The 283,741-nt window shown below is 36.9% G+C and overlaps 14 protein-coding genes and 1 long non-coding RNA gene across 18 annotated transcripts; 9 read left to right on the forward strand and 6 right to left on the reverse strand.

Moving 5' to 3' along the window:
• Positions 1–1,065: 1,065 nt before the first annotated feature.
• LOC110380788 (uncharacterized) lies at positions 1,066–42,298 on the forward strand. Its single transcript, XM_064040137.1, has 10 exons — positions 1,066–1,247; positions 18,971–19,283; positions 29,097–29,305; positions 30,257–30,378; positions 30,758–31,008; positions 37,559–37,726; positions 38,110–38,242; positions 40,431–40,616; positions 40,957–41,095; positions 41,535–42,298. The coding sequence occupies exons 2-10, from the start codon at positions 19,039–19,041 to the stop codon at positions 41,678–41,680; spliced, it is 1,599 nt and encodes a 532-aa protein (XP_063896207.1). The 5' UTR covers positions 1,066–1,247; positions 18,971–19,038; the 3' UTR covers positions 41,681–42,298.
• A 98-nt stretch (positions 42,299–42,396) lies between these two features.
• LOC110380787 (uncharacterized) lies at positions 42,397–43,527 on the forward strand. Its single transcript, XM_021340896.3, is given in 2 exon segments — positions 42,397–42,865; positions 42,868–43,527. Coding segments are annotated over 2 exon segments (774 nt in total). The 5' UTR covers positions 42,397–42,441; the 3' UTR covers positions 43,218–43,527.
• Positions 43,528–45,348: 1,821 nt separating this feature from the next.
• On the forward strand, positions 45,349–51,600 carry LOC110380790 (uncharacterized). The gene is made up of 6 exons (XM_064040215.1): positions 45,349–45,526; positions 45,791–45,931; positions 46,566–47,441; positions 47,545–47,683; positions 50,134–50,372; positions 50,916–51,600. Exons 2-6 carry the CDS (start codon positions 45,794–45,796, stop codon positions 51,180–51,182), a joined length of 1,659 nt encoding a protein of 552 aa, XP_063896285.1. The 5' UTR covers positions 45,349–45,526; positions 45,791–45,793; the 3' UTR covers positions 51,183–51,600.
• A 4,402-nt stretch (positions 51,601–56,002) lies between these two features.
• LOC126056383 (cytochrome P450 4V2-like) lies at positions 56,003–60,043 on the forward strand. The gene is made up of 10 exons (XM_064040198.1): positions 56,003–56,147; positions 56,661–56,750; positions 57,020–57,130; positions 57,232–57,417; positions 57,665–57,858; positions 58,607–58,670; positions 58,750–58,942; positions 59,114–59,265; positions 59,549–59,728; positions 59,892–60,043. The coding sequence occupies exons 1-10, from the start codon at positions 56,003–56,005 to the stop codon at positions 60,041–60,043; spliced, it is 1,467 nt and encodes a 488-aa protein (XP_063896268.1).
• A 1,181-nt stretch (positions 60,044–61,224) lies between these two features.
• LOC110380794 (cytochrome P450 4C1) lies at positions 61,225–64,235 on the forward strand. Its single transcript, XM_049849104.2, has 10 exons — positions 61,225–61,369; positions 61,463–61,552; positions 61,678–61,788; positions 61,884–62,069; positions 62,142–62,335; positions 62,537–62,600; positions 62,685–62,877; positions 63,084–63,235; positions 63,458–63,637; positions 63,924–64,235. The coding sequence occupies exons 1-10, from the start codon at positions 61,225–61,227 to the stop codon at positions 64,073–64,075; spliced, it is 1,467 nt and encodes a 488-aa protein (XP_049705061.2). The 3' UTR covers positions 64,076–64,235.
• Positions 64,236–73,928: 9,693 nt separating this feature from the next.
• Positions 73,929–196,408, reverse strand: LOC110375912 (cGMP-specific 3',5'-cyclic phosphodiesterase). 4 transcript variants are annotated; one of them, XR_010277516.1, is made up of 19 exons: positions 196,164–196,408; positions 123,889–124,607; positions 98,370–98,483; positions 90,586–90,703; positions 85,895–86,021; positions 85,435–85,553; positions 84,313–84,578; positions 83,699–83,875; positions 83,091–83,267; positions 82,622–82,747; positions 82,255–82,372; positions 81,226–81,317; positions 80,621–80,944; positions 80,111–80,264; positions 79,512–79,671; positions 78,481–78,701; positions 77,831–78,011; positions 77,225–77,402; positions 73,929–76,834 (listed from the first exon to the last, which is right to left on the reverse strand). XR_010277516.1 is itself a non-coding variant. In XM_064040048.1 (19 exons), the coding sequence occupies exons 2-18, from the start codon at positions 124,528–124,530 to the stop codon at positions 77,242–77,244; spliced, it is 3,267 nt and encodes a 1,088-aa protein (XP_063896118.1). In that variant the 5' UTR covers positions 124,531–124,607; positions 196,164–196,408; the 3' UTR covers positions 73,929–76,834; positions 77,225–77,241. The 4 variants fall into 4 exon arrangements, 3 of the variants coding, with proteins under 3 accessions (XP_063896118.1, XP_063896119.1, XP_063896120.1); XM_064040048.1 differs by having other exon boundaries at positions 77,225–77,392; XM_064040049.1 differs by lacking the exon at positions 196,164–196,408 and adding an exon at positions 159,549–159,569 and having other exon boundaries at positions 77,225–77,392.
• On the forward strand, positions 137,696–138,857 carry LOC135118370 (uncharacterized). The gene is made up of 2 exons (XR_010277539.1): positions 137,696–138,423; positions 138,580–138,857. It is a non-coding gene; the product is annotated as an uncharacterized LOC135118370 (long non-coding RNA).
• Positions 196,409–215,585: 19,177 nt separating the features above from the next.
• On the reverse strand, positions 215,586–230,026 carry LOC110375928 (golgin subfamily A member 7). The gene is made up of 3 exons (XM_021334228.3): positions 229,685–230,026; positions 220,416–220,568; positions 215,586–219,879 (listed from the first exon to the last, which is right to left on the reverse strand). The coding sequence occupies exons 1-3, from the start codon at positions 229,838–229,840 to the stop codon at positions 219,700–219,702; spliced, it is 489 nt and encodes a 162-aa protein (XP_021189903.1). The 5' UTR covers positions 229,841–230,026; the 3' UTR covers positions 215,586–219,699.
• Positions 230,027–234,676: 4,650 nt separating this feature from the next.
• On the forward strand, positions 234,677–236,027 carry LOC110375952 (uncharacterized). Its single transcript, XM_021334258.3, has 3 exons — positions 234,677–235,251; positions 235,323–235,469; positions 235,720–236,027. Exons 1-3 carry the CDS (start codon positions 234,765–234,767, stop codon positions 235,899–235,901), a joined length of 816 nt encoding a protein of 271 aa, XP_021189933.3. The 5' UTR covers positions 234,677–234,764; the 3' UTR covers positions 235,902–236,027.
• Positions 236,028–237,782: 1,755 nt separating this feature from the next.
• Positions 237,783–243,598, reverse strand: LOC110375949 (cytochrome P450 4C1). Its single transcript, XM_064040029.1, has 10 exons — positions 243,349–243,598; positions 241,427–241,516; positions 241,089–241,199; positions 240,364–240,549; positions 239,825–240,021; positions 239,681–239,753; positions 239,402–239,591; positions 238,927–239,075; positions 238,337–238,507; positions 237,783–237,990 (listed from the first exon to the last, which is right to left on the reverse strand). The coding sequence occupies exons 1-10, from the start codon at positions 243,494–243,496 to the stop codon at positions 237,836–237,838; spliced, it is 1,470 nt and encodes a 489-aa protein (XP_063896099.1). The 5' UTR covers positions 243,497–243,598; the 3' UTR covers positions 237,783–237,835.
• A 4,119-nt stretch (positions 243,599–247,717) lies between these two features.
• Positions 247,718–251,274, reverse strand: LOC110375955 (cytochrome P450 4V2). Its single transcript, XM_049848956.2, has 11 exons — positions 251,050–251,274; positions 250,528–250,647; positions 250,082–250,171; positions 249,812–249,922; positions 249,505–249,690; positions 249,198–249,394; positions 249,055–249,124; positions 248,767–248,956; positions 248,396–248,544; positions 248,063–248,233; positions 247,718–247,947 (listed from the first exon to the last, which is right to left on the reverse strand). Exons 1-11 carry the CDS (start codon positions 251,156–251,158, stop codon positions 247,781–247,783), a joined length of 1,560 nt encoding a protein of 519 aa, XP_049704913.2. The 5' UTR covers positions 251,159–251,274; the 3' UTR covers positions 247,718–247,780.
• Positions 251,275–255,758: 4,484 nt separating this feature from the next.
• LOC110375933 (cytochrome P450 4C1) lies at positions 255,759–260,377 on the reverse strand. Its single transcript, XM_049848958.2, has 11 exons — positions 260,213–260,377; positions 259,461–259,580; positions 259,287–259,376; positions 259,002–259,112; positions 258,640–258,825; positions 258,299–258,495; positions 258,154–258,211; positions 257,800–257,989; positions 257,290–257,438; positions 256,986–257,156; positions 255,759–256,104 (listed from the first exon to the last, which is right to left on the reverse strand). Exons 1-11 carry the CDS (start codon positions 260,316–260,318, stop codon positions 255,938–255,940), a joined length of 1,545 nt encoding a protein of 514 aa, XP_049704915.2. The 5' UTR covers positions 260,319–260,377; the 3' UTR covers positions 255,759–255,937.
• Positions 260,378–261,793: 1,416 nt separating this feature from the next.
• LOC126053480 (cytochrome P450 4V2-like) lies at positions 261,794–266,378 on the reverse strand. Its single transcript, XM_049849071.2, has 11 exons — positions 266,267–266,378; positions 265,715–265,831; positions 265,145–265,234; positions 264,932–265,042; positions 264,448–264,633; positions 264,104–264,297; positions 263,945–264,011; positions 262,883–263,072; positions 262,583–262,731; positions 262,322–262,492; positions 261,794–262,034 (listed from the first exon to the last, which is right to left on the reverse strand). Exons 1-11 carry the CDS (start codon positions 266,376–266,378, stop codon positions 261,868–261,870), a joined length of 1,554 nt encoding a protein of 517 aa, XP_049705028.2. The 3' UTR covers positions 261,794–261,867.
• A 3,764-nt stretch (positions 266,379–270,142) lies between these two features.
• On the forward strand, positions 270,143–274,417 carry LOC110375934 (cytochrome P450 4V2). The gene is made up of 11 exons (XM_064040028.1): positions 270,143–270,297; positions 270,899–271,015; positions 271,282–271,371; positions 271,475–271,585; positions 271,857–272,042; positions 272,233–272,426; positions 272,508–272,577; positions 272,701–272,890; positions 273,328–273,476; positions 273,591–273,761; positions 274,177–274,417. The coding sequence occupies exons 1-11, from the start codon at positions 270,186–270,188 to the stop codon at positions 274,341–274,343; spliced, it is 1,557 nt and encodes a 518-aa protein (XP_063896098.1). The 5' UTR covers positions 270,143–270,185; the 3' UTR covers positions 274,344–274,417.
• Positions 274,418–277,011: 2,594 nt separating this feature from the next.
• Positions 277,012–283,164, forward strand: LOC110375925 (cytochrome P450 4V2). Its single transcript, XM_021334225.3, has 11 exons — positions 277,012–277,150; positions 278,870–278,986; positions 279,593–279,682; positions 279,786–279,896; positions 280,636–280,821; positions 280,990–281,183; positions 281,259–281,313; positions 281,645–281,834; positions 282,057–282,205; positions 282,293–282,463; positions 282,847–283,164. The coding sequence occupies exons 1-11, from the start codon at positions 277,039–277,041 to the stop codon at positions 283,011–283,013; spliced, it is 1,542 nt and encodes a 513-aa protein (XP_021189900.3). The 5' UTR covers positions 277,012–277,038; the 3' UTR covers positions 283,014–283,164.
• The last annotated feature ends 577 nt before the right edge of the window (positions 283,165–283,741 follow it).

Raw genomic sequence — 283,741 nt, forward strand, 5'->3', positions numbered from 1 at the left:
TTCTCTACTATCACTATGTAGCAGAGTCCGTATGGGCATATTATTTAATCAAAAAGAGCATTCATGGACTTTCTCGTTGACTCTTCTCCATGAGACATTTATAACCGTGCTGGAATGGCCTATTTGAAATAAAAACACGTTACTTCAATTTTGTCTTCTCGGGTTGAGTTTGATCTACCTATTTGGAGTCGGTTCAATATCGCCTTCAAATTAGGGGTAATAACAAAATGCTACTCATTAGCAGTACACTCGTGGGCCGGTAATCGAACCCGCGGTAAGATGGTGGTGAATAAATCATGTCTGAGCTGAGCGCATGGGAAACTGCCGCCGAGACCACCTGTCGCTAGCGGATGGTGCTATGCTGTATGTAACAATAAAATATACAGATATACAATCTATTTACTTTCTTTCTTTGATAAAGCATTGTTGCTTAGTAAACATCGGCCTCATCTTGTTTTATAAAATGTCTAACGTGTTTATGTTTTTGATTTCAATCGATTTGTAAAACAAGTATGTATCAACTCTCTGGGGACAGGATAATTTCATATACAGCCATGCTGTAAGTTAGTATACAATCTTAAATATCAATTAATTTTATATTACAATTTTGCATCATTATTACTGAGTAACAGAAGTGTAAAAATAGCAGCACAATAGTATTAAAGCTATTTTTTTGTTATTCAATTTACGCGCGACTCAGGCGAATTTACAAAAAAATATTCAGTTTTTTATGATTTAAACTGCTGTCCAACCCAAGAAGAAATAATAATAAATATCGGGACACTTGTGATCGAAAATGAAATGTTGTCATGACAGGTGAATTTCTTGCCATGACTCAAACCAACACCTAATTCTGATTGTCGCACCACCAAGCAATGCAAACACTACATTTAAGAACAATAGTGTTGTCCCCAAAATATTCTGACACAATGGCGCAGTGATATCACTTTGGAAGATTTATAAATAATCTATCGAGACAATGGGATGAATTCTTCAGTGTCGCATGAATGGGTCCCAAAGCTTTCACGCGTGCATCCGTCAAGCCGAAGCTTGGGCAGTCGGTACTCGCGAGGTAACTCCCGCGCACACCGCACGCGCGCTTCGGCTCACGTTACAAATTTGAATTATTCAAATGAATAACAAACTTTTTTGACTGTCTTATTTTTTTTTGTGCTCTGTGGACTAAATTCGAGTGTAGTGATTGGATTCTAATTTTGAATATATTGGATTTGTCTCGTTTACGTGTTGTAAGTATCGATTTTGTTTTATTAATTAATTAATTACTTTTAAGTTTTACTATATACAATTAATATAAAATTAACTAACTAATACTCAAATTATTTTTGGATATACTTATGTATTTTGTTATTGATAATTTACTGATAATTACTTTATCTATTAATCGAAGTTTTGTATTTCCTAACATTGTTAGATATTAACTACGCCTACAACAAATCCATATCAATTAAAAACTTTCTTCGTAAAAAACTAGGTAATCACTTAACACCTCACTTAAAAATCGATTAATCTTTCCTCGTTATAAGAACAATTGCCGCTCCATCGATTACAGTTTCGCGTCACTAGAGATCAAGGTCGCGGCTTCGATTCCCGCGGTGCCGCATCTCACATCGCGTCGATATGAAATTTAATTAGTGGCTTTGTTTCTAATGAAGCGTTGATTTTATCGCTTACGTCTCTAATCCGAAAAAGAAATTGAAAGAAATCGAAGATAGTTTCTAATATTCTTGAAGTATTGGGAAGCGTGTGAAACTACGGGAATTACAATAGGATGTGTCTACAATTTTCCATGAATGGTTGTCTCATAAACTATACGGGAATGTTAGAAAAGCTTTGAAGACTTTACTTAAGTTATAACGGATCCTATTGTCGTCTTCTTAACTGCTCACGACTATCCTGCACGGAGTGTATAGGGTTTGATTCCCGGGTCGGGAAATCCGTAATCGCTATGCGGGTTAGAAACTCTTACAAATCAGCTGGGAATCTGGAAGTTGGTGGTGTTACACCCCCGTGCCTGTGAGGACACGTAAAGTCGGCGTTCCCAAATGCTACTCATAAGAGTCGTTGTTACAATTTCATATGAGAGGCGATTTATTGAGTATATGTAGCATGCTTGCAGTTTTTTTTTTAGTCTAACGGATGCACAGCGGGCGCTTATTTGTATAGCGCAACGATTTTGCATGCTATTTGCTTACCTTATCATACTACATAAATAATAGCATTGCAACAGTAAACCGTTGCAATAAAACGCAATCCTGACTGTAAAATATGAATGTGAGTTTGTCAGTTTTACAATTTCATCAAACACTTAAAACGTTCAAACGAAATCAGTGGATCCTAGATAATCTTACGGCCTACTTTTTGCGGGTAGCATATTATCCGCTAGCGTATATTTCTCAAGCGTGTGAAACGAAAAGCACCTAACACCATATAATTTTAGAAGACATACAACTGTTTGTAGATTTCCATGCAGTAAGTAGAAACGATTAATGTCCCACACTGGACGCTCAAACGAAAGCCTGTCCCGTCCAGCTGGTTGTAGCATTTCACCGCCATAAGGCCAGGCTTAGAGCATTTAAACACCGGAAACGCCATGAGCAGAAACCTCTTTGCGAAACAAACTATCAATTTACCCGCGACAGGCGAGGAAACAACAAATAGTGAGCTTAATCAAGCATTTTCTACCACAGCATTATGACAAAATTCACAAACACAAGCTGAAACTTGATGTACAAACAAATGTACTATCAACTAATGACATGCATCATTCTTCTAAAGCAAGTTTTCATACAGACAATCCAATACAACAAGATCGTAATTAGGTGCACTCGGTTCAGGAGGCAGTTTTTGTTTTGGCAGTTTTCAACGATTTTTAGAAAAACTACCAACCAATGGTATATTATATGAATGTCATCCAAAACGATTGGCGGTCTTTTGGCAGAGCAATAGAAGAAGTCACGGTAATAGCGTCTCCTGTTGGTTGACTGCTCTAAGCTACTATAGTCTCATGAGAAGCTGGCAGATGTAGAAAGTACTGCTGGGCGTGTGGGAAGCTGCTGATGATTTATGATGTAAATATTATAATCGGAGGTTATACAACTGGTTCTGATTTTGAGTAAGATAGTAGTTTAATTTAATGTTGGAATGTGGTGCTGTGGTGGTTGAGTGGTGATGCTGTTCAGATATAATAGAGGTATACTTAAAGAAACATAATGCAATTATTTAACTAAGTTTTGTATAATGAAGAAGTTAATGAGATAGATGCCAAAAAGCTCTATTTATGATCTTACAGGCTAAATAGGACATTGCCGTAATAGGATTTTAATTGATGATAATAACAGGACGTGGGTCATGGGTTGAAAACAGGGTGACATAGGCTGGATTATTGCGGGCACGGGACGAGGGTGAAATCGCGGGAAGCAGTGTGGCTTTAGTAAGATTATACTGTCTTGAAACAAACTTTTTTAGAGTCTTACATCATTAAGTAAATAGAGTTATCGCCATAATGCCTTCGACTACAAAGCCTGCAAATACACCTAGCAGTAACAAATTAAGCCAAACACAACTTGTTGGTGTAAGATAAGATAACACTCTGAAAACATTGCTTTATTGTCTTGACCGGTTCTAATAAACTTAAATACACAAAATTTCAAATAACATTTTGTAGTTAAGTAACAGTGTGTAGTTTTGTAAAACATCCTTCTCCACAGCAGATCTTCTTGCTCACTTTTTTTTTCAATCTTTTTTTAACCTTATTTCTCTTTGCCCCAACTCAGTTTTACCGTTAAGCTAGTCCTATTCGCCCAGATTACCAAAGCTCCACATACATTATGCATGTTCACCATTTCGCGATGGAGTTCCAATATTCACACCTAGACATCACTGCATACCATGGTGTATTGTCACCTAGTTGGGGAGATCACGTGTTGACTTGGAGGTGCCATCGAATTTAGATCGACTGTTTATTGTGGCAGTAGGTAAGATTTGCTCTTTAATGGGAAATCATCAAATGATCCCTTCTGCTGTGAGTGCAGCGTGTCTGTCAAAGATAAACTTAAAAGTCATCTTAGTACTTGCAAATCATATAAAGCGCCCTAAAATCATTAAAAAAAACCTGAAACAGCCCTGTCAGTTCAACACTGGTAATATTCTTGTGAGCAAAACATAGGCGATATAAGAGCAGTGTAAAGTACCGTTTCTATGGCTTTTCGAGAGTATGTAAATTCGTATAGATAAGAACGTGCGTGGAGAATTTTAGTATCCTTCTGTAGTAAACAAAAGCTTTTTGGTATATTCGTGTCAAGGTGAATAATATGTAGGTATTTATGTTAATCGCTTCGATTAAGATACTAACAATTATGGGCTGTGCATATTAATCTGTATTTAATATCTGGCTTCTGAAAGTAGTTTTGTCCGTATTTTATGTTCCAGAAATATTCGTATATAGAACCTCCTTCTTTGAAAATGGTTTTCAAACATTCGAATATCAATTGGTCTGGTGGCTTCGGAAACCCGCCATTTGTTAAATCTGTCTTTTAAGTATACATGTTTCAATCATATTTACTGCACATCAGAATTTAAGTATACTGAATACATATTATTGAATGAGTACTAAAAAATACGATACTCCATAATCGTGAGTCTGTTACGATAACATGACATAACACAACATAACAAAGTTAACTGACGATACAGTTACATACAACGTTATTCGTTAACCGACAACTGACAGCTGACTTGTCAATAAACGAGTAAGTAACTACATTTCCGTAAAATAAGTACTCGAGACGATTGTGTAATCGATTCAATGATGCACTTATCTTTATTGCTATAATGAAAATTTTAAATTGAAAGAGCTGGGTTTACTTAGCTGAATGTTGTTTCATGGTCTTGTTAAGTCTTGTAACGCAGCTAAACAAGTCCCTCATGTCAGTTCTTATATGTATAAAAAGGTAAGGTACCCGTTTTTACGCTATTTTGTCCGATATACGTAAGTTTAGCATTCGGGTTAAAAATCTACGTCTCCAGGATATCGATCTATCTTCATAACTTCATCTAAAACGATTTACTTTGCTCTTTTTAGTGTAAAAGTGTAACAAACGAAAAAACAGACTTACTTTCGCATTTAAGGGTAGCTTTTTTCAAATTCTGCTAGGAGCAAACATATTTAAAAAAAAATGGTAAAAGTGCAACTTAAGCACCTATTCACTATTTCGTAATCATAGAAACAATTGAGAAAAGATGACACGAAAAATCGTGACTTTTCAGTTTAATTAATGTTTAATTTAGTTAAGTTCAATGTAAAAGTTTTTAATTATTATAACAAGCATTATAAAATGTAGGAAGATCATGTTTTGAAAACTTGTAGTTAATATCTAGCTAGTCGTGAGTTCAGGTCGTGAATGAAACTTAAACCTAGACTAAGTTCTATAGTTTTAACCTGAATGCAGTCAGAAGGGTAATATCATAACATTTTACATGTAGGATGATTCTATTTATGTTACGTTACTTACGTTGTTTTTGACGTTACTTGCTGGACCATTAGGTACCTATGATTTGGTAAATGAAATGTTGTTGTTATTTTGACGTGGTTTTACAAAATATTGTAAAATAAAAGTGAATAAGCTAATACAACATTTTGTAACTTGTATTGTAATATAATTAGATAGTTAGTAGGTGTTGGTATGTCTATGTACACATATTACGTAGAGCGTCGCGGTGACGGATATCCGTCAAAATACTTTCACAAACGTTTCCTTCTATCGCGGAACTAGATATCATTCAGCGACAAATACATAAATGTCTACTAACTTGATATAAATTAGTTCCTAAGTTTCTTGTCCATGAGTTATATGTACACTAACATTAGCCGTTAGGTAAGTAGGTCTTAAGAGGTAAAGTTTATGACTTTGCACGTAAATATCGGTTCTGCTTGTGATCTCTCTCCGGTGGTCGTGTCGGATTACCTTCCCACCGGGTGCAGGGAATGAAGTATCTGCTACTTATGTGCTTATTTGTACTAGGTACAATATGCCATGCGCAGCTGACTGGTCTCCTTTTTTGAAAACAGCCACTGTAACTGACAAATTAAATCTCTGCTCGATTAAGCTTGATTAAGCTCGATATTGCTGATTAGCTAAACGGAACTGATTTTCTATTGGCAAATAATTTTAAGTAAAAACAGTTATGTATGACCAACTAGAGACTAAAATCTACTACCTACCCCACAAACTCACCATCAAAACCACATTCTGTAAAAAGTGACCTCTTCACATAACCATTATCATAATTGACACTCGTCAACAATAAAAGCCTTAATTTTCGTCACCACACGGTGACAGGTCAGCCCGTTACCATGGCAACGAATAACAACGGTACTGCATAGTTTTGGTCACACCGACAACCTCATGTACATACGATGGTATGCATCTCACGAATTACGAAATAGAAGTAAGCTTCCTAAATATTATATTTTACGTTAACTAAGTTAATATTGAGATAACTGTGATATTTGAATGTGAGTTTTTTCCTAACTGTACTTACCTACCACAAAAACCGAATTCTCAAAACACTGAAAGGGACAGAATAAACTTTTGTCGTGGCTCTAGAAGCACTAGAAGTCGGTGTCCACGAGTCTGTTGCCCATAGTATTTACTTTGCCAACCAATTTTTTAAAGCAATCTGTCGAATTGAGGTTTTCAATCATTTATTGAAGGTCGGTTAAAAGGACAAATTATTGGAAGAAATCCTTAATTACTAGTCTGCCAAGAAAGGCTATGTTTTTTAATTTGATTCATGGTAAATAGTTCTCAAAAATTAAATTAACTGAATTCTAGGCTGTATCTCTAGTACATAAACCTATTTACCTCAATAAGCGAATAACTTTCGCCAAAACTTCTTACGTCATTATATTGTAAATCATTTGCATTATTATTCCATTATTATGGATTTTATGTCGATTGTATATCCGAGCATTTAAGCTGTCAATCATTTCCTGTGATCAATTTTATTTATTAAGTCAATAAAGCCAGTTACGACAATTTATTGAATGAAATTTATTTTGTCTCAAACGGGTTAGCATTCATTTGATATTTGATAGACATAGGTATTATATATCGCCTTCAAATTGCATATAGTTTTAATTATACATCTCACTTTATGGATAAATGTACCTTCTACGCATAAAACTACAGCAATCCATCAGTATTAACATATTTATAAAGACATCCACCAATGGATCATCTTATAGCCTAAGATTATCAAGAAATACTGCTATTAGCTTGAAGAACTAATAACTATCTATTTAAAGTCAGATAGTTGAATATCACGCCAGATGATTGCAGGCAGTGACCCACAAATTAACAGATGTGCTAGCGTTTGGCGAGAACTCATAGAAATGGCGTCGATACGACACCCGATTGTCAATTGTCACTGCGGTACAGTTATTATTTTGTGGTGCAAGTGTGACTGTCGTCACCTAACCCTAATTATTATCAAATAATATTAATTTGTTTAACAAGGCGCCACGATGACGGGCCTCTTAAGAACACATTAACTTTCTATTTTATGGGTAGGGATATTTGCCGGCTGACATGGAGTGCAATAAAAACTTAACAAAATATTTTAAGGGTCTGAAAGGTTCTCACAGCAAAGCAATCAAACATGTGCTAAGCAGAACTTACAAGCCGATGCCAACCGTTAGGGCAATTAGGACCTTGAGACAAAGGACTCAGTATTGAATAGAAGTGCACATGTGCCAAATCCCAAATGGACCCCGACAACGATACTTAGAACAATTGAGAATGTGTACAAAAAGACTAATAAATCTATCTCGTAACAAATAAACCAATACGTGAAATAGGACCTTAAGAACAGGGTGGAGTCAGCGCCGAAGGTGGGACTTGCGAGGATGTAGGAAGGGATAGCAGGCCACAAGGGTTTTGAGGGAACTGAAATGGGGCAGTCGGAGCTGGGTCACGAAGTGTACTAGTAACCAAATACTGTAGTCGAGTCTAGTAGGAGTCTATATTAAAGATATAATTGTTTCTATCAAGTAAGTGATGCGGGAAGAATGTGTGAGTATCGTGTTTGGTGATGGTCCGGTGAGTAAGACGAATACAAGTTACTGTGAGCAGATATCTGGTGAGTGATCCCTATTATTACATTGGCTCCAGGTATACCAAAGACCGTGACTGGCATCCCAAGGCTGTTATTTCTAATTACTTTGATATCTGAACTTAATTATAGCAAGGCGTAAAACGAGACTTGGCAATAAGCGTAATGATACTGTGCACTGGCGTAAGCGTAAGAATACTGAGCTTTGATTTATGTATTGCGCTTTTAAATATATGTATCTGTCTGGCATATTCTCTCTTGGCTACATTGAGGTACCTCTGACATGCGTTTGGTTATAGGGAGGCGGAGAGGCCTTCTACTACACTTGCATTAATAATACACCTACACACCCACAACATTGCCGTGGACTAGGGCATGAATACTATCATATCGAATACACATTTAGAAGGCAGAACCGCATTGACAGATCGCAATATATTTACTAAACGGCACTAGCCGTATGCCGTGCGCTATCTATAACTATACTTTGTCTTGTACCGGGATCCAAATGAACCAAACGCTAGTTAAAGCTACTTCTCATGGACTGACAAACCGGCAGCTGGCCTTGTCTTGCATTTGTTGTACGCACTCTTCCAGGGAGGGGGGTAGGCTTCACCAACCAAGCTAAAACTGAACGTTAGACCCGTCCCGAGGGGCGCTAGAGATCGTGTCGCGTCAGCTGCCACCATACCTTAGGGCCCATTTTGGATATTAAGGTGGTAGATGGCAAGACACGCATACTGGACAGGCTAGGTTTGGGGATTTGCCGATGCCTGTCAAGAACGGGGCAGATTAAAGGAAGAGGAAGTGACGAAATACCACTTCGGTGTATACCAATAGCGCTTCTAAGGAAAGTTGCCACCGACCGACGAGACACTGCGCTTGCGTTAGATTTGTATATACCAGTAAAGGGTGAATAGGCTTGCGATGGGGCTTAATATGAGCACGCGCCCAGCATGGCTGGAGACTGTCTTGCCCAATGGCAGTTGTACTTCGTAGTACTCTGCCTTAGGGTTGGGTAAGACATTTAGAGCATAGGAACGTGACCGCTAGAATCTTCTGTGTTAGTCCTGGCGGTACACGTACGACATGCCAACTGCCCTGTGGTAGCACATGTCACTAATCGGGGATTGTAGTTTTAAAGTGTAGATTGAAACATACATTGTTGTACGCAAGCGTTATGTATATTTTATGTTAGGTAGGATTGCTACTCCTCTCACTCTCTACTAGTATCTGTAATTCAATTTGTACCCTGCATGTTAAGTTTGATTTGTTTTGCTGACGTCCCGTCTACCCTGTCCCTAGTTTTTAATAGCCGGGACTAATAGTAAAGTTAATGCATGGTCCTCTAAGGTGGAAGAGCGTCCAGTAAGGTGACGAGCTCTACAGGGTTGCGCGGATGGCGGGGCGCAACCTCTTCCCCTCCGGGGGAAGCCTGCGGTATTTATATATGTTAGGAAAAACGAAAATTTTTACAGCCTAGGGTTGTCATGGAACGGTTACATTTGGCGCTGCGTGACCAGGATTCTCGTCATTAAATGTACTGATTCACACCAGTGCAACGAGAATAAAAGATCTAAATCGGTTACTACACAAAAACACAACGTAGATTTGATTTCATACTTATGGTCCTAGACGAGGCATTACGGCAATAAAACAGCATTGGGTTCGATTCCCTGTGATTTTTTGTACAACGTGATGAACTGTGAATTCATATGGCGATGATTACGGTTACGGGTTCGACTCCCTAACAGAAGTGTTGTATAAAACGAGTCATAATAACGGCGAATTTTAGTTATGGGTTCGATTCCCTAACGAAGACCTAGACTCTGGCTAGAGGTGAAAGATGATGGAAGAATTAAGAGAAATATAACTACGGTTATGATTTACGGTAATGGGTTCGATTCCCATATATTACCATGGGTGTGAATTGTATATACTTATTTATGGATGGATACAGTTGGAAATACAGTTATGGGTTCGAGTCCCTAACAAAAATGTGCAGTCTTAAGGTATTTATGTATGTGATTGTAATTATGAAAGAAATGAATATGTGAAATACTAGGACAGAAAAATTTGGCAGATAGCTAGAGGCAGGATGTTGGTTCTTAAATATTAAAATAATGTTGTTCTGAAATTTCACTATAAGTGTAAAACTGTATCAATAAGCGTTATGACACTGCGTATTTGCATAAGCGTAAGGATAGAATTAGTGTAAGAATACTGAGCGTACCTACTTTAAAGAAAAGAAACGTCATGGCTGTACACCCCGCTTCTATATAAGTATATAACGACGTATATAATTACTTTTGGTTTAACTGACGAAGCGACAGCTCCCTCTAAGTTGTATTTACGTGTGATTTAAATATTTATCTTTGTAATTCCTTCACACGCAGGAAAACGATATATTGTGTGGCTATTGATATAGCCTCTGTCTTCTGTAAATAGATACTTGGCTGGTTTTGTTTTAAATTCCAGGACACTAACAGACTTCATGTACGAGACTACATATTATGTAGTTTCGGCATAAATCTGCGTCGTTTGGGTTCAAAGTTTCATCAAAATCGTCGTGAGCGTTCGTCGGCTGATGTACCTACGTACTAGCAGCCCTAGTGTGGATGCAGTTGCGAAGCTAAGTTTCCAAAATTAAATTAATTAATTTAAGTTAATCGATAGTGCTGAATCATATTCCAGCTCGTGATGATTGAATCAATGTGGACATGAGCTATCACGGCTGTGTCACACAGTGTATCTTTTAATGACAGACATATATTGGCATTTCCATTTAAATCGGTTGAAAAAAAAGGGGAGCTGAATTAATGTTTGTTCAATGTTCTGTCTTATTAGTTGATTTACAACCGGCTCTATCCTCTTAGAATCGGAGGGGGGTAAACCCATTTGGGACGAATTTTTACATTCTAATATATAAATTATACAACTATCATTGGATTAACTTCCAATTAGAATCAACTTCTAATTAGTACATGTGCGAACTATTCCAGGATAAAAATGCTGCAATAATTATCACGACGCGACGGAGGCCTAAGTACAGCAGCTGTAGTAGGCTGAGTTGATAAGGGAAGGTAACGCGGTGCCATAATGAAAAGCTCTAGTAGAAGAAACTCTGGTATGTATATTCAACTTATAAGCATGCGCAGATTCTTCTATTAGACCGGAACCAAAGTGATTTCATCAAAACGTTGTTTCATCTAGTAAGAATCTTATTGGTGGAAATATTCCGTTAGGCAAGCCTTATGTTTTAACTGACTGATGCTAGGAGCTCTCCGGCCTATTGTGAAATCTCATACGCTGTACTGCGTCACGCGTCTGATTTTCAGAGGGGGGAATGTGACTGTCGTCACCTAACCCTAATTATTATCAAATAATATTAATTTGTTTAACAAGGCGCCACGATGACGGGCCTCTTAAGAACACATTAACTTTCTATTTTATGGGTAGGGATATTTGCCGGCTGACATGGAGTGCAATAAAAACTTAACAAAATATTTTAAGGGTCTGAAAGGTTCTCACAGCAAAGCAATCAAACATGTGCTAAGCAGAACTTACAAGCCGATGCCAACCGTTAGGGCAATTAGGACCTTGAGACAAAGGACTCAGTATTGAATAGAAGTGCACATGTGCCAAATCCCAAATGGACCCCGACAACGATACTTAGAACAATTGAGAATGTGTACAAAAAGACTAATAAATCTATCTCGTAACAAATAAACCAATACGTGAAATAGGACCTTAAGAACAGGGTGGAGTCAGCGCCGAAGGTGGGACTTGCGAGGATGTAGGAAGGGATAGCAGGCCACAAGGGTTTTGAGGGAACTGAAATGGGGGCAGTCGGAGCTGGGTCACGAAGTGTACTAGTAACCAAATACTGTAGTCGAGTCTAGTAGGGAGTCTATATTAAAGATATAATTGTTTCTATCAAGTAAGTGATGCGGGAAGAATGTGTGAGTATCGTGTTTGGTGATGGTCCGGTGAGTAAGACGAATACAAGTTACTGTGAGCAGATATCTGGTGAGTGATCCCTATTATTACATTGGCTCCAGGTATACCAAAGACCGTGACTGGCATCCCAAGGCTGTTATTTCTAATTACTTTGATATCTGAACTTCATTATAGCAAGGCGTAAAACGAGACTTGGCAATAAGCGTAATGATACTGTGCACTGGCGTAAGCGTAAGAATACTGAGCTTTGATTTATGTATTGCGCTTTTAAATATATGTATCTGTCTGGCATATTCTCTCTTGGCTACATTGAGGTACCTCTGACATGCGTTTGGTTATAGGGAGGCGGAGAAGGCCTTCTACTACACTTGCATTAATAATACACCTACACACCCACAACATTGCCGTGGACTAGGGCATGAATACTATCATATCGAATACACATTTAGAAGGCAGAACCGCATTGACAGATCGCAATATATTTACTAAACGGCACTAGCCGTATGCCGTGCGCTATCTATAACTATACTTTGTCTTGTACCGGGATCCAAATGAACCAAACGCTAGTTAAAGCTACTTCTCATGGACTGACAAACCGGCAGCTGGCCTTGTCTTGCATTTGTTGTACGCACTCTTCCAGGGAGGGTAGGCTTCACCAACCAAGCTAAAACTGAACGTTAGACCCGTCCCGAGGGGCGCTAGAGATCGTGTCGCGTCAGCTGCCACCATACCTTAGGGCCCATTTTGGATATTAAGGTGGTAGATGGCAAGACACGCATACTGGACAGGCTAGGTTTGGGGATTTGCCGATGCCTGTCAAGAACGGGGCAGATTAAAGGAAGAGGAAGTGACGAAATACCACTTCGGTGTATACCAATAGCGCTTCTAAGGAAAGTTGCCACCGACCGACGAGACACTGCGCTTGCGTTAGATTTGTATATACCAGTAAAGGGTGAATAGGCTTGCGATGGGGCTTAATATGAGCACGCGCCCAGCATGGCTGGAGACTGTCTTGCCCAATGGCAGTTGTACTTCGTAGTACTCTGCCTTAGGGTTGGGTAAGACATTTAGAGCATAGGGAACGTGACCGCTAGAATCTTCTGTGTTAGTCCTGGCGGTACACGTACGACATGCCAACTGCCCTGTGGTAGCACATGTCACTAATCGGGGATTGTAGTTTTAAAGTGTAGATTGAAACATACATTGTTGTACGCAAGCGTTATGTATATTTTATGTTAGGTAGGATTGCTACTCCTCTCACTCTCTACTAGTATCTGTAATTCAATTTGTACCCTGCATGTTAAGTTTGATTTGTTTTGCTGACGTCCCGTCTACCCCTGTCCCTAGTTTTTAATAGCCGGGACTAATAGTAAAGTTAATGCATGGTCCTCTAAGGTGGAAGAGCGTCCAGTAAGGTGACGAGCTCTACAGGGTTGCGCGGATGGCGGGGCGCAACCTCTTCCCCTCCGGGGGAAGCCTGCGGTATTTATATATGTTAGGAAAAACGAAAATTTTTACAGCCTAGGGTTGTCATGGAACGGTTACACAAGCTATAGGCAAACAGGCATTTTTGAAGGTGGACTGCGCACGAGATATGGGAACTTATTGACATAACTGTAATATTAAATTAATTTTACCCAAAATACAGGATTATATAAATTACAAAGTAAAATTAAATGCTAATTTACGTAACATCCGTAGTTTTCGTTTTAAAGAGGAAAGATAATAAAAAATATTGAACAACGGTTCTGGGCGTCTTATGTAAAGGTTTAGGATAAACTATTGATAAAAACTAGTATCATTACAAAAGATGCAATTTTTACCTATTTATTATTGACAAGTTGACACACTACTTTGCTATCCTATTCCAACAAACTCGCGACTTGTCATCACTTACACTAACCACGAAACTCATCATCTATTACGTTTAGTCACCTCGGTAGCACATTGCTGTAATTTCAACAAATCGGACGTTTTTATGTAGTTCATTCTAATCTCGTCAACGGTATTATGAGCTTTTTGCGATAACTCTTGGCAAAAACTAAAATAGTATGATTTCTGCAGATCATGGCGAATGTTTTCTTTGTAACAGTCTCGAGGGGACTTTAGAATATTTGAGGACTCAAAACTGTCGCGATACAGTTATAGATGGTTAAGTCCTTGAACTAATTGGAGATTTGATGATAGATGTTTTCATAGGTTAAGTACTAGCCATCCACCGGCGCGGCGGTTCCACCCGCATCCTGTGGGAAATTCTTAGGCACCCTAATAAAACGTTACACGATACATGGGCTCTCTCCTTCTATCTATAGCTATAGTTCTATAGTTTTTGCCATTGTCCTTTTTTCTGCAATTTCTAGCACAAAATTTCCTGCTTGTAAACTGCTTATCAACTTCTTCATGATAAGTTATGCGGTTTTTTGATATCACGAAAGTGTTCACATCCATCGTTTTAATAACCTTCAATTTGTAGGCATTCACAAAAATAGTAGGTGTTGCGATAATTTGTATAATTGGAGGGTAGGCGTATCTTACTATGGCTTTTGACATCTCAAAAATGTACGTGTGAAAATGAAACGTTGTGAAACGTCTCAGTATCAAATATAATAAAACTGCTAATTTGTCCAAGGCTTTTTTTACTCGCTTTTTATTAGCTTCACCTGTATGTTTGTAACCGACTTCTTTGGGCGCGATTTTGACCCACTTTAAACGGCCAGATTTCGTTCAAACTTTGTAGATTTATTGAGGACCGATGACAATACACTAATTTGATAAAATTATTCCATTTTAACCGACTTCCCAAAAGGAGGAGGTTACACATACATATCGATTACTCCGAGGTTTATAGACCGATTTACGTGATTCTTTTTTTGTTCGACTCGGAATAGCTGCCAGTTGGTTCCATAGTCATCAGGTCAGGATCTGATGATGGAAACCCTGAGAAATCGAGGGCAACCTTCAAAAGTTGTAGGCATACATAGGGTAAAACTTGACACTCAGGTGTACGCCTAAAAGCACTATTCAACTGTGAAGATTTGGAGCTGACCTGATGATGGAGACCAGAGAAAGTCGAGGGAACTCGACAACTGAATATGTAAACTACCTCGTGTTTGGGCTTAAATTATTCGTATTGACAAGACCTATGCAACAGTGAAGGTTTGGAGCTGACCTGATGATGGAGACCAGAGAAAGTCGAGGGAACTCGACAACTGAATATGTAAAATACCTCGTTTGGACTTATATTCTTCGTATCGATGAGAACTTCCCACTTGTATGGATAGTGACAACTATTCGTATCACTGAAAAGCTTTAAATAAAAAACTTTTTTACAAAAAAATTAAACCGACTTCCCAAAACACTAAAAAGCAAAAAAAAAACTAATTTTAGGTGCATCGGCCTAGAAGTCGGTGGCAAAATTAACTTAGTAACATCCATTAGACACCGACTTCTAGGCTTTTAAATTTGCAAAATATGATTTTTGTTAATTTATATAATTTTCATCAATAGTCGATAAGGTAAGAAAATTAATTAAAATTTTCTAGAATTTTTCTCTACAGTCGATAAGGCAGGACTCGATGTTAATTTTTATTTCCAATAATTATCTTTAGCCGTTTTCTCTAATATTGTCAAATTTTTGTATACTAAAGAGAATTTTAATTCTACAAAACAAATAATAGTTTTAAAACAAACTAAAAAGTAGAAAATAAATAATAGTTTAAAAAAACTAAAAAACACGCTTTTTATAGAAAAACGAACTAAAAACTCGAAAATAAATTTTAATGAATTTAAATTAAGAAAACAGTGTTAAAAATTTCAATGAATATAAATTAATAATAGTGTGAATACAAAAAAAAAATATTTAAAAAAAGCGTGGGGTGCTTTTTAAGATATTATCGAAATGAAAATCACTGTACTCATATCTGTCAATAAAATATTTATAACTATTGACACCATGCACCCCACGGTTTTTACACGCTTTTTATTAGCTTCACCTGTATGTTTGTATGTTTGTAGGTTTGTAACCGACTTCTTTGGGCGCGATTTTGACCCACTTTAAACGGCCAGATTTCGTTAAAACTTTGTAGATTTATTGAGGACCGATGACAATACACTAATTTGATAAAATTATTCCATTTTAACCGACTTCCCAAAAGGAGGAGGTTACACATACATCGATTACTCCGAGGTTTATAGACCGATTTACGTGATTCTTTTTTTGTTCGACTCGGAATAGCTGCCAGTTGGTTCCATAGTCATCAGGTCAGGATCTGATGATGGAAACCCTGAGAAATCGAGGGCAACCTTCGAAAGTTTTAGGCATACATAGGGTAAAAACTTGACACTCAGGTGTACGCCTAAAAGCACTATTCAACTGTGAAGATTTGGAGCTGACCTGATGATGGAGACCAGAGAGGGTCGAGGGAACTCGACAACTGAATATGTAAACTACCTCGTGTTTGGGCTTAAATTATTTGTATTGACAAGACCTTTGCAATAGTGAAGGTTTGGAGCTGACCTGATGATGGAGACCAGAGAAAGTCGAGGGAACTCGACAACTGAATATGTAAACTACCTCGTGTTTGGGCTTAAATTATTCGTATTGACAAGACCTATGCAACAGTGAAGGTTTGGAGCTGACCTGATGATGGAGACCAGAGAAAGTCGAGGGAACTCGACAACTGAATATGTAAACTACCTCGTGTTTGGGCTTAAATTATTCGTATTGACAAGACCTATGCAACAGTGAAGGTTTGGAGCTGACCTGATGATGGAGACCAGAGAAAGTCGAGGGAACTCGACAACTGAAAAAAAGAAAAAAAGCTCGAAAAAAAGCGTGGGGTGCTTTTTAAGATATTATCGAAATGAAAATCACTGTACTCATATCTGTCAATAAAATATTTATAACCATTGACACCATGCACCCCACGCTTTTTTTAAATATTTTTTTTTTGTATTCACACTATTATTAATTTATATTCATTGAAATTTTAACACTGTTTTCTTAATTTAAATTCATTAAAATTTATTTTCGAGTTTTAGTTCGTTTTTCTATAAAAGCGTGTTTTAGTTTTTAAACTATTTTTAAACAAAGAAATAACAATCGTGGGAGTTACGGAAAATGTAGATTTATAGTTTACAAACCATACGTAGTTATGGGTACCTATGTATAATACGCAAAGCATTTTATTCTTGTCATAGGTACTCGGGATTCGGAATGGGTATGATTTAAGCTGTCACCAATTTAATTCATTTTGTTAAATAATAGGGTTTGCCCTCAAAATAGTAGATTTGTCACCAAAATGTATCACCAAACAATATAAAATCAATTCCACAATAAATTACCGAAAATCATGGAGATATGGGGTCAAGTACCAAATAAATGGTTTTGTATGTATTATAATAGGTTTGTCCTAATAGTATTTAGGCAAACTAATTTAAAGATCACCAATAAATCATATATTATAATATTATATCACTAGAAAATTTCATGAATTGTATTAAAATGTAGGGTGGTCGTCATCATCCTTTCAACCAAAAGAGTCTACTACTTCACTGGCCATGTGCCTCCCCCAAGGGTCTTAATTTCCACAGGTAATATAAATATATTTAAATTAAATTTCTAGCTGAATAGTAAATAAAACACTTAATTAAAGTCAAAATAAGCATCATATGATCGTACCTACAACCAACCTACAACCCATTCGTTGAGGCCGAAAGCGCGCCAATTTGTCTCCCTTCCCTTCCTCTTCCCTTTGGAAATATTTTCATTAAAATTATAAACTGATGTATTAAATTGGTAACGAATACATTATTTTAATAACTGAACATAATAAAACTAGCTTTTGCCCGCGACTTCGTTCGCGTGGAATAGTGACTTCCGGCAGATTTTTGGTTTTACCCACATAGTTCCCGATCTCGCGTATTATCTATACTCCGTTAGAGCATTTTCTTTGTAGTAAAACTTTTATTATATTAATATTAATTTTTACACCTTTTACTGTTTATTTACATTTTTCTGATGGATTTTCCGATGAATTAAAACAATAACATGAACCGAACACGTGTAATGACACCATTGCGCGATTAACGCCATCTATCTACGGAGCATAGGAACGCCATCTATCTCGACATTTGACCAATAGATGGCACTGTATGTCCGTAATAAATTTTATTTTTTATTTTTATTTTTTGTAATAAAAACTATCCTATGTCCTTTCTCAAGTTTCAAACTATGTCTGTACCAAATTTCACACAAATCGGTTCAGTAGTTTAGGCGTGAAGAAAAGACAGACAGACAGACAGAAAGACAGACAGACAGACAGACAGAGTTACTTTCGCATTTATAATATTAGTTTGGATGTAACTACTGTATTGGTGACAAAATAACAAATAAAAGCAGTCGCAGTCAGGGATCGATTAATCGATTTATTTGGTGACAGATCTACCATTTTGAGCACCAAGCTATTATTTAAGTAATAAAACTATTATTATAAGAACCAAGTTTATATTCATGTAATGCACTACAATTTTATTGGTGATCCATCTCATATTTTATACATTATATTGACAATAATTTGGTAATTCATACATGGGAACACTCTTTGTTTATCTGAGAACGAAAATATTTCGCGGCGATAAATCTATTTATTAGGTGATACAACTTGATGACAAAATAAATTTTGGTGACAAAAATATAGTTCCCATTCGGAATTAGGGCCTTACGTCGAGCAGTTACGCATGCGATCACTAGACCAATCAATATTGCCTTAAAATGAAGTTATGTACCTACGATAATCCTTTACATTACCTACATAGGTATAGTATATTTCAACTTTCTCACAATTACATAACTACATTGTTCTAACTTCTTTCACAGATCGAGGCGTCATACCACAAAATCAGAAGTACAATGGGCTAGTGCTACCACGGGTACTCGAAGCCAAAATGAACGAAAGTCGAGAGCGAATCCGTCGGGAACGAGAGAGGGAGAAGAACACATATACCTCCCCTCGTCTCGCATTACGTCGCGTGCTGCTATTGGCTGAGGGACGACAGTTCCGGGAGGCGGCGGCCATCTTGTCGAGGCTTGGGCCTGGAGTACTGCAGACGGTTGCTTCGGAACTGCCCATTGATCTGCTGGTGGAGGCTCTGCCACATTCTGCTCATCTTATTGAGACTCTTTTGAACAGGTTAGTGACTTTGATTGCTCCACTCTACCTTCTAAATATCTATAACCAGCTTTTGCTTATTTTGATATAGGGATTCATATTATGCCGTGTAGCGACGGCTTAAGAATACATATGTCGCTACCCCTTCTTCCAGTGGGTGTCGTAGAAGTCGACTAATGGAGACAATTGCACCGAACACCAGTGCGAGAGAAGGAAAAAACCCTCTATCAACCCGTCTGGCCAGCGTGATAGCAGTAGGCTAAATACCTCCATGAGCAGCACAAAGCCACGGCCCCTAGTTCCCGGCAGTCCCGCTATTCCCGGTCACGGTGGCGACCGTGGTTACGGCGGGGCAGGGGGTGCGAAGAATCTCCGGGTTACGGGAGGCCACCAAACAAAACTGACTCTGGCGACGTACAACGGCCGCACGCTACGGCTTGACTCGCATCTGGCGCAACTCGAGGTGGAACTTGGGAAGATTAGGTGGCACATATTAGGGTTATGTGAAGTTCGAAGAGGGAGGACACCATAACCCTCGAATCAGGTCACCTAATGTACTTCCGAGGGAGACCAACAATCCCAAGGTGGCGTTGGGTTTCTGGTTAATAAGTCCCTAGCTGATAACGTTGTGGAGGTGTCTAGTGTGTCGAACAGGGTAGCGTACCTTATCATAAAGCTCACCGACAGGTATAGCCTCAAGGTAGTGCAAGTGTACGCACCGACCTCGACACATTCAGACGATGAAGTGGAGGATATGTTTGATGATATATCAAGGGCCCTCCACTTCACTACAAAGACCCATTACACCGTTGTCATGGGGACTTTAACGCTAAAGTGGGAGTACAGACTTGCGGCGAATCGGCAGTAGGATCCCATGGATTTGGAAGCAGGAATCATAGGGGGCAAATGCTCGTCAACTTCCTCGAACGCGAGGGGCTCTTTTTGATGAACTCCTTTTTCAAAAAGCAGCCCCAAAGGAAGTGGACGTGGCAAAGCCCGACACTATGACTAAAATGAGATTGACTTCATCATGACGAACAAGAAGCACATATTCAGAGACGTCTCCGTGATCAATAGGTTTAATACCGGTAGCGATCACCGACTTGTCCGAGCTCTCTGAATATCAACTTCAAGGCCGAACGTTTCCGTCTGATGAAGGCCAGGCTCAGACCAACACTGCTCAAACCATGACAGGATCCGAAACGTTCCAGTCAAATTTGGAGAACCGATTTGCCGCCGTGGAAACCACAACAGACGTTAACCAGAACCACGAATATGTGGTTCGGATCCTCAGGAGGAAGGTTCGAGATTCTGTAACATGCAGCGTAAGGGCAAGAAATCAAAGCTTTCGGAAGAGACATTAGGGCTTATGAAGAAACGACGTGAAAACCCGCCTGTCACTTCGTCAGCTAAGCGGGCTCTAAACCAAGAGATCAACAAGCACGTACGACGCGACCTCCGGTACTCAATACTCTTGCCATTGAAAGAGCAATTGAGCTGAATCGGGGGTCAAGGTGTTCGTACAATCTCTTGGAAGAAGCCACTTGACGAAGCTGACCACAACAAGTGGAGAAGTCGTTTCTTCGGTGCCGGCAGTCCTTTCGGAAGTGGAAAATTTCTATGGCCGGTTATACGCATCGCATGCATCTCGACCTGATCCCGGAAATGAGGATTCTAGAGCCACATTAACACGCCATTTCACCGAAGACCTGCCAGAAGTCAGCAGTGGCGAGATCGAGATCGCTCTGAGACAGCTCAAAATGGAAAAGCCCCTGGCGAGGATGGCATTACAACAGAGCTTTTAAAGCAGGAGGTAAGCCCGTACTGGGGAGCTCAGAAGCTTTTAATGCCGTCCTGTTTGAAGGGAGAACTCCAGAGGCGTGGGTAGGTGTTGTCGTCCTGTTCTTCAAAGGAGACAAAACCCAGTTGAAGAACTATCGACCCATTTCCCTCCTAAGCCACGTCTATAAGCTGTTCTCAAGAGTGATCACGAACCGACTTGCGCGAAGACTCGACGAATTCCAACCACCGGAGCAGGCTGGGTTTCGGAGCGGATACGGCACCATAGACCACATCCACACAGTGCGGCAGATTATACAGAAGACCGAAGAGTATAATCAGCCTGTGTCTAGCATTGTGGACTATGAGAAGCCTTTGACTCGGTTGAAATCTGGTCTGTTCTGGAGTCCCTGCAGCGTTGTCAAGTAGATTGGCGATACATTCAAGTGATGAGATGTCTCTACGAAGCCGCTACAATGTCCGTCCAAGTACAGAATCAGCAAACAAGGCCCATACCGTTGCATCGAGGAGTGAGACAAGGGATGTTATTTCCCCGAAACTGTTCACTAATGCAATGGAGGATATGTTCAAGACGCTGAACTGGAAAGGACGCGGCATCAACATCAATGGCGAACACATCTCTCACTTGAGATTTGCTGACGATATCGTCATCATGGCGGAAACGCTGCAGGACCTACAACAGATGCTTAACGACCTGGCTGAATCTTCTCTACGCATCGGCCTACGGATGAACTTGGACAAAACCAAGGTCATGTTCAATGAACATGTTCTACCGGAACCGATTGCGATACGGCGCCGTTCTCGAAGTTGTTCGGAAATATGTATACCTCGGGCAGACATTGCAGTTAGGTAGAAACAACTTTGAGGACGAGGTGAATAGGAGAATTCAGTTGGGTTGGGCTGCATTTGGGAAGCTACGTCGAGTCCTAACATCGTCGATCCCACAGTGCCTAAAGACAAAGTCTTCAATCAGTGCGTCCTACCTGTCATGACTTACGGAGCCGAAACGTGGACACTGACGGTACGGCTGGTCCACAAGTTTAAAGTCGCTCAGCGGGCTATGGAAAGAGCTATGCTCGGCGTTTCTCTGAGGGATCGCATCAGAAATGAGGTAATCCGTCAGAGAACCAAGGTCATCGACATAGCCTACCGAATCAGCAAGCTGAAGTGGCAGTGGGCTGGCCATATTAGCCGAAGAACCGATAACCGTTGGGGTAAACGAGTTCTAGAGTGGAGACCGCGCCTCGGCAAACGTAGTGTAGGACGTCCTCAGGCACGGTGGAGTGATGACTTGCGCAAGACGGCTGGCAGGAGCTGGATGCGAGAAGCCGAAAATCGATCTCAGTGGCGTGCACTTGGAGAGGCCTATGTCCAGCAGTGGACTGCGATAGGCTGATGATGAGATGAGATGATTCATATTTATATAGATTATTTTTGTTATGAGAGAAGCATCACGACTTATTATTAGCACTCGGCATTACGACTTATTTCATGAGACAAAAAAGAATGTTAGGGAACAACCGTGGAGTACCTTTATCTTTTTATGGATATTCGTCGAAACTCGAAACGAATCGACTTTCGCACACAAAAGAACATAAAGCTATCAGATTAATAAAGTTCCAATAAAAAGCGCTAAGAGAAAGATATAACAATTACACAATCAAATGAAACAAAAGACTATCATAACTTCATAACCCGATCAGCGCATTTAACAAATTGACCGTTCATTTCGCGATTATAAGAGCTATCACTTCCCACACATTTTAACTAGAAAGTTTCACTTACTATAATATTACTTAAAAGGCATTTCAAAACGATAGTAAGAGTACCTGTAGACTGCAGAATAAATAGTTGGCCGACAGTTGGCCCATGGTTGAAAAAAATACCGGCCAAATACCTCAGCGTTGTTATGTGAGCTCCGGCTCATTTGAGAGCTTTGAGTGAAGGACACAAATTCTTGTGCGTAATATAATATGTCCTGCGCAGTTGGCTAATCTCCTTATATGAGAACTGCCGCCATGGCCGATAATCGGCTAGAAGGACATCACATCACTACTACATACTGATTTATGAGCCCAAGCCAACTATCGGCCGACTAAAAGTTTGCAGTATGCGGGTGCTTTAAGACAATATCGTTCGGTATCGGCTTGGTGATTGCGAAGTGAATCATTGGAGTAGTTGTAATGGCGTCCGTTATCTATGATCGGGGGTTTCGGTTGAAAGCCGACCGCGGTCAACGGCGGCAGTATTGCTGTTTAATGCATGTAGTAGGGGCTTTTAGAATGCGAATTTACGCTATCTATTCTATTAGTACTGCTAGATTATTCGATCGAGTAATCGGGGTCCTGGTACACAAAGGGCTCGATGGATGACAAGAATGAGTTAAGTCAGTCAAAGTCTGACACTCTCTTCCGCTCCGCTCACAACAGGAGTTTATTTGATGAAAAAAAGCAAGAGACAACGCCAGAGAGGGTTTACATGTACATAACTTTGTTGGATTTTACGGTCGAATTCATTTCAATTTGACAAGTAAGAGGAAGTTGAAAATTGCTTTTATTCTAGATTTTTGCAATTTTTGCAAAAACATAAAAAATACAAATGATTTTACTTAATCCTCTGCAGAAAATTAATTGCAGTTTTAAGATAATGACGTGATATCAATCTTCTGAAATCTTGAGATGTCTTCATTGATCTCAAACGTCTTAATTAATCTCCTAATAATGGTAATGAGATTATTTTGTCGTGTAATGGATTAAAACAATTAATTTTCCTGCCCACTGAACTAAAAATGCTACAATTTCTAAATTCCTCATGTCAGTAAGATTATACTTCAATACAGCTTACCTACTATCTCAGATCTTAGATTACATGCATCTCTACATACGGCATACTTGCCAAACCAAAATCAACTCTAAAACTAGTGCAGTAAGAACTAACACTAAAATCTATTACCATTACCTAACGTGTTTATTACAATTTTAATAAAATAATAACTTTTCAAAATAGTCCTTAATACCTCGTGTTAAGGTCCAAGGATGTGATACGCGTTAATTTACGGGATTGTCATCGAAAGTGGCGGGTGACCGGTTTCCTTGGTATTTAGTGTTCAGACTACTTTCACATGATTTATAACGATAATGACCTTCAAAATAACTGCCGGGAAGGAACATAAACTTGAGAAAGTCCTACAGCAGGTTTCGTGCCCATTGCGAAGTTTTTACGAAGCAAGAATATCGAAATAACATTGTATGGAAAAAGTGGCAATGGATCAAAATGTTGTGGAAGCTACAGCAGTAACTTTTTGGAACATTTGCTTATTTATTAACTTCTAATCTTTACATCGCGTAATATACTTAATTGTAGGACTATCAAAATTAGTAATTTCTATCAACGCATATTCATTCATTTATATTTTTTTTACACTCACATAGGAAGGGTTCAAAAACGTAACTTTTTAGGCATTTAGAAATACCATTTACGTACAATTTTTGGATATACACAATGACTTACAAAATAATCTCTCTATACAAACTAACCTTTTATAAGTGAAAGAACATTTGAAATTCACTCCATTCACCCAGACAACTCCTTACATAGACATAGGTACAAACAGTCAATAATTTGAGCACAGATTAAGTAATTATCTTCGAACGTGCATAGTGAATGTTATGCCATTAGATGGCGATTGTTACGAATATTGAATAACATTAGTTACGTACGGCAAATGATTCACAGGTCAGAGGTCTAACAAATGACGAGCGCACAAAACTACGATGAAGCTCGCGTTTTGTTCCTGCTTTTAAATCTGACGGTGAATGACTGATGAAGTTGCATTTATTTAAATATAAAAAAATGAGAGGATTTTAATATTTATTTATTTTGGGAGGATTTTCTCACTGAAATTAGTTAGACACAGTTCGCAAATCGTAATCCACACGAGGAATCGAGAGATTCATTAAAAGTTTGAGAACTTCATCAATGAGAGAATTTTAATAGATACATGACAAACAAAACGATTGAATACTAAGTGGCTTAACTCAAATAGATTTATCAAACCAGAAAAGTTAGAAATCTCAAATCCGGCCTGCTATCTAAACCGATTTAAAGTATCTAAGTATCCATGATAAATGAATGCCCGTAATAGTTTCATTAATCAGTACTCATATAGAAAGGATAATTTAATTCATTAATGGCGTCGCGAAATATAAAATACATTGCATAAATGAGACGACTATTAATTACAACTCCGTGGTTAAATGATCTCAGATTACCAAAAACAATTAATTATTTAATTACGTCTCCCGCCAAATACGCCATCTTGTTTTTGCACTCGTCTTAAATGACCAAGGCATTCACTTTTACTGCCTAGTTTTGACAGCGCACTTTCTCGAGAGGTCCCTAATGCACTCGATATATCGGTTGTCAGTTTGTCAGTCATGCTTGATTGCATTCGTCAGTTCTGCATGGTGAGTTTGACGATACGTAATATGTTTAATTGGTGTATCAAAGTTTGTTAATCGATGACGAGTGGTATATCTTACGATCGTTATGTAAGGTGTTTTTAACAATAGTTATGGGTGTTCAAACACATTCAGGATTTAACTGTATGACTGAATAATCTTCCGAAAAACGACCACTGATGGTTACAGAATTATATCGCCCCCTTAAGCTAACCTTAAATGAACATTAAAAAACAGAAATCAAATTAAACTTAATTAAATTACCTTAACACCACCATTAGCAGCTATTAATTACCACATTAACACCAACATCCTAAAGACCAATAAGTAAATTACTCATAAAATTTAATAGTTCCGTACAAAAGGACCATTTGCCGCCTTCCAGTCTACCGATACGTGAATGGTTTTTACGTCGTATATGTATAGGTATGTAATGATAATGTTTGTCTGTTTGGGTGAAAGTGCACCGGTCTGACCTGTTCCTGGACCCTCGGGTTTGGAGATGCAGTGAAATTTATGGACCTGTACTGATTGGCTGGGTGGGACCTAAAGTTCCGAGGTTTTGTAATTTATAGCTTGAGTAAATTTAGTTTTGTTCTTGGGTAGAGTGAATTTGTAAAAATATGGGTGTGAAATAAAAGAAGCTTTGATTTAAATAAACTAATTCCTAATACAGAAAGCTATTTTCAAATCAGTATATAATCCAAATTGGCTTAGATCTAAGCTGCCATTCTCGGCTTCATACGAGTGCCCAGGGAACCAAACCACCACCTATAGGTACCTGCTACAAAAATAAAATGAATCACAAACAAAAACAAAAGATTCATACAAAAAATAATTCCTTTTAGATAACTTGTGAGTGAACGTATCCATTTCACATGCACATCATTACCAAAGTTACTTAATAATAATTGCTTCTGAATCTGTTTATACATGTTCAGTATATTATTTATAATGTAACATCATCAACGTAATATTGAATACTTACTTGCACGCAACGTCTCGTGAATTTGTTGTTATCTGAAGCGTGAACGAGATTATCCGCCATTTTGTAATAATACTTATGAGACTTGACTGCCAGAGATCATTTTATGTGGTTACAACTGTTACGACAGTTTTTGTTTGTAAATATAGAGATGTAGTTGTGTTTCAAATCATGCAGACAGGAGTTAAAATCAGTTTAATGACTGTGTTTTAGAAATAAGTTTCTGGAATCACTAAATTGAATCTCAGAAAGAAATTCGGTCGGGGGATTAATGAAGTACCTAGCCTCAATTATGTATTACTAGATTAAGCAAGCGGTTTCACCCCCAGGAAAATTACCCAGTTTCATCAAAAAACATTCAGCCATTTGCGCCTGAAGAAGTTACAAACATTCACACATAAACACAAACATTCGCTAGGCAATGGGCAATCAGTAGGCTTGCTTCTTACAACACTCAACAAAGAAAAGCTACAACATAGTCAACAGAGAAAACACGCAAACAAACAAATAAAGAGACACAAATATAACAAGATGGAAGTCTCAATAGAAATAGAAAATGTCTACAATGCGAAATGAAACTACGCGAATGTGATCGTGTGTGCAAATTCGTAATTTCACTAAAACAATTGAAAACTGAAAGGAATTCACTAATGTATGCGCGTCATTGTACAATGCAGTTGCTAATAGTATGATTGCAGTTATACTGTTTAATTGAAGACTAGTGGAATTTTGTTTAGTGAAGAATTTAATTGTAAGAGATGTTTAAACTTTATTTTACACTTCGAACAGTTATTCATTTTGAAAGAATATTCGAACTAGCAGCACATGGAATAATTTGCCTAAATAAACCTTTTATAACATACAATGCAATTTATGTCTACGATAAATGCTTCTGTTCTGTGTTCCGACGTTTAGCTTGCATCCTGAGGAAATTGCTGCGCAATATCGGATAAAAACTATGAATCTCACATCCGTTCTCACGTTGCAGTAATCTATTTCGGAAAACCATATCTTAACTAAATCGGATAAGACGTAACGTCAATAAATGAGTTTGTATGATTACTCGTTTGAACGTGCTAATCTCAGGAACTACTGGATCTATTTGACTAAATTTTTCAGTGAATAGCACATTTATCGAGGAAAGCTATAGGCTATAATATATTTAACTTATATCAATAAAATAATAAAAATATATGGGCAATTTGTTATCTTTTTGTGCGGAGTGTTCCCCACGGGACGAGGGTTATCCGCTGGCGGAAACTAGAAATTAATGTTAAATAAATTAATACTGTTCATTCCCATAAACCTACAATCAGTACACCTGATCTTCTACGAACCGTACACCACGAAAGAACTAAGAACGGTAACAAACGAACAATAGAAACGATTCCTACTTCGAACCATCTTAGAAACATAAACAAAAACCGCTTGAATTACTTTAAACGCTGGTTATCTTGAACTCGCGATAACAGGGCTCATTGTTAAACACATGGAATATATTATGTGAGAATAGGAACGATTTAATGATGTGCATCTGTATCAAACACCGTTAGAGCAGTTATGTGCTTCATTTGATGGTCAGACGACAGCTTATGGGTAATGTGTGACCATGTAAAAGGTAACTGTAGTTCGGTGTTTAGATAGAACGGTGAAAATCTTGGTATTCACATCACCAGTGACGTTAGAGAGGTAACGGTGGAAGAAATGATGTTAAACAAACGAGGCAGAAGAAAGAAGCAATTATAATTAATAGCGCTATGGAATGAAGTTATCATACTAATATTATAAATGCTAAAGGTTGCAGGTAAGAGTGTTTGATTCTCTCTCACGAAAAATTACTTGAACGTTAAGGGATTTGATGAAACTTAGCAATAATAATCTTACATATCAGAATAACATATAGATCACTTTTTATCTGGGTGCGGGATGTAATTTCTTCAGGAAGTGGATCAAAGCACGTACTATTACCTAGCAGTAGTACTTTCGACTATGTAGCTGCTACTAAGGATATAAAAGTGAATTTTGGGGCCAAAATATCCACCGCCGCGTCCGTCCTTGCAACAGCACGAAATATGCAATATAATAACAAAGTATTTAGCAATTAAGATGTAAAGAATGGGAGCAGTCATAATAATTACATTATGAGGAATGTTAACGAAGGCGGTGCGATGTTCGCGAGTTATATCGAAACGCCATCTTTTAGTTAAAGGATGCCCTTAATACGAGTTATTTGTAATTGTGACGCAACGCTTACGAATATTGTTTCTTTTAAAATAAACTATAATTTCAGTACTGTTTCGACAGCGCTACCTGAAGCATTAATTATGGATGGATTTCATTGATTCTCGGTTAAGAATTCGTTAAGGATTATTGATTTTTAACCGAAGGCCATACGAATTGAAAGTTTAGAATAGTATATCAGAATTTTGTATACACATTAGTCATACGATTCTATTTATAGAAATTATTACCCTAATTAAAACATGTGGTAATTTTGCTATGATGAGCTTTCCGAGCATAAAATCTTTTGATAGGATTGCCAACAAACCCACACTTCTAAGTTTTCTAACCACGCCCTATTTTCCACAGACTAATCTCCCTGGAGGTGAACCCTAGGCCCGATGTCCAGTGCGAGGCCATAGCATGGCGCCTGGTGGGTCTACTGGGAGCAGACCAGAGCTCAGGGTTGAGAGCCAGGACGGCGCGGCTGGCATCCTCGCTGGTGCACTACACGCCAGATTCAAGAGATGCCATCGATGCCAGGAGACGACAGTTGGATGCTGCTGTTCAGGGTAAGGAAGACGTATGCTATGGTTGCTGGTCTTGTAAGGCAAACATTGTTGAAATAATGGATTCTGGTAGTCTTTGTGTCACGAATGTTTCTAAATAAAAGCAATAAGATAGAAACATAAGTAGGATTGCACATAACATTTACATCTATCATAGCTTTGAAAGATTTCATTAGCTCTGCAATAGAAGGACCGAAAACAAATGAAAACAGAACTTCACCCAGAGATCACATTAAAGATCTTGAAAAATTATTTCATATTGCTCAATAAACAAACCCAAATAACGCCTTACATAATTATCCAAATAACCCACCGAACCGAAGAAGATGGTATCATAATATTTAGCCAGCACTTCCATATGTAGCCAGGGAAGCCAAGGTCGAAGCTTATGAGTCAGGAGGTAGATGGCCTGATAAAGATCCACCTGCGGAAGCCACAGAACGAGGAAATATTACACTAATTACAATTGTTTCCTTTACTTCAGCTAGATGTTTGTTATCGTCCGTGGGTTTTGGTGCGTGACTATGTACTGTTGTTTGGGTATTGTTATGACTAGATTCTTACTTTGATTTTGTTTTTTGCATGATTCGTGAAGTTCTGGGTTATGTTATTATTACTTTGGAATATTACCGAAAACCAATATTTACAAATGTTCATTATTTGGTTTGGTTATTCACGATTCCTGAATCAAATATGCAATAACGCTTGTTTTGCCACATGGTACATCTGTCGCAGTCAGCCACCAGAATTTTCTGTTTGATTGAATGATTCCATGAACGCGCTAGTCATTCAATCAAATAAAAGATTGAACCAGATAACTGCAACATATACATAGGCTCATTGACCTTTTCAAAATTTGTCATTAACCAATCTTAGTTGTTCATTTGCGAATCTCATCACCAAGATCAAGAAACCAAAGCACATCATCATCCCTTAATATGTTCCCTCTTCCCCAGGGCTGGGCACACGGTCTGACAGCGGACGCGACGGGCTCGCTGATCTCGCTGCACGTGGCCATGAAGAACGAGCTGCAGCGCCACGTGGATGTCTACAAGCAGGCGCTGCACAAGCTGGAGGAACTGGTACGACATGTGTGACTGGCTTATGTGGCTTATATCATCAACTATACTGACAAATGAAAGAGACTAGGGCTGGTTAAAGAGAGTCCTAAGCGAATTGATAGATAACACCGTGCTGTCCCTCGTAATGACACGTTGGCCACTTCAAAGGATATCGACGTTTGTGGAACGGCGCCATGTTTTGACGCCGTTTTGCATTTGCATTCAGATCACTCACTTAGGGCGCACCATTAGGTTATTCAAACCTACAACGCACTTGAGAAGACTAGGATTTCTTTTTTTAATTACATGATGCATTAACAATCTTCAAGTCACATTAGTGATAACAAACAGACCCTACTACAATTCTGACAATCAGCTCTATTGATCCCTTTGTCCACAGTCCCCAGTGACAGTAACCCAGGACCCTGCGGCCTCCTCCCACCAGCGTCTCCTGGCACTGTCCCACGCGGACGTGGAGAGGCGACTCATAGACAACAAGTCACTCCTCACGATAGTGGACAAGCCAGCGCTGAGGCAGCTGCCGACCCTGGTGGATGCCCTGGCCGCTAGGGTCGAGAGCGACAAGGCTGTGCTCGCATGCATCGGACAGATTAAGCGCAGTGATCCGACGCTGGATTTGAATGATACGAGGTGAGTTTGACAGATTCTTGAGCTACACTTTGAGGGGTGCAAATAATGATAAGTTGGCAGAAAATTGATACGAAAGTAATTTCAGATTGTTTTGATAAGAAAAGAACTGAATGATTCAGTTAATAAGTTTGATGATTCAGTTGAGTGGTTTTGGGTATTTCATATTCCATTAAACGAAATTCATAAAAAAACTTGCATAAGTAGATTGACTTTTTAGTACAGAATATAATTAATTCAACATATCGGGGATCTGTAATAGAGTTAAAGCAATTTTCCTTATGCAAATCTTAGAATGTCTTACATTAGATCTTTAAGATAAATTAATAGAAGTAACATTCAGAAAGGAACGCCATTAATAACAAACTGCAGGCTATTATTATAATAAATTAAAAATAAACCAAAATAAGTCTCAAAGGTAGATTTAAATCTTAAATCGTAATTATTTTAGAAAGTGGTCGGCCGACTTTCCTTGTCGTTTATCATTCGAGTTTAAAATGAACCTGCGTTAAATTTCGATTAATACTCGATTGATTTATCGATTAATTAGATTAGTTTCCTCTCGAGTTGTGTCATCGGCTGATGATGTTACGAGGAGTGATATAATAAGAGAGTGAACTAGTTTTTTGGTGATGGATTTCTGATGTTTACTAATGAAGATCTTGATTGATATTAAATATTAATGTATTCCGAGTTATTTTGGTAAAAATAGACCCGCATTTCCGATTACACTGATGTCCCCTAAGAAGTTATACCGAAACAAGCTTGAGAGGTCACTGTCTCTTAGAAAAATGCTTCGAAAGATATTCTTTTCAGATATTAAGTATAAGTAAATTACCATTAGCTACCTCACCGGTCGTCATTTTCATTAAAGCCTTTTAGTGATAATAATTCTTCACTTCTTCACCTCACACACTCAACTTTATGACTTTCAATAACAATAAATATTCTTGTTTATCCACACATTACTTGAACGTGTATATCACATAATAATTACGTCCTTAAGATTGTAATCAAGATAAACATAACAAATTACTTTGTTTAATTATTAAAACCACTTGAAAAAGTTATTTGTGTTGCTATAACAATTACTTAACTTGTTTGTTATTGTTCCAACAATTACGTACATTTTAACTGCTGGATTGTTATATGTTTAAAATAAAAATAGGTTATTTTTATGGTTCCCTGTTCATTTATTTCATGAAGAAGTTTTGAAATGGTTGACTTTAAATATACTTACTTACCTAATGTGCAAAAAGATTTTTTCATTCGCTTGTTTTATACCTACATGAACTCCATATCCCTACTAATCCCTACTAATATTATAAATGCGAAAGTAACTCTGTCTGTCTGTCTTTCTGTCTGTCTGTCTTTTCTTCACGCCTAAACTACTGAACCGATTTGTGTGAAATTTGGTACAGACGTAATTTGGAACTTGAGAAAGGACATAGGATAGTTTTTATTACAAAGAAATATACAAATAAAAAATAAAATTTATTCCGGACATATAGCGCCATCTATTGGTCAAACTAGAAATCTTCCGAAAGTCACCATCCCACGCGAGCGAAGTCGCGGGCAAAAGCTAGTTAAAAATACTTTTACAGACTTTATGTGATCTAAGATTCAAAACTCAAAACTTCGCGATTAATTAATTAAAGAAAGAGAAAGAAATGAATGATTAATTACTTATTTGTATCGACACTAAAAACAACGTGAATAAGGAAACAGCAGTACAATAACATTTCTTTATTACCTAACATTCACACATACACGTCACAGACTGTGACTCACTGTGTGGAGACTGATAGCATCAAGAAAAAGGAAGGCTTCACACATCATACATAATTATGTACTTATTACACGCTTATGTGTGAGTGTGTGTGTGATCTAGATGAGCGTGTGCTTAACTACATAATACTCATATGTATTATATGGATCCCGTGGCTTCACCTATTAAATTGCTAACTTTTTACTGCTATATTAACATTAGATTCCGATAGCGGTTTAACCCGCGTCCCATTGGAAATACTTATTCCGGATACTGAAATAGGATTAACCTTGGTGTGTAAATAGGCTATCTCACACTGAAATAATTTTTCAAAGTGGATAAGTGGTTCCTAAGTGGTGGTTGTGAAGCTAACCTGCTTATGATAGTAGCTATAAAAAATTGACCAGTCATTTCATTTCATATTACATATGATATTCATTTTTTAATTTAACACACATATTCTTCAATAATTATATTAAAAAACAATATTTGTATTATAAGATAGACAATTATTCATGTAGATCCATGTGAATATACATGTGTGGATTATGTAAGTTAATGTCTTGTGTATGTTAAACGTTTGTGTGAGTAAAAAATTTCGCACTCATAATAATTTCTTCCATATTAACGCGAGGTTCTATTGTTTTTTTAACAGTTACATAATTGCTTATGTATCACGTTTTACGGCTGTAGTTGCTATAATTATTAATTTTCCATAATGATGCTCTGTTTACGAGAAGAGATATAGAAATAATTTTGATTTTAGGTACTTATTACAAAAAGTATTTCGAGTTTTTTCAAACAAATAAAAATGAACGAAATCATATTGTAAATAACCTTTGTGGAGATCAAAATATTTATAGCTTTTATTTCCAATCTTCAATTAAGAAAACCAATGATAATTAAATTAACAACATCCCCGATTCTCACTGGAAACAATACTAACTAACCATGAAGAATTGACTATTGCTTTTATTATGCTGTCGAAATTACAAAATGCCTATTTTCCTAGGATTAACCTTGCTTGGAAATTGCCGTGGGTAAAGTAAACTCACGGAAAACTTACATAGTTACTATTTGTTACCTGAGGTTAAGACGAGTATTTCGTTGAAGAAGATAAAACCTCTTAGAGCAGGTATGAGCAATACGAGAAAAAAATACCAGAAATAAAAATTACATCTTTTCAATTTAGGCGACAGTTCTGCGTTAAATTGCATCGTATTAAGATCAGGCGCTCCACTACTGAAATATTTATACTAATGAGTGAAAAAAAGTCTGAATTTTCATAAGAGCCTGCAAAGGTGTATTCATAATAAAAATACTTTTGACATTATCGATTAATTAATATTGCTATGAAATGGTAAAAACAGCAGCATCCAAAAAAAAAAAAATGGCACATGTAAAATCGGCCAATGGCAATTTTTGTACGTCTTTAATTGACTGTAAGTACTACAGGTGTTTTTTTTCCAACTACCTAGTAAGTAGTAACAAAAACATGTTAATATGCAAATTGTATGCTACATTACATGACAATGATTGTCTATCATACAAGCATTCCCAGGCGTCCGTAACATAAGCACATCATTAAAATTTATTATTCTCGCATTAACACAGAGCTACTTCATTATCGTATCATATCACTGCAATTTACTGCAATTATATTAAATGCACCGTTTAGCACTGAACATTATAAATTGCTACTGGGAAATCTACTGTAACGTTAATAGGTGTAGGGTTGGTATTTATTTGACACAGTGATGGTGAGATGTAGATCATAAATCGAAATTTATGTAATTGAATAATTATTTTTATTTAATCTCTGTTGTTAATTTAGGCGAACGTTTTAGGAGATATATCTGTGAAATATTGGGAAATAATTCAACAATATAACCAGACGGCATTGAGCAACCGTGGTGATTAACGCTCAATCCTTCCGATCTTCCTGTGAGAGGAGGCCTGTGCCCAGCAGTGTGACACCAAAAAGGCTAATGATATTGATGATGAATTTCAACAATCCTTCAGGTTATCCTAAAAAATACATTCCTACATTTACAGTAATTTTACACTTATACACAGATAACCGACTCAAAGGGATTCATTAATTATCCACAGAACCCTAAAATTATTACTTAACACTGACATAAGAGAGAAAGCTGCTTTCCACAAGCGTGCGACACATTACATCACAATATTAAAGAGAATTATTTTGTACGACTGGTGAAATTCTCTCAAAAACGGCTAATCATTGATGTGTTCAGTCACACTTGCTTACAATGCATGGAACTGGTTTTTTGTATATTTTATGAGCGATAAAATACTTTATGAATGAAGATTCTACCATCGGTATTTCGGTGTCATGTGTTGGTAGGCTCACTGGTTTTATCGGGTCGTTGGTTCGATTTCAGGCTGTGTTTTATGTCTATAATAACTTATTAATACATGGGAAAGTTTTTGTTAAGCTGTCATTCTATTAATTAAGACACAATACCATGTTATGAAACATTGAACATTATTTTCAATGTGAAGGTTTTTCTTTCGTGTAATTGAAAACAAAAGACAGTTTTTCTTCACAAAACGCACTAGAGAAGCAAAACACCGTGTTATCGTACGATAATTGGGGTTCATTTACATTCTAGGTACTACGTGATTTAAGTTATCTACAGTATGAAGACGTATCTTGGCTATCCTGAAATGGGCTGGTTGGCTACACAGCTTATCTGGTAACTTCAGGATCACCAAGATACACATATATACTTCATACGTATATCTATATGTCAAATTATTTATCTCAGTTCTGCGGAATCTGGCACGAAGGGCAGGACAGCTGTGAGGAGACGAAGAAAGATGACCGTAATACACTGTGACTATGACGAGGGGTGAGTTCCACAACTTATTGGGCACTGTCCCCAAATGGGGACATCAAAATTTTTGGGGCGTCCTCGATCGGTGCCAGTAACGTACTATGCTGCACTTGTGTTGGGAAATGTGTCCTCAAAAAGGGACAGATAAGTATTTAGACTTTCTGGGATTCTTAATTAATTTTGCACGTTAGATAAAACCTTTGAGTTCTACCAACTACCGCACCAATACCAATGGAATTCATGTTCTTGATATATTCTAAGTACTTTTCACACTTTCTATATGATTGTTGAAATATTCCTAACATAGGCTTTCCATCTGCAGATGCTTTCAACTATTAGCTATTAATTTATCATAAGTATCAATGACAAAAGAAATAGGTACTTATTAATCCCACTAAATGCTTTATCGATGCCTTTAAAACTTTCCACTATAAAACTATCGAACTATGAGAAAAATATCGCATATGAAATCGAACCTTACACCGACATGATAAAGTTCAATATTGCTCACATGTTCACGTGAAGAAAAGTTAACGATGAATTTATAGCACCATGCATTGTTGGAACAAAAACATGGAAAGGTGGAAAGTATAGTTTCCACTTTCCAAACTGGTTGGCAAATATATCCAATAGCAATAGCGAGTTAGATAATTCTCACAAAACGTCAATTTGTTTGAAATGTGGAAAGCTTTTGTTTAAGTTGATCGAAGGTGGAGTTTCGTAAGTTAGTGAGATGTTACTCTGTAAGTAGTACTTACTGTTGTAGTTAGGTAACTTTTATTGTTCACATCGTAAAATATAGCGTAAGGGTTTGAATAAGTAGCTTATGTGTATTAAGAAATGGGCAGGTTAAGTAAGTAGGCTTTTGAGTAAGGAGCATTGAACACAACGGTTGCTCAATTCTTCTGTCAGTCCTTCCTTTTACAAACATCTCTTTATTAAACATGGTCTTTAGAAGTTTGATTTCAATTAGAATAAAACTTGACTTGAAAACAATGTTCAGTCAATATACATATTTTAAGACACCAATCAAACACCACAAGGATATTTTTTAGTAAAAAATAGTCGGGTAAATGATACTGAATACTTATAACTTTTTTACAATGATGATCATGAAGATGACTATACATAGAAGGCATCACTTCATATAAATCACAAAACAAGCGCATCAGAGACATAACATGGAGTTATCAACGCAGTGGGCCATCATAAAGGTAGCCGTGATCTAATGAACCAGCAATTAATTCTAAATAGACCAGAGTACCCGTTACCAACGGAACCACCAAATCAAATTAAAATAGTTCTCCTCTTATGAAACGAACAATAGTTTCCCATACATTTCTCCGTTGTGTAAGTTTTTACTTACTTCAGAACTAACCATTGTTAGAGCAAGTTTACGATCAGCGGCCGTGGGAATCGGTTATATACTTCAGTTAATGTTAGGGTTAAACTGGTTAACTCGGGTTATGTGAATTCTTGTTTCGGTGAAAAGGCTTGTGAGATGGTTGTTCTCATAACAGTTAGTTATGGAATATTAGCGGCGCCTATTAACGTCGTACTATCACATACAAGCACTACCTATGAGTTGGTTGTGAATAAACAAGCGCAAACTGTTGTTGATCCATTGTTAAGCTTTCACCAGATTAATGTTGAAGGTTTATCTGAACAGACCGGACATGTTATTGAAGATGGCATGTTGCTAAATGAGTCTTGCCAGAAACATTAGTAAATACTTTCTGCTGTTGAGAATAAAACGAAGTATGTGACCAATCCTTCAACCATAACGCATGCTTCGAACGCTGCTGCACTTTGCACGGCCTTCACTGCAAACCATCCATTTAACTTGAAGAGGACGTATTTTGTTTTTGAAAAGTTCTCCATGATGATGCGAATGGGCTGCTCATCCTTGAATATCTCCTTGCAGGCCAGTAGCAGGGGTACTGATGACGTACTCCCGCGGTTGCGCGGCCGTGTTGGGCCAGATGTGCGAGGAGGAGCCGGCCAGCAGCGACGCCACCACACCACGCTCCACTGACTCCGCCAGCGACGGCTACCACTCCGACAGCGATGACTCCAACCAGCATCCTGACAGGTACAGCTTTAATACCTCCATAATTAATGAACTATTTTGACCCCAGGAGCACTGGCTGCTATTCTGACAGCGATAACATCTTGACTTCGATACGAGAAGAATCATTATAAATTGACGATATGGTGAAAGACCCGTGCTAGACCCTTTCAGTGCGAAATATGTAGCTACAAAAGTCATTTGGATCGCGTCATGATGTTATCTGGAAAATTAATAAAATGAACCCATAGCGGCATTTTGACGGAAAATGAATATGCTGAAATTTAGAAGTCTGTAATTCCATGTCGAATTGTTGTGTTTCGTTTACACTTTAACCAAACCTCTTCTATCAAAGCCCAAGTTCTCTCGAAACATGCTCAAGACCTCAACCCATCTTGTTTTTCCAGGAGTAAGCTGGTATCGCAGTACGCAGCCGTGTGGTCGCGTGCAGCAGACGAGACGATCCCCGCCCTGTCAGCGTTGGAGCAGTTGCGTCACACGCCACACCTCAAGTATAAGATCGTCTTCTCTGTCGTCGTTGTGAGTATCTGTGATTCTCTCTTGATATATGCTCGCCTGGTATCTGATCTTGCTTGACTGGTAGTGAGCAAAACTTTCTTTTACATAATAGCTGAATTTGGAAGTCTACACTTCTTTTGTTATATGCTAGCCTGAGTACTGACTGTATCTGACTAATAGTAAACAAAGCTTGCTTTCTTAATCAAGATAATATTGAAACGGAGTAGTTTTGGAGGTCTTACTATTGAACTTCTTATTGAACTTAATGTACCGAATCATGTAGATCCTTAGCCAACATGATTTATTTATCAGTCATGCCATTACCACTTTCATAGATAAATCAAGTACGTAAATAATGGTGATTCATTCTATATAAACTCTTTTGCAAAAAAAACGGGCACCTATGCGAAATCTTAGTTTTAAGGACTTTACGTGTATTTCAAAGGGTTTTAATGATTGTAGTATGTTTCTAGCATCAAAAGAATTAGCCGAGCATGCGTGAGAGTGTATTCTAAATTTGAATTTTGTACAATTGCTAAGAAATTGGTTGAACCTTGTTTTGGACTAATTGCTGGCAGAAAGTTCGTCGGTGTTTTGAAAAGTTTTTGAAGTGATTTTCAGGAAAATGATAATGCAGTTTTAATTAATGATTAATGTACTTTTTTGTTAGATCAAAACATTTTTGAAAAACTATGCGTATTTAATAAAATTTTCACCTGCTCTAAATGGGCTATACTGATGAATGATGGCAATGTTAAGAGTTTCGGTATTTTAGTGTAAAGCGTTCTATTGTTTAGATATTGTACCCACGTGTTTTAAAATATGGCTTTTTCATAAATAAACACTATTTAGAAGAGTATCAGTACATTTGGCTGCGACAAAACAAAATTAAAGTAAGCAGTGCCGATCACAACCCGTCTCCTATCGGACTTTGACATTTAAAAAATACCAAATTTTGTGATAAATGTTAAAATTAACCACATGAAAAATGATGGGGAGGGTTAAAGCTATCTAAAAAGTCAAATTATTGCCTCGTTGAAGCTCTCGATAACTCCATAGGTATCGGGTTACTAAACAACGATTTAGCTGACCCGTCAAGAATTCAAAATTATTATTGGCCAAAAGTATGTTTCTTAAGAAATGAGCAGCTAGCCAATTATTGTTATGATTTAAGCAGGAAAGTGCTGCAGATGCCAGAAAATTTCGGTGTAGGCAAGTTTATTTAATAAAATATCCGTGGGATGAAAACACGTTATTTGAACGCTCAGACTCATAGATCTTCAGAGGTCTACGGAGTTTCCCAAGAGACGGGGTTGTTTAAAAATCAGTAATTACGAGACCTCAAGACCTCGTGCTCACAGTCTATGCGCTATTTTCTGTATTTTAAAGAATTTCAAGACTTTAAAAATGTCAAAGTCCTATAGGAGACGAGTTGTGATGGGCACTGCTTACTTTAAATTGGTTTTATCGCAGCCAACGGCACTGATACTCTTCTAAATAGTGTTTATTTATGAAAAAGCCATATTTTAAAACACGTGGGTACAATATCTAAACAATAGAACGCTTTACACTAAAATACCGAAACTCTTAACATTGCCATCAATCATCAGTATAGCCCATTTAGAGCAGGTGAAAATTTTATCAAATACGCATAGTTTTTCAAAAATGTTTTGCTGTAACAAAAAAGTACATTAATCATTAATTAAAACTGCATTATCATTTTCCTGAAAATCACTTCAAAAACTTTTCAAAACACCGACGAACTTTCTGTCAGCAATTAGTCCAAAACAAGGTTCAACCAATTTCTTAGCAATTGTACAAAATTCAAATTTAGAATACACTCTCACGCATGCTCGGCTAACTCTTTTGATGCTAGAAACATACTACAATCATTAAAACCCTTTGAAATACACGTTAAGTCCTTAAAACTAAGATTTCGCATAGGTGCCCGTTTTTTTTGCAAAAGAGTGTATTTGGCGTTATCAGAATAAATGAAACTTATACATACATCGTTATGAATATGAGTCATACATAGTATTTCGGTATGACGTGTGTTTAACTTGAAATCAACCTTTAGAAGTATTGATCATCACCATCTTGTTGTTACATTATTGGGGATCAATCATTCACAAAACGATTGTGGCATTTTCGCCATAAAAAATGACTCAGGTGTATATTTTGCTTATACATTATCACTGGTATGTTCCAGCTATCGTTCCGCGCCGTCATCAGCCTCCGCGACCGGCGCCTGAGCGAGATGAAGACGTTGCTGGGTGTGGAGCCTGGCTCCAGCGACCCCAGCGTGGCTCGACTCATGGCTGCTGCCACCAGGGTCCTGCAGTCTACAGCACATAACTTCCCACTTGGAGACGCAGAGCGGACGGTCATCAACCAGGTGAGATTTTAAAACATAGTGTTATTGAGGAACGTTATTTAATGGTTGTGCATTTTTCAAGTCTGGTGTGGCCCCCAACTCACAAGCATAAGACGCCCATGTAGTCATCCCCTTCGCGGACCCTCTGCTAACTCAAAATGATTTCAGCGTCCATCCATCTTCCATCCACTATCTAATCTTGCAACCGCTTCCTAGCCGCTGACAGTTATTCTACATTCTTAACCAGACACTTTCCTCCTTGACTGGCCGCAACATCCTTCAGACAAAGAAACTTGAACGACCTTGCCTTTGCCCAACATTGGGACAATATAGACCATTTGTAACCCTCTACTGGTCCTAGGTGGTGAGCACCCTACGAGAGTACCCGTGCCTGTCAAGCTGCAGTGCACTGCATGCTCTAGCGGCTGCCGCCTGCCGCGCCGCCTGGCCACTCTGCCTGCACTCGCCCCCGCTGCGTATCGACACTGACTTCACGCCAGGTACAGTCAACTTCAGATCAGTGGTAACAGTTTTATAGGAAAATCGTACTTATAACTGTTGAGTTAAGGTGCATGACAGTTAACACTGATGTGCAGCCTACCGTACATATGTGATCAATTTCGTTCTTAGGACAATATGCTGGAAACCTCGAGTGTTTCCACGAGTGTCGGGGGTTTTGCTGAGTAGATGCTAGCCATTTGACAATAACACTGCGATATGTATCAAGGGTTTTGGTCTAAAGTTATGCATAGGGCCATCAGGCACTGTTCTGTTCGTCTTTTTGTCTACCTATCCGTTGACGGTATAGTTATTTCATTACCTGAAGCAACAATAAATTTTAAATGCTCACATTATTATGTAACAGTTTGTTGTTTTTTCTTTTAACTAAATCAAAATATATTTACAACACACCAACTAACGCTGATCTTTTACTTCCAGTGGTAATGAACCCGGAGAAGCACGTGCGCTTCACCCCCGAAGGTCGCGAGGGTCGTGACCGTCGCTCGGACCTCATCAAGTCCTTCGTGTGGCCCGCACTCATGGACGGCAACCGCTGCGTCTTCCGTGCCGTCGTCCTCACCTGAAGGACCTCCTACACCTCGTAACTCTTCATTATAGGATGGCTGGCCAAGGTTTTACATTGGATCAGTCTCTCCAAGCTCATTTACACATGTAGAGATAATTTCATTGTTAGAGCAAGTCTTATTTGCAACATGTTATGCATTTGTATTGTCGTAATGGCTGGTGTAGCTCTGATGATATTGTATTCTTAATTTTGGTCCTTTTGATCCTCTTTGTTAAAATGATTTATGTGCCAAAGGACCAGTTGCATCAGATATGCATGGATCCTGAATCATAATATTATCATTATGTAGATCAGGAGTAGGTACGTGTTATTATGTTTGACTTGTATGTTATGTATGATCCATTTAACAATCGACATGTTACTTCAATGATGCACATTCGTCATCAATATTAGCATGAAAATGACGAAATATTCAGATCCTTTTGCTATCAATAATAAAGCCACATGATGCTACGTTCGTTCGTGCTCGTCACGGCATGTTTGTGAAAACGTTTCTCTTCTTGTACAGTTGTTCTTCTAACTCCTCTAAGGTCGTTAATATAGTGTTAGAACTAGATGTAATAAATTATTATTGTTTACTATTAACATTGACGAATAAATAATAATTTAAGCGAAAGTTATTTGTTTTATTGTGAGTAACGCTCCCTATGAATCATAACACACATATCTATTATTGAGATAAGATACGGCTTGTCAATACATCATATAAAGCGTACATTTTGTGTGGAGCTTCAGTATTGTGAGAAATACAGAGCAATAATGAGTTATTCCGGACACGGCTACTACGGCGGACCTCCACCACCTCCCGGGGGCTGGCCAGCTCCTCCTCCTGGTGGCTGGCCTCCTCCATACCCCCCACAAGGTCACCCGCCACCACCGGACTACGGGTATCCTCCTTCTCAATACCCGCAACCTTACTACGTTCCTGGAACTATGATGGTGCCAGTAGCAGTACCACCGATGCCGACGCCGGCGCCACCACCACCTGATGGTGGCCAATCGACGTACATCACCAACTACATCTACCACGGAGAGACGACGGTCACCCAGGGCGATAACCAAGTGCAGGTTGTGGAATCTTCGGGAGAATATGACTGGGTGCCCACTACCGCTATGATGGCGAGTTCTTTGACTGGAAGGGCAGTTGTCGGAGGCCATGAAGGTTGGGATGGAAGCCCACTCTGGTGATTCGTGGCTGGCATAACGGAGATTTAATGCCAGGTAAATTGTCAGTGAGACACAACGCTGCATCAGTAGTCTACGACGGAAAGGAGATTTCAGTGCAAAACATTGAAGTTTTGTGTGCTAAGCCTGAGAATTTACGCTGGGTTCCTGCATCTAATGGTAATGTACCTCCTGGAGCTATTCCAGGTGGAAGAACTGCATCTGGAGAGACGTTGTACGTTGGAAGGGCTCGATACCAACTGTCGGTGACACCAGGAAAGATCCACCCAAGCCACAATTCCTGCTACATCGCTTTTGCTGGACAAGAAGTGTCACACAAAATGTATGATGTTTTGTGTAGGATCAGCTGAACGACTGAAACTGTGATTCTGAATATTAGCGTAAATGTGAACAAAGACTGTATGACGACGAAGAAACTCGTGTTTATCATCGGCTTATACTTATCAATACATTGTTAATCGGAACATCCGTTGATAAGGTGGAATAAGTGCTGGGTTTTGCCCTAATCATGCTATCCAAGTATGTTGAAATAATAAAATTACTCGATTATCGATATATCGATCGATAGTAGGTACCTCAGGAAAAGTATTATTGTTGATGTCTCGTAAATTGACAGGCAAAATACATTATTGATCTGTAAAGGAAAAATAAACGAAATATCTTTGATACCATATCATGTTTTCTTCCTTTGTGTCCCAATGTTCAAGTATGTGGTCGATATCTTATCGATGGCATTAAAAGATTACGTGGAAATACGGATAATGTTGATAAACCGATCACCTGCGTGCCAATGTGCAAGTACCAACTTTCCAAATATTTATCACAGAGTAGGTGTGTATCGTCACCTGATATTATTTGTGTACCTAATGCTGCAAAATAGGGTACATAGCAATCTTGACGTCGGACTGGTTGTTATTGCTAAGTTTAGATTCACAACTTACAGATACAAATCAAAATGAAAATGAAATTATGACACATGTTATAACATTCTTCGGTTCTTCTGTAGTTTCCCCAAAAAAGCAGACAAAAGACCAGACGAACACAGAAAATAAGCAAGTACTTTGTACAACTAATCCTAATTACACCATTTTGCCAAAATCATAATATCGTCAAGATAAAAAGACCATAAGGTACCACACGTGATAACTATGACAATAACAAAGTAGCAGAAGTAAGAACAAACCAAAATAAAACAAACGCCGTCGGAAACAATCAAACATAATGACATCACCTCTCCAATTGACTCCTGTATGTCACTAGATCTATTGTTATACACCTGGCACAAGCAAATATAAGCTCTTAGGCTTTACATTAAGGTCCACTGAAACTGCAAAGCATCTGGTATTTCATCAATGCAGGTATACAATGTTAATGCAATAATTAAGATATGCGATTATAGACTCTATGCAATAGAGGTAAGGTGTATTTTCTATGGTAGAGGCATGGCTTTTCATCAGATACTTGTAGTGGTGTCTAATGACTTTATTTAACCTTGTTAAGGATGTGTGAGAGTCAGCTGGTTGTTTTGCGAAAGACAGTAAGTTAATCTTAATTGAGGCCTAATTTATTATTTGATCGGTTATTATTAGTTGCATTGTGTCCAATATAGTGCATACCTGTACAAAGTCATAAAGAGGTCTATTTTCAATATTTATTTTAGAGGATGAGCTATCGTAAAGTGAGCAACAAGCAACATGGATGAATATTAGCCACTTGCCATGTTCAACCACAAGTCCTGCTGAGGGAAGAGCTATTGATGATTTCTACAAGAACATTTGTATTGTAAAAATAAACAGTACTCTTATCAGCTGATCTGTTACTGGGAATTCACCTCGTGACTGATACACAAGTGAATCCATGTAGAAATCACAAGCGACACTTTTTTCCTTAAACACATTCCGAGTTTTTGAAAACTTTGTTAATCTTATCTTGCAAGCTATTTTTCTACTAATGTCTAAGTACTTATATTAGTAGATCACATAATGCAAAACATTACATTCTATTCTTCACTGTTCTCTTCATGAGAAGTGCCATTTCTGACCTCACAGAGATCGCTTGAGAAATGAAATCTTTATACCCTTAAATGTAAACGAACAGATTGACAATACCTAACATGAAAATTCTATTGCACAAGAAGATATACGTAAACTGAATAAGGACTTGCTAATAGACCAAATAGCAAGAACTATATTGGTTATTCCATAGATGTAGGTACTCTAAAATATCCTAATTAAACGTTTGACGAAACACACTTAGCTACAGCTTTGTCTCAGGTAGTCTCTAACAAAATATTGTAACGAATAGACCCATTCAGTACAAAATAAAATCCGCTACTTCAAATCAATCGTTAATAACAAGAACGTTTAGGATCAGAGTTTGTTCACAATTTCGACAAAATACTGCGCAATGGGAATTGAACCTAAACAGCCATTGTCCAGTGACTACGGCTACACCATGGCTGATGACCAATCGAGTTAATTGTGTCCAAGTCATTGTGTCACTCGCGACTCCTGCGCACGTAGCTACGCGGTGAGGTCCGTTTTAGTCAGTTTGATGGTGTTATTTATATTTTAGTGGAAGTGAGACATTTTGTAAAGTGATTTTTTTTTAATATTGGTGAATATTATGTGCGAAAAAGAATAGTGTTTGCTTATTCCCGGTAAGTATCCTTTATCTTTTATGTCATAATCGTCTTGGTAGACTCCTATGAGTCATTGTTATTGTTAGTAAGCGAAATTACCCCAAAATTACCAGTCCTAACAAGCAGCACAATGGACTTCATAACACCGTAAAATAAAACCAGATAGAAATATAAACCAGACGATCATTGTAGGTGTTTAAGTTTATGTCCCGGATTTAAATAACGATTTGCAGACGTAGAAGCTAAATATGTTCCACTAAATAATACGGTTATATTTAACAGATAATGGAGAAGAATGAGAAGAAGTGTAAGAGATTGGAGGAATTAGACGAAGAGGGAGTAGTGACGCTTCTGGAGAAATGGGATCTCGAAGAGTTTGTGGAGTTTGCCAGGGTGAAGACAATGGATGGAAGGAAGCTATTGGTAAGATGTGTTTTATTGGTGAGGAGAAATTAGGAAGGGCGCCTATCGTTTCTACTATTTTAAGTGACGTAAATAATGTTTTAAGACAGATGTGAAAACCGGGGAGGAAATAAATGATACCTCGTCGGTATTAGTACTAATTAAATTAAGTTGACCATTGAAAATTACTGACTGCAACGGTCTTGACAAAATGCTGTTACTTACAAATTACTTACAAACCTTCCGAATTTTTGATTTACCTTTCTTAAAAATAAAACAATCCACGTCCCAAATACATTATACGCATATTGTTGGATTACTAATGAAAAATATCCTTAACGATGGGTACGTACATATGTTTGTGTTTGTATAGGAGTAAGAATACAGCTGTGTGCGTTGACCGGCCATGACACATGAATTACAATATGAAATGGATAGTTAACCTTATCAATTTAGTGCAGGCTAATTAAATTAATAAAGACTTGACTTATCGCGTTAATCTGAATTAGCATAATATTACCTTGTACAGTAGTAAGGCATCTGACAGATCCTAGTTATTATAATTTTCTTACATTTCTGCTATTTAATGCTGTTATTTATTTATACGCTTGGATGATGATTTTATTTATCTAGATATGACTAAACATGTTTTCAGGACGTCACCGAAGGAATCGTAAAATTATGGAAACCGAAAGCGAACGCTAAGAAATTCATCACATTCATCGAAGATATGAAACTGAATCCCAATAAATATTTAGAAAACAAAGACGTAACAATGGCAAAGCTGAATTTTCGAGATAAAACAACAACAATCCACGAACAAACAGAATTTACAACAACAGACAAATCTGATATCGAGAGTCAGTACCAAACCGTTACGCATCGGAGAAAGGAAGATGCAGTGCACACTCACTCATCTATGAGCTCAGTCGAAGAGCTGATCAGAAGAATAGTTCCTGCTAAGAGTTTCCTGTACAGAAACCAGCAAAGAGCCGAAAGAACACCTTCCTACCTGCCTATGGATGCCGGAACCCCAAAGAAGAAGAAACTATTCAGATTAAGTTCATACGAATATCCATTCTTCGATATAAGAGCTAAGTTCACAAGACAAGAAAGTTCAAACGACAGAGGGTACTACGCCATGAAGAGAAACAGTAGATATTACATAGCTAGAACTTATAGGAAACCTGAATGTAGAAATAAATATAAATCATTATCAACTCCTGATGAATTCAGTGACAAATATCCTGACGATCACTTTTATGAAGACTTATGTTATAATGAAGTTGAGAAGGAAAAAGAAAAGCCACTAGAAACAAGAGTGAATGTGAAACCTTGTATTGTAAAGATTCAAGAACTGTTTCAGTCGTTCAAAGTGCCATTCTTCAAGAAGACGGAGATGCTAGAAGAGGAAAAGGTGGAGAATGAGAAATCGACATCTAATTACTATGAGAATAGTGACAGTGTCGCTAATATGTACGACTCTGTACATGCTGTTAGACCTGTCGAAGGGAGCGAAGTAAAAACTGAAGTAAGTATTATCGTTGATAAACCAAGTTTTAAAGTAACTAACGTTAACTGGTATTTTTTGATGTTTTCATTATTTACTTCTTACGATATTTCCTCTCCATCAGACGAAGTTGCCAGTGGAGGACTACTTGGAGCCCGTGCAGCTGCACAAGGACTATTGTGACGTGAACTACAGGCAGAAGGATGAGTCACTGCTGGGATACATCCTCAGCATCTTCGAGAATCGCTTTGGATTACGAAAAGGTAAGCATTTCACCCGACTGTCAAAAGGGCTATTTTACTACGAGTTTTTTCCACATCTATCTAGTGATGATCTAGTGCTGAATAGAAGTGATTTATTGTGGTCTAAACCGTGCAAAAATCATCAAAATTGCCAGTGATGATTCATCCATACATTTTGAGGATCGACCTTGTGAAGCAAGTGAGATCACTGGCGACGTAAAAAGGGCACGCAAGGGTGTAACTTGACACGAAGATGATTAAGAAACAATGAAGACTTTGTTACGGTAATTTCGTACTGGATATAGCTGTTTTCTTTATGTCTCTTGCGACGATAAACACAACGAGCTAAAAGAAGTACATTAAGTACCAATAGGTTTTTCTATTTTATTTGTTCGTGCATATATTGGTTGGTACGAAATTAGTCAGTGTCTTTTATGCTTATAGGTATATTTAGATGTTTATCTTCTACATATTTTGTAGCAGTTTATTTGTCTTTAGTAACACAATTAATATCAATGACAATACTGGTGGCGTTTACTTTCTCATCGCTTTTATTTCTTATTTCCTCAACGACATGTGTGGATCGCGTCACATGTTTGTAGGGAAGCAGTTCATTTGTCGATATAAACGTAGGTCATGTTTTTATCTTCAAAATTACAGATATTAATGGATAGTTTGCAAATGTCATAGGGATGTTCATTTGTTTTTTTCTTAGTTCAACATTATCAGACAATGCGACTGATGAAATTGTGTGGTTACTAAAGGTTTGTTTTTTGGAAAATAACGAGCTTGTATCTTACTTTATCGATATCGATATGAGAACTAAATACCGTTGTTAAGCAGTTTTGACATAATTAAAATTGTTTGGCGAATTCATGGACAGCATTGAATAGTTTTGGTACAAGAGCCAAAACAAGTTGAATTTGTTGGCGAATAATATTTTGGGTCAAAAATAGTTCTTTTGGTTTTTATAACCCTCCGTAGTCCATTATATATTTATTGTTCTCAAAGCTATCATAAGGAAGAAATACTCAGCCATTCCCATGCAGATGTTTCCCATGCAAGCAGCCCCGCGGGTACAAGCTAGTCGTCAAAACAAATAATATAAAAAAGTGATGGTGTATGAAACAATTATTTGTTTACTCCTTATTAGTGCGCCGGAGTGTCACCCGGTGCCTTGTATTACTTTCGTTTGGGTACAGTTTTTAAGTGAAATTGATAAAAGCTTTTGTTTTAATTGTCTGTTCAAAGTTGTGGACTTCTGTGTGTGTTTCTATTGGAATTTTGAGTGTATTTGTTTGTGCTGCTAACCCTTTTAAAACTTTTTCCTAGTGAACTTTTATGAAAATATCCTAGTGGACTTTTATGAAAATATTTTTCTTGCTGAAAGTGACTAAGATAGTTTTCCTCCTACGTAGCTTAGGACAACATATTGTTCTTATGGGACTCCAATAGAAACTATCTTATGGGGTTTGGTAGAAACATCATAGACAGCAAGTCACCCGTGATTTTCATTACATCACAGCTATATCAAACCATACTGTAGAATGATTTACGACTAAACCATAGATCTATCTTATTCAGATAACTTGATACTCCTAATCAAAAAGTGACAACTAGCTCGTAAACGTCTGGATCTGTGACTCACGTCTGATTCACGTATCATAACAATTGAAGTTAATTGATTGTCTCTCGTGTTAAGTCATCCACCCTTTTAGAAATTATATGTTTGTCTGGAAGTTTGATATCTTCTCTCCAGATTTTCTAGCCAGTTAATATTATTACCACATTTCTATATCTGAATGATTTTCCTTTCAATTCTTGATGGTTATCGAACTCTCGATTATTTTCATCCTCGAGTTCTTTATAAAGTCTAAAGTGCATATTTACTTAACTTTATTTGGGAAATAGATGGATCCGGACTGTATAGTAACTTTTATTTAGTTATTATGAACATAGAGGCTTACAAAACTTATACGAATCTCTTTTAAAGCCTTCCTTAAAAGCTCAGTCCATTGACAAAAATGTTACGACGAATGTTGCCAACGTAACATTTACCCCATAACCCAGTGAAGTGAAAATGTGCTGGTACATAAAAGTGAGTGTCCCACTGATGTACAACCTGGGCAGCAGACTCGGCAGCACGATGGTGGACATGTTCTACCACATCGTGCACTGTCTTACTGATGTCGTTACAGGTAAAGTATCTAACATATTAAGGAATTAATTGATCAAAATATTGATGATGTATATGTCCATCTAAAAATAAATGAAAACTGATAAATTCTGATCCTAACGGGGATTAGCATTGGTGAGATACTTATGTGATAATGCTGTAGATAGGATTCTTAGATGACACCGGGTTTACAGTAGAGATATTAATTAGAGAGACTTAGGTCCTCAATGGACCTAGCTCTCAAATATAGATTCTCATAATAAGCTTTCTAACAGTTCTTAATCTGGCTTCCCAGAAACAAATGACGACCATCCATCAGACCATTCAGAAGCGGACTCCCACAAGGCTGACGCCACCAGCGACGAGTCCCGCAAGTGGCCTGACTCCAAATCAGGTGCCACCAATATGGCGGACCGGCCACTGCCCGTGCCGGTGGAGAACGAGCCTTACTATATGAATGTAGATAGGCAGGAGGCGCAGAACTTGCTGAGGGGACAGCCTGATGGGACGTTCATTTTGAGGCCTTCTAGTCAGGTAAATATAATAATTCTAATTCATCATCTCCTGAGCTTTTTCCCGATTATATTGGGGTCGGCTTCCAGTCTAACTGTGTACTGAGTGAGTACTAGTGTTTTACAAGAAGCGACTGCCTATCTGACCTTCTCATCTGGGCAACCCAATACACCTTGGTGAGGCTAGTGTAGAGGGTTATTAAATGTTAAAAAGTTTCGGATTAAGGATGATTGTACTATGTAATGTCGCTCCTGTATAGGCCTTGTGAGCCATCAGCGCAAGTGCCAAAACCAAAGACACGGATGCAATTTTAATCATCTTTCATAGATGCTAAAAGTCCATAGTTTGCTATGAACTGAAGCGGTGTCTGTGAGGAAGAGCTTACTATATTGAACCCTCTTGTCTGGTATAACGATGATATATAACGGCAATAGTAACTTCAAAGTTTAGTTGTTTGGGAAATGCTATTCCATATGAATAAAAAAGCTTACATATAGGTCATTCGTATTTTAACGTCGTCTCGTCTCGTCATTTTAACGTTTTCCTATATCTCTTCGTTCACAGCCAGACCACGCATACACTCTAAGCGTATCCTGCGCAAACGCAGTGCACAACGTCGGAATCCGACGTCGTCCGGACGGTCGGCTCGCGCTCGGGTTCGCTCGGCGCGGCGAGCAGAGCTTCGTGAGCGTGACGTCACTGCTACGTCATCATCGCAAGAGACGTCTGCTATTGGTCGCTGGCGGTAACGTGATTGGAGCCACTACTTTGAATGAAGCTCCTCAGTATTATCAGAGTCCTAGTAGCATCCCTGTGCCGGTGGGGAATTGAGTTATATTTTATCTTTTTTTAGCCTTCGTAATATGCATTTATATTTATCAATCTATGAAAATGAATCTCATGTTTGAGAGAGAGCCCACAGCGTCGAGTGGAGAATTCAATTTTGATAATTTTTATATCTACAGCTTTAGGTTTCTTCGGACAAAGTTCGATCTGATGTTATAATATCAAACAGTTTATAAATCACAGTTGCAATAGTTACTGTAGTGATTTAAGAATTGGCCTTGTTAAGAATTACTAGGTAAAAACAAAATGTAACGTTAATTAATTTTCAAATAATTACAAACACATTATTCTGATACTTTCTTGTGCCATATAAATAAGTTATAAGAAACGTTGAAAGAAACTATGTTTTGTACTGACGAGAACCACCTATATAATTGAATGTTATATTAAATACATTGTCTGCCCACCACTTCATTTATTTTATTTCATTACCCAATGGTAAAAAGCGCCTGATAATATGTTCATAGCAATAATTCGGAAAATAGCCATCCATCCATGTACCCATCGCGTTGAAAGCAACTTAACATTTTAGGTGTCTTTCAATCGTTGGTACTTCATACTGACTTAGTCACTAGTATTGTGTTCGCTATAATTAATTGAGTAATCATAAAATAAACATAGAACAAAAAGAGTCCAATTTAACTTTAAAGCTGAATCATTTACAGTTGGTATCGATTGCTCAATGTGGAATATTGATCATCCTTGAAATCGAAATACCCCCGTTATTGCCACAATTCCTTAGTTGGTGAAGACATAAGGATATGTAGTTGTGTACCCAATAAATAATATGACAGGTAAACAGTCAATTGTTTACCAATTCATGTAACTGCTAGCTATTACTAAATTAACTAGTGTTTTGTGTTGTTGTAATGTAAGTAGGTACCACTTTAGGGATTGTTCACACCAAACGTATTGTCCGCCGCTGACTGTGAGTATACTCACTGTCTGCCCCAGTGTGAACGTCGACTCAATCTGCAGTACGCGTACTCACCAAGCCGACAATAGGCTATAGCGTACGATGCGCTACATGTGTGAACAAAAGAATAGGCTCTTGTAGGTTCACACTAGATGCGTACGCTGAGCGGCTGACTATTCTACACATAAAAGGGCTCAGTATTTGAAGTTGCTCGTAGTATTTTATAAACGATAAAACTAGCGTAATTTATTTTTTTCAAATCAGACGTTTTACTGATATTTCAATTAAATGATGCGCATTCAGATAGTTGCCATTTGCGAAGCTCTAGAGGAAGACGAAAATAATAAAAAGAAGAGGTTGTGGGTACATCCCTTAAAGAAGACATGTTATCTTGGTCAATTTCATACTTTATATTTCGAATATAGACTTTATCCAAATAAGTTCAAGAAATATTTTCGTATGACAGTAAAACATTCGATGAGTTAGTATCTTTAATACGTTTAAGTTTATATAAAAGGGACACTAATTTATCGACGTGCTGAACCGAGGCGCGGCGGTGCGTACGCGGCGGAGCGGCGCTATTCGGCAACTGCGTCCGCGTAGCCAATCCGCGTCCGCCGTGCATAGTCGCGTAGTAAAATAATCGGCCACTGAGAGTCAGCTACAACAGACGACGTAACAGCGTATAGTCGGTTCGGTGTGAACGACAATTTCAATATATATGGAAAAGCAATAAACTGCGTAACACGCGCTCACAGTCAGCGGCCGACAATACGTTTGGTCTGAACGATGCCTTAAGGGTATTGTCACCGCATTTGCTTGATGTACTTTTCGATTTCGTAACACAGTCTTTGGATCAGTTTCATTGATAGATTTTAGGAGGAGTTCAGAGTATTTGTAAATCACGTTGAACGCTCTCATCATCATCATCAGTATCACATCGCAGTCGCATCACTATCGCAGTCCACTGCTGGACATAGGCATCTCCAAGTGCACGCCACTGAGATCGAGTTGAACGCCATGCAACGTGAAAAAGAATGAAACAAATACTACATTAATTTATTCAACAGATTCAGGTAAAACTTCCCATAGAAGGATGACGTGTGATCGATTACCATTATTATCACAGAACACAAACCTATTATTTCATCTGAAACCAATCTACGAATTCATGCAGACGAACAAATCAAAATCATAGAAAGATTTGACCTGAAAAAGTTTATAAACGATATCACAATACCTAACTTTCACAAGTCCACAGTTTCAATCGCTATAGACCATACTTCTGGAACCTTAGACACGAACTAAGGACATGCGATGACTAGCATAACTTATTTAGAAGCCACTAAACGTGACGTGGAACATGATCGAGCACGCCACATTACACGCACTGAAACACAGACGCACTTACTAAATAAACGGAAGTGTGAACACTGCTGTAATTAACTGAAAAAATATTGAAACGCAGATATATTGCAAGAGGTTAGCCTGACCTAGGGGTGGCGGGAGAAAGGGTTTGTTTATGTTTTGGATTTATTGCTTTGATGGTACGAAGGTCACCTAATCAGCCGTAGTTGAGTTCTTTCAGATAATTTTCAGATGGACCTTTGACATGGAATGATAACCACTACTTTTACTTAAAGCACAGGCCATTTCGTGAAATTTCTGAAGTCCCAATTAAACAAATTCGACTTGGTCTGGAAATCAAACTTGACAATCATGGCTGCAATGTAAAGGGTTGATGAATAATCTATTATTTAACATACGACTCAAAAATAAATCACTTAAATGGTTGACGCGTCAGAGTAACAGCAAAACATAGATATACGACAGAATACCTATTAAATCATACAATAGAGAACTTTTGGGATGATGAAGTTGAAACTTTCCTTTGTAAAAATAGTTAGCTACTGTGATATCTCTTCATACAGCGACGGTCACAAAATACTCCGAGATAATTTAATTCAGATATTTTTGTGTATTCGATCAACACGATAGAAGTGGCTTTGATTTTGGATAAATAGATTATCTAAATGTAACTGAAGATAGACAACTGAAACCAAAGATGTTTTTATAATCGCAAGCAAGAGACCACTAATTACTAAATGACAATGATTCACGAATCTATTTATTGTCTCTTTTCCAAGACTTCTTTAGCTGAATATTGAAATTTAAACAATGCTTGAGAAATATGCCGTGAGATGGTGACAGTAAAAAAATATTAATTAGGGACACTGGTAAGTTACTGGAATTTATTTGTTTTCAAACTAGCAATATACATATAACGTCAGCACATGGTTTTATCTTGAATGAGGCAATGCAAAGATAGCTTTTCTGATCTCCACACTGAGCTACATTGGTACATTGGTAAGTTGCCTAAATTCGAACTCGCATACTCGAACTAGAGGTTCAGATGCCTTAACTACTTAACAGCCACGATTTACCTACTATACTATACTTGCTGTAATGTGGAATGTACGAGTAAGTATTAGTACAGCAGCAATAAGTATAGCTCATTCATTATTATTGGTTTATTGTCTTTCGACAGCCCTAACTCATTGATTGCCCTTCGGATATATAGCAGGGCTTAGGCAACGTCCAAGCAGTCGTATAGCTCTTGTCGGTGAACTAGGCATTATTTAATTTGCAAAATTTTAATTGGAAGTGTCGACATAAAGGATTAGGAGGTAAGCTTGCATATTCAGGAAGTTTGGACTGTGTTGCAATTATTATTGACAAAGACGAAGGTGAAAATGTTCTAGATTTAATAACTATTAGGTTAATCTGATTTGACAAAATTAATACAATCTTCTAAGATAGAAGGATTGCTGTGGTGGATCCAGATCAAAGTGAAAAAGTTGTCAACGATGATTTTGAAAATAACAGTGATTGTTTGGATAGTCACGTGCAAAGTGAATAAATGTGCTCACGTGCAGTGTTTGTGAAAGATAAGTTAATAGACCGTGTTAGAATATTACGAAGCACTGAATGAGTCATCGTTAAAGAATTTTTTTGTGTAGCACAACTGCGTGACGACAATGCTAGCTGTACCTACAGGATTTACCAAACTATTGAAATATTTATCTTTTGGCATCCAAACGTTGCTGTGGGATTGGTTGAATATTCTGCGCAGCCCTGGGATACAGAAAGTGACGAAAGGAACATTGAGGAGCATAACATAGTAAAAGTCATGAACATATTGCGCAGACCCCAAAAAACTTGGGAACATGGCAGGAAGAAGAAGAAGATAGTAAAAGTCAGATACTTTCTCCCATGATCCAAAAAACAATCTTTAAAGTATGCCAAAAGGAATAACGATGCTTAACGTAACTTACAAATTAGATTGATCGTTTAAAAGATCAAATTAACATGTAACAACGTCGTTCATTGCTTGTGTATCAGAGCGTGATATTAATGCTACTCCAAACAAGTGTTTATTACCTGTCAATTTAGCAAATTGTATGGATATTAAGTTTTTGTACATTCCATTAGCAACAAAATAAACACGTAGTTAGACTAAATGATGCTCGATTGTTTTGATGAAGTACTTAGTAGTTTACTATGTATGATACTGGTTATTCTGGCGAGTATACGTAAATGGCTAATAGAGTTACCAAAACAACTTAGTTATTGTAGGTACATGGACAGTCATCGGCTGAACAAGGACTTATAAATATTTAGATGATATAGCCTAGTAATTATGGTGCCTTCAAACTTTTTATTTCATCTTCATCATGAAATCAACCATGGCAAGACTACTGCTGAGTATTTTCCCAACTTTTGATTAATTCTACTTCCTAAGTGCTTGCGCCAACTTTTTGGTTGATTTTCATAGATTCGTAGAGGTTACAGTGTTTATCATTATTTTAATTCTTATATTTCAGCTGCAATGTTCACCGTAGCGCTATTCTGCATCGCTTGCGCAGCGTACTGGGCGTGGCGACAGAAGAACAGGAAGGTCACAGAGCCACCATTTTTCCCAGGAGGATGGCCCATTGTAGGACACGCGCCTTCTCTTATAGGAGATAGCTGCAGTACGTATATTTATCAAAGGCTCTTTAGAGAAATAAAGTTAGAAGAACTTTTTGACAGGATCTTTTGGTATTTGCTTCTGACCAAAAATTCTTGTCTAATTATTCGTCACCCTCATTAGTCTTATGTGAACGTCGCATTCATCGATAACTTTCACTCAAACACCGGTTTCTTGAGATATTTTACATACGACTTGTTGAACCTGTGTGTGAACATGTTAGTGTTGGCCATCGCTGAAAACCAGCGCCGCGACTCTGTCTCGCATAGGGTCGCTGCATATGCTGAGCGAGGGCCATTTCGCGTGATCGTGACGCATATTTTCCTTTTCCATTCTCTTCTTTTTTTCGTTTTCATTCCTGTTTTGTTTTATTTTTGTGAGCTTTTATATGTACTCGTTTTTGTGTGTGCGTCACGAACGCGAATAAACGTTTTGATTTGATTTGATTTATCTGTGAAATACAGGTAGCTATGGATCTCAAATCCACATCACCATTATATATTTTGTCTGTTTGTAGAACTTTGGGATGCTGTCAACGACTTGGCCAGACAGAGCTACGATATCGGAGGAGTTGTGTCAGCAGCCATCGGACCACGGACTGTTTATAGTAAATACATATTTTACCTAAGGCTAGATAGGTAAAAAAGAGCGATCTTTTAAAAGGAGGAACCATTTAAAGCTTCTCTTAATAAGGGCTGATGAAATCTCTGAACAAGCTCTAAAATTTGAAGTTGGGAACCGACTTGTCTGCCGCAGTACCTGTTAATCTATTGATTATTAAATACAATTATTTTAAAATTCAGTAAAGGACTGCACTTTAATAAATTCAGATAATTTCTCAGTTTTTTAAGAGTGGTAATATCTTTATTATTTCAGTCGTAACCGACCCAGACGACAGTTTCACAATAGCGAATTCTTGCCTTGAAAAGGACGGATTTTATGACTTCGCCAAACCGTGGCTAGGTGAAGGCTTAGTCACTGGGAAATGTAAGTTCTATATTACTAATATGTTAGTTTTATAATATTCTTATATGTTTTGAGTCAAGTTTAAGGTCAGCTACTTTATCATGTTGTTCTAAATCCTTCAGATTCGATCTGGAAGAATCATCGCAAGCTCCTCAATCCAGCGTTCAGTCAGATATTGCTGGACACTTTCATGGGAGTCTTCAACAGTCAGTCCAGGAAGCTTGTCAAGGACATGGAGAAGGAGATAGGGAAAGGACTCTTCGACCACTGGACTTATACGAGACATAACGCTTTGGAAACTATCTGCTGTAAGTCAACAACTTTAAACAGTTATGGGTATCGTGGGATGACAAAGAGTCAAAGTTAAAATTATTGATAACAACACAGATAATTATATTGTGTGGAATCTAGTACTAGCAATATACATATATAAAAAAAAGAATTTGTCATGCCAGAGACTTTGTGTTATTAATGAGGAATGATCAAACCATTAACAATCAACCCCTATCATTGCTAACGACTACGCTATGTAAAAACTCTAAAATTTGCTTCCAGTGACGGCCCTAGGAGTAGACTTCACAGACTCCAACCTTAATAGCAAGTACGTGGAAGCCGCAGAGTTAATATTCAATACAATTGTGGAGCGCTTCACGAAGTTCTGGTGGCATAGTCCCTACACCTTCGCCTGGAGCAACGTCAAGAAGAAGCAGGATGCCTGTCTTGAGATCCTGCATAATATGTCTAACACGGTAAGAATACAAGAAGAAAGAAAGAAAGAAGGTCCAAATGGACACAGACCAAATACGACTAAAACTATTTCCTAGGGGTTTGTTAGATCCCCGAGGACACGGTGGACCACACAGTCCAGGAGTGCCCTGCGTGGGAAGGGCACCGCCGGGTCCTCGTCGAGGCTGTGGGCGGCGGCGACCTCTCGCGTCCGGCCCTGGTTCAAGCCATGGTCCGGGGCGAAAGGGAATGGGATGCCGTCGCCTCCTTCTGCGAAGCAGTCATGCTCGAGAAGGAGGCGGCGGAACGTCAGAGAGTTCGCACCTCTCATCCCGGCCGCCGCGCTGGAGCAGGTAGACACCACGGGCGCCGGGTGTCGCGAGACGACTCCCGGCCACCGTAGGCGTGGGTCTGTGGGCGGTGAGTTCGGGTGGCTCATCGCTCATGTCTGTTTTTAGACAACAGACCCGTGTCGGCGGCGCGCGTTGTTCCACGCGCTCCTCAAAGAGATGTCAGCAACCCCAGAGGGCCCAGCAGGGGCCTGCCGGGGCTGCGGGTTGTTCGAAAGAGGTACCGCGGCCCTAGCACATAAGGCCTACGACGGAACACGACGGCTTTTAGTCAGTAAGAGTCTGACACTCCCTCACCGCTGCTAACCCACAGCGGGAGGGGTCATTTGATGATTTTTTACGTCGTTAAAAAAAAAAAGGTGTTTGTTAGATGACTTTTGTTCAGTGTAGCTACTTTGTTAAAAGAGATAAATGTTAACAGGTCCTCCAAAAACGAAAATCAGAGTTCAATGGCAATATCTGTGCTGCGAGGAGTATAATTCCAGGTAAATAATGTTTTTGTTATCCTAGCATGACATAATATTTCAATGAATATCATACATACTGTTTAACATCAATTTCTAGGGTCAAAATTCAAGCCTTTCATGGACCTTCTGCTAGACTTGTCGGTAGAAAAGGGAGTATTTAACGACAGAGAGATTAGAGAGCATGTGGACACCATGATCGTTGGCGGCCATGACACTTCGGCCAATGTGCTCATGTTTACAATGATATTGTTGGGATCACATCCTGAAGCACAGGAGAAGGCGTTTGCTGAGTAAGTTGATTTATGACCTTGACCTATAATTACTAAATACTATAAAAGAAAGTGGCTTTTTCTGTCCCTTTATACGCTTAAATCTTCAACGGTTTTTTAAATAGACAGAGTGATTGAAAATAAATGTTTATATGTATCCATTAAATAGTGGGGAACTGTTACTATTTTCAGAGTTAGAGAAGTGCTAGGCGATGGAGACAGAGACGTGGAGAAGGCTGATTTATCAAAGCTGGTGTACTTGGAAGCTGTTCTGAAGGAGAGCATGAGGGTGTTCACCATCGTGCCGGTGCTCGCCAGGAAACTCGACAAAGACGTCAAGCTTAGTAAGTTCATAGCAATGAATAGTTTTACTACCAACCTTGAGATAATCACTGCGGCTTAAATTTTAAGCTAATGACATAACAAGGTAGATACCTAACTAAAATTCTTCTCATCATAGGTTTTTCAACTTTATTTACTGCTCAGTAGCAATTACTCAGCTCAATTCAAATTCATTGAAGGAAGGCCTATGAAAGCTATTTTATGTTTTAGGAACTACACTTTTCTATGCTGCTCTATGATGTGTCTTTTTCTGCCTGAAAAAATATCACAATATAATTTTTTCAGAAAACTACACCCTGTCAGCCGGTCGCACCTGTTTCTTGTTCGTATTTGGACTCCATAAGCACCCGATGTGGGGGCCCGACGTGAACGAGTTTAAGCCCGAACGTTGGATAGAGCCAGGAAAGTTGCCTGATAACCCCAACGCCTTTGCTGCCTTTAGTGTTGGGAGACGACAATGTATTGGTAAGACCTGATTTTATGTTTGAAATGATGATGGCACAAGTCATATTTAATGTGCTTTAATAGTAGGAAACTCCAGTAAAGGTTTAGGGGAAAAACTTCAGCATCTAGACATTAAATTCAAGAAATGTGTGTACCATTGCTTAGTGCCGTTTTTTGTTTCCAGGTAAAGCGTATGCTCTGATGTCGATGAAGACGACCCTGGCTCACGTGGTGCGTCACTACAAGATAAAGGCCGATCACACCAAGGTGAGGCTGAAGCTCGACGTCATGCTCAAACCTGACGCAGGACACTGCATCAGCATTGAGAGACGATAGAGGAACAACATGGGGAGATGACAATATAGGCCTTTTGAGAGAACACTGTGGAAATGATTGGGACATGATAAAGAAACAAAATAGTAGTTTATCTTAAAGGGTCGCAAAATAGAGCGTATTGTGTGATGAAGGTGTTGATACAATAATTTCATTTTAATAATTTGTAAACAATTAACTTAGATCCTGCCATTGTTATAGTTTTAATTTAGGAGTAAGTTACGTTCTACGTGAAACCTCTGTAATACCTGAATTTAATGTGTGTACCTAATAAATGATGTTAAAAATATATTTGATTTTAATTTTGTTAAAGCATTTTACACTGTACCTTAAGCTTTTAGTTTGAAGAAAACAATTGTTTGTAATGGCAACTGGCTGATATGACGATAATGATGAATTGTTTCTAAAATAAAACACTTTCAGCTCCTGATAAACGGATACTTTTGTATTCCGACACGCAGTTCAACAGGGGATCCCTCAGGGTATAATACTGAGACCACCATACATTTTATTCTCAAAAAAATTAAAGAAATAATCAAGAGATGACCACAGCATAGGCACAGCTGCTTTAACTTATTATAAAACGTGAAATAAGGTAAAAAAGCTCCCTTTTTCTTCGTTTTCAATAGGCTGAATTTGATTTTGAATCGAACTCAATGTTAAGTTAATTACATAATAAATCAATTACATAGTATTCCGAAGTGGAAAGGGATGTATTATTCATGATTATTGTTTCCACTTTCGACAGCTCACGGCTACTGATCGCCCTTCAGATAAATAGCAGGACTTATGTAACCTTCAGCAGTCGTGTAGCTCTCGTCGGTGAATTACGCATATTAAGCGATTTGAAAAATTTTAATTGCGAGTGTCGAAATAAAGGATAAGGAGGTAGGCTCGCGTGTTGAGGAAATCTTACAATAAGTGATGTGGCAGAAGCAGTTAAAATTATTCTAGATGCATTCGTCACAATAACTGCAATAGCTATAGTGAGAGATATACATATAGTGATTACAAGATACCATGTGTAGATGTGTGTTAAAATTGTTCAGTTAAAGTATTTTCAGCGCAAAAGGCTGAGTTTCCAAGTGGCGAAGACAAAGTGCTTAGTGTCATTTTGTTTGATTTAATTTTTAATATTCATAGCAATACGTATCTGAAAACCTTTACAGTCAGAGAAAATGGCAATGTTTGTTGTAACCGTATTGTGCGCCGCCTGCGTCTCTTACTTGGTGTGGCGACTGATGACCAGGAAGACCACAGAACCACCGTTTTTTCCAGGCTGGTGGCCTATTCTAGGACATGCGCCGGCTCTTATAGGAGATAGCTGCAGTTCGTATTGTCATTAGCTTTCCTTAAATATTCATATTCAATCTGGTTAAGATTATTGATACAAAGAATTGCTAGTGTATTGCGTTTTTGTAGAACTATGGAACGGCGTAAACGACTTGGCTAAACAGAGCTACGATATTGGGGGAGTTGTGTCTATCGGCATTGGACCAAGAACGGCATATGGTAAGTATATAAAGGCTAGATAGAAATCTCAATCATCTACCTGAAGTCATATTATTTCTTACTAATAATTTATAGTTTTTTGAAAAACATTTGTTCAAGGATTGGTTTTTGTACCCCTTTTCTAGTTATATCCGACCCAGACGACAGTTTCACAGTAGCAAACTCTTGCTTTGAAAAGGATGACTTTTATGACATCGCTAAACCATGGCTAGGGGAAGGATTAGTTACTGGGAAATGTAAGTACAACATTTTTCATAATTGTATCTAAGCTTATGTCAATATCTAAAATGCCTTCCATAAGACCATCAGGACGATTTTCGGGATTTTTCAGATTCAATCTGGAAGAATCATCGCAAGCTCCTGAATCCAGCGTTCAGTCAGATATTGCTGGACACCTTCATGGGAGTCTTCAACAGTCAGTCCAGGAAGCTGGTCAAGGATATGGAAAAAGAGGCCGGAAAAGGACTCTTCGACCACTGGACTTACACAAGACATAACGCTTTAGAAACTATCTGCTGTAAGTCCTACTACTAATTAAGATATATTACGAAGATTAGGAGTTAACGACTGTGTATTTTATTTCTTCCAGTGACAGCTCTCGGAGTAGACTTCACAGACTCGAATTTAAACAGCGAGTATGTAGAAGCTGCAGAGCTGATCTTCTATACCATGGTGGAGCGGTTCACGAAGTTCTGGTGGCACAGCCCTTACACCTTCGCCTGGAGTAACGTCAAGAAGAAGCAGGATGACTGTCTTAAGATCCTGCATAATATGTCTAACACAGTGAGCACGGAGACATATCTTTAGCGTTGTTGGCTTGGTAAACTTTGAAGAGACTGACAGGGGAACTTTTCATTGGTCTATATGTCGTTAAGTTCATTGCGATCAGTTATTTACTGAGGCTTGAACACCGTAGTAAGAAAGTCGGCCTCGTTAGTTTACACAAATACTTGTTTCATAATACTTAGTAGATAATGTTTACAGGTTCTACAAAAAAGAAAGTCAGAGATAAATGGCAGTGTTTGTGCCGAGGAGAGCGAAATCCCAAGTAATATTATACAGAACTCTTGTTTTTCAGTACCTTAACTTATCGAAATAAAACAGCTAACTACATTTTATTTTACTTTTCAAGGGAAAAAGTTCAAGCCTTTCTTGGATCTTCTGCTGGAACTGTCTGTTGAGAAGGGAGTGTTAAATGATAGAGAAGTAAGAGAGCATGTGGACACTATTATAGTTGGGGGCCATGACACCTCGGCCAGTGTGCTCATGTTTACCATGATATTGTTGGGATCTCATCCTGAAGCACAGGAGAAGGCTTTTGCTGAGTAAGTGGTATCAAAAACGTAAGGATAAAATATATAAACAATGGCATGGTTCCGGATTAAATATGTTAAATAATAACTAACCTTGAACTTGAATTTAAAAACAAAATATTATATGGATAAAAAAAAACTACCTAACCTACCTAATGAGATTGATTCTGAGTTAAATTAAACTTAAACCCATTCGAACAATTGTATAATGTTTACAGAGTGCTAGAAGTGCTAGGCGATGAAGACAGAGATGTGGAGAAGGCTGATCTATCAAGGCTGGTGTACTTGGAAGCTGTTCTGAAGGAGAGCATGAGGGTGTTCACCATCGTGCCGGTGCTCGCCAGGAAACTCGACAAAGATGTCAAGCTTAGTAAGTTCACATTGACCAGATATCATTGCCACATATTTTTATGTTAGAAAAAAGTTTACAAACATTTGCTAACGGCAACGTGGGAGCACCTATACATTGTTGGTTCTCAGTTCTAACTCACAAAAAAAAACGCTTCCATCTTTTCGTCGCTAAATTACTATGACGTTTTTGTTTACTTATCCTTTGACCAAAATTTTACTTAAAATGTCTGTCATGTTTCAGAAAATTATACACTATCAGCCGGGCGAACCTGTTTCTTGTTTGTGTTTGGTCTCCATAAGCACCCAATGTGGGGGCCTGATGTGGACGAGTTCAGGCCTGAGCGCTGGTTGGAACCTGGACAATTGCCTGACAACCCTAATGCTTTTGCTGCCTTTAGTGTTGGGAGACGACAGTGTATTGGTAAGAGCCCATTACTAAGATGGATAAAAGTTGACGAATAGAAAACTCTCGATAAAAATGGTCCTGCTCGTTAAACTCAGTGGGAATAAGGAAAATAAATCAAAGGGTTTATTGAGATCAGTTTGTTCAACGAAAATGTAGAGTTTTATAACCTTCGTAAGAGCCCAACGTGTATATTGATATCGGTTTATGAAATTAGAATATAGACTTTTATGACCTTCATCCCAACGTTCTTTGGATGAATGTGGCATTGCCTGTATCGGTAGTAATGTCATTTTGTTTCCAGGTAAAGCGTATGCTCTAATGTCGATGAAAACGACCCTGGCTCACGTGGTGCGCCACTACAAGATAAAGGCGGATCACACCAAGGTGAGGCTGAAGCTCGACGTCATGCTCAAACCTGACGCAGGACACTGCATCAGCATTGAGAGACGATAGAGGAACAGCTGATGGAACGGGAGAAATATCTATTGTGGTAACACTTGTACACTATACAGTACGTTTTGTTATCAATGAATTCATAATAGATATATAGGTAAGTACCAAAAAGCCACCGTCAACGTCTTAACCAATTGTATTCAATTTTATAATAAGTTATTAACGATCACTATACATGTATACTATGTATTTTTTATACAAAGTGTGTCATACCTTGATCAGGTGTTAAATTAAATACGTTAAACTGGTCAATATATGTATGTCAAGTAAAAAAAGACATTTAGTAAAAGCGTTTCATACTATGCCTTTTTCTTATTTATGCTTGTTATTGTTATAAATACTGTTTGATTACGCGGGAAACGCAATATGGTTCAAAAAGATGCGAAAAATTTAAAAAAATCTGGTGATTGCAAATGCGACGGGAAAATCGGCATACTGCGGGCGACACAAAACAAGAAAGTATGCCTAAAGGAAAGAAGCACAGTACCTGTTGTCTTCTACGGCGATTTCTTGTACGAGGAGAACTGCCACAAATAAAGTTCAACACAAATCACACCAATTTTCCACTCAATATCGATTTTTTTATCGGAGAGAGACGTGAGCTCTCGCGCGCGTTGTCAGCCATTTTTTTTGTTTTTTATGTTGCACACACGACTCAAGGGCGCTAGTGTCGCCTCTCGCTCCAACGAATGCGTTGAGGTATGTGCGGGAAAAGGAAGGGAATAAGAAAAGGAGGGGATTGCAAACACCAGTGAAATTACCAATATAACAAATTATGAGTATGAAATTTACCGCGCAACCATTCCCCCCGGGCTTGAAGGGATGCCTTCAAGAGTTGAAGCAATTTACGAAACTAAATCATTTATACGATAATTGTGCTACGTAAGTATACGAAACGAAATAACAAAATGAAAACTAAGTACCTATTTTGCCTAATCTACCTAACTACTAATAAAATTTTGAATAACGAGCTTGAAATTTATTGATTGGGCAACGGACGTAGACGCACGACGGGACGCAAGTAGGATCCAGTCGCTGTCTACTACCCGAACGACACGAGTCACTCCGGTGGAGTCAGGGAAAACCTCCTCAACGACACCCAAAGGCCAGTGTAGTGGAGGGGAATTATCAGTTTTAAGAACGACGACCGTGCCGACAACGACTGGATCCACCGGCGTGTTCCATTTACGACGCGATTGCAATGTGTGAAGGTATCCATTTCTCCAGCGCTTCCAAACGATTGTACTAATTTGTCTAACAACTGGTGTCTAGTCACGATAGATTTTGTCTCTACTTCTTGCGCCGGTAAGTATTTTAAAGGCGTAAGATTCAAAAAGTGTGCTGGAGTTAAAGCAAGTGGTTCCGAAGGATCACTAGAGAGTGTCCTGCACAAAGGTCTCGTATTCATTACAGACTCGACTTGGGTAAGCACGGTACTTAATTCTTCAAACGAAAGAACAATATCTCCTATGGTACGATATAAATGCGACTTTAAACTTTTGATATTAGCCTCCCAGTTGCCGCCGAAATGACTGGCAGTGGGGACATTGAGCGACCAATCTATACGATTTTCAGCTAACATATGACCAAATTCAGTATTATGATGTTTCGAGCAAAGAAATCTATGATGTTCCGACAGTTCGCGTTTAGCGCCTATGTAGTTAGTCCCGTTGTCTGAATAAATTCTACTAACCGGGCCACGCCTGGAAAGAAACCGTTTAAAAGCGTCCATAAAACTAGCTGTGCTGAGATCACCAGCCAGTTCTATGTGCACCGCGCGTGTAGTCATGCAGACGAACAGACACACGTAAGCCTTGGTGGAACGAACACCTCGACCGCGAGACATGGTAACTTTAAACGGACCAGCATAATCCGTGCCCGTGTGGACGAACGGTGTAGCAGATTGAACAACACGGCAAGAACGATGATCTGCCATCTCAGGAAAGTTTGGCTTTGGCAGACCAAGCTTTCGGCTCGGAAGCCGAAAGCAAGGAAGACACTTGTGTACTCTACTTCTAATTAAGTTTCTAGCAGAAAGTATCCAATACCTTTGACGTAAGAGTGACATCAGCAAATCAGGACCTGCGTGGCAATTAACCTTATGATGGTATTCGACAAGCAAATTTAAAATTGGATCCTTACTTGGAAGCAAGATGGGATACTTCCTATCATAATTCAAATCAGAGTTACTTAGACGGCCTCCGACTCTAATGAGTCCGTCTTTGAGGAACGGTTTCAAATGTCGAATAAAAGGACTACAATCCTTGCCCTCCCGAGTCTGACGATCTCAGCGGAGAAATAATGGGTTTGAAGTCGGCGAAGAACGAGTAATTCAGCGAAGTCGTAATCCGACGCTGACATGCGATATCTAAGAGGTAACAATTTAGTAAAACGACAAATGTAAATTACCACACGAAGTAATTTACTCCAAGACGAAATACGATCGGCCAAAGAAAGAATAAGAGATCTTTCATTTGGTGTAGCTAACAACGAATGTTTCTTCTCTTCAGGTGCTTCGGACACTGAAGAGGGATTGAAGGGAACGACAGGCCACTGTGAGACATCCAAGTGAGCCCACCGAGGACCAGTGAACCAAAGCGGATGATCAATAATTTGAGAAGGTGTGAGTCCGCGTGAGAGACAATCAGCGGGATTGTCTGTACCGGACACGTGATACAAATTTTGTGGAGATAAGTCATTATGTATTTTAGATACTCTGTTAGCCACAAAGGTGTTCCACCGATGGGGCGACGAATGTACCCAACAGAGTGCGACCGTAGAGTCCGAAAATGCGAATATATTACGAATAACAACGCGGTTTTGACAAGCGACAACGACATTTTTTATGAGTTGAGCTAGCACAAGTATAGCACATAGCTCAAGACGAGCGAGAGAAACTACTTTCTTAGGAGAAACTTTCGATTTAGCAGTTAACAAGTTGACAGTATTACCATCGCTATTTTGAACATGGAAGTAAATAACTCCACCATATGCCTTTTCACTAGCGTCCGCGAAAGCTAAGATAGTGACGACACGATCGGCGACAATACCTAGATGACGTGGGATTTTTATACGACTGAGCACTGGTAGCTCTTCTTTAAAGCGAGTCCACAGCCTGACGATATCTTCAGGTGGGGTATCATCCCAGTCACAATCGCATAGCCAGAGCTGTTTGATGAGAAGTTTAGCATACAGGACGACAGGCGCGACGAATCCCATGACATCCCATATTTTAGCGACACACGACAGTATTGTGCGCTTGGTACAATGGTTAGCTGGAGTATTCACCTTCATGCTGAAATGGTCTGAAGTAGGTGACCAACACAAGCCGAGTACTTTATGTTGGTCAGACTCGTCAAATTCTTTGACAGGCGATGAGAAGGAGGAATCGAATCTAGTACAACTTGAGAATTACTGGTCCATTTGACTAATTCAAATTGACCAGCTTTCATGAGACCTATCATTTCTGAGGCGGTGGAAATGCCTTGGTCGTCCGAGGAAACGAAATAGACAAAATCGTCTGTATACAGACTTGTAGCTACAATTTCCTTAGCTTGAGGGTAAGAATCACCCTCATCCTCCGCCAACTGCTTTATAGTGCGCAGAGCATGAAAAGGACTAGACTTAAGTCCAAAAACGACACGATTGAACTCATAAACCTTTAAAGGTTCTTGCGGCGAAAAACGATACAAAATGCGTTGGAAACGACGATCCGATGCTGAGAAACATTTGACGAATATCTGCGGAAAGAGCGATCAAAAACAAACGAAAATTAACGATAATGTTAAACAAGTTCCCTTGTAGGTTTTGACCACCATACAAGAGATCAGTAAGCGAAACGCGGGTAGAAGTCTTGCAACTAACATCGAGAACGACACGAAGCTTGGTAGTGATCTTGTCATCGCGGATCACACCATGATGCGGAATGAAGTACGAAACTTCCGAAGACACAGAATCTGTAGGTGAGATGTAACCTTTTTCTAAATATTCGAGGATGACACTGTCATACGCGCCCTTCAATTGTGGAGAAGCCTGCATTTTCCTTTCCAAGCAGTAAAACCGACGTTCACTTACTTGACGCGAGTTCCCAAGGGATTCGACTTCACCCTTGAAAGGTAAAGCAACTACGTAACGTCCGTCACTATCCCGAGTGGTAGTGCGGGTATAAAACTCCTCACACAATGTGTCGTCCGGGCTTAGTATGGAGGGAACATCCACCTCCTCTAATTCCCAGAATTTACGGACAGCGGAGTCCAACGGGTCCGTGGTACAACAATACGATACAGTCGACTTACTATCAACGCGTACTGGAGCGTCACCTACAATAACGTAGCCAAGGACAGTTTCTAAAGCGAGAGGCGAAGCATGCGGGGGCTGTCCTTGAACTTTGTTAGGCAAGAGCAAATGTGGGAAAATCGAAGCACCGATTAAAACCTGAATCGGGCCTAATGAAAAATATGTATCGTCAGCCAACGGTAAGTTTTTGAAATTATATAAAAGAGAAGCATCAACCGTGGCTGTCGGCAAACGTTCGGTAATTTTATCTACTACCAACGACTCTAAACAATAATTTATGTTGCGATTGAAACGAGAATAAAATTTAATATTTACGGAACCCTGAATCATTTTACTCGAACCCCCTATTCCCTTTACGGTAGAACAAGAAGGCCGATTATTCATGTTCAAACCTAAGCGTCGACAACAATCACTAGTTATAAAGTTACTTTGAGAACCACTGTCTAACAATGCACGAACACTATGTTCATTTCCATGCGAATCTATGATAATACCGTAGTAGGGCCCCGATGTTTACTCTCGGTATGATTTTCGGATAACCAAAGACTATAAAACCACTTGACTGCGCATACAGTGCCCCGACGCTCGCCAAAAGTTAGTGATTTTGCGCGTACTATAAGGCTACGATCAGTACGATCCTTTAGTAGCGACCGTGAACTGACCAATAGTAGCCGCGGATTATGCCGCTTCCCCCCGCCCGCAGTGGTGAGTCGTGTTCTTAGAAGAAATTGGCGAGTGCGCTCTCTAGTGGTTATTTACTTTATGCGGATAACGAACACAGCGCGATGTCCGTGCGCGGGGGCGCGGGCGCGGGGGTAGTGGTCGCTACACTCGATGGCAGCGGCGCTGCTGTAACAATGGCGGGCGCAGCGGCCGGCTGCTCGGCCGCGGCAACGGCGGTCGGTGGCAGCGCGCGAGCCGCGTTTGAATGGGGCGAGTTACTTGCCGCGTGTTTACTATCAAAGCACAATAAAGTGTGATGTTTGGAATTACATTTTTTGCAAGTAGATGTCGACCCACATGCGGAAACACGATGACCACTACTTAAACAATTTATACATAAGTTATTAGATTTTACGAATTTAAAACGTTGATCTGGTTTGTAACTATTAAAAACCCTATATTTATAAATGTAATCATGCTGCTCGCCGCATAGACTACACGCGGATGACTCAGCCGAACTAGACGTATAGGCATGTGTAGTAGTAGGTTTACGATCTGCAGGTTTTTTATTGTTGGTGACCCGAGCAACCGATGATGACGTACGTTCCAATACCTTTATGTGGTCACGAACAAAACTATCCAATTCGGAAAAAGACGGAAATTCAGAACTATTAGGTTTTAATTTACGAGTGCACTCGAAAGTACGACCCGTGTCTAAATCGAGTTTTTTAAGAGCGACATAAAACAAAATAAAATCAGCGAGGTCATCAATTTGTAGGTTTTTCAACGCAGCTACAGACTAATAATACAACTAATTCTAAATTGTTAGGGGTTCCTGAAGGAATAAGTTTAAAATCAAATAACTGATCTAAGTATGAAGTTGCTTGTTGACGCTTGTCTTCATACCTTTTGCAAAGTAAATCGAAAATAAGAGGGTAATTATCCGCGGAGGGGGTAATACCCGCGCATATTGAACGAGCCTTGCCTGTCAACTTTCCTAATAAATAATATAACTTCTCACAATCAGTCAGAGAAATATTATTATGTACGGCATTACGATAACTAGCTATGAATAAAGGCCAATTTTTAATATCTCCGTTGAATTCGGGTATTTCGATGGGAGGCAAGCGGGGTGACCTTTTGACCTCAGAATGCGACTGAACTTGCAGTGATATCCCTGCTCGCTTTATACGGCCTAAAAGGTCTTCGAAAGAAGAAAGTGCTTGATAATTGACAACATAATCAGGATTTAGTTTAAGCTCGAGGGCGGCAATGTCACAAAATACATAGGTACAGAAGTCAATCTCATGTACCTATGTCAAAGTCAAAGTCAAAGTCAAAGTCAAAATCATTTATTAAAATAGGCTAATACGATTAGCACTTTTTAACGTCAAAATTTTACAATGACAGCACCCCCAAAACGCCCCCCTTTCACCACTTCCTAGTGTTATGGCTGGAAAGAAGAAGTGGTGAAGAACAAACTTCCCAGCAACACAGCTGTCTATTACAATTTAATTATTATTAATTTATTTTACAATTATACAATTCTATTTTATCAATTATTAATTTAAAACACCGAAAAATACAAAAAATAAAGCACTTTTGTTCCACTTCAGAGCTGCCATCTGCGTTTATCTGTGAAATAATCATTAACATTATAATATGCCTTTTTAACAAGAATTTCTTTGATTTTGTTTTTAAAAGAACTGTCCGTTAATTCCAAGAGATGAACCGGAATCCTGTTATAAATGCGTACACAAAGCCCCACAAATGAACCGTGCACCTTATGTAGACGATAATTAGGTGCGGTTAACTTATGTTTATTTCTAGTATTAAAATGATGTACGTCGCTGTTTTTACTATATGAATCTAGGTTTTGCCTTACGTATATTATATTGGCATAAATGTATTGAGACGCCACAGTCAGAATACCAATGTCCTTAAACCTTTCCCTAAGGGAGACTCTAGCACCAAGTTTGTATATAGCACGGACAGCGCGCTTCTGTAGTACGAAAACATTCTCGATATCGGCAGCATTGCCCCACATAAGAATTCCGTAGGACATGATGCAGTGAAAATAGCTAAAGTACACTAGACGCGCCGTGGCTACATCGGTGAGAGCTCTTACTTTCCTGACAGCGTACGCAGCAGAGCTTAATTTACCCGTGATGCCAGTTATATGCTCACCCCATTGAATTTTGGAGTCTACTGTTATCCCTAGAAAAGTCGTAGCATGTACCGTTTCAAGTTCCTCATTGTTCAAAATTACACCGGGACCGAGATTTTTTACATTAGGCAAAGCAAATTTAATACATTTTGTTTTCTTCGTATTCAAAACTAAATTATTGGCTGTAAACCATTGCGTTACTAGTGAAAGACAAGAATTCACGTCATCAAAATCTACTCTATTCCTATCAACTTTAAAAATTAGAGACGTGTCATCGGCAAACAATACTACATCACACAATGATTTTAAATAATATGGCAAGTCATTAATGTATACAAGAAACAAAAATGGACCTAAAATCGACCCTTGCGGTACGCCCAAACGAACGGGTAGATTGGAAGATTTGACACCATTAACGTCAACACATTGCATTCTACCGCTTAAATATGAGCTAATAACACTAAGTGCGCTGTCTCTAATACCATAGTACTTTAGCTTCTGGGTAAGCGTTTCATGTTGGACGCAGTCGAACGCTTTAGAAAGATCACAGAACACCCCGATAGCATTCTGTGACTTCTCCCACGCACTGAATATATGTTTCAGTAGAGCAACTCCTATGTACTTCACTTTTCATGCCTAAACTCGGCGGTCGCGCTAGGGTTGTCAACTTTTTTATGCGCATAAAACTAACGTGGTAGTGGTACTCGTATCTAATTATTTGATGTATTGTTGAGAATAAAACAGGAAAAATGAAATATAAACCAATAATAATCAAAAAATTAATGTGGCATACAAGAGGTTAATAAACACTTTCAACGGAAATTCGTTTGAACGAGATACCGAACTTTTTCAGAAACCGCAATTTATAATTTTGTTATTCATACATACATATATATACTTACCCTACTCTTTACTTGTGAAAAAAATATTTTTGTATGTAATGGGCTGGTACAGTCCCTGATCTAAGCTTGCTTCTGCCTACAGAAACCTTGATGTGCGAGTTTTATTTCGTCTACCTTACAACATACTCTGGCCATGATCACAAAAATTATCAACTCCTACTAGTAATAATCTTTGAGGGTAGGTAGGCAGGTTCGCCTGGGTCGACACTAGCAAAACTTATTTCGGCATTGGGCCAGAGGCCTCCCCGAGGCGCTTACCTACCCACCTAACTGTACCTACCTACTGCGTTTATTAATCGAACCATCGAAATATGAGAAAATAAGTAGGTACATAAGTACTAAAGGTAATACGGCAGGCTAAAAAAACGACAATTCACTGTTTATTTTTGTATAAAAACAACCGTCCATTGAACAATTATAATACGACTTTTTGTTGCTCCATTATTACTTTTTCTTTTGTTATTAAAATTAAAAATATTACAGTCAAATTACAGACGCGTGCACATTTATCTACCTTGTGTGTGACGCGCGTATCTCAAGAAAACGGCAGCCGCGCTGTTTTGAGTTGTTTTGAGACAGCGCGTCTGTGAAAACGCACACATAGACACCTATGTCTGCGTGACTCGAACGCGCTTTGTATGTAGATTGACTTCTGTACCTATGTATTTTGTGGCAATGTCGTCCAACACTCTTTCGAAATCTGTACGCAAAGAATCTACTGTTTCAAGGTCACACAGGAAGGATTCCCTAGTGAAATCTTGCGAATCAATGTTTTTAATTTTATCGGCAATAGTTTGCATGCGAGCGAATATTCTATCACGTTTAGCTGTTAGCAGCTTCAACGATTTATCTACCAGTGCCATTTTAGCGGCCTACGAATTGAATTACGAAAAAACTAAATGAAATACGTATTGAAAGCGACTGGAAAGTTGATATCTATCAACTAAGTAGGTACCTAGGCACCGGAATACGTGTGTACGCGAACTATATTTGCGGGGTTAGCGAAATTCAACGAAATAAGTACGTGAAATACCTATCTTTTCGACGCGTAAGTTAGGTAAGTACCTACGAAACAATGCGGGTTTGACGAAAACGACCTAATGAATGGCTAACACTGATTCTAAATACTAATCCGGCTATGCAGGACGAAATGGTTACGCGGGAAACGCAATATGGTTCAAAAAGATGCGAAAAATTTTAAAAAAACTGGTGATTGCAAATGCGACGGGAAAATCGGCATACTGCGGGCGACACAAAACAAGAAAGTATGCCTAAAGGAAAGGAGCACAGTACCTGTTGTCTTCTACGGCGATTTCTTGTACGAGGAGCACTGCCACAAATAAAGTTCAACACAAATCACACCAATTTTCCACTCAATATCGATTTTTTATCGGAGAGAGACGTGAGCTCTCGCGCGCGTTGTCAGCCATTTTTTTTGTTTTTTATGTTGCACACACGACTCACTCAAGGGCGCTAGTGGCGCTAGTGTCGCCTCTCGCTCCAACGAATGCGTTGAGGTATGTGCGGGAAAAGGAAGGGAATGGGATTGCAAACACCAGTGAAATTACCAATATAACAAATTATGAGTATGTTTACCGCGCAACCACTATTTTTTAATTAATTAAGTGGTTTTAACGTCTCTTATAGGAGAATCTAAAGGTTAATCGATAGCTTATATTTTGTAATTACGATGGTCAGCTAAGCTCATTCTCCGACCAGGGCTTCCCCAGGGCATGATGTTGGGACCAACGCTCTTTGTTCTTAGGAAAACACCATAGAAAATTATTCGTTTATGAAAAACCAGGCGCAAAGAAAGCACATCGAATATTGTTCACAATATTTTTATTCGTCGAAACACATTCAGTAGGTATTTTACAAATTGATCGAATCATAACGAAGAAATATTTATTGTTCTGAGTAATGTAGTAGAATATTGTCATTTAATAGAAAACATAAAACTATCAACATTAAGAAAACGCGGACAAATTACCCTTTTTGGAAACAATCAAATTTTAAAACATTTTGCATGTCATACAAAATGCTTTACTCAACAAATAAAATTATGTACTTAATGTAAAATCAATGCTTTTCTTATGTTATAATTAGTTGAATTTATCAATAAATACATAAATAAATATGATCTCACATTCTTGAACAAATAATACTGAGCAAATAAATCTATTAAAAATAAAACATTTAATATAAACTCTCAAATGACCAAAGTAATTAATTTAATTTAAATAATAATTTGTTATTACTTAGGTAACTTTTGTACAAAACCTGTCAGGCATATTACCCATCTTTGGAAACAATATACGAAACAATTTAATTGTTTTACATGATTAACTACTTCATAAATTCTAAATGGAGTTCAAAAAATGTCTATTATTATGAAAATAAAAGAAATGTTTCATATCAAGTTAGTAAAGAACAGTCGTAATACTATTAATTATATTAAGTATAGTCTATTTCACAACATCTGGACTATGTGGCTTCACATTTGCAAAATTAAAATAAGCTCCGAAATTACTAACCTTTCTTGTACAATACTTAACTTGTATATAACTAACTGCAGAAAGAATCAAAGGATCGTTTAAAGTTATCAATGAAATGGGATAAACATACTAAAATATGAAGAATATATTATGTACATTGTACGGTCAGAAACATAATCCCATTATTGCAATAAACATTGCAGAATACATAAACACAAAAATTTCGAAAAGTGACTGTTACTACTGATTGTCAAGGACTTACTTTAATTTTGCCAATGTTAAAGCAGATATCTAAACTATTATAACAACAGTAAAAATTGCACAATATTTGACATCGATATATTGTATTAAAGGCTTTCTTATTATTTTCCTTCCTATAAAAAGTCTATACAAGACATTTTAAAGAAAAAACTCTACTTTTGTTTACTTTTTTCCACATTATAGTAAAAATTATATTCGTTAAAATATTCGGACTACTTCATTGGTAAAATACAAAGTATGAAGTTTTGTTACAATATTTTTTTAATACTAAAACTGTTAATCCCAAAAAGATTTAAAATCTTGTGGCTCTTGCACGCAAATTCCACGGTCATTGCTGCAATAGCACAGAACATGCCAACAGAGTGCTAAATAATTCATCGATGGACATTTAAGTTCTTACGAACATCATCAAGAATTAATTCTTGTTCCAAAATCATTAAATATTAAAAATATTGCTGACTTAAAAGTACTGGTAATAAAAATAATCTCAATTACGATTAAGACTGTATCGAATCGTTCGATATTGCACAAAATAAGCTTCATAAGCGAATTGGACGTGACTGTTCGTTCGACAGTAACATTTATAAATATCTACATAACATAACACACGACTAGCATCATAATACTTTTAGCTCCGATAAATAAAAAAATAATTTAATTGAACTTTCATAATGTATAAATACGAAAACCTTACACACTTAGTAGTTACATAGTACACATTTTTTCACAGGCCAAGAAACGATCATTCTATTTTAAAATTTAAACAGTCGATAGATCTTAATAATACGTTAGAAAAATATTATAAATAGCTGTTTTATTGTACCTATAGTACGGAAGAATCATATAAATCTAAGCGAAGGAAGCAACTCGCTCAAAAGGACTAGTTTTAGGAAATACAATCTTGTGTTGTAGTCTTCTATAGTTCTCGCAAAACATAATGGCGGCCTGTAGCTAAATTCCGAGCGTACTTCCACAACCAGCTTATACCTTAAAATGGTTTCTGCGCAGCGTCTTGCGCAATGTTCTGTGAGGACAAAATGTTTGGCGAGAACTATACAAGACACGACATAAAATAATCTAGTAAAAGTGCAACACAACTCTAAATATTGCATACTAAAGTTACAAAAGGTTTCTTAACTGCAAAACAAAGGAATCTATAAAACCTGTTGTTTTTAAAATAGAACATCGCGAAGTAATACTAGATCACAGTCTATGTAAATAATACATTTAATTAGATAAACATTTACCTAGAGTTTGCTTTACAGGAAACATTGTTATCGTCAAAAAGACGCAGAGATTAAAATACTAAAAATTACTTTTAGTTTTTTTTTGTTCTCTAAAATTTTTTTGTTTGGCTGAACACAATTACCCAAGGTATAAGTTTTTGTGGACAATGTACTCTTGTATTTTTTAAAAATGTTTTATTTTTCTCTGTGTATAATTATGTTCAGCCAAACTGCAGACAAGTTCCATGTAATCTACTTAATACGATGTATCTAACAATAGAAATGTACAACGGTAACCACTATTAGTAAAACGACGTTTGACTCAACCGAGTCCAAGTAGAGAGTACAACCCTATGCTGTTACGTCACTTTGTAGAATTCATACATCGACCACCTTTTATCGATAGTTTGAAAATGTTTCTTCTAACAGCTCTTTCAAACCCGTCGATTTTCCGCACGATTTTTTTACGTACGACACATTCCTAGCGATAAAATTGCCACGCATCTTCCTACGAAAAACCGTACGGAAAATCGTAAAGTGTGAAAGCACTATGAAGAATTTTTATTTTACCCAATTCTGTCACATACCAATTACTTCACAATTCTCTGGAAAACATAAATGACTATCTGCTCATATATTCTACAAAGCGACATAGCAGTAATGTTACATCCCACTGTGTCTAATCAATCGATTTGGACGGCTTCACTCTGTCCAGTTTCTCAGGTTTCTCTGTACTATTCTGGCTGCCCCTGGAAACAAACATGAATTTTCATTAAAATACATGCTGCCAACAAAAAACACGCTGCTTTACAGTGTTCAGTAAAAACGAATATACAGTCTAATCACCGCTTTGTTGGGATATTGTAACTTAGATGTTATTGGCATCGTTGATAAACCATTTTGGGAAAAAAAGTATCTTTTTCACCATGTTAAGTTTTTTCTTTTGCCAATTGTAATACCATAAAGTTTTAACTTAACGAGCCTAATTTTAATAAACATTTCTCATCATGAGTAGTCCCAATGAACTTCAAAATTCTGAAATAGCAAATCTCTATGCAGCAACTCGGGTACTTTCTGTGTATTAGAAAGTCCATATATGTCTTGAAGTGGTAAGACAAGAGGCTGATAATGCAGCTCACCAGTTAAAGCTCAACCGTCACAACAACTGGCACAGCCTCGCCTTGTGCTTGGCTTTAGGCTCGTCCGTCAGCAGCGGCGTGTGCGGCTGCGTGTGGCTGGGCGGGGCCGGCGGGCGGCGCGGCGGCAGCGTCTCGGGCTCCCGACTGCTTGCCGCCGCGTACATTGATCTGGAACATGCTTTAGTTTTACTTTGATTTTACAACTGTTTCTTTTGGGTTTGTTTACGTTACGTTTGTTTATTTTAGAGGTACATAGAATTATTATGAGCTGACGACAGCACGGTGAACTGCAGGGTTGTATAGACGCACATACACGAATCGCTCGAGCAGTTGCAACTGATTAACTGATTCGGGCGGTCAACAGCTTGAAACTATCGCCCCTGACTGCTTCAAGCGGTCCGTGTATTGCCAGCATATGCATATATGTAATCTTAAACGACAGAAAACAAGATGATAACATGCAATTTAAAATAATGAAAAGCTCAACATTCTTAGCAAGTTGAAAACAGCGCAAAAATAAGAAACAGCTATCCAACTGCCTGCCAAACTACCTCCACCATCAAAGCCAAAGGCTATAACCAAAAAGCTTTAGGTATGAACTCTTACCTAGTAAGTTTACTCCTGGCGGGCCGGTTGGTGAAGTTGCTGCTCTTCCCTCTCCTCAGGGAGTGGAAGGAAGTCTTCAGCGGCTTGACCAGCGCCATGCTGCTGCTGCTCTCGGGGATCGGCTTCGTGCAGTTCAGCGTCTGGACTGTTAGCTCCACGTCTTTTATTGGCTCGTTTAGTGCTGTGAAGATGTGTGAAATTATGAGAAAAAATTACATTGTCTCCGTATGACTCGGCCTCTACAGAGCGTTACTAGGCTTATGCATAAAAAACTATGTATGTTTACTTTTCACTTGGCTCAATTTTACGACCAGCCGCCGAGTGACGTCAACCCTCCTTCTTAATGCAATTTGTTGGCGGTTCTTCCTCCACGTGAACTAAAGTTACCTTACGGCACCTTTAGTACGATATACCGGGACCTGTACTTAGTCTGTTTTTTATTATAACACCGTTTTCGTTATCTTCGTCATCATTATATCAATACTCAATATTTTTATTGCTTACCACATGTATTATCATTGACATATTCGTCATCATTTTCGTCACATAATATTATTGGTCATTGTCATGTTGGTCATAATTATGTCCACCATCATATAAAATAAATAATGTTCATCGTCATAGAAACTGATGTCATCACAAGTACTCACCAGTGAATTCCTCAATCGGCTTATCAATAGTATCATGGTCTATCCACGTGAGGCCCATCTCCACCTTCTCCGCGAGGTCCTGCCAGCGCTGGCGGTTGTCCAGGGTACCGGCATACAGCGGCTGGATCCAGGGGAATGTGTCAGCTAAGACCTTGTATAGTGGGAGGCAGATCATGTCGATGAAGCCCACTTGCATTTGTGGAAGCTCGTCTTTCTTTTCCCTGGAAAAGATATTATGGAACTCTAGGTATTATGGAAGTTTATCTTGATAAACTCAGAAATTGAAAGTCCGATATCGACCCTTAAGGAATGGGCCAACCATCAAACCTATTTCATATGTACGAACCACTATGTATGTACCAGAAATATCCTCGTTGGTCTAGCTGTCGCAAGTGCGGCTGCTGAGCACGAGGTCTCGGGTTCGATTCCCGAGTCGGGCCGAAATCGCTTTGTCTGTTTTAGAAGACTTTCACAAAGCAGCCCGGAGCCTGGAAGCTGGTGATTGATACACCCGTGCATCGGAGAGCACGTAAATGTCGGTCCTGCGCCTGATCTCTTACCGGTCATATCGGATTGCCGTCCCGGGTTATGAGAGTGAAGGAATAGGGAGTGCACCTGTGTCTGCGCAAATGCTTGTGCACTATAATATGTCCTGCGTAGTTGGCTAATCTCCTTACATGAGAACAGCCGCTGTAGCCGATAATCGGCTAGAAGGACATCACCAGAAACATTTCAGTCACCTGATCCTGATATATCCTATAGACAATGTTCACCAGGGATAATGTGTATGATAGCGTCCTAACAGTGAAAGAATGATTGAAATCGGTTCAGTAGACCCGGAGCCTATTCGATGCAAACAATCGTATATTTCCTCTTTCTATATTAATTACTAGCTTCCGCCAGCGGCTTCGCCAGCGTGGTGTGTTGATAAAAAGTATCCTATATTCATTGCGTGAAAGCGTAGCAACAAACGGACTTTCGCATTTATAACATTAGTAGGATGTTATAGAGTATTCAGAGATCTAAGTTACCTATCCATCATAGCGATAGGCTGCTGGTTGAGCTGCAGTTTCTCCAGGTCTCCCTGGTCGAAAAACTCATCGGCCACCAGCTTGGCGACCTTGTGCTGCACCTCCCACGGCTTGGCGATCGCTGACACGTCACATGCCGTCATCATCATGCCGCATAGCACTGGAAATTTAGAAGGTAGAATAATAAATAACCTTGAAAATTATTATATGAAAGGTAATGTATCTAATGCTACCATCATCTGACCAGCCCTTTTCTTACAGCTGCTGCGTATAAGTGCTAGTGCTTGAAATGGTTTGAATGCTTTTCTGATTTGCACAGCAGAACTCAGTAAATAAGAAACTAAGTTATAAAGTCAAGTCAAGTTATAAAACTATTGGCAAAAATGTATAAACTACAGCCGGTACGGTACCCACAATTTACAGTGCCATTATTTTAAAATACGTCACAGCTGCTTATAATGCTTTTCCGTTGCTTAACCTCCCTGGTGAAGTTTTAACCATTCGCAACAACATTGGTAACAGTAGCCGTTTATAGATTTATGGTTTACATATACCATAATGAGTTCAAAACTTCAATTGGATAATTTATTAAGTCTCACATTCTTTCTTCTCCTGGCTCTGCCAGTCGAACTCGCCGTTCTCCACCAGCTCGTGGAACTTGGCTCTCTTCTTGAAGTACATGGCGAGGTCGGTGGACAGGATCGCCGTCTCCACCACGCGCATCACGTCCTTGTAGTCACACGGGGATAGCGCCTGGGAATGTTGCAGTAACGTTGATTAAGTTTAATGTTTGGGTATATGGATCTTTTCCTGGGATAATAACTGAACGGATTTTGATGAGACAGCAGTAAAATACAAAATTTATATCAAATTAACGGAAGTAGTTCTCTCAGGATTAAATCACGAGGTACAGCTAGATTAAAAATATTTTTGAAGAATATCGAAATATCCAATTAATAATTTCAAAACAAATTGTGGTATTTGCCAAAACACGGTGTTATTGCTTCGTAAACTGAGAAGATACTTGAATCTCCAGACAAAATTATTATGGAAGCAGATGGATCCACTACTAGTGTAACACAAGAATAAGAAAATTTTCAATTACTAACCTGAAATATATTATTGCTCTCACTATTCAGAATCATGACACACTGATCGAAATGATGATGTTCCATCGTCGAAGTCGAGTACAATATCGCTAGTGGACTTTCAGTTTTTGTCTGAAACGCGTTGTTTGTCCCCCTATGGTCCAGGTCATGGCATAGACAGGCTACAAGTAAGCCTAGTATTTCCAGGTCAGACATGAACCGCTCCATTTTGCCAGTTTTCAGCATGGCAAACATGGTTTGAGCGACGTTGAGTGCGTGTCTCCAGTTGTGGTATTTGACCGGCCGGTAATTTTTTTTGACGCTTAATATCCAGCGGCAGAGGACCTGAAAAGTGGTAAAATTGTTTTAAATTGGACCAAACCAAGATTGTAATAAATCGTCGTGGGGCCGCAACCTTCAAGTGTTTTGAAGAGATTCATTTGAATACAAGTTAATAACTAAATACAGTAAGTTCTCCACTCAGAGGGATTACTTAGCGACTTGTGTCAGATAACTTTAGCTCTCTGAATCGTAGTAGTGTTTCCTTCGTAATGCCATTTGTAGCCAACTTTAAAGAGACGAAATACTTGCAGAGAACCATAACATAGGGTTAAAATGAAACTCACGTCATAGGGAATGTGGAACTTCTCAACGAGGTTGCATTGTAGGAACATGCGCAGTGTCGCTCTGCACGTGTCCTCGTCTGATAGATCGAAGTCTGAAACAGAATAATTACAATTGTTAGACCAATGTATGTAGTATGCCAACTGGCTCCAAGTATTATTCTAAGTTTTCTAGCCTCTCTTGCCATTCCTTTATAACGCCTGACCTGGTGATGAGCTAATTTTGATGCTGTTTTAGTTTGAATGTTTATTCGTCTGAGGTTTACTTTTCTATTCATGTTAGAGAGAATCCAAAATAAGTTCGCAAGATTTCTCTACTTAAAGCTTTATCGGGTGTACCCAGGTTATCCGTTACTATACCCGACACTTTTTGTGTTAGGCATGGTAGGATATTGTAAACTGGAGACGAGGCGAGAAGTGGCGCTGGCCTCATATCTATTTAAGGTGTTACGTGGTAAAATATGTAATCCTGATATCTTGGGCGAAATTCGGTTTTGTGTACCGGATGAATACGTGGGGCGACGGCTGCTGCCGCCGCTGCTGGAGGTGCCTCCAACCTGCTGCAGCGAGCGCCGCTGACGCGCGCCCTGAGCACGCTTAATGCCATAGCCAACCGGCTGGATTTATTTACGTGCTCGCTGAATGACTTCACTGTAGTCGCGCACTAGGGTGGTATGCTACGAATCTAGTTAAGTTTGTATATGTTGATTTGTGATGTATGTGTTTGTATTGATTTGTTATGTATGTGTTTTTTTAGTTTAGTTTAGAATAAATTAATAAGAACCCATCTGCCGCATTAGGCAAGTCCTGTAAGGGTAGATATAAGGTTGTGTAAATAAATAAATAAATAAATAAAATTTTTGTATTCGATGAAGAGGGTCCGCTTTTATCCAAAAGTTATGATATCCGATATGAATAGCTTAACTTCGTACACGTTTCAAAAGTTTTTGACCTAAACACAACACGTCGTCAGAAATATAATCGTGAACCGTTTCTAAAAGAAAACAGAAATGTTCTTGTATCTGTCCTCACCGTGAAACTGGAAGCTGTACAGGTTGTATATCTCAGCGGAGGGGATGTTGTCGCTGCACAGCTTGCTCGTGTCCTCCGTGGAGGCTGTCGCGTGGTATGACAGGCACTCCAGCGCCACCTGCAGACATTAGATAAAATATAAAAATAGAATTAACATAAATATACACAGAGAAATGAAGATGGTGATAATTAACAAAAATGATAACCATTCCAAAAAAACAGTGTTCTGATGAGAATTTGGTATCGTAATTTTTTGTTAAGTTTTTACAAAAGTATTAAGATGCAATACATTGCATCACTTAAACATTGACTTGGAAGATAGTAGGGGAAGAGATGGAAATAAACATAAGAAGAACGAATTATTTACCTTCTGCTTAGCCATAAGTTTGCAAGCGTTTTCATACATCTGCGTGTTGTGTATACCGAGACCACAGAATATTGCGAACGCTTCGAATATCGAGATATCGCCGTCCGTGAACTGGCAACCGTTCTCCTGGAAAGTATGATAAGAATAGTAAGTATTTAAGCTGAAGATTTATTTTGTTACTTTTACAAGGTGGCACCAGTTTAGAGTTTGATAAAGTTTAAAGTTGGGTTGTATACGGTCAGACCATTCAATAGCAACATCCTGAGTTCACCGACAATATAAACGTTACTTTCTTGAAACAACTGTTTACTATAAATTGACACGTTTTCTCAAAGCATTAACAGTTGTTTTAAGAAAAACGGACATTTATTTGTCAGTGAACTTGGTCCTAAATCCTTCCAGTTGATGAAGATTTGTCTCAGTCTGAGGTAACGTCGGATAAATTCAGCACTATATTACTTATAATTACCTTATTAATAAGCTGAGCTACGCCAATAACGTCTTTGTTAGCGTTGACGATGGGCATGCAGAGCATGGTGCGCACGTTGGCGGCGTCGTCCAGCGTCACGTCGCGCACCACCATGTTGTTCTCGCGCCGCCACTCCGACACGTCCGATATGTTCAGCGCTTTGTTTGATTGGGCCACCTGGAAGATTAAACAGAGGAATAGTTAACAAATACTTTTGCCCTGTTCGTATGTTATTTGATGTTGGAGCAACTTTTTTCGCTTCAATTCCTCTTTGTCAGCCGTCATACTAACATCCTTTCTTATTCATGACTTCGCTAATACAATCAATCAATATTTTCTTGAGCTACCTCAGCGTCTTCGTCCAGCCACGTTATACTTAACACACTCTTATTATTTATCGTGTTGACTGTATTTCTTGATTAACTATATATATATAGCTTTGGTAAATCGTTCACAATATGATCTCTGTATCATTTGTACATGAATCACAAGGTGGATTTTAGTCAGTAATCGTCTACACTTTCTCTCACTTCCAAGCACCCATAGCATTAGGTGTCATTTGATGATTTCCCACAACGAAAGGATCCTAATAAACAAGTCCAACTGACCGCTAGCGCGATGCTGGCGAGGGTAGACCGGCAGTCGTGGCGGTGCGTGAGCGTGGTGCGCGACTGCTGCGCGCCCAGCTCGAACAGCGTGTGGAAGCGCGTCGGCGCGGGTGGCGGCAGTGCCGGGAGGGACGACTTCTGGCCGCCCGGCCGTTGGACTATGCGCTCTAAGTGGCTCTGGAAGTCAAAAGTCAAAAAAATATATATAAAACACCTCAACCACTTCATTGTAAAATGTGATCTTCAAAAGTGCTGGCTGTAGTGCTAAGCTTAGACCATTTACTTTGTTCGGGACGATGGTTTATAACCAGTCCTAAAACTGGTATCTTTTTGAGACCACGTTTTAAAATAAGGTGAAATAGATCTAAAGTCAAGTTCGTTGCACAGATCCAGGAAAAGAAAATAAGAAGCATATAATCTGTTAGTAAGAAGATATTGGACTAAGTAAATCGTGGTCACACCCAAAAGACGACGAAATACTTTTTTTATTTGAAACAAAGGTAAATAAAGCTCATGGTTATGTATCTGGCGTGCAGTTCTTCTCTAAAATTATACCTATAGTTTTTCAATTTAATGTTTATTAAATGTTCGTTTATCAAATTCTGTTAACCTACCGATTCACAATGATCCGTATCCGATATAAAAACAGCACACTTCTCGCACTTGAGCAGCTCCCTAGCCTCCTTCATGATCTTAGTAACCAGACACTCCAGATTGCTCTGCTCCTCAAATATACTCCTGGCCAGCGCCAACAGGATCTGGTTTCTCTTGTACTCCAGGACCGAGGACTCGAAGAGCTGAGCGTTTTGGATGCCGATGCCGCAGAAAGTGAGGTACCGCCGGAATACTTCCACATCTCGGGGGGAGAATTCTTTGGATCCTGAAAGGTATAAAAGGATATTTTATAAAGTGGTTGTCTAAAGGGCTGTGAAAATCGTGGTTGTAAAACTTGTGTGGATAGATATTGATATTTAAGAAATTTGAATTTGTTATTCATTAAAATAACCAGTCACTCTTCGAACTTATTGCGGTTCTTTAGCCACTAAATTATATACCTACATAAAAGTCTTCTTTCTAAAACCTTAGGTGTTAGTAACTAAGGCCATTCATATCCCTCAACTTGCTCCAACTTATAAATTTTCAAACTCATAAAATGAACACTACAATATGAAACTCCAAGAAAATAAAACTCGGCTTTAGAATGCACCGCGGCTCGCGTCGCTAGTTTATCATAAATTTAGTTATAACAGTCAGGAGCCAACAATGGCTTAGTATCGGAAACTTGGTGAAAACTCTACGCCTCGGAATCTGCACCAAATTCAATTATGATTAACTGGAGGAATAATAGATTAAGATATATACGGCGGGACGGCTTCCCGGAATTTCATTTAGAGTTTGCTTGTTGTAATGTTGGCACAAATCTTAGATAGAGGGATCCTTTACTGATATTGCAAATGGGATTGTAAGTCTGATACGCTTCACGGTAAAATCTATTATGCTGACATTCGATATTGAAATCTGTTAGAATTACAGGATTTTAGGTGCATAAAGTTTCTGCGGACTAAATATAGCTTGATTAAGGTTTAGGTTCTTATAGTATTTATGGCAAATTAACCGCGTTCTGATTAAAGTTTCACTGCTTACTGTTTTCATGCTTCAGCTCATGATCATCATCAGCTCAGTCTTGCAGCCCGTGCGAGCGTCGATCTCGCTGTTGAACCTGTACATGTACGTACCATCAGTCTTGTTGATAATCTGCGCGACGCCGACCACGTCGCCCTCGTAGTTGCAGATGGGCATGCAGAGGATCAGCTCAGTCTTGTAGCCCGTGCGAGCGTCGATCTCGCTGTTGAACCTGTAGGTGCAGAAGGTATTAGTGGATGTCAACAAATTGATGAAGAATTGGTTGTACCTATAGTTGTAACCGTTGTAACATCTCAGAATGTTGTGATGGACAAACAAGTTTTGGCAAATTGAACAGATTTTTTGTGTCCACAACAGTAGTTTTGGTTTTTGTAGCAGAAAAAGAGATAGCCTTTATCAACCACATCCACTATGAGTGGTCAGAGGCCTTCAAGCGGATGTGAGGAAACTCCGACGCTACGACTTGTTCGGCGATTAAACCTGCAGTTTACTTGATTAGAAGTTAAAGTAATGAGATCATCTATTTGGCACCAAATGCGAATCATCACATACCTAGGGTCTGCATAAGCGTTCTTGATGTTGATGGGATGTTTGGTCTGCGCGGCCAGACCTGCCACTCCTACGCCGAAGGAGATCTTTATCTCCTGCGAGCGCGCCGTCCGGAGGGCGTCGTTTAGTTCTGCAAAATTAAAAGTTTAATTCGTTAAGTACAGACATGTAACGTTAAGAGATCAAAGACGGCCAATAGTTTCGATCTTATCATTATGGATACGAATGGCAGTAGATTTGGATGATAAATGGTATTTGGCCGGTTATCACATCATCTGGAAAGTTTGATTAAATTCAAAATAAACTGTCAGTCAACTATAAGCCCACCTTAGTCTGCTGCCTGGCCTGCCTAAGACCATATCATATATTCAATCCCTGTCTAAGCACTGTTTGAAGGGAGTGCACTATTCACAGTGATTTATCTTCTATGTCCTTCTTCAACAGTTTACCATGCTATCATATGGAGAGGATTTTTTTAAGAAGTGTAACTTGTTATATTTCTAAACTTATCTACTAAACGAGGTTCTAGCGTTTGTTTCCATATAGAACCTTCGTGTTTATTTTTAGACTTGGAATTCCTAAAAGGGTACACAATTAAGACTGGTAGCCAGCCGACACAGTTCCAAGCAAAGCGGAGACAACACCATTAGTCTCAGGTTTCACCAGTTTGGCAGACTATTAGCCTAATTAGCGCTCAGTTCCTAGAACTTAACAAAAGAGAGGCGATGCCCGTTAGTCGAGAATACAAGACTTTAACAGGCTTCCCTATCGATGCAACAATAACCGTTACCTTACTGATAAAAAGGAATAGGTAAACTGGTTTGTAAGGGGTAATTTTGGCTATAGTAAGTGGACTGACAAATTACTAAATTCCTTAGGCTACTATCTAGAGGCATTGCCGTAGATAGAAATAAGGACTTATACAGCAAAACATGCTCGAATTTCTTAATGTAAACAAAATAATAACACTTCTAACTAAATGTTTGGTTGTTACTTTCAGCCAAGCTGACACACACTCGTACATATTTATATAAGCTTCAATTTTGAGAAAAAATGCTATAGATTTTCTCTACCACTATCTATTTCTCGCACTGTATCGAAATATGACACCAATCCGAAAGCCAATCAATCTTTGAGGCATGAAATCGGGAACACCCCCAATGATCGCGATCCTGTGGCGTCGAGATGTTCTATATTTAGACAAGACAGTACTTACACACGTTACATGGCTGCTCAAGTTTCGTGGCCTTCAGTGTACGTCACATAGCTTTGTCTTCTAACCGTAAACAGGGGGATTCGTTTGAAGGTGGTAATCTATATAAAGTTGATATTACAAAAGCGTGGGCAGTATGAGCAGAGCTCGTGGCTTCAGAAAGAACCTCACAGGTCGATCGATCATAAGGTTATGCAAGGCTTGACCAATTCGACGTAAAAGTTTCTCCGATTAAAGTCGCGTTAAATAGTTAGTTCCCGGTGGTCATTTTAACAGGGTAGTCTTTGATTGAAGTCTGAAGACAAAAAACTGACTTTGACTTTGAAATAGACAGTCAACCCATGTAAAACAGTGGTCCATATAACAAGTTGCAAACGACTAAGCCTGGAAGCTGACCCCAACATAGTTTCTGAAAAGGCTCGGTATATGATAGCCGAAGCGAGTTAAGTTGTGTTTTTATACAGTAGACACTTATCATTTTCAATTTGGTGATCTGCCAGCTAGTACTTTTATGTGGGTCATAACTCAAATCCAAAACGTTACAAATAACAATTAATTAAGAATTCACAACATACAGACAGACTGGGGATCCAAACAGCTTAATTACAACGAACAATGATAAGACGTTTTAATAATAAACATTATGGGCCATTGAAAGTTTTATTGCGTTTGAATGGGTCTCACAATGGCGCATCAAAACAACGTTAGAACCACCCTGTTATGGCGACCACACATAAGACATATTGCTTGAAACCTCTAAGTTTCCACACAAGTATTTCTGGGTATTTAATTAATACACTACATCTATCAATTCTACCCAGGCGGGCTATGCAAAAATAATTATTCAAATCTGATTGATTCTTCTAAAGAGTATCATTGAATTGAAATGATTAGCTTTGACTTTGAACAGAACACCCGGACACTGCAGATCAGCATTGAATAGACGTTGACATTAACATACTATCATAGATACGAGAACAAGTTAGAAGCTGGTAACTCAATTAAATAACTTTTGTACTGGAAAAGTGGCCGTCCTGATGCCAGGCTGCTGATCCCCTTTAAACGTTGAATACTTTGAAACATATGAGGGCAGCAATTGGTAACACTAATGTCAGCTGGTAGCAACTAGGTAGCAACTCTCTGTATGAATCTCGAGGGATATTATGGGAAGTGATCGGTGGTTCCAAAGGATAAATTAATACATATAAAAACCAAGACATCAATACATCAAAATGAAGTTATACCACGAACTCATCACGCCAATTCTCAGCAGTCGCGTCAACTTGACGAACGTTAAAACGATTGGCTGCAAACGTATCACCTTTTATTCCCTCCCCGCCACCCCCGAGTAATGTAATTTTCACTCGAAATGAACGGTGAACGCAAAATGTTTCAAATACTTTGCATTCCGTCGACGTTTTCACCCGAAAAGGGTTATAGCTCTGATGTTACCTTATTGCGAGTCTTTGAATTTCGTTTTAAGTAGAAATCCTTACATATATTTTGTGAGCTTTTGGATGTACATACTACTCAAATTAGGTAGTTCATGCAAGAAGCAGTCTTCATGTATGTTGTCGCTTTCATCTACTAAAACTTTTTGGATTCCTTTCGTAAATTAAAGGATACTGAAATCACTTCCTAATAATACAATTCTTGCGCAATTGTATACTGTATGTAGATAATAATTAATTTTGGCCTTCACACAACGCTTTCCTGAAACTTTTTATTTCTCTTTGTGTCACTTGCATTCCTTTCCCGGTCATAAATCATAATAACAAATTGCATGGACTTTACTGCCTGCTTATAAGCACTAAATATCTCTGTCCTACACACCTGATAGCATCTTAAATCAATTTCTTAACACGATGTGACAATCACAGCTTTTATACTAAACCCTCTCCCAGCAGTGTGATAGTCATTATTAACATTTCTTTTTAGCATACTCTTACTTGTGTCACTAGCATTCCTTTCCCGGTCATAAATCAAAAGAAATAACAAATTGCATGGACTTTACTGCCTGCTTATAAGCAATAAACACTCTCTGTCCTACACACATGATATCCTTTTATATCAATTTCTTAACACGTGGTGACAATCACAGCTTTTCTCCCCGACCCTCTCCTGGCGGTGTGTAGTTGTTATTAACATTTATTTTGAGCATGCTTTTATTTGTGTCACTGGCATTCCTTTCCCGGTCATAAATCAAAAGCAATAACAAATTGCATGGACTTTACTGCCTGCTTATAAGCAATAAACACTCTCTGTCTTACACATATGATATCCTTTTATATTAATTTCTTAGCACGTGGTGACAGTCGCAGCTTTTCTACTAAACCCTCTCCTGGCGGTGTGATAGTCGTTATTAACATTTTGAGCATACTCCTATTTGTGTCACTTGCATTCCTTTCCGGGCCATAAATCAAAAGCAATAACAAATTGCAAGCCTGCTTCTGAGCGCTAAATATCTCTGTCCTATACTCACGCCAACATCTTATATCAATTTCTTAACACGTGGTGACAATCATAGCTTTTCTAGCAAACAGGAAACCCTTCCCAGCGGTGTGATAGTCGTTATTCATATTTATTTTGAGCACACTCTTATTTGTGTCACTTGCATTCCTTGCCCAGCCATAAAACAAAAGCAATAAAAAATTGCATGGACTTTACTGCCTCGCAATAACAAATTAGATGAACTTTAGCTCCTGCCTAGCACTAAATATCTCTATCCTACGCACATGATAGCATCTTATATAAATTTCCTAACACGTGGTGACAATCACAGCTTTTCTGCTAACTCCTCTCCCAGCAGTGTGATAGTCGTTATTAACATTTCTTTTGAGCATACTGTTATTTGTGTCACTTGCATTCCCGGCCTTAAATCAAAAGAAATAACAAATTGCATGGACTTTAGCTGCTGCCTAGCACTAAATACCTACTCAGTCCTTAACTGCATCTTATATCAATTTCTTAACACGTGGTGACAATCCCAGCTTTTCTCCCAAACCCTCTCCCGGTGTGATAGTCGTTATTAACATTTATTCCGAGCGATTCCGCGACGGTGCTCGGTGCGACAAAATCGATGCCCGTGTAATTTTCCCGAGGGCTGGAATTCATGAATCATAACAATTTGGGAGCGCCACCCTTTGCGGAATTATCAGTTTATTTGTAAGGATTTACAGGTTATGTAAGGCTCTATTGATTTCTTGGTGTTTTAAGAGGAGTTGAGTGGGTTTCAAGGGTAACAAGTGCTCTCAGATACATCTTGGGATTCTTTTAACACCTTAAGTAGTTTCAATGAATGTCGCCAGTATTCTTGACTATTGACATTGTTTAATTCTACAAAAGAATAAGAAATGTTTCTAAAAACATTATTGGCAACCTTTATGTGTTTATCAGTGCTAACCAGTAACTTACTGAACTGCGCAACAAAATGCCCAATCTACGGAGTTTTTCCCTCCAATCTGGGTCTATGAATCCTCACCTGTGTCCCTAGTGACATCGAAGAGTTTCGCCTGCAGGTATCGGTTGGGAGGTACTCCCTTCGCCAGGAACAAGCTGCCTCGGTCCGCTGATGTCAGCAGGCACACGTTTACCAGGATCTGAAGACAAGGAATTCATGGTTATGAACATTGAAGAAGAAAATGGTGGAAAAAATGTGATGAGGTTGAAAAAAAAATAACTTCCAATAGCAGTTTCACTTGCGTCTTGTGGGAACCACTCTGCGCAACTGGATAAAAAACCTTCCCGATAAACGTGGTATCTAAATATATGTAACACTGAAATGTATTCTTTATGGATCCAGTATTCCTGGGATCAGAGCTTCCAATGTAGAGGTATAAATATTCAGATGTATAAAATTAAGTTACAGCTAATTCGAAGTATGTAAGTTTTACTTAATCCTACTACTTTAAATAATAGTCATAATACAACACGAGACATTGTATAAAACGGAGCCAACTGTACAGACTACAACATTAACAATAAGACAAATCGATACAAATCTCATCTGAATAAATAACTCCCGCTAATTTATATGCAGTAGGATAAGGAGATATTTCTTTTGTTTTCCCAGCTTATTGCCAGACGTTTCCAACGGGACTTTTATTTGCATCCAAAGACTTAAGAATTGCTGGAGATTCTAGTTTTTCAAGCAATCCGATTCATCTGGCTTATCAGGCTTTGGGAACTACAGACTGTTTTGTAAAACAAAGTAATGTTATCTTTTTAGCGTAAGCAGGATTGGATTGAGTATTCTTTTTTAGATTAGTCAATTAAAATATACAATGGATATTGCGTATTTTTTTTTCTGCTAACGTCTTCGTAAGAAAAGCTGTCTTTTGTTTCAATAGAAACCTCTTTCATTAATTCTGTGAAAATGCGGGCATAAGACCTGATGATAATGCAGGCAAAAAAACTCCATGTATGAACAAAAAAAAACTAATTAAGGTATCCCACCACCTAATCCAAAAAGAGAAACAGTAAACAAAATAACAGAGGCTTGTAATCCATTGTTCGCAAAGCCTACATATAAAGGATCCTATATTTCACTTTCGGTACAAAAAGGATCGCATTGTGTGGAATAAAAATAGCCTAGCTTGAATTATAGAGGAGAATTAACCGGTTTTTACGGGCACTAACTTTTTCCTTAATAACGCCATCTACTGGTGAAGCTAGTAAATTAGGCCGTTTACGTGGTGATCGATAGATAAAGTTCTATGGTGACAAGATCCGTAGCAAAAACTTCTGTACCGAATGATTACATATGTAATTATGTTGTAGGTTGTATTAACTTGGTTGTGGGCAAAAAGAGAGTGGTCGCAATTTATGGGTTTTCTTAACTTAACTCCCTATACTTAATGAGACGAATACCGTCTGTTGTCAAAAAATCTGGATTTCAGGTAAATCTTTTACACGACGCTTACTGTTCACAAAAAATCAATTAACAGACAAAAAGTCCGAGCTCATTTCTTTGATAATTCCATATTTTTCAAGAAACAAAGCGTCTACTTCCTCGAAGCGAACCGAGAGACATCTGCAAAATTCCCTAACTACATAATCCCTTTTAAGACGGCTTCTACAGCAGAAAAACTTAAAGTCCGAGCGTTTTATTTTGAAAACTCCATCAAGACAAGTGAGGGATTAGGCTCGCGATCAACCATTTTGTAAGAGCCGTCCTCACTCGATGAAGCTGAAACTTCTTTCTACTTTAATTAAAAAAGAACTTGTTTCCAAAAAGTTTTGTGGTTTGTGTTCTTTGTTTGAACAAACTTGGGCTTTATACTAAAGGTATACCTCCGAAGGAAACTTATATTGTTAATGGTTTACAGAGCAAATAGAGGTAGGTTAAAAACTGTCTGGAATTTTGGAAATCACAGTCAGAGTACAAATTGACAAACTCCAGATAAATCTGAAAAAAAAAAACACTAAGCTCCCAAAATACACTTTGTCCAATTTGAAAGAACTCAGTAATCATAATTTCTAGGAGGGTTTAAGTTGAAATATTTTTTTTTATTCCCTCACTTATAGCAAGAGGGAATGGCAATCCGACACGATCTGACGAGAGATCACAAGAAGGACCGATATCTACTTGCTCTCCGATGCCCATCAACGAAAGTGCAGCTTTCGGACTTCTTTGTAAATTTCTTAAAACCCTCGAAAGCGATTTCCAACCCCAACCTACTTATCATCTCATAATACCTATTTTATATCGAAACAGTATACCGCACATCAAAGATACACAACTACATATAACTACAAATAACATAAGTATCGTAGAATCTTGTTCAGTACTTCGCAACAAGCTTGTACGACCACTAATTGGGTTGTTCCAGCGTGCTGAAGTTTGTAGGAACCAAGCTGCGTGGTATATGCACTTGTACACATTGATTTATTGGTTTTCTTTGACAATTTTAATTTGATTTTGTGAGTCCTAAGTAGTGAGTAATAATTTTGAGTTTTGTACTTAGATTCCGTAGCAGTCCTAAACCCAACTTTGTTCCTTTTGGAGACCTTTGTGTACTAGGGATCTTAAATATTTCGAACAAACTTGCAGCTCTAGCTGGTTTTGGCCCTAAAGACCCCTTAAAGCTAGCTGACCATCTTATACCTTGGATTGGATCTGTTACTTGATAATGTTACGCGAAACTACAAAATTAATCCTGCTAACGTATCAAACAAGGCAATTTCGTATTGAAAAACTTTGCCACTGTTAAAAAGAAACTGTACCAAAATTAAGATTGAAGAACAGTAATGAACCAGCGACATTTCCCGTGACAGTTCTAATATATCGGCTGTATCGTGCCAAAAAACCAACTGTAGCCAAGACAATTTATTGTTTCTGTGTTGGCAGTTCTGTACTAACTTCTAGATCTATGTATTTTCCAACATCCCAATTGGATAGCAGACTACTTGTGTAATATACTGTTGGCACTTGTATTGAAAAGAAATAAAGAATGTCATAATCTTTTTCTTTGTACTTTGATATTAAAACTAGCTACCGCCAGCTTCACCCACATTGCGTGGGAATTGCCTAAATAAAGCCTATAGACTTTTTAAATGCGAAAAATTTAACGTTCAAACAAACTCTTCAGCTTTATAGAATTAGGATGTTCTGTCTTTACGCTTATTACTAATTTCTTTGGAGCTGTGGCTCCACAGCGACTGTCAAGTTCCGACCAACATTTTTTTCCTTCCTCAGGTTTGCAGTCTTAAGAATCTCTCTCATTGTCCAATTTACCAATCTACATCCCCTCACCAACACACACCTTCATAAAACCCAAATCCTAATCCACTGCTCCACACATCCCTTTCATTCGAATAAGTTATCGTAATATCATATTAGAGGTTCGTTCATATCTTCCCTACAATAACTGTTAACGCGAGCGTCATGTGGCTCAAGCATATTGCGTGCACGATATGACGTTATTTTATGTTTTTCTGTGGATCTTCTGTAGCGAAAATCTTCATCTTGACGTGTTTTTCTTTTTGGATATTCAGGTAATATCTCCTTTCTTTCGGAATTAAGTTTTACCTTTCGATATTGGGGCTGGCTTCCAAGCCTTTCAGTGTACCGTAAAGAGCCAATGTTTTACATGTAGCTGTGTTATTTTTCTGAGCTCAACATTTACCATAAAATAATTGGTTTTTAACTGGATTTTTTCATTTTGACTAACGCAAAAGATGTACAAATGACAGCTCGTACCAACGGCTTAAAAATATGCTTTCTTATAACTTAAAAAAATCTTGCAAGTACCACTTTTCTACAACACTTTCGCAAAATCTTAAAACAAAACCCCTCCCAACTAGCCAGCTACAATTACGTAAGGTGACATTACACTTAAGCAGTTTTCTGAAGAGACGAGGGACCAGGGTACCAGACCAACGTGTTTCGCATACATCAGCCGATCCTTATCCGATATTGTTCTTCTAGTGTTTGTGACTCGTGACAGCGGTAACGGCTGCGGGGAATTTTAAAACAGGATTTTTGTTTGGAGCTAAGATTAGTGTGGTGGTTTTCATTTGAAGTTTTATTTATGACGTGCTATTCGCGGTATACACGTCCCGAGGGAACCACTTCCCGCAACTAGATAAAAAGTGGCATACGTTCTTTCTCAGGCTCAAAAGAAGAGACAAGCTGTGTACGAAAAATTAATTTGCTTCAGTAGTTTTGGTGCGAAAGTGCGACAGAAAGACGGAGTTACCTACTTTCGCATTTATAAAATTAGTAAAGATTAAAAGGACATGTAAGAAGGATCGTATAGTGTAATTTAGGCCAAAAGTCAAGAATATTATCGTGGACAAAAAGCTGGGTGGTGAATTCGCTTACAACCATTTCCACTAACAGCCCGTCAAGAACAAAATTGATTCGATATAATCCGTGGCTACAATATTAAATTACATTCAATATATTCCTTTCATATTCTATCGCAAAAACTCTTATACGTAACCCTCCACCGCCCAAAGAAACCGATTGACCCATATTTGTTTAATAAGCAAAACAAAACGAAAGGAAAAGGACCAATACCAACCCTCCGGCTAACCGATTTAGCTGAATTGACTTCCCTGGGGTACAATATACCCGATAAACGAGATACAGTAATATTATCATCGAGCTTGAGACACTAAGTCGCGTCCCTTAGGGTTAACATTGACGGAAAGTTACTTTTCTGTTATTTGTAGTTTGTGAAGTTCTCGAAGAAATGATCTGCTATTGAAAATATTCATATTTTGTCAATTTATCATCTCTTAAGTCTGACACCAGTCTAACCAAGGGGTATTGGGTTGTCTGGGTAACTGGGTTGAGGAGGTCAGATAGGGCAGTCGCTCCTTGTGGCACACTGGTACTCAGCCGACCCCAACACAGTTGGGAAAAAGGCTCGGAGTATGATGATTATTATTATTCGTTCGAACGAAGCTATATACGGACTTTTTATAATTAAGTATGTCGGGATCGACTTTAAGTCTAACCGTGTAGGTACAACAATTGTAAGTAAATACCATTTATATGTTAAATTCTTAAATTATTATACCACAAAAGTAATTTCCATCAAATTGTTCGACATCAATGGCCTTTCGATTTCATCTCCCATAGAAAACAACGTAAAACATAATAAGTCAATTTAAAACCACCCCGTATAGCCCGCCATAAAACAGCAGTAACTGTGATGAGATACAGGATGTTGTTTTTGTAATTTAAACTCGTTTTTATGGCCACGATAAAGTATAGAAGTGTTTATTTTTGAGACTAGTTTGGAGAAGCGGGTTTGCTAGGTTAGGTGTTCGATTTTCTATATTTACTTTTTCCCTAATACATAGTTTATCCTTATAATAATCTTAATTTAATAAAAATTCAGAATTAACTGTCACCACTTATTTACAGTCATCATAATTGTTAAAGTTGCCACCCAGCTGCGTGCGCTTTGCAGTCCTAGTTAAGACCACGCTTACCGGTAACAACTCTTACGTGGAAACATTCTCTTAAACACAAACCAGTTTTCCAAAACCCTCCAAAAACAATATTTGTATTGAAATCAGAATTTCAGAAGAACCTCAATAAGGCTGTAAATAGTTAATTCAGAAACCGGCCGTTAGTCTTTCTAACATCCCCAAAACAGTTGTTACAAGGCATGTAAGCCAATTTCAAAGTTCTCCAATTACAAAGGGACTCGTTTCGTAAATAGTTAAGAAACTAAAAGAACTTTTTATTAAGTTAAAAAGTTCTTTTCGAACTTACTGTAATAAAATATTTAGCTGTGAAAGAACTCAAGTTTTGTATATTTAAAGTAGTTCTTGAGTTGAAGTTCATTGTATATTTACATTTTAAATAAAAGTATGTAAATGTAGAATAAGTTCCAAGTTCTTATAAGGTGGAATTTTTTTTGTAAAGTTGAGGCAGAATTCCTAAAGAGAAAAAGTGTGCCTACTTATGTATGTACCTACACTAAAGTTGACGTACTTTGCCATCTATCAGACAAAAATTTTATTCGAAGAAAAATCCTTTAAAATCTGCGCCATTAGAACCCAGAAATCTCTTTGTATCACAATTTTATCAATAAAACACCCACCGATGTCCATTTATTCGTATTGTGGGTGTAGCCTTCAATTTTTATTGCAACTCTGTTTAAGTATTTCAGTTGAAATTTCTAAATTAACTACCAAATAGATACCTACTGAAGTTTTTGTCACAAACTTAAACCGTCAATAGTAACAAACAAACAGTCTTCAGTGATTATTTCCTACGATCTCTCGTAAACTGAAGTTTAAAACGTTCGCCCGTCTGTTTGTTATACTGTAGAACTTTTAGTGCGCACTCGAATATATTCCCAGTTAATTGGCGGTTTTGTGGGAACGTCCCATTTCCAGTGCACGCTACAGGTAATTAGAATGTTAGAACACTATACAGGTTGAACTTCATACTTAGTGGTCATTTACTAGTTAATACATTGCAAACTCGTAATTAATTACATGTTGTGAACTTTTAGGAAAAGTATTACTCGCTACCCAGAGATTTAAATCGTTACTCTACCAACAGATTTTTTGTAGGTATTCTATATACACGATAGAGAGACACAACAGCAAAGAAAGAATTTACAAAGGTAGTGCTTATTTCTAAAGATATCTCTTCCAGCTTACCTTCGAAAGGAATATAGAAATAAAACCGATGTAGACAGCGTGTCAATAGTGTTTTGAGATAATCTTTTAGGGGTAACCTAAGTATACATATAAAGGGTAAAATAGGGTTTTATTACTGAAACTACACTGTCCGTCTGTCACCAGAATGTCCCACAGAACAAACGTGATTGTCTTACTAATGCTAGCTCTAAATTAATAAAGGCACAGAAATCGGAATCCTTCGTGCGCGGGTTCTACTCACACTTGGCCGAGTTTAAACATTCATATATCCGGATGGATATGACCTTTACAAATAGTCATAACGTTATATTTAACTAGGTAATTGTAAGAAATCCTATTTACATAAAAAAAATCTTACAGTCGATTAAGATAATAAACTGTACCCAGAAAGACCTATTAAACTTGCTAAAGACATGTCAAGATAGTTGCGCGGTTCAAAAGAGTGGGTCTCATGGAGAAGAAATGGCAAGAAACTCCATAGACATTCTTTTATTGTACTCTATTAATACCTATAGCTACAATCTGACCCAATCAAACATGTCCAAAGTAAAATCGACAGGGTTTACCAATTCTGACAGCCATCAACAACAGAAGCACAGTTCATACCATTGTTTGTTAATCTCTAACTCCTAGTTAGCGCGTGTTTGATGTTTGAACTAAATATCAGTTCTCCAGTAACGGGAATTTCTGACTGAAGCGGTTTTCGCTGTGTAAGTAATTTCGTCTTAGTTCTATTTTAAATTGGTCAATCAATCTGATTTATGCCAGTATGGAAGTCCAAAACAAACTTAGGAGATACACAACTGTTAAAGACAGACAGCTTATTTAATCTGGGTTCTACATTGCATGCCTACTACGGACCACAACCTGTAATAATCAGAGGCTTACACTCGATTGTCAAACATAATACATAGACACTCTATTTATAGAAGAAGCCTACAGATAAGGCGTTTATGATTGACTAATTTTTATCCTTGTGCGTGGAGTAGTCCCTACGGTAAAAGAAACAGCTGCTAATAGAAGCTTCTTGATTCAAGTTACATTATGAGTTGAGAGACGACGCAACGCGCAACAGACGTATTTTCAACTACGAATTACGCGGTTGATTAATACACTAAAGAAAAGAAGGCTTACCTTGTGACAAAGCACATCAATGTCGAGTTCGTTGGCGACGTCCTTGATGAGGTCCATGAACAGGTCCGCCTCATCCAGCTGCTTCTGTGCTGAGCAGCTCGGAGATCTCGACCTCTGGAACAATAGAAGCACTCGGTTAGACTGGGGATTTAATGGAAAATGATAGTGGTCGTTGATAGTTTGTTAACTAGATCATGGAGAAGAGATCCTGACTAATATTATAATTGCAAAAGTAACTCACGCGAGCGGTTTGACGCCAAAACTACTTGATTTAAATGAAATAAGTAGACCCTGATAGAGCCTGAGGACATGGTTAATTTTTATCTGGATGCGAGGCGTAGTTCCCACCGGACGCGGAAGGAACCAGGGGAATAGATAGTATCAGCTAAAGGACTTAACTAAAAACAAGACATTTTACGGCTTATCTATGTAGAGAATATCCTTTTTTTTGCAATAAAATTTGATTCTTTGTAATTGACAAAAATAAAAAAACTGACATTTTCATTCAAAAGGTAAAACAATTCAGTTCGCTCGCGACAAAAACGCTTTTTTTCGGCAAGCTCCATCAATTAGATCAGAATTGTCAGTCATTGTCAAGTCCGGGGCCGCTGCGCAAACACAACGCGGGCCGCAGTGTAAAAATACACGTTTGTACGAGTTCTCGCGTCCCAATGAACCTTTAGTAAATAGTGGAGCGTGAAAACTGTTACAGTCAAAGAGTTTTACTGCTAAAGTGGAGTATTTTGGATTCCAAGTTTATGAGAAAAACTTGGTTTGCTAAGAAAAGTTGTGACGTTATGAATGTTTATAATTATAATTTTATATATAATCTTGACAAATGTATTATGTTTGGTAGGATTTGGTACGTAGGCTCATTTAGACATCACTACATGATATAAATAAACTTGCTTCCGGCTGTCTGTTCCTATGTTTGACTAGATCCTTAAAACTACGCAACGGATTTTGATGATTTTAAAAGTGTTTCTAGCTAGAATATGGTCACGAGCTCACACTACTTTTCAAAAATGCTATGACCTCAATATTGTCACCTAATTCACACTGAAAGAAAAAGGTACAGCTTAAATATATAAATAAATCCAGTAATTCCAGTAAAATTTTCAAAATAGAAGCACAAATAGCTTTGCTATGAATAGAGATGAAAATACCTAGTTCTTGTGAGTGGGTTAGATAATATTACAGTATGGACAATGGGTCGCGTTTTATTTCCAAGAGTTCTTTGAAGTGCCGCCCGCGCGGTGCCTTTTGTAAATAATGGAATGGAAATATTAATATTGTATTTATAATGTATTTAGTTTTGTTTAGTTTATCTCGGTTTTGTATTTTGCCTAACCTTTATTTTTGAGATTTCAGTGTGCTTTTTAAAGCTATCTTTATTTTTTATTAAGAGCCTGTACCCATAGGGTAAGACCATATTATTAAGCTTTCACTGTGTTCACAGGCTTGTCTCTGACAAACCGTGTTAACAAAGACAAATACTCTTATCACTTACTTAAAAAACTGAAGAATGTGAGAACTCAGCCCAGCTTTGTGTCAAACTGAAAATTAGATGATGCAAACTCACTAGGGCAAGCTAGGACCATTTCTAATTTGGCGTACATTATTTTAGGAATATAATAAATAAAAGTAATAATACACAAGACCATCTAGAGTTGAATCGCTTTGCAGGCGGTCTTACTCTAGTTATTCCCCTAACTGTGAAGCCATTTATCAAAACCAAAACTATATCCAAGTGCAGCATATTCTATTAAAATAAAATGCAGCCGCAGCAGTAATACCTATAATGATTAGTTGCAAGTGCAGTGCAGCGGTGGCAGGGTGCCAGCTCACACTGAGTGTACCTGCGGTCAGTGGTTTTGATAGTACGAGAATATTTTAGTAAATATTGGAAATTAATTTTACCCGATATGGTGGATTATAAATATAAAATTTGTTCTGGAAGAAATATGCTATACATCAAACTATTTATAACTGAACACAGATAAGAACAGCTGAACTGATTTGGTTGAAAATTGGTGGAAAGTTAAAACCTGCAGAACAAAACGTGATATTATCCCCATTCCAGTATGGGAATGAATTCCCTCGGAACGTGGGTAAAATCGCGGAAGCTTTTTTGAAATAAAACTGGTCATAGTTTATGTCATACTATATATAAAGGTATACATACTATATACTAGGTATAAAGTTTGTTGATGTCAAGAGCAGATTTCAATCGCTAAATTGTACACTAACAACATTAAAAATTGGTCGCCTGTCGCCAATATACTGTTTAACTTCGCAGATTCTAACATCCTTTTCCCTTCAGTTACTTATAAAATAGATGTTTCCAACAAAGCAGTGATCTGAAAGTATCATATCAAGCGGATAAGGGTTTTGGCCTAATGGAGTCTCAATTTTACTTTATCCATATCTGCCACGTTGCTTTTATCAGAAAAACTTGAATAAAATATTACGTTTCATTTCAAGATAAAAAGTAAAAAAGGCAGCTAGATATCTTTCTGTTATCATATCAATATTAAATAAAGCCAGCTATATCTAAATACTGGGAATCACTTTCACTAAAAGGATCCTTTTGATTATTTTTGCGAATTGAAAAAAATACGCTAAATAAACGAGTGAACTGGCCAGCCAAGCGAAAATGGACTTTGATTACGCAGAGATAGAAATGCTTTTGAATGAATGGATCCTTTCATATTTTTAAGTAGTAGCTTCAGTGTTTAAAAATTGAGATTTATTTCTTTTTGCGTGAAACTTCATCGGTTGGGCACCATTAGCAAAGACGTTGTTATCGTTCTGAAAATGGACAATATAATGACTAGCAGAGGTGCCATAACAGAAAATCACCGAAGAAAGTAGCGCGCCAAAATGCCCGTGAGCGGAGGACGAGGAACGTTACTGTTTTTGATTCTATACAACTTCTTTGGACTAGACATTTTTTTGTAATACCAAAAATCGTTGACGGATGTGCCAAAGAACCCAAACGCTTTGATAGTCAACTCATAACTGGATCGTTTCGGTCACGCTCACTGTACGAATTTGACACAGAAGAAGGCGCCTGACCTACCTGCAATATAGCATCTCCGTTTTTTCCTTGCTCCGTGGTACCGAATAACCGTCGTAATCCTTTGTTAAGTAAAGTTGTGCCCTTGTAATCGTAATGGTCTTGAAACTCTGTCTTATTGCGAAGTTACGATTTACGAAGCTGGAGTTTTTGACACTTCGCCGAAGCTCTTATGGAAGTTTGTTAATTTGTGTAGGAAGTAAACAACGGGAGGGTTTCATCGTTTCTGAATAGATATTTATTTGGATAGAAGTTAGTGTGTAAATATCTGACAAAGACTATTTAATTACTTACTTTTTTTTGGTTGTAGTTAGGTACTCGTAGCCCTCACCATCTGCCTACCCTTTTCCCAACTATATTGGTTCCGGCATCAAATCTAACCAGATGCAGCAGTACCAGTGTTTTACAAAAAACGACTGCAAATCTGACCCCCTCAACCCCTCAAACAAGTTACCCGGGCATCCCAATACCCCTTGGCTAGACTGGATGTCATTCTTCAGGCTACCCATATATTATTACTATTCGTATATGTTATAAACCGCTGAAGTAAAATATAATCCACAAAATGAAGTGTCATACAGGGTGAAGTTGTTATTTTTTGCTAAATCTAGTTTTAAATATAGTCAAATAAACATTGAAAGTCTAGCCTCTGCTATATAAAATGGGCCAGCTATTTGGGCTATTGCCACCTCGCAATCACCGAACCAATTTAGCTGTTGAATGTGGGGTGACCAGGAAACTGGCTTTTTAAGGATTTTTTTATTGTACCTAATTCTGCGAAGTAAAAGTCAAAAACGTTTAAAGGCAGTAGGCTAGATTTTAGCACTTTTCCGTCTTTTGTAATTTTTACTTGTTTTTTATTTATGTTTTATTCTTTAAATTCAGATCGTCTGGTTATTGAGGAAATGATAATGACTTTAAATAAAACTTACTGAAAATGAATTTAAATGACAGAAAAGAAATTTGATATTATAAGGTTATTGACATCGACTTTAAATTGAGACTTGTCTACAAAACCAGTAACGTGCGGTCACCCTACCAGAACGCAATCTGCAGTAGTGCTGACAAAATTGCATTTCTCTTGGAATTGATGGCGAGTGCAATTAATTGCATTTGCTTTCTATCAATATTTGATAACATGAATATTAGTTATTCAAGCGTTTGCTTCTATTTTCAGATGTATTTAATATTTTATTCAGGGAGTAGATAAATTGGATTTTTATTGGCTAAGTAAATATGTCTTAAAGGATTTATAGTTTTTGACTTGTGTTTTTTATAGTTTAAGAACATGGTACTTAGGATAATAAGTTGCGTACATCTTGACGTTTCATTACAGTTAAAAATAGTTAGATGATTTGCTTATCAAAATGGAGTTTAATAGAAAAATTGCTATAATCTAACAAACGAATATTATTAGTTGTATTTGTAGAAAATACAATTGAGACTATGATTAACTGTAATTTGCTTTACTCATAATAATATGTTTCTCTATAAATGCTTAAAAATTACATACGAGACCAAAAAATCTAATTTTGTCAAAAATAAAATTAAAATCCTAACAGCTTTATCAAAATGGTTGCCAAAAAAAATCATAACATTCAAAATATACAAATCTGATTACTTTCCTATTCATATTTCGGGCACGTATTACCCGAAATTTCTTCTGAAAAAATGTAATTGAATCTGTTGCGGGCTAATTCAGATGTTCCGAGTGTCCTCCCGACTTGCCATGAATATTTTGTACTATATTATGTATATGTATGTTATGAAGTAAGTTTATGTATATTATGAAGGAAGGAATGTTAGCTTATTGTGAGAATGGTACGTAGTTTTGGTTTGAAATAATGTTATTTATTTAGTTAATAGTGGGTGACTTCGTGTAGTTTTTTGAGCTGTCGCACTTTAGAGTATACACAGAGATCAATATCTATGATATATATAGATAGATTCAATATCTATCAAAATTACGATCTGAATAACGAATACTGTCTAAATGTATCTTTATTTGTAAGAAAAAAGAGGTTCTATAGCTACTAGCTAAAGCTGAAATAATCCTATTTTGGACAAGAAAGCATTGCCAGTATAAATTAAAAACTAAATAATGAACATGAATCATTATGGCTTTAAAAAGGAGTCATTATAAAAGTATTGCAATACAAGTATTCAGAAAATATAACACTGAAAAATCTTAAAAAAGAAAAATTCCAGCATCATTGGAACGATCGCATTTTCCGAAGCCCGGCTTTTCATTAAAATCTATTTCAAGCTTACTAGAAAACGGCTTGAAAAATGCAAAAAAAATATCACAATTACTAAAGGAGAATTTCCCTTGCTATTTAAAAAGAAACTGAAAAATGTGTTTCAATAACAACCTTTATGCCTGAAGCCTGAAAAGCTACCTTTGTATGTATGTACACAATAGAACACAGTCGCGCTCAGTACTGAAGAAAGAAAACAGCAATTTATTGTTAATTCTATTACAAAAGAACTGAAATTGACATTATTGTTTTCAGTTTTTTTTTGTTTTATTATTAAATTGACTTTGATTGTTTTTGATAGAAAGAGTATTGACTTGTTATTTCACGATTTAGCCATCAAAGTGGCTTTTGAAAAATTCTGCTACTTTATTAGACATCCACGAGAAGTGGGTGAGATCGCTGGTGGAAGCTAGTCAGTATTTACAAAAAATGTTACACAGAGTTCTAGCTACTATACCTATTACTAATTTATCTAACACCATAGATAGTTATTAGTGATAACACTGACGTTACCTTTGGTCTAGTTTCGGTCTAATTTAGCCCGCCTGTCCTACCTCTATATGCAAATATATTCACGTTAATTAACACTAAGCTATCTGTCCATCTAGCCATTTGTCTGTTATTACTATTGCATGTTTATCATCATTATAGCAACCAACATATTACCAGACTGTCAAGTAAGGTATTTCTATTACAACTACCAAAACTTGATCGCCAAGTAATTCATATTATAATTCCCTTAGAATATGAAATATTTGTTTGGTTACTTACGGTTTGACAAGGTTTACATACTTTTTAACACCCCCAAAAAAGGGATCTCATAAGTTTAACCGCTATGTGACACCGCAGCTCTTAAATGGGTGAACCAATTTGCATGCGGTTTTTAAATGAAAGCTGCTTTTTCAGAGGTGATTCTTAGACATGTTTCATTGCATAATTATGTTCAGATGATTTAAAGCTAGATAGTCCCATAAAAAAAATATGAGACTTTTTGATCCAGGATTGCAAGATTTATGAAATATTTCCTCCGACTTCCTTACACAAGGACTCGTACATAAATAATTCTAAATCGATTCAGTAAATATTGAATATTCCAGGAGTGGAATGTATGCAGTCCCGCCAGGACCGCTCAAATCTGTCCGATCATCGATACCGGTATTCGAATACTCGATACCTGAATTCCGACTCGATTCGGAACGCATTTTTGTATGTCCAACGAATATTTGAATAGTTTGTGATTTGTATGTTTGTTTGTTTGTGTGTTCTCGCTGTTTTGGTGTAGGTTTTACTGAGCTGTTTCAAATGAAATGGTTTCTTTTATTTTATTTAGGTGGTTCGGGTTTACTGGACTTTAACCCCTCTGCTCGACAAGATTTTGACATATGACTATACCGTTGATTCGGCGGGATATTTTGAATCGCGACATGGAAGTCAAAAATTTGTACTAACTTTCAACACATGAATTCTAATTCCGTAATGCCTGATTAGAAATATTTTACCTATAACTTTAGAGCTCACTTATTTGACAACAACGTGCAAAGGTCAAATGGGGTCAGTTAATTCAGAAAAATATAATAATTACGGTGTTTTTAAGTCTATCGAAAAGTTAGGCATTTCAAATTTGGTGAAAACTTACCAATAAATAATCGCATCACTTTCTCAAACACAACACAAACGTCATATTTATAACATTTTCAATCCATTGCAATACATTTCGTGCACTTATTTATGTTCAATAACTAAAAAATCAGCACATAAAATACACAATAAAAATGAACAATATTTACAAGATCAAAGTCACAGACAAGTAGAGTTTGGAATAGAGTTTTATTTTTTTTTTCAATCATCGGTGTGCATTCGATACCTAAATCGGATATTTATTATAAATAATCGAATACCAATTTTATATATTTTTTTTAATAGCAACTTATTTCAATTTTATTTATTAATTTTAAATTATAGGTTCAATTTGTTTTTGTTGTTAAAAAAAAAGATATTTAAGTTTTATGAAAGTTTTTAGCATTAAATTTTTATATGTAAGTATTATTTATTTTGGTGTTGCGTCATTCGTAATAATTTTTAACTTTAATTGAATTTTTATTACCTATTACGGAATTTTAATTTATTCTTATATTATTTCTGAACAATTCTAAGATTTTTGTTTCGGCGGAGGGTAAGCCTGCTCATAGAGGTATTTAGCCTACTTCAATCGATCTCAGTGGCGTGCACTTGGAGAGGCCTATGTCCAGCAGTGGATTGCGATAGGCTGATGATGATGATGAGGGTAAGCCTGGTGTTCTGAAATATAATGCAATTTGTAACTACCAAAGTAATGTACTTATTTGATGATGAGAAACAATAATAATAATTGATTGATTTTAAAGTCACCAAATATTTTTAACCGAATCCCAAAAAGGAGGTGGTTCTCAATTTGGATGTTTGTTTTTGGTCGAAAGGGTATATTCCCCATATTTGTTATTAGGTCCAGGATCTGATGATGGAAACCTTGAGAAATCGAGGGCAACTCTCGAAAATTGTAAGCATAGATAAGGTTTAGCTTGACACTCAGATGTTTGTCTGATAACACTATGAAACAGTAAAGGTTTGGAGCTGACCTGATGATGGAGACCAGAGAAGGTCGAGGGATCTCGACAACCGAACTTCTCTCGTCTCCATCTCCTTCACTATTGCAGAGGCCTCGTAAATACGAATAATATTATTTATATAAGCACAAACACGAGAAAGTTTAAATATTCAGTTGTCGAGTTCCCTCGAACTTCACTGGTCTCCATCATCAGTTCAGCTCAAAACCTTCACTGTTGAATAGTGCTACCAGGCAAACACCTGAGTGATAAGATTTCAACCTATGTATTTCTGCAACTTTCGAAAGTCGCCCTCGATTTCTCAAGGTTCCATCATCAGATCCTGACCTGATGATAACGGGACCACCTCGCAAGTATACGCTATCAAACAAAAAAAGAATCATTAAAATCGATAAATAAATGGCTGAGTAATCGCGTAACAAACATACAAAAAAAAACGGTCGAATTGAGAACCTCCGCTTTTTGGGAAGTCGGTTAAAAATAAGTCGGCGGCGGCCATCTTTCCATCTTGGACCAGCTTTCGATGAACAGCGAACTATTTGCCCTTTCAAACAATGAAATCGTCATAAAATTTTGCGATAACTACACCTAACTACGGCTCTCGTCAAATAGCTTTGCCGCTCAGTTAAAAAGTTGGAAGTAACGAATCGCCATTAAGTTTGGCAGGTCTACAGGAATCCTGCACATAAAACACCCGAAGAAATAAATAAGTCTTCATTTGCCGTCTTCAGAAACCCTAAAAACCGAAGATTTTTTTTATTCCGGCTACAACTTATTTTCTACCACTGATTTTCTAGCATTTTTTTCAAAATAAATTAAGTCATTTTACTTTTCCTAATTTATTTTCAGATTATGGTAAGTACCTATACAAAAGTGCAATTTAGTAATATTATAATATACAATTATTAAATCGATTCTTTATTTTAACGAATCGGATCATTCGATGCAAAACTTCTATCACCGTCGCCATCTTGTCTATGCGTCTTCAAATTTAAAAAAACAACTAATGTAAACAAACATGGCGAGTTCGATCAGAATTCCCGGTAATTACGATTGGATTTTAAAAAGGTATATTTCTAACGGGATGCTAAATATGAAAGGTTTGAATGCGTAAAAATAATTTAAATTTATTTAGTTATTTCATTTAGTACTCACAAATGTGGTTTGATTGGAAAGAAAATAAATATGAGCGTAAATAATTAGGAAAGTGTATGACTGATTCGCAGACCCCAATTGGGGTCTAAACCGAGCTTACGGTGACATTGATGTTCAGACCCCGATTGGGGTCCGCTACGGATTTGACGGTTAAATGAACGTTTTAAACCAAGCAGTAGGTGTGGTGTGTTCAGGCCCGCCGTAAGCGGGCGTGCAGCGCGTGCACAGCACGCGGGCGGCACGTCCTAGGGGGCGGCAATTCTAGCGAGTTATCACGTAATATTTAAAAAATACAATATCTTTTTACTAATGATTTGATTTCAATATTTCAGAACACAGCAATAGCGCTAAGAATATTACTTACACTGCCAGTTTCAGTTAGGTACATCTGTTGAAAGGACATTTTCAAAATTAAAGATTCTTAAAAACGATTTAAGGTCAACCAGTGGCGTAGCGTAGGGCAAATGCTATTTTAACATTTAGGGGGCGGCAAAATTAAACCAATAAAATTTCGGAAAAAGCCGCCCTAAGCTTTGGTCGTCTCCTATTTTTGACTGTTTCACCCTTTGCATCCCCAAAAAAAATTCGCGCTCGCTGCGCTCGCGGCTCCATGTCCGATATTGCATTTTATCTTTGTTTAATTGTTGAGGCATTCGATTCAGAAAAAACATTTTTCGTGCACGTCCTTTATGGCTTTTTATGATATGTTTACTTCATGAAAACTCTAAGGAAAAAATCGCGCTCGCTTCGCTCGCGGCTCTTGCACTTCACTTCTGTGCATATCTTACTTTTTAACTTTGCTTTGTTAATTTACAGTGTTTTTTATTTATTTTGTGTCCTTAGACTAAAAAATTTTCGCGCTCTCTCCGCTCACGCTTCCTTAATCCTTACATATGAAATGTGTCTTATGAGTTGACTTTTCAACGGGAAACCCACTAAATAACATATTTTACTGACTTTAAACATTGTTATAGATATTTAAGTGCGTTAAGTAGTTTAAGTTAATCACAATCTTTCAATACATAGGGGCCACTTGGGTAATGATTGCACTGCATTGACGCCCTAAGCAATTGCTTAGTTTTCTTATGGGCTGACCCAGGACTTCTTAGGTTAATCTGAACATTTCAAGACAAAACGTATGTAGTCGTAGGGCGGCATAATCAGTTTTGCACGCGGGCGAACAAACAGCTAGCGGCGGGCCTGGGTGTGTTGATAAGAAATTAATAACGCAAATACAAGGGTCGTGAAAATCCCAAATACACTTTTTAGATATTCGGATAACAACTCATTATTAATTCTAATGTTTGATTACTTTTACATCAGAATTCAAAACAAGGATGATTTTAACCGACTTCCCAAAAATGAAGTTCACAATTCGGATACATATTGGTTTGTTTTGTACATAACTAAGTATTTAAGCATAACATACCTATAACCTATATTTCTGTTCAACAGTACTGAATCTTAATTCTATTTTCATGATATTTTGTCGTCACAACAAATAAATTGTAAGAGAAAGATTTTCGCGAAGGACCCGCTAACGTTCAATGATAAATGATTGTAAGTGAGTTATGGCTTTCGGAAACCGGTATAAATGGTGCTGCTAACATTTTTGATGTTTTCTTAAGGAAGTAAGATGAAAAAGGAAATAAATATATATATACAGGAGCCAAAATTCTGTATCTTTGGTAATTTTTTCATTTTTTGCAGTTGTTACGGGTCAGAAATCAGAAAGTGTGACAAACAGTATTACCGGTTCACCCGGGTAACTGGCTAAAGGACGTCAGATAGACAATCGCTCCATGTCAAACACTGGAAATTAGCTACATCAGGCTAAGACTGGAAGCAGATCCCAAAATGTTTAGTAAAGAGCTATGTAGATGTGTAAAGGCCAGTTCATTAAAATAAAGTATACTCTCTATTTCACCAACAATAAAAATAAAAACAAATAAAACCCCTCATAAATAAAATAAAACAAAAACTGTTTGTGAAGAATCCTGTCAACCGTGGTCAGTCATCGATTCAGCCGTCAGTACAGATGAAGCTTAGAGTTCAGTTATTAAAAGTGACGGGAGCCCCGCGGAGCCATCGCTCGCAGGTTTCACTTTCGACAATCAATTTGTTTGAAATAAAATCATCGTGCTTTTTATTATATTGTGGGCTGTGGTTGTTTGTATATAAGAGCGTTAGAATGGGAAGTGTTTGAGAAATTAAAAGTGTCTCTAACAATTGAAGATGTCGTGCTTATTAGAGTAAGATCAGGTATAATTTTATGAGAAAAGCCACAATTTTTCATTATTCCCTATTTTTGAAGCAGTGGAAAGGAACGTAGTTGTTGTTTAGTATCTATGCCCTTTTAGCTAAAACGTATTTGTACCAACTACGGGATGTCTTTGGTATTCAGTAATACTGAATCGAAGCATTGTTCCACCACCTTCAAATAAATCCTCAAATAATCAAAAATCCCGAATTCATTACAGCACCGTCATTAGCACACTTGTAATCTCATCTCCTCCGTATATTACCGCTGCTAATTACTTCAAACTTGCTCAAAGTTCTTTAATAACGATCTTTGTAATTATTCCCCGTTCATTAGTACGCGCTAGTCAACCGGGCTTCGGAACAACTGGTATTTAATGACAGGGCTTTACTAAAGTTTGGGTACCTATAAGGCTTCGTGGCTAATGTAAGCATGCTCTTGTAGCAATATCGTGATATTCTTGACACGTTTTGACACTAAGTACCAAATTCTGAGGTATAGAAGTTGCATAATATATCACTAGATGCCTGGAACTGAGTATGCCACGTCTAGTCCTCCAATAATATAAGTTCTGCTACGAACAATATAAGTATGTAGGACGTATAGTGTAAGATAAGCTTAGTTCATTTAGCATTTCCATAAACAAAAATGGTGTTTTACCAGGTCTTACAACTGCGCATTTCTCTGCGTCATAGCACAACAAATGGTTTTGTCAAAACAAAAGTTACGTACGTAGCTCCAAGTAGCACGCAAAAACTCGTAACAAAACATAAAATATTCGACGCAAAAATTGCAAAAACGACGCAATACTCCAATTTAGGAGAATTATAAGTAAAAAGGTGTCTAAATGGACTTTTAAATGATAACGAAATTGCTTATAAAGAAGCTGAAATTGAGCAAAATATTCCATCACAAAATGAGCGAATAGAAAATCACGTATCCAATATATGGAAGAAAAACCATAAAAAATCTTTGTACCTACCTGTCCCAGAGGTACAAGAAATAATATACGAAGGTAATCGAAAATGTTACTCGCAGTGTACCGAGTTGGTACAGGAGAAGCCATAAAATTTGTACCGATGCGTGACGTCACAGCAGTGTTGTGACAAATTGTCGACACGCCGCACTCGATAGAATTTGAGTTTTATTTACTTAAACAGTTTGTTGAGTCGCGTGATTGATTTGGTAGGCGGCGAAGTTGTGTAGCTTTCGTTTTGATTGATGGAAAATTCTAGTTTGTATCAATGAAATTCTGATATACCTGGCGAAAGTATACTTTTAATCGAAGCTGGCTTAGGTAATAAATGAAAAAAAGTCTTAGTTACATAATAAATGGTAGGTTATATTGTATCTTATTTACGATAATAAAAAAATCTTCGGATTTTTGGTCACAATTTACTAACCTTCTCGCATTGGCTCAGTAGCCACCATAATCTGATGATGATGATGATGGGTCCAATATCAAACATTAAAATAAATAGGGAAATGTGAATGGATCTCACGCACAAAGAATTATTAATATCAAGCAAACAATCACCCTGAAGACACAGACAGTAACAGAAGTACTTTCACCCTTTACGTAAAGAACCCCAAAAACTGGAGTGATTAATCCCCACCCTCCCAGCATTATGTCACGTCTTAAGTCAGACACATAACCGCTGGTACATTTCTAGTCACGTCGCAGATATTCGTTTTTGTCAATACACCAATAAATGTGCGTGCCAGCAGCTCTTGGATTTGATAATTTATTGCCCCGACGACTGGGACTTCCAGATTTTGTTGTCTTTGTTTCTCTGATTAGCATAAAGATGGAACTTCTTAAGTGGTTTTTCTTATTGAAGTCGGTTGTTCACTAGAAATGTAAGCATTTTTAAAATGTATTATTTAATTATGTTTTAATTTATTATTGTGCTGCCTTACTGCCTTTCTCGGTCATCGAACATGACATGTTATGTAACTTCATGGGGCAGGTTGAAAGTGGACAAGTTAAAAACAGTTATTATAATAAATTGTGAATCAGTTATGATCAGGAATATACGTTATATTATTTTACAATGAGAGACTCATCATCAAAACCAAAAGAACCTCTAGGTACCTAAACCAGAAATACCCAAAACATTAAAAATCTAACTCCAAATCCGATATTCCTCCACGTATCACCAACAAGATACGTATGTTCCCGGAATATTCTGGAACACACGACCCGTAACATATCGGAAGCCAGTAAGTTTGGCTCTCACCTATCTGCGCCTGTCAAATTGCTTAACGTACCGACCTCCGCACCCAATTACTATTATGTGGTCCGGCTTGAGTTATATTTTTGAAGAAAATTCTATCATCAAGTGTTTGTATTGTGAGAGATTTATTGCTCGTGTGATAGATTGTGAGGGCGACAGTTTTTTTATTGTGTTTGCCACTATTTTGGGCAGTTTAGAAATAGTGATTTTTTGCTTGGTTTTGTGATGGCGAGATTTTTAGTGGCGTATTTTGCTTGCGCTAACTTGTGTCTTTGTTTAAATTGGCTTAAACAGATCCAAAAAGTAGTTTTTAATTTAGTATATTGATGAGTAAATAAATATCAAGATATGTATATTAAAAAGAAATACTTTGACTTTGAAGTGCGGTATTGTACAGAAAACGACCTTTTCAAGAAAAAGGATGAACAGGGTATTCTAAAATGCTTACCAAACACGAAAGCCAAACAAACGACTGCAACAACAAAAGACAACCACCCAAAACAAATGCTATCCCATTGCAAGTAAAATATCGCATGATCGCAAACGTAGCGCTTGTGAACAAATTCGCGTCTGACACGGCTCCAGACTCGACGCTATCGATTCGGCTTCTCTGCTGGATTTTATGTTCCACTACATTTGCACGCTCGAGGGAACACCCTGTATGTGGCTCCGATTAGCTTGCAGACAGGTTATATTCAATATTGGCTTTTGTTGTATTGAAATTGGTTTTGAAGTGTGGTCGTTATTTTGGGGTTAATATTTTGCATCTAGAAGTGGCATTTTCGTTTTCCAGATCAATAGTAATTTATAGATCGGTAGCAGTAGAACTAACGGTCTAGAGCTTAATGTTTACGATTATTTTCAATGACGCTGATTTTGCTATAATTTTTGGGGACGCCACAAAAATATTGGCACTGTAATTTCACCTAGTAACCACATTATCTAAATAGAAACAAAAGATGATACAAATCCATAAACTGAATCAAATGATTCTAACAGAGCCTTAATATAAAAATATCAATGCATGGCAAAATAACTTGCTATTCAAAGGCCAGACATAATCAAAGAGCATCGCGGACAGTTCACAAATTGTAGCGGACTGACACTCGCGGCACTTACCAGTCACCGGCCACTGCAGCAAAAGCATGTCCACTGGGGTTGTGTTTATACTTGTGTTAGATAAAGGTGCTGCTGTTTGTTTGTATGATGAAGCTAAGATTGGCATGATGGATTTGATGATATGACATCATGAAATGACACTTTTACAGATCAAAATTGACCTCTATACCTGCTGGAGACCATTTTTATTTATACTGCGGTAACTCTTTCCAATGATATCACTAAGTTGCCCTTGGTATGGAGGTTCAAATCCTTGTTGACGATGAGCTGTATCGGAAGATAACTCGATCAGAGAGATTTAGGCATGGTCATGTAACGTAAGTAGGTGTACACGTTTATTATTTAGGCTCTCGATTATATTTGACTAAATTATACACCTTTTCGAAAATCTTGGTTGTTTTTGAGGACATCTAACAATTTAACGAATGTCTCTTCAAAATAAATCCCACCATAAAAGCAAACCACAAAACCATCAAAATTCATAGCAGCTAAACATCCATAAAAGTTGTTTGTTCACAGGTTTTCACGAAGTGAAACTGCATACATTCCTCGCTTCAGTGAAAAGTTCTGTAGAATCAACGTTGATGTCCGCCCACGGCTCGAAGCGGCTAGCTTATGTTTCTACTTGCATGTTTTATTCCAAATTATTGCTTTGTGCTTTTAGTTTACTTGAAATTTTAAAATAGATGCAGATGAATAGACTTTGAGGTTTCAGAGACACTGACTTAACTCTATCAATTAGACTATTATCATATCGCCTGGCCTCCAACGGCAGTTTTACCCGTGTCCTAAGGTATTTCTTCTGCCCACACATGGATAATTGTGACAAATGACGTATGTATGAACCTATGTTTGTGACCAATCATTACAAAAAGCTTTCACTATAAGAATACTACATTATCCTTGATTACAATGAGCTATATTTTATTCAGGAACGAGAAGAACTTCTCCCTTTGAACTAATACATAGTTAAGTAATCTACTAAGTATCAGCTATCATTTTTTCACAATCTCACGTTTTACACTACCAACTTCTGACCACGTAGTCACATCTTTCCACACCTGATTCCTCTGCCTTCCACCACATTACGTCCAACCCCCCACCTCTCTCACCTCCACCCGCATGCGTCTGTTAAATGCTGTTTTAATTACAGTTGCATACAAAGTTAGCGAGTTACGTGTGAGGGCGCGTTACTTGTCAGTTAGGGCTTAACTGTGGCTTAACCGTTACTATTCATTAATATCGTGTTAGGTGCTTTGGTGAATGAAAATAGGTTAGGGTTGGTATTTCGTAGGTAATTTATTGGGCTACCTACAGTAATATATCGTCAGTTTTTACTGTTTTTGGTGGTCCCACTAGTGGCCCGACCCGTCTTCACGTGATATTTGTAAAATACCACATGAAAATACCATATGGGAAGCTGAAAACTCGTTCTTGAGTTTATTGAGAACAGAGTCAGAAGGGGCTGAAAATATTGTCTTCATACGCAGTGACGTCTATGTTTTTTTTAATAAATGTTATTTTCTGTTGCTTTATAGTATGTCAGACACATAAAGCATAATATTCTTCCCTCTCCAGTCAACAGTAACAACCTTGTCGCAACTGTAGTTAGGGAATCTAACTAAATCAGTGCAGACGACCTAACACCTGGCTTACTGAGCTTAGTGCTCTCAGCTTATGTGTGCTTCCTATGCAATCGTTATGTACCTCAGAACTGTATAAACCAATTCATACGAAGTGCAAACAAAAGTTAAGTTAGATTTGTGTAAGAAATCTAGTGATGGCTTTTAGGTTGTTGGGGATAATCTCTGGATTGTCTGAATCAATTTCGAAAATTCTCGTACCCACATAAAAAGGTGTCATAGGCAGTATTTTACGAAAAATAGTTTCTAGTAGGAACTTTTATATTTTTTCGAACAAATATTCCAAACAAAAAAGAACACCTTTCTCGGAAGCCCAATTTCCAAGGAAACGTGGATTCAACAAAATACATTGAATCAATATCCGATAAAACAATTGCCTAACATTATCGCTACAAAGGTAAGCGAGCCATTCCTTATTGCGTAACAAATACTACTTCCTATTATTTATGTATAGACTAAGCATTAATTGGGATCGCTTTAGGGATGTTGCCTAATTTATGATGTTTTGAAAGTAAGAAAAACTAATATATTCGATGTAAAAATGTTTTCGTGTCAGTTATCAGATCATTTTGATGCAATTCATACTTCGAAATACTAGCTTTGATCTAGAAAAAAATCTCATGCCGTTTTTCGAGAGCAATGCATGACCTGACCGGCTTCTCGTATACCCAAATAACACCACTAATGCATGTATTCCAAACAAAGATCTGTGTTATTCGTAGTGATTATATTCACCAGTAACGTAATAACTCAAAGAAATACAATTCCATCTGTCCTGAGGGATGCACGGAGGATGAATGGGGGGCGGTGAGTAACGGCAACTACACATTGTTACCATCTTATTGTTCTGCTGGCTTCCGCGGGGAAATCTCAAATAAATTTAAAGTGGAAACAAAAGTGCGAAGACGTGATGATGATTTTAAAGGTGTGGTTTTGCTGTATCGACCTAAATGTAAGTGCCCATTTAAGTTTGAAAAGGTGGGTGTGGATAATTTGCCATTAAAGAGACGTTTATTTAGAAAAGATTTTCAGTGATAATAAACTTTATTTCCAGTATTAGGTAGTGTTAAAATTACACAAACTACAAGTGCACTCTACTCAGAAGTCAATCATACTAACTTGCAATCAATTTATCAGGAAGAATCGACTTGAGAATACAAAACTCATCCAGAAAGTAAACTGCAGAATTTGATCAAGAAAGTTAGCGAAACCAGAAAGTATTTGTCCAGAGACCCGAGTAAGTTGGTTCTTCCTATGATGTCGACTACTTTGTTTAAAAGGAACTGTTATTGTATGGCTATCCAAATATTTAATAAGCTACCTAAAACTGTAAGGGAACTACCACTGTATAAATTTAAGAATGTGCTCAAGAAATGGCTTCTAGAGAAATGTTTCTATTCTATGGCTGAGTATATGGCTCATAAGGAAAAAACTGTTTAGGTTAGGTACCATAAATTCTTAATATTGTATTATTAGTTTTTAAGATTTTAAATTGTTATTTGTTTTTAATTTTAGTTCTAGCTGTTATATGCGTTTTTTATTTATATTTGTATGCCGATGCTACGGCGAAACATGCAGAACTTATACCTAACAAATGTTACACCTATGTACCCCGTGTTTCATACAAATAAAGATTCTTATTCTTATTCTTATCAAACTTTCAACCTACTTCAAACCTACAACCTAATTCCATTTAATCTCAATAAAGAACATTATCGATACAACGAAACCAGTCCATCCCTAAACAAGTAATACTTCATTAGAAACACAGAGGGTACATTGTCTCGTTCGGGCGAACAGGCGTCACTCGTAATGAATTCCTAATGGCCCCCCTTCCCCCATTTGGGAGATAATCGAGAAGAAATTGTTTCTTCAAGATGTAAGTGAGATATTATGCAAATGCTGATGGAAGCGATTTAATTTAGATTAGGACGTTAATATAATGCTGTTGCTGGTTTTATCGTGTCGACTGATAGCGAGTGATAGTGAGTGATTTCGGGGAGGAAACGAAGTGGGGTGTTTTGCTAAAATGGATCTTTAGCGAAAACGGTTTGAATATTTTTATAAGCACTTACTAATTATACTTAAATGAAAGCAACTCTGCCTACATGTCGAGCTTTCACAGCATAACTATTATTCTGAATCGATTTAAAGGGGTATACAGACACACGGTATCTAGAGCGTGAAAAAGGATATAGGCAGTATGAAAGGACACAAATTGAACCGCAGGAACCGTTAAGAGATAAAGAAATACACATATAAATTCGTCGTTAACTTCATTTTTTCAAAGTTTACACTGATAATCTAATTTCCTAAAATGGCCTTTCAGTTTCAGGTCCTCTTTCGAAGCACACTACAGCTTCAGTAGCCCAAAGTCGAGATTTCACAGTGTACGGTGCTGTAACGCACACAAATATTTCTTTTGGTCTCCTCGCTCTAACAACAAACTTTGCTCTAGCAAACAAATTGAATGCGAGCATTTCCAAAATGTGTGCAAAATTCCAGCCTTTGTGCGCGACCACATGCTAGCTGTGGACTAGCCGACGCGGACACAATTTTGGTGAAATCTCGCCATGACATCCAGTCTAGTGTATAAAATTTTGTACAGTAGCGATATCGTGTATTTTATCTTGTTTAATTTAGTCAGTGGTGTATTATGTACTTCAAGAATACGTCCATGGCTGTGGAACCTCCAAGAGTGGACAGGTATTTTCTATTTTGAAACTGTTCCCTTTGGCTCAAAATGTGAGTAAATTAGCTGAGTTGATGACTAATCTCCAGTAGTGGAGAGTCACTTGAAGGTATATATTTTGTATCATTGAGTTTCTAGATTTGAACTATTACCTGTTCTATGCCTTTTTTCCAAAACTCGGTTCGCCTTCCAGTATTAATGCTGCTGAGTCCCACTGTGCTACATGGAACGACCGCCTGTCAGATCTCCTCAACCCAATTACCGAGCAACCCGATACCTAGCAAGACTGACTTAAAAAGATCGGACATTTCGCAAAAACACCCATTACCTACACAAATAATATCAATTTCACCAAACATACGCGAAAATGACTTCATGAAAGCCAATGAAAGGCCCTTACCTTTCAAATTGAGGCGCACTGAAAAGGTGGGTCTTTCTAAAAGATGTACAGGTGGTAATAGGCAACCCTTTCTGGGGTAACGAAGTTTATTTAGTGCTGAATAGCTTTTGATCCGCGATCTACGGGAAGGTGGTGTCTGACTATTGATAGGAGGAGTAGGGATGACAAGCTCGTATTGATGACAAAGGACTTTAAGATGGGTAACTCTTTGTGAGAGTTCGGCGTTTTGAATCTATGCCTGTCTACGAGGGCTAGAAAGTAGGAACGGTTATAGTACAAAACAACATTTTATTTGTATTATTAAGATGAACTCGTTTCTAAAACGGTTCCGGGTTTGAAGAGACTACTTCTAGCAGTAGGATAAAAAGGGAGGCTATAGGTTTCTATTATCCCATTTTGCCAAATAAACTCTTAAACTGCACAATCAAAGACATACTTTATGTGCACAATATAGGTTTTGATTTATCAAGACATAGATGACCTACTTATACCTATATAGTCGTCGGGTCAGGCAAGTACCAATGCAACTTTTCTAAGTTTGTATGTACTTTCTCAGTATATCTTAGACACCATTGACTGTGTTTCGGATGGCACGTTAAACTGTAGGTCCCGGCTGTCATTGAACATCCTTGGCAGTCGTTACGGGTAGTCAGAAGCCAGTAAGTCTGACACCAGTCTAACCAAGGGGTATCGGGTTGCCCGGGTAACTGGGTTGAGGAGATCAGATAGGCAGTCGCTTCTTGTAAAGCACTGGTACTCAGCTGAATCCGGTTAGACTGGAAGCCGACCCCAACATGATTGGGAAAAGGCTCGGAGGATGGATGTAGATGACCTATTTATGAATTTCATGTTCATAAGAATTCACTCATAAAATGTGTTCTGAACAATAAAAATCTGACTGCCCCATAAAGCGCGACTACAATAGTGTCCACATATTGTGTGAAGCCTTGAAAACATGTAAATATCGCACTACAAAGCGATATTCTCCATAACGTTGGAGTTTAGTGCGTAACAGCATTACTTCCATGAAAATAGCCACCAGTTTGTACATAAACGTATTGTGCTGAAACTACACTGTAAACAACAAAAAAGTACCACACTGAAAGTTGTGAAGGAATTGCCGAATGGGTATAATTTAGGCGGTCACCAAAAATATTTTTAAGACTCTAAGCTGAGGCACCAAATAAAATAAACAACTCCAAAAAAAATAAATTGACTTTATTAAAAGGGCACTAAAGTATATAACATTATGATCCAAAAAAAATAAAATAACATCAGAAAAATCGCGAATCTCGCACACATATTATTTTTGGTTCCCAAAATGGATTAATGGTCACCAAATTCTATCCAACTAAAAGATTAATATTACTACCAAAAATCAAAGTTAGTGACGAAAACGAATCGCTGCAAAACCGACTCCACGTAGTCTTGTCTGCCCTACCCCTAGAGTGCAATTCAAAACCGCGTAGGCGCGGAGGGGCGAGGCGGCCTGCGAGCTGAGGCGCAGGTAGTTTTAAGGCTCGCCGCTGCGGCTGAGGCTGGCCGGCGGAGCCGGCCAGCAAGCCGAAGCTGCGGTGGTGAGCGTGAAAACCATCTGCGACGATAAGCTCGCATGGGACCGCCGGAGCCCTGCAGCGCCGGAGCCGTGACAGAAGCCATGCTTGCTGCATGTTGCGTGCTTACATTTTAAACGCACTGAGTTACACACAAATTCATATAACAATAAATAAGCGACGTACGTTTGGGAACCCCAGTATATTAATTGGTATTTGGGAAATATTCTAGCGATCGTTAGCTTTTTTAGTCTAACAAAAATTACCAAATTAGGAGTCATGGTATTACATAATTGGTAACATCTGAGAAGTGACAATATATAATATTTGGTCTAAAGTGTATTTTAAAGGCGTCCATATATTTTTTTAGTAGTCAATAATATGAAAAAATGGTTTTATCTAATAATATTTTTGGAAACGTTATTTGGTGACCATTTATCCATTTTGGTAACCGTTTAGAATTTTTTTGGTAGTAAAATAGGTACTTTTTTGGGTGGTGTTTAAACACAAGCCTTATTGAATTACCTTTGTTATAAATTAACTGCTTCCCGCATTTTCACCCGCGGCCAGTGGGAACTACTGCCCACATAAACCTAGGATACTCGGGAATAGTCTAGTTTTCCAACAGTGAAAGACTTTTCCAAACCAGTCTAGTACTTTCGGAGTCTTTACTACAAACAAACAAAGAAACAAAAAAGAAACCTAGATTATAATGCACAGATAATTTAAAACTATATTTTGTCATATTTGAATCGGATTTTTATGCCAATAGTAAGTTTGGGAACAATATTTGATCAAATTAAGCTTCATAAGCCACAGAAACAGGATATAGGTGTACTGAGACCTATGTAAATACATAAAGCCTGGCTATATCGTATATCGGCACTATCATCGGGCACGGAGGTAAGTGTGGGATTCGATTCAATTTAACGTGACTATCTTATCTGATAATGACTATGTTTTACCGCCTCAAGTGTTGTATATTAACGTGAAACGCGACTAGGATGGTCGAAGCAAATAGATCTACGGTAGAATATGAGGTAATTTAGGTATAAATGCTTAAACCTGGTTTTTGGTTAGAAGACAATGTTAAAGATTTTTTTTATTTGTTAGTTTGTGCCTTTAAAGATCCAAAACTAATGAACCGATTTGAAAATCGATTCATTCACTGTTTGGAAAGTGGCACAACCGTAAGGCAACATAGGCTATAGTTTATCCTATTACAGGAAAAAGTTTCCCCAGGGACCCCGGCAAAAAAGCGAGAAACAGTTAGTCATAAATTGTTAAAACGAATTTAGTTGGTTATCCTATTACATATAGTTATGTAGCTGTACATGATGCCTGATATACGTGAATAAATTAAAGATAATATACAAACCCAATGAATACAAGCTAATAGTTTAACCAACACAAACAAAACGCTTGCTATCTTAAACTTAGCTTAGTCAAGTAAAGCGGTTAGCCGAATGGCTCGCGGCTATTGGTCAGATCGATCCACAGGGTTAACCAACAGATGGTAATCAGCAGCAGTTAGATCTGAGGGTTTAGGGTTAGGGGGTACTTTTATACAAGTAGCTAAATGGATAATTAAGAGCCGATTTTTCAATCGACAGATTTTTTTCTGAAAAACATGTTTTACGATTCAATAGTTTTTGTGTATGAAATATGTCAAGCCGCCATATTTATTAAGTCCTAAGATTGAAACTGTTGATCGAACAATCATCCCTAAAAATAAAAACGAGGAAAGCGGGTGCAGTGGAGAGATACAACCTACAGTACCAAAAAAGAAAGAGAAGTACGAAAGCCTTTTATATTAAGGTAGATGATGTTGATTACCTAGTGTATTTTGTCTGAAACCCATAAAATCTACATATAAAAGTTTAATATTTCTACATCGACAACCTACAATATTATGCGACAGTAAAACATGCCGCATCTACGCCTTCGTTACTCTATACCCCGCGTCATGACTATCCGCGCTGCAAAGTGGACACAACACTCGAAATGCTTTTACCATATTATCTTTATCGAGTGGCGAGCTACGCGATTGATATCGACAACCTTCGCTACCTGGATACATAACCACTATTACTAGACCTATAGGTAAACGGTATAATTATATGGTCTTTGTTATAACAAAATAAGACTTCTTCTTCTTCTTATTGAACGAGCTGCAGGTTTAATAACCATCACACGGACTCCGGCTTTACGTATAACACCGCCAACTTCCAGACTCTGGACTGCTTTGTGAACGTTTCTAAAATGAAGCGATTTCGGCCCATCCCAGGAATCGAACCCGAGACCTCGTACACAGCAACTACGCGACTAACCAACGAGACCATCGTGGCAGTCAAGAAATTAAAAAGTTAAATAGACCTTCTTCTTCTTATTTATGGCTCCTTCGATATTTTCGAAGATTTTGTCAACGTTAAGGTAGAAAATGACAGTGTGATCGGTGAAAAAAGTTGATGTCGACTGTCGATGTTTGTAGTGAGGAAAAACGGACCTTTGTCTCGAAAAGGTTGCTTTTCAGGTGTAAACTCCCGTCAAACGTCGTTTAACCTTTTTCGTAATAAAACCAATTGAGTTTGGACATTTTATCTTCTAACGTAGCTTTAGAGCAACTAACTGGAACCGACATGAGCAGAAATATAGGAAACAGTCTAGCGCTCCATCGCCTTTCCAGTTGGTTGAATTCTCTAAGAACTTAGCACCACTATCAAGTGTTAAGTTAGACTGGTTTTGTATACATATAATATGGTAATGTAGGGATGAAGGTATGACGTACATAAAATAAATTTAAATATCGTTAAAGCTGAGTAGTGGGGGAAGATTTTCACCTATGTGCGAGGAAATCGGATTTTCGGTCGTATTGTTGTGTAAAGGGTTGCCAGGTACTTACGTTTATTTTGGGCCTATTCGTGGGCTTTTAGAGGAAATGTAAATTTATTTTTGGTGTTATATAAGTCATTGAGGTTTATATTACCGTAATTTTCCATTAGTACCTGAAAACCGAGATTTGGAGGAATCTACATCGTAGAATGACTTTATTCACATAGAATATATTTATTTAATAAGGTCTTTTGAGTAAGCTTTTCAGTTAACTTTTTTTTCGGAGACTTTTATCAGTTAAGAATAAGGACACGCTTCTACACATATTTTAGCTAAAATTTTCACCAAATAATTCCAATTATATTTCGCACTATACAAATTAGAGTACTCACTCTCACAAACGTAGTTCTCTTCCTATAAACAGTGGTAACACGCCACTTCACTTTCCTCCTTCGCTTCGACATCACTCTCTTCAAAGGATGCAGTTGCATTAAATAATTATACACAGCCGTATAATATAAAGCTGCAGCCTCCTTCATAGTACTTCTGGCTAATATAGCCCTAATACCACATGCTCTAATAGCCATTAGCCTAAACAAATAACTATAGAACACAAACTCTTTAGTCACAAGATCCCGACACGACTGACTTGTAATGTACTGAGAATATTAGATTCATAACCACATGGATAAGTTACATCATTGCTTCTAAATATGGTCAAAGTATTGCCATTGTTTAACTCCAAATTGCTCTTTGTTCTTTAATAGTTGGATGTGAGTCTAAGTATGGTTATGTTAAGTGTAGTCTCCTGATTAATTTTCCTGTTGGGGCTACCCCGGGATTCCTGACGAAATGACTAGCCTTTTTGGTGACTAATTGAAAGTGAGAGGAAATGTAAGTTAGGTTTTAACTTATACCTTTACTATAATCACCACGAGGAAAGGAATTAATTAATTCTTAAAGGGAAATGGTTGTAGTCATAATTGTTCGGTAGACTTTTGTATGAGATAATTTGCCAATTGAAGTGAGTTTATAGGACATCGGAATAAGTTTCCTATAATCCCATATTTCTCGTAAAGAAAGATCTTATGACAATAAATGAAACCTGAAGTCATAGCAGAAGATTTTATCCTACAATTTATTTTAATTTAAATTCCAGACTGCTGAAACGTATCAGAGTAATAATTATTTCATAAAATTAAAAATAAACGCTACTTTGAACTACTTTATGCAGATGGAACTCAAAGAAAATTACGGGAATATAGTTATTTTAATCTCATTCTAGAAACGCTTTCTATTTGTGAAGCAAGAGATAAAAACTGTGCTCGAGAGATGAAAGAAATACACTTTAATGGCATAATTGCTGTAGAACAGAATATTAGGAATCTTCATAATTATGCAGTAGTAGCAAAAATAAAGTAATTAATGGAGACAGAAGAATTCATTAGCCTTACATCAAGATTCCATTTTCAAGTAGTCTACAAAAACCTTAAAACCACACTTTACAATTGGGAAACCCAAACAAGTTTTCCCGAATGGAAACGTCAAAAACATTTTTCCTTATGCAACATAATGACCGAATATTGCCGCTAACCATTGATATTAAAAACGCATTAACTTCTTACGTATTCAATCATCACGCATGAGTACATTAAACGTCATAAGGCAAAAAAAAAAAAACCACTGACCTTCACTGGAGATGAAGACAGCCATAGCTGGAATAAGTCTGATGTCACCGATGTACTCCTCGCCTCATGATGTGGCCTCGGAGACAGCGGTCCCGAAGATGTCAAACTATGGAGCCTCGTCACCTCATCCGTCGTGGCACACTCCCGAATATACCTATCCAAAACCTTCGGCTTCCCTTCTAGTAACTTCTTCAACTCTAGCAAGTCTTCATCCGTACAATCGTCAGGTGATGATCTGTCTATAACCTCCTTGAATTCTTCAGCACAGTGCATTATCAGTTCATTAGTAGCTAGCACATCGTATACCACCTTATTGCCTAAGTCCTTTGGACTGCCGTCTACGTTAAAATAATCGTTATCACATTGAGTAGCATTTAACTCGGCACAACCATTCTGTTCTGTGATCTCCACTATCGTGATTGGTGGGTTTTCCTTCAACATGTTGTTGTTTTCTATTATTTCTGGGTTTTTAATGTCATCGGGTAGTTCGTAGACCAGCCTCATGAGTTCTTGTGAGCGTTTCTGTTTTGGATCGACTACGCTTTTGTCTTTTTTGTTTTCTGGTATTTCGAAGTTGGCGCACTCATCGGTTTTTTTGGCGTCTTTTTTGGCGACGACATCTATCGGCTCCTCGGATGTCATGGCAGTTAGTTTTGGGACACTCCTGCTTCGTTTGTGGCTTCGAACATGTTCGGCATCTCTTGTCTATGTTGTGTTACCTGTAACAAAGAAAGTACTAATGAGTTTGGATCCGACTAGACTGGGTAAACAGTCGGTTTGTTTTGTTTCAAGTTGTTTGTAAATCCCAACTCTGTTGACTTTCCTGTGGGTGAAAGTGTTGGGAAATTAAAGTAAATAATCGTCTTTTTTGCTCTGTTTTCAATTAATATGTGGTTTCAAGTTATGGTTGATTTTAAATGCTTTGGGATTAAAACTACAGTAATAGAAATTCCTAAAATACATATTCAATTTGTAATCTAATTAAGGAGGTAATATAGATTGATGCCTCAACACACAGTTAGATATCCCCTCAAAATTACACTCGTAGCCAAAGAAAACAAGGCACTGACGTAAATACTAGGATCCTATTAACGTAAAGCAACAAACACATAAATTGAACAACTGAGTATCACGCGATCACGGAATGCATCGAATAAAAACTGTTCATTTCAGTACATATGCTGTCTATTACAATATTTTTCCTTACGTACACTAGCTGGCAATAAATTGTAGCGCGTTTATGGCCGCCATTTACACTGACAATTGTCTGAATATCAGCACTGTTAGTGGCATAGAGTATGTAAGTACAGAAGGTTCATTTTGTATTGTGTGACTTAGTTTATTTGTATACCTAACTTCTTAAATGTCAGCAGTATGCCATAGCATATATTTATTCTGGTGTTAAAATATACTATGGCAGACTGTATATAACGGAAATATAACAGGACAAAACTTGAAGTCAATATCGAGGGTTAAGAACTAGAGTAGCGTAAGGGCAAAAATACAAAAAAAAATTTTTTTCACCATTCGTTTATTTAATCCCCATATTTTTATGTGCCAAAAAACTGGAACGATGTAGTGAGTTGATTGCTTAGTACAACAATAACGTATAACAAAAAAAGATATTTGTTTATTGCCAAAATGAAGTGTTTCTACTTACAATAATCATGACATTATTTTCTCAAAAAAATTACGAGCACAACGATCGTAACTCGATTTACAGAGCGAATAAGACACCAAAATATGCCTTCAATGTAATCGCTTAAATAACGTATCTTGTTATACGTTATTAACGCAGAAAGTTTAATTATGTAGGCTTAGTTTGTTTCGTGCCAAATAAACGTAAAGTACCGTTACTGCTTATGGGTCCTTGTTTCGTAAGCTTCCGTAATTTTTCTTCCTGCCAAAAAAACGTAAGGGTGGGATACGCTACTATGGCACTAATTTATGTAACAGCCAAAATGACATATGTCAACCAGTTTTTGAAAAATAAATTTTATTAAAATGAAACCGTATTTTGATTGACCGAAAAGTTACATTATTCTGTAGCCGATAAATAAAGTTTTATTATTAGTAAAAATCAGATATCTAACTACTATAGATACGCCACAAAAAGAGCTATAAGATAACAGTAGGTAAATTTGAGTTGTTTTCGGGCTCTCCTGAGAAGTTGTCATTTTGGCCTTACGCTACTCTAGTTCTTAACCCTCGATATGGAGTAATGGATAAAATACGTCGTAAGAGCTTATCCAGAAATGTTATTCATGTGGTTGTACAAAAGTTTGGTAATTATTTGTATCAATGATGATATTAAGTGAATAATATCTATTACTTTTGCTATATAAATACAGACAAACTTATTTTACTTCTAATTATTCGTACCTACCCTTCTGCATATTACTCTTTATGATTTTTTCCCGTGAGTATGGAACATAATTTCACAAAAGCCCATTCGGGCTGGGCGCGGCTTAACCATAATATGAGATAACGATGGATTGTCTCGCCATGAGGTAGCTATGGGGTTTTCATTCAAATTCTGCGGTTTATTAAAGTATAATGGAGTAGAGTTTATTAGTCATATTTTTTTTATGGTATCTACATTTTATATTTATGGCGTAAATGGAAGGAAAAACCACGCTTTTTTTTAGAATTTTTAATTGGCCACCATGAAAGTGTAGTCAATTAAAAGTAGAGGGTGATTTGAAGTATTTTTATTATTTGCCATTTTTCTATTTCAGTATAGAAAACTTACAAGGAAATCGGTGCACAAATTATGTCAAAATTCTAATAAGCGGCAATTTAAAGAGGTAACCGTAATATTATTACTGTGCTTATTTTATAGAGCTTCATTATTAAACACTATAATTCTTTTCAATAACCATTTATAGCCAACCACCATATTATAGGTCACATTTCTTAATCTACTACCATCATTATTATTGGCACTATATCTACTACACATCACAACCCAAACATAATACTTAACACGTAACATGTCAATTACAATGAATGTGACCTATAATAATTGACGATTAATCTCAGTAATGTTCCCCTCGAGAGCGTCAGTAATGTACTGACAAGCTGTCAAACAAATCACCTTATTCATTGAGGATTCGATGTCGTAGGCATTATTGTGGCGTTGTCGTTTCTGTGATCAGATTTTTCTATGGTTTTAAGATGTATGAAAATCGCTATGTTCTAATCTGCAACTATATTTCTATACTAATATATATAATACATAGGATTTTTTTTTATACCACAGAAGCTCCGAAACTACTGTACTGATCTGAAAACATCTTTCACTGTTAGGAAGTTACACTGTCACCGAGTGAGGGAGAGGCATGTATTATATTTTATCCAAGTACGGGAAGAAACTACCCTCTCCCCCACTCCCTCCTCCTGCGGGATGCATGTAAAATAGCGATAATAGCTAGATAGCTAGTCCTCAATATACAACACAAATTTTTGTTTATTGTTAATGTCTATTCTATATCTCATTAGAACAGTAGCGAACCTCATTTAACAGCATATTAACCGCGCCATTTAACTAAAACACATTACAGTTAATTGTCAAACAGCTTCGATCGTGATACCGTCATCAGGCTCGCCGGTGGCTGCCTTTGAATATTAATTACCTCTAAGCATATAATACTAGCTTATTCACTCGAGTTCTCGAGAAGAAATTCTCTATAATATAATAAACTCACAAACCTCTTTATAAAAACAAACTAGGAAACAATAGAATTCCAAAAAAATGCAATATCTCTCGAACTATGCAAAGAGCCACCAAATTATACCATCCAATTTTCCACGTGTGGTTCCGATTGCGTTCTGTTTGAGTTACTTCTTTCACATGGATGAAAAGTACTTCATAGTATTCCTCGATATATGGGCGGGCAATTTAACACTGAAAGATTTTTTGAAATCTAAACTGAGATTAGCGCGTTCAAACAAATACGCTCTTAAGTTTTATAATACACTAGCTTCTGCCAGCGGTTTCACCCGCAATCCGTGGGAACCTCTGCACGAACCCGGATAAAAAGTAGCCTATAGCCTTCCTCGATAAATGGGCTATCTAACACCGAAAGAATTGTTCAAATCTGATCAGTAATTCCTGAGATTAGCGAGCTCGAAAAAAAGACAAACTCTTAAGCTATATTATATTAAGTAAAGATTCTTCCCTTCTTATAATGACCATCCACCAACTTACACGAAAAGATGTGTAATGACAGTTATTTCCATAATGTTAGAAGTGGAGAGTCATTTGTTATTACAATAATTGAAGCCATTTTGCAAATCGCGGGTAGTTTTCAATGGAGATGTCCTTAATTTGAGGGGTCGCGGTCGTATCGAAAGAAAATGGAAAGACTTTTTATTATATGTAGGTAGATAATGCAAGTAGGTATATAATTTTATTTCATGGTAATATTGTGTGAAATTATAAAAGCGATTAAGAAGAAGAATGAAGATTAAGATGAAGTATTTTGGGGTCTAAAATATGTTTGTGAGAGAAATCAATCTATGTAATATTGTTAAAAATATTGATTTCTGTCAAAAATAAGTTGAGTAGTTTGTTTGTTTGTTGGAGTGCGCTTATCTCAGGAACTACTAGACCGATTTGAAAAATTCTTTCAGTGTTAGATAATAGCAAATTTACCGAGAGGCTACAGGCTACTTTTTATCTGGACACGCGAAGCAGTTTTCAACAGGACGCGGGTAAAACTGCTGGCAGATTCTAGTATTCCTACATAAAACAGTCTATAATTCTATGATATAAACAGTAAACATTATTAACCAATTCACCGTTACCGCCCACATGTTTGTTTAAGCAAATTAAAGTACATTATTGCTCTAATACATCGCCTGTGGGAAATAGCTGGAATACCTGTGTCAACTGCGTTCCGTTTCACGGTAAAACGTGGGAATGTTTGCTGTTTGTGTTTATGTTTGATTACGATTTATTGGTTGCTTTGATATGTACTTAATTATTAGTAAAGGAGATGGCCAAATTTTCATAGAAAAAAAACCCAGGATCGACAGCAATTAAATGGTTACCAATAGGTTCTTTATGATAGACCTTTGATGGTGCCAAAAAATCCAGGCTGAAATCCATGGGGTATAGGAGCTATTTCATATTATCGCAAAAATAGGTTATGTTGAATATATGTTGATTTTAAAGATTATTAACATCAAGGGACATAAAAAAGCAAAGTAAACTAACATTATACAAGCCACTAGTAACAACCCCATAGTTTCAGAGTTGGCCTGGTGATTAAAAGGTCTTGTATTTAACCACTCCAGATACGATTAAGCACCGACCTTACCTACTTGGAGAGGTTTCGCAGTTACACATGCAACCTTCACAACTGGCTATGAAATGTTTTTGGAGAAATTGTCTTTGAAAATCGCTCCATGTGACATTGTCAAATATAACAAATGACTTAGCAATGTAAAACGGTCCAATCACGAGTCTGCATTCAACTTCTAACGAACATCAAACAGTAAAAGTAAACTTTTTTGTGAACTAAAATCTTGATCGAAAAAACGTTATAAAAAGAGAACCCCATGGTTTTTAGATGTTTTGAAATACTTTTTAAAATCCACAAATTATACTGAATCCAATCATACATATGAAGTTCCTGTCGACTCTGGGTGTTTTTTTGGCCATCTCCTCAGGTGTTCCTCGCAGTTCCACCGGGCCATAATTCCCGCAACCCGGTAAAAAATTATACTTTTCGGGGCTCTTTTCTAATGAATCGGGCGAAAATCCGCTAGTGTGAAAATGCTAGGGTGTGTTATTGAAGTCCTTAAAAGTATAGGTAGTGATCATATAATATTTATTTTAATTGATAGGTTCGCTATTAACGTTGAAATCAGTAAAATATTTGTCACATATCAATTTAGCCGTAACACTTTAATTTATCAATCATAATTTACACAAATAAGACCGCAATCATTTGTTAATAACAACATTACACAATTACAGTTACCTATTGATAAATATTTGGGGAGAATTCCGATTTAAAAATTTAATGAATTTTATACAGGAAAATCTATTTTTGCGTGTATAGTGAGTGTACCGATAAAGGACTTACGTAGTAGGTACTTAACTATTAAGTAATCTGTGGTATTGCGCGTACACATTTTTCTGTATTTTGAAGAGCAGTTATGCACTCGTTTAAAAATAATCCTGTATAGTAAGTTCAACTCAGTCGTGCGCGCGGCCTTATGTGTGGGTAACCCTTGTACATATACAGTGACTTTGTGTGCGTGACAAGAGGTACAGTTGGGTACAATACAGTTATTAAGGGGTTATATGGGAGTGTGTGGTGTTTAAAGAAAAACAGTGATTACGTAATTTAATGTTTATTTATTTATAATGATTATGAATCGATACTTGAAAAATCAAATGATGAATTTTCGGATTCGCTACTCTCCAAGATGAATTATAAATTCTGACTCCATGTCAAAATGTCTATAGTATTCTTCTTTTTTCTTTTGTACATGTCGACAAGTATTACCCCACATTCCTTCATCAATTTGACTTAAACGTTCATTTATGAGTTTCATTATTTCCGTCTTATTTTGGTCGACATTATGCGAAGCAATTTAATTTATTTTAATTCCCCACACATTTTGTTTACATTATTATACTAGATAATACCTCTTTTTACATTCTTAGTCCACACTTTTATTTATTGTCCGCGTACCCCCAGCCTGAAAATATGTCAGGAGTATTTAATTCATCTTAGATATTTCACCTTATTTATTTCTTAGATACTGTCAATTTGAAAAGACGTATGAGAAAATAATGAAAAACCATATTTAATAATAAAAAGCTTTGAGTCGTGAATAACTAGTATTTTCGTAAACGACTGTACCCATAACAAAAAGCGATAAGAACACGTCATGCTCGGACGACGTCACTGTCACACAAGTGAAAGTAGTATATTTACAAGCCGACGCACACATAGGGCCGCGCGCAAATCTGAGTTGAACTATCTATATCTACTTACAACAAAATACTATTTATTGTATACCTGTTGGCCGAACTAACCGCCCGTATATCACAGTAAGCCGCATGATCCAATGAAGCAATTGTGTAGTCATTACACAATCTGAGCCAATGGGGAAAGTGACACTAACATACAATACCCATGCTTTTGTGTGTATGGAATCTTACTACCGAATTATGACCTTAAGTAACCCGTGCAGACTGTTGACTTAATTGTCGGCCGATAGTTGGCATGATATTTCGAATACAGTAACTTATAGATAGTTCAACTCAGATTTGCGCGCGGCCCTATGTGTGCGTGGGCTTGTAAATATACAACTTTCATTCGTGTGACAGTGACGTCGTCCGAGCATGACGTGTTCTCATCGCTTTTTGTTATGGGTACAGTCGTTTACGAAAATGTCTAGTTCTTCACGGAGAAAATGTTTTAAGGAGTCAGGTAGCGTTTCAAAAAAATGAAACAACATTCAAAGCTTTTTATTATTACATTTTACAGTTTATCATTATTTTCTCATACGGCTTTTCAAATTGACATTGACAGTATCTAAGAAATAAATGAAGTGAAATATCTAAGATGAATTAAATACTCCTTACATATTTTCTAGCTCGGGGTACGCGGACAATAAATAAATGTGTGGACTAAGAATGTAAAAAGACCTATAATTTAGTATAATAATTGAAACAAAATGTGTGGGGAATTTTAAAAAATTATATTGCTTCGCATAATGTCGACCAAAATAAGACGGAAATAATGAAACTCATAAATGAACGTTTAAGTCAAATTGATGAAGGGATGTTGGGTAATACTTGTCGACATGTACAAAAGAAAAAAGAAGAATACTATAGACATTTTGACATGGAGTCAGAATTTATAATTAACATTGTTGAAAGTAGCGAATCCGAAAATTCATCATTTGATTTTTCAAGTAGCGATACAGAATCATTATAAATAAATAAACTAAATTACGTAATAACTGTACTTTAAACAGCCGTATACAACCCCTAAATAACTGTATTTGTACCCGACTGTACCTCTTGTCACGTCACTGTATATGTACAAGGGTTACCCACACATAGGGCCGCGCGCACGACTGAGTTGAACTTACTATAACTTTAGACTACTTTAGAGGTAATGGTAATGGTGAATCTAACTACTACAATAAATACAAACACGACACGACAGAAATTGCAAATGGATAGCACCTTCGAAATCTTCCATCATTTCCTTCCAATCAAACTTTTTACTCGGCTCCTGATCATTGTAATACACACTATCGTTCATCTCAATACTGATTTATTTATGAGCGATCAAACTATCGGCCGACTAAAAGTTTACAGTGTGCGGGCACTCTAACGAATGTAGGATTAGCTTACTAAAAGATTTGTTTTGTTAAAGGGATCTTGGGGACTATGAGATCTGAGTTTATCCCGGAATTTATTTTAAGAGGGTGTAAAAACAATACAGTAAAGAAATAGTACCTAACAGTCGGTTTACCGTAAGAGTCCATTCTGAAGTCATCGCCCATTTTCCAGTAGTAAAAAGCAATTGTCATAGAAAACCACCATGTGTGTGTTGGTCCGAGGTTCCAACGGTTTTCATCAATCTTAGTAAATAAATGAATATAGGTACCTGAATACATATTTTGAAAGTATCTGAGTTCAAGCTTGTCTCTCTGGAAAAATCTCATAGTTTTTAAATCAAATCAATAAATAAAGCATCAAATGTTGACTTGAGATAATTATTATGAACTTCTAGGCTATTAAACTGAACGACTTGACTAGGACAACAGAAAACCAAAGGCACAGGTCAGTTCAAAGCAGGTTAGCAACGGCAACCTTACACAACGCTATCATATTCCCCGCACGTGGCCACCACGTGTAGCTCAAGTGTTAAATAATACTAGCGCGGAATACTAACGAGCTCTTCCGAATTCTGCGCGCCTGGTACTCGTGATGTAATAGTACTAGGGTAGCAGGAGTTTCGAGGAGATTTTATGATGATTATGCGAAGAAAGTTATGGGACTTTCTAATGCCTTGTATATGTCACCGTAAGATTACAATCTTACGGTGTCTATAATATAATCCATGTACTATAATCTACTAGCTGGTGCCCGCGACTTCGTCTGCGCAGGTTTAGTATTTCGAACAATATGTTCACAAATTGTAGCCTATGTGTTATTCTGATGTATAAGCTATATTATTGTAAAGTTTCATTAAAATCCATTCAGTAGTTTTTGCGTGAAAGAGTAACAAACATCCATACATCCATACATACAAACTTTCGCGTTTATAATATTAGTAGGATGTACTATAATCTATCAATGTAAAGCGGCCAAATTGTCAACTGGCGTAGAACGGAATGCATCTTGCGCGCTGATTGGTAGAACGTAATGTGCCCCCGCCGCTCCGGCATTCGCCATTTTGTTGAAAGCTCTCCCTGATTGGTCGATCTTACAAAAAGACTGACCAATCAGGGAGAGCTTTCGGACAGTTGACAATTTGACAATTTCTCATCGATAGATTATAATATAGCGACAAATAATGCGTTAAATTGCAATCAGATGTTACGGTTCACAATAATTCGACAGTTTGCAATCTCTCGAGATAGATTGTAATCTAACGATGTTTGTAATCTTACGGTGACATATATATTTTAGGATTATTTTTCTTTGATATTAATATACTAACGAGCTCCTCCGAATTCTGCGCGCCTGGTGCAAGTGATGTAATAGTACTGGGGGCGCAGGAGTTAGAAGGTGATTTTATGATGATTATACGGAATAATGTGAATGAACCTTCTAAAAGCTAGTCAATTTTTAAAGTTATCAAACCAATACTTTCCCTTTTTCAATCTTATTTATTCGTTGCCAGAAAAGCTAAGTTACAGTAAATACCTAACAAAAATGTCATGTTCTGTAGAAATCCTAAACCGCCACTTTATGCAATCTGTTATTTGTTGACTAGCTCTCCTGTCAAATATCATTTACCCTGTGATTGGTTGACCAAAATATGTAGCTACAAGCAACAACACGATTAATTTTAATTGGCTCGGAACGAAACCCGCTAGTAATCTGCGGATCCAATTTAAACGAACAAACTCATTATTTTCATACATAAAGAAATAGCCAACTTTATCGTTGTTTTAAAACTAGTTGTTTTGTGGAGTTTCAGTTATGTTCTGAAGGATTACATAGATAGAGAGATAGTTTCGGTACAACCATGCTAATTTGCATCAAATTAATTAAGCAAATACAGCAAAATAAAACAATATAATAACTTTGAAACAGTGTTAGTTCGTTCATAATATATTTTTACTATTTCAGTAAGAACTATCGCAAACTGCAAACTTTTAGTTGGCCGATAGTTTGTTTGGGCTCATTAATCAGTATCAATATGAATGGTAGTATGGTACATACATTATAAAGATCAGGTATATAGTCGGTATCAGACCGACTGAAAACTTTGACTAGATGCAGGGTTTCCTTGCCAACCATCGAATCGGTTTGACTATTTAGTCGGCAGTGTGCCTTTAGTATTTCAGTAAATAGTCAACTTCAGAGCTGGAAAGTAATTTGACGATATCTGTACAATTTTTCTTCGTTTTCATATTTTTGTCGGAAGGATCTGAAAGGTTTTCAGGGGAGGTTAACAACAAAATAAAAACCCATTATAATCCCTTTTACAACATCAAAAGGGTTCATTTTCTGCTTCCAAGAATTGTCCCAGTTTTCTTCCTTCCATTTTTCCTTGATAAGCATTGTTATCCGTCGTCAGATAAAGAGTAGGTCCCGAACTAATGACTCTTACCTATACATTAGTTATCTGAGATCTGGATCGTGATAGAAAACTCTTTTAGAAGACAGATTTACTGGTTTAAGGAAAATAAATACTATTTTGGCACTCTTGGTTATTTACAGTTTTTTTTCTGAATAAGGAATGTTATTGCGCTTTCACACTAGAGGATTTTCCGAGTGGATTGCACGACAGCAATTAATATAATTGACAACTAGCGGTTCAAATGATGATACGTCTGATTTAGAGTAGGTAAACGTTTGGTTCGGTTCCTTGTTTATTTAAAGGTTTTTAAACTTTTCTAATTTGTACACATATTTATTATAAATAATCGATACTGTACATAAAGGTACCATGCCTATTTATTTCCTGAAGTTTCAGACTCGCCTGTGCACCAATCCACCAATGATCACAGTCGGTACAATTCGGTCGAAACGTCTGGAAAATAAAAAGGTATCGTAGTACTAAACTTATTTATTCGATTACCACAAAGTCACATTAAAATAAAACCATCGAGCCTTTTTGGGAACATTTTTCCATAAATTAAGTCCCAACAAAAATAAACAGCGAAAAGGAAGCTTACATAAATAAATCTAAAAATAAAATTAAAAAGAAACAACGTGAAATAGAAAAAGCCAAGGTATGTAACAATAAATCCTGTTTGTTCTGCCAATAACAAAAACAGGATGAAGGTGGGTAGGATGATATAGGGGGATGAAGACGGGATGGGGGGGAGGTCACTAAAATCAGGTGAAATCCACATTAAGACAGGATAATGTAGGTGCTTTGGACGACAACATGTTAGTGGAAATTGGTCAGTTCTATATTCTTTTGTTTATTTGAAGGATATAACGAGGCTTTTCCCTAATATAACTAGAAAAAATAACTGGCCAAGAGCGAGTTGGGCACGCAAAACGGAACATTAATTTGTTCTAGTTTTCAGTACCTATTTGTTGTCATAGAGGCAACACAAATACATCGGACTAAAATTTGGCTATGGATATAAAAAACTTTTTTTTTAGTTTAAAAAATGATCTGCGTAAATGGAAATTTCAGTTGAACTTTACCATTTTTGTATCAACGAATTAATTTAAGCCAGTCTTCTGGGCACGTTTCCGGAGGACAGTGATGCGGAGGAATACTTCGACGCCTGATCGACGCTCTTTCATATTTTATGTTTATATATATTTTGTATATAGTATTTTATTTTTAGTTTTGTATAAAGATAAGTAGCTTAAGTTTGTATATATGTATAGTGTGTACATTGTAGAAATTCACTAAATAAATTCTAAATAAAATTTAACGAAATGAATTAATTATTTCAATCTACTAAGTGCGACGTGTACTCCAGGGAAATTCTTTTAAAAGGTGATTTTCATTTTCAATTTTTTTGTTTGTTTATTACTTACTGTGATATTAATTTTTCACTTTAGTCCAATACACTTACTTATATTTTTTTACATTTCGGAATATTAATTTTCATCTTCATTAGAATTTAGATCACGTTTGAACGTGTGTTAAAGAAACTATTATAAGTATCTGCTTATTAACATTATTCCCATTGAGACATTGTTATTTATTTATCTACACCTACTTACATTTGATGACCACTATTCACCACTTAGCATTATGCCTCTTAATTAAGTACTTCATAATAGTAAACACAATTGTTATCATTTATATGAGGATTGAGATGTATTTGATACTAGCTTCGTCAAGCGGTTTTACTCGCGGTTTCATGGGAAGGACTTTGGGCACCCGGGTTTAATATAGCCTTTCCCCAGACATGGACGATCTAACACTGAAAAATACATTTTAGCGCCTTCAGACAAATAAGCAAACTCTTCTTCAGCATATAGTCTTCCCCCGTACATGGACTAAGTATCTAACAATGATAGAGAGATTAGCGCCTTCAAAAATATTTTCTTATTTATCCTATCTTGCGACTACCACATAAAAAATTATACTCAGTAACAATCTGATAATAAACAGCTTGTCACTATTACTACATAGTATAAAACAAAGTCTCTTTTTCAACATCCCCGTGTCCCGTTATACGCTTAAATTTTCAAAATTACGCAACCAATTTTCATGCGGTTTTTTTAAATATATAGGAGAGCACAAAGAGGAAGGGTTATATGTGTAATAACATACATTAAATAGTGGGGAAATACTGTTATCTCGTGTGAAGCCGGAGCGGGTCGCTGGTAGTTTATAGGGAAGTGTGGAACATTAGCTACGGGATCGCGTGCAGCGCTGTCTAGCTGTTAATTACCTCATTGCTTGATGTCACAATGGCGGCTGTCACCTTCGTGGTGATATTGTTCGTCTTAATCAAGGGAAAATTGTGGGATATTATCGGTTTATGGTTTTAAGTGCTGTTGGGTAATATGAAGTGTTTATTTTATTTTATTCAAAAGGAACTCCAACAAAGGATACACCTTACATGCGTATTTATAAAATCGCAATTTATCTATGAAAAAAGTACAATGAAAAAAAAAATGTGATAAAAACACGAGTGTCAATCAGGCTTCAGTTCATGTAGAACAATCGTGAGTTGTCAAAAAGAAAACTTCTCGAATCTTGCGCAGAAATCTACAAAATTATTTCTATAGTTACGAATGGAGACGCGGTATCGCGATTAGTTTCAGCATGGTCAACAGTAGGCTTGTCCGTGTGGATTTCAATAGCCTGTCTGAGATAGGAATGTGACATAACTTGTTTGGGGCTAATATAAAAAAAATAAACTACCTATCTCTAGCAAGCAAATCCACAAACAGATAAATATTAGGGGTTAAAGTATGAAATTGCCGTTTTATTCTAGTAGGTTTTTGAATTGCCATAGAGTCTTCATGGTTTGAGGTTTTCGAATGGAACTTTTTTCACGTGGTTTCTGTGATGTTCTTCTTTTAAAAAATGTGAAACATTTGATTATCGATGTTCAATTGTTTTTGTTATTCAACTTAAACAAGAAAGATGGATGCTGCGAAAAGGACATTGTTCAATTTTGGCCTAAGAACCGATGTGAATATAAATTATACTATAATTTTCATTTAATTTTTTATTGTTTGAAACATATTTTCGTTTTCCACGGACACTTCAAATAAATAAATTCCAAATAAAAAGTTGGGTCACAATTATTGATGCCTTATAAAATGTTTCCGTCAGCCAGTGATGCCAGTTTCGGAAGTTTTCGCGATTTCGGTAAATACGGACCGAATTGAGAACCTCCTTTCCGAAGTCGGTTATTAGAATTAGTTGCTAACACTTTATTCATTTAAATACCTAAATTGACTAGCTAGAAAAAAACTAGTATTCTATATGTTTTAAGCAAAATCGCGAATTTCTAGCTTGGCATTCGAGTAGGATTATAGTTTTCGTAATTGGCAACACTGGTGTACTTCAGTCAGTTTGCTAGAAGTCAGTTTGATTGCTTTGAGACTATCGTTTCTTTTGTGATTTTCTATGCGTTTCATGGTTTTATTCTAGCAACTTTGGCTTGATTACGGACTCCGATTAGATTGCGTACTTGGTAGACTCGGCTGTGTGTAAAGGACTGGATTTTCGGATATTGCTCTGTCTGTGATCGAATTTAGTTGTATTATAATTACAACAATGGATGTAGAATATAGTATATTGTATACATTGTGGATCTGCTGGAGGTTCTTTAGTATTAGAAAACGAAGATATACTTCGTTGCATACAACAATGGACTGTTCCCCGTATGGTAAGTGGTCTACGAAAGTGTTTTTCTAATTTTGATAAGAATGTTACTACCTACTTATGTTCTCATAAGCACACAATTTCTCGGTTTTCAAATTAATTGCCACAATTGCAAGTTACTTGACATTTACTAATGTTTTATTGTATTTATTTATTACAGGTTGAAGCTCATGACCTTATATGTACGACGTGTTGGTCTGAAGCAGTCGAGCATAATAAGATGCAATGCACTGTTGGACGCAATTGTGTACTTTGTAAGAAGCCTACCATCAGGCATTACTGTTGCAATTGTATCGTTGGGCGTAGAACAGTGGGCTGTTGTGCCCACATAATGACTATAATTTGGTATTTAAGCTGGGCGAGATACCCCCTGCCCAGTTCTTAGATAATATTTTATTGAGAAATATTGATGATTAAAAACCTTTAATTGAATATAAATATTCTTTTTATTGCACATCCTCGAAAACCACTTTCATTGTTATTGGTAAACCTTACTTTAACTGTTAAATTATTTTGTGTGGTAATGACATTTTTAGTATGGTCTGTGCCTTCTTGGTAATAGACCGCGGGTTCGATTCCCGCCTTATGGCATGTAGATAGCTAGGTAACTGTCTAATATAAAACTAGTAACAATCATTTAAATAAATAATTCTCCATCGTATTTGTTTTTCATACAAATTCTAAGCATTTATGAAAACTAGTCACACGCCCCGTCTTCGCACGGTGGCAATGTAAAACCTTGGTGTAAACCTTCCTCTTGACCTACTCTATCTATTAAAAAAAATCGCACCCAAATCCATTGCGTAGTTTTAAAGATCTAAAGCATTCATAGGGTCAGACAGAAAATGCAACTTTATAAAATGATCATTGTCAAAGAATTCTCTTAAACTTGACTAGGTACTATCTCTTTTCCTAGTATCTAGTAGAGTAGTCTTTTCCTAGATCTAGAAGAGAACATATAGAGCTGCACATAGTGTTGTTGATATTTTGTATAGTGTAGTTTGATTTTTAATTAATACTACTCTGATATTTCACGCAAGCTTGGTTATTTTTTATTTATAACCTCAAAATATTAACTTTTTTCGTAATTATTTTAGTTTCCTGAAGTGTCCGTTCGTGAAAACTTATTTCATAGGATTCCATATAATTTAAAGAGTTTATAGAAGTCACTTTCCATTCGAACGGTTCTTAGGCAGAACATGTATGGAGCCGGAACAATGTCCTTTGAGTAATTTTTGAATATGAGTTCCGACGCGGGATTGAACGGCAGAAACAGCCCGCAATATCAATGCTGCATTTGAAGAGGTGTCTGCTACAGAACGCGCCGTGCGATTTTGGATTAAACGCTTTCGTGGTGGAAACTTCGACTTGAAGAACGAGCCATGAGAAAGACCGCCTGACAGGTGATTAACGAGAAATTAAGAGAGACGGTGAACGCCGATCCTAGTCAAACTACCCAGATACCCAGCCGAACACCGAATAATGTTGAAAAAATTAGCAGTAAAACAGCCACGACTCATGAATCGACCTTCACCGCTATTGCTCCATGACAACGCGAGGCCTCATACAGCAAAATAAACCGTTTTAACTCTTCAGGAACTGCAGTTGGAAACTATTCGTCTTCCTCCATATTCGCCAGACCTTGCTCTAACGGACGACCATTTTTTTTTGTGATTTGGACAATTATCTACGTCACAAGAAGTTTCTTCCCAGGAGGCAGAACAAAATTCTTTCACACTGTTTGTGCAGTCTAGATCCTCAGAGTTCTATCGTAAAGGCATAAATGACCTTCTTATTAGATGACCGCAATGTATAGATAATAATGGCAACTATTTTGATTAAATAAGTTTGTTAAAAATTTAAAAAAAATACTATTTAGGTTTTCAGTACAAATCGGCAATTTCATACTTTAACCCCTATTATTTGAAACCCGCAGTTACAACACAAATTCAAACATAGAACATACAACTCTAAATTCAAGCACAAATCCTGGCCGTATCAGATTTTAAATTGCAACTGGCTGGATGCTACAATCTGATTGGATCAGGCTTACCGGATAGTTGTGACGTCACTCATTGCGCCGGAGATACGGGACCGGGTCTCATCGCGATTGTTCTGAATATATTGGCTTAGGACGCGGAGAAATGGAGAAATTGGTTTAAGTATTTATATCGTGAAACTACAGATTTTTGTATGAAAATTGCATAACTTAGTTTAAGAGGAAAAATATACGATTTGAATACTTTCAGCATTTAAGTATCTACGGCATGAATCAATGATTTATTTGTTTAGAAAACATAAACAGCCGTATGCTGAATCGCCACTCAATTAACTGCTGATCAAACATCATTGTATCACAGTTACCTATGTACCTACACTTGCATAAATTCCTAGGATTGAAATCAACTCTAAAACTTGAAGTAAAGTAACCTTTAAGTAGTTTGGGGTGAATATTTTATTTAAGCAGACCCATAACTTGATAGCATTTCAAAAATATTACCAAGAAACTCTGCACGTGCCACCATCCCATAACCAGTTTACTAGCAACTCCAGTATTCCAATAAACCGCCATATTATAAAAATTTAATGCATGTTTCAGTGCGGCCTGAATTTCATGCGATGAAAGCTCTTATATTAATATTAATCGTACATAAGCATAATGTATACACTCTCATGTTTACTACTTGGATAGAATATGAAATTTTATAGGACTTGAGCTTCTAGGAAAGGGTGTAGCGTAATGTGTAGTGAATTTAGTTGGCCTGAAAATGTTAGTGAACCATGTGGGAAAAAATGTATTTTAAACGTTTAGTTTATTAATTTTTCATACACTTCAGACCACGCTTTCGAGAAAGCTAGGTACAGTAGACTGCACAACAGTGGTAACTGTCATGCACCTTAACTCAATAGTAATAAGTACGATTTTCCTATAAAACTGTTACCACTGACCTGAAGTTGACTGTACTTGTCGCATGTGGATAGTAGCCAGTTTGTTTTATTACTGAAAAGTTACACCAAATCCTTTAGTTTGTGCGTGATTAAGTTGCAATCATATCAATCCCAATATAGGAAAAGGCAAATGGCGCGCAGTTCAATATCTACTTTTGTAAATTATTGTTAAAATGTATATAAAACAAATATAGCGCATAAAAGGTTCGTGAAAGAGACCTTATTCAAAAGATCCACAAACTAGGAAACCAGCAAAACGTAACAATATAACCTATGAATATTTTGAACATAATACATCTTTTTAAATGCAAATTTTCCTTTTTGCAAAGAAAATTCGCACGTGTTCTCTCAAATAATAAAGTACCTAAGTTCACAAGATGTAGGAAGTACTGAAAACATCTGAAACGATGCTTCAGCGTTTACCAAGAAATCGTTATGTTCCGGAAATTGGCTAACAAATTATTTAAATGGTAATTTCAACATTTCCGTCTTTGATTATGAGAACAGGAATTCGGCTTATTAGCTGCTTTGTTATGTAAATCAATTAATTGAGAAAACGCATTTAAATGAAATATGACTTCTAAGGTTGAGTGTGAACGCCTTTTAATAATTTAATACTGTCTTCTCCAAAAAAAATAACGTATATGATAATCAATATACTTAAAGTAACATGAACCTCTTTTTGGCGGGTAAAATACTTTTGGCTTATTATGTCAAAAGTGAATATTACCAAAGACCGAAATACACTCTTTTGCAAAAAAAGCGGGCACCTATGTGAAATCTTAGTTTTAAGGACTTTACGTGTATTTCAAAGGGGTTTAATGATTGTAGTATGTTTCTAGCATCAAAAGGGTTAGCCAAGCATGCGTGAGAGTGTATTCTAAATTTGAATTTTGTACAATTGCTAAGAAATTGGTTAAACCTTGTTTTGGACTAATTGCTGGCAGAAAGTTCGTCGGTGTTTTGAAAACTTTATGAGGTGATTTTCAGAAAAATGATAATGCAGTTTTAATTAATGATTAATGTACCTTTTTGTTAGATCAAAACGTTTTCGAAAAACTATGCGAATTTGATAAAATTGTCACCTGCTCTAAATGGGCTATACTGATGATTGATGGCAATGTTAAGAGTTTAGGTATTTTAGTGTAAAGCGTTCTATTGTTTAGATATTGTACCCACGTGATTTAAAATATCGCTTTTTCATAAATAAACACTATTTAGAAGAGCATCAGTACCTTTGGCTGCGACAAAACCAATTTAAAGTAAGCAGTGCCCATCACAACTCGTCTCCTATCGGACTTTGACATTTAAAAAATACCAAATTTTGGGACAAATGTTAAAATTAAAAACATGAAAAATTATGAGAAGGGTTAAAGCTATCTAAAAAGTCAAATTATTGCCTCGTTGAAGCTCTCGATAACTCCATAGGTATCGAGTTACTAAACGACGATTTAGCTGAAAGGGAGTCAAGAATTCAAAATTATTGGCCAAACGTATGTTTCTTAAGAAATGAGCAGATAGCCAATTATTGTTATGATTTAAGCAGGAAAGTGCTGCAGATGCCAGAAAACCTCGGTGTAGGCAAGTTTATTTAATAAAATGTCCGTGGGATGAAAACACGCTATTTGAACGCTCAGACTCATAGATCTTCAGAGGTCTACGGAGTTTCCCAAGAGACGAAGTTGTTTAAAAATCAGTGATTACGAGACCTTAAGACCTCGTGCTCACAGTCCATGCGCTATTTTCTGTATTTTATAGAATTTCAAGACTTTGAAAATGTCAAAGTCCGATAGGAGACGAGTTGTGATGGGCACTGCTTACTTTAAATTGGCTTTGTCGCAGCCAAAGGTACTGATACTCTTCTAAATAGTGTTTATTTATGAAAAAGCGATATTTTAAAACACGTGGGTACAATATCTAAACAATAGAACGCTTTACACTAAAATACCGAAACTCTTAACATTGCCATCAATCATCAGTATAGCCCATTTAGAGCAGGTGACAATTTTATCAAATACGCATAGTTTTTAAAAAATGTTTTGATCTATCAAAAAAGTACATTAATCATTAATTAAAACTGCATTATCATTTTCCTGAAAATCACTTCAAAAACTTTTCAAAACACCGACGAACTTTCTGCCAGCAATTAGTCTAAAACAAGGTTTAACCAATTTCTTAGCAGTTGTACAAAATTCAAATTTAGAATACACTCTCACGCATGCGTGGATGACCCTTTGGATGCTAGTAAAATACTACAGTCATTAAAACCCTTTCAAATGCACCTCAAGTCCTTAAAACCAAGATTTCGCATAGGTGCCCGCTTTTTTTGCAAAAGAGTTTATTTTGGATACTATGGAATATGTAAATAATACCTAAGCTGTGTGGACAATCTTATATCATTGAGTTATTGATTACATACTGCTCACAACTTCCTACAACAACAATTAAATCTTGACCTTAACCATAAGGTCCACGACCTCATGTTTACACACAAAACTAATCGTTCATTGAACAGTTAAATTACTAGGGAACACAATTCGTGTTAATTTTCCTCAAGCGCGTGTGGTCTGTGTGTCATTCGGACCAAGTTGCGGGAACCACGCATTCTTACTCATTGGTTATCATTCCTTGCGGGTTATGACAGCCTGGTAAGTAGCTGCCAGTGTTTCCTGCTTGAAGGTTATTCATTATTTTGTACGAATTTGGGTTATCAAGTAAGTTTTTATGTGGAAAAAGGAAAGTTGATGGCTTCCTTCTATCCCATACTTAGCTGATTTCTCGCCTTGAAGACTTACTTCATTCGCGTTCCGAAGCGTTTACTTTCCGGGTATATAGTCTCTTTCACTCACAAAATATGTAACGTACCAAGCTTTATATTGATAAGATTTTTTTTAAAATCGGTTCAACAGAACCAGAGATTTCGCCTTACTAACTCACAAACTCTTCATAATATTTGTAGTGTTCAAGACAAATCTCTTTTGATAGATATTTTAAAGATTTCATATTTTGTTAATGTCATATTTTTTCTATAATAAATTCATAATTAATTTAATATTGCAGTTATTCACAGGTAAGTAAGGCAATCAAACCAATAAAATTATTCGAACTACTTTTGACAGTCATTTGTCACCAGACAGTATGACGCTTCAAATGCAATATTACGATGACCACAAGCAAATTACTGCACTAACGATACTAGGTATTTGCGATGCACTTGCTTTAAAAACTAAAACAAAGCAATCTTGTGCAAAGCCAGCTGTTTTGTATGAACAATCGTTCCGCCCGGCCTTGTTCGGTAATGTAGGGGACTGGTTACTCATAGAACATATCGCTTGGTTTCATGAATGCCTGGTACTCGGTGTTCTGGATAAAGAAATGTTGCTAATGAATTGGCGGGATGATTCAACGAATAAAATTCATCATCACGCAATTTGTTTAATTACTGTGTTGGTTTAAGTTAGGTTTCGAAATTGGCTGTTATTGTATGTTATGCAGAGAAATAAGGATCATATAGTATAAGATAAGATAGTGTTGAGCATTAATTCAAACTCAAACTCAATTTTTTTTATTTCAAATAGGCCTATGAAAGCTCTTTCGAAAAGTCAAAGTTAGGTGCACGGTTCCACCGGCGAGAGATGTCGTGCGGTGTTCCGCAGGGGTCGGTACTGGGGCCGCTCTTGTGGAACATCGGCTACGACTGGGTGCTGCGCGCCGACCTCCCTAGCGGCGTCAGCGTGGTCTGCTACGCTGACGACACGCTGGTTCTGGCACAAGGGAGGTCGCACCAGGAGGCGGCCGACATAATGACGCGCGGGGTTGCGATAGTCATCGAGAGGATCCAGCTGCTGGGACTGGAGGTGGCCTTGCACAAATCCGAGGCCATGTGCTTTCATGGGCTTCGGAACGCGCCACCTTCAGGCTCCCAAGTCACGGTGGGGGGGGCTACCATCGGCGTCGAGAGGGCGATGAAGTACCTGGGACTCGTCCTCGACGGCCGGTGGAGCTTCGTCGAGCACTTCCGACGTTTGGGCCCCAAACTGGAGAAGGCAGGTGCTGCATTCAAGCGGCTCCTGCCCAACCTGGGAGGCCCAAACGCCCCCTGCCGTAAACTCTACGCGGGGGTCATGCGGTCCATGGCCCTTTACGGGGCCCCGGTATGGGCACGTTCGGCACGGCCGCGGGCTGTGCACTACCTGAACGTGCCCCAAAGGGTGATAGCCATTAGGCTAATCCGGGGGTACCGCACGATCTCCCGCGAAGCAGCTGGCCTACTCGCTGGACTGCCACCGTGGGATCTGGAGGCGAGGGTCTTCTTGCGCCTGTACGACTGGCGCGAGGAGGCTCAGCGCCGGGAGAAACCCGTTGCCGCGGCAAATTGTCGCGCAGCGGGCGGAGCTCCGGCGCGATCTCATGGTGGCCTGGAGGGAGCGACTATCGCAACCCAGTGCAGGGCACGCCACCATCGTGGCGGTAAGTCCCCTCTTTGAGGAGTGGCTCGGGAGGAGTCACGGCGCCCTCACGTACCGCATGACGCAGGTCCTCACCGGACACGGTTGTTTCGGGAGGTACCTGCACCGCATCGGTCGTGAGGAGGCGCCCGGGTGTCACCATTGTGCGGACAGCCCCGAGGACACGGTGGACCACACAGTCCAGGTGTGCCCCGCATGGGAAGGGCACCGCCGGGTCCTCGTCGAGGCTTTGGGCGGCGGCGACCTCGCGTCCGGCCCTGGTTCAGGCCATGGTCCGGGGCGAGAGAATGGGATGCCGTCGCCTCCTTCTGCGAAGCGGTCATGCTCGAGAAGGAGGAGGCGGAACGCCAGAGAGTTCGCACCTCTCATCCCGGCCGCCGCGCTGGACCAGGTAGACACCATGGGCGCCGGGTGTCGCGAGATGACTCCCGGCCACCGTAGGCGTGGGTCTGTGGGCGGTGAGTTCGGGTGGCTCATCGTCCCTCTGTCTTCCTAGACGACAGACCCGTGTCGACGGCGCGCGTTGTTCCACGCGCTCCTCAAAGAACGTCAGCAACCCAGCGGGGCCAGCAGGGCCAAGGCCTGCCGGGGCTGCGGGTTGTTCGAAAGAGATACCGCGGCCCTGGTACATAAAAGGCCTATGACGGAACACGACGATTTTAGTCAGTAAAAGTCTGACACTCCCTCACCGCTGCTAACCCACAGCGGGAGGGGTCATTTGATGATTTTACGTCGATAAAAAAAAAAAAAAAAAAAAAAGGTGCACGGTTCCAAAGAGTTGGTCTCAAAATCAAAATCAAAATCTTTTTATTTCACATAGGCCTTTGCAGGCACCTATGAAACGTCACATTAGTTGCACGGTTCCAAAAAGTTGGACTCATGGAGAAGAACCGGCAAGAAACTCCATAGACACTCTTTTTAAAAAGTAATATGGTCACAGTACAAACAGTCTATTACATAACAATAGTAAGCTCACAGAATTATACAATGCAAGAAAGTTAAACTGTAAATCTATACAATGCAAAGGGAGAAGAAAAAGTCGTTTAATTGCCAGGGAAGCCACACATGGAGAGATGAGTTATCGCCATATAATATCTTTATCGTCAACAAAGTCTTGAATTTTATAATAAGCTTTTTTAATTAGGGTGGATTTTAAAGTGTTTTTAAATTTTATATCCGTGAGATCGGTTACACACTTAGGCAGCTTGTTGTAAAAACGGACACAATTCCCTAAAAACGATTTATTCGATTTCGTTAATCTGAATCTCGGAACTACTAGCTTGTGTTTGTTTCTTGTATTAATGGAATGTATATCACTTTTAACACTAAATTGATTTAAGTTTTTCCGTACGAACATTATATTTTCTAGTATATAAAGAGAAGGTAGTGTCAGTATGTCAATTTCTTTAAATAATTCTCTTAATGACTCGCGAGGGCCGAGGCCATAAATTGCACGAACTGCCCTTTTCTGGAGAACGAAGATTGAGTTTACGTCAGCCGCTGCCCCCCACAGTAAAATGCCATAGGACATAATGCAATGGAAGTAAGCGAAATACACGAGCCTAGCAGTAGCAACGTCAGTAATCTGTCTTATTTTTCTGACTGCATAAGCTGCGGAACTCAGCCTCTTTGACAGTGCTGAGATGTGGGCACCCATTGCAATTTAGAGTCAATGGTGATGCCCAGGAAGACGGTTTGACTAATAACATCTAGTTTATTATCGTCCAGAACGATATTGAGCCCTACTGGTGTTACATTGGGTAAAGAGAATTTAATGCATTTCGTTTTGGAAGAATTAAGAAGCAAGTTATTCGCGGCAAACCACTTGCTCAGAGTAACCAAGCTATCGTTTACGTCTATAGGACTAGATTCCTTTCTGTTAATTTTGAAGACAAGGGAAGTGTCATCAGCAAATAAAATAATATCAGAGATCACAGACATCATATACGGGAGATCATTTATGTAAGCTAAGAATAAAAAGGGACCTAAAATTGAGCCCTGCGGCACGCCCATTTTTACTAATGACCCAGATGAAGTTGAGCCACTTACGTCCACTACTTGCTGTCTATTTGACAGATAAGGAAAGAACGAGCGCGAGAGCTTTACCACGAATTCCGTAGTGGTTCAGCTTACAAATGAGAGTGTCATGGTCAACGCAATCGAACGCCTTAGAAAGGTCGCAGAAAATGCCCACAGCATCCCGCGAATCTTCCCAGGCGTTTAAGATTTGGGTGATCAATCTTGCACTTGCGTCAGTGGTAGACCTACCCTTTGTAAAGCCGTACTGACGGTCATGAAATATGTTGTCTCATGGAGACGAACCGACAAGAAACTCCATGGACACTCTTTTTTTAAAGAAAATAAAATTAATTGTGGATGGATATAGAGGAACTAAAGAAATGATGTTACTTGTGTGACGGAGAAATATGGAAGAGGAAAACACTTACTGCGATGACCACAAAATGAGGAATTATAAGGAAAGGGGAATCTTAATAAATGACGATGTTAGAGTTTAGTATAATTGACTGTTGGGGTTTTAACTGTGTTACCCTGTGAAAGATTATAATAAATACTTTTCATATTATTTCTGCATTGTTAAACAATTTTAATATAATAAATAAATAATCCTCTTATACCAAACCCTAACCGCAGTCTCTAATGGAAATTTCACTAAAATACACGCAAAGGTATGAAAACCCAGTTAATTTTCACACGACTCTCGTCATTTAAGTTTTAAATTACCTTCTCACGGACTTAATTAAAATCCGTGTGAGGCTCCAATTTACGTGTCGCATATACGGATGTGGTTATCGCGGTCTATGTAATCGGGACTTTAATTTTGTACAAAACTTTCCTGGTTTGCGTGATAAAACGTTTTAAATTAAAGCACCTACTCATTTAACGTAAATATAATACCTACTTATTCTGGTAAGTGTTATAGGCGACTTAAATAGTGAACCCTTTCACTTAATTGGTTTATATATGTATGTATAAACACTTTTAGCCTTTTCCTAACTTAAAAAAAAAAAAACATTATATACGAATTTCATGTACCTAACTCAGACTCTCTGTCTCAAAACTACCAGACTGATTTAAATGATATATGGCATACAGATGATCTGTAGCCTGAGACAGGATATAAGCTCCTTTTTGTACAGGTTTGGGAACTTATTGCATCGAAACGCGAATATAACCACAGAAAACACCTATTAAAATATATCTCGTCTCACCCTTTCCATTAGAAAATTACAAAATTAATAACGCACCGCCAACTTAAAAGTACCAGGCGCCCATAACCGCCGAGGTAACTAAATCAAAAAAGCCATTAAACGCTAGTCGCATGCAGCTAATTCCACTGAATATGCAGAGAGCGGGTAATTGAATCGATAGCCCGCAGATGCTCTATGATTCCCTGATACCGAGTAAGGAAAGAGCGGAGATGCCATAATGAAGGTAGGTCAGGCTTCTTCTAGGTCAAATTCGTGCGGTTGGCATGATCAAAATGATTGTGACCACGCTCTTCACTGATCCCCTCTAAATACTATAGAGAGTTGCTACCTGATTGCTACCAACTACCATTAGTTGCTACCAATTGCTACCCTCAGGCTTTTGAAGAAATCGGCACGTAAATTGACATCTATTCTGATATAAGGATGGCTGTCACCGGTGACAACGGCGCAAAAGTTTCTTATGGCAAGTAAGATCATGGTCGGCTCCAAAGAAGGCGTAGGAGGGCGAAAACAGTAACGTTCCTCGTCCCCCGCTCACCCGCATTTTGGCGCGCTATTTTCTTAGGCTATTTTTCGCCATGGCACCTCCGCTAGTCATTTCGTTTTCCGTGTTCCTGGTATGTCTGAGGAGGTCAGTTAGTCAGGATATTGGATAAAATCTTGACTTAAAGCCGACGGAGAATTTTGTTTGGAAATGGAATAATGGTAGAATGGGGTCGATGGATTCGGGGGTGGATTGAAACAGATGAAAGTAGTATTTTGTTAAAAATTCTGTCTCCATTTGCACCAGAAATGGTAAACGAATCCTTACTAATATCATAAATGCGAAAGTTTGTATGTATGTATTGATTTATGTTTAAATAGACGGGCCCCTTTCATGCAAAAACTACTAATTGGATTTTTATGAAACACGGCAGTAATACAGCCTGTACACCAGAGTAACATTAGGCTACTTTTTCATCCAAGTGCGGAAAGCAGTTCTCTCAGGAAGCGGGTGAAATCTCTGGCAGAAATTATATTTAAAAGAAAACATAAGTGAATTCGTTTACCTTACATAACATATTTTTTTAGATTATCGTCATAATACCAACATCGTAGCTACCTATTTCCGTGGGCCCTCGCTAAAAGGCTGGGAAGACTGCCAACGAGAGATGAAAGCCGGAAGCCAAAGAAAGTGGAGCTACTTTCAAAACTCGGGGGAAGTTGGGGAATTTATTAATAAGTCGCTACGTTTATTTATGTACTTACCGAGAGTGAATCATTTTATATTTAGATGTTGATATTTTAAAATATACGTAGTAATAGATTGGGAAATGTATTTCGTTTCCAAATATATTTACCGAAGTTTGTAAATGAATACAGGGCTGACAAATCTCAATTAAAAATTGTTTATTATTGATGAGAAGTCATCATATGACTTGCTGTGGGGACAATCACAAAATACTCATAAACAAGAAACTGTCAAAATACCTAATGTCTGTAGCAAAACAAAGAAAAGCGCTTTCATACTAGCTGATTTTCCACTCGACATCGAAAAATCCGCTAGTGTACACCCGCTCGCTTTAAGAGTCACTCTTTGACACTCCTTGACGTTACACCACGCTGAAAGAAATATCTGCTGTCGTCGTGGCCTAGTGGGTAAAGAACCAACCTCTCGAGTATGTGGGTGTGGGTTCGATTCCAGGTCAGGCAAGTACCAATGCAACTTTTCTAAGTTTGTACGTACTTTCTAAGTATATCTTGGACACCAACGGCTGATAAAAAGGTGAAGGAAAACATCTTGAGGAAACCTGGACTATAGTCTGAAATCACCAACCCGCATTGAGCAAGCGTGGTGATTAATGCTCAATCCTTCTCCCTGTGAGAGGAGGCCTGTGCCCAGCAGTGGGACAATAAAAAGGCTGTAACTGTAACTGTAACTGAAAGAAATATCATTTACTGAATTCCCACTTTCAAAATAAAGGCTCATCACTTACCTCTTAGTCTATATTGTCAAATAAGAATTACCAGCTATTAATGAACGTTCCATTCTACGCTAGCCACCGCAGCTAGTAAATTGTGGTGCTACATAACTTATACATACATATAACGCATTAGTGTGCGGTTTTGTTCGTGCTATGTATACATGTATAATATGTGTATGTATGTAGGACTGTTAGTGAATCTGATTATACATGGACTAAGTATAATTAGATTGTGTCTAAAGCCTTGGTTACACGGTACAAATAACGTTCACTGAAAACATAATCCTCCGTTTTTTGTTAAAACACTTGTTAACATAGAAAGTTGAATGTGAAAATTCATAGTAAACAGTGGTTTTAAGAAAACTGTCGTTTATTTTGTCTGTGAACTTGGGCCTTTGAATTTTCCCACTCACACCATAACTAAGTATGTATTTAATTACGATTTTAATTTTCAAATCTCTTTGAACAAAACATTGACACATACAGAATGTCTAATAAGACTGCCAGGGAAAGAGTGTCTGTGTTGACTGATTGTTCGTCGATACAAATAATACAGAAAAGTTACAGGAGTTCACATAAAGCCGCGTACGCACGTACGAACAAATTTGTTGCGTTACATGATATGCAACAACTTGGTTCGCACGTGCGTACCACTATCGAACATCGAACACTCTGTTCGTCAAACATGTTCGCGGCGATCCTTGTAGTGTGTTCTGTATGGACGGTGTTCGAAGAGCTTTAATAAATGTTACGCAACAAAACTGTTCGTATACCTAGATCTGGGCGGGGTGCGGGCGCGGCAGAGGTCCTACCCGTACCTAAGTTCTCGACGTCGACGAATCACTGCGAACATCAAAAAATTCTCCGCTACTTCACAATCGACCACTTCCAACGGCGCCGTCATGGCTACTAAGATAGAGTTCACGACTGTTGTTCGCGAACTCGACTCGAACTATGTTTGCGTTCGTGTTCGAATATGCCGTCCATACGCACGAACCAAATGTTCGGGTGTGGTGTTTGTGTTCGCTATGTTCGTGTTCGTACGTGCGTACCGCCTTAACAACCTATCGGTTATATTGAAGGAATCCATTTCACCACTCGAACATAGCTTCCCATTATAACAATAACTCAAAATATTTACCCAAAAAAGTTCAAAAACAAAACAACAACAATAACAGCTATTTTTACCCAAACCTGACAGCTATTTTCGCAAACCATAAACAAATATTCGCCCATTCGAACGGGCCATTAATTCGCGCAGTCCACACCAATTCGCATTGATGTCACTTATTAATATTTCACATAAATATTGTTTCAGTAGGAAATATGGAATTGCATTAAAATCATTGGGAATGCAATAAAATGGACATCAAACGGTATTTACGTCAGTGAAGAGTTTTGTGTTGTGTTCGGTAGTTTTTGGGTCAAGAATATGGCTAGGGCTGTCAAGCATTTTGTTTAGGAATTTACACATTTAGTTTGACTTATTTAGATTTAGCACTGGTTATTCCTGGCTATGTAACTGTCATTGAACATCTTTGAAAGTCGTTACAGGCTTTCAGAAGGCTGTAAATCTTGCCAAGGGATATTGGGTTGCCCGGGTAAATGAGTTGAGGAGGTCAAATATGCAGTCATTGGTTCTCAGCTGCATCAGGTAAGAAAAGTTCGATGTTTGATTATGAAAGAATCAAAGAGTTACCTTTAACATAAATCAACGAAGAAATATATTTAGTTCCTGACTTGTATCTATCTGCACTATAACGAGTAAACCTTCAACATTTTTCCACCCGCATGAAGTCTTAAAATACTTAAGGACATCGTTTATTAATTTATGTACTTACTAGCTTTTGCCCGCGACTTCGTTCGCATGATATAGTGACTTCCGGCATATTTTTGGTTTGACCAATAGATGGCGCTATATGTCCGAAATAATTTTTTTTATTTTTTTTTTTGAAATAAAAACTATCCTATGTCCTTTCTCAAGTTCCAAACTATGTCTGTACCAAATTTCACACAAATCGGTTCAGTAGTTTAGGCGTGAAGAAAAGACAGACAGACAGACAGACAGACAGACAGACAGACAGAGTTACTTTCACATTTATAATATTAGTTAGGATTATCATTTTTCACGATAATATGCAATAAATGACAGTTTAATTCCGTAAAAGTAGTCTTTACTCTCAAGGTTTCCAGGCTAGCTGCCTCTGAATAAGTAGAGATTAATATCAAAACATTGGAAGATAAATATTGTTAAAATTCAGTCAGGATGGTTAATGCCAAAAGATGACACGTTTAAGCGATAGGTATTTTTTTTTAAATCTTGTAAATAAACATAAAGTATCATCCAAATTGTAAGGAATACGTATTTAATTTTCCTTCAAAAATATAATTTCATCTACATCGCAAAATAATTGTACATATTTATTCCGTTCCAATAAACACACGAGGAACGCGATCTTCATCATTATATGTTACTCTTATTTCCACGAAATAAAACATACATTATGTATGTAAATATAATCGAATGACAATTATTTACTTTTCTTTGAGTTTCATATTGAAGATCTTTTTTATATCGAACTGGCTTCTTTCCTCAGGTTCCGCCCGCAACTTGAGGAAGCTACTTTCCGCAGTAAAAAGCCTATAGCCTTCCTGTATGGTCTATCCACCATTGTAAGAAATTTTAAAATCGTTGCATTAATTCCAGAGATCAACGCTTTCAAGCAAACAAACGTACCTACTCTTTTGAACTTTTGTAATATTAATTTAGATTACTTTAAAATAAAACGTCATTAATTAATGAAAATGAACGTGAATAAAATACAGTTCTAAGTATTTAAATAGGGGACGTTTGTCTAGACTTAACTCAATTCAAACTAAGTCTAATTCAATTTCTTTTTGTAGTTAAAAACTTTTTCTTATAGTTTTTTTAACTATTTACATAATGAGTTTAGAGTTTGTCTTTTGTTTTATTGAAATGTTATTAAAAACAAATATATAAGCAATTTTAAACATTTTGTTGGAAGTTATAACTTTAAAACTCAATTTAATTTACTTGTTTTTCATTGTTGGTGACTACTTTTTTGGTAAACTGTCAAAAAATGGAATCTGCTCAAAAGGCAAAGTTATGCTTCTTTTTTTATATAGAAATGGACTTCTTTTGCTTAAGTAACTTTTATTTTAGCATAGACGTTTTTTCTATGAGGATTTGTCAAAAAACTACCATCCGTAGGCTAAACGAATCGATTCTTATCCAGAGAACCCACGCATTGGAGCATAGTAGTTTACCTATGGGTTCCTACCTCTCTACTCACAAACAAAAATATCTTTGTTTTTTGAATAAAATTGGGTTTTATGATACATCTATCTTCGAACATGTTTCAACCCTAACTAAGATGCAAGCGGACGCGAATTGTCAACAAGAATTATGTGTCAGATAAATGTAGGTCCGCCTCACGCACACCACTGCAACACGTATATACACGAGTGTGTAGCTGTGTGCGTTTGTATAAGTGTGGGAAAATGGCGCCTGCGTTTGTTATTGTTTTGCATAGATTTGAATAGTGAAGTGTTTAATGATATGTTTTTGGAGGAAAAACTGAAAAGGCTTGTGTATGATTTGAAAATATTGACTGGTAGATTAGTGAGAAAGTTTTAGTTAAGTAAATAACGTACAATTAATGTGAAAAAAATATCAACAGCCACATAGGTTGATCGATCATAAGGTAAAGCAACGCTTTCCGCGGTCGGTCTTTGGACGGGTGACCATCTATTTCATAACTAGTTCCTTCGTGGTAAGTATCGAGTATTGTACGAATCTACCTCTAAAATATATTTTACAGCACACTACGCAACGTTATACAAAAGTAACAAAGCTATACTGTAAGAGGAAAGTTTCAGCGAAGTTTAATGCGCCATCAAATATTCCTTAGAAGTTGCGAGTTGCTTCATTGTGGTTCAGATCAATACACCTACTTATATCGTGACAATACACAGGTGAATACAGAAGATACATATTCTATTCAACCTATTCTTACTTACCAGTAATTATGGTTACTGACATCCCGAGGAAACTACTTCGCGTATACTGATGTGATACCTATGACAGTCAAAAATAATGTACTTTTCTAGTACTTAGTATTTTTACAACGCTAGAAACTCACAATTTACCTCTTCATAATATTAATTAGTTATTAGGAGTAAGTTTATGTTTTTTGTACACAACATGTACTTTTTCGGACTAGGAGATATTCAAGCTTAAAACACATTACAGAAAATAAGACCGAGAAAAAGAGAGACAGAAAAGAAATGATACCAAACTAATTTACTTAGAGATATCTATCTCTAAGCCCAGACTTCACCTTCGGCTTTGTCATGTATTGTGGTAAACCACCAATAATGACCGGAATACCTTTAATATTTAAAAGAAAAACGACGAAAAGAGAAAAACTTCGAATATTATTCGCGAAAGCCACAATGAAGGAGAGAGTTATAATAAAGGATCGCATTTTTGAAAATTCGTGTGTATTAAGAATGTAAGAACGCAGAAATAAGCAATTAATTAAATGAAACGTAGTAAATATTTATGTAAGTGTTATGTAGTGAAAACTTAATTAAAGTGAAACGAAAGTTTTTTATCTAATGGTTTAATTCAAAGGTTAGTATGGAATGGCTGTACAGGTTTATTAACACGTTGAGAATTTATCATAACGGTAACTACAGCTAAACATGCAATCCTGAATTTGAATCCTAGACTAGAACAAGCCCTGAGGGGCTGTGGGATTATTTACGCGATCTGGTACGCAAAAGGCTTTAGAAGGAACATAGTGGGTTTTAGTCAGTAAGAGTCTGACACTCCTTCACGAAGCTAACCCACAACGGGAGGAGTGCCATAACGGTAACTACGGCATAACATGCAATCCTGAATGTGAATCCTAGACTAGAACAAGCTCTGAGGGGCTGTGAGATGGTTCGAAAGAGTTACCTGGTATACAAAGGACTTCACAAGGAACATGGTAAGTTTTAGCCAGTAAGAGTTTGACACTCCCTCACGATGCTAACCCACAACGGGAGGAGTCACCAATGATTTTCCACCTCAAAAAACGGGCACACACACACAAACACATATGCAGCACACATACACAAATGCTGCACACACACACATACATGCAGCACACACACACTCACATGCAACAAATATTCACATGCATAGTTGGAGAGGTTAATAAGTCTACCAGGCATATGAAACCCATATTTCTAGTTAGCTTTCCAAAATACACAGTTGACTTTTCCTTTGCGATTTTCTCAAGCTTTCTCACTATTACCATATTTTTGAAGTATTTGTGTTTGGGCTGAGAAGAGTTTGCGTCTATCGATATCTTATAAAAACATCGCCCGAGATTGCCTGAGGGTAAGTTCCATCGAAAGCCGACATCTTTTGTACACAATTTGTAAAGGATGCCTTATCAATGCAGCCTCAAAGATCGTCCTTTTTGAAGAATCCTGAATATTACGTTATAATTTTGGTCTTTTTGGGTAATATTTTTGGTATCCTTTTGTTATATTCTTGACTTAAGTCACTAAAAGTGAAAATGGCTGCCTGGAGACACCGACTGTTAAACGACTGAGTTTTGTTACTTCATCAACTGATCGTAATTCATCATAATCAGCCTCCGGCCATGAATGGCCGGAATGGTTTCTTCTTCCATACCCTTATATCTGCCATTATTACTATGGCTAAAATACACTAACAAATACAATAACATTAATAAACACTCGATTCATTGAATGAATTCATCATAATTTCTAACTAATCTTCTTCAAAACTAACCAATAAAACAGGCTAATTTTTGTTGTTGACATGCGGTAAATGAAGTAGAACAGTAAAAAATAAAATGCTGAACCCCCCCTGAGGACGTGTGTAGGCCGCCACAGGTGGGCTCTTAACTCGCGGCTTTTGTTTTAACGTGCTATGACATACACTTTAACTTGTGAGGTACGTTTATCTTGAGACGTGCGATTTTCAAAAGATTTTAATACTGATATTAAAAGGCTGCAGAGTATGCTTTTGAATTTTTGGACGCGTTAATATCTGGAAGTACTGACCCGGTTTGATTCTGATAAATGATCATTGTTAGCCCATTTATTGTGACTGGCTGTAGGCTACAGGCTATAGGCTTTTTATTCAGGCGCGTGAAGTAGATCTCCACGAGACAAGGGTTAAACTGCTAGTAAAACAATGGCTACATACGACATACAACTAGATCAACTTCCTAACCCTCCACTATAAGATTATCACCCTGCATTCAAACTCAGTAAGCACCACAAAAAAGCGCATCATTCCTACACACAAAAAATATTACGCAGATTCTAAAAAAAACATTTGCAGCATAAGTAATAGACATTCAGGTGAAGAGTCCTCGCCGCTAACGAACCGTCTCTTTTTAATGTTAATTACACTAGAGCTTCCCTCGCTAATCAGACATCCGTAACTCTACGTACGGATTTAGCGGATCCGGATTTTATTCTGAGCACGGATCTGTTTGTGTGTGTTCCTTTTGTCTCATTAGTGATTGTGTCGAATTAGTTAATGGTATTTGTAGTGTTTTGATGTAAATAGTATAATTATATACCAGTGCACTATACGATACATGTATATCCTATGTAAACAAAACCTGGTTCGAATGACTAGCAATCATAACATTGACATAGTAATTTTTCATCGAAACTTGACCTAATATTAAAAGTCTTTATTGCATTCTGAAATTCTTACATAAAAGTTATTATTATTATTGCACACATAAATAAATTTTGACACACTGAAAACAGAAAGATTATGCACAATGGCGAGCTTAACCCACGTAACGTTATAATATCTAAATACATATTACATCCAACGTTGTAATATGTAAGTTGTATCATAAATAATGACTACATTTTAAGCACACTTGACCAGATTAGCTGCAGTTTTTCATCGTTTTGTCATCCCCGCCCTTTTCATTCATATCGTCCCTTACATCCATCCATCTTTTTTTTGTCCGGCCCCACCCTCCGCAATCCACCTATATTTATAGTCATCACTCAATCAAACGCCCTCTGACACTACCATGCCTCATACAGTGGAATTGCAGAAAAAAATGCCTTTGTATAAAGGTTCCTTTCTATTGGTATTAAGTAATTAGTGACGAAAAATATTATATGATCTTACGAGACTTACCTATAACAGCCAATAGTAAAAGTGATGTAAGGGAGCTGTTTCTCACACATAGATAGAAAGTAAGCTACCTATATGTAATTTTATACATCATTTTTAATAAGCGGTAAGTTTCATCAAAATCCTCAGTAGTTTTAGCATGACAAAGTAACCAACATACCCACACACGGTAAATTCTTACACTAAAGTTGTTAACTTCCACAAAAAAATTGAGAGTGCATTTCCTGTGTCCTATAATAGTTACGCGTCGTATCAAAACCACACATTATCTCATATTAAATCATCAACTACAAGCTACATACAAGACATGCATTTCCCTCTCAGTAACACGAACGTACAGACAACGCGATGTAACGCTAGTTAATTAGAAGCTCTAGTTAGTTAGCGGCTAATCAGCGCGGCAGATCCGGGGTTAGAGATGTTACTCTATCGATACGGAATACCGACTTGTGAGCTGCGTTCGAGGGTATTTTTTGCTTGTGGTAGATGGTACGTAATAATATAATAGTGAGGGTTACCCTTGCACGAGAAGGTATTATTACGGCTGAATACTGAAAAGTGCTGTTCAAAAATTATAAGTCGCGTAAGTTTAGAATTAAACCACTTTTTAAAGAAAATATTGTTTTTCAAAACGTGGCCTTCACAACTCATTTCCCTTAAACCATACCAATACTTGAAATCAACCCCATTCAAAACGATTTTCCTTTAAATTCAAGAATAACAACAAACATATCTAATCTTTTATCTCAAAAAAGAAACCCCTTTACTTAACCAGTTCTATTTATCTCTGCACTTGTGAACCCTATTTATAAGATTCGATCTATCCGAGCTTTGGCCGGGGATAGTTTAAAATCCCCGGTTATCCGGCGTTATGTAAGACATTACCCGGTTTGAGGTCAGTGAACTTGTGGAGACTCGCTGTCTTTATGGCGATTGGGTAATGTTGAGAATGTGCAATACTATGTATGTTAAACTTAGTTAAGGGTGGACTTACATAAATATCTTGGTTGAAAAGAACATGCTATTTAAACTTCAACAAAAATTGAAAATTGACCACAAGTTATAACTTCTAGACATTTGATCAATATGTTTAATTTTTTCATCAAAACTACGGTACCTACACTTAATTTTTGCGATGACAAAAAATGGTAAAATTTTGTGATGAAATGATAAGTGTAGAATCGCTCTAAAGATGGAAAACACCTTCTGGTAGTTTATTCACAAAATATTTACATTAATTGAAAAAAATGGTTGTATTTTCGTTTTATTTAAATCTGTCCATCGTTACAGTAACGTCTACTTACAACTTTTTGACTGCTGATGCCATCTCTCTTACCCTGCAAAAAAAGAAGAAATGCATGAGTACATGTGGAAATCATCTTGTAGAAGATAATGGTCAGGTTTCAGTTTTATGAAACCCCCGAATCTTACCCGGGACCTCCTATCTTGTCTTATAACTCCCTTATAACTTCCTTTAAAAACTACTGACAATGCTACATACTAGACATAAAACACAAAATATAACTATTCATAAAGCTTGTAGCCCAAGAAAAGTAAAACTTAGGGCTTTCGTCACCACTGCGGGATTGTTCGAAAGAGTTACCGTGGACCTGGTACATAAAAGACCTACGAAGGAACATGATGGGTTTCAGTAAGAGTCTGACCCTCCCCCTCACGCTGCTAACCCACAGTGGGAGAGGTCATTTGATGATTTCCCATCCAAAAAAAGGTCTCCTATGACACCCACATCATTACAACCTCCTTACTCAGTATTAAACCCTTTTTCACATTCATACTAAGCTTCGTTCATTGCTCGAAAGGTTAAACACACACATACAAAGATAATTATTGTGGGTTACAGGTGGGATTATTTTTAAGGGGAAAACTGGTGTCGGTTATATTATTTTTGAAGAAACAATGGAAAGTGATTGTCATGTTTGTTTTGTGGTGAACTGGGTATATAAAAAGGGATTATAAGATTATATTCATTAAGAATTATTGGATGTTTCATATTCATATCTGTCTAGTCTTTTGCCAACTATGTAAGGGTCGGTGGTATAAAAATTTAGGCACTTTTCGGTTTTCTGTGCTTTTAGAAAATGCTTCATAAGTGAGCGACCTCAAGCCCTAACAATCACTCCACTAAACTTTCTGCTATGTATTGAACATCTAAGAACACTGTCATATCCAACACCTTACGTCAGAGGTTACCACATCCAAAACCAGTCTTTTAAAACTCAAGCATTTTTTTTTTGCAACATAAGAATTAACAAAATAACGCATTCAGTTATGCAAAGCTCTCACATCTTTACAGGTTTCAGTATTAAATTAACCTTTCCAGTAACAAGTTGTACCGGCGGCCATTTTGTGTAAACTGGCGAGCACTCATAAGTGGTATTACAATTAAGTCTCGCGGATTAAACCGGATTAAACCGGTTGTCGGATTAAATGCAAAAAGCGCGGACGTCTGTGAAAACTGGATGGTATTACTGGTGGTATTATTTTTTTTGTTTGTTTGTTTATTTGTATTTTTTTGGGGAATGCTAGAGGAGGGTTTATGAACAGTTTATTTTAAAAGCACCTAAACGTTATATCTTTAAAGGTTAGTAAATTAGATCGCAGAAACGAAAATTGCAGAAATTTCAGATGAAAGTGTATGTTCCTGGGGCGGTCCTTTTTTGTTAATTCTTGGACTCGGCTAAAAGTGTATGTTTCTGTATCGGTATTTTTTATTAACTAAAGTTGGATTAAAATTAAGTAAGAAACATGCTCCATTTTATATCGTTTTTTTTTTTTCAATTAATATTCCATATTTTGCAAGAAATATAGGACAAAATTTTAATTCCAAGAAAGCTTCACGGCAATTTCTCCACGCTAAACTTTTCAAAGAAATCCGAATTTACATAACCAATTTGTTTAAAAGGCACTTCAAAATCAAAGACATATTTCCTGTAAATGATTACGAAATACTTCAACTTTTCGCAGTTGATTTTCGGGGAAAAGTCTCGGAATAATTTGGTCACCCCAGTGGGTACCACAGGGTAACCACAGTTCACGCGATCCGTACGAGACCACAGCTGGTTCAATAATAAACGAGTTGCGGTCAGAACTTTTGCTCGAAATCATTGTTCAGTTTTGGGAGTTCATCTAAAATCGTATTTGGTTGAAATTGTTTTTAAATACCGGGAAGAAATAGTAACAGTATTTTTCTGATAGTTTTCGACAGTTTTCCATGGAAACTACTTACGAACACCCGCATAGAAGATAGCCGATAGCCTTTCTCGATGACTTCGAATCTCTTATAAAATTAAACTTATGTGATAAAAGAATAAAATACAAAGAACAGAACAAGTACTATAAAGAAAGCAGACCTTTAATAATCCATGTCATGACCTATGTCCAAACCTGCTTGCTTGCTTTGTGAAATTCCTTTTTAAATAAAAAAAGCGATATCCTGCCTGACTAAACCCTGACAAAAACACAGCAGTCGCATAATCCTCAATCCTTCTCATTACCAGAAGAGAACTCAAAACAATTACAGACCGTACCTAGTACCATTAACAACCTGAGCCATCATTAGAACTGCCAACGAGTGCCAATTAGTACCAATTTAGTTCCTCGTTCATTTAGCTTTTTAACCGAAGTTTATTTAAGAGTCTTTGCGAAGTAATTGAGTTATTTCGATACTTGTCGTGAATTTATTTGTGTTATTAGTATAAAGTGGATTAGGACTTTAGCGAGTGGCGGCTGAAATGTAAAGCTTGAAGCGGTTGGTCTGTAGATGGGTTAAGGCGGCGTTTGAATTGTTAAACGTTTTTTTAGCCCTCAGAAAATTAAGACATTAAAAATCATGGTTTAAGCTAGTCCGGGACCGTCCGGAAAATCTTAAATTAATCACAATTATTTCACTTCTTATATTGAAATCTCAAATTGAGTTAACTATTCTTGCTCACAAGCCGTTTTAAATAAGTAACACAAAGAGAACAAGATTGACAATCCGTTGTTAAACTTCAAAAAAAGTCAGAAATAACGAGTTGTATTTAAACTTTTAAAGACTTAGAAACTCTTTGATACAATACCTATTTAAAGTCTTATTTGCAATCACTGTCTGCAAAGATTGAGTGCGGGATGTTACATTATCATCTTTTTGCCGTTTTACAAAGCAATCGTAAAATTTTAATGAGTTGTAAATTGTAAACAATTCTCTTCTTGAGTAATTTGCTGCTATTGACAAATGGTTAGCCTCATCTAGTTTTAAAAAATAATCATCAAAAATAATCATAGTTTTAAAAAAGCTTTATAATCATCGTGTAAGAAAATATCAAAACGAAATCGTTACTTAGCCAATTTTTTTCATTTCATTTTCAAAGACGTTATTTTAAAAATCGAAATAGGTGTTTCCACCACGGGATCCAATGTTTGTTCCATTTTCAAGGGTTTTTAAATTAAATGGGCACCATGCTGACATAAAAAGTTGTTAACACAAACGACAAAATGAGGGGTGCATTTTGTTTAGAAGACACTTTTTTTAACTTAAAAAGGGCTGATTATTGGCTATAATTTTCTTATCGAACGATGTTCTAGCTTTTTTCTCTTGCTTTCGGTAGGTACCAAATTTCATTAAGTTCAAATTTCATTTATGGTGTACGTCGCCATAACGTATCTTATAGCTAGTTACGCCAATTTTCTCATGAAAATATAAAAACAAAGCTGGCAGAAGCTACGTACCTATTATCACGTAGGCATCATACAGGCCGTACCAGGCACATAAGCCCAAAGGAGATTGTACGTGCCGCCAAAAATCATCTAAAAATACGGGTCGGACCCTACAAAGGTCGTTCCACGGAGGAAGGAAAGATGAGCGGAGATACCATAAGGCAGGTAGGTCAGGCGCCTTCTTGTAGGTCAAGTCACGAGGCGTTCTGGTTCCTTGTCAAATCAAAACGAATTTGACAAATAATAGTCTTGTTAGTGATTTAGTTTTCATAATAATAAAAAAGGCGTATGAAGGCTAGTAATGTTTCTTGTCCCCCGAACACCCGCATTTTGGGCGCGCTTTTTTCTTAGAAGATGTTGCGTTAAGACATCTTTTTTTGTAACGATGGCAAAAATCATCAAATGGCTCCTCCCGCTCTGGGTTAGCAGCGGTGAAGGAGTGTCAGACTTTTACTGACTAAAAATCCATCATGTTCCGTCGAAGGCCTTTTACGTGCCAGGGCCGCGGTAACTCTTTCGAACAATCCCGCAGCCGCGTTATGACATCTCCGCTCGTCATTTGTTTCTCCGTGGGTAGCTGGCATTATTTCCGATGGCGAATAACGAATACTCCGTGCGTATCCCTGGGGCTGGTCGGCCATATCATTTATGTACGTAAAGGATTCATGGAGCTTGACGTCAGGGAAGATACTTTTTTGGTATGTTGGGTACAAAATTGTAAAGGTGTGTATTTTTTTGTTACTGGAGCCTTATAGGGCGAGGGGCAAAGGAAGTATTGTTCGAATGTAATTTTGAATTTTTACAGTCAATTATTTCGACAATATTCAATCACTAGAACACCATTGATCAACGACGAAGGAAATCATTTTCTTTAATATAACATAGGTCCTTGTGTTTGGGATAATTAATTCATCCATCATCCTCCGAGCCTTTTTCCCAAACTATGTTGGGGTCGGCTTCCAGTCTAACCGGATTCAGCTGAGTACCAGTGCTTTACAAGAAGCGACTGCCTATCTGACCTCCTCAACCCAGTTGCCCGGGCAACCCGATACACCTTGGTTAGACTGGTGTCAGACTTACTGGCTTCTGACTACCCGTAACGACTGTCAAAGATGTTCAATGACAGCCGGGACCTACAGTTTAACGTGCCATCCGAAACACAGTCATTGGTGTCTAAGATATACTTAGAAAGATAATTAAAGGAAAAGAAAAGGGAAAGGAAAGGAAAAGGGATAATTAATTGGAACGATAATAATTTTGATATTGCTGTAATGAGGGACTAATTATGTTAATTAGCGAATCGTTATATAAAAATATTTATGGATCCGTAAAAAGGCTTTTGAAATGAACACAATGTGATTTTAATTGTTATTAAAAAGCACTCCATCTTCAATAATATTTAATAAAGTATTCCATCTAACACTTAATAATTTTATTAAATAAACTTAGATTTTCCTTTGAACACAAACGTTGATATAATTAACAGCCGTAATTTATCTAGCTTTAATTAAATTTACGATGATAAAGAAAAATCACTTCTGATGACAGGTCACACGGTAAGCGATTGGCTATAAGCTGTAGCGGGTAACTTGCAAACAAATACGACTTATCATCATCATCTGCCTAGCCTTTCCTACTAAATATGTACTTGCAAAACAAATAACTCTCTTTTAAATAATCTCTTAAATCCGTATTATAAGTAAAGTTATTTTAACATATTATAGTGCTTGTAAATAAATATTTAATTCCGTAATGGATTACTTCTAAGGGACTTCACCAAAATCTAGGTGTACAAACAAACGTCAATGCTTCAATCCTAACGCATTTAAGCGCTAACTTTGGACTTATTTGAAGAGAACTGTACATAATAGTTATAATTTCTGTTAACATTCCTTGTAGTTTTTTTTTATAATTTTACCTTTTCTAGTCCGCCCCCGCGTCCGCTACGCTACCTTCATAGCATGGGTTCACCCGCCTTGTTGCCGCCATGTTATCAATTCGCTTTTCAATTCGATATTGAAGGAGAGGATAATTAATTATCAACATCGGACGTTTATTGCTTTTCCTAATAAAATTTACTAAGACGTAAAACTGATGAATAGTTAATATTTGACGCTGTTTTCTTCAGGGCGGGGGAAATAAAGTATTTTCAGAATATTTTATCTTGGACAGAATTTTTTATGTAAGTGAGTTCGGAAAGCTAAGTATTGATTGATGTTATTGCTGAATAGTATAGCTAAGAGGTTTGATTTCCATTAAAATACTTTGGTATATCTTTGGCAAAACTGAATAAAATTACAGTTTTTTATTCCTCAAGTGCTTGAAAACTGAGTATTTGTCCATAAAAGACAGATCATTCGCAAATCATCATTACCAGCCGATATTATCACAAATCACACGCAATCAAGATAAAGGCCAAGTTATATTAACACAAAGATTGCATAACAAGATTGTGCATTGCTCACAAGTGCAGTGCTGAGCGCTAATGCATTTGCAACGACTTGTAAACGATGTGTTTCTCTGTGGGTGGCGGAACACACAAATTGGTTAAAAGAACATGCAGTTAATAAATAACGTGAGTTCATTTGTTTAATCCAATTGTATGCTTGACAGGATTATAAGTCATTTTTCCGTGGTTTGGCTTGGTGTTCACAAGGCTCTTTTGACTAAGCCCACTCTCAGTAAACTTTACTGTCAGTAAATTAACTAGAATTAAATAACCCAGTTTGTCTAGATCTTATGCAGGTACTCTTTCTCTCAACAAGTCGCGTGTTATGGCTTGAACCGGTAGCTGTCACTCCTTGCTTACACCACCTGTACCCAAGACGCCCTAAGGTCCGCTCGAAGAAACCGAGTGGAAAATCCGCTAGTGTGAAAACTCTGTAAGGGCGGCGAAGTAGTTTGACAGGAACTATGATATCTAAAATTTATCCTATAATATATTTAAAGGTATGGAGTATTGAACTATCAAAAACTACCAAGACTTGCGTAAATACAACAGCTACTTAAAGATTTCTCAAGATCACATTGAAGACACAATTTAATTCTCTTTAACGAGGAAAACAATATTTTCCATAGGCATTGCGAGATCGAGGGCCGCGGGTAATGTTGGCTGCTTTTCCTTGATTACAAGTGTAATGCATTATTAATGAGCTTACCAACAGTTTCTCATCGGCTGGATGTTTTGTAATGATTCTTTATTACGTCAATGTTTGAGTAGGTATGGTAAAAGTGAATTTTCACTGGAGACATTTCTTGGGGATTTCATTAAAATATTAGCGTCCAGCAGTGGTTTAATCCACGTCTCGTGCAAAATACGGAAAGTTAAAAAGTAGACGCTAGAGGCTATTTTTTCTAAGGTAAAAATCTATGTTCCGGTAAAAATCTATCTAGAGGTTCTAGCCTTTTCGTATGTATGTAATACTGATAGAAATTGTCAAATCATATCAATGGTTCCTAAGATTAGCACGTAAACTGAACAATGTAACAAATATCTAGCTATACATATATAGGTACTATCGGTTACTAAATATGTACCTACGATATTTGATATTAATTAATTAACTCTTCATATTGTATCCATGGGAATCCATAGTAAGTCTGTAATATAATAGCCAATTATAATTGGCTTCATCAGTAGATCAAAGTATGAAATTCGCGCCTATAATTACTCCATATATTTCGTAATTAGTGATTACATGTTATTGTATGTTTCAGTTAATTGCCATGAAAATTGTGGCGTGAAACATTCGGTGAACGGGTCACGTCATTTTATAAACAATATCGTTTGTTGATTTATTTTGTTTAGTATGAGGTTTTTAATAGGAGTGCCTTTGAGTCATCATCATCATCTGCCTAGTCTTTTTCTTAACTGTGCTGAGGTGGGCTTCCGGTCTCACCGGATCCAGCTGAGTACCAGTGCTTTACAAGGAGCGACTGCTTATCTAACCTCCTCAACCCAGTTATCCGGGCAACCCAATTAACCCGGGTTACCCTTGGTAAGACTAGTTGTCAGACTTCTGACTTATGACTTAGGAGTGCTTTTGAGTTTTTTTTTTTATCGTCATGTATTTTGTGAAAGAAATGGATTAAAATTAGAGAGTGGGAAGTGTCGGTATCTTAATGTCAATGTAATTAATAACTTAATAGAAACACAAAAGGTCAATGAGTAGGAAGTAGTCCCATTCGTTTTTAATTTCAGCTTGTTTCCAGCCTCCTTATTTATTTAATACTGAAATATTTTTGAGCTGCCTAGAAACTATGGTAGCACAGTTTTGGGCCAAAAAAATAGTGTATTCATAAATTGTTATAATAACAGCCATTCATTTATATATTCTGCAATCGTCTAAAAAACCCTGAAAAGTCCAACCCCACGCACCAATTAACTTCTTATCCCTCTAAATATAAACTATACTAAACAAATCAGAACACAGTTTCCTACAAAAAGCCCACAGTTCTGACCTTTCACACGCAACATACTTATCGGCTAATAGGTGTATGTAACAACAGAATGTTCGCTTGTCGACACGTCTGTCAGGCCATTAGTTCGCTTCTCCTGTACTAATGAACATGGATAGCGGGGGCGAAGGAAGTTTGTGAATAATATGAGAGTTTTATGTAGTTACAGAAGTAGTCACTAATCTTGCAGATCTTGCTACCCCGGTGATTCACAAATCATACAAAAACAATGGTTGACAAGACGTAGGTACAGTTTATATACAACAAAAATATGTACAGAGTTATTTACAAGATTCTACAAAAAATATTGTAAAAGAGGTATTTACACTGAATCTAAAAACGTGACAGCACTGTTAATCGTACAAGGAATTATTGTTTTGGAATTCGATGACAACAAATGTTGTACAAAGAGAAAGGATGTAATTCGCTGACTGAAAAAACTTTCCTATAAAGGAAAAAGGTATTATGAAACATAAAATAAGGGACTTATTTCTGGAAGCATTCCTTCTAAGGAATTCAATAGATTCCCTCTGAAAGAATGTAGTACCTATTTTTGTTGTCTTTGTTACTAAATAGCAAGCTAATTTTAGATTTAATAATTTTATTAATAACTTCGATTTATTTTATTTCTAAAAATCGGTTACCTATTATTTTTTTTTACAAATTCAATCCGCCCAAGTTTTGTTACCTACATGTTACCTCTACGTAAGTTCAAAAAACATGAGCGGAACCCACAGGAAAAAGCCATAAAGAGCTACAAAGTAATAATAACCTATAAAGGTGAGACTTTCTATTCCATTGACCGACAAAGCGAGTGACAGATAGCCGCCATATTGTCTTTTGTCAAAGCTTCCGACGGCCGGTGTCGGGCGAGGCGGTCGCGCGGTAACTATGAGTTTTTTCACTCCATTTACTGCCTTTTTTTCTTTGCTTTAGAAGGGAAGAATTTATATTGAAAGTATCACAGATTATGTTACTACTAAATACTTGCATTTTGATGTCAAATGATGATTTGAAAACATCACGCCGAGGCATCAAATCATTTAAATTTCACAATGACTAAGGGGGTATAAGTACGGTGTAACGCAATAAGACATCGTGCAATTTGGATCGCTATACACTTAATTTGGACTGTTAATTTAATAATAACTATCGATAATAACTATCGATATATATGTAAATTGTATGTATAATAAGTCTATGTAAACATTTGTCTCATATTTAGTGCAATGAAATTTCAAAGGCAAAGGGGTATATCCTACTAATATTATAAACGCGAAAGTTTGTATGTATGGATGTATGGATGTTTGTTACTCTTTCACGCAAAAACTACTGAATGGATTTTAATGAAACTTTACAATAATATAGCTTATACATCAGAATAACACATAGGCTACAATTTGTAAACATATTGTTCGAAATACTAAACCTGCGCAGACGAAGTCGCGGGCACCAGCTAGTTTCATATAGTTTACTGGTGCTTAAGAAACCTCATTAGCTAGGTGCCATTCGTCTTTCTATTATATTTTTCAGCTATGTACTGCGAAATTATTACATTATAAAAGAGTGTAAGCGCCAACAAAGCCTAGTGAAGGAAGCCAATAAAATGGCGAATCAATACAACCTTTATTTAATGAGATTGTTCATCATTAAACACGGTGACTTGCTGTTACCTCGTAAACACCCGGAGTATTGTCCGCGATAATATTACCAACGAAAAGAGTTTTCATTAGAGTACCCTGCAGACTGAAGACTAAACAGTCGACAGACAGTTGGCCCGATGATAGTTTTTTTTTGTCAAGAGAAAATCTTTCTTCCAGTCAACGTTTTCGGTCGGTCTGATAACGGCTTTATACCTGATCTCTGTAATGTGCGTACTACCATTCATCTTCATACTGATTAAAGAGCCCAACCAAACTATCGGCCGACTAAAAGTTGGCAGTGTGGTACCCCACTCTTACAGTTTTATTAGACTTTCAGACGAAAGGTCGAAGTCCATTTTTTGTAATTTTTAAGAGGTATTTATGAGGCTCTTACAAAGGTAAGGTTCTATTAAAAGGAAGTACTTACCTGCTTCTTTGTAAATTAATGCTCGAAATATTTTGTTAGATATTATGTTTTTTATTATGAAAAGGGTTGTTGTGAAGAATTTTTAATTGTTATTTTTTATTACGGACTAGCGGATAGGCTGTAACTTTATTCAGTAATTTCAGGTTTTTCTGTGTTTTATATTTCTTGATTATCTTGTTCTTATCAAATAAACTTACGTGCTGATGCTTTAAGTTTGAGAATTTTTGACTTCTATGCAATATATCTAAGCTTTCTGAATAGATTTTTTAAATTATTTTACCAATCAAAAGCCACGTTATTTGTGTATGTCATATGCTTTGTATTTGAGCCGATAGCTACCTATGTCCGACTACACAATGCAAGAAGTATTGGCCTCGCGTCCGCTGCATGCAAATCCTTACGTTAGCCTATTCGGACAACTCGCTGTTTTGCATACAGACTGCCATTGTTTTGATTATTGACTGCACTGTGATTTAGTTAATCAGTTTGTGCGGTCTTAGTATAGTTCAAATAATAACGCTTGTAAACGAATGAGTTAGGTGTCTTTATTGTATTCATTTTTTAAGCAGCCTAAATATATGTAACGTGACTTTCAAACTACTACTCTAACTCCCGCCAGATATTTCATAAGGTTCGTCGGGAGCCTACTGTCTGCACGAGGATAAACAGTTGCCTTTATGTCATTCTAATGCATAAGCTCATTACTGCCAAGTTTCATAAAAATCCATTTAGTAGTATTTGTGCGATAGAGGAACAAACACACTTACAAACTTTCGCATTTGTTACATTAGTAAGGTTATATTACATAGGCTCATCATCCATAAAAAATATTTAATAACTGAATGCAATTTTATTGATTGCATTGGATCGATCGTCCGACACGGCCGCATGGCTTGCTTACTGACCCGTAATGTATGTATGTGTGTGTAATCGTGTATATAATGCGCCCATATTGTGTGCACTTAAGTGTAGTTGAGCTACCAAAGGGTTGCTCTTTAAATTACTGCGGAGTGTTTTTTATGCTCATTGTGTTTATTTATTTGTTATTTCTATGCTTTGGCTGAATAACTACATACAGCCAGAGACTTATTCCGATATCTATACATGGTTTGGAAGTACCTACACTGTTATTTTCTCCAATATATACCTATAGCATTGATCACAACAAAATGCATTAAACCTGATTAAAAAGCTAATTTTTCAACCGACTTCCCGAAAAGGAGGAGTTATTGATTTGGATGTAATTTTTTTTATTTGGTTCAATCGATGACAGGTTTTTTGTTAAACCAGGCGGCAAATCCGCGAGTGTGAAAGAAAACGTTATAAGTGATACACAACTTATGTCGCTTACAACAATATAAACTAACTAAAGAGCCATCATGAAATAGCCTATGTACATAAACCAGTATAGAATTATGTAAATGACATACTTAAATGCACAAAACAGTGGGAATCTCATTGCATTTAGTGTCAAGCGCTCCATTAAATGATTATGATGCAATCCTGCCTGCTCACCTTAACGCGAAATCCTGTCGTAAGGTTATTTAATTTTTTAAGCACTGTCATTACTTTTACTCAAAAATAAGTTATGAGACTGCATTTGTGATCAGACAGCCCATTTATGAAATTTTGTACTGTTGGTGAATCACGTGAAGTGCGAGTGTTATGTAATGTATCCATTTCAATGGAAGAACACCAAAAAACTAAAAGAAAATATGATAAACGTCTCTCATTTTGAAAAGTATCCTCACGATAGCTAATACTTTAGATGCGAAAGTGAGTTTCTCTGTTATGCTTTCACCACAAAAGAACTGAACCAGGTGCGGAACATAATTCTTAGGGAAAAATACAAAACGACAAAACCGATCGAGAAGAATGCCATGGACCAGACAGACACAGAAATAGGCTTCTTCTAATCTCGTTTTAAAACAAAACCCATGAGCTATCGAGACCACAGACTTCAACACGACTAGACAGTCCAATCTTCCCGCAGCTATAGTACATAGTACGAGTAGACAGGCGCAACCGAATTCAATTAGGACAGTGTGACATGCCCCTGATACCGCAGTCGGTGAAACGGTGGTCGTTTTTAGCATTTCGTTGATTTTTGAGGGTAGGGAAGTAAATATTCTAAATGTATGTTTAGTCTTTTGATAGCTAGATTTTTAATAACATTCTACGCAAAAACTACGGTTCTATATTTGACGTGTATGTGAGTGTGCGTATTTAGATGTGTCTGTGTTTGTTTTTGTTAAACCAAAACAAAAATCTTTTTTTTGTAAGCAATGTTTGCCAAGAATCGGGTCATATCGACATACTCCATTTATATTTACAAAAACATACAATACATACTTAATGTAAAAAAAAAACTACGACATCCCACTCAAGGCTAATTCTTTATAAGATCTGCTTTAATATTCATATCAAGTTTTTTAATACGCACAGAGAAGACATTTCTCTTTTATTAGTATAATTTTAAATGTCCGTCCAGCCTCCATTCATTTTGATTTAATTTAATATCCACCTCAGCTTCAATGAATAAAATTTCATTTATTTAACTGTCTAGACATTTGACTGACTACTTTTATTTGCTGTAACTGCTCTCAAAAAAGTTCCCTAGTACAGTCTCGATGTAAATTCAATACCGACTAGGTTATATCTCGATAAACTTTTTGTTATAACTTTTTCTTTTTCATGCTCGTGGTTTTCGAATTATTTCGGGCTCTACTTTGCATAAAATTTTCTTTTCTGCGAGTATTATTTTTTGTGATAAAAGCCTAGCTCTGTATTAAACTACATTATAAGTTTAATTCTATCGATCTAGCTTTTGAGTTTATGCATATATAAAGAGTTTCTAACTCTTTAGAATAGTAGTAGATTAACAATATTGACAAGTGACAAAATAGCGACTAATATCGCTAAGCGAACCAAAGCATCAATCTTACTCGTGCCAAAGATTAAAATATGTATAAATGCAGAGGCGTCACTCGGAATTGGGGCAATTTTACATAACGAGCGGCTGATTGCCTACAGCGATGAGTCCAGCAAGTTTATCGCATTAGTCTGACAACACATTGCCATTTAAACTTGAAAACACTTCAGTGAACTATTTTCAAGAACCTTTCACAGTTTAATCTATGAATTTCTGCATATTGCATAAACCCAGGGGACTGAGTACGGCTTGAAGGTTGAAACAATTTTGGCGATAAAATGTTTAAGGGTTTCATAAAAAAAAAACTCGTAAAAATGTAACAACACCTTTTAAGGTGATAACATGTGGGCTGTTTTGTCTGACGGAAAAACCGAGCAGAATGTTAGTTAGTCTGTAAGCTCAGAAAAGAAATGATTTGAAGAAGAAACCAAATAGGTCATAGTCCTAAGGCTCTTCCAAGATTGCTGAGGCGGCCTACAAACGACTATAGTAGCTCTAATTAAGGTAAGACGAACACTGGGATGGACATGTACTTTTTAAACCTTTATGAATGCAATCAGTAGGACTTCATATCTCACTAGTAGTAAAGAAAATTCTACTTTATGGCTAATGTCTGCCTTATATTTAAATTATCATATCACAATTTGAACTTGCAGGTTAACCATGGACAAAATGACTTGCGGAGATGTCATAACGCAAAATCTCCTAAGAATGTAGCACGTCAAAATGCGGGTGTTCAGGGGACGAGGAACGTTACTAGCTCCGCCCTCATACGCCTTCTTTAGAACCCGCCTATTATTTTCAAGACAAACTCACCACTCAATCAAGGCAAATCTTTGACAGATTTTGTTGTGATTTGACAAGGAACCCGAACGCCTCGTTTTTACTAGGTAGTAAATGGTCACGTCCGCCATACATTACTTGGCCTGAAGGTGCCTGGCCTACCTTATTTATGGCATCTCCGCTCATCTTTCTTTCCTCTGTGAACTTACCTATATCGATGTTTATCTAAGAAGGCTATACTTTTTGGATCCCTGAAGCAGTTTCCACCGAAGAAACTACTAAAAGGAGCTAGTCTTAATACCACAAAACAATAGAAACTCAACATAGGAACTGTTAGACTTGATCTTCAAGTGTTTACGTGGCTCGCACACTTGAGATTAGATAAACTACACATTAGACTGTTGTGTGATAGACGTGTTTGTTGTACTTGACAGGTAAGTTCCGTGTTTCAGATCACGAATACTCGGTGGGACAATGAAAGATTTTTTTCATAATAGATATTTCTATAGATTATTTGGAAATGGTTTTCTAGCTTTCACCAGTAGTTTCACCGGTAGCAAAAAGTAGCTTATAGCCTTTTTTAATAAGTGGGCTATTTAACACTGAAATATTTTTTCAAAACAATCCTTTAAGTAGTTCAGATTAGCGCGTTCAAAAAATATTGAAGTTTGTTATTTGCATGAATTACGAAACTCTATTATTTTTAATGAATTTATTCATAATTCAAATGGTTATACATGAAAACTAACTAAAAATATTAGTTCATTTAGGTACACAAATATTGTTACGTAGGTAGGTATTTAATTATTTATTATAATGCTAATACACTAATCTCTATCCTCATTATAAAATCTATTTCAACCGATCCCGTAATATATTTATCTAACAGAAAATAACAGTAGCATTTGTGACTGTGCTCACAAAACGTCAGTTTCATAATGAACTAATACATCAGAAAGTCATGTCTATTAAAGTTTAAAACGTTGCGAAGTTCGTATTACTTACTTGTCTGAATAAATTGGGGCAACACTACAAGAGACATTGTGGACTAAATAAAAAATATAGACTCAATTGCCCATCATCTGAATAGCCTTTTCCCAAACATGTCGGGGTCTAATCGGATGCAACCGAGTGTGTCTATCTGAGCTCTTCAACTCAGGTACCCAGACAGTTCACAGGATACCACTTACTAAGACTGGTTGTTAGATTTCTGACTATCCATGCCTGAATTCTGACTACTCACCAATTTAACTTTCCGAATGAATTTGCAATCAAATGATCATGTCATAATACCACGCTCTTATATTGAAAGTCTAACAATGATACGTCATTCGCATCACGTTAGAGTTGACGAATATTTTACTACATTTACCTACACCCATTTAAAATTTCAACAGCTATGTTTAATTTCCATGAAATTAGGGGCGGGATTATCACTATAATCTGGGTATTTTGTTGAAAATTTCAAAACATTTAATTCGGGGTTAGATTATACAAAATGGATCATCATGGAACGCTTGCAAAAGGGCTTACAAAACTATAGCTATAAGTTATATTTATGGAAGAAAAATACAGAGTCAGAACTTGTTATAATAAATCAAGCAATTGATTGTATTTTCCAAATGAAAAAATAAGAAAACAGATCTTTAAAGTAGATACATGGTTAAAAATCTGCCTTTTTATTGTCCCAAACCCAAACCAAGTCTCAAAAATTTTCAAAAGCGTTAATCAACACGCTCAATACGGATTGTCGTCCATAGTCATTGTTAGGTAAATAAAATACTTTGTAGACCACACAAACTAATTTTTTTAAATTCCTACACGTGTCTTTCACTTGTTCCCAATCAGTGGTCTGTTTGTTGAATGTTGTTTGAAGTTGTTGTATGGAAGAACTTTCCTTATTTCCTACTAAAACTTTTCAATCTAGTTTGAAATTCTCACTATGTTTGAAATTTCTAGGCATCTGATGAACAACTTAAGTTTCAGTCTGCATAACTTAGGGAGAAAATTATTAAGTAATTTAGAAGTAACATTTATGAATGACAAGCTGAGTATAGAATCATATCCTAGACACAGTTTGGACTTTAAAATGAGATCGATATGATATGGTAATGTAGGTTAGAGCATTTTCCAGAGCACGTGGGTGAAACCGCAGGAAAAGGCTAGTAACGAATAATAATCAAAATGAAATGACAATACATACATCAAAATTATCAAAACATTTCCGTTCGAAAATCTACCGATGATTATCTAAACAATAATGAATTTCCGTTAATTACGCAATAATCAATTTAGCAATCAATTTGCTGTCAACGATAAATTGTCGCACGAATATCCTTTGTTCGCAACATTTTAGTTTTTCAGTCTAATCTGTCTTCATCTATTCCCTGAGTGATTACTTCATTAAGTAAATTTTCTTCTAGTAAAAAATCCTTTAATAACTCAATCCTTCTTTATGAAACACTCGTAATGCCACTTTCATTGTCACTAGTTTTTATACTCCATTAAGAAGAAGTATTCTTTGTAGCAATTTCCTGAGTCACTGAGATGGATTTAATGCCATCTGGAGGAAGAAATTAGCTTTCTTATTAAGAACAGTGCGCTGTTATGTCTTAAGAACAAGAGGGAAATGACGTTGGTCCAAGAATTATTACGTAGTTGAAATCTTGCTGAATAAAACTTTAGTGTCTCTAAAGTTTTATGCCAGAAAAATTAGGTAATTTCATCTGTACCATATTACATTGTAAAGCTGAAGTGTTTGTTTGTCGAAATACGATAATCTCAGAATATACTGGTCCAATTTGAAAACGTCTTTAAGTTTCATCCCATATCAAGGAAGGTTAGGGGTATGCAGAGCAGTTGTAATGGAATACGAGTGTAACCGATAACGAAAGTAAGTCAATAAATAAATAAACACAAAACAATTAAATACTGCAACAAAAAAATACGTGTGGCACTCGGGGACTGCCGCGGTAAAGCTATTGCATAGCATGCTGTATCAACTTATGCAATTATAATTATTTATTTTTATTTTTTATTTATACTTATACACCTATATACTTTCTCACAAACAGCTGATTATGTATTCGTCCGATTTCGGAGCAGCTCGTCTCGATTCGGGCGAGTTCCGTAAAGTCGTACAATACGTCTAATCGCACGACACACAGCGCCGTGTCGAAGACTGCCAAACTGACACGACGTTAGACGATGCACGGCCACACCTCGGTGCCCGTCGGAGTGGGGAGCGTGAGGTTTTTTCGTTACGGAATTTCTGGATTTGGTCCCCGCGCTCAAGGCCTGCGATAGAAGCTATGCAATAGCTTAAAAACAAAAGCCGATAATTCTAACTTACACACCCACGATCAAACCCGACTAGACGGATAATAAGAAATCGAAGTGACCACTGAAGCAGACAAGGCTCAGCTAAGCAAATTACCATAAAACTGCAAAGCTATTAAGATTAGAAGACTTTCATGTTCTCATCAAACATGCAAAGAAGTTAATCTTCAACAATAGCCTACTTGTAGTTAATGCGAGAACTAAAGTATGTCAGTATTTCTCATACAAGTACTAAAGCTAGATGGAATGTGTGACCTACTTGTGTGGGATCCTTAGTCTGCCATTATTGTCTCTTAGTGACTAATTCTTATTTTATTTCCTTTGGGAATGCATGTTATTAATTTCTGCTTTAAGTTGTGTAAAATTGAATTATTTTCCAGTGTCAGCACTATTTGTGTCTGGGTTTAGTTACCATCTACTACTACTAATTTTGTTGTTTGTCAAAGATGTGCATATATCAGTTTAATATTGTTTTACTTATTTATCCTAAAATGCGTTGCTGTTGCGCATCACAGTGAACAATTCCTAACATCAAGTAATCTCTAACAATCTGTTAATACGTTATTTACAATGTAACTCTGTGTTACCATTAGTCACCGTTTGAGTCGTAGGAAAACAAACAGCTACTGCATTTTCATTAAACTAATTGTCTGCTACACGCTTATCTTCAGCAAATACAGCACACATCTGTCATCGTGATTTTGACGCGACAACATTGTTTAGTTTTGCTCCGGTAAAAAAATTATTTTATGTGAGTTTGTGTAAGTTTTGAAGTGAGTGACTGTTACTACTAAAACATATTATATCTTTGGACATAATTATGGTGTTTGTGTCACAAATTACCAGTGATACAACCATTTTTCAGCATAATTTCTAAATAAAATTTCAGCTTATTTTAATTGTCAAAGTTGGCATTTGTCATTTTTTTCTTCATAAAAAAGTTTCCATAAATAATGGAAAGCGGTTGCGACGAGGAGGACGGTAGCAGCTGTCATTCTAGCTCTGTGACCTTACGAGCTATGATACACAATACTGATGGTACGTCTGATTTAGAGGAGGGTGACACTGAAAGCAATTTGAAAGTTGGGAATAAAAGAGGCAGAGATGATTCAAGTCCGGATGATGATATACAGAATGGAGAGTTCATTACGGTGGGAAAGCGTGGTAAGAAAGCTAAAGTTACTACACCGCGTTCTGGATTTTCTCCAGGAAAATCGTTCGTGAGTGATAATCCTGAATATGTTGAAGTATCGGTTATATCAAAAGAAGTCCTTCCGAAACAGATTTCGCTAGCAAAATTATTAAGTACTGAGAAAATTCCGGAAATAATGAGGATTGTTTACAAAAGTCCATACAAAATTTTGATTAGATTTAAAAGTAACTATGCTGCAGATAAACTATTATCTTCTGCATCTATCAAACAAAGAGGATGGGTCTGTAAGAAGACTAATGAGGTAAATGTTTCCTACGGCTTGATTAAAGAAATAGACCTCGATCTGGATGACAATAGCATTAAGGACATACTAGAATGTGAGGTTGATATTTTATCCGTAAAACGTTTAAGCCGGAGAAACGATGAAGGCAAATGGGTTGCAAGTGCGAGTATTCGCATTTGTTTTCAAGGTCCTATTTTACCTCCGTTTGTTTTTGCGTACGGTATGAGGATGGAAGTATTGCCTTTTAATTTCCTTGTTACCCAGTGTTCAAAATGCTGGAAATACGGACATATTAAAGCATTTTGTCCTAATAAAAAGCAGATTTGTCCGAAATGTGGTGGCGAGCATGACAATTGTGAAACAATTAATTTTCAATGTGTTAATTGTAAAGGAGACCACATGTCTATGGTGAAAAGCAAGTGCCCGGCATTTTTACGTGAAAAAGAAATTAGAGATATAATGTGCAAGCATAATTGCACATACAAAATGGCTCTTATTAAAAATAAAAATAAGAATGTAGTAGTACCTAGTCCGAATTTATTTACTGTCGATGAATTTACTAGAGCCGAGGTAAAGGCTGGAAAATCCTATTCAGATGTTGTCAAGCAGTCATTCCTGCCTACTGAAAATTCGGATGAAGATAGAATGTCTCCTATTCTAAATTCGAATAAACTTTTGGTTCGTTCTAAGAAGACTCTCAAAAATAAAATTACAAAAGTCAAGAAAGGCAGGCGTAAAAAAATAAGATGCCCAGTTGAGGATGAAGAGATATCGGAATTTTTGGCAGAAAATATAGAGAATACTGAGTCCCAATCAGGTGATAAATCTCGTAAAAAGCATGATTTCAGTCTAAAACGATTTTTGAAGAATATAAAAGAAATTTTCAGTGGAAACAGTTGCATGGAAGCCAAAATAATAGCAGTTATAAAATATTTTACTACAGAATTAAAGTCATTCCTGAAGAGTTTTCTGAGTGTTGATTTTTTGCTGGAGGTACTAGGGTGCTCTAACAATGGATAAGAACTTCAACACAAAAAATAGAGTTGTTACCATTCTACAGTGGAATGCGAACAGTTTAAGCCCTAAAATAGATGATTTTCAATGTTTGTTACTACGGGAAAAGGTACACATTGCTGTTGTAAGTGAAACTTGGTTATCTTCTGACAAATCTTTAAATATTAGTAACTATAACATTATCAGAAAGGATAGATTGGATTCCTATGGAGGTGTATGTGTTATAACGCATAAATCAATTAAAGTCTTGCACAGAGATGTTGTACATCCCAATTCTAGTATTGAGATGATCATCGTCGAAGTTTTTAATGTGCCTGGAATAAAGAACATTATTTCAATTTATTGCCCCCCCTCATCTATTACTAATCAGTCCGACTGGCATTATATTTTTAACAGATTTGATAAAGAAACATTAATTGTTGGTGATTTTAATGCGCATCATATAACCTGGTCAAATAAGACTGATCGACGGGGAGAGATGGTATATGACGCTTATTTTGATAAAGATTATTTGTGTTTGAATGATGGAAATGCTACAAGAATTAAGTCTGTTAATGGATTTTTACAACAATCTTCTCCAGATGCTTCATTTGTTTCTACTGATCTAGCTACAAAAATGTCTTGGGAGACTACAAATGAGTCACTAGGCAGTGATCACATCGTAATCAAAATGAAGTACGGTTATGAATCTGTAAATAATTTTATAAAGCGACGTAACTATAAGCAAGCTCGGTGGAGTGAATACCGCGAAAAATCGGAAGAAGCGTTCGCTAATGTAGATCTTTCGTTGAGTGTTCAGGAATCTTATAACTTATTTGCATCCAAAATTGATCAGGTAGCTGAAGAGACAATTCCATGGATTAAAATCTGTCAGGATCCTACAGCAAAATTTGTACCGAAACCTTATTGGACTTCAGAGGTGTCTAAGGCCGTAGCCGAGAGACGCTTGGCATTGGCAAAATTAAGACGTAATCCTATTCCAGATAATTATGATATGTATATGGCTAAAATAAATACAGCTCGAAAATTGGTTGGCAAAGCTCGTTCCACGGGCTGGAAGGAATTCTGCACGAGTATTGATTCAGAAACATCCGCGTCAGAGATGTGGAAAAGAATGAGATGGGTAAAAGGTGGGAGGTATGGTAACCGTTGTGTTGATTCTGACAAATGCAGAGAGCTATTACAATCCTTGACACCTGATTTAGCTTGCGAGGAACCACCACTTTTTATGGAGGGTTCATGTGCCATGGAAGAAGATATAACATTGGTTGAATTGTTAAATTGCTTGAAGCACAAAGATACGTCGCCAGGCGTAGATAATATATCTTATTCTATGCTTTTCAATTTGTCTGTTACAGGTAAAAAGTTTTTGTTACATATATATAATTTGATACTACAAACTGGTATAATACCAAACCAGTGGAGAAGCATAAAGGTAGTTCCGATTCCTAAGCCCGGTAGAGACCCCAATAGTTCTAATTCCCTGCGGCCTATTTCCCTAATGTCTTGCCCATGTAAAGTATTTCATGGAGTTCTACTGAAACGTCTTGAATGGTTCGTAGAGAAATCATACCTTTTGTCTCCTTCCACTATTGGTTTTCGTAGGTCACGCTCGTGCTTGGACAACCTAACACGGTTAATATCATCCATTCAGATTGGGTTTTCTAAAAATATGGCCACTATTGCATGTTTTGTTGATATAAATAACGCTTATAATAATGTAAATATTAATAGAATGATTTCCTTGTTAAATAGAATTGGGGTTGGGGGGAAGCTTTGTACATATATTTTAATTATTTGAGTCAAAGGTATTTACAAATTGATACGGGAATGGATGGTATCCTAGTAAGACAGGCAAGTGTAGGTTTAGCTCAAGGTGACCCATTATCTCCTCTCCTGTTTAATATTGCAACTATGAATATTTGTAAATCAATCACTAGCTGTAATGTATCACAGTATGCAGACGATTTTGTTCTCTATGTGTCTTCAAGTAAACATAATTTAGATTCAGCCATCAGTCACTTGTACACAGCTTTAGATGTTCTTGTTAAAAATTTAGGTGAGATGGGATTATTTCTGTCGGAATCAAAATCAAATGTTTGTCTGTTTAGTAGGTCTAGGTGCTTAACGAATGTCCACATTAGTATTAATAAAAAGGAATTGAAAGTTGTTGATAAAATTAAATATCTGGGGTTGTGGCTTGATTCATCACTTCGTTGGGGAGCTCACATAAATGAGACATGTGAGAAAGCTTACAAATATTTAAATATTCTTAAAACTTTAGCTGGGAAATCTTGGGGCATTCATCCGAAACATTTAAGGAGACTGTACATCTCACTTGTTAGAAGTCGAATTGATTATGCTAGTTTTTTATACGGTAATAGTGCTAAGACGCATTTGTATAAACTAGATGTTTTACAAAATCGTGCATTAAGAATTTGTGGTGGTTTCATTCGTTCAACACCTATTTGTGTGATGGAGAGTGAGCTCTGCGTGTCACCACTATTTGTGAGGAGATATTGGCTAGCCTGCAGGTATTGGCTGAGGTTGAGCTCCTTTTCCAATGATGCAACTTTATTTTTATTACAAGAACTATCTGTTTTGTGCACCAATGCATATTGGAGGAATAAGAATAAACCCATTTTGATTGATGTTCATAATAAGTTCAATAACAATATTGTGCATAAGTCCCCTATATTAGACATGTATAGCTTGGATACTTGGGTATCAAATATTAATATTCGAGATTGTGTTATTTGTAATGTTGACGAATTAGGTGTACCAAAGCGTTCAATGAGTGTGGCAAATTTAAGAATGTTGATTTCTAATATGTTTAGTTGTAGATACGATAATTATTATTTTATATTTACCGATGGCTCTAAAAGTGTTCATGGTGTTGGCGCAGCATTTTTTGATGTCCAAACAAACACTAGTATGAAATTTAAATTGTGCAATGACGCTTGTATCATGAGAGCTGAATTAACGGCTATAGTAGAAGCTTTGTCATATGTTCAGAGTTTGCCGTATAAGAATGTTGTGATTGTGACCGACTCCAAGAGCGCTTTACAGCATTTGATTCGTTGTGTATCCGGAGTTCGAGGCATGCCGATTGCATACGAGGCATTAAAGAGTATACAATTTCTTCAGAAACAACTTGTAAATATTAAGATTCAATGGATAACTTCTCACATAGGTGTCCCGGGAAATGAAATGGCTGACAAGCTAGCTTCCGAGGCTATTGCTGATGGCATAGTTATTCCCGGTGACCCTTATTTTACTGAGCTTATTCCTCACATGAAAAAGTTTTGTCATAATTTGTGGGAGGAACATTTTAGTTTTGTTACAGCAAGAAAAGGTCTGTGGTACAGAACTATTCAGCATGATCTGCCTCGAGCTCCTTGGTTTGACGTGGGTAACATGCCGAGAGAACTTTTAGTGTTAGCATTTAGAATAAGGTCAGGCCATGTGCCTGCTAATAGGTTTCTGCACTTGATGGGTGTGAAACCATCCCCGTTATGCAATACCTGCACTCATCAAGTAGTGGACGACTTATACCACATTCTGTTAGAATGTTGTGCATTCGACGACTTGAGGCTACAGCTGTATACGGCGGTCGGTGGCGATATGTATGGTGGTGGAGTTAATGTTTTGCTTGGGAGACCTCTCTCGGAGCAGAGTGTTTCTATCTATAAATTTGTAAAAGATGTGTTTTTGAGGAGAGATTCTTTTTAGTTCGTGTATTTTATTATCAGTTTATTTTAATTTCTTTTTTAATTCAATCCTTAGTTAATTTTTTATATTCTGTTTCGGGTTGTCTCTCAAGTAAGACGTGGGATTTGCCATTGTGCATGTCGCCATCGATTATATCGAATGGCTCTGGCGTCGAGTCTTTGAATGCACAATATTTAATTAAATTCACTAAATTTTTTATTGATTAATTTGTATATAGAGTTTATTATGTGTTTTTTTTAATTTAATTTGTGTAAAACCTTACGAGGCTGGCATAACGCAGCAGCGTTTAAGCCTCTAAAAATAAAAGATTAAAAAAAAAAAAAAAAAATACAGCACACAGCTGTTTATATTATACTTCTACACACACAACGTGCTACTTATTTGCACACGTACCTCCATTCATGTTTGTCGACATATCTACCTCCACAGTTGCTGTATCATCGGTTATCTCCTCAATTTATCTGAGATCGCAATCTGGATAAGGTTCCACGTTGTATGCAACTGATGTGTTTTTTACTGTGTTTTGTGCATCTTCGATTATTGTGATATGTGAACTCGTGACTTTTGTCAAAAGATAGTTTTGATGCTATATTTTCGTTATGAGCTTAATTTATGGTTGTAGTTGATTGCTCATTTTGCAAACTGTATTTAGTATTCAGTAAGATATATTGAGGTTGCGATGTATTTGAACTTCTTAGGTTTCTAAGGATGTAGTATGGACGAAAACCAAGCAACTGAATCTTAGTTAGATTACCTATTCCTTAGTTCTGTGATTCGTTTCCAAGCTATGAAAAATCAGCTTGATAGCGCGATCAAAAAACTCAAAACAAAAAAGGTAGACCGATTAGAAGTTAAAATAACATAAACAATATTTTTGTTTTCAACAACTACAAACTGCTCTGTATTTGAAACTCAAACCAGATAAAAAGTCATGTTATCGAATTGGAAAATAGAAGCATGAAAAACTTTGCATTACATGGTTTCAAATATCCAAAGTTTAAATTATCAGAGTTGAGCTGTTTATACATATGTATGTATATTAATACCCAGGCAAAAAGTTACGCTTTTGTTTATAAACATACTAATGAGTTTTAGTTATCCAACACCACTTTTACACATTACTTCCCTGTATAAATCTGGATGCCTACAGGCGAATACAAATCATCAAAGTAAGGCAAATCAGTGTTTGGAAAATAATGTAGTCACTGAAAATATCTTCATTCGTGTAAAAATCCAGCTCAAATTCCAGCAATGCTTTTACAGAAAATACCAAAGAACTTACATAAACTATCTCAAAGAAATTTGATGCAATATCTAGTTTGTGGAGTTTTCGATTCATTTGCGTCCACCGAGAGTCGGAAAAGGCGACCTTTCCGACTTCCATTACTTGCTTGTCTACTGTCAATATCAACCTGCATTTAGGTGACCGACCTCTTTGTAGTTACTGATCTTTTGTCTTTGATTGTGTTCAACTGTGCATTGATTTGGGGATTTTCAATACTGAATACTTAATTCTTTATTTTCGTTCCATACATATGTTATACAGGTGGTATTTTTATAAAGTTGAAACCATATTATATTAGAAACAATACGGACCCGGCAGGGCACACCATAAAGAGGTTGGAGAGGTTTGCAGTACATATCGTCTTATTACATAGTTTAGTATTATTAAATCTATACTATATTTTGATGTTGTCTGAAGTGTGGTATTTGACTACATGTTAATTTACATATGATTGGTTAGGTAATATGTTTATTATATTATTTGCCGTTATTTTATTTCTGTTTTCAAGAATGATTGCACGATATAACAATAGCTCCTTCATTATACTCAGCGTATGTATTGAATATAATCCTGCCAGACAGAAGTCACAATAATCAATTACAACAACCCTGATTTAAAATGATGACCGATAAATATTGATAACACACACATCAAATTCTGTCAAGCTTCAATAAAGGTTTGGTTATATTATCTTTGTTTTTGCCAGCATTGCATTATCACCGTCAAAAAAATCTTCCTCTAATTCAAATCTCGAAAATTTTCACACCTCCATATCGAATTGTCGCATGTTATCAATGGAAAAATTAGATAGCTAACTTGAATGACACAATCTTCGAGATTATTGAAGAAACATGCTTCCGCCATCAGCTGGATAAGAAAATACATGAATTATGAGCCGACACGGACGCGAATTATCTTAATCAGGGAAGCTAGGATAAGCTTTATTGGGATTATCATGATGAGTTAACAAGTCTGTGAAGGAGGTCATGTTTATTGAAAGCCTTGTTAAGGTCAAGATGCCACGGGTAATTATGAAGTTCTGACTTCTGTTCTCATCTCTGCCCAAAATTTTATTTGTAGGTCTGTGTAGTGACTGTTCTCAATTTAAATGTTTAACTATCGTATGATGCAACTTTATATTATGTCTTTGCTCCAGTAACATTCCATACCCATTATGTGACAAATAATCATACCATTTGTTGGTTATCACCTACACCTTTGAAGAGGTTCGAATAAGTAAAGTACATAAAATAAAACAGTACTTAAAATTATCATATTAACAACTAGCTTTTGCCCGCAACTTCGTTCGCGTGGAATAGTGACTACCAGCAGATTTTTGATTTGACCAATAGATGGCGCTATATGTCCGGAATAATTTTATTTTTATTTTTTTTTGTAATAAAAACTATCCTATGTCCTTTCTCAAGTTTCAAACTATGTCTGTACCAAATTTCACACAAATCGGTTCAGTAGTTTAGGCGTGAAGAAAAGACAGACAGACAGACAGACAGACAGACAGAGTTACTTTCGCATTTATAATATTAGTTTGGATAAAGGATTGACAATTTTTAGAAACTGATTCTATAGAGATTGTTCTGAAAATGCGGGAAGAAATATATAAGAGTTTATCAGAATCTTATCTATCTGCCGATCCCGGTTTAGGAGTCAATGGGCGGGAATAAGTTATTGGGTAGCTCTGCAAGTTATGCTGATACAGGCTTTGCTCACGACTTTGCCCATTTATTTTAGTACGAGCTGTAGAATCGTTGTTCAGTGTTACACTAAGTAATCCAATAATCAAGGAAAAATAGAAATACCTACGCTATAATTTAACTTGCGGGTTGTGGAATTATTCATGAAAAATGCGCACCGCTTCTGAAAAAGCTAAAAATATGAAAATTTACTTCCAATTCTAGTTAAAATCTTGTTTAAATCTAGATGATAGATAATAAACCAAACCTACTGAGAATGAAAAACGTATTAATAAGTTTACAATTTAACTTCTTTATCTATCAGGGTCCGCCATATAATAGATTCTTAATAAAATGTCTGCTACTATCTCATCTACTTACTTATTTTGCAAATAATATTCAACCTTCACACTTCATCTTCATATTCCCAACAGCCTCGACATTTCCGAAAATGCCAATATCACAGGCAGACATTGTCTGATAACCATACGACAAATCTTGTCAGGTCTGATTGCATCTGCATATATCTAGTACAGACGCTCCAATCCGATTACACTACCAGCTGACGATATATCAGATTCTAGACTAGACTTCACTGGGCTTTATGTAAGTAAAAATGTTGATAGAGGAATTGGGACCGTAAAAGTAGCTGGTTTTTTGAAAGATGAAGATGGAATGAATGTAACTTGTGAAGTAACAGGGAGAAGTTTGGATGAAAAAGAGATGCGTGCTCACATTAAATAAAACTTAGAATAGGGGTTGAATGATGATAAAGAAAGGGCAAAATGGATCTTTAACCAAAGCATAAAGGCTGTTTTTTTTAATGAGGTTAAGACACTAGCGAATTATGACATCATCTCTAAACTCAAAAAGATCGTACAACATTAACCATCAGAAGAAATATCTCAATTTTATCAGCTATTGTTTATCAGTCTCAGAAGATATAAATTCTGAATAATAAAGATCACAGAATCGCGATAACATTGAAAACGCGGCACTTTATTGTCAAATATCTTACTTAATTCTGTCTTTCAAACGCAGGAGAGATCATTGCTGTAAATTGATCAATTTTCAGCTAAACGACTGTACTTAAAGAGCTATCAAATGATGATGACCATGCCTTTCAAAACTCTTGCAAATTAATAATCTAGGTATATTCTTGAAAGCGCTCATATCAGGAACTACTTACTGGAGAACGACAGACATCTGATACATAGATAGTGTATCTAGTATTTGAGAAAGGATTTAGGATACTTTTTATCGGTAATGGGTAGTTCCCCTATAAAGCATGTAAAACCACGGGTAAGTAATAAATATGACGCTCAAACTGACACACATTTTTCAGTTCAAATGTTTACTTGACCCAAAATAGAGCAAGTCAAGAAAAACCGCAGACAACACAATTCACTTTTATAGCAATAAAAGTTCTAAAAAGTTTGGCGAACCGCTATGATTTACATTGAAAGGAAAAAACTTAAAACTTACTCAAACGTTACGCAACCTTTTCCTCGTACCTTGAATTGACGGAAAAAATGTTTTTTATTGTTTTTTCTTGTTGGTTTGTTACCGCAGTAGGTACTTTTAGTTCTACGTGTAGTGTATAGTTAGCGGTAAATAACTTTGGCCTGTGGAAGTTAGTCATTTGACGCCTCATAGACTCATAGCGGAGTTGTGTTTTGTTTATCATTTTTGTGATTTTTTGAAGAAGTTGTAACGAACTTCGGACAAGCAACGCTTTTCGAAAAGACCAAACGATACGAACAAATTCGCAAGGAGTCAAATGGCTCACTTCATAGATGCAATGTTAATTGGCCCGAAAACACTGTTTTGTGACTTCTGAATATTACAAACCAAAGGTTCAAAAGTACTTTACGATAATAATTACAGTGCCTATGATCGTCAGTATTGTTGGTCAGTTTGAACCACCCAAAGTAGAGAGCAACGATGTCGAGCACAAACTCAATCACTCTGCGGAACCAAAGAGCAAAACTGTTACCTTTGATGCGGTCAGTTACCAAATGAGTGACTAGCTGTTTCAAACAGGTAAATAATGATTTGCTTAGCCCCTTATAACGGTCCTGTTACACAAAGGACTCTAGAAGGAACATAAGTAATTTCCCACATAATGAAAAGTGACGACCCTTTCTTTTATTAAGGGGAAAATCCTCATTGACTATCATCTATCTAGAGTCGGTAGATAGGTGTGCCGGATTCTTATCGGTTAAAAACCACCTGATTTTGTCTTAATTTAGAACTTTGAATTGCCTTCCCACCAAAACGAGGGAAAAATATGTAAATAGGACATGAAAAAACCCGCCAAGTATATTATGTACACCAATATATTTTTCTTATTATCAAATGCACAGCGGTAATAGGTAGTAACTGAAGTAACTAAATTCAGTGATTATCTATCCCATTACCAATAACGTCATTGTGCTGTGACGAACATCCCATTGTTTAGTATTTTTCCTTAAAAGTTCAAAGTTTATAACAATTGTTCACATTTTATGTTGATAATAAATTAATTAATGACTGTAGTTACTTTTATTACAAAATATTTAAGTACGCTTTTGTGTAATTTTGACTCAATTAAATAATTTAATTTCAAACCATTTCGTAAAACCGATATATAAATAAATCCTCCTTTTTGGTAGTCGGGTAAAAACAACGCCGAAACTACCTGTGGTTAAAACTTCAGATAACTACAGGAACTCCCTAACTCCTATAAATACGTGCCGTATCTTTGACTAACTTCGAAACCAGGCACTTGACCTGTCTATATCATTTACCAAATTTATAATATTCCACGAGCCAAATGTATGTCCGCTTCTCCCGCGTTCACATCCTAAACCATTGAACCGATTTGATTTGGTATGATATTATATGCAGGTAGCCTAAAGTCTTACTGATCATGAATCTGTTTTATTCTGTTTACAATCTAAAATAACTAATAAATCTACAAAACTAAAAATACAACATAAAATTGATATGAAGAAATTGAAATATGAGGGCAGTAAACAAAACTTTGATGAGGTATACCAGGAAACAAATCTAAATAACGCTATGAACAACTTTATTCGTATTATAAAACAGCTGATCTTAAATAATTCTATAAAACGACTAATTCCCAGAACTAAATTCATAATCAAACCTTGGATCACTACAGGCATGTTGCGTTGTATTCGTACTAGAGACAGAATGCACAAAAAGTTAAAATTGAATACAAATGATGTTATCCTAAAAATATCATACATACGATATCGAAACTTTTGTAATAACTTATTAAAAAGACTTAAAAAACAGTACGAAAGAGATCAGCTAGTTATGTCAAAGAACAATTCAAAAAAGTTATGGTCAACTATTAAAACAATCACCAATAATAATAATAAAAAGTCATTACCTCTTCAACTACTGAGTTCAGAAGAAAATCCCATAGAATCGATCAACAAATGTAATGAATACTTCTCAAACATTGGTAAACAATTATCGGATATGATTCCCTCTCTCATTCCTGACTTTAAGAAGACTGCTATACCCCCAGTCAATACATTTGTTCTTTTACCTACTGATCATGACGAAGTTGAAAGAGCTATTCTTAAACTAAAAAATGACTGTGCCCCTGGGTGGGATGAGATCAGTGCTGAGGTATTGAAAGTGCTCTCTGCAACAATAACCCCAGTGTTAACTGATTTAATTAATCGTTGTTTCTTATCTGGAATATTTCCTACAGCACTAAAAAAAGCCTTAGTTCTGCCGATTCATAAGGCGGGAGACAGAGACAGCGTCAGTAATTACAGGCCCATTGCCATACTGACAACATTATCCAAGATATTTGAACGCCTTATTAACAAGAGGCTAACCAAATACCTTGAAGAATACCACTTACTATCAAATGCACAATATGGTTTCAGAGCAGGATGCTCAACCAACAATGCCGTACTTGATCTAGTCACCTTTGTAGTGGATAATCTGGACAATAAAAAGAAGTGTCTAACAATATTTTTAGACCTCGCCAAGGCCTTTGACGCTGTTTCTGTTCCTCGCCTTGTGCAAAAACTCGAAGACCTGGGCATCAGAGATATTCCACTAGCATTATTAAAAGACTATTTAAATAATAGAACACAATCGGTAAAGATTGGTGACTACATAAGTAACGAACTGCCGGTTGTTTTCGGTGTGCCGCAGGGCAGTATTTTGGGTCCCAGTCTTTTTCTCTGTTACATAAACGATCTTTGTAACCTCAACATTAACAACTGTCGCATCTTTGCTTATGCAGATGACACTGCCTTAACCTTTTTTGCAGACTCTACTGATCAACTTTTCAATAGTGCCCAAAATGGATTTAACACAGTATGTCACTGGCTTTCTTCTAATCTCCTCACCTTAAATGAAACAAAAACTAATTACTTACTTTATTCCATGCTAAATCGACCCCAACTATTTGATTCATCACACAATCTCATTGCCCATAGATGTAATTTTCCTCCTATGCCTATCTGTAACTGTCTCAAAATTAACCCCACTAAATGCATCAAATATTTAGGAATCGAAATTGACGCCCGCCTGACTTTTGAAAATCATATAACATCTCTATCCCAAAGAATACGGAAACTAACTTACATTTTTAAAGACCTTCGTGACGTGGCTGAGAGGCAGACTGTGATGATGGTCTACGAGGCCTTAGTCCAGTCCATTATATCCTATTGCATCACCACATGGGGTGGTGCTTGTAAATCTAAACTGATAACCATTGAAAGAGCTCAGAGGTTGATACTAAAGGTGATTCTATCAAAGCCTCGATTATACCCCACTACAAAACTTTATGAAGAGACTGAAGTGTTAACTGTGCGACAACTGTACATCATGATGACCCTACTTCTTAAACATAAAAGCATTTCCTTAGACAGAATAAAACGCATAGCCCTTACCAGAAGAAATTACGCAGTTTGTGAGGCAACTGCCGTGAACACTGCTCTTGCTCAAAGATTTTTCGCTTATAGAGGAAATATGATCTATAATAAGATAAATACTCACCCTAGTCGATTCTCAAAAAAATGAGTGTAAGAGGAAACTCAAGGAATGGTTACTAAAACTGAATTATATGGAAACTGAAAGAATAATTGAACACCTAATTTAAGAGAATGATACTCTACGTGGTTTAAGCTCACCCACTGAAACTAACACACACCACACATACAGGCACACACAACAGACACACACACCACAAATACACAACGCACACCCACAACACACTTTATATTAAGTAGACTGATAAGTTGATTGGCAATTGTGACACTAGAATTTTGGGGGGCCTGGAGTGCCAAGATACAGGCTTAGGCTTAGTTTGGACTCCAGATCTCCCACAAATTACAAATCAATCCCTGTCAAACTGTACTAAGAAATGTACCTACCTATAAGTACCTTAATATTGTAATTTGTGGAGATGAAAATAAATGAATTTATTATTATTTTGGTTTTAAACGATCGTTTTCTCAGGTTTTAATTTAAACCTGGTCTTTTTAGGATCTTACGGGCAAAGCCAAAGTGAGATCCTAATACTAATACTATTGGGTTTGGGAAGTTTGTTGGTTGTTCTGTACTGCATTAAAGTTATTATCTAAATCTAGTTGCAAAAATTTTCTGACAATACGGCATGTGTTGAGGATAGCTGCTTTCTGTAGAGTGAGGTAAGTATATTTGGAGAGATCAAGTGCGGCAAAACTATTAAAAATTTGTTTCGGGACTACACCTGTGGTAGATATTATTATCGGGACTATTGTTACTCTATTCATTTTCCAAACTCTAGTTATTTCTTCTTGCAATTCTGTATATTTCCTTATTTTTTCTGTGATTGTTTTTTGAATGTTGTTAGTGTTTGGGACGGCTATGTCAATGATGAATGTGTGTTTCTTGGTTTTATCTACCAGTGTGATATTATTATTAAAGTCTGAAAGGATATGGTTCTTTTTATCCGGGCCGAACCGCAGGAAATTACTAGCCTATGTTTAAGTACCTATGTTTGTATACATATGTCTATGTTTGTATGGCTATTAATCTTCTTATTATATTATCAAGCGTTTACTTGATAATTTCATTTTGTACATAATATTTTGAATGAGGAAATGACTCAATGAGTTACGGAATTTTCCTGTTTCAGTTTATCAACTTATGTCTGTTGGTGTTCGTCTAATAAATGAACGGGGATCAAGTTATTTGTCCTTATTTTTATGATAGCTCTTTGTTTGTCTACACAGCAGTCTACGCACACACTGAAAACTAAACAATCGACTGACAGTTGATCCTATGGTAGACAAAAAAAAATCAGTCTGATGCCGGCTAAGCACCTAATCTTTGTAATCTGGGCCCCGATTCTCCTAATTTTACTTAAGCGCCATTCGATTGACGTTCGACTCGATTCGACTGATATCCAATCCCGAGTCGATTACGATTGAAGCGTATGTGGCATTCCGCTATTTTGTCTTTGAAAGAAACGTTTTTATCCTTTTCTGTCATTCAATAATGAATCATTTTATCTGCAAATGATTTACGATTGCAAAATGATTGTACAGCAAACTACCGTATAGACCAAAATCATCAAAATAGCAGACCAATCGCACACCAATCAAATGTCAATCGAATACGATTGGTCTTTTATTAGTAGCAGAATGCCCGATATGGTTAAAACTGCTATTACGATCATATTGCGATTCGATTTATATTCGATTTTGACATTATTAACTTAGGAGAATCGGGGCCCTGCATGCTACGATTCATCTTCATACTTATTTATGAGCCCAAACAAACTATCGGCCGAGTAAAAGTTTGCAGTGTGTGTACTCTTATACTATAATGTTGCGATAATCAAGATTTATTTGTGACGGACAGACAACAGACGCTTTGTCCTTGTACCTACCTAGCTGAATTCTCAACATATTTGGGAACGTTTGAAATTCCTGACCTGACGCAAGAATGTACTCAGGCTGGTTAACCAATCAGATTGCTCGACAATTAGGCATGCTTTAGTTAAGGTCGTAAATATTTTTAAGAATACATTGGTAAGTTATCAAGCAAATTCATAGGTTTTTATTACATGTAGACCTATCACAGGTTCTAAGGCAATCTAGGTGCACAGTTTTAAGAAGAGGGTCTTATAGAGAAAAATATAGGTAATAATGTTGACTCAATTCACAAACTTTCCGTTGTCAACGGAAAATAAAAACATTTTGTAGTTTTGTATTTGAATGTTATACATGTGTCATCTACGGATATGCTTTAGGGAAATATGAAAAACCTCGATTCACCAACTTGTAATCTAATTCTAATTTATTTTTGCTTTTTTCTTCATAAAAAGAAGACATTTTAAAAATATAAGCCTGCTGATCAAAACAACTGAGATAATTCACAACGTTAGTTCCAACACTTCTAACCACATCTAACACTCATATTATTCATACAAGCCATACCAAAACGGGTTCAAAATTAATATCTACGAAAACAAAAGACACATTTGCATACAATATCACATGTTATGAAAACCAAATAAAGTGCTGCTAATCATCTCATGGCATCCTTGTTGATAGCGGCAGAATACTGCGGTTTTCCCAAGCTATTGTACTAAGTTTCATTAAGGATGAGGAATTTATAGATTGTTGCTTTTGTACCAGACAATATTATTTACCATCTTTACTGTTATTTTAAGCTGAAGCGTTCCTTTGTTTGTATGTACAAGCTGGACTTTGGAACTACAGGAGCAATTTAGAACTTTCTTTCGATGTCAGATAGCCCATTTAGGGCTAGGCTTCCCTAACATACTTGGCAGTCGTTACGGGTAGTCAGAAGCCAGTAAGTCTGACACCAGTTTAACCAAGGGGTATCGGGTTGCCCGGGTAACTGGGTTGAGGAGGTCAGATAGGCAGTCGCTTCTTGTAAAGCACTGGTACTCAGCTGCATCTGATTAGACTGGAAGCCGACCCCAACATGATTGGGAAAAAGGCTCGGAGGATGATATGGATGACATAACCACAGTGTCAATATTCCATACATGTCGGTTTTCACACCAGGACAAACATTATTATAGTTAGCAGATAATATCCGTTATGTGTACGTGACAACTGAATGTTATGGCATTACACCCACAAAATAGGAAATCCCATGCCGGGAATATTTCCCTTGGGCTGGTTATTGGTTTATTTAGTCCTGTGAGATTAGACATTGTGGAGTCTGGTTAATATTAAAGGACAAAGGGAATCTGCGGATAGGCAAATGTTATGATAACAAAATGCTTGTAGTACTTTCTTGATGAAACACCTGCATATAATATATGAAACTTTTGCACTGACTACCCCGTTTGTCGCTGACGATTTGAGAAATCTCTGACACTAAGGCTTGATAGGTGATTAAACCTGAAGCTCACTTGATAAGATTAAGAAGAATAAACTTAATGAAGTTCTAATCCTGACCTATTAAGACGAGACTGATATAGACAGTAAAAAAAAACGAACATGAAAGAACAGTTTGACGAATCCCAGATGACAACTAAGGTGACAATATTTCAACAAATCACAAAACTGAACCAGGTCATAAAACACAAAAGGTTACTAGTATGAATTGTTAAGAAAAACACAGCGTGTCAGTATAACCGCAAGTAGTATGAGTCAACTAAAGGAAATTGGTCATTGTGGTCGGCGCGTATTTACGCTCGGACATCTAACCGACACGTTAACTTAAGCTGTAGACAGAATAGGCGTTAAACGCGTAGTTACTCGTATAGAGTGATAGTTCAACCTAGGATCCGCGAATAAAAGAACGTAAGCATAAAATTTCTTACTTTTTTGGGCCTTGCAAAAAGGTAAAATTTGTAACAATTGCTAGAGCTTTATTAAATCATCATTGAATATGTTTAGCTTTTGGTAACCTAAAAACATTGTTAAAGGTTTTAGGTAAAGTAAAAATATTATACCTAGGTGCTTGTGTGTTTTTAGTTTTGATAAGTCCGGTTTTTTATTTATGAAGCCATCTACATAGTTTAGTCTTTTTAAGTTTGGATATTGCATTAGCCCAATTAGGCTATATTTGAAAACAAACCTCGAGTTATTAAATCTGAACTAAACACCCTCTCCTCTTTTGAGCATATCTCTTAACACCCACTGTGTACATAGCCTTAGAGGAGACCACTTAGATACACACGAGTTGTAAATGTAACTACAATACATATCGAGACGATGTTCAGAGCATTTTTTGCAACTAGACCAATATTAGTCTAGAAAGCAATCTCAAAAAACCCAAGAGTTAGCTTTTAGAAACAAAATTACAAACTTCTTGAAGACACGAAATATTTTGATCAGAGAAATAAGTAAAGCCTTTAATTTAATGTAGAAGATCATAATGATATCAAAAACAATAATAGTGTCCTAAAGAATGATAGGTGAGGAAGGATACAGTCATCTTACGACTGTCACCTCCCAGTGACAGGGGTCAACCACAGAAGTTTCTCATTGTGAACCTTGGCAAACGTTGGACCAACAATTTGTCATCATTCATTCAAGGGCTATGGCCTTTAACCCTATAAGATTTAAGTCTTGATATTAATAAATCTTACAGGATACAGCCTTGGAAGTTTTGATGAATGAACAATTATGTTTCGCAATCAAAATTTTGATTACATCCCTGTTGTAGTAATACATTCAGACGAAATTGAAAACCCCCTGTGAGAACTTCATTGTATGGAAATTCAAGTTTGGAACTTGCGAATTGATTTAATCATAGAACTAAATGAATTTTCCAATTCTTCATTTGAATTTTCTGAATGGGGTTCATAAGCCCATGCTATATTGGGTTAAAAAAATTGTGGGAAAATACATCTTTCACACATTTTTGTAGCTTACGGTAAAAAAATAATGTAACATGTTATGACCGACATAAAGCCTGAAAACTGGGGTATCGTAACAAAGAAAATTTTAGGAGCATGACTGACCTTCGGTACAGGAAAATTGTGATTACCGAATGTATAACTTTTACGTACCTATATTGTTACCTACATAATGTTTGTTATTACCGGTAGCTTTAACTCCAATATTCCCTTTGTCTTTATCGTCAGGACCCCGTGTCTGAGGGCTCAAAATAAACGGCACTCTTTTATTTATATTTGTCAAAGGGATTGTGGCTTTAGTCTTTACTTAGTCTCTTTGTGTAACTAGTTAGCAAGTTTGAAATAATCAGTAAGCCTTTCAATTAAGCGTGTTTCAGTTGTTTCTCATCAAAGCAGGTCCAGGTAATAACAAACAAATCAATATTCCTGTAGACGGTTCAATATTCTTCATAACCTTTATAAAGTAAGCAGCATTAAGTCGGTGACATAACACACTTGCGTCTACTCACTACTCATCTAAGGAATCATCTACCTAAAAGCAACAGTCAATAAGTACTGCCAATCATATAATAACATCTACGATCCGACTACTTACTTCCACTGAAAATACTGTTTAGCCCTCGAACATTCAGATACAATCGCCTCCGAACTTAAGCTCACGATTATGACGTCACTGAGTAAGGAACAAAACACTACCCACCAAATAGGTTTCCACTAGCAATTTAATTTAGCAATCTTTATTTTCAACACGCGGTTTGGACGAGGAGAATGTTTGGACGGGCGACGTGCGCTCCGTAACGCGTCCCGCGCCAGACTGAAGCCTCCGAGGTGAGCCGGGCCAATAGTGCCCCCCTTCCCCCCGCCGAGCCCGCCCCGCCCGCCCAGGCACACGCGCCTCGCTACCACAGCGCATAGACTAGATAACACAGATGAGATAAGTGCTGAAGACCTTGGTGGTCAGCTTAAAACCGATATTATATTAATGTTAAATTGCTTTCTAGAACTGACGACAGGAATGAAACAGTGCTCAGAGGCCATCTCATGCCACGGCTATCTGTGATTGCTTGATTGATGATCTCACTCCCATAATCCACTAATCTTGGCATTAGAGATATGATACCGCACGTACAATAGTGCGTAGTATAAAGAAGATCTAATAAAACGTGACTACAACAAACGTGATCGTAATTGATTTAATTGTTAATAAATAAAGATGCAATATTATTTATTCTATTCAATAGTTAATGATGATGATGGTGATTTTCTTAGCAGATAAGTTGTTATTTTATTTATCTGTAGAGTAAATCACAATAAGAATTTCATTAACATGAATTCTTATTTAATTACATAATTCATGGCTTCTGCGATTTCAAGTAGGAAAATTATACATTAGCAATTTCCTATTCAACATAACTTCAGCTTCTACGTCAATAACATCCTGACGGTTATTAAAAATGCGAAAGTATTTTTTTTATATGTCACGCTAAAACTACAGAACCGATTCAAAAAACAAGGAACGCTGAAAGTGTGGGGCCTGAGAAAGAACAAGGGATACTTTTTATCTGAACGTGGGAAGAAGTATCCTCTAAGAAGCGGTCGAAACTGCGGGAAATCAAAATAAAAAACAATATATAACATAACAAGCAAGTATATACCTCAATAGTTACCTTTTGAAAGGTTTATAAGATTTGTTTATAACTTTTGAAAAACATGTAGTACCTAAAAGCGGAAAAGCACTGCATACTTTTCCCTAAAAGTAGGTATTAGAACGAGATCAATGTTTATCACATCAAGATAGTATATTAAGGATCTAATCTTACAACAAACAAAAACAACGGCCTGCTTTATCATTACATAATCCGTGAGTAGGTAAATACCTTTTTATGGGAAATCATCAAATAACCCCTCCCGCTGTGGGTGCAGCTTGAGTGTCAGACTCTTACTGACTAAAACCCACCACCAGGGCCGCGGTAACTCTTTCGAACAATCCCACAGCCTGCAGGGAGTAGGTAGATACCTAACGACCTGTCTATCCTCTCTGCGTCAGTTAATCTGTGGTACGCTCTAAGTCGCAATGTTTTTGATCAGGCTCAAAAGAATGTTACATTCGTGAAACAATTAGCTTTACGTGGCTATTTTCAGAAAAAAATAAAGTGATAGCATTCCAAGATATCGTTTGGGGTGTTAATAAACTGATAGCATTCCTAAATATCGTAAGGGCGTTATTGTGACTGTAGGTACAGTTGACACCATTGATATACTTACCCACTTACTCAGCATTAGGTATTTATATTTCTGTTACTGGCTCTCTTTTCAATTGTTAGTTGATATACTTTTGTCAATTATAGGGACTTTTAGTTGTACTTTCTTCAATTTTAGGAACATTTTAGGGATTAATAACCATAAAAAGTTGGGTGTACAGCTGAACCGATTTTAATGTTTTGTACACAGATAATCTAGTGTCTGAGAAAGGACACAAACTATGTAGTTTTAATTCGGATGCGGGAAGTAATTCCTTCCAATCGCGAGTGGAACCGCGTGGAACAGTTAGTTCTAACTAAACCCTAGAGTAAGTACATTTCTAGTAAGTACCATACTTAGTTCGTTAACCAGGCAAACTTCGGGACACTACCGAGAAATACGGAAAATCCCCACAATATTAGTTCCACGTGGCTCTTCACTAAGAATATAAACTAAATCTCAACAGTGAGAACATTAATAGATTATGAGCCAAAAATATTCCTTAAATCTATCTTAACCTCTAAGGGATGTGTAACAAATTTTCCCCCCAAAAATCTCATTTTATCAGTCCCCGGGGGAGAAATAAATGATACATAGTTGATACGGGGGAAAGTTTTTCAAAGTCATTATGATGTTGCGTGGCACTCATGCCTCTGGGAGACGATGAGTTAACACTACAGTGAGGTCGGAGAAACTTTTTAAAAATTATCTACATGAATGACATTTATAAGCGTAATTTGATACACTTGCATTTTTTGTTGTTTATGGCGGCTTTTCAGTCAGCATATGTTGAATGTTTTAAGCGGCCGCCCGGCCGTACAAGAGTAGGTATACCTACTATTTATTTGGACAGCTAATTTAACCACTTGGCTGCGACATATACCTTCACGGCATAAAAGTAATTGGTATACCAAAACATTATATTTTATTGTCTCCCTGTATGTTCGTTCCGGCTTATCTCGGCTTGACCGATTTAGACGGGTCTTCCACAACCAGACAGCTGATGTAACAAGTAGTAACTTAGGCTAGTTTCCATCAGGGTGCTGAAAGTAAGTTCCCCTTGGGGGCGTGTAAAACCATGAAACAGCTAGAAATACCTACATACGTGTTTAAATAAAAGGAAAAAAGGTTTTATTTGGATAACCAATAAAAACCTACAGGTACTAAACAATCCATCGTAAAGCGCTTCATAAAATAGCGAACCTTTACTTTAAATTTTACCCTCGATCGGCTGCAGCGCTTTACGTCCGTGACCGAGAATATATTGACACAAGTTCAATGGTTTACGACTGATTTTATTTAGCTGCTGAAATTGCTTTTAGGTAATGTTCAGTGCAGTTTTCAGTTGTTCGGAATATATTGCTCTGGGGACTTTTTTGATGCGAGTGTGTAGTTTCTTCGGAGTCAAAAACAAAAGAAGGTACCGACTTCAATAGGCTATTTTATTCAGTTTAGAGTGAGCTTCACTTATCTACTACTGATGATTTTTCTAACTAGCTTCAAATGGGAAGTACTCCGTGTTTCAAGACAAAAGGTAGCATTCATTGATACAAGGATATTTATCTCTAAAAGAGTAGTTCAAATCGGATTAGTGGTTCCTAAGAGTAGCGCTGTCAAGCAAACAAACATCTTCAACTATGCTTAACCACTTATCTGTCCATGATGCAGACACAAGGGTTAAACAATGTGTATTTACCACATATGACTCATGGGAAAGGTAAGCTTTTAATATTAGTATGATCACTTAAAATGAAAAGGGTGAAGGACACAGCATTTCTTCCATTCTCTTTACCAACTGACACTCGATCAGCGCAGGTATTTCACAAAATTTCTTTGGTCCTACTCATGTTTCCTCACTCAAATGAGAAAAAAATTACTCAACTTTCCCAAACATAGGAAGACATAGTCCTGGCACATCCAGACTCATGCAAATTTTAAGTTGGCGACTCTCCAGCCAAGTTTGATGTGAGAAAACAAATAACTTGGTACATTTGCTTTATTGCTCGCAGGGTAATCTGGTGAGTAAGTAGCCTGTTCATTTCATTATGTTGTAACTTGAGGTACTTAGCTTAGAAGAGCAAGGTTTTCAATTCAACAATCGCAGGATTACTATATGTTATTTAGTTTCAATAAGACTTCCATGTTGGTAAATTTATTATCTTCATTGATCTAGAATGGAACCTACCACTGTGAAAAACAACTCTTACGACCCAAAAAATACTAAGGCATTGATAAGCCTAAGTACTTAGGGCCTAAGTGTGCCGGAACAAAAGAAACAAAATTTTTTGGCAGTAAAAGTCTGACACTCCCTCCCACTGCACTAACAGCGGGACGTTATGATGAGTTTCTGCAAAACAGGGGACGGCTAATATTCATAAGCTACAATAGAAGTGTTTAAAATGGAGAAAAAAAAATCCTGAATTAAATCCCACAATTTAGAATCACATGTCAAACCAAAACTAATTAACGATTAAAGACACTAACATCGACTGCAGGGTGTTAACTTATTTCCCATAACGTTGGGTAATCTCCCCGGAGTAGCGGTACCTCCACGGTCGAAGCCAACGTCTCTTTTATAGCAGTTTTACGATCATATAACCTTTGCTTTGGCATTTTCTATCTGGCTGTTAGAAATATTCTAGTCCAAGTTTCACTGTCCTGACTTTGAATATAGGTCAAAGTTTATGACTATATTTTATCAGTCCGTTTTCATACCCGTCCGAAGGAGTTCAATGTACATCGCTGCATACATTCTAAGATTTGCCCAAGCAATAACTACTCATTAACGTTTGTTTTCAATGAACGTGATTAAAGACTGAATTTTGACATTGGCTCCGTATAAATTACTAGCTGTTACATAGTATACATGCGCGGCTGAAACCGTGGGAAAATGGCTAGATACGTCCAATCCCTAATCTCAAAACAGCAGATAGATTATAGGAATCAGTTAACTGTCAAAAAGATGATACCCATCCAAATTGACATACGTTTTATGTTACCTCGTAAGTCAAGAAACCTTCTTCATAACTATCCCTTTAATTTGCCTTTCTATAAAAACACTATTTCCATCTACACAAACCACTTCTGCCGATGCAAGTACCGTGAGAAACAACAGACGGTGCTGCGTAGGAAGATTACCTTTTCTCCATCAAAACAATCTACAGTTCTATAGCAAGACTTTTATAGCCTGCGTGGGTTAGCTAAGTATACCTCAGTACCTCTAGTACTGAAGTTTTCTTAGAATAACTCGAAAACATATTTTTTTGCAGCGCACTTTGTTGGGAAGTAATATTGTAAATGGTATGTCGTGGTTTTGTGTTTTTGTTTGGTAATAGTAGATGGGCTTAGATATTATTTTAGGCAAATAGAGGAGCTCATGGCTAAGTAACAGCTATACAATCATAAGGTGTAATGCTTGGGGCGGTAGGACCGTTGGACTGGACAAGCCCTGGCTGTTGTCGTTATGGGTAGAAGCCAGAAAGTCTGAAAACAAATCTTACTAAAAGGTGTCGGGCTACCCAGTTAACTGGATTGAGGAGATCATATGGGCATTTTCTCCATGTAAAAACTGGTATTCAGGTGCTTCTAGTTACCTACTTTCTACCCAAATGAAGAAGTTTCATAATTAAAATAATTCACAGGTACTCCCATCACTTAAGATCTGTAACAATTCCCATTGAAAGTATCTACGTAACTGTAAAGTTGTAACCAAAATCTCCACGTATTCTCGTATCGCGAGTCTCGACTAACGACTTGCTAACTTTTGTACTGAAAACTTTGTGCCGACGATTATCCGCTGTCATTCCGAACCTTCAGATAGGTGGGATGTGTAGCCACAGGCACCTAAGAGTGTATTAACCTTTTAAATATATGTATTTAGTAATCTGTGCTGACATAATCACTGTGACAGTTATTGTGTCTGTCTTTCGCGCTTTTACGTCAAAACCAATTGAACCAATTTGGGTGAAATTCAGTACCAAGATAATTTAAAACCTGAGAGAGCATAGGATACTTTTTATTCGGGAATGGAAAGTCGGTCTTTCGGGACGTAGTTGAAACGTACAAACAGCTAGGTGTTCCCCGCAGTTAAAACGGCTGAACCGATTTGCATGATTCCAGTGATGATGATTCAGAAACCGTGTTTTGATTTATAACTTCAAAACTTTAGAAGATGTAAATTTTTCCGTCCACCGAGTATACAGCCAACTTCAAAAAGACTAAACTTGACACGGCATCCAAGGTCCTATTCTCCTACCAGGTAGCCTACAAACCTATTGACGTGCCCGTGACGTCACGGCCGCGCCTCTCCCCGCGTGTCACAGCGCTATACTTGGAAACACAAACAGTTGGTGTACGCGGAAGCCGGCCTTGATCGTTCAGCGAAATTCTATGGCCTAATTTAATGGCTTTTTTTAGTTCAGGGTTTATCTAGATGGGCTAGTTTGTATTCTTTTTGTGCTGGGTTAGTAAAGGAGTATTTTAAAGTTCCTTAAGGGGACCACTTTACTGGGACTTGTTGCCCGTCTATTCGCTTTCAGGCTGTATATCAAGAACCACTGCGATATACAGTTGAAATTGTCAGTTGCAGACGATGTGTTTCTGTTGCTGCTACAACTACTGAACAATATAGTAAGACATTCTATTCTACTCTTACAAACCAGATTAATACAAGTATATAGATAAATACGCCCACAGTTAAGGCTTGTTCTGACTTTACCGTGCCGCAGTTTGAATTTTGTGAATAATTTTTGTGACACGAATAAACTCGAGTAAAGCGAGTTTACTACTGAGTAAAGGAAAACATGTTGTGGAAACCTGAAATTTGTAAATCTAAAATTTCCAACCCATCTTGAGCATGCGAGGTTTCATTCCTTTTCTGCATGACAAGAGGCTTATTATAATGATGATAATTTATTTTTCAGTTACGATTGATTGTCCGAACAATGTGAAACGACACAACATAATAGGAACAGAGAAACGATATTCGATAAACGATCCGACACAGTGTGCACGCAACCTTAGAGTGGGCGTTTTATAAGCTTCTCCAAACACTGTCGAACGTTAAAATTAATCTCTGCAAAATGGCTGAAAAGAGGCAAAACACACAGCCGTTACTGATGACAATAGAAACCTTTTGAACGAGGGCATCAAAGAACTGCCTCATGAATCTTCGAGCTGGACGCTTTTGATAGCAATGGACGATATCATGCGCCTTTGTGTGAATTTAAATTCGCCCCATTTTGATAAATGGTTCGAATAACATTGGGTTTGAGTTCTGTATTGGGTATGACGCCCTACACTAGAGCGTCGTGAATGGTTTGTTATTTTGGTAAGCTTTAAAGGGAACTCTGATTAGATGTCCCTCTTGCGGGAAGTATAGACATAAATGTATAAGTCAGACATGTTAATTGTAGGTCTTCATAAAAATGTGGAGAGACAAGTCTAAAATAATAAGTGTAATAGACTGCTGAAACTGAAACCAATATTTGGTCTACCTTGCAAAACTAAAACTGGCCAAGTGCGAGTTGAACTCGCGGACGAAGGGTTTAGGGGTACCTATATTTATAAAACGAGCAAAAATCACGATGTATGGAAGCAACCTAAAATATTTATTTTATTCTAGTGTTAAGTAACTGTTATTATCTCAAAAACACACCTACATTATACCTATGATATGAGAAAAAAACTGTCTAACTAAACTATAATGGTTCTTATGACACATGCGGTTCAGAGTCTGGTGACAGATAAACGACGAGAGACGGACAGCTAAGTCTTAGTAATTGGCTACCCTTTTCCCCTTTGAATACAGAACCCTAAAAAAAGGTAAAAAGTTTATCCAGTACAAAAACTTAAGGCTTTCTCACAATACTGACGTGGATAACACTTCATTGCGTACGAAAAGGCCTATTGCCAACTTCGAGATTACGGTTGAGTAGGGTGCGTCGCTAAAGTTGCGCACAAGCTGAAGGTAAATGCGATAATGTGTGGGTTGTATTGTGTGGTGGGGTGTACCGTGTGACCTAAGTTATGGCTACGACTTTTTGTTGACTTTTCAGACTTATACGAACATGAAATAACCATGAATGTAAGTAAATCATTAAGTAGTAGGCAATGACTGGTTATAAGATTTTAGCTTTTGACAACCTACGCGGAAAGACCGACAAGGGTATATAAATGAAAGTCAATGGGCTAACGTTCGTTTTGTTATTCGATAGTGATGATAGTGTTTAAGTAATAAATAATCACTCATTCAACACTGGAGTCACTTTGGTGATTATTTTTAACAGTTAAAATAATTTTGCCCTAACCCGCGAGTCCCGCTAATGTTATAACCTAACATCGATGGACCCTTGTTCATACCAGAAGACCCTGGCGTAAACTGTTCTCTGTAATTTGATTTCAGTCTTTCGCAGTCTCTGTAGTTTATTGAATTAAGTGTCTATAATATTCCTCCCACAGCCACAGGAACGCCGCTAGCTGTTTGTTCGCCCGCGTGCAAAACCGATTATGCCGCCCTACGACTACATATTATACTGGGTTTTGTCAAAAAATATATAAGGGGGCAGGGGTCCGGACCCACCCGCCCATTCATATCCATTTTACTTGTCCAACAGAAAAAAATATGTACATGCACCGCTCTGATTGCAGAAAACGCACTTCCTTTTGGATACATAAATATTGCAATAGGTCCATAACATATATTACACATAACTTTTTATTTACTTGAAATGCTCAAGTCTTAGAGTAACCTAAGAAGTCCTGGGTTAGCCCATAAGCAGACTAAGCAATTGCTTAGGGCATCAATGCAGTGCAATCATTACCCAAGTGGCCCCTATGTATTGAAAGATTGTGATTAATGGGTAGGTACCAACATAATGTATATCAAAGTGCTTAGAACAGATTATGGGTAACTTAAACTAACGAACTTAAATTATTTACAGCAATGTTTAATTTCAGTAAAATATGTTATTAACGTTTTTTTGTGGGTTTACCGTTGAAAAAATCAACGCATGAGACATATTTCATATGTAAGGAAGCGCGAGCGAAGCGAGCGCGAAATTTATTTAGTCTAAGGACACAAAACAAATAAAAACCACTGTAAATTAACAAAGCAAAGTCAAAAATTAAGATATGCACAGAAATGAAGTGCAAATGTACATGAAGCCGCGAGCGAAGGGAGCGCGATTTTTTTCTTAGAGTTTTCATGAAGTAAACATACCATAAAAAGCCAAAGTGAACAAAAAGCTATAACGGACGTGCGCGAAAAATAATTTTTCGGAATTGAAGGCCTCAACAATTAAAAAAAGATAAATTGCGATCAGTGCCGGTTTTAACTCAACCAGCGGTTGCTGGTTGGTGAATGCAAAAACACAGGAAGTGTCTTCAGATTGCGCGAGCGAAGCGAGCGCGAAATTTTTTGTAATATTTTAGAACTCAAAACAAAAATTACTTAAAATTTTGCCCAAACGTACATAAGTCTTTGTTGATGATGGCGCCTATGTATTAAAATTTTGGGACTTAAAGTAGTACTGTAAATACGAAAGTTCATATGGAAACTAGAAGTTACTTTCTTATTAATAAAAGAACTCAAAAGAACGCTCCCTTTTTGCTAGGGTAGACTTAAAAAAATCTTGAAAAATAAAAACAACTGTAAAGTGAAGCAAGCCCGAAAATTTTTGAGTTTCGGATCACTTAAAGTCCTAAACATATATAGTAAAAAGCGACTGTGAAGTGAAGAAGCCGCGAGCGAAGGGAGCGCGATTTTTTTTGAGTATTCGGACATTAAAAGTAGCTATATGTGATAAAAAATTGAAGCGTAAAGTAAGGAAACCGCGAGCGAAGCGAGCGTGAAAATTTTTGAGTTTTGGGACATAAAAGTAGTGTTTCTTCGATAATTTCTCAAATTTAACGAATTAAACACAAATTCGCCTTGGGCGCCCCTGAGCCCGCGGCGCCCGGGTTATTCGCACATGCTGCATAGGTTAAGATGGCCCTGATGCTATCCATTCATTTGGGTACAGTTCTTGTAAGTTGCAATCTTTGATGTTTAAAACAAACATAGGAGTAACATTCTGATCAAGGATTGGTAGGGGGCGCCTGCGGCGCCCCTTATATCCGGCGCCCTGGGCCGTCGCCCAACCGCGCCCTACCCTAAAACCGCTACTGACTGCGATATCTGACATGGAGGCGCGAGCGCAGCTAGCGCGAATTTTTTTGGGGATGCAAAGGATGAACCCGTCAAAATTGATAGGGGACGACCAAAGCGAGGGCGGTTTTTCTGAAATTTTATTGCTAATCTACTCATCTATTTTTAGTAAAAATATTTTTATTACGTAATTATGGCCCTAGTGGGCAAAGAACCAACCTCTCGAGTAAGAGGGCGCGGGTTCGATTCCAGGTCAGGCAAGTACCAATGCAACTTTTCTAAGTTTGTATGTACTTTCTAAGAATATCTTAGACACCAATGACTGTGTTTCGGATGGCACGTTAAACTGTAGGTCCCGGCTGTCATTGAACATCCTTGGCAGTCGTTACGGGTAGTCAGAAGCCAGTAAGTCTGACACCAGTCTAACCAAGGGGTATCGGGTTGCCCGGGTAACTGGGTTGAGGAGGTCAGATAGGCAGTCGCTTCTTGTAAAGCACTGGTACTCAGCTGAATCCGGTTAGACTGGAAGCCGACCCCAACATAGTTTGGGAAAAGGCTCGGAGGATGATGACGTAATTATGGTTTAATTTTGCCGTATAGGTTAATTTTGCCGCCCCCTAAATAGTGCCGCCTAGGGCATTTGCCCCCCCTGCTCTCTCCTGCTGTGTAAGTAATATTTTTAGCGCTATTGCTGTGTTTGGAAATATTGAAATCAAATAATTGGTAAAAAGATATTGTTTTTTTTAATATAACGTGATAAGTCGCTCGATTTGCCGCCCCCTAGGATGTGCCGCCCGCGTGCGGTGCACGCGCTGCACGCCCGCTTACGGCGGGCCTGCACAGCCATTACTGCATTCTCTCTATTGCACTTTATAATCAACTCCGACCATATTGTTAGGAACTAGGGTGAACTGCAATGTACGGCGCTTTGCAGAATACAACTTATTTATATTGTTAGCAGTTGCTAAGTAAGTTTGTGGTTGAACTCCGATGAATGATGAAGTTGAAGCTTTTTGAGTTCTAGTGAAGTTATTACTGGGTTTACTGGTTTTATATTTTTAGATATCATGGTTAATATGGTTATGAATTTATATGATGGTCTTGAATTGTACATGTTTTATTTAGCTCAATAATTGTGATAATACCTTTCATCAGCGGTTTCTTTCATTTTGTTATCATCCGATGGAGGTTTCAACCGTTTCCTAAAGGAACTACTTTCCTACACCTGCTAGCTTATTTACCAGATAACATAGGCTTTAGGTTTTTTTATGTATGCACCAAAAGTAGTTGCCTCGCGGGAAAAAATACTAAAGAATACTCTCCCTTAACTTTTTCTTCATTTGTTTTATTGTTGATGCCTATTTCTAAATCTTTTATTGCCATAATTTGATAGCGACACTCGCCTTCCGATGAGATCGTTTTCTATGCACTCTACCATAGAAATATAGGTGTGCATTCACTGACGCATACAAGGCTACATCTGATGCACATAACGCATAGTTAGAAATGAAAGGGTTCACAGCTATTGTCTATTATTAGCTGCCCTAGCGAGGGAGCTTTTAATACTATTATACACAGGTACGAGTATAATAGGAGTTCTATTAAGAGAAACACATAGGTACAGAATGAGAAATTTTAAACTTTTAAGCTACTGAAATAAGAGATAGTTTGAAAAGAGACTATACGTATAAGGAATTAGGGTCGGGCCATAATCGATTTGCAAGTAGATTTTTAAGAAACTTTTACAAATCGGCCTGAAGTCTGAAAGTTTGTGACGCCTCAGAGAGTACGTAATTGTCGATCCTGAGAAAGTAGGAGGAAATGCAAATGTTAACCCATAAATACACGGCTTACAAAAATAAGTATGAACGATATTCCAATAAACCCCCCACAAATACTCATAGTATTTTACTAACTAAATCAACAAAGCAATCAAGTAATAGCGACCATTATTCAGTCGGTCCTCATTGAGGGACAAAGGACAGTCCTTAATCAAGGACAAAGGACCAAACAAACAATACTAGGCGAATTAATTCGCACTGGACTCGAACCCCCGACCCTCGCTTTGCATAGAAAATTATATTAATTAGTGCTATTGTCCCCAGATTTGGTCGTTCAACAAAAATTGAGTTCAAAAGTATGAGAGCTGTTATTGACAAAGTTTTTAACGAAAAATAAGTGAATTTTGTTGGGATTATTAAATTGTGAATGGTGAAGTTTCTTAAGGGTCACCATCAATTAAAATTTGAACGGTTTGCATTAATTTATGCTTGGATTATTAAATTGTCTGGGCTCGTTTACATTACTCTACGAATTTACCTAACAAAATAATATTAAAAAGCTGAGAGTTTGCTTGCTTGGATGCGCTCATTATTATCACCGACCATTGGACCAATTTGAAGGCAAGCTAGTTGTATATACATTTTTTTTGCGTGCTAAGCTATGCATGCTTTTGCGATATACTTCAACTGAAACTCCCTTCAAAAATTACCATTAATCATCAAGTATAAGCAACAGTATTGGATATCCGATAATCCGTCAGGTATTTCCAAGTTTTCAGTACATTACATCATAAACCACGCATTGCCAACTTACTTGCAAAGTAATATACATTTGTACGGCAAAACTATGAACTTCCACAGCGGTGTACACAACATTACTCATGTACAAACTTGGAAATTCAAGGCAAAGTTAAGTTCTGTTGAGGAAGCTAGTGCTTTAGTGGAAGGAAAAATTTGAAAATATAAATTGTGTGACATCTAGTAGAGTTATTGCAGTTCTCAGTTAGGTAACTTATAAGGTTCTTATATAACACTACATACTTACTTACATATGTATTTTCTGTATCGTTCCAATTTTAGTATGTGTACCTACTGCCAAAGCAAAAACACGCATAGTACTCCATGGTACACAGTACGATTTCAATGGGTGTTCTGAGTGTTATTTGAACATATTGGGCATTTGTCAAAGGCAGAATATCTTACAACCAGTCTAACGACTGCCCATTTGACCTCTTCAGCCCAGTTACCTGGTAACTTATACCTCTTAGTTAGATTGGTTTCAGGTCACCTGTAAAACTATGTTTGGTGTTCTGTGTAGTGTAGCAAATACAGTGAAAAAAAGTAATTTCCTAATATCCCACAGAGAGCTAAAATGGCCTTCCCCTAAAATATTAAAGTGGGAATCAAATCCTAAAACATTTATCTTGTTCAGTTCGGCCATTATATTTTGGGAGCAGTTAGCTCTCCAATTATATCTACGGCATATTGATTTTTAATATACAACATTTGAAACAATGTCACGACTTACAAACCTCATTTTGGGACTCTTTTCCTGCTGCCAATTGATTTTTAAAAGTAGACTTGGTACTTACTACTTACATATGTTTTATTTCATGAAAGTGGGTGAGCCATATGTATGTACATGCACATATTATGTCTTTGGACGTATCCCGACCAACTTATAGACATCGAATTGCTTTATGATAGTTACTAAAAACCAGCATGAAACTAAACGTACAAAGCAATTTCAGCTCATCCCAAGAATCAAACCCGAGCTCTACCTAGAGAAACTTATGTATTTAAACGCAGTAAAGTTCTTGTAAGGTTTCCATAAACATAGTTAAACAAAACAGCAGAATTCCTATTAACCGCCTACAAGAAGGTACATTTCGTTTGAGTAACTTTTGCAAGTTCCTTAGAAGTGCAAACCAATGCATTTCTAGGACATTAAACGCTGCGCTGTTTCAAGCAAAGAAAACCGTATACATTAGTTTACACGTGGTCAATACTGTACCTAAGCCTATAATGTAGGTACGTCTTGATGTAGTAACTAGCGGTTTTGCCGCGGTTCCACCCGCGTCCCGGTTGAACATAAGCTATATTTTATTCGGGTATGGATGAAATATAGCATATTATGTTACTCGGGAATACAGTAGCTTTCCAAAAGTGAACCGATAAAGAAGTTTCAGTTTAGGGTAGAAACAAACAAACAGACAAAGAAATGTTTCCTCTTTACTATACTGAATTACCTACTGTATATTATTTACTACACTTAGATGTAATTTACAAATAAGGAAATAATTAATTAATTTAATTTGCCACTTGAGCCTTTAAGGCCATTAAAAAGGGCAGGTGATCGTTAACAATTAAAGTTTAACAGCACTTACATTTGGGCATAAAGCAGGAATAAAGTCGTAAGTACAGTCAGTCAATTGGTTGGTAAATCACTTTTACGAGTCTGTTCCGTTTGTCTGACTTTTACTGTTCTGCTCGTGAATACCTGACAGGATCTTGTCTTGGTTTTTGTAGGTAGGCAAAAATTTTTATTGAAGTATCCCTTGCAAATTTCCTTTCGTGGAAAGAATATAAGGGCGTTTTTCAAGCTGTTTTACTTCTAGGCAAAAAACTATAGGTACAGAGACTATCAATTTTATTCATGAAATCCACAATTCTAATTCACGTCCCTTCCCGATACAAAAGTCCTAAGTATGTGTTATTCTGAAATAAGTAAGCCAAATTACTGTCCGTCAAGTTTCATCAAAATCTAAGAAAGTGAAAAGTGAAGAGTAAAGAACATTCATCAGTCATAAAATTAAATAGGTAGTATGATGATGAAATGTTGAAGCAATTTTTGAGAGATACCTAACTAATGAACATTGTGAAATTTACACGCGCAAGTGCATTGACCCGTACATATTTCTAGTTTAATAGCCAAAGAAATAGGCTACCTAACTCCAACAGACTGCAGTTTTCCAATCTTAATGTCGAATCACGATTAATTGTCATACTTTCGTATAGCAAAGAAAAGTAATTGGATTTTAAAGTACACGCTTCAGCGCTTATTGGAATTTTATTATCGAGAAAATGGCGTTTATAGATTTGCACAATACGTTCTTACCAAGCAATCTGGATAGACTTGAAATCAATTGTGAACTTAGTACTTATAAAAAGCTGGGTTTAATTTAATAACTTGTACTCTTGTTACAGCCTTTTTATCGTCCCACTGCTGGGCTGCAGCCTCCTCTCGTCACGGAGAAGAATAGATCATTAATCACCACGCTTGCTCAGTGCGGGTTGGTGATTTCAGACTTTATAGTCCAGGTTTCCTCAAGATGTTTTCTTTCACCTTTTTATCAGCCATTGGTGTCTAAGATATACTTAGAAAGTACATACAAACCTAGAAAACTTGCATTGATAACTTGCCTACCTACTTGACCTGGAATCGAACCCACACCTTCATACTCGAAAGGTTGGTTCTTTACCCACTAGGCCACCACGACTTATATTTAATAACAGCACTATAATAGGTAAACATGATTGTTCAAAAATTACAAATTTTAATAGGTACGAGGTATGAATTAACTAATTACTTACAACTGTATACGTTTTAAGTCAGTTTTTCCCAAAGGACGCGTAGGTAGTAGGTACGTACGTACTTACACTGCCTACACTCGCATTCCGTCAATTATTATAATTTAATTATTTTGTTTTTAATAAAGGGCAAGCCCATTCCCATAGGTCTTCATTGTCAACAAAAGTTACACCTGCATAAATTAAATAGCTTCAGCCAGCGGTTTCACCCGCGTATTGTGGAAATCCGCGTACTCAGATAAAAATAAGGCTACAGTTTTCCTCGATAAATTGACTTAGTAGTTATCAAATGAAAATTATCAAATTGAAACTCGTCGTGGCCTACTCAGTGGCTAAAGAACCAACCTCTCAAAATGTGTGGGTTCGATTTCAGGTCAGGCAAGTACTAATGCAACTTTTATAAGTTAGTATGTACTTTCTAAGTATAATGTCTTGAAATGCGTAACTTTAAACAGTTTAAACAACTTTTTAATTTCTACCTATAAAAAATTACATAAACTTTAACGTCGCTTTTGCTGTCAATAGCTGTCGTTATATTTGCGGCAATATAAATAGTTTAGGAGAGATACCTATTTCATTTCTACACGACTTGGTACCGATGCTGGCTTTATTGCCTTCCCATGTAGTGGATTGTTTTCTTTCATGCATATGGAATAGGGCATTTTGTGTAGTCTAGCTAGTTATCGCATAGCACGACTGCTGTTGGTTGGTCCGAAATCGCTTAATGGGTTTTAAAAGCTATCACAAAGCAGCTCGGAATCTGGAAGTCGGTGTCTGATTGCCGTCCGATCGGATTATGAGAATAAAGGAATAGGGAGTGGGCTTTTGTTTGTGGAAATGTTTGTGCATTAAGTATTATGTTAGCGTAGCTGGCTTATTACCTTAGAGAGAACAGCCACCGTGGCCAACATTCATAATTTTGTGTCCAAAATTCAATAAGTTAACAATTTCTTCGCAAAAATTATGTTTATAAGAAGAAAAAAGTAAGTTACTTATAAAATAAAACAATAACCGTCGTTCCTGCGTCTCCAACTTTTAATATTTAAACAGCAAGTGGGCGAAAGGTATGATTATAAAAAAAGTTATTACGTCAAAGAAAATGGCAAACTTTTGAGTATGCATAAGAAGAGCTAGGAAGTAGACTTCATTGAAGCTTCTTCAACTCTCCTAAAGCAGGTAATTATATAGTTTAAGTAGTTCCACGTTTATATACCTACTTAGGTAGAAATCTAACTACATTACCTAAATATTTCATAACGTGATAGCTAATTTTATTACTCCTTTCTCTATATGGGGGGTGGTATGTGTCCGGGGGTTGACTATAAAAAGCCTTATGAATTTGAAGTTATTTATTTTGAGAAAAGATGGTGGTGGCCTAGTGGGCAAAGAACCAACCTCTCGAGTATGAGGACGCGGGTTCGATTCCAGGTCAGGCAAGTACCAATGCAACTTTTCTAAGTTTGTATGTACTTTCTAAGTATATCTTAGACACCAATGACTGTGTTTCGGATGGCACGTTAAACTGTAGGTCCCGGCTGTCATTGAACATCCTTGGCAGTCGTTACGGGTAGTCAGAAGCCAGTAAGTCTGACACCAGTCTAACCAAGGGGTATCGGGTTGCCCGGGTAACTGGGTTGAGGAGGTCAGATAGGCAGTCGCTTCTTGTAAAGCACTGGTACTCAGCTGAATCCGGTTAGACTGGAAGCCGACCCCAACACAGTTTGGGAAAAAGGCTCGGAGGAGGATATTTTGAGAAAAGATATTAATTCGTTTTTTGCTTCTGCAATACCTAATTAAGTATTCAAACAGCGCACAATTTAGTCAACATTTATTTAATCCTAGTACCTAAGCAGGTAACTTAACGAGTCTTAGAACTTTCCACCGCTCTATAACTTATTCCTACTTGAAGAGCCCAACATAAAAGAGACGGTTTCTCAAACTCTTGATATAAATATTAATAAGTTGCGGCCATTTTCTCGCTCCAGTACTGTTTTCTTTATAATTCTTAGAGACAATACGCGATGGCGAGTTCTCCGTATTTACGGGTACAGAGACTGTTTATTACTGTTTTGTTTCAGCCTTCAAATGTTGAGACTTTAAGCCCACTCTAGTTTGACTTTGTAAGGTAAGCTGGTAAGGAAGAATGCTAAAGACTTTTATGTGCGAGTTAGAATTCGTAACTCTCACCCCAGCCACTGCGGTGGACGTGGAAAAATACACGGGCGCCGGATGTCGCGAGACGACTCCCGGCCACCGTAGGCGTGGGTCGGTGGGCGGTGAGTTTCGGGTGGCTCATCGTCCCTCAGTCTAGAAGACAGAAACAGGAGTCAGCCAACCCAGTGGGGCTCACCGGGGGCAAAGCCTGCCGGAGCTGCGGGATTGTTCGAAAGAGTTACCGGGGCCCTGGTACATAAGTGGCTTAAAACGAAACATGTTTTTTCAGTAAGTCTGTCACCGCCTTACGCTGCCCCCACGGCGGGAGGGGTCATATGATAACTTCCCACAAAGACTGTTTCATGCTATTTTTAATCCCGGTTTTTTGAATAAACAAGCAAGTAGTAGTATTCCTACCTACCACAGTAATACCCCATAGGCCTACCCTACCAAAGCAATAACCCGATGTAATTAGACGCCATAAAGCGAACATTTACGAGCCCTCCAACAGTAACGCGTCAGATCGCGTTCCTTCTCGTAAAGACTCAATTGTTTTTGTTTACGACCTCTGTAATTACTTTAGGTATTCCGCTCAAGGAGATGTTTCCTTTGTGAAGTTAGTTTTTCACGACATTCATATAAAATGTAATGTAGGTAGTACCTAAGGTGGGACTGCCTCATTGGTCTAGCGTTGTGCTGTGCATGAGGTCTTAGGTTATAGGTATTCCCGGGTACGGCCGAAATCGCTTTATGGTTTTAAGAACCTTTCGCAAAATGACACTTTTAAATATGAAAAGAGTTGGACTTCAGATTAGGTTAATTTTGAAAAGGCAGAATATCGTGATAAAATATGCAAAAAAATCTAGTTACTGGCCAGTAAAATATGATACACATTATTATTCAAGTGGTCATATTATCAACATTAATCGTGCGACTTTTATAATTTGGTTACCACATTGTTCCAATTTTCTCACTTTCCCTCATAATTTGTAATATTTAAGCACTTCACGTCAACTTCCAACGTCGACTTCACTGTCAACGATGCAGACACAATAGTTAAACAATAGCCGTTGGTGTGACTTGAACGGCGCTTCGTTGACCGTAAGCCCTAGACCAATAGGTTTTTTACAGATCTATCCAGGTTGTAAGTCTGGGCGAGATTTTCTGTGAGAGGTTTATGGAAAGCTGCACACAGGACCGATGGGAAATAGGAATCAGTAGGTACTTACAAAGTTCCGCCGGTTGCTGCAACTTGATCCACTCACACAGTACACAGATCACTTGTACACATGTTATTTATAGTATTATGGGCGCCCAGTAACTCCCTGCAGGGGTTTTTGATTAGTTCAAGAAGTTTATTGAAGTTTAGACCTAGTTTTTGAATTTATTTTGCGGCGCGTTATGGCGGCCGGCGTCGTGTTTTTTGACGCTCGCGCGAAAGTTTTTTGCATTGACGGTGGCGCCACGTCTCGCTTGGTGAGCGGCAGTTTTTGGAACTAGGAGAGGGAAATGGAAGGAACAAGGAATGCATGCAAGCTCAAACAGCCGTCTTACCACAAAAACTTTTAAACGTCAGTTTATGCCTTGTCTAAAAAAAATTCAAATTATGACGTTGACATAATATGGTTCAATTTGCAGCCAAAATTTTATTAGACAAGTGTAAAACAGGGGTTAAAGTTTTTGTTGTAAGGTCATAGGTGTGTAGGTATCATATATTATGATTCATGGGACGGGGAATTTATTAAACTACCTTTAAAAAAAAACCGTTTTAATAGTAAAGAAGATGTGGGTATTTAGTTGATGTTAAATAGGACTTTTCCTGCTGTTAGCTTAAGTTAAGCGCCTGGCAAGTTTCAACTGCAAATTCAGAATTGTATAAACGAAAACAATAATACCAGGCGCTATTCCTAACATATCTATACTTGCAAGACTTGATAGCTATTTTTGAATTGGGCCAAGCAGACCTTTAAAAAACCTACTAACATTGAGGATTAATTTCCCTTTTCTAACATTTATTTTTCATTTTCATATACAAAAATATACATACCTACATAGGAGATTAGATTTTTATTCGATTGGAGAGAGGTTCAAATAAGAGCAAAACATTTTTATAATAACTTTTATTATAAAAAAAGAAATATTCACATACATAATTCCAATTATTCTATAATAATAGTCATAGTAAATTTTACAATATACTCTATAACTTAACGCTAAAACTTTAGTATTTTTTGTTTAAGTTTTTTTTTTGTTTGCAACATTATACTAATATCATTTTTTATCTGTGCATTTTATACAATATCTCTAGTTACATGAAAATTTTGTGATAAAATTTGATATCTTTTACTATACATTTATAAACTATCATATAAATTATTAGCTATATTTATGTCATCTGCAGGACTTCTAAGCAGATAGAAAAAAAAATACAACATATTTAAATATGGGTTTTCCAAGGTTTGAAAAGAGCGCCTATGGACTTTTTTGCCTGTTCTTCTGCATGAGACCCACTCTTTGGAACCGTGCAACCAGCTTTATGTCACGATAAAGCTCCCAAAGGCTTATTTGAATTAAAATCTTTCACTTTGACAAGTGAGAGGAATCACAACATACCACAATATACTGTGGTCGGCTTTTAATAATATTTTCTATTATTTAAAATAAAATTTTGCAAATCTAAAAGTCCCACAGATGAGGCGCAATTAACAACTCCAAATCTTTCGTATAAAAATGACAAAATGCTTGTTTGTAACACTAAGCTATCTAATGGTAAAAAACGAACATAAAAATTACGTGTACAGTCGATTTTATTACCAATTTATACAAAATACGATAACATGTGATAGACAATGAATTAATTTTATGACAGAAAAACTATTTTGTTTAAAAATATTTAGGATGTCCCGTGCCTGGGGTCACGGGTCGGGCCAAAATCGATTTCTGAATTTTTAGAAACTCACAAAGCAGCCCGAAGCCTGGAAGTTGGTGGTTAATGTCTGTCTTGCACCTGATCTCTCTCTATGAGAGTGCACCTGTGTCTGATTGCATAAAATTCTACTCGAAATGTTTAATTTATCACACTGTTAAATCAAATTTAAATAAAACAAGAATTTCGCAGGCACTCTATGCTCACAAATAAACTGTTTCCACATATCAAGATAAAATTATAAATACTTGTGATACATATCCTAAGTTACAATAAATATGAATTAAATGCTGAACTACACAAATTATACTAAATAACGTTTTATTACAAGGAAATGATGTTTTAAATGTAACATTTTCATAAGAGTTGCCAGATTATAACAGGAGTTCTATAACCTGGCTAAGTATTGCTTTCGTCAAATAACTTTGCGTCTCTGAAGTCAGCCATTTGACGCTTCGCGCATGCGCTATAGGTTTTGTTCATTAACTTTGACTATTGGTAAGTCATTTGCATTTGTAACCAAATTCGGAGTAGCAGACTTATTTGTCGAGATTTGATAATCCTTTTGAAAAAGAAAATGTTAAATTTACCAAAAAGGAAGGTAAAGGCATTGAAAATAGGGTATGTTTAACTATTACTTAAAGTAAAAAAAAATAACCTAGCAGTTACTTACGGCTTCTTTTACGTAATGGAAATAAATTGTGAACATCTTATAAGCTATCATTCCTGCAGCAACATTTAAGGTATACACACATTTATCATTTTTTTTTTACATGCTGGGATAAATCTGCATTCACCTTTAGTAACACATTTGTTCGCTTATTGCGACTTGGTACTTTCGTAGCTGTGAACTCGAAAATCAATCAATCAATAAATAAAAATAGTGGTTAAAATGTCTATTGGTACAGATTTTACAGAAATTTAAATTAAGTCAGGGATTTCAAAATGTATGCAAGTTGTTGATTTCAAATACAATTTAGGTGCATACCACAGTTTGATTTGTGCCAATAAATGTGATAAAGAAACTATATTCACTAATAAAAGAAACAAAGAATAGAAAATGCTATTTTAGAACACACACATACACTTTAGCATATTGTTGCCTTTCTGGTAAATCACTGCTTTAAATAAAAAATCCAACTACATTTTTAAAACACCCTTTCGTTATATACAATGCCGATACATTTAAAAAATATTAAATTTTTGCCAATATATACTTCGATAGTTTAATTTACACATAAAATAATTATTAAATTAGTGATAACTTCATAATAATTACTCCTAATTAGTATACAGAGTACAATTAGGGGCCATAATGGATTATTATTTTTTTATAAAGAGTTTTCATAACGTCTATTCACAAAAATACATAGTATGGCCCTTACAACGTAATCACGAAATTGAGTCTTAGTTCATGGGCTTAAGAGTCAAATTGGATTGAAATATTAATGACTATTATTTTAAATTTAATTTCTATTGCGCCACACACTCAAGACTAGTAAAGTAACATTGTAAGGAAGTAAAAATTACTGAAAATTTTGAAAGAGGACAATGGGGCTATAATACACTAGCAAGATTTAAAATATATTTAATTCAGAAAATTCAAACTAAACAAATTGCATTGTAATGATTAAAATGATATAAAATTAGTGGAAGTTTTACCAATTTTCACACATTTAGAGAAAAAAGTAACGTGTATTTAAATACTAAAAATTACGTGGAATGGCTAAGACAAGACTGTATAAAAGTTATTATTTAATACGCTATACATATAATCCACATGAACTAAGACTAAAATGTACTAGCACTAATATCTTCTACAGATAAAATGGCATAACCACGATTTCAGCTAATCTTTATGTTACAATTTGTTATATTATTTTATCTATTAAGATATCAATTCGAGATATCTTGCTGAAAGTATTTTTATTTGTCATTTTTTCAAAGATTTTTCCATTTTCTATGTCTGGCAAGATTACCACATTATTTATATAAAAATACACAATTAGGTTTGTGTTTTATTATGTATCCGCTCCATAAGTGCTGTTATGACGAAAGTTAGTCATCCTTGGAAAAACCCTAGTTACTTTAACAATGAAGATGTCAAAGATAAAAATACCACAGAAAAATAACTCAAACCATTACTGCTAGTACATTCCCTTACGCAAAATGATAAGCCACAAAGTCTAACATACGTCCGATATTTTCATTTCAACAATAACTATATATCTACAACATTCTTCATTCAAATTGGAAGAAATTTTGGCAAAAGGAGTCCTGTCATGCTAAACGAAAATTAAATTAAATTCAGTCATAAGATCAAAATTGAGTCACTCTTAGTCTTGATGTGAAATACTTAATTTATTGGATTTATTTACTGATGTGAAGGGAATTTAGGAATAATGACAATATTACATACAAACTAGTTTATTAGTGTTTAAGAAATCCAGTATTTTCATGGTTCTTAAAACTTTTTGTTGTCATTATTACCAAATTCCCCTAAAAAACGATCATGAAAGTTCTAAAACAAAGCTAGGTACAAAAATTACGTTCATAATATTAGACCACACAGTGGTCCTATCTACACATTTACACAATATACTATGACTCGAAAGAAAATTTTATTGGAAAAAGACAGTCTATATTTAAAAAACTTTTGTATAAAATCTTCTTAGTGACATACGAATTTAGCTCTCATTATACCTACTCTATCATACACAATTATTTTATTTAAAAAATGTATTATTATCTAACTGGTTACTCATACGAATGAATCGGCAAACAAGAAAATTTTTACTTATCTTTCACAAGTGCCTGAGAAAATATCTGATTTTACCGTCATCTGATAACATATTTACTATTGTATTTAATTTCATGGTTTGTAGGCAATTTTAAAACAGTGCTGAACACGATATAGATTGTATTTTCAAGCTATAGTTTTTTTATCACCGTAAGGTAAGTGGATACCTTCGCCATTGTTTGATAGTAGAAAAAAAGTGGTGATATTTATTACAAGAAATTGCATAGATACTCAGCCCAGTTGTTATATTTTGGAGTGCTTACCTGAAAAGGCAAGATATCGTCAAATTCAATACACTCAAGTACCGACTCCAAAATATACCAGACGCAACTGCTTAAAATCTCCTCAAACCAAACAATGACAGTACAAAATTCGTGACAGCCAACTCTGCAAAGGAAAAGAAACCTTAATCCTTACCCTATAAGAGCCAAATCCTTACATCAAGAAGAGTCTGCTTGGTTACATGAAGAACTCCCGGTTTTCCTGTGGTGGTCATGTATGCCTCATTTGGTTGTTCGAGTTGCCAGTCGGACTCTGGCAGTTGGGGACATCAATGACCGTGATCTCTATGACTCGAAGACCCCGTAGTATGGGGTCCGTGATGTGAATCCCGCGGGGGTTGTAAACTCGTTCGTTTTGCGTCGCTATGAATTTTGATACTTTTCTTAAGTGCTGTGGAGGAGATAATTTTGGATCACATATGAACTGTGTCATAAAGAATGCAGGTATTTGCAAAATTTGAAAAAAAAAACAACATTACATAACATTATTTACAGGTATAAAAACATGGAGTTATGAAAACGATTTATCATTTAATCTAGGCACATTGTATGCATAATGACTAATGCCTAGCCATGCCGTGTCCTACCTCAATTAAGAATTTATTTATGATGGTCTACGATTCTTGGGAAACCATTCAACTAATTGTACAGACACAGACTTAGTGTGAATTATTGCAAATTTGTAACATAACAATTTTTAATTATGTTGAGCGTTGATTGGAAATTAAATATTCTAGATCAACTTGTACTTCATTTCCATAATTATTTGACTTTTAGCAGGCATAAAAATAAATGTTCTTACTTTGACCTGTTCGCTGAACCGATTTTGATGCGGTTTTCAGCATTGTATTTGTCAGATTTAGGAGAAAGTTTAAGTTTTATTTATTAAAGCCGGCTTTGACTTCTTTTAAATGCTATATTACATACCTTTTCATAATGTGTCTCCGTACAGATATAAATGAAGTAGGCAGTGAGGCAGGCCAAACAGCCCTCGCAGTAAGTGCTGCAGTCAGCCGTCTCCGCCATCTCGAAGTGCTCGTTCAGACGCTCCATCGTGTACTCGAATGTTTGTCTGTCTATCTGGAATTTGGTAATATGCAACATTAAATAAAGGAATCGATTGGCTCAGTATCACTAACAGGTACAGTGGGAGAAAGTAACTTTGCGATTCTGAACTTGCTTGCTGACTTTTAATTTGACTCCTTAGGTATTTATTTGGAGATATTTTTAATAAGAGACAGAGGAAACTCAAGCTTTCTCGACGCTTCCATACATTAGGAATTAAAAATAAAACAAAGTATAAGAAGGTTGATTCGCTTCTGCCCATTTCACCCAGAATGAAAGAAATTGCATATTATGTACTCTGAGTTTTAGGGGCTCTGGATAACCCTAGACAATAATTTCAGATAACGTGTCCTGAATGTAAATCGTAACTTTACACTTAAAAAAATCATTTCAATTGAGAAACTCCCTTTTGAGGAAGTCGGTTGATAAAGCTATTTTTTAACCCCCGACGCAAAAACGACGGGGTGTTATAAGTTTGACGTGTCTGTGTGTGTGTGTGTGTGTGTGTGTGTGTGTGTGTATGTGGCATCGTAGCTCCCAAACGGATGATCCGATTGAAATGCGGTTTTTTTTGTTTAAAAGGTATGTCAGTCGGGAGTGTTCTTAGCTATGTTTGGTGGAAATCGGTTCAGGTCTTCAAGGTCATCAGCTCGTTTGCTAGATGTGATAGGAATGTTACACGCTCAGTTTACTTGCAAGTATATGTGGGATCTGAAATTTGAAACACTAATGTCTTTTGGAACCACTGAGCTGGTCTGCTGTTAGGTCACGAAGGTAGGAGACGTAACCCTGAACTGCCTTTTAGTAAACCCATCGAGTTTGGGCTCGTTGAATTTGTCTTGACGAGTTCTCTTCATGTTTCTGATTGACGAGAACCTGATGCTGGAAATTGGATTTGGCGGATGAAACCCTGGAATGCCGGAATGAAACGGATAAACCAATTTATATTTTTGCTGAAAATCTAGAATGTCCGAAGGTTATCTTTATTGTTTCTCAATCTGTGCAATTCTCCCAGAGCCAGTTTGTCATGAGGATTGTTAAACAGCTTCCTTTCGCTGAGATCGCATATAGCGACCCCATCTTAAGATAAAATAAATTAAATGAAAGAAGGAAAAATTAAGGAGCTCCTTTAAAAAGCATGAAATAAAATTAAATTATTAATTTAAAAAACCCCCGACCCAAAAAAAGTAGGCAATAATTATGACAAAAGGTTAAAAACGCTAAACCCTATGAAAAGGAAAAAATAACTTTTAACACTACGTAAACTAAATTTTGACGTGTTGGGGGACCGCTTTTTACCTTCATAAATACTTACATAAATCACATGATACCTAATTACAACATTCGTTTAAAAAAAAAACACGTATCTAAAGTAATGAATTAGAGCGGTCCCCCGACACGACAAAATTTAGTTTACGTAGTGTTAAAAGTTATTTTTTCCTTTTCATAGGGTTTAGCGTTTTTGCTTATTACATATGCTGTGAGTCTAACCCTGAATTAAATAATTTAATATCATATCATGGTCCAAATTGTTCAAAAAAATTCGTTGAGTCAATTATCAACGACTCGCAAAGATTATATCAAATTTTGTCAATGCACAGACAAATAAAACCATTGACGAGTGAAGAATATCATTCCTTTAAAACTGCTGTGAAATGTCATATCTGTAAAAAAAAAATTGCATCTGATGATCATATTGTTCGTGATCATGATCATTTCACTGGTAAATATCGAGGGCCAGCTCATAATAAATGTAATCTAAATTCTAAATCATGTCATTTTATACCAGTTATATTTCATAATCTTTCTGGATATGATAGCCATTTATTTATCAACTAGCTTCTGCCCGCGACTTCGTACGCGGATCTTGTCCCTTATGCCAGCGACGGGGTTAGCAAAATCAAAGACCTGAATCGTCTGATATTGAATTTTAAGGGCCGGTGACTTGTAAACAACGGAATACGCATAGCCATTAGAAACGTTCCATATATTTAATTTTTGTACTTCAACGGCAAAAGCACAGCAGACTAAACAAAACGCTGAGAACTGAAGCGCAATAGGCGTGACCATAGGGATAAAAGTAGTGATTCTAATTAGTCCGCATTTATGTTGTGTGTGGCAAAAATATTACACGTATTATTACGTAAAAAAACATTAAATGTTACTGAGACGACAAAGTCGTGATGACTTAGTGGAAGTTGTGGTGGTTTAGTGGGTAGAGAACCAATCTCTCAAGTATGAGCGTGCGTCTTTGATTCCAGGTCTGGCAAGTACCTGCCAATGCAACTTTTCTAAGTTCGTATGTACTTTCTATGTATGTATATTTTGGATACCAATGACCGTTATTTGGAGGGGATGTTAAACTGTAGGTTCCGGCTGTCATTGAACATTCTTGGCAGTCATTATGGGTAGTCAGAAGCCAGTAAATCTGACCAGTTTTACCAAGGGGCGTAGGGTTGAGCGGTTAACCGGTTTGTGGAGGTCAGATAGGCAGTCGCTCCTTGTAAAACACTGGTACTCAGTTGCATCGTGACTGGAAGTCGACCTTAACATAATTGGGACAAAGGCACTTGAGATAATAACGACAATAATAATGAGATATAAGCACCGCAGGGCATTTGAGGCTGATGACGGGGAGTAGCGACCCCGCGAGGAATATATACTGAATTCTCCAGGGAGAGTATACTGTCCCCCATCTCTGGCCGGTCGGAGTGAACCATGACGGGGGTAGGTCTCACGCCTCTGGCTTGGCTTGACCGTCCAGAGTGGAATCGCTAGAGCAGGGTTAGTAGCCCTGCTCGGAGGATAGGTGCCTCGTGGTAAGTGACCCACAGGGAGCGCGTAATCTGCGTTTGAAATCCGCCGAGGTATCCTCACACTTCAGCCGCTCATGTCCCTGTTGCCCTCCTAGTCTCCACCTGCCATTTTTACATGTATCTAATACATTGTCATCGGCAGGTGCCATAGTTCCCGTAGTTTCCCCATTCCTAGTCCATTAGCATCCCATCACAATAGCCCCAGTAGTATTCATCCACACTTAGCAATGGTATAGCACAGAACCGGGGATTGACTTTTTTTTTTAACGACGTCCACCGGGGATTGTCCTTGGGTTCATTTCTATAGTGTATAAAGGGATAATCGTCGGTTTTGTGTCACCATTTCATTAAAGTTGTCTCAAAAGGGCTTCAGCATGTTGGCTTCGGCGTCACGTTTGCCTCCCGAAAATTCGGAATTCTGTAGTCCCGAGGTCTGGAAGAGACATACAAAATAATAATGATATATATATGTCACCGTAAGATTACAAACATCGTTAGATTACAATCTATCTCGAGAGATTGTAAACTGTCGAATTATTGTGAACTGTAACATCTGATTGCAAAGCTCTCCCTGATTGGTCAGTCTTTTTGTAAGATCGACCAATAATCCGTTCTGTTCCCATGGAGTTCCCGTAGAGTTAGGAATGAAATAGAGGTGTCAGTTAAATAAAATAAATGCTCTTCAAAAATTCTTCAAGTATTTGTTATTTAGTACGAGTATGTAATTAATATTCCTGACATATGGAGAGAACAAATTGTAACGAAATATTTATTCTTCAAACACAAATTGAAATTGGAAACATATTGATTTCTGACACTTACGCGAATATTAGACATTTAAATAAAACTACTTTTACGGATTTTATCGCGGTTATATTATATTATTTAATCCCGACGTTTAAAACCGACCGCGAAAAAATCCGTAAAAGTAGTTTTATTTAAATGAAATTGGAAAATTATAAGAAACTTTTATAAAAAAAAAAAGTAACTAAACAATTAGGTAGTTTGTCTTCAAACACAAATTCATTCCTAACTCTACGGGAACTCCATGGCAACAGAACGGCTGGTCGTGATTGGTCGATCTTACAAAAAGACTGACCAATCAGGGAGAGCTTTGCAATCAGATGTTACAGTTCACAATAATTCGACAGTTTACAATCTCTCGAGATAGATTGTAATCTAACGATGTTTGTAATCTTACGGTGACATATATAATGCAACAAATTCGGAGAGTGGGGGCTCGTGACGCCACGTCTAGGTATGTAAAATTTGTACTAAGGAGTGACTTAACACAAAATTCAAGCGTGTTATATCTTCGTTATTGTCTTGTTTGTGTGAGAGAGAAATGACAAAATACGTGTCCATTATTTTAGGGTTATCTAAAAGACGGACTAATTACTTTTTTTGATTCACCATACCTATTTCATATCATTCATTTCTATACATTTCAAGTGTAGTATTGCTCTTGAAGTTCCACATCAGGTGTTCCAGATCTTCGATGTTTATACGTCAACAGAGAGTGCTTATCAGATTGAACAACTTTTGCTAAAACGTCATACCTCTATATGCTATAGTCTAGCTGGGCCCCTGGAGTTCCACATCAGGTGTTTTAGATCTTCAATTTGTATAAGTCAATAGAAAGTGCTTATCAAATTGAACAACTTTTGCTAAAACGTCATACCTGTATATGGTATAGAGAAGCTGGGCTCTTGGGGTTCCACATCAGGTGTTCCAGATCTTCAAATTCAGCTCATCTCAGCTGAAAATGCTCATCATATGAAACAATTTTTGCCATGGCACCATTTTTGTATCTCTTATAGTTTTGTTGGTCTGTTGGTGTTCTGCATCAGGTCTTCAAGTTTCGAAGATAAATTATAGCCTATATGTTGACCAGGCTTAATACTGACACAACAAAGAAAAAATCATTGAAATCGGTTCAGTAGTTCCGAAGATTAGCGTGTACAAACAAACAGACATACAGACAGATTTTTTTTTTTGGATTTGTGCTCCATTACTGTTTCTAAACCCCACCCAATTATTATTTTTTTAATATATTCAATGTACAGACAAGGTTTTTTTACAGATTTATTATATGTATAGAATAGATGAAATTTCTTCAGTATGTGGTTACATAAATTTAATTCATAAAAACAAAGAAAAATATATTTCATTCAGTAAATTTGTGCCCCTGGATTCAAAAAACACAGTCCAACTAAAATTTATTGACTCTTTTAATTTTTTAAGTTCTAGTTTGGATAATTTAGCGAAAACTCTAAATGTCGCAGATTTTAAGCATTTAAAATCATTTTTCATTGATGAAGATTTACTAAGATTGTGTCTAAAAATAGGTGTATATTGCTATGAATATATAAACTCTTGGAAAAAATATGAAGAAACACAATTACCTGATCGAAACAAATTCTATAGTAGACTCACATCCGAAACTGTATCAGAAGAAGATTATAATCATGCATTAACTGTATGGAATAAATTTCGCATAAATAATATAGGAGAATACACTGATTTATACCTAAAATGTGATGTGCTGTTATTATGTGACATTTTTGAAAAATTTAGATCCATAAGTTTAAAGCACTATGGGCTAGATCCTTGTCATTATGTTTCATCACCATCATTAAGTTGGGATGCTATGTTATTAATTACTCAAGTTGAATTGGACTTATTATCTGATATAGAAATGTATGAAATGCTAGAAAAAGGCGTCAGAGGAGGGTTAGCACAGTGCTCTTTAAGGTATGCAAAATAAATTAAATGAAAGAAGGAAAAATTAAGGAGCTCCTTTAAAAAGCATGAAATAAAATTAAATTATAAATTTAAAAAAACCCCCGACCCAAAAAAAGTACGCAATAATTATGACAAAAGGTTAAAAACGCTAAACCCTATAAAAAGCAAAAAAATAATTTTTAACACTACGTAAACTAAATTTTGTCGTGTCGGGGGACCGCTCTAATTCATTACTTTAGATACCTACGTGGTTTTTTTTTTAAACGAATGTTGTAATTAGGTAGGTATCATTTTTGTAATGAATGGTCATGCAATCGCGATGACGTTAAGGTTAAGTGGGCTTGTCTCAATCATTTTAATGTCTGACTGCTAATTAAAATAATGACTGTCGGCTTTTCAAATTACTGTTTGTTTCACTACGCTTCACAGATTTCAACTGTTAAAGCATATACATTTGTATAGACAAACAACTTTTCCAATAAAAGCTAAGCAGAGAATTTTCAGAGTACTCTAAATATAGGTACTGGTAATATTTTACAGCGCCTGAAAAGGGACCTACACTACTACTATACACGACTACGGACTGCTATTGAGAAATGATCAGGGTATGAATCATGAAGAGTAGATACTTATGAATCAATGGCCTTTTAAGATTTAAAGAAGATTCAAAGTAGAAGTCATCAGGTATAGTCACCCATTCATCAATACACCTATCCTATCCTTATTTCCTTATTTTTAACTGCCTCGTTGGTCTAGCTGTCGCAAGTGCGGCTGCTGAGCACGAGGTCTCGGGTTCGATTCCCGAGTCGGGCCGAAATCGCTTTGTGGGTTTTAGAAGACTTTCACAAAGCAGCCCGGAGCCTGGAAGTTGGTGATTGATACACCCGTGCATCGGAGAGCACGTAAATGTCGGTCCTGCGCCTGATCTCTCTCCGGTCGTGTCGGATTGCCGTCCCATCGGATTATGAGAGTGAAGGAATAGGGAGTGCACCTGCGTCTGCGCAAATGCTTGTGCACTATAATATGTCCTGCGCAATTGGCTGATCTCCTTAAATGAGAACAGCCGCCGTAGCCGATGATCGGCTAGGAGGACATCATCATCCTTATTTATGACACCATTTGACACACAAACAATGAATAATTGAATGCATTTTCTTTGCAGGTTTCCTTTGATGTATGACTCAGTTGTAACCAAATTGATTTACAATAGGCTAATAAAATTGCAATAAATATTATGTATTCATATTAACCGTCCAGCTCTATTTTATTGAAGTGTCTTCAGATTCACTTTATGCTAAAACTTAAACAAAATTGGTGAACCGAATTATACATAATCTACCTAAACTCCAATTCATATGCACATAGTAAAGTTAGTCCAAGTTCAAACCTTTAAAAAAATTTAAATGTTTATTAATAAGTCTGCAAAAGTTAATTCATAAAGCAGTCTATTTATAGTATTGAAAGAATCATTTAACTAGCACTAATTAAATATCCAGTTCATTCATTCAATAGAGAGTGACTAACACAACTTATGCTTATTATGTAAATAAACATATTATTTTGAAGAAAACAGAAACACTCACTTAAAAGATGAGAGTTATTAAGAAAGTAATTTACTATGGTAGCGTAAATTGTGTATATAATTAACTTTGCTTGATGTGTAACTGGTAAACTAAAATCATTTATTAATAAATGTCCATTACCTTGATTGTAATTGTGTCAAGAGGCATTACCTAATCATTCATATAGACATCAATTATTGAAACAATAATAAATTAAGTGTACAATAGTTAGCAAGTCATGAAAATATTAGTAGTCATTGCTACACTCATAACTAGGCTATGTTGTATGTCTAAAGCTCAAGTCATCGGCCTAGCCTTTTCCCAGTTATTTTGGGGTTGGCTATCAGTCCAACAGGTTGCGGCTGCTTACCAGAATTTTGCATAGAGTTAATAACCTAGGCTGCTGACAGTCAGAACTTAGAAATTTAACCTTATACTCGATTGACCTGTGAGGTTGTTATTTAGCTGTAAGCTTCTATAGATAGAGCAAAACAAAAACAACTATAGTTTGAAATTAATCAATGAGTGTGATAGTATGGTTGATGGGTGATAAACTCAATAACTATAATATTTAATAAAACTTAAAAACAGTAAAATAAACTTAAACAGAAAATGTTGTCTTATGTTAAAATTGTCTCTCAGGTAAAGCCATTGATGATAAGGTGTGAATAATTGTTTGTTATCCTTGTTATTAAGTTGACAATTACTGGTAATTATGAATGGTAATAACACTGTTTTTACATAATTTATTTGAAGGTCTAGTTACAGTGTCAACATAACCATCAACAGGTTTTAGCTTCATCTTAAGTAATATGTTTTTGAGTACCTATGTGATAAAATGTAATGTTTTGGGTTCTGAAAAAACTGTACAATGTTTTTTAAGTTTTTCAAGTAACATTAAATCTTTATTCTGCTGGAGCGTGATGTATCTATTGTAGTACTTACTATGAACTTTTTATATGTTGATGGTGTGCCTAGTGGGTAAAGGACCAACCTCAAGTATGAGGGCGCGGGTTCGATCCAAGGTCAGGCAAGTACCGATGCAACTTTTCTAACTTTGTATGTACTTTCTAAGTATTTCTTAGACACCAATGACTGTGTTTCGGATGGCACGTTAAACTGTAGGTCCCGGCTGTCATTGAACATCCTTGGCAGTCGTTACGGGTAGTCAGAAGCCAGTAAGTCTGACACCAGTCTAACCAAGGGGGTATCGGGTTGCCTGGGTAACTGGGTTGAGGAGGTCAGATAGGCAGTCGCTTCTTGTAAAGCACTGATACTCAGCTGAATCCGGTTAGACTGGAAGCCGACCCCAACATGATTGGGAAAAAGGCTCGGAGGATGATGGTGTGCCAATAAATAAATAAATATAAACATGAAACAATAAGATCTAGATACCTACACACAATTAAATAGTGTCTATAAAATTTATAGTCCCGACCATTGACTCAATCTGAATCATTTACTTTTACCTTGTATAAACAGCAAGCCCTTTTCAAGAAAAGGTTGAGTATAGTCAGGATAGATAAACAAGAAATACCAACACTGAAATAATGCTTATTATATCCTGGTTGTGTGCAATATCTGACCTCAACTGGACTTCATCGCTTTATGTTAAAATGTCTTTCAGTTTTTAGTAGGTCATGCTAACTAGCTAAGTTTTATTGGCTTAATATTTAAGCAGAAAGGTCAAATATTAAAGTTTATTCTATAATCTAGTTAGCCTGAGTATTTGGGACTTTTGACATATGAATTATAAAGTGCAATGTGACTTTCTAGTTCAGAATCAGAGTGCAACAAATGATTTCACAATGTTTATGTTAGCTTGTATTATAACAACGATTTACAACTAATATGAAGAGAAAACACTTAAGTGTAGTACATTGTAATAAGACAATACAGTAAATACAAGTTGACATCATTTCTCAAGCGAGAAACACAATCGAAATAAGTCGAACGCGCCCATGAAGGTATGTTCGCAAGATCGCGTAAACAAATGACTTTCACTTACTCGATCTTCCAGTTCTGGCGGGAAACGAGTCTGGAACTTCACCGCAGTGCCCTCAGAATAGTCCCTCTGTATAAATATCTTAATTCCTTGCTGTGTTGGGGTCTGTTGACTCCCAGGCGTATTGGGCCCTGAAGGTATACGATTATTTGCCATCATTACAAACTCACAAACTAAAGTCCATCAATACAGAAATAAGTCTAAAGGAATGCTTTGTGTTATGAATGTATCATAGTTTCAGCATGATAGCTATGCAGATAGAAATACGAGGAGAATTCTGTTTTCTCGCGATATTTCGATAAAAGTACTATGACGTGCGTCAATGACTGACATGACATTATCTGTCAGGCGGACATATTGTTACCATAGAATAAATATTTTATTGTGTTATATTTTCTGAAAAATGAAATGTACCAGGGTAAAAAGTAAAATTATTGTATAATTTTATCAATTTTATAGACAAATTGAAATAATGTTTTGCATTACATTAATATTGTCTAAAATGCACTTAACCATTGTTATGTATCCACACAGTAGTTCACATTATCTAAAATAGATGGCGTTTTGCTCTATATTGGAAGCGCGGCTAAAAGTAGTCGTTTAGCCGTAGGTTTTACTGAGTTTACGGGCGCGGAGGTGTACCCTACTTGATGAGATCCTGATGGAGGGCCTATTATATTATGAAGCCTCAGAATCTGATATGCGTAGAGTCCAAGATGGTTTAATCTTCCCAAAGTTTCAACTTTACCTACATAGTTATGTTGGTACCAAGTTTCAGTAGGTACCTGAGTTTAGGACTGCTTATCTAGATTGTTATAATCGTATAAGAATTATATAATCTTTATCAGTTGCACTCTAATTAATTCAATAAAACCTAGAAACATATATCTTATATCTAGCTACTTCAAACCAGCGATCTGTTAACTGTGTGCTTTTGTTTTACCCCTTTAACTAAGATCTATAATTATATAATAAACCTTATTTATTATTGATAAGAATTAAATATCGGGTTGTTCGGGCTGGGCCGAAAAGTCCAGATAGGCAGTTGCTTTATGTAAAACACCGTTAGGTACTCAGCTGCATCCGGTAAGGCTGGAAGCCGACACGACTCCAACATGTTTAGAAAAAGGCTAGACAGAGGATCTTCCATGGCTTAGCTGTTTCGTAATGACCTACCAGACAACCAGCGTAAGCACCGCTTCGGAAGTGAAAAGAAAATTATATTCCAGTAGGTAATTTAAATAGAAACACGTTATCCTTACACACCCATCGTAATACAAAGTAATCATATTAAAATCTCGTATTGATTAGTAGCCCGATACCTCGCTAGCTATTCAGGCCGATTTCGCCTGCCTTCTCCCCTGCATACTAAATAGGCGATAGCTTGACGCCTACAACTTATATCAATTAAATTCATGCCTATACGTTCGAGGTTTAATTTCTAATTTTCATTTGTGACTGATTGTAGATACATAATACCTAAGCATATTATGCTTGCTTGAGGAGTTTTCACATAGGCCTTTACTCTTATGAACCATCACATTAGTTACACGGTTCGAAAAAGTTGGTTTCGTGGCGAGCTGGAAAGAAACTACATTGCCATTTTGTAGTTTTGAAGAACTAGCTTTTGTAAGTTTTAGAGTTAAGGAGACAGTAACGCTTGTAGTGGTGAAAGATATGAAGGAGTGCCAGGTATCCGAGAGCGATATAGTGGATAGAGCTAAGTGGAGGAGAAGAAACGAAGAAAATCAGGAAAGCTGACCGCACCACCATGTCTTGTGGTATACATAGCAAAGAAAGAGAAAGAAAATGTAATAGCGCTTGAATCAAAATCAAGCCCAAAGCTGATTAATATAGATTTCCTAGCAGCTCGACTTATTAGGTCATATAAATCCTTTCCTGCTTACCTACACAAGAGATCCGTGTGTAATTAATTGGCAACACTAATTAATCAAACAATTTTCACAGTACCATTGATTGAGGTCCATAAATCATTGTAATGGCCCATCTATATGCAGACATTGCGACCCCAGCAAGTCCATACGCATTGTCAATGAAAGTGTGCGCCAGTCAGTCCTTGTTTCAGATGTAGGTAACTTAGTTTCGCGGTCGGGACATATTTGTGGGCTCAAATTCATTAAATAATACTTTCCTTTTATGGTGCTGGAATTTGTGGCCTTGATAAAGAATTAGAAGTACTTCTACTTTTATACGGAAGTAAATTCAGCCTTGAAGAGTATTTCTTTAAGAATCAGAAAAATCCTCATGATACCTAGGTGGATTTACATGAATAATTGAATAACTTAACGTGTTTAATAATCTAGGACATTTACCGTCTTACCACAAAAACTTTTAAACGTCAGTTTATGCCTTGTCTAAAAAAATGTCAAATTATGACGTTGACATATGGTTCATTTTGCAGCCAAAATTTTATTAGACAAGTGTAAAACAGGGTTTAAAGTTTTTGTAGTAAGACCCTTATTTTTCTTTTTTCTAAGAAGTCTTCAAGCAATCCTCGTAGACGAAACAAAATTAAACAAAGCTATGGTATTAAAATATTATATGACAGGGCACAATATAACATGGGTCTCTGAGAAAGCTCTATAGGATAATTTTGTGGCTGAAAATCAGCGCTCAATCTCCCATAGGGTTGCTGCTTCCATCTAATATATTTGGTTGCTGCTTCCATCTAATATATTTGGTTGCTGCATTATGCCGATCTTGTTTTGTTTAATTTGTGGCAATTTTTTCAGTTTATTTCTTTATGCAAGCTTTCGCTGTCTAATCAACAGTTTTGTAAAGTTTGAAAACTGTTGATTAGACAGCAAAATAAGGCTAGCATTCAAAAGTCAGACTGATGACAAAGACCCACAAACATAGATACCTACTAACGTTCCCTGTTTACACCATGATTTATTTATGGCTAAGAGTAAAAGGCCTCTGAACGTCTATGACCTCCTAGTACTTTTAGTTTAAATACAAAAGCTTTCGCTGTGTGTTTGATTGACTATTCAAGATTTACCTACAGATAGGATAACTTTTAATGAGGAATTAACTAAGAATAAATTGAAACAAGTGATTATAGTCTTTCATCGGTAGCAGACATATGACTTCTAAAGCTACTCATTTCTTTTCTTTTCCAAAGCTATTTTTGGTTTATGCTTTTTTTTAGGTTGTTCTCGATGGTATGTAACTCTACCCATCTGTTTATCTAGTAGCAAATCTGCATTCATTTGGATACCTAATGTTAGAACTTTGTAAATAGGGGTACAGGAACTATGGGATTTTAACGGCGATTCTAAAACGTAACATGCTTAAACTTCTACCACGAAACTTACTCTCACTCAATCACACACACTACATTTATCATTTATTACTTTCTACTTACCTACATTAAATTGATATAAATAATTTTTGTTTTGTTATGTTCAATGAGTTACCGGTGAAAACAGTTTTTGTATAACTTTTTAACTCCAATGCTTACATTGTGGAATCACTGGTACCCAAGTCACAGGCTATAAACCTAGTTTGGGAACCAGGAGATAATACCTTTGAACATTTTTGTTGTACCATATTACTGCACTTGTAACGTATGTAATCTTTTTTACTGGAAATAAACATTATTTATTTATTTATTTATTTAAAGAAAGGAATGGCTTGTATTCCATAATGTTATAGCAGCAACATTTATTTTCCATCCTGACTTATTTAAAAACTTTACTCCATCCTAGATAATTTACGCTAACCCAAATTGACGTAACACTGATCCTAATCAGCTGTTCATATTTTGGCGTCCACCGGATAGCAACGCGTACTCCTGGCTTCCACTCAACAGTCTCCTCACGTGCCAAGCATCCGTTTTGCAGCAACATCTTTCACTTGACCATATGACCAGAATGAAGAACATTTGAAACGTTGCCTGTTACGTAAGCAACGGTATCAGAATCATCTGTCGCTTCACTTTCTTTTATTGCCTTTAGTGGTCAGTTTTGAGTTTTGTTTGTATTTCTATTGATTGTTATTTTGTCATTGTCATCATACTTGTGTATTTGGCATGTAATCCAACTTAATACGGCAAATAATTCATTAAATTGTAAGCTAACTTGAACTTTCTTAGATGGCTCATTACCTACGTTCAAAGGAAATGAATGCATCTTTAGGTTTATTTACTTTTTGCCAAACTGCCTTAGTTTGATTATGGAAGCTTAAAATATAAATGCATGGGTAATCAATTTTATCGAGCCAGAGCGACTCCAATCTTTATGTTAGGGAAAATTAAGTCCATCTGTCTCGATTGAAAAGTTGAGCAGCATAGAGAGCGTCTTGGGCAAAAATAATATTGCTCGATATTGGAATCAATCAAGTATAAAGAAAGTCACCTATTGAATTATGCCAACAGCACAAAATATTCAACTACAACCTCCAGCTATTTACAAACATAGTATTTTTGTGGTAAGGTTACACAATGTAGTAAAAAAACAAAAGCAAATGAAAACATCACTCGAATAGCCATTAGTAAGCTAGAAATGTAACACAAAGTTTAAATGGATTTTATATGCTGATGCGATCAAGATCGTATTCATGACGTCACTTATAGGAAAGACGTTTTACTATCTCTGAAAGAAAAAAAAAACAGTTTTCGCTGATAAGGATTAAGCAGGTACCCTGGCCAAGGGGTCAGGAAATAGAGAAAATCAACCACTGAATATTTGTATGCTAAATATTTTTACTATCAACTTTCAATCGTAATTTGTTGCTTAACACATGGCGTAAGCATCTAATTTTCTTTCGATTTCCCTTGGCAAATTTCAAGTGCTCAGGACCGCTGTGGAGGCAACAAAGTGATAGTTTTCCAATACAGTGAAGCCTCACACACACATGCAATCAAAATATACCACGAGCTTACAAACGCGAGTATCGCCGAAGATAGTACCATTGCGCATTCTGATAACACGTCACGTATTAATGCTCGTATATAAACCAAGCCCAGGAGTACCCTGGCATACATTGTGATCGTTCATCGGACGGCAGTAAGTCGTCTGCCGTCAAATAATTAAACAAAATTAATAGTGAAAAGTGCAACATGGCTAAACTATTAGTGCTCCTTACCCTTGCGGCAGTCGCCAGTGCAAACTCATATACCGCCTCCAAATTAGTAAAGAACATTTACAACGAATGTTTGAGCCAATATTCGGTGGAATGTGTGAAACCGAGAACCCTGCAGTGGATTTCGCAAGTGTCCAACGATGACGAGATCAAGATCACGGACGACCTCTCCATTGTCAAGACTGCGACCCTGGAGGATGACATGGGAGTCGACCCCAGGATGGCACAGGATCCAGCTTACCAGATTGTGGATAAAGTAGACCGGTTCCTCCAGACCCATACGCTCAAAGTGAAAGTTCCTGAGGAAATTTCGAACAGTGCTGCGTCTGAGTATGTGCCAAGGTCTTTGCTTACGGATCTGCCTTCGGAATTGGAAATGCCTCTGGATGGTGAAGAAGACGGTCAAGTGTTCGAGGGCAGGAAGAAGAAGATCAAGCTCCCCAAGCCTTTGAGGATCAAGAGCAGTTAGTGGATCACCTAGTTGCAGAATTAAAATATGCTATCGATGATTATTAACTAAGCGTTTATTTTTCAGAGCACGGTTTCATCAAGAAGGTGTTGCTGCCCTTCCTCCTCGGCTTGAAGTTCAAGGCTTCCGTGCTGGTCCCTCTGGCTCTTGCCCTCATCGCTCTCAAGACATGGAAGGCTCTGACCCTGGGTCTCATCTCATTGGTTCTTTCCGGTACGATATTACACAGTACCTTATGTAATCTCACATTATGTTTTTTTAGATATTCCACGCTTTAGACGAATACTTACGATTATTTTTATTAATCTTATTTACAATTACGACTAAACAATATGTCCAGTTCATCAAGAGCACAATAGAAAGATACATGTAAATTATGTACAAGTAAATTATAAAACAAGTATAAAGTAGGAATGAATGAAAGGCAAAAATTGCAAATAACATTCTTTATTTTGTCCAACAGGTGCCATGGTAATCTTCAAATTCACGAAACCCAAGGTCGTGAACTACGAAGTTATCCACTACCCACAGCACCACGTTGAGCACCATGTAGACCACCATGCCCCAGGATGGGATGCCCACGGACCCTACCAGGCCAGGACCTTCGAAGACGCCCACGAAATGGCCTACTCCGCACAAATATAAACAAAATGAAACAAATAGCTTTAAAACTACGGACCTCTGACTAAATTATTAAATTATTTATTTATTTAATTTAATTTATCTTAATAATGTAAATAAAATTCTGTATAAAGTAAGTTTCACATTCGATCGAGAGTTGTTTATTTTCCTGTGAGTTTTATAACACTATCACTTCTGGCACTTCTTCTATTTTTGTATCCGAAGGCGCTTCGTCCAGACTTTTATCACGAAATTCGAAATTATCACTTCTAGGTACATTATTGTCAACTATTTCATAAAAAGGTTCAAACGCACTTGTGGCATTGACAGGCAACAGTTTTGTGACAGGAATATCTTTAACTTCATTGCTTGATAAATGTCCGAGTATTGAGTTGAAATCATCTTCATCCTCGATTCTTCTCATGTCGTCTTTCACCATATATTTTTCATTAACTACGATATCTACTTTAAAGTTCTCTGTGCTGACATCATCGACATCGTATGCAGGTTTCACGAAAGTACTCGAAGGCTTTTTTGTCGTGAGGTGTATTATTTTCTCTATTTCATTTAGAGATTCTTTCAATTGTCCTTTGCCAATTTCATCTGAGTTTGCTTTGTAACCCTGGACTTTTTCACTGCGGCCCAAGAGCAGTTTGTCAGAAAAAGATCTATATACATCGGAACCTTTCAAAGGATTTATTTTGTATAGTCCAAGCAGAAGATTGAAAACATTTCCATTAGCATTGCTTCTTTTATAATGCCTCTCCGCCAAATAACTGTGGATGCAGCTGAATAACTAGAAAGAAAAAAACACATTGAATTCTGTGTAACTAAGTGACAGCAAAAAAAACTCGTAGATTATAATATCATGGTCAATATTATAACATGAGCTGGTTTCTTTTATACACATTTCTGCAACGAATAAAACCTTTAAAACAATACGTGCACGCCACAATTTGAATTGAAAGTGACCAGGAAGTGCAAATGGGATCACGATCCCTTAAAAATGAAATTCGTACGCCTACAATACATTTATATTAATGTGACGACGGTGGTATAACTGTTGAATATATAATAAGAGAAAAACAGAATCCATTGGCTACTTGGCATTCAGCGTATGCTGCTTATATTCAAAGAGGGAAAAGTGTTACTGAATGACAACTATTGGCACAATGACTGACACCTGATTAGGTGCACCTGTTTAAGACTATAGGATATCATCAGTAAGTTAGATGGTTTACAAGAAAAGTGTGCTGGAATTTATATTTTTTCTCTTAACGCATCCATTAAAATAATAATCACCATACTTACCAGTAGATTGATTGTAAATCGCGCAGATATAGCAGTTAGTGACACTAACATATTTAAAAACAGAATTGTTAAACTACGTAGAAATTACACAACGAATAAATCACTGTACCAAGAAGAGGCAGATATAAATAAAATAAAAAAATCTCACCATTACGATAGAGACGAGTAACCTGAACACAGAGTGGTAGTACATTATCAACAATTATTTACCCGCCGGTACCTATATGGTTGATGTAATAATGTACAACAAAGGACCGGTAACAATAGATTTATTTACTAAACATCTAGATTGAACTACAAACTAGGAAACTGCTGGCTAGATGAAAACCGTTAGCCAACGAATTAAAATGATCCTTATTCTAGTTACAGTAGGCATGACTTAGGGTAGGTTACACCATTTAGCTAAACTAAAATCACCCTTATTAAAAAACTAAGAGGGCAACGTACATAGTAAATCATTTTGATGACAATACTTTATACAAAGATCTTAATATAGGTAAAATAATTCTTCGTGTAGTTTCTTAAAATCTATTTAAATTAACAACCACATTAACTTCAGTACAATTAAGAGTTTTTGTTATACCTAGGCGATGATTCTCGTAAATATGTACATGTATTAGACTATCAAGTCTTCTAGAAGATTCTATTTACGTTCTTCGTTCAATACTGATCTCGTGTCCTGATATTGGCTTCAAAACGAAGTCGTATTGGACTTTCAACTTGCTCATGTCTGCTTGTATTCGGTAGCGACGTACGAAGTGGACTAGTACTACTTTCATTACTGTCATGGCGTATCCTTTTCCTGTGAAATTTTAATATTTTTATTATCATGCTCAACATCATAAGTAGTCGTCGTTTCTTTTAGGCCTACGTAGTTGATTGGTTTTATATTGAAAGCAGTCAGCATTATTGAATATGTTTATCAGTTTTGCTTAATTTGAGTTAACTGAAGTTTTCCTTACTATTTAATACTCTTGTTTTAAATGTAAAAGTACCTCTGTCTGTCAGTAGCACTTTCACGCGAAAATAACTGAACTGATTTAAATGAAATTCAGTACTGGATTAGCACAGTGTGTCAACAACTAACCGAGTGAGACCGCTATTACAATTGTATACATTAAAACATTATTGTTGCGTGTTCTAGTTACCTATACAGCTTCTTCTGCCCAATCCAAATGCAGCAAATTCTTGGTTAGGTTTAACATCTCCATTGAGCCATCGTTCTGGCTTAAACTTATCACTCTCTGGACCCCAATTTGAGTCATCGTAAGTCAATGGGAATGTGTGACAATAACTGCCGGCACGCATTGTGTAATTCTCTGTATAGAAAAAGCGTTTCAAGAATTTAATGAATTATCAAAGGTGAAATTGTTCATTATGTGAGTGTTAATGAAGATGACCTGAGAGATGACCTGGCGGTTAAAGAATCAGCCTCTCAAGTATGGGTACGCGGATCCGATTACAGGTCAGGAAAGTACCAATGCAACTTTGGCAAGTTTGTATATACTTTCATTGTATATCTCGGCTGATTAAAGGTGAAGGAAAACATCTCGCAGAAACTTGGACTGTAAAAATTGTAACCAATCAAGCCGTTGTGAGCGTTTGTGGTGATTGATGCACTATCCTTCTCCCTGAGTGAGGAGGCCTGAGTCAAGAACGAGGAACGAGGACGATAAAATGGCTGATGATGATGATAATGATGGAGTCTTTATGAACATAGTATGTATTGAAAACTTACTTAGTTTCACATCCTTCTCTACAGTTCTAAATAAACAAGGTACAGTTGGAAGGTATCTGAGGCACTCCGTCAAAACAGCATTTGCGTAGACGAGTTTGTTCAAATCCTCTTTTTCTACATCTCTGTCTTTACCCAGTACATCTATTATTCTGCAAAATAAAATGTTATGTTGATTAAATTCAAACCAATATATGTATAAAGTTGCAGAGTTTGTTTGTTTGAACTCATTTTTACAAGGAACTGCTAGTCCGATTCGAAAATATTTCCGTTCAAGGTTGCCCATAAGACTATAAACATCTCAAAATATCTAAGTACGTGCGTTGAGTATTTAGCGGAACTCGGCCGAAATTGTGATTTGAATATATAGACCAAACCAAGAGCAATTTGTTGCTACACAAAGAATTACGTACAATACTAACGCGATACTGTATTTGTTACATTATTATCTACATCATCGATACTATCTTTAACTTACTCTTGATAGAGTTTCTCTTGTACTTCAGGATGAGCTCCCAGCAGTAACATGGTGAATGTCAACTGGTTGGACGTAGTCTCAGATCCAGTAACTACAATTGTATCAGTTTCTTCTCTTATCTCTTTATCAGTCAATTCTCCATTTTGTGATAAGTCCATGATTAGGTCTAAGAATGGTTTGTATTTAAGTCCTGGAATTTAGAAATTTGGTTTTAATAAATTCTTAATTATCCCATCCTTTTTATTTATCTTATTATATAGTTGAAAGATTTCTACAAACCAGTAGTAGTAATTTCAGTAATTGCATTATTGTTAGCTTCATCCTTTTTGGCAGCTCTTTTCTCTTGCAAAACCTGTAAATTTTCAAAATTATCAAATCAGTCTTTTTCAACAATTTATTTGTAATTTTCATTATCTAACTTACTTTGTTTGTCATAGAGTGTAATGTATCCAGATATTCGTCTTCCTTCTTCCTGAGGCCCACTAACTTGTATATTATTTCTACCTGTAGCCAGACCTTGATTGTCTTTGCAAAACACAGTCTTATCATTTCAACTACTGCTTCCATATACTTTTGTATAACGTTCGGGTCGTTAATAGCATTTATTCCAAACACTCCAACTAGAAACATAATATACATATCATTAGTAGGTAAGTACTTATTGTTAATAAGGAATTAGTTGATTATTTGGACAGTTTACATTTATCTTAGATGCTATGTTCAATAGACCTATCGGCATTACTTTATTTGGAATTATATATGTCAAAGGTTATGAGCCCGTTATTTTGATAATTAATTTAACCACTAAAAACAGCCTTGTTGGCCTCACAAATAGTACTTAAGCTGATTTCTGATAATAGTGGCCTTGTTACATTGCATGGAATCAAAGAGATTTGGTATATTTTTAATGTTTTTCCATTGAAATAATCTGATGTATAATACTATGTTGTGTAGGTACTTACGACAAAGAGTTTCCAAAGCATTGTTGTTAAAATATTTCCGTTGATCGAAGAGACCTTTCCCTGCATTAGGTTCTATGGCTTCCAGAAGTTTCCTGGACTGACTGTTGAATATCCCTAGGAATCCGTGGATTACAGGCAGACTGAATGCAGGGCTGAGCAGCTTGCGATGACGTTTCCAAATGTCGACTGAAAGATTAGGAAGACTTTAAAACTAAGGTAACGAATTAAAAAGTAGTCAAATAAGAGGCATATTAAATTAAGGGATATGTTTTAATTCGAGAAAAATTATAGTAGGTTCAGTAGGAACTGTCATGATTTTTTAAAGTTTTTACTTTGACGGTTCAATCCAAACTAATATTATAAATGCGAAAGTAACTCTGTCTGTCTGTCTGTCTGTCTTTTCTTCACGCCTAAACTACTGAACCGATTTGTGTGAAATTTGGTACAGACATAGTTTGAAACTTGAGAAAGGACATAGGATAGTTTTTATTACAAAAAAAAAAAATATTCCGGACATATAGCGCCATCTATTGGTCAAATCAAAAATCTGCTGGTAGTCACTATTCCACGCGAAGGAAGTTGCGGGCAAAAGCTAGTAATTTATAAAACACAAAACATTAAAATGGTTTGCCCTATATTTTTCAAGCTGCAGTATAAGTCTTAAAATTGATTGAATATTTAATAAAATGTCTTTGAAAGAAAGTTTTCAAAAAAGTTGAACTTACCTGGCGCCGTCACTAGCCCATCTCCTAGCCATGTTTTGATTAGATCAAAGGAATAATGTTTCTTAGGACATCCATTTGCAGCAGTTAATGCATCTTGAGGATCAGATATAACTGAAATAGTAATAATAAACAATTAATCAGACAAGAGTCGTTTGATATCCAAAGTTTGACATTTTATTGTATGGATTATGTTTATTTGTTGTGTACAGTATACATATGTTTAGTTTATTTTAATCTAAGTACAATTTTCAAACGTCATCAATTAAATTGTACTTATCTGTACACAATGTCCAATAGAGGATGCTATTAACCGGTTTATTAGAAAAAATCCAACTTACAATAATACAATTCTTTTCCAAAATAAAAATGTGCGACGCCTCCTTTCGCATCAGCCTGTTTGCCCCAAGAAGTGATCATGGTGAAAAGAGCTGAAAAATGCAATAAAAATAACGTTCAATAATGTAAAAGTAGTGTGTGCCTACATTTCTTTAATAAGCCGATAGTTTGTTTTAATCACATATCAGTATAGAAACGAATAGTAATGCGCACATAACGATTGCTCGAATTCACCATTTTTTCTTTAAAAATAGTTTTTACAATCATTCGAACTGTCGGCCAACTGTTTAGTCTGTGAGATTAAAAAAATATTCAATCCAGGAATTGAATCTGACACCTTAATCGCGCTCAGAACCACTTTACTAAAAAGACACTCATTAAAACAGTAGGCAGTTATGTTAATCTCGTCACTAAAAAAAAGATTTTTTAATGACTCATTTAATAGGCCTTTTCAAATTATAAACGTAATTAATTAGCATTCGGCAATTTTTTTTTACATTTTCCTGTTAAAAAATGTATTCTTTTTCAAATTCATAGCCTAAGGCGTAGTACTTAAGTAAATATAAATTAGCCTATTAAATAATAATATTAGTATAAAATAATGAGTAGGTACTGGAGCAAAAACATTAATATTCACTCTTTATCTTAAACTAGTTTTTTGGTGGTCCTTTTGCTGATAAGGACTAAGTAATGATTATTCAAATTATAATTACTATCTATACATTACTTGTTTAACGAGTTTAAAAATCACATATTAATAACAATTACATTAGACCCATAGATACTAGTAATGTGAAATTCCCATCTCTAGATAGCAAAAAAGTCATAGATAAAATATTGGGAACGTCGATAGTTGGGCACCAACTTTTTTTAAGCTAATCTTGATTCCAGTCCAAGTTTTTAGACAGTCTGATGTCTGATACCAGCTAAATACTGATTTATGAGCCCATCCAAATTATCGTCCGACTAAAAGTTTACAGTGTGCGGGTACTCTAAACCCCATGTCAATAAAACTTTGTAATAGATTTACAATAAAAACCAATAAGGTACAAGATATAATAATGCAGCCAGCCCTTTGGGTACACTTAAGTGACAGTGATGAGGACCAATTTTTCGATGCCCCTTATTTTTTTTTGTAATGTACAGGTTTAAAATTATAAATAAATGCTATAAGGTAACTACCCAATAAGGTACACAGATGAAAACTTAATAAGAAATCTATAGAAGTAAAATTCAGACTTCCGAGAAAATAGGGCATCCTTTAAACCTAAGACTGACATGATAAATCTCAATATATGCTTATTAATAACATTGGTCTATAACAGCATCTTTTTCCCCAAGGTAAAACATACAATTGATATTATTCTTGTAAATTATTTGACACGTGATCGAAGTCCTGAACATAAAGTTGCACTGGCACTTGCATTGCGAAATATACTAACTGATCTTATAGAGCTGAAAACGCGATTTTTAAAGATACTTAATTTGTAAGGTGATCATAATTTTCTGGTAATTGCTAATTACAATGTCATATAGTACTACACTTGCTAATTCAAACCCATTTTAATTTCTACCGCTATGAGTTTTAATTTTGATAACATATTTTTTCAGTTACAGTAGTTCGATCTTCCCTATATTTAATTTGGCTTGTTATTATAAAAACTCCACTGTAGATTTAACATGGGAAAGAAAACTCGCTAAAATATAAATTAAAGGGGGAATAATATAAATCAATGCGGGGAAAGTATAACTTTGAAACCCGAGGACTTAGAGTAACTATGTGTTTTAAACTTCGATTAAGTGTCAAATAATCTGCAAGAAAGTATTTATGTTTCACCTTGGATAAAAAAAAAGTATACCTACAGCTCAAATTTCAACCCCCAGTATTTCTTAGCTCTTAATAATAGTTATAAAAAATACTTACTTGTACAGTTCCTAACTATGAGAAGCATATGACCTATAATAGGCACAGATTCAGCCAAAGCCGGTGGAAGTTCATGTTTATTCCTATTTTTCTTAAAGTTCAGAAACACCAGACACAAAACGCAAAAAATTAAAATTAAGCCCAACATTGTACTGAGAACGTTTTTTGAGTAAACGATGTTAACGTCCTTAGTAGGCTTTTATATTATTCAAAATTATTTTTAGGGTTCTTTAGAGGTGTTAAAAAATCCCTTTTTTAGATTAGATCGAAAAGGCTCTGTAAGTGCCGACCATTTCAAGGATACTAATCTAAATGGACACGCGAGTACATATTAGGATGGTCATTAACTAATGATTGTCCAAATAGATGAAGAAATTAAATAACAATTAAGCATTGTTATCCCACGTGGCAATGCTGCCAGTCTTTTGGGTACATTACCGAGTGACAGCAAAGAAGGCCAATTTTTTTAATGCATGCAAAGGTGACCATGTTTGCAAATGCCCTTAATAAATATTATGCTGTAGCTATAGACGTATAAAGAACTGTGATTTTAAGTGTATCATCATCTTTCTGCCCTTATTCGGACTTCTTCCGTCACCTCATAAGTAATAGTAGTTCTTTCTAGCGATGTCGACTTTCACATAATGCATCCACCGAATGTGTATACAAAGTAAAGTTTCCTGTCAATAAAAAAAGATGGTACCAAAGGGCTCATAATATTTACATTATAATTGATAATTATTACATAGTTTGTATTTACCCCAATTAGTGATAATTTTGTTCACTAACTTCAATTAGTTCGTTTATGACATTTTATACTCCATTCAAAATAACATTAGAAATTTAAGTAAGCCTTTTTTACTGTTTGTTCAACCGATTTTGACTTCTATTCCGTAGACAAAAGAACGGAATTGAAAGCAAAATAGTGGTTACAATACCAAGTATTTACTGCAGCCGCCATTAATCATACTACTAACGCAATAGAAGTCAAAATCGGTTGAGCAAACAGTAAAAAAGGTTTACTTAAATTTCTAATGTTATTTTGAATGGAGTATAAATACTGCGTATTTTCCCGTGTTCGGAACCCTCTCGCGTCCGAATCGCTCTTGGCCCTTCTTAAGTACGAGTTTATCGCCAGGCATGGTAATGGCCATCTCATTTTGATTCACAAACCTAGAACAAGTATTATTAATTAATAGCCTCGATAAATACTTAATTAGATGTCAATTAAACATTAACAGGGCACTTAGTTTATCAAAATCAGAATAGTGTAACATCTTTGTTTATTATGCCTTAAGCGGAGATAATCCTAAGATTACTTTGTAAAAATGTATGCAGACCGAACGCAGAACCTAGATCCCACAGCCAATGTAAAAAAAATTGTTCGTAGAAAAAAAAACATTTTCACATTGCAATTAATTTGAATTTCTTAATAAATAAATAAATAACGTGCACTTATGAGAACCTAGTTTGAACCTTTTTTACCAATTTCTTTAATTTATTTGTATACCACGATTACGGTAAAAAATGAAATAATGATGAGATAATAAATTATAACTAGTTAATAAATTGTAATGACTGTACCAATCCCCTTTTTTATCCATTTTTTATTTAACTACTAGACTGTGATAATTAGTAGTATACTATGAGAGATTTTTAGATAAAAAGGGTCAACATGAAACTTGTTTACTCGAATGATTTATACCAAAAAAAGGCAACCAGTTTTTAACTTACTAATAATGCGTATACAAACCGATATTAATTGGCCAAGTGTGAGAAGGGCTGTTGCTATGAGTGAGGTTGGTTCTTCAAAACAAATACAAAGTCCATATTAGTGCAAGATTATTCAACAGTTCCGGTTTCCTGCCAAGTAGAGTTTTTGATTGTAGGTATGTTTATGTTCGAAAAGTGCTGTTTTTAACCTACTTCGAACAAACGATTTTTGATTTTGAAAAAGTCCTTGTCTTGGAAACTCTTCATTTCTGAAATTGTCAGTTTTTAGTTGGTCTGATACTGAAAAATTACCAGATAGTTGTTACGCGTGTACTTCCATTCATCTTCATACTGATTTATGATCGATACACATAACTTACAAATTGCTATTTGCCAGACCTGGAAATGAACCCGCCAAATCGTACTTAAGAGACAGTTGCTTTAACCACTCTACAATATATTTTTTAATGCGATAAGATGATTGCCTATTCAATGCGAAAAAATCTTTAAGTTCGCTAGGCCTAAAACCGGTCTTGATATACATGGTTAACTTTTTTGAATAGGCCATCAAATTCTTAAATGTTTAAATATTCAAAAAAATCCAATAGGCCTGTTGAAGGCATAATATTTTTTTTGTAAGCATTATTGAATTATACTACTACGATAATTTATTTAATGCTAATGAGTGCTCAGGCCTATAGTCGATTTTTTGTTCCTTCCGCAAACATAATTTGTTTATGTCAAATGTAATGTCAAACAAACCTAACCTAGGATAAGTCAACCTGTGAAGTTCAAACTGTTGTTTTGATGCTCTTGTGACAAATAAAAAAAAAAAAACAAAAAAATGTGAGACCTCATTTATATTTTTATTCTCAAAATGATTCCTTTTTGTCTGAAAGTAAATGATTCTCCCATGATGGCAATCGGTCTGATCACCATTTCTTTTAACGACTTTATGATAATCTTTATTTGTAAAATGTCGTCCTATTTAGGTACCTACAAGTATTCACACAATAATTATTTTACTTTGTTCAAATAATTTGAATACTAGTTTGCCCTCATACATTTTTAATAACCTAGATAATTATTGTAAAAAGCCATAAAAACGTATATAAATAAGCTTCGCTTCTTCATTATGTATTTACTTATTTTTCTCATGAAGTAAACATGCTCTCTTTAAATTGTCATCTTCATCATCATTATTAAGAAGTCGTGATGGCCTAGTGGGCAAAGAACCAACCTTTCAAGTGCTAGTGTTCGTTCTATTCGAGTTGAGGAGGTCAAATAGGCAGTCACTTCTTATAAAAGATGATGCTTTATTATCATCATCATTTTCAGCCTTTTCACTGTCTCAATGCAGTGCTCAGGCCTAATAAGGGAACCACGCTTGTTGCAGGATTTTTCCGGAAGTTCGAATCGGATCGAGAATCGGATTTTATAGCTTCATCAAGCAAAATATATTACAATCAAATTGTTCTTTGCCTCATAATTAACATTTTGCCATTTCGAAAGGACAAGGTTCCTACATTTTTTGATGCCCAGTATGTAATTAATCATGTACCGTTCTTTTCCAAAAATACCATTCAAAGTTCATTAACCTCAAATAGAGCTTGTAGAAACGAGATTTGAAAAAAAAGCTATGAATCATGTAAGTCAAAAACTACCATTTATCAAAAAACAGCCTACCCTTATTGTAGGAGCGTAAGCAACTTATTTTTCATAGATATTAAGGAAAGGGTCAGGGGTGTTCCGTCTCTCTGTCAGTTTACGAGAAATAAAATTTCATCAGAAGGGGGGTTTTCTTTTTGAGGATTAAAAAAAGAAAGTGACAGATAGCGTTGTACCTACTACGTGATTGTGCCTTTACCAAGTAAAAAAAACATTCAACTTTGAGCCGAGACCCAAGAAATTCAGATTTCGCGACAAATTGTTTTTAAAATCTCTCGGGACATTTGAATAGTAATCTGACTTCGTTTCTCCTTTTATTCAATTTTTTAAATTGTTGATGACAAAAACGTTTCGTTATACGACCTAGGTCAACGCCATCTAGCATCCCAGACCTAGGCCAACGCCATCTAGTCATCAGTTAGTAAAATAATTAAAAAAAAAAAATGAATATCCTTCACAGTAAATCTAAATGGAGAAACAACAAATAAGTCACTGGAACCTCAGGTATTTTTATACGAGAGAGTTATGAGCATAGCCACAGGTCGCCGTTTTCATAAACATAGATAATTGCGTAGTGACAATTTATAGCTTTTTACAATAATTAATAATTCATGAGGGGATACTAGTTTTCAAATGATCTAACCAGAAAGTTTTTTTTACGTGAATGACCAGTACCTAAATAGGCCTACATATTTTTTACATAAAAAATTAGTATTGACAGATAATTAAGGCAGCTTAGAAATGTAGGTACTTATTTGACCATCAAAAAACCGGAAAGGAAGGTTTAAAAAAATATTAATAACTATCTGGATAAACATTTAATTTATTTGGCCTTACCTAATATCAATATAATCCAATAAAAAATACAAACATCTAAATTGAGATCCTCCACTTTTTTGGGAAGTCGTTTAATAAATTGAACCAATCCTTAAATCTACACTAGATTAACAGAAACACATTTCATACTAAAATTAGAATGTTTGCATCCACAAACTAAATCATCTATATAAATTCCAGGTGAAGCTATAACCAGATCCACTTTCTCCATTCCTCAAGCAGTTTTTGAATGTCTTCGTTCAATGCTGATCTCGTGTCCCGACACAGGTTTGAGCACGAAGTCCGCAGACAGCTGCAGCTGACTCATGTCAGCTCGCACTCGGTACTGTCGCATGAAATTCGCTAGCAGAACCTTCATAGCTATAATTGCGTATGTTTTACCTGGAAAGAATGACATTTCAGATTATTTGTCAAAATCCGACAGTTGGCATTTTTCTCAAAAAAGGGCGTTTTGTGTCTATAACCTTAGTAGTAAGTAAAGTAGGAATTGTTATACCTAAACAACCACGTTTTCCCAAGCCAAATCCAGCAAAGTCTTGGTGGCCGTTGAAATCGTCTTCCAGCCATCTTTCTGGTCTGAACTGATCTTCTTTCATTTCTCTGGCTGCAATATTAGGTATCAGTGGAAATAAAATGCAGTAACTGCCTGCATTCATCGTGAAGTTTTCTGAAATCCAATGAAGAAGGTACAATTTTTAAATATTCAAGAGAGGGAATGAAATTATGTACTCAAATTCGAGGCATATAGACCTCTGACACCAAGGCCTGCTAGGTGATTAAACCTGCAGCTGCAGCTGACTCGATAAGAAGGAGAAGAAAAACCCCTTACTTAATTTCACATCCTGATCCACACATCTTAATATAATAGGAATAGTTGGGAACAATCGTACAGACTCCATTATAACTGCGTTTGTGTAAACCAGTTTGTTCAAATCATCCTTTCCTACATCTCTGTCTCGACCCAGTACTGCTTCTAATCTGCAACAAAACGCATTGTATTTAAAAAACATACCTACAAACTATCTATTTAGTTGACATAAATTATTTGTTATCTATTTATTAATATTCATATTTGGAAGTCAAGTAAACCAAATTCAACGATGGCAATATTCTTTGACTTTGTGGTTCAAATTGAAGTACGAAACAATCTTCATTGGAAAGTTAGTCTTTTGATAGAAATTAGTCGTGTCTAAAACTTACTCTTTAACCATTTTTTCTTGAATTTCAGGATGTGCTCCCAGCAGTAACACGGTGAATGTCAACTGTGTGGCTGTAGTTTCAAAACCAGTTGTGAGAATTGCTTCAATTTGGTCTCTGACTTCTATGTCTGTGAGAGCACCATCTGCTGATAGGTCCATTAGCAGATCTAAGAAACCTTTGTATCGCAAACCTGAAAAAGGTCACCAAATTATCCACGTCTTGAACACTATACACCATACAGGCATGTCATTAAAATTATGTCCGTTTTATTGGTAGCGTTATACATACCAGAAGTTGGTGATTTGACATTGTTGGACAAAGCTTCATTTTCCCTAGCAAGTTTTTTCTTTTGTATGACCTGAAATAAAACCACTTGTGTCAAAAAATATGAAATGCTGTAGTGAATCTTACATCATTATGGTTAAACTTACTGTTTTCGCCAATGAATGTAAATTTTCGACTAATTGTTCTTCCTTCTTCTTGAGTCCAACAAGTTTGTAAATTAAGTCGATTTGCAGCCAAACCTTGAATGCCTTGGCTTTTAGAAGGTCTACCATCCCGTACGCTGCGGATATATATGTAGCTCCCAGATTTTTACTGATCGCATTTTCTATTCCAAATGTACCAGCTGAAAAAAGTATTACAAGACTTACGAGTTATCTACATAATCATTTCCTGGTACTGGTATCGAACACCAACAAATTCTGAGACTCTACAGAAGAGCGTCGAAATAATTACCACAAAGCGTTTCAAAGTTGTTTGTGACGAAATATGAGCCGTGATCAAATGGCCCTTTGCCAACGAAAGGCTCTAATTCATCGATCAGTTTCTTGGCCTGACTGTTAAACACGTCTAAGAAGCTGTGGATCACCGGCAGGCTGAATGCTGGGCTGAGCAACTTGCGATGACTGGTCCATGTTTCTCCTATAAAGACGTACAGATGGTTTAAGTTATTATATTATTTTGTATTATGTATATAATTTTGTGCTGACTGACAGCTACAAATGGATTGTCAGTTAAGTAAATGTAAAGGTATCATAGGTACCTGATGATGTTGTTATTCCGTTACCCTGCCAAACTTTAGCAAAATCCATTAAGTAATGCCTCCGGAGACATGATTTTGCTGCCAGTGCGGCGTCTTGCGGATCTGTTATCACTGAAAAAATGGGAATAGTATTAAATATATTTGCAACTGGAATAGTTTGTTGTGGTTTAATATTCTATTTCTTTTATTATGCCATAGAATGCTTTGATAAAAAGTCTCACAACTTTAAGTTTCAAATTAGAACTGGCAGAAAAATGGCTTTCTACTTACCGTAATGTAACTCTGGACCAAGATTTAAAACAGTAACGCCGCCTTGTTTTACGCAATCATCACTTACAATTTGGAGGAAATTGAGGAGATCTGAAAAAAAATCAAGGCTATACAGTCAAACGATCTTGATTATACCGTATTAGCAATTAATTATTTAACACTCAATAGAAGTTATGGTGGGTTAGTGGGTAAAGAACCAGATTCTCAAGAATTAGTGTGTGTTCGATTGTAGGTCAGGCAAGTACTATTATACCTGTAGAACTTTTCTAAGCTTGTATGTACTTGGACACCAATGACCATGCTGCTGTCACTTGAACATCTTTGGCAATCCTACGGGTAATCAGAAGCCAGTAAAGCCGGTAACACTGGTATTTAGCTGCATCCGGTAAGACTGAGAGCTGAGCCCAACTTGGGAAAAGGCTAGGCAGATGATGCCATGTACTCACTAGAAGACAGAGAAATTCCTTTGTGCAGATGTCCAATAATGGGCAGTGCGCCTGGAAAAGCTGGTGGTAATGGATGCGTTTTTGAAGTTGTGTTCCACAGTCGTCTCATCCAAAGGCTTTCTAGAATCAAAATTGTTAAATTAGCGGTTTAGCTGGTACCGTGAAAGTAACAAACGAGCACGACATAATAAAGAGTGAACATTCTTTTTGATTGTTTGTTTGAAGACTCCCAAATTACTGAACCGATATTATAGTTTAACAATAAAAACTAAACTACGAACGTGTCTAAACACAAATTGAGAAGAAATCTATGAAGAAATAAAAATTCTGACTTCGGAAAATATAGGGCATCCTTTAAATTAAGGCCGACAATATGCGGAAATAATGCTACATATTTTTCCTAACTTAAATAAATATATCAACAGCAACATATTGATGTCGTTAATGTCGTTAATAAATGTATTTCTACAATATTCCAACCTGTATTTCAGAATTAAAAAGATAGTTATAAAAAATACTTACGGGGTACGAATTCAGTTGAAGTCGGTGGAAGCTCATGTTTATTTCGATATTTCTTATACTTTAGAAGCACCAAACACAAAACGCAAAATATCAAAATTAAGCCAATCATTGTACTGAGGACAAGTTTTGAGTAAACGGTGAGAACGTGTTTATTAGGCTTTTATATTAGATAAAAATTACTTTAAGGTTCCGTGGAGATGTTTAAAAATCCTTATAAATGTCGAAATTTTCTGTAACGGCCGACCATCTCAAAGATACTTATCTGAATGGACCCAAATAATTACATAACGAGTAAACTTTGGGTTCATTACCGAATACCGCGATAATAACCTATTTATTTATTTATTTAACAGTTTATGTACTCAGTTACACACGGAACACACAGAGAAGAAGAAAAATATTATAATTAAGTACAAAGGCACAGCTTAATTCAAAGGAAATCTCTTTCGGCAGGCATGGAAGAGTTAGAATAAAAAAGAGATACGGATAGACTGCCTATTATATTTCGAATGCCCTTTATTAGTTTTAAACTGTATAGGAGATTAGTTATAGAACTGTAATTATGTGTATCACCATCTTCCTGTTCTTATCCCAATTTTATTTAGACTTCTTCCATGCTTTTCTGTCAGCTGTCTCCTCACAAGTTACATTCTTTCTAGCCATGTCGACTAACACACAATAAAATTTATCTGACAAACGGAGAGAAAATTCTCTTAATGATATGTTTAAATTAATCTGGTATCTGTCATATTAGTTATATAACATTTTATAAGACTTTTCTGCGTATATTCTTGTTTCTGCGTATGTATATTATTCTTTTCTGCGTATGTTCGGAACCCTCTCGCGTCCGAATCGCTCTTGGCCCTTTAAACTACAAGTTTATCGGCAGCCATGGCAATACCCGTCTCATTATTTATTTATTTATTTATTTATTTATTTACACAACCTTACATCTACCCTTACAGGCTTGCCTAATGCGGCAGATGGGTTCTTATTAATTTATTCTAAACTAAACTAAAAAACACATACATAACAAAACAATACAAACACATACATCACAAATCAACATATACAAACTTAACTAGATTCGTAGCACACCACCCTATAAGCGACTACAGGCGATTATATACTTGTCTTACAAGATTATATACTTGTCTTAGCATATGAATTATAATTCATATGCTAAGACAAGTATATAATAACTTATCAGAATTTTTATTTTTAGCCTATACTGTCACACTGCTGGGCAAAGGCCTCCCCATCTCGCTTCCACACTTCCCGATCCTTCGACCGGGTCCACCAGTCTCAAAAATAGGCGTCTAGATCGGCCTACCCCGCCTGCGCTGTCCATCCTGAGGTGTCTACTGGATGATAATAGTGGTCCATCTAATAAGAACTTAAGACTGTATCAAGTTTATAGAAATCGGAACAATATTATTGTAGAACATTATTTTAGATAATGAAATAAACCTTTTTGCAAATAGTGTGAATTAATGAGAATTAATGAGGATCCGGGTTTTGATTTTTTGTTTATTATTTTTGTGACATACCTAGTTACCACGGTTGGCAACCAATTGCGGTAATAAATGAAATAATTATGAGATAATACCTAATTTAAAACTGGTTGTGTAATAAGTAATTAATAAATTAAAAAAACGAAGTATTTTTTAAAAATACTATTTTATTCAACAGCTAGTCTGTGGTAATTAGTAGGATTCTATATTAGATTATAGATGAAAAGTGATACCTACATAATTATTAATATTATAAACTAGCTTCTGCCAGCGGTTTCACCCGCATCCCGTGGGAACCTCTGCAAGAACCCGGATAAAAAGTAGCTTATAGCCTTCCTCGATAAATGGGCTATCTAACACTGGAAGAATTTTTAAAATAGTACCAGTAGTTAAAGCAAACAAACAAACAAACTCTTCAGTATTATAATATTAGTATAGATTAGGTTTGAATAGTCTGTAAAACATATTTTTTAGCGAATAGCTGAATTTTTCTTCTTTTGGTGCCTTTTCGTTTCTGAGGGTGGGCATCAGCTTTTTCTACAGTCAGCAGGTACAACTGCTCGATATAGATTATTCTGGACAACTCTCATATATTTGTAATTTTTTCTGATTGCGTTAACTTATTCATTCAGGATTTGGACTTAACAGCTATAATAGCCCTTATATTAATTGTACATTGGTGCGATGTTGCATTGTACTTTCGACCAGGCGCCAAAGCATACTTCTCAAGATCAGGCTGCATGGCCACGTTTGTAGGCTTACTGGTGGTAATTTCACACTTTGAACTCGATGTTTTCCTTTGCCTTCGCTCATTGGTCTCCAACATATACTATGAAAGTAAATATAACTTAGTAATTATTGTTTGCCTGACCTGGAATCTAACCCGCTCACTCGTACTTGGGAAGAGCTTTACAACTACCAAGACTATTACCTATTCAACGCGGAATCGAATTGTCCGGTAGACCTTAAAGCGGTCTTTATATAAAGGGATATTTATTAACGAATGTTTACATATTCAAAAATCTTCCACAAATTAATGTTCTAAGAATTGATATATTTTTTGTTAGCTAAAAATAGTTTTTATATTAATTTATTTTATGCTAATGAGTGCTCAGGCCTATAGTCGATTTTTTTGTTCCTTCCGTATACTTACATAATATATAATTAATATCAAACAAAATCGAATGAAGGAAACTTTGAGTCAATAATCTGTAAAGTTCAAAATAACTGTAGTTGTGCTCTTGTTTGAGTTTTAGTTCGATTCGATCTGAAGTCGCTTTGTGGGTTTTGTCTACTGGTTGTAAGTAATTCTAAATATAGATGGCAATTGGTCAAAACGCCATTATTTTTTACGATTTTATGTATTTACATTTTTATTTATCATATATTTCTATGTCCCATTGAAGTACTGGTATTCACACAATAATTATTTTTTATTTTAGTCAAATCATTTGAATACTAGCTAGTATTACCCTCATACATTATTAAAAACCTAGATAATTATAGTAAAATACCAAAAAAAAAATCATATAAATGAGTTTCGCATGGTCATTATGTATGTACTTACTTATCTCATGAAATAAACATGGTCTTGTTAAATTGTCATCTTCATCAACTTTACAAAATAAACCAGTTGATTTCACAACGCCTGCCCTTCACCATATCTATTTGTTTTTGCTGGGAAGAAGAAGTGGTGAAACAAACTCCCTATCACCAAGTTTTCAGAGCAAGGCATTTAATATCACACACACTTAATATAGTTATCGGCACGGATAATGAGCTCTCGGCGGAAGAGTGGGGATCGCTTTGCGCACTGTACATTTATGGCAATAAACCTACAAATCACTTCTGCGCAGGTGAAGGTCAGGGTTCAATATCCTTGCTGATGATTATACTGTGTAGTGGTTGTACCACCACCAGTCAGTCGCCAGAGACTCGTCCTTTGTTCAGCAGGGTGCAACACGGGCAGGTGAGGTTGGTAATTGGGGCAGAACGATGTTGGTTTGTGACACCCCTTTTTTTACATTCATTTGTGAATATTTTTTGTTGGAAATTCAAAGACTTAGGAAATGTGAGCTGAAAAGAAAGGCCCTATGGTATGGTGAATCTATTCAGCATTTTATAACCACCATGTCTCCATCAAAGTATACACTCCATCCTGTATAGGTACAATGTACCGTTTTATTCTAAAAACAAACCTTTCCTAAGTTCATTTACCTCACATCAAGTGTGACAAACGAGATTTTAAAAAAATCTATGAATCAAAGTAATGGTTTTTTTGTAAGTCAAAAATTTCCAGTTTTCAAAAAAAATAATTAAGAAACATTTAGCAACCTATTTTAGAAATAGAAAAGAACGGGTGAGGGTTCTATAACTTTTCTTTTAGAAAATATTTGGACCAGGGCAAAGAAATGCTAGACCAGCATTTCTTTAGGTTCTTTAGGCTTTAGGTTAGAAGAGTTCAATGTTTTGCATAAGGCAAAATTTATCTGAATCAGTACTTTAGTCTAATCGTAGATTATTTACAAACACACAAGTCACTGGAGGTAGCATATTAAGTGAAAGAGATGGACATATAGCTACAGAACGTATCATTACGAATCACCTTTCCCAAACGTGGATAATGTCGTAGTAACAATCATTTCAATATAAGTTTAATAGCTTTTTAATATAATTAATAATGTATAAGGAGATACTAGTATTCAAATGAACTGACCAATACCAATACCAATACCTAAATAGGCCTACATATTTCTACGTGTAAATAAGAAATATACTTATTTGACTATAATAAAACCGGCTCGGTAGGTTTAAAAATATGAGATAATCATCTAGGTAAACATTAATTTATTGAGTCGTAGCTAATTTCAATATACCTCTATAATCATCATCTCACGAGCCTTTTCCCAACTATGTTTTAGTCGGCTTCCAGTCTAATCGAATGTAGCTGAGTTCCAGTGTTTTAGGAGCGACTGCTTGTATCACCTCCTCCGTGGAAAGTCTGGTTGTCAGACTTAGCGGCTTCTGAATACCCGTATCGACTGCCAAAGATGTTCAATGAGAGTTGGGACCTACAGTTTAACGCGCCATCCAAAACATAGTCATTGGTGTCTAAGATATACTTAGAAAGTACATACAAACTTAGAAACGCTCATATCGATATATTCCAATAAAAAAATACTACAAATGTCCGAATTGAAAACCTCCTCTTTTTTTGGGAAGTCGGTTAATAAATGGTAACAACGATACAGATACACACAGAAGAGTATGGAAGAAGAAAACATGCTACGCCAACTCCAAGTAAGAAATTGGGATGAGGCCAGGAGAATGATGATCACAATCATCAAAGGTGGGTCTGGTGATATATTCATTCCTCATGCAGCTGTTGAATGTCTTTGTTCAATGCTGATCTCGTGTCCCGACACAGGTTTGAGCACGAAGTCCGCAGACAGCTGCAGCTGACTCATGTCAGCTCGCACTCGGTACTGTCGTATGAAGTGCGCCAACATCACCTTCATAGCTATCATCGCGTAGGTTTTACCTGTAAAGCATGATATTTTAGATTATTTGACAAAATCAGAAAGTTGGGCATTTTCAGTCTTTGCTACAGCTTTGGTGCTTAAAACTACTCAGAAGGATCAAAAGGTTTTAATCAACAAAAAATGTATATATATATATATAGTCCTCCTTATCGTTTTCGATAACGGCGACCTATGACAAGTTCACCTCCTTTTTTTTTTTTTTTAACGACGTAAAAAATCATCAAATGACCCCTCCCGCTGTGGGTTAGCAGCGGTGAGGGAGTGTCAGACTCTTACTGACTAAAAGCCGTCGTGTTCCGTCGTAGGCCTTATGTGCTAGGGCCGCGGTACCTCCCTGATGTGACTGGCGAAACCGAGTTTGGATTTAAATACCCGGTCGCAAATGTACACACTGGTCATCAGATGATTTCATATCTCAAGAGCATTTTGGTATATACAACATGTAACTTAATTAACGCACATCCTGAAATTAGTTTGTTCAGAATCGTTTACTGAATCGATTTATATCATTTTTAATATAGGTAATTTTTTTATCCCAAAAATAATTAAAACTACGGAAATTATTGTCATATTAACCCTGTACAATCAAAACAAATTCAAATAGACCGTAACTCAAAGTAATAAGACTTCGTGTATTGTCGGCTTTTTCCGTAGTTTCGTATGTTGTGTCGAGTCGAGCGGCGCGCGGCGCGATATTTGCGTGCGTAGTAGTATGACCAAAAAGTTTGGTATAACTAATTTAGTAAATAACAATGCATATACATGTTAAATTAAAAATTCAGTGTATGTATTATGATTATAACATAATGTTCTAATTAGGGTGTTTGAGGGTGTGCGTTAATTACGTTACATGTTGTATATAAGTATTTAACAATAATACCTAAACAACCACGTTTTCCCATGCCGAATCCAGCAAAGTCTTGGTTGCCGTTGAAATCATCATCCAGCCATCTTTCTGGCCTGAACTGATCCCCTTTTGAATCTTTGGTGGCAATATTAGGAATCAGTGGAAATATGATACAATTACTGCCTGCTCTCATCGTGTAGTTTTCTGAAAACAATGTAAAAAGGTATGTACCTTTTAAAAGATGTCTTTTAAACATGAAAGAAAGGGTATGAAATTGGCATACAAAAGAAAGGGCATGTACAAACAGAGAGTAGCTTTATTAAAGACAAACTCTTACTTAGTTTCACATCCTGTTCTACGCATCTTAGGATGTAAGGAGCAGTTGGGAAGACTCGGACAGACTCCATTATAACTGCGTTTGTGTAAACCAGTTTGTTCAAATCATCCTTTCCTACATCTCTGTCTGGACCGAGTACTGCTTCGAATCTGTAACAAATATAGTCATCATTTTCATTACCGGTATTAGTAGTCATTAGCGAGAGGTCGCCGCCGCCTAAAACCTCGACGAGGACCCGGCGGTGCCCTTCCCTCGCAGGGCACACCTGGACTGTGTGGTCCAACGTGTCTTCGGGGCCATCCGCACAGTGGTGATACCCGGGCGCCTCCTCACGACCGATTCGCAGGTACCCCCCGAAACAGCAGTGTCCGGTGAGGACCTGCGTCATGCAGTACGTGAGGGCGCCATGACTCCTCCCGCGCCACTCCTCAAAGAGGGAACTTACCGCCACTATGGTGGCGTGCCCTAGAGAGTTAGGCCTTTGATAAGAATTAAACGTCAAAAACTTACTCATTATACAATTTGTCTTGAATTTTAGGATGTGAGCCTAGCAGTAACATAGTGAATGTTAACTGTGTGGATGTGGTTTCAAAACCCGTTGTAAGAATTGCTTCAGTTTGGTCTCTGACTTCTTTTTCTGTGAAAGCACCATTTGCTGATAGGTCCATCAGCAGATCTAAGAAACCTTTGTATCGCAAACCTGCAATATGTAACAAAATTATGTCATCCACGTATTTAATTTTGTCTTTTTCTCTTTTTTGTCGTGACTCTTTATACCCTACGATGAATCTTTTGCTATTGTGACTTAAAGTACAAAAAATACCATTAACATCATGTCACTTTTATTGGCAGCGTTATACAAACCAGTAGTTGGTGATTTGACATTGTTGGACAAAGCTTCAAGTTTTTTGTTTTGTAGAACCTGTAATAAACCATTTGTATTAAAAGCTAATGAAATACTTCTTCGTGTTATCTGTGGTGAATCTCTTATCATTATTCTTGAACTTACTGTTTTCGTCAATGAATGTAAATTTTCCACTAATTCATCTTCTTTCTTCTTTAGCCCAACAAGTTTGTAAATTAAGTCGATTTGCAGCCAAACCTTGAGTACTTTGGTTATAATGAGTTCTATTAGCGCGTAACCTGATGATATATATTTAGCTAGTAGTTCTTTACTCATCGCATTTTCTATTCCAAATGTGCCAGCTGAAAAGAGTATTACAAGACTTACACTGTATCATCTACATGATTTTTTCCTTAATTTCTTACAGTATTCTGATATCGAACACAAACAAATTCTGACTGAGACACTATGAAAGAGCTTCCGATAACCCTCTCATAAATACTTACCACAAAGCGTTTCAAAATTGTTTGTGACGAAATATGGGCTGTGATTAAATGGCCCATTGCCAACGAAAGGCTCTAATTCATTGACCAGTTTCTTGGCCTGACTGTTAAACACGTCTAAGAAGCCGTGGATCACCGGCAGACTGAACGCTGGGTTCAGCAACTTGCGGTGACGTGCCCATGTTTCTCCTGCAAAAGAAGTACAGATGGTTTCTTGTAGGTTATTTTAAAAGTTGAATCTGAAAGAACGGCAAAATGATATGATTATACAATTTTCTACTGCCTGCCAGCCGAAAATGCACTTCAATGCATAAAAAGTTTTCAATTTGCAATTTAATATGAAATGCAAGCTATCTTTAACACACCTGATGATGTTATTATGCTGTTACCCTGCCAAACTTTAGTGGATTCTATCGCATAATGCCTTCGGAGACATGATTTTGCTGCCGTCGAGGCATCTTGCGGATCAGTTATCACTATAAAAAATAGGTATAAATAAAATGATTTAAATATGGTTGAGATGTATTTTGCAATTAGAAAAGATTTTTTTGTATCTTTCTAGGAAAAAAGGCTACTAAACGGTATCAAGTTTTCATACTAGGCTTTAGGAAAAGGGGACTATACATTTCAGAAAATATTTTTGTACTTACAGTAATGTAAATCTGGACCAAGTTTTAAAATAGTGACTCCACCTTGCTTAACACAGTCTTCACTTAGAATTTTAAAGAAATTGAAGATATCTGAGGACAAAAAAATCAAAGCTATACATTCAAATTATCTGGTTTATAACGGGAAAGCAATCAAAATATAATAAATGTACTCACTAGAAGAGAAAGCAATTCCTTTATGCAGATGTCCAATAATGGGCAGTGAGCCTGGAAAAGCTGGTGGTAATGGATGCGTTTTCGAAGTTGAGTTCCACACTCGTCTCAGCCAAAGGCTTACTAGAATCAATAATGTTTAATTTGTCATCAACCAATTGCCTTTCACTGCTGATTGTAGGCCTTCCCAATGAACGCCATTTGTTTGGGTCATGGGCAGCCCGCATCCACTACCTGTCACCTTTTTCAAATCATCGGTCCACCGTTCAGCAGGACGTCCATCACTACGTTTACCCAAAAGCGGTCTCCACTCTAATACTTGTCTACTCTATCGACTGTCTGTACGTCTGTAGACACCCACTCTTACCGGCCCACTTCACTTTTGCGTGCTAATTCTACGAGCAAAATCGGTTCTCCGACGAATGTCTTCGTTGCGAATTTTATACACCAGAGAAACTACGAGCACAGACCTTCTTATAACACGCTGATCGACTTTGAGCTTGGCCCTACAGTAATGTTTCACCATTCGTCATTACAGGTAAGATATGTTGGTTAAAGAACTTGGTCTTGAGGGATTGTTGAATCGATGATATGAATATTTCGCGCAGCATCCCGATTACTCCCAAAACTTTTAGAAGGAGGAAACATTTTTCATTTGTTTCTTAATTAGTACCCAAAGGGCCCCGAAACTACTGAACCGATTTGAAAAATTCTTATAACATCCCCGTACGGCAAGTAGTTCCTTAAATACTTACCAATAGACAGTTCGCTGTCTTTTTGTTCACTAGAGCGAGCTTGCCAACCTTTCAATGTAAGCCAAACTAGGCACAACACACACACAGACAAAATTACAGTCAACATTGTGCTAATACGACAATTTCCGATCTAAGCAGAATTATGAAGGTTTCAACGATATATACTCTTCGGGCAATTAAGAAATAATGTTTAAAAATAATAATAATAGCAGAACAGACAATGTGAACAGAATATAATTAAGTATCATAACGAAAGAGATTTGCATAAATTAACATCAAGCTATTGATATTAATTATCTGTAACCTGCAGGTATGATTATCTAATTTTTACCAATTTCAAAAAAGGAGGTCCTCAATTTGACACTATGTTATATATTTTTTTACTTAATTTATCGAAGACGGCTATAGTATTTTGTTTTTTTTTTTATATGTAAGCAATCTACTTTTTAGTTCCCAATGTCACAATCTGATGTTGGAAACCCTGAGAAATCGAAGGTGACTCTTGAAAATTGCGTGCTTACACGCTTTGAGTTAAACTTGAAATTCGAGTGTAAGTCTACATAACCGTGAAGGTTTGGAACTGACCATGATGAACTGACTGACTTAAACCTACCGAACCCTTGTACATACTAAATAGGAAACAAAGTTTAAACTTGATCATGCATTGTTAGTGCTTATATTATAGAGCACCTGTGTAACCTCGCCCCTACGAGACCCTGTTTAGACTAGTTGAAGCAGATTATAATCTTAATTTGTCTTTTGTCTACTCGTATAGAGGTTGTGTTGTGAAAGCAACAGCTGCACCCAAGAAGCTTGGATTATGGATAACCAGGTCAGGAACTGTTGTCAAAATGTTTTTTATTTTTGTTATTAACTTGGGTGGTTAGATTTTAGAACGAGGAGAAATTAATTTGAAGAGTAGACACTTATTTGAAAGTAAACAATCTTGATAGAACTATTAACAAAATTCCTTATTAACATAAATAGACTAATGCTTAAAATAATGTTTCAATTCATGAAGTATGAAGATTGATGAAGTGCTTATCTTTAATTAAGTGGCTACTTAAATGGAAAATAGCAAAAAGTCACGAGCGTTAACCATTACTTGGGGTAAAATGGACGAGTGTGGGAGTAGGTTGTGTGTACGTGTTTCACGCTGACTTATTATTGGTGGGTAATGTCCGTTCCCGCTGAGGATGTATGTAAGGGAGTATCGGACTTTTACTGACGCTTCCTTCTAGATACCTGCATGTACAAGGGACTCGACAACTCTCGCAGGCTTCGGCCCTAGGGTTCCCTGCTGGGTTTACTGACTCTTTTTGAAGAGCGCGTGGAACAACAGGACACGGGTACTAAAATTATTTAATGGGGTTAGAATTGTACTTATTTGAGTATAAAAACCGGCTAGGAAAGTTTGAAAATAAATACATTGATTATCTGGATGGACATTTAATTTATTTGGTCGCAGCTAATATCAAATCAGTATAATCTAATAAAAAAACTACAAACATCCGAAGTGAGATCCCCCTTTCTTTTTGGGAAGTCGGATAATAAATAAAAACTCCGGAATAAAATTAGAAAAATTGTATCATGACCACAAAGTCATCAATGAATATTCTAGGTGAAGCTATCACCAGATCCACTTTCTCCATTCCTCATGCAGCTGTTGAATGTCTTCGTTCAATGCTGATCTCGTGTCCCGACACAGGTTTGAGCACGAAGTCCGCAGACAGCTGCAGCTGACTCATGTCAGCTCGCACTCGATACCGCCGTATGAAGTGCGCCAACATCACCTTCATAGCTGTCAACGCGTATGTTTTTCCTGCAATTTTCAAAAAAGTGGTTTTATTATATCTTCGATTTTCGTATCGGCTTTGCATGCTATTACATCCAACATCATGGGAATTGGAGCTACACATTCATTCCATTCACTAAATATTCGTCTCACACTTCACACTAATGCTGGTTATTTCTTATGGACAACATCTTTTTTTCTATCTGTATGTACGGAATTCCATAAAGATCTTGAGACGGGCAGATTTGCCAAAAATCCGAAACTCAATCCACACTAAAAAGACAATATACCTTTTTTAAATGTTATTTTAATACCTATACAACTACGTTTTCCCAAGCCGAATGCAGCAAAGTCTTGGCTGCTACACGAATCATCGTTCAGCCATCTTTCTGGCCTGAACTGATCCCCTTTCTTGTCTTTGGCTGATACGTTCGGTATCAGTGGAAATATTATGCAGTAGCTGCCGGCATTCATCGTGTAATTTTCTGAAATCACAGTAAGCAAATTAATTTATTTCATCACTAACGGACCAGTGTGAACTCAAAATATGTAATGTACAACAAATAAGTCCTTACTTAGTTTCACATCCTGATCTATGCATCTTAGCACAAAAGGTATGATTGGAAATACTCTGAGAGACTCCATGACAACTGCGTTTGTGTAAATTAATTTGTTCAAGTTATATTTTCCTACGTCTCTTTCTGGACCCAGTACTTCTAATAATCTGCAAAGATGAAGAAGTATTAATTTGAATTATTAATTTGGTTAATAAAATCAGGCTGTACCATATACATAATTTATCGGCGTATGTGATCAAGCCAATAATGCCTTAAACAAAGAATAAACTAAATATTTTTAACTTGTCTAATACTTACTCTTGATATAGTTTCTCTTGTACATCAGGATGTGCTCCCAGCAGTAACATGGTGAATGTCAACTGTGTGGATGTAGTTTCAAAACCAGTTGTGAGAATTATTTCAGTTTGTTCCCTTATTTCTTTTTCAGTAAAAACACCATCTGCTGATAGGTCTATCAGCAGATCTAAGAAAGCTTTGTATTTTAAACCTGAAAAAGATAAATGTGAAATCAAAGTTGGTTTTGTTTTCAATTCCAATTGCGTGATAGCCTCTAGATATCTTAAAGCGTCCATATATAAGAATAAACCATCGGCCGATAGTAATTACAATACTAATATTTACAATAAAAATCAAAAACTATTCTAGTAAAACAAAAAACTAAAAAGCGTCAAAAAATTCGTCCCCATCGCTGTCAACTGGGAGCGTGCCCAAGAGGCTGGCAGCATTACCTCGTTGGATCGCCATGCTGATTCTTTGTCCGAGGTAATAGCCAGCCTTCTGGTCACGAGAAGCGTCAACCAGCCGCCTAGAAAGATCTTTAAATAGAATGTGGGCATTCGGACCCCACGACCCGAGGGTTTCAACCCCAAACGGTTCGAAAATATAGTTTCCGACAAGGCCACTATATTTCCGCCGCTTGAGGTTCTCCGCAGCCGCAGCGGCAGCAGCAGCACAGCACGCAGAACTTGGAAGGTGTGATGGCGCAAGAGTATCGACACAGGTTGCGTCCCATACTAAAGGCCTACCCATCTTCCAAGGGAATAACGACATGCCATCTGGTCTCTTACCGTCGTCGCGTGCCAGGCCGTTTGGTTCTAATACAGCTGGTACCCCGACGGCAACAAGAGCTCGACGTATAATGTCATTTATGTTTGAATGCCGCGCAATACGGCCCGCACTGCGGTGTTGTTTATTTTGAAAATAATCATAAATCCTATTCAATTTTGAATCATCCTGATACTGACAGGGTTCCCAATCATTGTATTCTACCCGTTCTATGCGGTCAAACTATCGGCCGACTTTAAGTTTGAAGTGAACAGTCACTCTAAATAATATTATGTTATACAGTGATGTACATACCACTAGTATTTGTTTTAGTATCGGACAAAACTTCATTTTCTTTGGCAATTCTTTTCTTTTCCAGAACCTGTAAAATACAACTTGTGTTAAATAATTATGTTTCTATTTCGTCATTTTATCTTCAATGCATCTTAGGTACGTCTTTATCATCTAACTTACTGCTTTCGTCAATGAATGCAAATTCTTCACTAATTGATCTTCCTCCTTCTTATACCCAGTTAGCTTGTAAATGAAGTCGATTTGTAGCCAAAATTTGAATAACTTGTCCTTAAATATATTTATTATTTTATATGCTGATTGCAGATATTGTTCGTGCTGTTTTTCTCTGATGGCATCTATTCCGAATGTAGTAGCTGAAAATAATAATGTTTAATATGTACCACATATTTGTCCAAAAGATGTATTTAGTAGTATACATTTCATTGTTTTTAAATAGGTTAAAAAAATGGTTATTTATTGAGGTAGGTTACGCAAAAGCATCAGATATCACAAAGATTAATTACCACAGAGCGTTTCAAAGTTGTTTCTGAGGAAATGTGATCTGTGATCAAATAAGCCTTTGCCAACGAAAGGCTCTAATTCATTGATCAGTTTCTTGGCCTGACTGTTGAACACGTCTAAGAAGCCGTGGATTACTGGCAAGCTGAACGCAGGGTTCAGCAACTTGCGGTGATATGCCCATGTTTCTCCTGCAAAAGAATTACAAATATAGGTCAGGCAAGTACCAATACAACTTTTCTAATTTTGTATGAACTTTCTAATTATATCTTAGACACCAATGGTTGATAAAAGTGTGAAGGAAAACATCTTGAGGAAACCTGGACTTTACAGTCTGAAATCACCAACCGGCATTGAGCAAGCGTGGTCATTAACACTCAATCCTTCTCCGTGTGAGAGGAGACCGCAGCCCAGCAGTGAGACGATATAAAGGCTGTAACTAATTGCAACAAAAAATATAGGTAATATAGAAAACACTCATTATCATACCTGCCGATGTCCCAATGCTATCACCCTGCCAAACTTTAACAAAATCAAACACGTAATGCCTTCGGAGACAAGACTTCGCTGCCGTCAAGGCATCTTGAGGATCAGTTATCGCTAGAAAAATAGAAGATAATATGTAAATAAAACTACATGGTAAAAGGAGCCGATTTTTAGCCCAAATGAAATAAATTTCGAAAAATATTTTTTCGTACTTACCATAATGTATTTCGGGTCCGAGTTTAAAAACAGTAACACCTCCTTGCCTAACGCAATCTTCACTTAAAATCTTGAAGAAATTGAAGAGATCTGAAATAGAAATCAAATATTATAGGTAACTACTGTTGGCTATATCTGAAAGAGCAGGATTCTCGATCGATCGTCGATCTCGAGGGACCGGAGACTATGAGACAAACGGCTTCTTTTATTTTTTTTTCATTAAATTCATTCAATGCTTGAGTTAGTTAAGGTTTGTAGGGTGAGTGCTAGCTAGCATGTGGTGGCTGCATATTGTTTAAGTAATGCAATACATACTGCATACAATGAACATGTAAATACAATAATTTGTTGAAAGATTCTTCTAACCTACAGGCAGACATGTGTTGCTGGGGAGTTTGTTGCGCCATTTCTTCTTCCCAGCAAAAGCACATAGAAAGTGGTGAAGGGTGGGCGTTTTGAGAACTGTCTTTTGTGAATTTCTGACGTTCCGAAAGTGCTGTTTTGCAGCAAAGTTTGAATACACGAATTTTGATTTTGCTACAACATTCCCTGTTGCAGGAAAGTACTTACTGGAAGACCATGTAAGTCCCTTGTGCAGATGTCCAATGATGGGCAGCACGCCCGGTAACGCGGGGGGTAATGGATGCACTATCTTATTTGGCCACAGACGTTTCAACCAAAGGCTCCCTACAAACAAATAGTTTTGATTTAGAATATATTATATAGAATTTCATTTTATTAAGTTCGCTAAGTTCGTAAAGTTATAGTTAAATAAGTTTTATAGAAACATATATTTTTATTTTGTGGTGTTTTAGTAATGAAAAAAATAGTTATGGAAAGCGAAAGATGTTTATTTTGTAACCGATTGTACGGTCACAGTCGTCATAGTAGACACGGCGGCTGCGCGGCGGCAACGCGAAACACGCTTACTGACGCGAGCGCAGCTTAGCCCGCGTAAGAATTGTTAGTGTCCATATTTGTGATGATGAAGGTAATTTCGAAACATCGCGAGAAAACTGGGACATAAAAGTCTTAGATAGAAGTATCAGCTTTGAACCAGGATAATGATGATGACTTTGGAAGATAAGTCCATTTTGTACAGTTAATGTAAAAATTACTCACTTGCATCAAAACTAGTTTTAGATAGTTCTTCACGTTCTCTTGAGTTCTTAGCTCTCATAAAAAATATGAGTAATAAACAAAGGGCAGTAATGATTAAACTGAAAGTCAACATCTTGCGTCTGAGTGTAGACTGATACTTGGCAACAATGCAACGAGGGTTTATTTATAAGAAATCAAAACATGTTTTAGAAAGAAAAAAAAAATAACTTGGCTAAATAAGCCTGGACGCACACATTCGGTTTCCGGGTTTTCCTGATCAGGAATTCAGATTCGGAAACCGAAATGCTCTTTTTTCGTACAAAATGTTCACGAGAGCGCACACGTTCTTACTTTTTCCGGACGGAAAAAACCTGACATTCGGTTCGAATTTTTTTCCTGTCGTTCAGGTAGTCAGAACGGAAAAAAACCTAATGAAGTCATTCCGAATGCAGCGCTCGCGAACAATTGGGTTGGTCGCCGCACACATACGGAAATTTTAATTCAGAATCAAGGTAACCCTGTTCCGAATGAACGTGTCCGCTTGTTACTTGCTTTTTTATATTTGTATGTAATATTTGTATGTAATATTTTTTTTAAGATAAGAAATCCTGTTTATTTAACAATTATCAAATAGGTACTTATATGTCGGAGATGGTCAATAGTACGGACACTAAACGAGATGCAAGCGCGCCATCTGGTGGCGTTTAAGGTGAAACAACATTTTGGCGCGCTTGGCAGAGTCGTGGTGGTCAGCGTGGCGTCGACGGAGCTCAGTCTTCGTTGAGTCGTCGTGTTGCACACATCTCGAAACTGCCCTACGTCACGTCTAGTGTACCTAGTGTTATTGCCTAGTGTTGTAGTACCGTTGTAGATCCATATTGTAAAGTGTGTAAAGTGTCTTTTGAAATTAAGTGAAGTGTAAAGTGTTCTTCTAACCCAACAGACAGACATGTGTTGCTGGGGAGTTTGTTCCACCACTTCTTCTCCCTGAGCCAAAACACATAGGAAGTGGCGAAGGGCGGGCGTTTTGGGGGCTGTCTTTTGTTCTGACTAATTTGAATAAACGTTTTTGAGTTTTGAGATCTTTTGAGTTATCTCTTTGTGCCATTACCCTAGCTGATGTCGGGCAATAGTGCCATCCCTGATGTTTCGCCGCCTATCCGACATATATACAAATAAACGCCTAAAAATAATCTTAAACTTACATACAGCTTAAAAGTAATAAACAACCTCAAAAAATTCAATCTCTGTCACTCGGTAATGTACCCAAACTGACTGGCAGCAGCACCACGTTGGATGGCAATGCTCAATCGTTGTGCTAAATAAACGCGGCTTTTATTTTCAAACGCGAGCGTGCGGCTCAATCAGGCATGCATATGTCTTTCTTAGCTCTTTTAACATAAAATTGAGTTTCAGTCAGTCTTACTGTTCATGTAAATAGGCTAGTTTCCTAAAAAATAATAATTAGTTCGTCTTGTAGATTGTCCAAAATTAAGCGATACGTATTTTTTCTTTTTTAAATTGGATCAGAACTTGTTAAGATATAGCGTGTTAAAGTTGAGTGTGACGTCACAAGTTGCTACAATTTTCAGGACACTGTGACGTAAAAGGCCCCCACTCCTAATTTTGGAAGTGTATTATCTTTGTCATTTTATGTTTAATTAAAAAAAGAAAAAATACGTATCCAATATTTTTTGATTATCTAAAAAGCGGACTAAATATTATTTCATTATTTCGACCCTGGACACTACCCTATTCCGAATAAAAAAAACCGGAACCTGTGCGCTAGTAGTGTGACGGAATCCTGAATCTGTATTCCTGATCAGGAAACCGAATCCGGAAACCGAATGTGTGCGTCCAGGCTAAAGATCAAAAACCTTTGTTTCTGGGTGTTTTACCTCCTATCTGGCCTCCTCAAGCCGTTAAGTTACCCGGCCAACCCAATACCCCATGGTTTGACTGATGTAAGACTTGCTGGCTTCTGACTACTCTTAACGACTGCCAAATATGTTAAATGAGAGCCAGGACCTACAGTTTAACGTGCCATCCGAAAAACAGTCATTGGGTTCCAAGATATACTTAGAAAGTACGTACAAATTTAGAAAAGTCAGGCCTGGAATCGGAGCTACGCACTAATACTTGAGAGATTGCTTCTTTACCTACTAGGCCACCACTTTGTTTTTGGTCCAATTAGTGCGGTACCGCACTGATTTCTACAAGATGGCTCTTTTTTTTCTCCTTTCTACCTTTATGAATTTATCCTTGTTGCACGAGTCCATCTTAGGACCAGTTTGTGGCTGCGATAGGCCGCGGGTTTGTTTATCTCCTTTTTTTTGACCGCTTTGTTTGCTTCATAGCGGACTTATTGGTGGTGGTAACGCATATGTGCGTTTAGGGGTCGATGTTCCCACGCAAGTCTAGGCTGGATGGGGTGCATCGTCAGGTACATTGACGACGGGTGACGCATTCGAATTTGCCAAAGCCGAAACTGATGACGGACGCATTTTGACAGACAACTTATAGAAACAGCGTTGCGCAATAACGCTACGCAGGTCATTGATGGTAACCTGTGACGCTTCCATGTTGGACTTCATATCTTCCAGGTTGGGCTGAAGACACGTTATATCTTTCAACATGGAGATGATGTCCTGTAGGCTCTTGTCGCCGCCGTACCGTTACGGAGTGGGTCAGAAAGATGGTTATAAAAAAAGCGATTTAATTAGCTAAAATAAAGATGTATTGAGAATTAATTAGGTACAATTATTAGAAAGTTATTTGCCCGACGGAAGTCCAATCCAAATTGAAGAAATAATTGATATTGCTAAATACAATACCAAAGGTTTCGGAAACTCAGCATTTTTTATTTTATATTTCAAGCAGGGGTTATTTCGATGTAACAGTTCCATACTGGGTTTGCTGACTTTCTTTGAGGAGCGCGTGGACCAACAAGGCTGGCCTGTTGTCTTTTAGAAACGGAGTCACCCTTGACTCACTGCACACAGCCGCGTACCTACGGTGGCCAGAGGTCTCCTCTCGACACCTGGCGCCCGTGGTGTCTGTCTACAATGGCGTCCACGGCTGATTTCCGCTACATCGGCTGTTCTCATTTAAGGAGATCAGCCAGCTGCGCAGAACATATTATGGTGCACGAGCATTTGCGCAGACACAGGTACACTCACTATTCCTTCACTCTTCATAACCCGACGGCAATATATATTTTGTTGGTGATGATTCTTGCAGTAGGTACCTATGTCTAGAGTATTTTAAGATGTTTATTTAATGTAAACATAAATATTTGTCTTACAAATATAGAGCTATTGGTCGTTTGTATTGGTATATAAACAAATTCGACCTTCGTGAACAGGTTTGAATGTAGTAGGCATATTGTTGTTTGTGCATTAATTATTTTTTATACCTCATTGACGTACATGAAAATGCATTTTAGGGTTCCAAACTAAAAGGTTAAAACGGGACCATATTACTAAGACTTCACTTCTCTGTTCGTCTGTCCGTTCGTCCATCTGCCACCAGTATGTATTTGTAATTATGATAGTTAGATATTTGATATTTTCAGGCGATGTATTTTCCTTAGCCAGAGTAACCATAAATACTGAAAACTAGAATAAAACCAATATTTTAAAGGCTTCCCACACCACAAAAGAGTGTGATTTTTTCAGCCATTTTATAAATGATGGTACGGAACCCTCTGTGCCCGATTCCGACTCGTACTTGCCGGCTTTTTTTGTTTTGCGCGTAAATAGTGACAAATAACTTCAAAGTAAATAAAAACAAAGTTCCAAGAAACAAACGTTTTTGATCTTTATTTAGCTGCGTCTAAAATTTTGATTTTATTTTGTTGAAGTACTTAATATGTTTTGATTTCCTATAAATAAACGCTCGTCGCAATGTTTTTGAAGATTAGTTTCCACTCAGGCGCAAGATGTTGAGCTTCGTTCTAATAATCAGTGCACTTTGTTTATTGTTTATATTTTTTATGAGAGCTGATTACTCGAGAGAACGTGAAGAATCTAAATCTGGTGTATCTGTTACTCGTGAGTACTTTGTGCTGTTTGTCCCATCGGCCTGAATCATTACATTTGCACACAGAAAATAGACTACAACTTATCGTGACGTACTGCTGCTTTTCAATGTTCAATACTCAATATTCAATACTTTTATTGTTTTCCACATGTGTCGGGCACAGCAAAATAAGTGGGTTAGGAGAGTTAGAGTAGTTATTGTTGACGAAGACTAAAGTAGTTATATAGGCAAATAAGTTATAATATATTGAAACATTTAATCTACATTGTAATGTTGAAAACTGTGTGTGTGCGCGTATATATGTTTGTGTGTACACAATGTGCGTGTGACTGTTTATGTCTTTATATTTTTATCATTTAGGTATTCGTTAATGGAATAGTAGCATTCACTAATAAGAAATTGTCTAAGTTTAAGCATTTAATTTGATGTGAAAAAATATTCGAATGGTTACATTGGTTACAAATATTTATTCAATTGATGCATATTTTTTTTAGTTTCAATAAACAGTTGTGCAATTTCATCATCCTCCGAGCCTTTTTCCCAACCAGTTGTGCAATTTACATCGCATTGTTTTATTGTTTTGTTCTAAATCGCTTCTAAATTGGTTTCTAGGGAGCCTGTGGTTGAAACGTCTGTGGCCAAAAACAATAGTACATCCTTTACCTCCCGCGTTACCGGGTGCGCTGCCCATCATAGGACATCTGCATAAAGGATTTACCTGGTCGTCTAGTGAGTAACTTTCTATATACCTCTATATTTTCACATCTTTTTTTTTCTTGTTCAGTAGTTTCGAAGATTTGATGGTACCATAAAAAAACCTGGACACGAATCTTCTCACAACGATTCTCACTTATTATATTAATTGCCATCGTGCGACGAGCTTATCGATTATCACCACTATTTTTAGTGGTAAAAATAATATAGTTATTATTTTAATTACTCCCTCACTACAAACTGAATTTATAACAACCTAAATTATTGATTTTCTTTTTCAGATCTCTTTAATTTCTTTAAGACTTTAAGTGAAGACTGCGTGAGACAAGGAGGTATTACTGTTTTGAAACTTGGACCTGAAATTCATTATGGTGAGTACAAAAACCATTTACTTTTCGTTTGTTTTAAAATTAGCAGCTTTTGACGATGTAGTTTTATTAATGTAATTAACTTATTTACCCCTTATTTTTACAGTAATAACAGATCCACAAGATGCCTTGACAGCAGCAAAATCATGTCTTCGAAAACATTACGTGTTTGAATTCGCAAAAGTTTGGCAGGGTAATAACTTAGCAACTTCATCAGGTGTGTACATTGCCATGAAACTTTAACAGTTAAACCTACCAAATTATAAATATTTGCATCTTAAGGAAAGCTGCTTACGTCTGCTACGTCATCGGCATGATATAATTCCAAAAACATAATCACAACTGACAAAGTCCATAATATCCTAGAAGTCCATATGAGGCTATCATCAGCACAAACATACTTAATTATATCTTTATACCGTTCACCCAAATTCATCTTTAAAAATACGTAAGTAATTTGTAAGACACAATATTTGATTTCTTTGCAGGAGAAACATGGAAACAACATCGCAAGATGATGACCCCAGCGTTCAGTCTGCCGGTGATCCACAGTTTCTTAGACTTGTTTAACAGTCAGGCCAAGAAACTGCTAAATACATTGGAACCTTTCGTTGGCAAAGGGCCATTTGATCACAGCACTTATTTTCTCAGAAGCAACTTTGAAACGCTTTGTGGTAATTATTTTTAGGAGTCCGACAACATATTATGTGTCTTCAGATGCTTTTTCTCAACCAACGTCAATAACACTTCAAACTGCTCGAAATCTTTATGCTGCTAATAACATCTGATCAAAATAATGACCATTATAATAAAGGTTTAGCATGGAATGAAGTATAATAGTATGTTTAAAATTACTTCTTGCAGCTGGCACATTTGGGATAGACGCGATCAGCCAGAAACAGCTAGATAACTATGTAAGCTCAGCATATGCAGTAATCAGTCTTATTGTAGCCAAGTTATTCAAGGTTTGGCTGCAAATTGACCTGATTTACAAGCTATCTGGGTTAAAGAAGAAGGAAGATCAATTAGTGGAGAATTTACATTCATTGACGGAAACAGTAAGTTCGATAATAATGATTCAAAATAGATTAAACGAAGAAGTATTTTATAACATGTTGATACAAGTGCTTGTATTACAGGTTTTACAAAAGAAAAAACTTGCAAGGGAAAATGAAGCTTTGTCCAATACAGTCGAATCAAAAACTAGCGGTACGTACAGCAGTGCTAATGTTTTTATTATAAATGCTTATAGTTTGTAAAAAAAATATTTACTGTCACACCGAACATGAACATATTTAACTTTTTGCAACTTGATTTTGGTATCATTTTCAGGCTTACAGTACAAACCTGTCTTAGATCTGCTAGTAGACCTGTCAGCAGATGGTGCTTTAACAGAAAAAGAAGTTAAAGAACAAACTGAAGCACTTCTAACGGCTGGTTTTGAAACTACATCCAACCAGATGGCGTTCATGACAATGCTGTTAGGGGCACATCCTGAAGTTCAGGATAAATTGTATGAAGAGTAAGTTTTAAAACATAGCACAGTACCTACATTGACTTATGTGTATTAACCTCAATGCTACAGAAGAAATGCAACGTGTTAGTCCTCAAAAGCTATTCACTGGAGTTCGTTTTGTGCTTTTGTTAGAACCACATAGAAAACTAATTGAAAAAGTCGTCTTTGCAGGCGAATACATATTTACAAACAATTGGTTTGACTCTGTTTTTGTTTAAGGCATTATTGTACTGATCACTTTACATTAAGTAGGTTACATTTTACATAGAAAAACTGATGTCATTAATTCTGTCAATAGGTGGCTGGCAGGAGCTGGATACGAGAAGCCGAAAATAGATCTCAGTGGCGTGCACTTGGAGAGGCCTATGTCCAGCAGTGGACTGCGATAGGCTGATGATGATGATGAATTCTGTCAATAAACATGAAGATTATTATTATTACAGGCTTGTAGCAGTACTGGGTCCTGACAGAGATGTAGGAAAGGATGATTTGAACAAACTGGTTTACACAAACGCAGTTATAATGGAGACTGTTAGAGTGTTCCCAACTGTTCCTGTTATACTAAGATGCGTGGATCAGGACGTGAAACTAAGTGAGGATTCAACTCTAGATTTTAAGATGCTTCAGAGCAATCTAGTATATTTGCTTTTTGAACTTCATCCAGCACCATGAGTGATAAAATAAATTGTATTTACTTTGATTTTAGAAAACTACACGATGAGTGAGGGCACTTACTGTATTATATTTCCTCTGGTACCGAATATTCCAACCAAAGACTTTAAAGGGGATCAGTTCAGGCCAGAAAGATGGCTGGATGATAATTTCAACGGCAAACAAGACTTTGCTGGATTCGGCTTGGGAAAACGTGGTTGTACAGGTATGTAAACTTTCTTTTCTGTCAGATTTTAACAAATATCATAATTATCAAATACTGTCTGTTACGATACTTCTTCTGTTGCACGGTGTCTTGGGTTCCAATTCCGGGTGGGGCTGAAATCCCTTTGTGGGTTTAAGAAACTTTGACCAAGCAGCTCGGAATCTGGAAGTTGGTGATTTATAAGCCTGTGCATCAGATAGCTCGATCTTTTGTGGTTGATCCTTCCGGTCGTGTCGGATTGCCGTCCCATCAGGCTACGCGAGTGAAGGAATAGGGAGTGTTCCTGTGTATGCGCAAATTCTTGTGCACTATATGTATTGTGCAGTCGGCTGATCTCAGATTAAATGAGAACAGCCACAGTGGCCGACATTTTGTAGGACGCAATTTCTGTATAAATGTCTCATACATCTTCCAGGTAAAACATATGCGATGACAGCTATGAAGGTGATGTTGGCGCACTTCATACGGCGGTACCGAGTGCGAGCTGACATGAGCCAGCTACAGCTGTCTGCAGACTTTGTGCTCAAACCTGTGTCGGGGTGCCAGATCAGCATTGAACGAAGACATTGTACAGCAGCTTAACCTATGTTTTGAGATTACTAATGATTGTTATGACGAATTTTATGTAAAACTTCTAATAAATGAGTATGATGATGATTGAGTGTGGCTATGATTTATTTGAGGTGTATGAGAATATATACAATGGTTCTGGTTGGATTGATATAAGGGTATAAAGGAAAAGGAAACCAACAATCAATCAATCTATCTCAGTAATCTAGTAATCTTCAACTAATGTAGGTCTTAAATCCAGCCTCCTTCTTTGTCTATTTTTTCATTTTCAATTCAAGAACTACTTGCTTAACAGGCTTATGTTACACAGGGATATCGGTGAGCCCAAATAACTGTGTTGAAATTGTTAGATAGGCTGTAGCTCCATGTAAAACTTCCATGCTGCTGATAACTCCAAGGTTTTGGCATCAGAAGAAATATAACACAATGACTGTATGTACCTATACGGATTATGTAGGTACATCGTCTTTATAAAATTCAACACTAGCTATCACAGTTCTTGAGAGGCAGCGTGGTGACATACGGACATCGAAGTCTTAGTAATAGCGCTACGTTTTAGACTTTAGGTAAACTTGGGACTTAGGTACCTAAAAATATACTTCTACTGGGCCCATTTACATAACAGGTAGATAAGATACTCCTTAATAATAATACAAAATTCAAAAACTCGCTTGCTTGTTTTATTTTGCAACTACGATTATAATGAATCATTCATGTTTTAATTTATAATTATAGAGCACTTGTGTGACCTCGCCCCGTACTTACTGGACCTGATATTTACATACTAAAAATAAAATTGATTAAAAGCAGGAGGTGTTTGCTATTGATCACTGCCAATAGGAAGTGTATCCGATAGTACTTATTCAACTAGTAAAGTGAACTATTACTTGGCTTTGGTAAACGAACATTTTGTATGGCAATAGGCAGGTAGTAAGAATATCATCACCTCACCATCAGAATGATTAGATTCGGAAGAATCTAAATGAAGCGAAAGATTTCATGATGCCTAAACTGTATTACTCATTAGAGTACGTGCACACTGCAAAGTTTAAGGCGGCCGATAGTTGGTTGGGGCTCATAAATCGTTACAGAAATGCTCACCTTGGACTCTTACTAAATGTGCCCCTACAAATTGTCACATGTCACAAGGCTCTGGCTTCTTGCAGATCAAAAGTAACGTAAGTTAGGTGTCCTTGTGCTTGAGCCATCTGCAAAAAATCGGCCAAGTGCGAGTCGGAAGGGTTCCGTACCAGAGCAAAAATGAGCAAAAAAATAACGTTTGTTGTATGGAAGCCCCCCAAAACATTTATTTTATTCTAGTTTTCAGTATTTGTTGTTATAGCGGCAGCAGAAATTCCTACATCATTTGTCAAAATTTCAACTCTTTAACTATCATGGCTCATGAAATACAGCCTGGTGACAGACGGACGGACTGAGGAGCAAAAACAGTAGGGTCCCGTTTTACCCTTTGGGTACGGAACCCTAAAAATGCGGCTTAACTCGTTGTTCATTTGATTTTTTTAAATGAGGCTGGTTTAGTGTATGAGGGCTTTTCCAGTGACTTTCCTCGTCATCCGAACACCTGCATTTTGGCGATGTTTCTTTTTTAGGAGATTTTTTATTTTGACATCTCTGATTATCATTTTGTTGACAATGCTTTCATCTCACAATGCTTAAGTAAAAAAATGACAAGCAGACGATTTGGATACCTACCTACATTAATTATAATTATCGATTGAAAAAGTAAGAGTAAGTTGTAGTTAGTAGAATATTTATAAATTTCATCCTCATCATATAAGTTGAGAACCTAAATTAATGAAAATAAATTAATTAATGTTTTCTCTGCATCATCTTAAGGTTGACTGGAAAGAATATTCGTGTTGCATAAAGTTTTTTTTTTTTTGGAAGACGGTCAAAATAGACCAGATTTCTGAAATCACGTATTTTGGTTATGTAGTGTATTTATTCACATTATTTTTTTGGTAAATTAGTATATTCGACCGCTGTTAACAGGTTTGAAATAGGCATATTGTTGTTCATGCATTCATTATTTTCCGTACGTCATTAACGTTTTATTTAGGTCCTAGTAGTTGCATTTAGGGTTCAATACCCAAAGAGTAAAACGGGTCCCTATTATTAAGACTTTGCTGTTCATATATCCTCTTGTCACCAGACTGAACTTTGATAGATGGACAGTTGACATTTTCACAATTAATGTAGATATTTCTATATTCTGTAGTGTCTTCATCATCCTCTGAGCCTTTTTCCCAACTATGTTGGGGTCTTCCAGTCTAACCGGATTCAGCTGAGTACCAGTGTTTTACAAGGAGCGACTGCCTATCTGACCTCCTCAACCCAGTTACTCGGGCAACCCGATACCCCTTGGTTAAACTGGCGTCATATTTTCCTGTAGTGTATGGTATATTTAATTGCTTATTTATTTGGCCATTTTATAGAAATAAGATACGGAATCTTTTGTGATCCGGTTTGACTCGCTCTTGACCTATTTTTTATTGTTTTGCGTGTAAACAAAAACAAATAACTTCTAAGTAAATAAATATAAAATACTGAGAAAAATAGGTAACGTTTTTGATCTTTTCTTAGCCGAGTCTTTTTTGATTTTATTTTCGAAATAATTTGTTTTGTATTCCTATAAATAACCGCTCTTTGCTATGTTATCAAGTATTAGTCTACACTCAGGCGCAAGATGCTGAGTTTAATTTTAATTATTGGTGCACTTTGTTTATTGTTTATATTTTTTATGAGAGCTGAGAACTGGAGAAATCGTGAAGAACTATATAAAACTGGTTTTGATACAAGTGAGTTCTTTTACATTTACCTCATCATCATCATCATGAATTTAAGAGCCCAGTTCTTGTCGGTGCAGCTCCGTCCATTTACGCCTATCTAGCGCCAATTCCTGAACTTCTTTATACGTCACAACTTTTACCTTCTCTTTAATTTGCTTGATGTAGCTATATCTTCTTCGACCTTCTCTTCCACGATGTTTTTGATAAAGTCGTCGTGACTTATGAGGTGTCCCATAATTTTTCCTCTATTGTTCTCGATGTTTAGCAATAGTTGTCTCTTAGTTTCTATTCTGTTTAGTACTTCTTTGTTAGTTATTTTTTCCGTCCAGCTGATTCTCTCCATCCTCTTCCACACCGCACCACATTTCAAAAGCCTCCTTATTAACCTGACCTGCTGCCTGCTTATTAGCCAAAGTTTCACGATCTAACCAAAGCACATTTACCCATAATGAACAAACTAATGGCCTTATTATCAGCTACAATAATCATACTAGCACAAAGCAGATAGAAGTTACTTTTACTACTTTTATATCCCGGTTTACTCGCCATGATTTTCTGCCTCTTTGGTCGGTTATAATATTATTTATATAAACTAGTTCAATCTAAAGCCAGCCGTTTAATTACGAGTTAAAACTGAGCTACTCTGATTGATGAAAACTCGTAAAATCCTTTTTTATCTAACAGCCTTATTAATTTTGTAGGTAAGTACTTAATGTAAAAAGAATTACATATTTGTTTTAATGGAACTACTTTATAGTATTGATCTGAACAACTTTAAGTCAACAGTTTGTTTAAAAAAAAATGTGAGGAGCTATAAACATGCATACAATTGTCTAATATTATTTTTAGTTTGAATTTTATTAACATGTAGGTAGGTATTTATAATTTATTAATTTACATAGATAGATATTAAATGTAAAGATAAAAAACTGTGCATAAAAATGCAAACTTATATCTGTGTCGGAGACTGTCATTAGTACGGACACTAAACGTCACGCAAGCGCGCCCTCTGGTGGCGTTTCCGGTGAAGCAACATTTTGGCGCGCTTGGCAGAGTCGTGGTGGTCGGCGCGGCGTCCGCGGAGCTCAGTCTTGGTCGAGTCGTCGTGCTGCGCACATCTCGAAACTAAATTTCGTTACGTGTAGTGTACCTAGTGTTATTGTAAAGTGTCTTGTGATTTTTGAATTGTAATGGTTCTTCTAACCTAACGCCGGCTCCACACGTTGGCCCCAACGCTCGTCCCAACGCTATTCGTCCAACGTGTGGATCGAGAAAATGTCGTTGGCCCCAACGTTGGGGCGAGCGTTGGTAGTTGGCCGTCTCGTGTCGGTTTTAGGACAGAACTAAGTTATGCGCCAACGTGTGTACGCCTCACCGATTTTGCGGTCCAACGTTGGAATGAGCGTTGGGGCCAACGTGTGGAGCCGGCCTTACAGACAGACTTGTGTTGCTGGGGAGTTTGTTCCGCCACTTCTTCTTCCCAGCCAAAACACATAGGAAGTGGCGAAGGGCGGGCGTTTTGGGGGCTGCCTTTTGTTCAGACTAATTTGAATAAACGTTTGAGATTTTGAGTTTCCTTGAGTTATGAGTTTCTTTGAGTTATCTCTTAGCTTGATTACCCTAACTGATGTCGGACGATAGTGCCATCCTGATGTTTCGCCCCCCTCCGACATCTGTATATCTTTTATTCAGTATTTTTTGTTCTAAAACAAAACTGTTTGTTTCTAGGGAGTCTTTGGTTGAAACGTCTGTGGCCAAATAGGATAGTGCATCCATTACCCCCCGCATTACCGGGCGCGCTGCCCATCATTGGACATCTGCACAAAGCATTTACCTGGTCTTCTAGTGAGTACTTTCTTGCAACAAGGAATATTTTAGCAGTTTGATCGACGTGACGTGCGCTTACAGATATTGCCGCGACGATCAGCCAATAGAAACTATCAATCTTATATTATACCTGCAGGTTCCGGCTGTCATTGAACATCCTTGGCAGTCTAACCATGGGGTATCGGGTTGCCCGGGTAACTGGGTTGAGGAGGTCAAATAGGCAGTCGCTTCTTGTAAAGCACTAGTACTCAGCTGAATCCGGTTAGCCTGGAAGCCGACCCTAACATAGTTGGGAAAAGGCTCGGAGGATGATGATTATACCTGTGTAGTGTGCAATCCTGTAGTGACACTGCACCTTCCAACACGGTTAAGCCGTTAACAGATGACGCCCATCTTCTTACTCCACATACGCATAATAAAATAAAAAAAAAATGAATAAAAAATAAGATTCGTGGAAAAAGCAGACGACTGTTGAAAGTCAAAAATCATTGACTGTTATTGGGAACATCGAAATTCTTCATTCTATTTACTGTAATGTAGAAGATAGTTTCGTTGTTTTTTTTTCTCTTTTTTCATAATATTCTTCACTTACAATGGCCTATAGTATTAATTTTGATCTTTCAGACCTCTTCAATTTCTTTAAGATTTTAAGTGAAGATTGCGTCAGGCAAGGAGGTGTTACCGTTTTGAAACTCGGACCTGAAATACATTATGGTATGTACGATAACATATGTTTCGAAATTTATTTAATTTGGGCTTAAAATCTTCGCCTTTTGACCATATAGTAATTAAAGTATTATATCTTCTATTTTTCTAGCGATAACAGATCCTCAAGATGCCTTGACGGCAGCGAAGTCTTGTCTCCGAAGGCATTACGTGTTTGATTTTGTTAAAGTTTGGCAGGGTGATAGCATTGGGACATCGGCAGGTTTGTTAATGACACTTCTCTGTTAAACTTTAATAGTTAGATTCTATCTTTTGGACTTTACACTGTTTATTTTTTATTGAACGTAAATTATTTTAAAATAAACTAAATTTATATTTACATAAAAATAAAGTCTAACTTAAATATCATATTGATCGGATCATATTTTCAATAATCGTTGAATATGTCATTATGTTCTCTCCACATATATTTAAATATTATCTTTTGCTGTGCCTGATATTCTTGTAAAGCACTGGTACTCAATCCGGTTAGACTGGAGGCCGACCCCAACATGGTTGGGAAAAAGGCTCGGAGGAAGAAGCTGTGCCCGATACGGTTCACTTTTTTACCAACCGAAAAAAATGTTTACCACCTAAGCTTACATTGTAGAACGCAATAAAAAAAATATTATTGAGTATCATATCACCTATCATATCACCGTCTTCTTGGAATGTTTATCGATTCACGAGTATAATTTAAAAGGATATCAATAATTTGGAAGTTATATTAATAAACTTAAAAAATGATATATTTACATATATGTCTAATGAGAACTAGCATATAATGAAATAGAAGTTCTACAAATCAGCTATTTATAACTGAATTCGACACTCCCATATATCCATCTGATGTGATCGCTTCCATGTGTCAGGATCTATGTAAGACCTTAGTCAGGACAATACTACATACTTATGCGATTTGTAGAAATATTTTTTCGAAGCAATTTGTATTCCTTTTGCAGGAGAAACATGGACACGTCATCGCAAGTTACTGAACCCAGCGTTCAGTCTGCCGGTGATCCACGGCTTCTTAGACGTGTTCAACAGTCAGGCCAAGAAACTGATCAATGAAGTAGAGCCTTTCGTCGGTAAAGGCCTATTTGATCACAGACGATATTTCCTCAACAACAACTTTGAAACGCTCTGTGGTAATTAATTTTGCGTTATCTGAGGCTCTTGCGTAACCTACCTCAATAAATAACCAGTTTTTTTTTTTCAAACCTGTTTAACCTGTGTAACAACAAAAAAAATATACTTCTACAACATTAGGTATGTTGTAGAAAGATGTGGTAAATATTTATCATATTTTTTTTCAGCTGGAACATTTGGAATTGATGCCATCAGTGAAAAACAGCACGAACAATATCTGCTGTCAGCATATAAATTAATACGCCTATTTAAGGAAAAGTTATTCAAGGTTTGGCTGCAAATCGACTTCATTTATAAGCTAACTGGGTATAAGAAAAAGGAAGATCAATTAGTGAAGAATTTACATTCATTGACGAAAGCAGTAAGTTAGATGATAAAGAAAGTTGAAATGATGAAATATTTACATAAAAATTTAACACAAGGTGGTATTTTACAGGTTCTGGAACAAAAAAGAATCACCAAAGAGAATGAAGTTGAAACAAATACTACCGGTATGTTTATCGCTGTCGATTTCTAACATTATAGACATTATAATAGAGTATAACATTATTATAGACTGTTCACTGCAAAGTTCTCGACCGATAGTTTGATCGCATATGGAGATTACAACGGTACGGGTAGAATACTATGATCGGGAATCCAGTCGGTATGAGAACGATTCAAAATTGGATAGGATTCATAATTATTTTCAAAAAAAATGACAATCAACTATCGGCCGATGGTTTATTCTTCTATATGCTGAAGGCTCTAAGATATCATGCAATTGAAATTGAAAAAAAAAACAGCTTTGATTTGCTCCCATTCAACTTTTATCTTTTTCAGGTTTAAAATACAAAGCTTTCCTAGATCTGCTGATAGACCTATCAGCAGATGGTGTTTTTACTGAAAAAGAAATAAGGGAACAAACTGAAATAATTCTGACAACCGGTTTTGAAACTACATCCACACAGTTGACATTCACTATGTTACTGCTGGGAGCACATCCTGATGTACAAGAGAAACTATATCAAGAGTAGGTTTACGACGATATTATAAAAGCCACTTCACTAAAAGTTGTTCGATTGTTGAAACGACAATCGTTTCTGTTTCCAAAAAAGTATTTTTTACTTTACATGCAAACAAACTGTCTTTATTTAAGTCATTAACGGTCTGATCACTATGCGTCGATAAATTATATGGTGCAGCCCGATTTTCTTAACTATATTAATACAAATGAAAACTTCAATCTTTGCAGATTATTAGAAGTACTGGGTCCCGAAAGAGACGTAGGAAAGTATGATTTGAACAAATTAGTTTATACAAACGCAGTTCTCATGGAGTCTCTAAGAGTTTTTCCAACCATACCCGTTGTACTAAGATGTGTGGATCAGGATGTGAAACTAAGTAAGGAGGCTTTGGATTAATAGTACATTCTTTGTATTAACTTCGGACAATACGTGACGAAATTAATTGTACTCTCTCTGATTTCAGAAAACTACACAATGAATGCAGGCAGTTACTGTGTAATATTTCCTCTGATACCGAACATATCAGCTAAAGACAAGAAAGGGGATCAGTTTAGGCCAGAGAGGTGGTTGGATGATGATTCTTGCAGTAGCCAAGACTTTGCTGGGTTCGGCTTGGGAAAACGCGGTTGTATAGGTATAGAGATAACAATTTAAATCATTCTTGTCTATTTTGTGTGGACTAAGTTTCGGATTTTTGGCAAAACCCGATGGCACTGAGCTTGATGTGTACTAACGACTGTTATCATGAGTACATCACAAGATCTCAAGATCTCTAATGCCCTAAACAGAATTAAATTGAGTTTCAAAGGAGTATGGAACCCCGCTCTTGTAGATAGAAAGAAAGACGATGCCCATAAGAAAGACCTAGCATAAGTGTGACGTGCGACAGGAACAATCTAATGAATGGAATAAATCTGTGGAGCAAGTTGTTGGATGTAGTAATAGCAGAGCTGGTGCTGGAATCAGAGATAAAACATCACCACATTATTTAATATCTTAATAAATAATCTCTTCCAGGTAAAACATATGCGATGATAGATATGAAAGTGAAGCTAGCACACTTCATACGGCGGTACCGCGTGCGAGCTGACATGAGTCAGCTGCAGCTGTCTGCGGACTTCGTGCTCAACCCTGTGTCGGGACACGAGATCAGCATTGAACGAAGACATTCACCAGCCGCATGAGGAATGGAAATGGTGGATCTGGTGATAACTTCACCTAGAATGTTTATTGATGACTTTGTTTCAGGTCATGATACAAATATTCTTATGAAATGTGTTTCTGTTAATCTTGAGTCGATTCAAAGATTAGTACAATTTATTAAACGACTTCCCAAAGAAGAAAGTTCTTAATTTGGATGTTTGTATTTTTTATTGGATTGTATTGCTGTTAGCTACGACCAAATAAATTAAATATTTATCCAGATAGTACTTTTTTTAACCTTTTTAGCCTAGCCTTTTACCAACAATGTTGGGATCGGCTTCCAGTCTAACCAGCAAAGTACTAGGGCGACTGCCTATCTGTCCTCCTCTACCCAGTTGCCCAGGCAACCCGATTACCCCTTGATAAAACTGGTTGCCAGACTTGTTAAACTTTGTGGGTAGACAAAGGCAAATAATCTGCTTTAATTTGTCTTAACAGGGTCTCGTAGGGGCGAGGTCATGCTGATGCTCTACGATATACCACGTAGATACTTACAATAAAGGATCAATTATAAACTTTGTTAAGTACCTCTTGTGTAAAAGGGTTCTGTAGGTAAAAGTACAAAAAATCCCAAATGTACATATTTATTTCTTAAACTTTCGAAGCAATTATTTCCGAAAATATTAATAACATTAACAAAAAATGATTTCAGTAAACCCTTGTTTATTTTTAAATACCTAAACAACATTGTAAATCACACGATAGCGCT

Source organism: Helicoverpa armigera, chromosome 21, assembly GCF_030705265.1.
Source record: "Helicoverpa armigera isolate CAAS_96S chromosome 21, ASM3070526v1, whole genome shotgun sequence".
In the NCBI taxonomy this organism is placed as follows: domain Eukaryota; kingdom Metazoa; phylum Arthropoda; class Insecta; order Lepidoptera; family Noctuidae; genus Helicoverpa; species Helicoverpa armigera.

Coding starts and splice junctions, on each gene's coding strand:
- LOC110380794 (XM_049849104.2), top strand. CDS start 61,225: ATGTTTGTTGTAACCGTATTGTGCGCCGCCTGCGTCTCTTACTTGGTG. Junction 62,336..62,536: donor TGCATAATATGTCTAACACA/GTGAGCACGGAG, acceptor TAATGTTTACAG/GTTCTACAAAAAAGAAAGTC. Junction 63,638..63,923: donor TGGGAGACGACAGTGTATTG/GTAAGAGCCCAT, acceptor TTTTGTTTCCAG/GTAAAGCGTATGCTCTAATG.
- LOC126053480 (XM_049849071.2), bottom strand. CDS start 266,378: ATGTTGACTTTCAGTTTAATCATTACTGCCCTTTGTTTATTACTCATA. Junction 264,298..264,447: donor CAACTTTGAAACGCTCTGTG/GTAATTAATCTT, acceptor TATTATTTTCAG/CTACTACATTCGGAATAGAT. Junction 262,493..262,582: donor AGATCAGGATGTGAAACTAA/GTAAGGACTTAT, acceptor CTGTGATTTCAG/AAAATTACACGATGAATGCC.
- LOC110375934 (XM_064040028.1), top strand. CDS start 270,186: ATGTTGAGCTTCGTTCTAATAATCAGTGCACTTTGTTTATTGTTTATA. Junction 271,016..271,281: donor AGGATTTACCTGGTCGTCTA/GTGAGTAACTTT, acceptor TTTCTTTTTCAG/ATCTCTTTAATTTCTTTAAG. Junction 272,043..272,232: donor CAACTTTGAAACGCTTTGTG/GTAATTATTTTT, acceptor TACTTCTTGCAG/CTGGCACATTTGGGATAGAC.
- LOC110375952 (XM_021334258.3), top strand. CDS start 234,765: ATGGCTAAACTATTAGTGCTCCTTACCCTTGCGGCAGTCGCCAGTGCA. Junction 235,252..235,322: donor GCCTTTGAGGATCAAGAGCA/GTTAGTGGATCA, acceptor TTTATTTTTCAG/AGCACGGTTTCATCAAGAAG. Junction 235,470..235,719: donor CATCTCATTGGTTCTTTCCG/GTACGATATTAC, acceptor TTTGTCCAACAG/GTGCCATGGTAATCTTCAAA.
- LOC110375912 (XM_064040048.1), bottom strand. CDS start 124,530: ATGACATCCGAGGAGCCGATAGATGTCGTCGCCAAAAAAGACGCCAAA. Junction 81,318..82,254: donor GTACAGCTTCCAGTTTCACG/GTGAGGACAGAT, acceptor ATTCTGTTTCAG/ACTTCGATCTATCAGACGAG. Junction 78,012..78,480: donor GCCGATTGAGGAATTCACTG/GTGAGTACTTGT, acceptor ACATCTTCACAG/CACTAAACGAGCCAATAAAA.
- LOC110375949 (XM_064040029.1), bottom strand. CDS start 243,496: ATGTTGGGCTTAATTTTAATTTTTTGCGTTTTGTGTCTGGTGTTTCTG. Junction 239,754..239,824: donor TACACTCTATGACAAACAAA/GTAAGTTAGATA, acceptor GAAAATTTACAG/GTTTTGCAAGAGAAAAGAGC. Junction 238,508..238,926: donor AGAGAAGGATGTGAAACTAA/GTAAGTTTTCAA, acceptor TTTTCTATACAG/AGAATTACACAATGCGTGCC.
- LOC110375928 (XM_021334228.3), bottom strand. CDS start 229,840: ATGATGGCAAATAATCGTATACCTTCAGGGCCCAATACGCCTGGGAGT. Junction 220,569..229,684: donor CGCCAGAACTGGAAGATCGA/GTAAGTGAAAGT, acceptor ACCAAATTCCAG/ATAGACAGACAAACATTCGA. Junction 219,880..220,415: donor CGGAGACACATTATGAAAAG/GTATGTAATATA, acceptor TCTCCTCCACAG/CACTTAAGAAAAGTATCAAA.
- LOC110380790 (XM_064040215.1), top strand. CDS start 45,794: ATGGAGAAGAATGAGAAGAAGTGTAAGAGATTGGAGGAATTAGACGAA. Junction 45,932..46,565: donor TGGATGGAAGGAAGCTATTG/GTAAGATGTGTT, acceptor ACATGTTTTCAG/GACGTCACCGAAGGAATCGT. Junction 47,442..47,544: donor GGAGCGAAGTAAAAACTGAA/GTAAGTATTATC, acceptor CCTCTCCATCAG/ACGAAGTTGCCAGTGGAGGA.
- LOC110375933 (XM_049848958.2), bottom strand. CDS start 260,318: ATGTTGACTGTAATTTTGTCTGTGTGTGTGTTGTGCCTAGTTTGGCTT. Junction 258,826..259,001: donor CAGCATAATAACATCATCAG/GTGTGTTAAAGA, acceptor CTTCTTTTGCAG/GAGAAACATGGGCACGTCAC. Junction 258,212..258,298: donor TACATTCATTGACGAAAACA/GTAAGTTCAAGA, acceptor GGTTTATTACAG/GTTCTACAAAACAAAAAACT.
- LOC110375955 (XM_049848956.2), bottom strand. CDS start 251,158: ATGATTGGCTTAATTTTGATATTTTGCGTTTTGTGTTTGGTGCTTCTA. Junction 249,395..249,504: donor CAACTTTGAAACGCTTTGTG/GTAATTATTTCG, acceptor TACTTTTTTCAG/CTGGTACATTTGGAATAGAA. Junction 248,234..248,395: donor GGATCAGGATGTGAAATTAA/GTAAGGGGTTTT, acceptor ATTGGATTTCAG/AAAACTTCACGATGAATGCA.
- LOC126056383 (XM_064040198.1), top strand. CDS start 56,003: ATGTTCACCGTAGCGCTATTCTGCATCGCTTGCGCAGCGTACTGGGCG. Junction 56,148..56,660: donor TCTTATAGGAGATAGCTGCA/GTACGTATATTT, acceptor GTCTGTTTGTAG/AACTTTGGGATGCTGTCAAC. Junction 58,943..59,113: donor CAGGAGAAGGCGTTTGCTGA/GTAAGTTGATTT, acceptor TACTATTTTCAG/AGTTAGAGAAGTGCTAGGCG.
- LOC110380788 (XM_064040137.1), top strand. CDS start 19,039: ATGAACGAAAGTCGAGAGCGAATCCGTCGGGAACGAGAGAGGGAGAAG. Junction 40,617..40,956: donor AGCGGACGGTCATCAACCAG/GTGAGATTTTAA, acceptor TACTGGTCCTAG/GTGGTGAGCACCCTACGAGA. Junction 41,096..41,534: donor CGACACTGACTTCACGCCAG/GTACAGTCAACT, acceptor TTTTACTTCCAG/TGGTAATGAACCCGGAGAAG.
- LOC110375925 (XM_021334225.3), top strand. CDS start 277,039: ATGCTGAGTTTAATTTTAATTATTGGTGCACTTTGTTTATTGTTTATA. Junction 277,151..278,869: donor TAAAACTGGTTTTGATACAA/GTGAGTTCTTTT, acceptor GTTTGTTTCTAG/GGAGTCTTTGGTTGAAACGT. Junction 281,314..281,644: donor AGTTGAAACAAATACTACCG/GTATGTTTATCG, acceptor TATCTTTTTCAG/GTTTAAAATACAAAGCTTTC.